The sequence below is a fragment of the Thermobia domestica genome, chromosome 5 (assembly GCF_964235325.1).
Source record: "Thermobia domestica chromosome 5, izTheDome1.hap1.1, whole genome shotgun sequence".
In the NCBI taxonomy this organism is placed as follows: Eukaryota; Metazoa; Arthropoda; class Insecta; order Zygentoma; family Lepismatidae; genus Thermobia; species Thermobia domestica.
Window position 1 is genome coordinate 197,378,173 of NC_137458.1, and position 288,358 is coordinate 197,666,530.

A 288,358-nucleotide genomic window follows, 5' to 3' on the forward strand; every position below is an offset into this window, starting at 1 on the left:
GAGATCCATGTTAACATTGTCTTCCCATTTCCGTTTATGTGTTGCCTTTTCAAAGTATTTCCAAAGTTGCCTTTCCAAAATTTTCAAAGTATTTCCTTCCTAGCTCCATAACATATTCATTGGAGTTTTCTAGACTTGATGATTTAATAATTTTACCATTTATCGTTTTTGGTCCAAATATATATGTTTAACTTATACTACAGTACCCTTGGCTAGTGTACTTGCTAATGCTTTTAATATTTTGTAAGCGTTTATAGTTTTCATTTTTGATAGACGATAATCTCTTACTATTTTAAAAAGTTAAAATTTGAGCACTGTAGTTTGTTTCCAGCATGGTTAAAAATTATAGTAACAAGACCAAAAATAAGTTTCAGCTACACAAGACTTGCTATTTACTATAAAGCTCACCAAATCATTCAAAATTTGTATAGAAAACAAAGAGTGAAAAATATCGATTGAGTTTTTTTATGAGATATCATCAAAATCGATTCAACAAAATACAAGATGCACAGCAAATTAAACAATGGAGGGGAAAATCATATATGCAAATAGTCCCTAAAACTGAAGGACATAATTCACAAATTATAAAGTGCAAATAAACAATGAAAAGCTATGCAAAAATCCTATGGAATCCAGGTCTTTTTTAACACAAACTTTCACCCTGGCACTCTTACATTTTTTACTAACCCCCCAAAATTTTTACAGAACATTTCTAAATAAACTATAATATGATTACAGTGTGCTTTTCCCTAGCTTATTTATGACAAGTCAATCCTGCACTACATTTTTTCAGCTAAATGCGAACTTGAATCAAAGTAAAAACTTCAAAAGGTTCATTTTATGTACTTATAAAGTATTTCAACCAAATAGGTTTCCTACAACAAGAAGAATCAAATAAAGAATTCCTATAGCCAAACAAATAATCATTTTTAACTGGCAAACTGAATATTGAACTTAGAAAGAAGTTGGTGATGTGATATATCTGTGCCAATGGACTATATGTTCATAAACTTTAGGAATATGCAAGTTACAAAGCTTGAAAGAGTGTTTTTTCAAGGAAAAAATAAAATGCATATAAGGTCCAACAAACAAAAATATTTTAAAAACGGATAGGAGAGAAGAGGTGGGTTTTATTCATCATTTTTTGGTAATAATATTATTTTGATTCCATATAGTTTACGAAAACTTGTCTTTTTCTTCATATTAGTATAAAACGAAAAGGTGGAAGAAAAACAAAGGATAAGAAGAACGAGATAAGCATAATAATATTAAAACAGTCGGGTGAAGATCATAAAACGTAAAAGAATCATTTTCCAGGCTTTTTAAAAAAAATGTAGCTGTCAAATGGCCGAATACTTAAATAATAATAATAATAATAATAATAATAATAATAATAATAATAATAATAATAATAATAATAATAATGGGTATTTAAATACTCGGAATGGTTAGTTGAATTCCAGTTCGCATTACCTAAAGTTTGTCCTTTTTGATCTTCTGTTTCCTTTTATTCCTACATTGGGTAATTTTACCAACGTTTTTCCAAGTTCAGAAAATATCCTTAACCAGCAATTGGTAATTATTTACAAGATTGTATTTTTAGCATTATTCTTCTTATAAGGTTTCTTTACACTTTTTCCTGTAATTTCAGCAGGCAAACATTATTAAATCCGTGTCAAACTAATGACCTTCGCTGGGTCTTTCACAAAAGAATACGTAAATAAACAAATTTGTAAAATTATTCAGTAAATATACAATACCTTACCCGTGCCTTGGTTCCACTATTTCTACTACCAAAATGGAACGCTGAAAAAGAACACCATAAAAATGTGGACGCTGTAAAGGTTTCCAACCAACAAACCTTAAAACTTGATTTTTTCAGTCACAAATTAGCTCAAGTAAACACATTGGAATTAAAAGGAAAGAAACTGCATATTTAATAAAACACCCAAATTAAATTTCTATTCTATTTTTTTTCTTTCTTTTATTTAATATGTAGAATTTTTCTTTTTACTTTTTTGTTTATATTCACTGTTCTTGTATATTTACATGTGGGTATTCGTAGTATTTGTTAGAAATGTCCACAATCATTTTCAATAATGCGCAGTCAACTGCAAATTGTGAAAGTTCAATTTGGAAGTTTCTTTGTAACAAATCCCTCACTTGTAAAACTGTATTATTATAATGTTCATTCATCCATATGAGTATAATATTATTTTTTTCCTCCTCCTCTTCCACATCTTGTACTAACATCACCTTTTCCTCCTCTTCGTCATCTAATTCATTCACATCTTGTACTAACATCACCTCCTCCTCCTCTGCGTCATCTAATTCATTCACATCTTGTACTAATATCACCTCCTCCCTCTCTGCGTCATCTAATTCATTCACATCTTGTACTAATATCACCTCCTCCTCCTCTGCGTCATCTAATTCATTCACATCTTGTACTAATATCACCTCCTCCTCTTCTTCGTCATCTAGTACAATGACATTTTCATTATTAGTTACCATATCTTGTACTGACATTACCCCCTCCTCTTCCCCATCTAATAAAATTACATCATTTTCATCTTCGCTCAAATCAATAACTTCAATTTCCCTGGGCTCTGCCATCCTGCAACAAACAAAAATAAACAATTATAAATAACAAGTAATTTCAATATAAAGTAATATTATAAAATTTCAAAGGTTATATCTAAGCAAAGAGCGCACTGCTAAAATTATATCAAAATAAGTATGACCTTATTTTTTATGTCTCTCAACAATTCAAGCATTCACTTATATAATTATCGTTAGCAATTCCAAGAAAATATAAGAATCACAATTCTTCAATCTATTTTAATAAAATAAATAGGTACTATACAATCATTACTCAGTTAAATTTTATAATAAACAATCGTCAGTCAGTCTTATTTCTGAAATATAACTCCTCTAGTTATTCGCTTAGCGCCTATAATCTGCCCTGCCATAGTTATTTCATTATTTAAGTATTAGTTCTTAAAACTTGGATCTTCAGTAGAAGTATTGAGTATAATTATTTTTTGTCTGTTCGCTTCTAAAGAAGCTGCTATTATTTATTTATTTCCCCCCACTAAAAACTCCAAAAAGCTAAGCTTCTAAAATCATGTGTATAATGTAATTTACCTATAGTTGCAACAAAAGTAAAATTTCCTTCCTTCCTTCCTTCATTCATTCATTCATTCATAAACGAACTAATTTTCTTTGCAATTTTACTATTCCATTTTTACCTTACTTTAAAAAGTAAGCTGCATATAACTGTATCCCCCCAACAAAAATTTCTGTGTGTCTCCCTATATGTCCGAAATATCAAATAGGATATGTCCTTATTACACACGTATGCAAATATTCGTAACATCTAAGCTTTTCATATCATCTATATGAAAATCCATAATAAATACCAGAAAATTAAGCAACAGTTTTACCTAGGAAACAGTACTATTTACGACACTAGCAACACAATATTCAGTTATCATGACGCTTTTATTTTACTACTGCTACACAAATCCTAAACTAAAAGTCACGGTATTCAGTTACTAAAATAATTTCCTCTAGTATTTATGCTAACTAGTTTCGTTCCTGGTTAAATATCCGTATAATAAACAACGTTATGTTCATGATTTTTTTCGGAATTCTTCCGTTTCCTTCCACATCCTTAATTATCGTCTTCCTTTAGCCTACAGGACATAACCGTGCAACATAAATTGCTAAGTAGCACAATAAGTATTCAATATTTTAAATAAATTAATATAGGAATACAAAAATTAACTTTCCTCAAAAAACAAATCTTCTTCATACCTACATTTTGAATAAGGTCTTGCAATATACTTCATTTAATTTTTCCTTACTTAAATTTCTATAATATAGAACATGAATTCACTTTCCGTCTAAGTAAATATTTTATCTTCTACTCTGCATTCAAAGCATTATTCTAATAAATATTAACCAAATGTTTAAAGGCGCCAGTGCTTTAGTCTTTCCTGCATCTGATTTTTTCAGCTTGCGGTAAGGTCAATTGTTCAAAAAGAGTAAAAGACTTTTTTCAAATTACGTGAAACACTGCATAAATACCAAAAAATAATATTTAAGTCGCGGGCACAATCCCCCTAAATTTTTTTCATCTCTCTCAAATACTGCTATTGGCAATAAAAGTCCTTATAGGTATCAATTTAAATAATTTTAGGTACCAACAGTTTAAAAATCTAATTCCTTCATATATCAATTAATACAAAGTCATAACCCTCTATGAAAAATTAAATTTCATACATCCCTTCAATTAATAATATTTTACGTAAAAGCTAAGTCAAAACTACAACATTTGTCTCCAAGTTACTAGTTTCATCCAAACTAATATCACAAGGGGTTTTGTCCATTTCTTTAGCTAACAACTATATTTGGTTTTAGGACACAGTGGCTTACTAATAAAGCGCTTATCTCTGCTGCAAAAATGTGTCTAATTAATCATGGCTATGTAGGTTTGTGCTTTCATTTCTTTACTTAACTCTTTTTTCAAATAGTTATTAATCGCGTTTATAACCTAATGGATATATGACCATGGTACACTTGTACCTATGGCAATTTGCGTGTGATAAATGTAGGGGTTCTTTCCGTTATCAAAGACGGCCATGGCAATTACAAGTTTTGCAATTAGCGTACCGGTGCCTTTATCGTAAAACAATCGAGTTCAATTTTCCACGTTAGCTCAACTAATTCCAATTCAACGTTAATCAGTAAGTCTCGTCTCATAGCCTTGCTCTTAAAATTATCCGCTAAATTCAAATACGAGCAAACTTTGCTCCTCAGTATATAATTCATTTCCAACACGAGCTTGTGCCTTTCGATTCCATCGTTCAACTATAACTCTATGTCTCATATTCTCTTTCTAATAATAAACTCATATATATATATATATATATATAATTTGAATTCAATATTTTCGATGTCTAGTATATTTAACTAAATATATTTAAACTTTGCATTTTCCTAATGTCTTGAAAGCGTTCCTACTTTGCTTATTTTTCATGTATAAGCAAAATTCTCACAGTTGTCTTCAAATATTTTTTGAAAATAAATAAATAAATAATCTAATTCTTACCTCGAATCTAACAATTCTTCAAACAATGGAAAAACTGGAACCAGCAAAAATCTAAAACAAATAATTTTAATACGGTATAATAAAACTTGGCAAACAAAAAAATATTCAATTTTAACTCAAAAGACAAAAATAATTACTATAAATTCAGCACGGGTCCTGTTCAAACATATAACAGTATTATTATCTAGGTAATTCCATATGAAAATATTTATAAGTAACATATGTTAAAAGTCTAATAAAAATTATTTGGGTGGTTTAAAATTAAGTTCTGTGCATTTATATAGATTTCTATACAGTTTTTAAAAATTAATCCTACCCACAGCTCTTCAATATTTCTCCTTCATTTCTTTTAAAATTCAAGGAATATAAATTAACCTTACGTTACAGTTTAAAATAAAAATAATCAAATCTCATACTAAAATTGTATTATATTCCAGTTTAATCAGCTATAAAAGTTAACTTCTTTCATTATTTCTTTATAGGCTATATGTAAGGAAAGAAAATTCAACTTACCTTCCAAATATAAGTATTTTCTAACAGGTACTTTTAATCGTTGCCACTTTAGTCAATACACACACAAAGTCTAAAATCAGAATAAGCGTCTTCTCCAAACCACCATATTTATTAATTTTCACAAATAAACGGGTAAAAGTAACGCCATCCATTTTACGCTTTCTTTTTTATTTCATCAAACATTCTCTTTTTCAAATGTTGAGGTCCCCTGCAAATCAGCTAAGCCCAATTACAGCGTGTCTTGAAGCAATTTTTTTCTAAAAGGCATAATTCTTTTTAAAGAATACCCCCTACAAACCCCCTTCAATACAACACAAAATTTACGCAACTAGCTGTCTCTAAACAATAAATTCACACATAGGAAGTACTCTACCTGTTAAAATAAAACTTCCACGGTCAACACATTTAACAACAACCTAAGTACAATACACTTTTTGTACCCTTTGCAAAACGAAAAAGAAACCAAAGGTTTGTCCTTTCCAGTATCTCCATGTTATTCATACAGTGTAAAAGGTCTTTTCCACAGCTGGGTAAGTATTCCACCATACGTTGACATTTTATTCTTCCATATTCTTCATGACACTAACATAAAATAACATACAAGATTTTTCAACTAAAAATCCATGTTCCATTCCCAATGCTAATAATAATAATAATAATAATAATAATAATAATAATAATAATAATAATAATAATAATAATAATAATAAAGCGTTCATCTCTCATGTTTCAAACTCTGTATACAATCGCAAATATCGCCAAAACAAATTTCTAATAAATTTCCTCAAGGATTTCCCATTTTCTCTCATTTTCTTTATTCCAACATTTCATTCATTTCTCATTACTCACTGCTAACAAGGTGAGTCAATAATATCACAATTACCTTCGGTGCATCAGTATTTTCACTTTAATTCACCCCAATTTGCGCGGTGTGCACTTTTTGTGCACAAACACCATATAAATAGGTTTCCTCCGTGTTCTCTTTTTTCATCAAATATTCTTTTTCCATCATCATCATCATTCAGTTACAGCATACTCCTTCAATACTAATGCGCTCACCTCTGGTGCGAGAATCGTTGGTTCGATTCCTCACTACTTCAGTTTTTCTCAAAGTTCTTCCCTTTCGTTCTCCATCCTCCATTCCAATTTTTTTCTATTATCAGTCGTCTATGCTATAATGCATCATTAATAAACCATACATCTTTCGTGTGTTTGAAGTCCTTACTTCAATACTTAACCAATAACTTTATATTTAACAAAAAGTCCACTCTTATGTTTTCTCAACTTCGTCTTTTCAACTATAGGGCATAAAAATTCAAAACAACATCACATCACCATCAAATAAATTAAAAGTCTGCACAATTCCATAACCCGCAAATATCATCTATATTTTTTACTACTAAAATCATATGTCATTCCCATTAATCTTTTAAAACATACTAATAATCATCAAATTATATGTTTTCAAATAATATCTTATAAATTTCTTACTTTCCACCTAAGTTTTTCCCCTACCACTTTTCAAACTACAAATAGGCATTAACGGTACTAAGCCTCCACATCAACAACAGTTTTTTTTCTTTATTCATTCTTCTCTCTCTCTCTCTCTCTCTCTTTTCAATCCAATGTATCCACGTGCTTTATTCTAATAATCACACCAACCATATGTTACGCTGGTTATTCTGAGCTTTTTTAAAAATGGGTATTCTTCAAGTTAACAAGGTCCTTTTCTACAGAAAACTGCACAACAAAAAACACATTATTTCTTTTCTGCTACCAGCAGGGCAAAAAGAAAGTTCAGATAGCAAGTGGGATGCTAAATCTCGCATTTATCTCTCTAACAAGTGAAAAGATCTTTTTTCATCTATTTCAGATGTTCTTTTCTCTTTTTTCTTTTCTTAAAAGGGGACATCTTTTAAAGTATAGCATCTCAAAATCGTAACACACAGGTGTTCACAATTATTTATCTGTAACACATAAGATTCTCTCTCTACCAACAACAAAAAACAATAAATGTCTCAATTACTTTTCTCATCTTATTCTGTACGCTTCTATACAGTGGTGTCCAACAGTATGGGGCCCTGAACTTTTCCCAATGAAATCTCAAATAATAAATGTCGCAATAACTTTGTCAAACTGACATCTAACATCTGCCCAGGTGTTAGTCTAAAAATTTCACTTCATGACATTAATGAGTGCTATTTTTTCTTAAACTTGGCATCTTTTTTCTCTCTATGCATTCTCCAAAAGGTACAGCATTCTTCCATTCCATTTATCCATTTCAAATGTCTATAACTTCTATTCTTTTAAAGCTACAAACATCAAATTTATTTGACACGTGGATAATACTGTCTTATACTTCCAGCAGCTGCAGTATTGTCCCAAATCAATCTATCAGTTCAAAATGTCTATAAATTCTATTCTTTTAAAGCTACAAACATCAAATGTATGTGACAAATAGATAATAGGGTATACTTTCGAATTCTAACCTTCTCTATTGTTTACTGGAAGTATCATGGTACGAATTTTGAGCTGAAAATGGTATAACAACTACTCGGGTGCACGTGCCAAAGCTGTTAGACAGTATCCAAACCAGCTTCTTTTTTTCTTCTCTATCAACTTCAGTATGCTTATTTTCATGTATTTCAGTCTAATTTCACCCATCCAAGTGTCGCTGATTGTTCTGGAAATTTTAAACCGAGAAGTCTTATACGTCTTCGTTTTCAACTAAAACTAAACAAACAGGCAATATAAGCAGTAAACACCAATTTTAATACCAAATCATTGTATTGTTCTCTAGAAATTGTGATGGATCTAGGCTTCCTTTTTCGGACTTAGTCTCTGAACTTTTCAAATTTATGTAAACTGGAGTGTAGCACTGAAATAGTCCGAATATGGCCACAATTTTGTTGGAGTAGGACATAACATTTAGGTCTCAAATCTTCAGTAATAATAATAATAATAATAATAATAATAATAATAATAATAATAATAATAATAATAATAATAATAATAATAATAATAATAATAATAATAATAATAATATAGACGACAAGATTCGTATGAGGACAAATTCTATTGAAATATGTAAAATCGCCCCTAATATTAGACAAAAATTAGAAAATAGTCGGGATTGGAGAGAAGTGTCCAGACCACAAGGACATATTCTCTGCATATGTCCCTACACAAAATAGATGTTAAACAAAAGGTTTCCAGTCAAATTTCATGTAGAACGAAGTGTACGGAATTCACAAGACCACTAAGACAAACTATGTTTTTAAGCTTTACGTTCTTTAGTTATGCCGGCAAAGCTAAAGGAGACGTCGATGATGAGAGTGGAAGAAATAGTGTAATCAAGAAAGTAGGAGGAAACAGAACCCCGAGAAAACCTAGACACATCGTGTTTCTCCAGTATAATGCTTACTGGGCGGAAACTGGGATATATCCAGGGACACAAGCTCCAGAGCTGAGCGCTCTATGACTGAAACAATCATAAAGAAAGCGCATAACCTTTTTGGAACAGGATGAACAATTAAATTCAAAAAACTTCCGTAATAATAATAATAATAATAATAATAATAATAATAATAATAATAATAATAATAATAATAATAATAATAATAATATCGGTATTATAATTTTTAAAGTCGTAAAATTAGGCAAAACTTAGAGAAACATCTGGAACTACCGAAATATTAAACGAAAGCGTTCTACTATAGGTTTGTGTGGAAAGTATTCAACTTAACGTTTAAGGGATAATAACTACTGTAATAAAAATAATTGAATATCACTGAAAAGTAAGGTATATAAAAAAAAAACTAACTTTTAGAATATGCAGAAGTAATTATAAAAGCTTTACTACAAAAATACCTATACAGACCATAATTCAATGAGTTGAGAAATACAAAGTAAGAAAATACCATATAAGATTCAGTTTACAGAGCAATTGTTACTTAAAGAATGGACATACAATATTTCGAGAATCGAGATCAGACGAGAAATGTTTACGATTCTTTTCGTCTCGTCTCGTTTCTCGTCTCCAAGCGAGACGACAATTCGAGTTAGCCTGTCCCGTTTCAAATGTAAAATATTAATTCTGGTTTGGATTTTGTTTGTTTTGTTTTAGAAAGAGATGATAAATGCCTCTTCTCGTGGGCAACACTAAACAAAACCGCAATATACTTGCCAAATGTCAAGTTTGTGCTTGTAATGGTGTGACCTAACCAGTGATAAGCTCGTAACTCTTAATCTTCTACAAGATAATAATAATTATCATTTTATTATTATTACTATTATTATTCTTGGAGATTTGATAGTTGAAGTATTGAAACATCCAAGTATTCATATATATCTTAGAAAATAAAACGTGTGTCATCGACGGTCAATCGCCACCAAAAATTCTAAAGTAAAAAAAAAAAAATACTTGCCCTCAGTGGATGCGATCCGAAGACCTTCAAATTACCGGTCGATCGCCTTGACCACAATCATTATGCGGTAAACCATTTTTGTTTAATGTGTTTACGTTAGGTTTCTTTGCCTCCACACAAACTTGTACGTTATGTTTCCTCGTTTCAAAACGTCTTTCGTATTTCTTTTATCATGATATAAGTTAATTATCTTTGGCATAGTTTATACTCGTATTAATAACTTGAGTTGGTATTAAAACTTTGGTTCTCAGGTTTGTTTCTTCTCCACATCGAACTACGGATATGACATATTTAATTCTGATACTTTGCATTTGATTTTAAAGCAGTAGCCAGTACCTGGTCCGCCACTCTACAAACAGTTTTCCTGAAAGAAGCACGTAAAATTCTGTAACGATTTACGTCAAACATCACAAAATTTGAGACAATCGATGTAGTAGTTATTACGCGTTTTTGTATTTTTTGCGTCCCTTGCGTAGGAAAACTGGGATACAGTGTGGTCTCCTGATTGTTTAAGGTACTTACTGAAATCGCCTATTGGCAACGCTTTCCGCGAAGAGGTAAACGATAGTTTGGCTAAATTGGGCTACAAGTGTCACACTGGGCAACTTTTTAAGTGCCTTCGCTACCAAAATTTCAAATTGGGAGACACGCAACTTTTAATTATCTGCAGAACACTGGTGCAAATACCGGGGGTACATGTCCCCCCAATCTTGGAACTGGGGGGACTGTCCCCCCAATAATCTGACTTAAAAATGCTTTTTGGGATAAGTGTGGTGACTTGTGTCCGACTGCCACAAAGGAATGTAAGATGAAATTGATTTCTCTTGGCTTTTCCAATTTTTTAAAAAGAATCGTATTCTGTAGTATTTCAAACTGAACTTCGTGCTGTAGTGTGCTTAGTAGTCTCATCTGTGTGTATTAATTCCACTTCCGCTACTTGGGCACAAATTGCAATAAATGCCAGAGGAGGATATGCCTCTCTCCTCATGCTGGAAAGTTGTCTTAGCTGTAGGTACGGGCACTAATTCCGGGGAAATGGGGAGACATGTCCCCCCAATATTGGAACTGGAGGCTCTCCCAATAATCCGATTTGAAAAGTGCTTTTTGCAGATAAGTGTGATGATTTGTGTCCGACTGCCACAAAGGAAAGTGAGATGAAATTTATTTCTCTTGGCTTTTCCATTTTTAATGAAAATGAAGGTGTGCGACTGTGCGTGACGTAACCTAATATGAAATCTTATCTCCTCCTCTCCCCTAGGCCCTAGCACGCGAGGAGTATATAGAATATCCAATGTCAGTAGAACCCATCTTTTCAGTAAATGCGCATTTAATTTATTTGTAATATCAGCCTAGGCATCTACTCATACTTCGTAAGCTAACTAACTCTATAGCCTATGGAATCAGGAGGTTCAATGCCAGGTTCACAAAAGCTCTCCATTGACTTCTATCCTTAACCAACTTGATTCAGTTTCACTTTGTATTCCTATTTTTGCGAGATCCATCTTAATATTGTCTTCCCATTTGCACGTAGGTCTTCCTAATGGTCGTTTTCCAATTGGTCTTACCGCTAACACTTTGAAAACGTTCCTACTTTCTTCCATTCTGACTATATGTCCTGCCACCTAACCCTCCTAGACTTGATGACACTAACAATGTTTGGAAAGCCATATAATGTATGTAGTTCCTCGTTATGAAGTTTCCACCATTCCCCATTCCCGTTCGTCTTGGGTCCGAATATTCATCTGAGCACTTTGTTCTAAAATACTTTCAGTCTATGTTCTTCCCTCAGAGTAAGCGACCATGTTTCGAAACCATACAGAAAAAAAGGTATGATTATCGTTTTATATATTTTAAGCTTCAAATTCCTCAACAGAATTCGCGACGATAAGAGATTTTGAACTGAATAATAACTCGAATTCCATTTTTTTAGTCCACATTTAATTTCTTCGTAAATATGATATTCGTCTTTTAATATTGATCCTAGATATTTGAAACTATCCACTTTATCAAAAGTATTATTTAATATTTTAAGGCATTCATAATTTGCCGTATTACGGTCCCGACGCACTTCCATGTATTTAGTGTTCTCTGTATTTACTTCTAAACCGTTGTCCGTGCAAGCGTTTAATAAGACCTTTTCATTTCTTTCTCTTGTTCTCCTATCATCCCCTATTAAATTTACATCAGCGTACACATAACCTGATGAACACCGTTCAGCTCTAGGCCCTGGTTGCTATCTTTGATTTTCCTTATAGCGTATTCCAGGAACGCATCTCCTTGTTTCAGGCCATTCTCGACGTGAAAACTCGTGTACAAAAATTTTCCTACCCGGACGTTACTTTGGGATTCATTTAAACATGCCTTAATTGACCTAATTAGCTTTTTCGGTATTCCAAGTTCTGTAAGAACGTTGTACAATGTTTCTCTCCTAACAGAGTCGTAAGCCTTTCTAAAATCAATAAATAGTTGACGTACCCGGCTACTGTATTCCCACTTCTTTTCGAGTATTTGGCGAATGGTAAATATTTGGTCGATAGTTGATCAATTTCTCTAAATCCACACTGATAATCTCCAATAATTTCATCTGCGTATGGGGTCAATCTTGCTAGTGGAATGTTTGGAAGGATTTATAGGATATTGACAGAAGAGAGATGACTCGATAAGTATGGCAGTCAGTTTTGTTACTTTTCTTATGGATTGGAATAATGATTGATTCTTTCCACTCTTGTGCCAATTCTTCCTTGTTGTAGATAAGGACAATGAATTTGTGTATCATGTTCCACAATTTTTCGCCTCCAACTAAAATTAACTCAGCCGGAATTTCATCTACACCCGGAGATTTGTGTTTCTTTAATTTCTTTATAGTGATTTCTACTTCTATTCGTTTGGGTTCTGGAATATACGGTTCTGCGGTGTGTATCTCCTTTTCTTCACGCACATTAGTTTTTGGTTGCGTGTTAAGCAAATCGTCAAAGAAATCTTTCCATCTATTTAAAGTGCTATCTGTATCAGTGATAACTGTTCCATCAACTTTCTTTAATATAAGCACGAAGTTGATAGCCTTTCTTAAATTCGTTGATCCCTTTATACATGTCCCGAATATTTTTACTTTTACTATTCAAGTTCCTAGAATTTAGCTTTTAAAAAATCGCGTTTCTTTGTTCTAAAAGTTTTGGATGTTTCCCGTCGGATGTCTACGAAATTCTGTGTAGCTATTTCATTCGGATTTTGTAGCCAACGTAATTTTGCCTGTTTTCTCTTCTCTGCTAGTTCGAACCATGAATTGTTCCTACGTATTTCCGCTTGTCCCAAATTTTCTTTTGAGAGATGATGCTTCGTAAGCAAAGAAAAGAATTCAGTTGCTGGAATATTTTTCCACATAATCTTAAGGTTACATCTGTCAACTAAAGAGTATATGACATGCGTCAGATTTCTATAACGACTCCTGTAATGTTATTGAGATTATCATCATTTTGCTCGAAGAGTATTGTTGCGTCATACTTAATTTATATTCTTTCTTCATAGTTTTGGGGTAGTCATTATTTATATTATATTATTATAATACAATTTTATCGTGGATCTTTGTGTATGCATAATTAGAAACATAACTAACTAACTAACTCTATGGCGTATGGAACCCGGAGGTTCAATGCCGCGTTCACAAAAACTCTCCACTGACCTATCCTTAGCTAACTGCATCCAGTTTCTACTTTGTATTCCAATCTCTGCGAGATCCATCTTAATATTGTCCTCCCGTCTGCGCTTAGGTCTTCCTAATAGTCGTTTTCCGATTGGTCTTCCAGTCAAGACTTTGAAAGCGTTTCTACTTTCTTCCATTCTAGCTACATGACCCGCCCACCTAGACTTGACGACCCTAACAATGTTGAGTAAACCATATAAATTATGTAGTTCCTCGTTATGAAGTTTCCACCATTCCCCATTCCCGTTCCTCTTGGATCCGAATATTCGTCTCAGGATCTTGTTCTCAAATACTTTCAGTCTATGTTCTTCCCTCAGAGTAAGTGACCATGTTTCGCAGCCATACAGAACAACAGGCATGATTATCGTTTTGTGTATTTTAAGCTTCAAATTCCTCAACAGAATTCGCGACGACAAGAGATTTTGAACCGAATAGTAACACGAATTCCCTGCTTTTAGTCGACATTTAATTTCTCCGTGAATATGATTTTCCTCTGTTAATATTGATCCTAGATATTTGAAACTATCCACTTTATCACAAGTATTATTTAATATTTTAACGCATCCATAATTTGCTGTACTCCAGTCCCGACGCACTTCAATATATTTAGTTTTCTCTGCATTTACTTCTAAACCCATGTCCCTGCAAGCGTTTAATAATGTCTCTGCATTTCTTTCTATTGTTCTCCAATCATCACCTATTAAATTTACATCATCAGCATATGCCATAACCTGGTAAATACCGTTCAACTCTAGGCCCTGGTTGCTATATTTGATTTTCCTTATAGCGCATTCCAGAACGAAGTTAAATATTGACGTGAAAGTTCGTGGACAAAAATTTTCCTACCCGGACGTTACTTTGGGATTCATTTAAACATATCTTAATTAATCTAGATAGCTTTCTCGGTATTTCAAGTTCTGTAAGAACGTTGTATAACGTTTCTCTCCTAACCGAGTCGTACGCCTTTCTAAAGCCAATAAATAGTTGATGTACCGGGGTATTGTATTCCCATTTTTTTCGAGTATTTGGCGAATGGTAAAAATTTGGTCAATAGTTGATCGATTTCGTCTAAATCCGCACTGATAATCTCCAATAATTTCATCTGCGTATGGGTTCAATCTTGCTAATAGAATATTTGAAAGGATTTTGTAGGATGTTGACAGAAGAGAAATGCCTCGATAATTATTAGTCAGTTTTGTCGCCTTTCTTGTGAATTGGAACAATGATTGATTCTTTCCACTCTTGTGCCAATTCTTCCTTGTTCCAGATAAGGAGAATGAGTTTGTGTATCTTGTTCCACAATTTTTCGCCTCCAGCTAAAATTAACTCAGCCGGAATTTCATCTACACCAGGAGATTTGTGTTTCTTTAATTTATTTATAGCGGTTTCTACTTCTATTCGGTTGGGTTCTGGAATATACGGTTCTGCGGTGTGTATCTCCTTTTCTCCACGCACACTAGTTTTTGGTTGCCTGTTAAGCAAATCGTCAAAGAAATCTTTCCATCCATTTAAGATGCTATCCGTGTCAGTGAGAACTGTACCGTCAGATTTCTTTAATATATAAGCACGAGGTTGATAGCCTTTCTTAAATTCGTTGATTCCCTTATACATGTCCCGGATGTTTTTATTTTTACTATTATCTTCAAGTTCCTTAATTTTAGCTTTCAGAAAATCGCGTTTCTTTGTTCTAAAAGTTTTGGAAGTTTCCCGTCTGATATCTGCGATTTTTTTTTTTTTTTTTTTGTAATTATTTCATTCGGATTTTGTAGCCTGCGTAATTTTGCCTGTTTTCTCTTCTCTGCTAGTTTTATGCATTCCTGGTCGAACCATGGTTTGTTCCTACGTATTTCCGCGTGTCCCAATTTTTCTTTTGCTGAAATTTTAATACTATCTCTAATTTCAATCCAGGTATCCTCAACACTAGTGCATTCCGAACAGGGACGGCATTAAGGGTGGGCGGAGATGGGCGACCGCCCACCTGATGGATGACCTCGTCCACCCATCCGCCCACCCCAACAGAAGTAGAATAATGAAGGTGACATCTTGTACTTCAAAAGCAATAGATATTACTTTCGATTGTAATGTAATAGGCTCTAGGACTGATTAACTCTGTAATGAACGATGATTTTAAGACAGATACTTGTAGTAATATAAGGATGCCAAAAGTCGTGATTAATGAATTAAAGTTTAACACACACACTCAATTGAAACGCCGGTGTTTATATGTGCTGCGCTGTGTTCCGAATTCGATTCCCAGTGGGAACATAAATGATTTGGATCCCACTCTATGTTCCGTTCTTAGGACGTTATCATCGTTTCATGGAAGGCTATGGCAAGCCATCATGGGTTCACTTTGCCCGTGGACCTTCGGGCAGGACACTGCATCATCATAATGATCTTCCACTAATCGGTCATCGTGTCCTTTGTATATTGCTGAGGTGTCGTCAGTGATACTACACTGAAATGACGGCTTCTAATGTACTGTCTTCTTATGGTATTCAATATATAGTAGCCTATTATTTATGGCATTAAGTATCTTCTGAACTACTAACGAAATATTTTTACCCGTTTATCTTAGGTTGCAGCTTGTGTGGCTATGAAGAAAACGTTTAGGGCAGTTATTCTAACACGCTGAGATAAGTAATGAAAATTGCAATCGCTCTTCTGAAGCAAGACGTCTATTGAATGAAGTGAATTTTCAGTTTGTGTTCCAACTCAACTTGTTCACATTTTTTCTTGGAAAATTGAAAAGATTGTCAGATTATCTACAAAATAAGTCGAGCACACTGGCTAATGCTGTTTTATTACGAAGGGTGCAGTGGATTATTTTACTGATATTCGAAACAGTCGAGGAGTTCGAAAAAATTTGGAATGAGTCTTTGAGTCTTGCTGAAAATAACGGTATATCTCTTAACAGGTCCAATGTCCTGAACACGATCACTGCCCCATCATTTATGTCAGTATATTATGACTGAGCGAATGTCAGTTGAGGAAGAAGATATTCAATCCTAAGAAGACTACATACTTTGGATATTTCTTCCTGTACTTAAAAGAATACTTGCAGAAATGAATAGGCGTTTTACAGAAAATACAGGTATTCTATGTGGGATAAGCAGTCTTCACCCTAAAAGTGAACACATCCTCTCATTTGAGAAAATTGGATCACTTGCACGTCATTATGGATGTGATCTCGATAGTGTAAAGGTGGAACTGAAACTTCTCCCGAAAGTTTTGAAACGTTATGAGGAGGAAAAGAAATGCAAAATTCCTCCGTTTCTCAGTTTACTGAAGTGATGGATCGTTTCAAAATTGCTTTGCACGAAATTCACAAATTAACCGTAATTGCTGTCACCATTAATGTATCTAGTTCACCATGTAATCGTTCTTTCTCGTGACTTAGACGGGGTAAACCATGTCTAAGAAATCGAATGGCAAACGGTCGCCTAAGCGATCTTTGTTTCCTTTCAGTCGAAAGAAAATTTTTATGAATATTGCTGTAGAAGATGTGGTAAACGCATTCGATGCTGGATATAAAAATCGACGCATTGCACTTCATTAAAGTGCAGGTATAAAAGTTTATTGTAAGCTTGTTCGTACCATGTGATCGGCCCTTGATAGTTTAAAATACATTGTTGTTTCTGTGGATCATGAAGTTTTGTTAATTGCTATTTACTTCTTTATCCAATATATATGTTTTTTGCTAACTTGAGTTTCAGTTTCAAAGACTTCTGTGTAAGGTATGATCAAACAATCATGCTGTCGAATTTCCCTATTCTTTTAGTAACATAGGTCTTTGCTGTTGTATATAGCGATCATGTCAAAAAATCTAATGTGCACAAATTAAGAATATATGAGAGAAAATATAAATGATTTATATATATATATATATATATATATATATATATATATATATATATATATATATATATATATATATATTGTCTTTTGCTTTCTTGCAATAAATCCTTCAAAGATAAAAGTGTTTGCAGTAGCCTATTTTATCCTTGTTTTACTTTACCTACTTATTGTGTATTTTATGTTATTAACGAAAGGTAGAGTATTATCTGTTAGTCTGTGTTGTTTGAACCTTCTTTTATTTCTATGCATTCATGTGCATTCTTGGAGGGAGATTAGGTAAAGCTGTCTTGAACTTCATCGATTACATAGTACACACCGTTATTATTGTTTAAACAAACTGGTAGTGTGTCTGCCACGCGGAATTAGGTAGGTCGAGCATATAGCCACGAACTCCCGCAGCCCATCCTAAGTCCTGCAGTAGTAGTGGTCCGCGTTGGCGCGAATGACTCATCCTCACTCTCTTTTATGACCGGGGTGAAAGGTCAATGACCTTGGTCGGGGTCAATGACCTAGGGGTACCTAGGACCACCCCCTCTAAATTTTGGCAGGGGTACCTTGGCCCACCCCCTAAATTTTGGCAGGGGTACATAGGACCACCCCCTTAAATTTTGGAAATTGCCAAATCTAAAAATTTGGTGTGGTAGCCTAGGACCATAGTATGTACCTCTATCAGTATTGGGTGTCTATGTCGTTCCCTTTCATGGGTAAAAAATTGCCAAAAATTCAAATTTCGGGGTTTTTTGACCTAATTTATCCCCTTGGATGAGGTGTTATTACCTTATATAGTTATATGGGCGTATACAGGGGTCCATTACCTTTCATAAGATATGGGTATATTTGTGCACCCCTTGAAAAATTTGGGAGGGGTATCATGGCCCACCCCTTAAATTTTGGAAATTGACCAATTTAAACATTGGGTATTATAGCACAGGACCCTAATATGTATCGTGATAAATTTGGGCGGTCCACCTCATTCCCTTCTAGGGGTACAAAATTGCCAAAATATAAACGTAAGCAATACGTTATACCACGTGTTTGGTTTTTGGTCGATTTTATTCCCTTTGATGATGTGTTATTATCCTATATAGTTATATGGTCATGTATAGGGGTCCATTACCTTTCATAAGACATAGGTACATTTGTGCACTCCTTTAAAAATTTGGGAGGGGTACTTTGGCCCACCCCTTAAATTTTAGAAATTGCTCATTTTATATATTTGGTATTATAGTACTGGACCCTAACATGTATTATGATAAATTTGGGCGGTCCACCTCGTTCCCTTTTAGGGGTACAAATTGCCAAAATATAAACGTAAGCAATACGTTGTACCACGTGTTTGGTTTGACCTAAGTTATTCCCTTCGATGAGGTTCTATTACCTTATATGGTTATATGGTTATGTATAGGGGTCTATTCTCTATCATAAGACATAGGTACATTTGTGCACTCCTTTAAAAATTTGGGAGGGGTACTTCGGCCCACCCCTTTAATTTTGGAAATTGCCCCTTTTTACATGTTTGGTATTATAGTATAGAACCCTAATATATATTACTATAAATTTGGGTGGTTCACCACGTTTCCTTTGATGGGTACGAAATTGCCAAATTTTAGTACAACCACGTGTTTGGTTTTGACTCAATTTATCCCCTTGGATGAGGTCCTATTACCTTATATGGTTATATGATCATGTATAGGGGTCCATTCCATATCCCCTTAAATTTTGGAAATTTTCCAATTTAAGCATTCGGTATCATAGTACATGACCTCAACATGTATCATGATAAATTTGGGTGGTCCATCTTGTTCCCTTTCATGGGTAAAAATTACTAAAATATAAACATAAGCAATATGTTGTACCATGCGTTTGGTTTTTGGCCCAATTTCTTCCCTTTGATGGGGTTCTATTACCTTATATGGTTATATGGTCATGTATATGGGTTCATTTCCTATCATAAGACATGGGTACATTGACGCACCCCTTGAAAAATTTGGGAGGGGTATCTTGGCTCATCCACTCGGTTTTAGAAATTGTTTTAATATAAGCATTTGGTATCATAGTACAGGACTTCAATATGTACCACTATAAATTTGGATGGTCCACATCGTTCCCTTTCATGGGTAAAGAACTACCAAAAATCGAATTTCGGAGGTTATTGACACCTATTTAGCACGTTATATGGTTTATTACCTTTATATGTTTATGTTCCCTTTTAAATTTGGGAATTATCAAATAACAAAATTCGGTAAACGTTTTCTAGGACCCATTGGTGTTCCTCTTATGGCCAAATATTCAAAATTTAAATGTTATTGACCGGCTTTATTATTGAATAAGTACAGGATTTATTACTTTTTTCATAAGACAAAGGTGTATTTGTGTACCAATCTTAAATTTTGGGCGGGGGTACATTTCTTATTGTCATATCAATAATTGGTAAATGTTCTTTGGGTAAATCATTGTGATCACGTGATCAGTTATTGACCTATGATGGGATTAGAAGTCCAGGACATTGGTACATTGAAACTTTGTAGGATAATTTGAGAATGCGTCATTGGTATTGATTATTACAGCCAAATATAAACGTAAGCAAGACGTTGTACCACGTGATTGACCTTGAGTTTTAGAAATCTGATAGCTAACCTTATTGAATCTTATGACTCATAGTCTTAAGGGAATACATGCTACAACACTGGCAAAGTTATTGTTGATGCAATTTGATTGGCTGATCACTATCTTTCCTGCAATCTGATTGGTTGATCACTATCTTTCGTGCAATCTGATTGGTTGATGAGTTTTAAATCTTTGCTGTATTCAGTTTTTAAGTTTTGTTTTACATTTAAAAATCTTGTTTTCGTTCAACATTTTGCACTCAATGATAAATATGATCAAAACCGTTTATTTGTTAATCGAATAGTTAAAAACCGGATAAAGTTTGACGGTTAACCGTGAAACGTAAAAATTTTTTAGTTTGAAATTTTTTTTGCTTGAAACATTTTGTTTGAAAATTCTTGCTTTCAAATTTTTTGTTTGAATTTTTTGTTTCAGAATTTTGTTTGAAATTTTTGTTTCAAAATTTTGTTTGAAACTTTTGGTTTGAAATTTTTGTTTGAAAAAATTTTTTGTTTGAAATTTTTGTTTCAAAATTTTGTTTGTTTAAAATTTTGTTTCAAAATTTTGTTTAAAATTTTTGTTTGAAATTTTTCGTTTCCAAATTTTTTGTTTGAAATTTTTTGTTTCAAAATTTTGTTTGAAATTTTTTTTGTTTCAAAATTTTGTTTGAATTTCTTTCGTTTGAAATTTTTTTGTTTGAATGTTTTTCGTTTCAAAATTCTGTTTCAAAGATTTTTGTTTGAAATTTTTTGTTTCAAAGTTTGGTTTGACATTTTTAAAGTTTGTGCACTCATTAGTAAAGAACCGGAACTGTTTAGAACTAAAACCTCTGGCAACATTGTGGTGCAATAGTACACGTCAGAACATGGTGCAATAGTACACGTCAGAACATGATGATGAAACGTCATCAGTTTTGCATCATATATAAGTATCGTTCGCGTTAGTATTCATGATAACATCATCATGGCTACTTGTCTGCAGTTTCTAAACACACGTGATGTGATGAAATCATTTACCAAGATTACTGATTTACAACAGAATGTACCTTATAGAATCTTAGCTAGCCAAATGATCCCTACAGAGTTTGGATTAAGAATCGTAGTGAAGCTTGAAAATGATAAGAATATAATTTTACCAGCAAGATATTTACCCATGGAAGCATCAAAACAAGAAGAACTGCTGCGTTTCTTAAATACTGGATCTGTATCTTTATGCTATAAAAGACTCTTGGGTCGAAGTCATCAATTTGAATTTAGTACACAGCCAGATTCGTCAGCAATTGTGATGAAATCATGAATTCAAACGTCAGCACATTAGACGTAGTTGTATGAATGTGGTTGGTCAGAATGACGTCAGGAACTGTGATGAAATCATGAATTCAAATGTCAGCACATTCCTTTCCAATGACGTCAGCCGTAGTTCTATAAATCAACCAATACCGTGAAATCATTTGAGCAAGTGCTTTTCAGGAGGAAAGATGTGTACTTCTAACGATAAAGAGTTCATCTTCGCAAGCTATTATCCAATAAATATATTTCAAACAAAACATGTGATGATTGGTATCAGTGCTAGAACATTTGAACCAGTGATTTGATTGGGCAAAGCAGAACAATTTGGTGTACAACTGACCTGTGAAGAATGGCAAATATTATGTTCACGAATCGACCAAATGAACGATTATTTTCATGATGAGCTAAATGTGACCATAGTCAAATCATTAGGCTCAAATCATGAAGTGGTGCTGCGTACAGTCCTCGAAGAGAAGATGGTGCTGTTACGTAAAAAGAGTACATTCCATGTCCCTCGCAACATGGTGTATCTAACGCAAACGGAATGGAACAAATTCATCAGCGTATTTCAGTGTGTGAAACATGCAGTGGAAGTGTGCAACAAAACAAGTATATTCCTGAAAAAGTACTATTTTGAAAAATGTGTCATGCATATTGTACAACATGTATCTAGATATTGTGATGGTTGTCAGCATCGTTCGTGGGTGCATACCTGTATTGATAAACAGTTTATTTGTGATCAAATGGACATTGAGTTTCCACCAATTGATATTGCAATAGATCTTAAAAGACTTCAATTGGAATTAAAATTATATGCTAAAGACAAACTAGTGCAAGAAGTTCAAAATACATTGTATCGACAATATCCAGAACCACTATCTGGTATGGATGTATGTGGAGTGTAATAAAATGATCCATTTCAATGAATTGTGTTCTTTCATTTCAAGAACAAACCCCATGTTCTGACGTGTACTATTGCACCATAATGTTGCCAGAGGTCTTAGTTCTAAACAGTTCCGGTTCTTTACTAATGAGTGCACAAACTTTTAAAAATGTCAAACAAAAATTTCAAACAAAAAATTTTCAAACAAAAAAATTTGAAACAAAATTTTCCAAACAAAACTGTTCAAACAAAAATATTTAAACAGAAAAAAATTTTAGAAACGAAAAATTTTAAACAAAAAAAATTGAAAAAAAATTTCAAACAAAATTTTGAAACAAAAATTTCAAACAAAAATTTTTCAAACAAAAATTTCAAACGAAAAGTTTCAAACAAAATTTTGAAACAAAATTTTCAAACAAAAATTTCGAAACAAAAATTTTTAAACTAAAAATATCAAACGAAAAAATGTCAAACCAAAGTTTCAAACAAAAAAAATTCAAATAATTTTTAAATGTTAAAACAAAACTGAATGCAGCAAAGATTTGAAACTCATCAACCAATCAGATTGCACGAAAGATAGTGATCAGCCAATCAGATTGCACGAAAGATAGTGATCAACCAATCAAATTGCATCAACAATAACTTTGTCAGTGTTGTAGCATGTATTCCCTTAAGACTATGAGTCATAAGTTTCAATAAGGTTAGCTATGTATCCCTGTACACTACCTCATCAAGGTCAATCACGTGGTACATCGTATTGCTTACGTTTATATTTGGCGGGAATAATCGAAACCAATGACGCATTCTCAAATTATCCTACAAAGTTTAAATGTACCAATGTCCTGGACTCCTAATCCCATCATAGGTCAATAACTGATCACGTGATCATACTCATATTTGACAATGATTTACCCAATGAATGAGATACTATCCAATTTTAAGAACAATTACCAATTATTGATATGACAATACGAAATGTACCCCTCCCAAAATTAAAGATTGGTACACAAATACACCTGTGTCTTATGAAAAAGTAATAAATCCTGTAGTTATTCAATAATAAAGCCGGTCAATAACCTTTCAATTTTGAATATTTGGCCTTAAGAGGAACACCAACATCTACAATGGTCCTAGAAAACGTTTACCGAATTTTGTTATCTGATAATTCCCAAATTTAAAAGGGCACATAAACATATAAAGGTAATAAACCGTATAACGTGCTAAATAGAGGTCAATAACCTCCGCAATTTGATTTTTGGTAGTTCTTTACCCATGAAAGGGAACGATGTGGACCATCCAAATTTATAGTGGTACATATTTGAAGACCTGTACGAAGATACCAAATGCTTATATTAAACAATTTCTAAAACTGAGTGGATGAGCCAAGATACCCCTGCCAAATTTTAAAGGGTGCATCAATGTACCCATGTCTTATTATAGGAAATGAACCTATATACATGACCATATAACCATATACGGTAATAAGATCACATCAAACGGAATAAATTGGGCCAAAAACCAAACACGTGATACAACATATTGATTATGTTTATATTTTGGCAATTTTTTTATCCATGAAAGGGAACAAGGTGGACCACCCAAATTTATCATGATACATATTGAGGTCATGTACTATGATATCGAATGCTTAAATTGAAAAATTTCCAAAATTTAAGGGGGTTGGCATTGGTACCCCTCCCGGGGTGCATCAATGTACCTATGTCTTATGATAAGAAATAGACCCCTATACATGACCATATAACCATATAAGGTAATAGGACCTCATCCAAGGGAATAAATTAGGTCAAAAACGAAACACGTGGTTGTACTAAAATTTGGCAATTTCGTACCCGTGAAAGGGAACGAGATGAACCACCCAAATTTATAGTAATACATGTTAGGGTCCAGTACTATAATACCAAATCTATAAAATGAGCAATTTCTAAAATTTAAGGAGTGGCCAAGGTACCCCTCCCAAATTTTTAAAGGGGTGCACAAATGTACCTATGTCTTATGATAGGGAATAAATCCCTATACATAACCATATAACCATATAACAATATAAGGTAATAAGACTACATCAAACGGGATAAATTGGGTCAAAATACCAAACACGTGGTACAACGTATTGCTTACGTTTATATTTTGGCAATTTTGTACCCCTAAAAGGGAACGAGGTGAAGCACCCAAATTTATAGTAATACATGTTAGGGTCCAGTACTATAATACCAAATGTTTAAATTGGGCAATTTCCAAAATTTTTAAGGGGTGGGCCAAGGTACCCCTCCCAGAGTGCACAAATGTACCTATGTCTTATGAAAGGAAATAAACCCCTATACATAACCATATAACCATATAAGGTAATAGGACCTCATCCAAGGAGATAAATTAGGTCAAAAACCAAACACGTGGTATAACATATTGCTTACGTTTATATTTTGGAAATTGTGTACCCCTAAAAGGGAACGAGGTGGACCACCCAAATTTATCATAATACATGTTAGGGTCCAGTACTATAATACCAAAAGTTGAAATTGGGCAATTTCCAAAATTTAAGGGGTGGGCCAAGGTACCCCTCCCAAATTTTTCAAGGGGTGCATTAATATACCCATATGTTATGAAAGCTAATGGACCCCTGTATACGTCCATATAACCATATAGGGTAATAACACCTCATCAAAGGGGATAAATTAGGTCAAAACCCTCCGAAATTGGAATTTTTGGCAATTTTTTACACATGAAAGGGAACGACATAGACCCCCCCAATACTGATAGAGGTACATACTATGGTCCTAGGCTACCACACCCAATTTTTAGATTTGTCAATTTCCACAATTTAAGGGGGTGGGCCAAGGTACCCCTCCCGGGGTGCATTAATATACCTATGTCTTATGAAAGGGAATGGACCCCTGTATACGCCCATATAACCATATAAGGTAATAGGACCTCATCCAAGGAGATAAATTAGGTCAAAAACCAAACACGTGGTACAACATATTGCTTACGTTTATATTTTGGCAATTTGGTACCCCTAAAAGGGGACGAGGTGGACCACCCAAATTTATCACGATACATATTAGAGTCCTGTACTATAATACTCAATATTTAAATTGGGCAATTTCCAAAATTTAGGTGGTGGGCCAAGGTACCCCTCCCAAATTTTTCAAGGGGTGCATCAATCTACCCATGTCTTATGAAAGGTAATGGACCCCTGTATACGCCCATATAACCATATAGGGTATTAACACCTCATCAAAGGGGATAAATTAGGTCAAAGACCTCCGAAATTTGAATTTTTGGCAATTTTTTACCCATAAAAGGGAACAACATAGACACCCAATACTGATAGAGGTACATACTATGGTCCTAGGCTACCATACCAAATTTTTAAATTTGGCAATTACCAAAATTTAAGGGGGTGGTCCTATGTACCCCTGCCAAAATTTAGGGGGTGGGCCAAGGTACCCCTGCCAAAATTTAGAGGTGGTGGTCCTATGTACCCCTAGGTCATTGACCCTGGGCCAAGGTCATTGAACTTTGACCCCGGTCATAAAAGAGAGTGAGGATGAGTCATTCGCGCCAACGCGGACCACTACTACTTCCTGCATTTCTTGAGTCCCACCAGGCGAATGCCAGAATTGTACCTTCTATAAGGCCAAGACAGCTGTTTTCCACATCCTTGTTCCTCCCCTATTTCGGTCTGAGCCTTAGCTAACTAAAGAGTATAAAAATTGAAATTTAATTATTGTCAAAAAATGTCTACATTGCCCAGTTCTCATTTTCATTGTCCACCCACACAGCAATTAGGTCCGCCTCTTTCCGCCCACCCCATCAAGCGTTTCTGGCGCCGTCCCTGATTCCGAATCTTCTAAAGCCGAGAATCTATGCGAAACTTCAATCTGGTATTTCTCTTTTACCTGGCTCTCCTCTAATTTCTTTAAATTGAATCTCTCCGTTTTCGGACAATGAATATTACCTTTATTGAACGATAACCTCTGTCGTATTATCGCTGCTACCAGGTAGTGGTGAGTGTCACAATCAGCCCCTCTAAACGACCGGACATCAATTATGCTAGATTGCCTTATTCTATCTACTAAAACGTGATCAATTTCATTATGTGTTTTCCCGTCTGGTAATGTTCAAGTATATTTATGGACGTCGCGATGTAGGAATTTTGTACTCTTCACGATTAGGTTTTTGGATGTTGCAAAGTTCACGAGTCTAACACCGTTGTCATTACTTTCCTTATGCAGACTTTCGTTCCTATAATCGGTTTGAAAATATCCTCTCGTCCTACCTTCGCATTGAAATCCCCTAATAGAATTTTCATATCGCGGGAGTTGGTCAAATATCCGTTCCACTTCTTCGTAAAAACTGTCTTTTATATCGTCATCCTTATCTTCAGATGGGCCATGTACATTTAAAACAATAATATCACACCACCGTCCCTTAAGAGTAATAAAAGCAAGTCTGTCAGTAACAAATTCAACCCGTTTAATTGCTGGTAATATACGTTTATCAACGAAAGACCCTGTTCCTAACTGGTGATTTTTATTTCCTTCCCCGTAAAAGAACGTAAAATTTCCGGAATTCACAGATCCATTTCCTTCCCACCTAACTTCCTGAACTCCTACTACGTCCATCCTGTATTTCTCTAACACACTCGTTACGGATTTTAAGGCGCCTGCCCTATAAAGACTCCTAATATTCCATGTTCCAAATCTCATGTCCATTTTCTTTTGCTGAGGTCGTGCCATGTTATCAGTCCTTGTCCGAGGCTTTTGTGAATATTTCTGAACAAGTGCTTTTTTTTTTACAGGATGAGGTTGTTAGCCCTACCCAAACCCCCAAGCTGGGGGACCACTTCTAGTCAGCTGTCCGCGACTGCTTATTCAGTATATTCGCAGCTAACCTCTATATCTAGAGGCCTTCTCCTCGATCCGCAACCTGAGGACGCGCCATGCCGTGGTGACAGGAACATACAATTAGAAACATACCAATTATAAATATGCATGTATTCAGATTTCAGAACGTGTTCACGGCAGTTATTTGTAATAGCGCCTAATATACAGTATAATATACTCTACAACAGTTGATCAGATTCATCTACCGTAATATGAGTTTCATCTCCCTTCTCTAGAATAAGCCTCAAATGTACCCACCTTCCAATGTTGAAGACAACCAATGGCGTATTTAGGATTTTGTTTCGAGGGGCTATACCCAACACAAGGAAGGAAGTGGGCAATTGCCCACCTGAGTTTGAGAATTAAATATATTTTAATTTATGCATAAATTGAAGTTATAATGGCAAGAATTGCAGACCGATAAATCCTATATGATATGATACAAAAATTTAGAAGTGAATCTAACCCTTTATACTATTCATACAAGAAAAAGGAAGCATCCTCTTGGCCTTCCTAATTTCCCGGGCTAATTATTCCCTCGTTTTGATTTTCTTTAATTCAATCATTTCCTTCTTTTAAAAATAACTAAACGATATAATTTTTCCTTTGTTATAATAACTAAAGTCCTGTCATGTTGATATTCGCTCAAGTTGGTGTGGAACACCAATTTTGCTTATCAACTTCTCTTAGTTTTGGTGTTACTAATGACGGCCGACTTGAATCACAACTGACAACGGTCGATAAAGTATGATAGGCGAAATGAAAGAAAGTAAGGTCAAGAAAAAGAAACTGAAAAGTAGAAAGGACGAAAGAAAGAACAAAAGGACGCAGTTCGTACATGGAATGAAATTTGACAACAGTATTATTTCTGAACAAAGAGCATAAGAAAATGGAAAGTCAATGACATTCTTAGAAATGGTAAGAATGATAATTGTTGTACGTGGGATGCGAAAAATTAACAACTTCATTTCTGGGGGAGCTTTAGCCCGATAGCCTCCTAAATACGCCACTGAAGGCAATTCTGCTCCCCTAATCCTTCACAGCATTGTTTTTCAACTTAATACATATTTTGAACATCGCTTATATATATAATGTTGAAGACAGATTTGCGCCGATGCTGCAGGCTATAATTCCTTAGAACACGTTACCTGTTTTTAGTTTTATATATGAAATAATGAATTATTAGTTTTATAAAATACAATAAATTTGTTTGTTCAGTATCCTATTCACAAGAGCAAAAGTTTTACTAAAACTAACATTTTCGATACTAGTTCAATTCTAGTTTTCGTACTAGAATCTCCAGATATGACAATACTAGAATTTTGTGAAATTTGCGCTGTTATAATGTCACTGACTGTATTGCTGTCTTAGTTAATGTCTGGGCCTAATAGTTATGTGGACTTGTGGAAACATAAACATAGAATGGCCTATCCGGTTTGTCACAAAGACCAGATTGTGTCACGTGATAAGGTGAGAAGTCACGTTGCGTGCTAAATTAAGTCTGGAGATTCTAAATCCAGATGTGAGATATTTCAAACACGTAACCTTGGCATGCGGCACCCTGGGTAAATCGCAGAAGATAATATACTTTATCATTATTATTAATTTTACTCAAACAACTTAACTTTTAACAATGTTTTATCAATATTTATCGTATGTTATACATTGTTTTTAAGTTCTTCATTATGTCCTTGCAATAAGCTTTCAATTAGTCATCTTCTTATTGTAGTTTCTGAGATATGTGGACGACTTCAGTTTTTTCATTGATTTTCCGTTGAATTTGATGTTCATGTTTCTTCTTTTTTAAACTGTGTTCGATCCACTTGAGGATAATTTGCTTTTGGAATATGGAATCTACATAATCTCTTCTATATTTAAGCTGAATTTCAGGCATCTCTTTCTTTTGAAAGTGGAGGAATCATTTGCTTTTCATTGATTTTCCATTAACATTACTGTTAATGTTTTGTGCTTTTTGACTTTGTTCAATTCATTTCGGACAATTTACTTTTGGCATATGGAATGTGCATAGCCTCTTTTACATTTGAGCTAAATTTCAGCCATCTCCTTCAAAATCTCTTCACATCATTCCAAGTGGATAGGAATTTTAATTGTGTTCCTGTGTTGTTCATATTAACAAAATGGGTAAGTGGATTTACAAAAAAATCATGGCTTCTAGATAAAGAAATTAGCTACTGAATTAAAGAAGTGAGAATTAATACTGAATAAACATACCGTTAACCTTCTAAAGTGTATTTCAGTCCACAAAACTCACTTAAGCAAACATATCTCTTTGAAAATCAGAAAAGTTGCCTACTTTATGGTATCACCACCTGCCCACTGCAGTTCATTATACACTGCAGTTCTACTGCAGCTGATGTATTATGGCGTTTACTCGAACACACCACCGCAAACAATTCGAAACTGCGGTCGTCGCCTTACAGTTGCCAACCCAAAACATGTGCCATTTTTTGTTCGGGTTACAAATAGTTCAAATCCACTACTTTTGGAGTACAAGCAACTGCTAAACCAAAAGACCGCTGCAAACCAATATTTAAAAAACTTCGTATACTTCCAATACCATGTTTGTATATCTTAAATTTACTGATATTTGTAAAGAAACACCTGGAAGGTATCCTTACGCGAGTAGAACAAAAACATAACTATAATACAAGAAACAAACGAAACCTTTCCATTGTAGAACATTCAACTGTATTATATGAGAAAGGATGTAAATATGCGGGTGTAAATATGCTGTACAATAAACTTACCAAAAATATAAAGACTCAGGACTCTGTTGCTAAATTTAAAAAAGAACTTCAGAATTTTTTTTATTACAACATTGCTTTTACTCGGTAGAGGAATACATGAATAGCTAACTGAAAAAAAATCTATGATCTAATTAAATCAGTGTCACTACTTGTCTTTAGGATTAGATATATATGGAAGGATTTCTACATACACTGCAAGTAATAATTACTTACTATAACTTTATTTGTAATAATGATATCATCCAAAATGTAACCATAATTAGTAACTTAATGAATGTAATTTACATTATTATTATTTCTTTTCTTTTTACGTTTGTGTTTATATATAAATGACGTGTCCACTTTACATGCATTTTAATACAGTGCTAAATATATGAAAAAAATATATATACAATACAATACAAACGCGCTACATTTTAGTCTTCGTATCTGGCAACCAGTGTTGCCAACCGTAGTGGAATTCCTCTACGCATAGCGACTTTTCGTTGCCTTGGCGACAAAGCGGCGACGGACGAAAAATACGGAAAATGTAGCGACTTTTGAAAACCTATCTTAAAACTTCCAATTTTCCCCCCATAGCTCGAAAGAAGTGAACAAATTAGGTTACAAAATATTTATGTTAGGTTAGATAATATGTGGCAAAATTTAATCAATTCGGGACTTACGCAGAGTTGTTCTAACACGTGACGTACTAAACCAGTTCGAGTAAAAAATTTCCTTCAGTAGTCAGACCTTAAGTATAACGTAAATTACACGTCAAGACGACTCTGCATAAGGTGAAATCTATCTTGTGCATTTAATGCTTATCCAGGCTTAATCAGACTATGGTTTTGGGGAGAAAGGGTCCACTTGTTGTAAGGTAAAAGTACTGTTGAGACAAAAGTATAGAATTTTTATGCAGTCAAATAGTGTTTTATAGTAGTTTCATACGGAGAGAAATTTAAAAAAAATAGCTTTAAACGGAAAAAAAATTCTTGAAGGTAATTGCAATGAAACATTTTATAAATTTTATATTTGATATATGTATCAACATTATTTGCACGCTGTTTAATATGTTGTCAAGTGACATTATTGTAATTATTCTTACATAACGGCCATTCCATCGTAACGGGTGTTACATTTGGACGAATAGAAATTGTTATAGAAATGTCCTTACTGGGTCAAGATATATCAAACTGCCTCGAAACATCACCGTTTGTCTATGTATTTTAGTAAACACTTAATTTGTTACATATACATGATATCACAACTCAGTGAGAGTGAAAAATGTGGCGTAACGGGCGTTACAGCAATGGGACATGCACTTTCAGATGCATGTAAAGTTAAGCCAAACTCTGCGAACGTCCAGCTCAAAATTTGTTTCCAATTACGTGTGCACTTTTCTGAAAGTATGATGTGAATATTACAATCAGAAATTCAATAGGTGTAATGGCTTTTATATAAAAAAAAATGTTCAATACCGTAACAGGTGTTACACTGTGCGAATGAACTTAAACCAACTTCACTTTTAATGAACATATTATGTAAAGAACAAAATATTACAATGTTAATAGATAAAAATTACACATGTAGTACAGTGTAGGAAATAAAAACACAAAATAACAAACATATAAATCAGAAGAATGTACCAAGTTTTATTATTAAATATATAGGTCTGTTGATACACTGATTATCAACAAAAGTTTACTCTTCTTATGCTTCAGTGACATTAACTCTGGAACTAAACTGCTACACAACTTTACGTTATTCTTTAATTTTTATAATCGGATTTGGAAGTTTACCAATCACGTCATGAAAATGAATTATATTGTGCCGTGCTGGGAAAATCAGCGCCCGGGGCGAGACGACGGCGCTCCCGTACATATTAGTGAAGTCGACAGACCAGCCGCGAAGCGACACTATGGTTGGGGCAAACCACAAGAAACTTTTCCAAAATAAACCCTGCTTTTCCTCGATTTCGAGGATTTTTTATTACTTTTTTTCCTTCCATTTTATATATGTACATATGCATTTTCCTAACATGAGTAACATTATAGAACCAACTTCTAAAACAGGAAGAGTATTTAAGTGCATACTAATTTGTACTGATATATGAAGTACTTTTTCTCTTTTTTCTTTCCTTTTCTTTTCCTACCGAATTTTTCGCCCCCTTACTTCGGCGCCCGGGGCCGTCACTTCGCTAAACCCCCCTTACGGCACGTCACTATTATACTTTCTAAACTTAGGCGTAGTTCGAATTCCTTTTCGCCACAAGATTTCAAGAACATAACTCTAATATCACCATTTTCGTCCGAAAGTCCTTGACGGATTCCAGCTTGACGATAGTCTTTGTTACTTATTTCATCTTTCATTGCCAACAAGACAACATTCCAACACAAACATCTTTCCTCAAAGGGCTGATCACAACTTCATTCGGAGTCTGTTTACACATCATTGTAGTGTATGGTTTTTCTGGTTTCTTGATGAAAATCTGTCGCGCTGCAGCCTCTAATGATTTGCTAAACGAAGACTTCCAAAGCAGCGTATTGGGCTTCTGACAAAGAAGTAGACTTTTAGTATACTATGTTATGAGTACTTAATTGAAATATCGCGCTTTTATGACATTTAATCACTACCCTGAGTGTGCGATTAACGAGGGCATGAGAGGGAATCCCCCATCCCACGATATCTCCTATATGTTATTTTCTCTGGAGTGCACTTCATCATCTCCGGTTCAATGTCCCTTAATTCGCACACTGTTCACCCTTGCCATAATTCATGTCTTCAGAAGAGGACCCTCTATAACTTTACTAACTTCAAATTCCCTCTTTAGAGTCTTAGAGCTAGCCTAAGTGTACAAAATATCACTGTCAAACCAAGCTAACAATTCACGTGTAACACCCGTTACATTGGCAGTGTAACACCCGTTACGCAGTTTTTGCCTATTAAATTATAAATATAATAGTATTCATTTTCTTGTTGTATTGCTCATGTGCTCATTTTTACTTTTGCAAAAGATAGACTACTTCTGACTTTTAGTACAAGTTGTTTAGAAAAAATATATCTTTTTTGTAACGGGCATTACATAATTACATTGGTACCAAAAGTAGTCAAATAGTAGACTACTTAATATACTAACAGCTTTAAAACTTCTGAGCTTCAGTTCCTAATGGGGCGTTTACACTTGGTCGATTTAGTCGCACGGCTAAATCGACTCGCTGCATTTGCGACTAAATCGAAGCAACTAGACCGAATGAGATCGATGGATGTGTTCAATTGTTTCAACCGAAATTAAATGCTCCTTGTCGACTCGCTCTCCTCTGGTCGATTCAAAATCGACTAGCAATTTTAAAGATGTCCAAGCAAAAAGTAATTGGTACAATTTGCGGGGTTATAGCAGAAGAAAATAGAATCGACCACAGAAAATAGAACGTCTTTCAATTCAGTTGCTAGTCGATTAGTCGCTTTCGATCAACAAGCGATTAAGTTGAAGTCCTGTTTACACGGTCGATTAAGTAGAAAGTGACGTCAATTCAACTGAATCGAACGCAAATCGACTAAGTGTAAACGCCCCATAAGTTGTACGTGCTTGTCTACACCGCAGTGCAACTGAATCAAATGCTTATCATGTGTTGTTTAGCGGGGTCCAATATTGTTGGTAAATTCTCCCTTCGACTGGCTTCGTACAGCATGGAATTTCAATCGCTCGAAAAGACAAAAACTAAAACGTTTTAACAAGAAATCGATCTGCATAGTAAATTTTGAACCTTTCTGGTCACTTTTATATAAATAACGAGCAAAATATATTTAAAACAATTTTCTGTCCTTAAGCCGTGGAATGGCCGTAATAATTTTCTGTTACGTGGAATGGCCGATAATTATTTAGAGTTATTGTATGTGGTAACGAATGAAACATATGTATCCCTTTTCTTTCATTTCTTCAATTTTTAAAAGAAAAAAATGTTCACAACTGATGTTACACCAGGCCCGTAATCAGGGGGCCGGTCCCCCTAAATTTTTGCTGCCCCCTAAAATTTTCACGGTAGGCTTGCAAATGGACTATAATATAGTGATAAAGTATAATATGGTTCGATCGGGCCCCCTTAACTTCTACCGGCACCCCTACAGTTTTGGGCTGGCTACCGGTCTGTTTTTACACAATATTAATTTGTTAATAAAGAACATGATAATAAAAGAATGATAGGTATTGACCGTGAGTGATTTATTCAAATAAGACTGAAATTCTTTTTTTTATAATTCATAAAATTTAGTGAAGCACTAAATCAGAGCTTTCCATTTAGAATTTAGGCCTATTATTAATGTTTGAATTTTTTGCATAACAGAGTTTTTTTTTTTTTTTTATCATTTAAGTTTAATTTTATAATGTAGCGGAAAATAGTGGAATTTTAGTAAGGGTAGCGGAACGTGGCGGAATTTTGACGATACAGTAGCGACTTTTCGAGCCGGAGACCTGACAACACTGTTTGAAGACAAAGAAGAAGAAAAATATTCTATTGAATTAGACTTATTTTATTTAATTTGCAGTGAGAGAACGTGGCATTAAATGTCAATGTCAATTAAGTTTCCACCATGTCCTCCGTCATTAAAACAGATCCAACATTATATGAAGTTAGCAGTCGAACATGACGAGAGAGATCCTGTAATCAGCTATTGGTGTAAGTATTATTTCACGTCTAACATTGCATGGAAAAGGGAGGTGTTTAGCATTCAGGTTGAATTCGTGAGCCTGCAGATTTACTTTTGGCACACCACTCAAAATAATTGTTGGAAAAAATATGTCATTTTTTAAATTTGGGAGGCCAGAATATTTTGGGATAAATTCTAAGGAGTATGTTTAGTACAAGGGTCCAGAAGCACGTAAAAAACAAAATTTACAGGACAAATGAATGATGCAAGTACTTAGACGTAACATAACGTAACCAGGAGCATACAAGTGCTTGCCGTTACGAGCTTCTAAAATTCAGAATGTGATATGCTGTTTGCATTTTATTCACCTAATTACATGTGAAGAAGAATGTAATTTTTCCTGGCCTATGTTTAGCAGAAGAGGTCCAGCTCTTTTCTCTAAAACATGTTACAATTTTCTTAATTTCTGTTCACATTAGGTTAGTTTAGGGTAGTTTACGTAAATTTAGGTTACGTTCGGTTAGTTTATGTTATATTAGTATATGTGTCCAGCATAATTCTCCAAAAAAATGATAGAATTTCTCTTATTTCTACTAATATTAGGCTAGTTCTGGTTAGCTTAGGTTACTTTAGGTTAGATTTGGTTACGTTCTGTTACGTCCAAGTACTTGCATCATTCATTTCTCCTGTAAATTTTGTGTTTTTTACGTGCTTCTGGACCCCTGGTACTAAACATACCCCTTTTTCCTTTATAAAAGATATCACCAACAAACCAATTTGAGAATCGTGTTTTCTCACAGCGAAACACCTTCCTTTGCCTACAAAAAGCGCGTCCCTACAACATTTGAAACACAACTTACCTAACGCAAGCACACCATGCTCCTGAAGAAATCTTATACTGTCGTCTTTCCCTGAGGTAGTCATCATTTCAACTACACCATACTCAGTCATGTTGATTGCGTCACACGCTGGCATGGTCATAATATCTCCACCCGTCATTTTCTCTTCGCCTGTTCTAAGTAGATTTGTTTTCACACTATTTGTCAACAGACTTCGGAGTTAGACGCTCAGGACACATAAAAAAGATGTAATAATATATAGAAATTGAAATTGTAAAGAAACTAAATTTTTTCAAATTTCAAAATAATGTACTACAATTGCACAACTCAAAAAGCGCGACACTCCACGTTTAAAGTTGTCCGTCTTTCTACATCTGTCAGTTAATTACAAATCAAAAATGCTTTACTCAAAAAAGAATTTCTCAACATACAGTTGGATAATTACACACAGACAAACGAAAAAAGGTTGAATTAGAAAACGAAACATAATCTTGTCTTATGATAATTACAAATACACGAATCAGGCTTTTTTTTCTGTAATACCATAGTTTCAATCAAAGACACTACAGTACAAGCGCTTTACTTAGAAGAGGAAATTACTAAAGATCTACCTCTGTTTTCTCAACACTACACCTGAATAATTTCGGAAACAAATACAACAAAATAGTTGCATTGAAAAGAGATCGAGAAACTCCCGAATTCGTCTTGCGTATCTGGTGGAATATGATGTATAATATGAGTATCACATGTTACAGAAGTCCTCTAATCGTAAAATATATTATAAGAAAGCAAATTGGCAACTGAAAATGAGATTTAAAGAAAAGATCCTACATTTTATTTGTTTTGAAATAAATTAAATTCGATTAACCCATTTACGGTGGATTCTTGCATTTGTTGAAAAAAAATTTCGACTTTCAGTTAAGTAGCTACTGCTTCAGTACTGTTCATTCGAGTTCATGGTTGATATATCTTTCTCTTCAGAATAAAAGAAGCTTTCAAAAGGTATCATGCACATATGTGCATGATGTACGACAGAAGGGAAGTTTAAGGTAAAATGGGGAAGTGCTTCTTGGAAAAAATCTCTTTTTGAAGTTTGGTGCTCCCATTAGCAAGCTCGACTACAGGTACCCTAACAAAATATATCTTGAAAAATATTATCTGCATAATGCGTGTGCCAAATTTTGTTCCAATGTCTAGAATAGTTACGAGGGGAAAATATTTCTCAACCTGTTTGACATACCAAATATCATACATTTATATTGTAAGGATTTTTACCTTTCTGTGCGAGCACATGCTATCTGTATAACACGTGCTATTGTTTACAAACATTAGTACGACAAACGATACACATAAAGTGACCAGGAAACACGAAGCTAGCACGACGGGATCCGAGGAAAACAGTATCAATTAACCACTAATCACCCACTTAACCTACACCTGCTCCTGAGGTTGCCCTAAACAAACAAACAAAAAAAAGAAACTACCTTCCCTAAATCCATGGAGGCTGCCACGAACTAAGGAGATTACCAAAGTTCCGTATCCTGAAGTCGCTACAAGACGCCCTGAAGGCTACTATGAGCTAAAGGGTTCCCGTATAAAGCACTTCCTCCTTCACTTCACTTGTTATAAAGGAATTCTATATATTTTCTTTGTAAATACAAGGACTGTTTTGTAATATTTTATAAAATGGGGTTAAAATTCCAAACTGATTTTGTCTCTACCTAATAGACAATACAATATAAATAAGGAAAAAGTAGGATATACCGTATACAAGAGAAGTTTCCAAATAGAGGACTATTTATCCGAGTATCACGGTTAATATGTTATTTTCTTCAAAACAGAACAAAATTTCAAATAGTACAATGCACATGTGTTCATAATACGGAAAAAGGGAAATTTGGGATAAATAGGGAAATTTCCCTCTTTTGGAAATATCACGCTGGAACAGTCCTGGGTACGGATACCTAATTATAATCCACCTCGGAAAATACTGTGGCCTATATGTAATGTGTATGCCAAATTTCGTTGCAATATCTAGAATAGTTACGAGGGTAAAATATTTTTCAATCCTGTTTGACAATACACATGAGATACATCGGAGAACCGAACCCAGTAACAACACACTTATTCTAATATACCATGTATACACTCAAATTACACAACCCAGTTACCATTTGCTAATAAAAAAAAAATGCAATAAACGAACATAAATAGCAGCGAAAAGAGTATTCATTTCCATTGCTTGACTCAGAACTAAACCATACAAATTTTGTGGATATAAGAAGCGGAATGGGGAGAGAGGAAGAGGGCTCATTCCACGTCAAATCACCAAGGCCATGTCACCCACCAATTCAGATTTTAATGAAGCTTCGTGTACTTGTTAACATTGGTATGAAGACATGTAAAATTTTTCTTCCGAAATCCTAATAGTTTGTGAGAAATGCGGACCAAAGTTTCAGAATTTCAGACATCCCGGTCGTTCTCGAGGCCATCTAATATTTCGTAGAGCTTAATACAAAAATTCATATCTCAGTATCTAAGCAATGTATCACTTGGAAATTTCTACCCGAGGTTTATGTAAGTCTGTAGAGCTAATTTTTTAAAAAAAAATCACCATCAAGATTGTTGTACATTAAGGGTGAAATATGCACCCTTGTACTTCAAAATAATTTTTTGTGTAAAATTCTAATTTTACATAATGCGCATTATCGCTGTGAGGCGGACGAGTTATCTTGCCGCTCTTTTTTAAAAATTGAACCTTAAGGTATGTTCTAAGAGACTGTAAAATAAAATTAGTGGTTTTTTGAATGCTTCGGTTAGTAATGCTCGTTTAACCCTTCAAGGCCAACGCGCCAGCTTTTCGTGTCATCTGTAAAGTGTTATTGCCATTGATGCAAGCAAAGTATTGGCACATTATTGCTCGATTCACACACAGGTCTCAAGTAATCACTAAGTATACGTGTTGTTTGTGTTGAAATGTGTGGGGGTTCGGAGAAGCGGGATAACCAGGCTAGAAACATTCATTCTCGAAATTTTATAGTTTTTTTTTTTTTTCTGTTTGCCGAACTATTAATATAATCGAAGTGAATTTAATGTTAAAATTGAATTAATTTTCCAAATCTACAGTCCATTATCTTTCAAATAAAGTAGAAATGAAGGTTATATAACAGTCAAGGGGAAGCCAGTGTCAGATAAAAGTCCTACTAACCAAACTTAACCTAACCGCACAAACTAAAGTACAAGTTTTTAGTCATAATGCAAAGTTTTGTATGACTTGATGAGTATACATTTATTTAATATATTTGTTGATATAATATCTATAGTGTCAAAGATCTTACGTTCGTAGTTTGTTAAATATACAGGGTGTCTCAAAAGTCCCCTGACGTAGGGTAAATGTTATTGTTAGAGGTCTGCGCGGATACAAAATATCGCATCCGCAGCATCTCTATCCGCACCCGCATCCTCAGATAATGAGGTAGCAAATATATACAACTTACATATTCTATAATACACGTAGTTTTCTGAATCAACAAACGGAACAATATATTATATCAGTTTCCTCGTGATCAAATACCAACTACGATAAATAAAATGGAATATAAACCGTGCAGATACAAATGAGAAATTAATAAAGGGTTTATGCACTTACCCAAGATCCTCAAATGCAGATATCGGACCAAAATAATGCCACGTAGGTAATATCCCCTCAATCGACTAATTTTAGAGCACTTCACTAAGTTTTTAAACTTCATCATTACTCATAAAAAAGGGGCATTTGTTCTAAACACAAAGGCGAAATTGAAATAATCGTTATTAAGAAATAAAAATTAATCACAGGACCGCAAACACATCCACATATCCCGAACTGACACTAGCACCAGTACTTGCACTAAATTAAAAAAAAAAATAAGTGATGAAACTAACAACGCAATACAATGCATGCTTTTACGACCAAGCTCCTTCGTGGCTAAGCGGTTAGCGTACGCGCCTTTGGCGTGGGAGACCCGGGTTCAATTCTCAGCGGGAGCTCATGTGGTTCGGATTCCACGTTAATCAGTAGGTCTACGTCTCATATAGCCTCGCTGCTGAACGGGAACTCAAGCTTTCACGACCACGCATTTACTGAAACTAGAAGTGAAAATAAATTCGAATACAAATAGGAAGTCTATGCCGTTAATTTCGGGAAGGGGCAATAGAGGAAGTTTAGAATTTACTGCTTTTCTTTGCAGCTCCCACTCATTGTTGGACACATTTAGGGTAGGAGAAACAACACATTGGTTGTTCTTTCTTTCTTTACCAGAGGCCCAGAACATACATACATATACACATATACACAAGAAGAAAGAGAGAGAGAAACAATTGCTGTTATAAAACTCCAATCCCTCTGAATGTTCATTGAGGTCCGTGGCACCTCTCCGAAGAGAGCTATCTGTGGGGTCACAAATGTGCATTCAGTATCTGCGGAATTTCAAATAAACAGTAAAGAAGATTTGTTTCTTTTCTTTTTTTCTTTTTTAAGAGAGAGGGAGAGAGAAAGATGAGCGTATCATGTGATTTGTTTACTATTTCGGTGACCTACGCGCTTCTCCAGTTTGTCACAAAAGGCAAAGATAATTCTGCTGACCAGTTTTCAGTTTATGGAAGGGGATGCGGTTTTGGTTCCTGACCTCTCAGGCTAGAAAAACTTTATTTGAAGACATTTCTTCCTCTTCAAGGCGAATGGTCTGAAAATTTTCAGCTTTATCAGCAGGGGCTTTGGCGGCAATTACTTTTCTTTTTTAAAGCAAATAGCGGTACTTGAGAAGTAGCGATGGGACCTGTCGTTTCTTTCTATTTAGGTCAGAGATGTCATTCACCTACAAAACGGCTGCTAAAAATATTGAAAACAGCAATAAAAAGACAACTCTCTCATGTCATTTTTTGTCCTTTTGCTGTCACTGAGTCACAAGCTTCAAACACTCTTGTATTTTGATTTTAGTATTTTTCAACTGGTTTTAAAACTTTAAATTCAAAACGAACGTTTTTGCTCTTTCCACCATTATCAGAAAATTCACAGCATTGTTTTTAGGTAGAAAAATGTAAGAAACATTTTTATCCGCAACTTTATCCGCTATCCGCACAGAAAAGAGATATATATCCGCAAATACCCATTTTGATGCGGATATCCGCATCCGCGCAGACCTCTAGTTATTATCATGGTCACAACAAAATGTAAGAATAAAAATAGTTTCCAAATATGATGTTTTCAATCTGAAGCGAAGGATTTTTTTTTTTTTTTTTTATATTGGACTAACCGTTTGGCTGTGCACTCTTTATGCGCCCAACTTTAAACGAAAATGCAACGTTGCCATTAACAGGGGGGCTGGGGGAGGTGGATCAATTTTGTAAAAGTATGGTGAATAGGGTCATGTTTTAAATGGGGGCTGGCCATCGACACGTTAGCGTAAAGGCCAACATACACTAGCGTATTTTCAGCGCGCATTTTCGGTCCGTAAAATGATGTCGTAAATTTCGGTCCGTAAGTTGGCCCATACACCTAGCGTAAAAATAGGCGCGTAAAAGAAGAAGAAAAAGAAGCGGTCAGTTTTCGCTCTTCCTTTTGCCTGTTGTTTCAGCACGCGGTCGTTTTCTAGTTTGCTCAAGTTGTTTGAACAGGACAGATCTATGTTTTAAATGCAGGTCCTATAAACATTATGCTATTAAGGAAACGAATAAAAAGAAAGAACAAAACAATAGAAACATTTGAACTACCAAGTGATATTCAATGTAGGATTACTTTATTTCTTTTCATAGTATCGGAATGTGAAAATTCCCATAGAATGTTTTAACAAAGTTAAATCAGACAGATTTAAAAAAAAAAAAAGAAAGAAAGAAAGAAAGAAAGAACGAAAGAAAAACAAAAGCTAAATTCATCATTTTGCGAAAGCAGTAATTCAATTTAATAAATTTTCTCACTAAATTTGTTAGATTTCTCGAATAAATAAACAAATAAATCTGCCCTCTGTGGCGTAATATATCTCATGGAACCAGGGCCTACCATTCAGCTTGTGCCACTCATGCCTTTAGGGCAGGGTGCGAATCCCGGGTCGGAATTTTCTTCTATTTTGTTTTAATCCCTTCCAAAAGCAACAAATTGAAACATTGGTCCCTCACAAAGCAATCAACTATCTCCTGTTAGGAACTATTTTATCCCCCTTCAAATATACACAACCTAATTCGCGCACTGCTATTGGGTAATATATGCTCAGCACACCTGCTGCTCTTGTAGAATCTAGTCCTTAATGAAAGGGTCAACAAAAAGAGGGACAGTCAACCGTCTCCAAGTACAAACAAACGATGTTTTAATTTCGAAGTGTGACTTGACAAGCTATTTAAAAGTTACAAAGAATATCTAGAATAATTAAAATTTTATATTTAGAAAACGAATTAACACTTAATCTGGGATATAACATAACCAAATGAAAACAATATCAATTGTATTGTTTTGTACTTTACTAATATGAAATGCGGCAACTAATTCACTCTCCTGTTTTCTTTCACGATCTTTGAAGCATAGCATTTGTTCTAACAGTGACGATATTAATGCACCATGCTACATTACATTGGATAGTACATTTGCTCTTAATAAGATGTTTTTGGAAGTTAAAATATCTTTTTAAGATAAAAAACACTTTACCTTAAATACAACTAATTTTTAAATATATAAGTGCTTGTGTTATTCCTTATCCATTTTAGCAACTGTAGAATAGATTGCTTTATATTTAGAATAGTTCTCATCAGAGTCGTAGCTAAGTTAGGGGGCCAGCGGGGCGGTTGCCTCGGGCGCTGATAGCAAGAGGGTGCCGAAGAAGCAAGAAGAAAGGAAAGTATTGGAAATGAAAATAGATTTGTTAAAAATTTTCTTCCTCGCTACGCACGCAATCCAAATGTTTCAATAAGAGTTAGAACAAGTTTTCACTTATTACTTAAAAAAAAGCTATTATATATGATTTCTTAATGACGATGTGACATACATGCTGCCAAGTAATGACTTACAGTGTAAACAAGAGCATTTTAAAAATCAGAAACGGTCACAGTCTTAAATACGTACGTATTCGGCATTTTGATGATGATGAGTTTGGTTAGTTAATCACGTTTTTCTAACCCATCGTTTTAATCATGACGGTGAGAATAAAAATATGAAAAATGCAAGGAGTGAAGAGACACACAAGTTGGTGTTCGCGCTGGAATATTAAAAATGAAGGTAAACAAGGGGAATAATAACGTTCTTGAATTTGAGACAGTTATATTATAGGGGCTTAATGGGTCAGAACTTTACCCCACGAATTTAGTCTTTTTCAAAGACTGATCGCTACCAGTGGTTTTTTTTTCATTGACATATGAAATGCTTCCAATTTAAAGAAATTTATTGGGATCATTTCTCCATTAACTACTTGTATCGCCAGGATTCCTCTTTGTGCTTAAATTCAGAATTTTTAGTCATTAAGAAATTAAGTAAGTACTATAATTTTAAACATACACTATGTGATCAAAAGTATCCGGACACCCGGCTGAAAATGACTTAGAAGTTCGTGGCGTCCTCCATCGGTAATGCTGGAATTCAATATGGTGTTGGCCCACCTTTAGCCTTGATAACAGCTTCCACCCTTGCAGGCATACTTTCAATCAGTGCTGGAAGGTTTCTTGGGGAATGGCAGCCCATTCTTCACGGAGTGCTGAACTGAGGAGAGGTATCGATATAGGTTGGTGAGGCTTGGCACAGTCGGCGTTCCAAAACATCCCAAAGGTGTTCTATAGGATTCAAGTCAGGACCCTGTGCAGGCCAGTCCATCACAGGGATGTTGTGGTTGTGTAACCACTCCGCCACAGGTCATGCAGTATGAACAGGTGCTCGATCGTGTTGAAAGATGCAATCGCCATCCCCGAATTGCTTTTCAACAGTGTGAATCAAGAAGGTGCTTAAAACATCAATGTAGGTCTGCGCTGTGAGAGTGCCACGCAAAACAACAAGGGGTGCAAGCCCCCTCCAAGAAAAACACGACCACACAATAACATCATCACCTCCGAATTTTACTGTTGGCACTACACGTGCTAACAGATGACGTTTAGCGGGCATTCGCCATACCCACACCCTGCCATCGGATCGCCACGTTGTGTATCGTGATTCGTCACTCCACACAACGTTTTACCACTGTTCAATCGTCCAATGTTTACTCTCCTTACACCAAGCGAGGTATTTACCTGCGTGATGTGTGGCTTATGAGCAGCCACTCGACCATGAAATCCAAGTTTTTTCCCACCTCACGCCTAACTGTCATAGTACTTAGAGTGGATCCTGATGCAGTTTGGAATTCCTGTGTGGTGGTCTAAATAGATGTCTGTCCATTCTCTCTTCAACTCTCTTCAACTGTCGACGGTCTCTGTCAGTCAACAGACGAGGTCGGCCTGTACGCTTTTGTGCTGTACGTGTCCCTTCACGTTTCTACTCCACTATCACATCAGACACAGTGGACCTAGGGATGTTTAGGAGTGTGGAAATCTCGCGTACAGACTTCTGACACAAGTGATACCCAATCACTTGACCACGTTCGAAGTCCGTGAGTCCCGCGGAGCGCTCCATTTTTCTTTCTCACGATGTCTAATGACTACTGAGGTCGCTGATAATGAGTACCTGGCAGTAGGTGGCAGCACAATGTACCTAATATGAAAAACGTATGTTTTGGGGGTGTCCGGATACTTATGATCACGTAGTGTATGTAGTACCAAACTACATTTTGGATTTCAAGTACAAACATTAACATATTATTTACCTGCATCGATCAATATTAAGAAATTCCCAAAGAAGGTCCCTTCATAGCTTCCGTTACATTTCACAAAATATTTTTTACCGTAAAACAATCAAAATTAAAATCTTCTTTATGTGCTCACATACAGAATATCATAAAATTACAAAAGTTTACAATTATTACTAAATTGATGCTGTTACCCATTTCGAACATTTTTTAAATCACAATTTCTAACGTATTAAAATTTCATTTCTTATATATAGTATGAAACGTAAATAGTTATAAATTTTCATAATTGTTCTCAAAGTGGATTTGTATACAGCAAAGGCAGTTTTGTAAGTTTAACAAAAAGTCCAAAATAAGCCTCTTGAAAACAGCTTTTATTTGTAAAAGAATAGAGAATGATCACTTTTGGCTGTTGCAGTAGTCTGTGCAAGCAGCATAATAAAAATTCAACGTAGCTAACGACAACAGTTGTTTCTTTTATTTGTAAAAAAAAAAAAAAAAAAAAAAAAAAAAAGCTTGATAAGGTAAGTGTAGTGGCGCCGAATTCTACTTCGCCCCTGGCGAATATATATAGAAAATTTTTCGAACTTTTAATATTCCCTTTCACCAGACGCAAATTCTTATTAATTAATACACTGAGAAGTTCGTTATTCGGACAGCGGTATATTGTACAAATATACAGAATCATTATGTTTACTACAGAAATCTGCACGGAACATACGTTATCCATATGCTACAGACTTTCCCCGCTTAGATGTTACATCATTCCGTTGCAGGATGTATGACATCTAACAGTCTTCCATATATCACATACGTATACGTATGTTACATACGACAGTTGTATGCTACATGCGTATAACTGTATGTGAGATCCTGACCACCTATATACAGTTCTTTCGTTCGTACAGAAAGTTCGTTTATTCGAAACATGTATGCGGAAAGTATGTATAAAATGTACTTTTTTCAGTTATACATTTGCTGTACGTTAAGTCCTAAAACTACATGATTTACACATGCAACCTACGTTTTTACGTATGCCACATACATTTTTCTCAGTGTACAATTTCACAATACGCCCTCTGTCCGCCTCTAATGTTAATGTATAAGATATAAGAAATTTACAGCATTCAATGTAGGGTCTACTGAAAACCTTGTGACACAGTAAGCAGACACTTTTAATGGATAAAACCAACTTTTAAATTTAAAAAAAAATGATTGATTCTAATGACTGGACCAAACCACATGTTCAAATTAAATATAACAAATTTGGTGTTTTTTTTTTAAAAAAAAGGTCATTTATTTAATTGTAAACAAATTAATTTAAGTTGTTGGCCAATGTAATGACTATTAGTGAATATTCTACGTTTGAACGCATCGTTTGATGATTAACAGTTAATGAAAATATAATGAAACTAATTGTAGATCTGAAGTGAAGTAATTCAAATAAAACCGTATAGATCTAATTAAATACTACTAAAATTATTCCTCAACAATTTCTTAAAATTCACTTAAATTGGGAATATTATTAACAAGTTTGCTGTCCATCGGCGATTAGGGGCGTGGAGGTAAATGCTGCCCCCACTTTTTTGGCTTTACACTATAGCCTAATTACATGCCCCCTTACTATTAGTGGTGTTTTGTCCCCCTTTCTAGTGTTCATACCCAATTGCCGTCACTGATACTTTCCATTACAAGCGAATAGATCTGTGTTTTTGCGCAACTACAATTGATTACGGAAAGTAAGATAAATTTAACGCTTTATTAAAATTATTATAGTTATTTAGTATACTAAATATTAAATTTGTCTAAAAGAAAGATGTTTGCACGTGTGTATGTTATACGGGAACATAAAAAACTGCAAATAATAAAATGTGGGGTTGTTACAAATGATTGTAGCTGTTTCATGAATTTGGCGTAGCTATGATATTTGGCATATTATCACGAAGCTTTACCATAATATAGATCTTAATTTATTTAATTTCGAACTTATAGTAGTCAAATTCCGTTCAAACATTAGCTATTCACAACTCTCTATTCTCCAATTCAACTCAGATTAGGTTATTTTCAAACAAAGTTAAACTATTCTGAACGACTGGTTTGTTTAAATTTTATTACATGTTGGTACAAACACCCAACTGCTTATTAAAATTAACTGAGAGCTACCCAATCTTAGTTTAGATTTTTTTCAAAAGAAGTTTAAACTGTTAACTCATTAAAGACACTTTGAACCAAACCCATTCGTTCGTTTAAATTTATTATTATTATTATTATTATTATTATTATTATTATTATTATTATTATTATTATTATTATTATTATTATTATTATTACATTTGTTTCACAACTTATGAACCAATGATTTGAAGCAGTCTAAGTCGGAAGAGTTTCCATTTACTGGTTCAGAAAATAAACAGATTTGTTTTATTTTAAATTTTAATTTCTCTCAGGGTAAAGATCCCGTCGAATTGTATGTTTTTAATACTCATAGTTCTTATATTCATTACATAAGGCATATTTCACTGTAAGAAAGCGTAGTTATAAGGAATTAAGCAGAAAGTAAAAAGAAAAATGTAAACAAACTTGTATGTTATACGAAACTGAAAACAATTAAATATCAATTAATTTCGAAGCTCTAGTAGTAAAAATGACACTAAAATAATACTCTATTAAGTAAGAAGAAAAATGGTACACTATTAAGTCAATTATTATATAAATTCTCCTGACAGGATGGACATGCTACTTATAAAGATAGTAAAACGATTAAGTTGAGTTGATTTTGAGTTTAACGTCCCTTTCACCAGCGAGGCTATATGAGACGAGACCTACTGATTAACGTGGAATCCGAACCACATGAACTCCCACCGGGAAGCAAACCCGGCTCTCCCACGCCAAAGACACGTATGCTAACCGTTTAGTCACAGAGGAGCTCAGTAAAATGATTGAGTTGTTCGTGAAAGAAATTATTTAAGTGTCAGATATTCGTTGTTATTTAATATTTTGTGATAATAGACCTTAAGTTAACGTTTATCTAAGAGGAATTGATAGTAACCACATCACAAAGGTTGAGAAATGTTTTAATGGCATACTACGAGTTAACATGAACTATTATGAGTGTCATCCTATTTCCTGCAAATGGGTGTCATTTCAATTTTGGCGTTAGGTATGTTCTGTTTTGAGTCTACATAAGCTTTTCAAATAAATGTTGGCACAGTCCCTATCATGACGAGATATAATAAAATGTTGAAAAATATTGAACATAGCTGGTACCCTGGATTGAACATGAACTTTTAAGGCTGAAAAGCAAGCACACTAAAACGAGCGGTACAATGATTGTGCTATTTAGACTTAGTATGTAAGCACTAATGGCGAAAGAGGATTATTAGGTCTATTAAATTTAAATATATGTACAATCTGAGGTTTGAAATAATTCACAAAGAAAGAAACACTATCCTATGTATTGTGGCTTATCACATTTTCTTTTTCACGAGTAATGTTAAGATCACGTGAAAAAAAATAATGACTTTCTGAACCTATTTTGTTACAAGTTCTTGTAAAATTGAGAAGGTACTTAAAATAACAATCAGCAGGTGGTCGAAATAGCAAAAAAAAAAAAAAAAAAAAAAAAAAAAAAAAAAAAAAAAGCACATTTTGATAGTCAAACGCAATTTTTGCTGTTTTATCAGGCAGATATCGAGATAGTATCTTGTTGAAGTACACCGTATATTGGGACTAACTGTCAGATATTAAATTTAATGTTAAATTCGTAGTCGAAAGACATCATGTTCGATTGGATTGGGTTTGACTTGAGCGACCTCTTAGACAGCGAGGCTATATGAGAAGTGAGATTCAAACTGCGTGAGCTTCTGCCGAGAATCGAACAGGATGTCCTGCGCCGGAGAAGCTAACGCTGACCATATAACCACGGAGGAGCTCTCGTAATTTGCGAATTCTGATTCTGAAGTATTGGATTTAAATATCTTTTTCTCTATGCACTGAAAATTAATTATGAATTTTAATTAGGAAATAAGGTCTCGTTTTGTGCAATAGAAAATATTAATTTAGCCGAAATCATGTATTGTACAGAAAGACTAAAACTAGATTGGAATGATGATTTCTGGTGAGTCTACCAGCAAACCTCAGCAACGATTCGCGAGGACAACACAAGAACAGGTTTTCTCTTCTGAAAACAATAAGACCAGACGAGGGAGAAGGCCGTAGAAAGGGCAAGAGACCACCTGCTGCTCGAAAACCCTTTCATCTGAGCCGTTTTTACGCGCCGTATTTACGCTCGAAGTTAAAAGCAGCCAGACTTTTCCAGCGTATAAAAATTCGGTACGTAAACGTACGCCAGGTCCCATACACTAACGTATTGACAGATGCTAACAAGACTAACGCATGAAATTTTATGGCTACGGCGGAAAAATACGTCAGTGTATGGCTGGTGTAAAAGACAGTAACTTCATTCACTTACGTTGTGGGTCCAGGTAAATGGCAATGTTGCGTTTTCATTTAACATCGGGTACTTAAAGCGTGTACAGCCCAAACGGCTAGTTCGATTTTAAAAATTCCTTCACTTTAAATTGAAAACATCATATTTGGAGACGATTTTCCCTCTTACATTTTGTTGTAACTCTGATGATAACCGAGTTACCCTATGTCAGGGGACTTTTGAGACATCCTGTACACAAGGACAAATGTTCGTTTCATGAGCATCCGAATAAAATACTTTCTCCATCTGAAGTTCTAAACTCACTGTTATTTTTAGAGTTATTGTGTAGCTTTCAGTATTTGAGACGAATTTGCAACTGTGGGAGGGGAGTAAATTTCATTTCTTCATCTCAGAACTTTTAGCGGTGAATGTACACGATGCATAATAAACTATCAAATCTAATGCAGGACTAGTTACGGATTGAAAATCGTTTAGTTAACGCAAACATGCAAGTTGTGTCTTGAACTACCAAGCTGACGTGAAAAAATCTTGTCTGAGCAATGCGCGTAGGAACATGTGTAATCTTGCCTGATTCTGCATTGTGGCCGTACAGTAACTTATTCATTTCGGTTCCAGCTGTGTTTCTGTGCAGATGTTTATGTCGTGTTGAATGCTTAAGACTGAATACTTATTGGGGTTGCTGCAAGATAATGTTGTTCATCCTGTCAAGTGATAGTTTGGCCTACAACGATATCACGAAGTGAATTAAAACAGTGCAATGTAGGAAAGGAAACTAAAAGTGAATGCCACAAAAATAGCTATACACGGTGGTCAAATTGCATTGTATTATCAGTGCATCCGAGAAAGAATTGTTATCCCAAAAGAGTGGAATCAGTTCTGATTTGTTAACTAGTGTTTGTGAACATCATAAAACATATTACTTGAAGAAGTATGAACATTATCAGACAAGTTGTTTTGATCCATTTAATTGCCATAAAAAAACAATCACTAAGGCTTTGCGAAAAGTAAGTGTTGATTTTGCTAATGAAATTAATTAAAACGTTGACTCTGTAAAGGCTATTCCTGGACAAAAGATATGCGGTAACTGCAGAAACAAACATGAGATTTCCTTTGAATGCAAAGACGTGGGCGGATTTAATGAACATGATGTATCTGTTTTAGAAGAATCTGTCGCAAAAACCGAAACTGTAGAGCATCTTAATGTTTCACTTACAGCATTACTGGAATCACCTCTAAAATTCCATGCCATTCCGTCACACAGCAAGCCTGCATATGCTAAAAGAAAGCTTGACTCAGCAAGTTCTGCTCTGAGAAGAAAAGTAAGCAAAGTTGTGGGAAAAGAGCTTGCCTCTAAACAAGATTCTTGTAAAATTTCAAAAAATGTGAAACAAAAGGCTGATGATATGGTAAACTTCTTGATTTAATAAAGGCCAAAGTCCAAGGTAAAATCACTAGAAGAGAAATAGTACAACTGTTAACTTTAGTGCCCTCATCTTGGAGCAGGAAACAGATTGTCAATGAATTTAATGTGAGTGAATATGCCGTCCGGCAAGCAAGGGAAATTCTGAAGAATAAAGGAATTTTAGCTATTCCTGAATTGAGAAAGGGAAAACAGCTTAGTGAAGATACAATTCAAATAGTAAAGAATTTCTACGTTGATGAATTCTACCTGGAAGAACAGTGAGTATTTCAAAAAATGTACACATGGAGAAGTGATTATTACTTGGGAATTTAAAAGAATTATACTCCAGAATTTAAACATCAACATCCCAACATTAAAATTGGATTTTCTAAATTTTGCACGCTACGTCCTAAGAGGTGTGTAGCAGGTTCTGCTGGGACACATTCCGTCTGCGTGTGTACAATACATCAAAACGTTATTCTCCTACTGCATGCATGTCATATAGAAGAGACATATCAAGACTTGATCCGTCATCTGGTTTGTTCTGTGTACAGTCGGGATTGCATGCTGAGGCATTGTTCCGAGTGTCCCTCCAGTGAAAATTTGAGGCAGCTTCTAATTGCAAAATTCGAGGATTTTAATCCTGGGGAGGAAGTAATATATTACCAGTGGGTATCAACGGACAGAACAGAATTGGTGAAAAGTACTGTCACACTGGACGAGTGTGTGACAATTTTGATACGAAAGCTTGAAAAGCTTGTACAACATTCATTTATTTCGAAAGCACAGTCACATTTCTTAAAGGACAGAAAGAAAAATCTTGAGCCAGAGACAGCCGTCGTTCTGATGGACTTCAGTGAAAATTATTCCTACATATTTCAAGACGAAGTTCAAGGGTATTACTGGTCTATTGATTCCTGTACCCTACACCCAGCAGTACTATATACACGTCTTCCTGGATCTGCAAACCTGACTGTTTCTATTTGTGTGTGATATCAGATGACTTGGAACACGATGTCGCATTTGTTTATGACACTCAGAAACAAATAACTTCTTTTCTGAAAGAGTAATTTCCATATGTCAGAAATGTAAATTACTTTAGTGATGGATGCGCTGCGCAGTACAAGAATTGTAAAAACTTCCTAAACTTGTGTTACCATTATGAGGATTTCTCCTTAAGTGCATCATGGTCATTTTTTGCTTCAAGCCATGGTAAATCTCAATGTGTTGGTATTGGTGGGACAATTAAACGTTTGCTTACTAAAGAAAGCCTTCAAAGATGTTCTGATTTTTTAAATACAACGGAAAAAGTTTTTACTGTCTGTAGATCTCGCATTGAACATATGAATTTCAGCTTCCTGAAAAAAGAAACTCTCATAGATACACGCAAAAAACTATAAAATCGTTTTTCTGCTGCAAAAACAATTCCTGGAACGCGATCATATCATCAGTTCTCTCCTCTAAGCCAAACCTCGATTGGAACAAAGCGAATCAGTGCTGATCCACATTTCAGTTCCATTTTTCATTTTACTGAAGAGAAGACATCTTCTCGAATGAACATCGCAGACATTATCACTAATTCGTATCTTGCATTGTGTTTACGATAACCATTGTTTTTTTTTTTTTGGGGGGGGGGGTACTTTTAGCTGTGATATACGGGCATTAGGTAAAGATGAAGAGGAAAATTATGTTGAAGTCAAGTTTATGCACCCTTTTGGACCGGCTCCATCCTTTTACTGGCCTTCTGCTGGAAAAGACGACGTGTGCCATGTTCCGATATCCAATATTATTTGTTCTGTGTGCGCCCTCTTTACTAAAGGTACTGGAAGAGTATATTATTTCCAGGGTTTGAAAAAACCCGGGCTTTTTTGAAAAAGCCAAACCCACCTTGGCCCATATGGGTTTTATCGGTTTTTTTCGGATTTAATCGGTTTTTTTTTTCGAAATATTTCAATGTCTTTGGGGTAAAAGTGTTAAAATGTGATTTATATTTCAAGATTGTCATTGTCACAACTTGCAACAATTTTCTACTCACTGCTGTTTTGAAAAAAATGGCCGCCATTTTGAAATTTTACATTCGATCGCCGAGAAAATCTATACAGCAAATTTAGCATATCTCTTGCTTCCACCGCCAAAATTTCAACTTACAAGACTGAAAATTGCGCTTCGTAGCATGGATACTCGCTGGTTTGAAAAAATGGCCGCCACTTTGATATTTTACGTTGGTATGCCGCCAAAATCTATACAGGAAATCCACAGTGTCTCGTGCTTGTACTCTGAAAACTTTAACTTAAAAGGCCGAAAGTTGTACCCTGTAGTGTGAGTGGTAGAGGCAGACAAACGAGTTGAGTTGATTTTGTGTTTAACTTCCCTTTCAGCAACGAGCCTATATAAGACGGGACCTACTGATTACCGTGGAATCCGAACAACATGACCTCCCTCCGGGAAGCAAACCCGGCTCCCACGCCGAAGACGCGTTTACTAACCGCATAGCCATGAAGGAACTCGGCAGACAAACGAACAAATGTAGATCAAGTCATCCAGAAGCCTGACTGACGTTCGCCAAATATGAATACCAAAAGGGGTCTATTAATTTAAAACAAAGATACAATTCATATTGTATGAAATAAATAAATGTTTTAAAATGTCTTATATGAAATTAACATCTTCCAGCGTAAATAAACCTGCCATATTTTCTCCATGAAAATACGGGACACCTCAGATTCCCCTCCCCCCTCAACTTTCCAACACAATGCAATGAACTGTAGTCTGGTTATGAACAAAAGTATAATAGGCCGCGGTGACTCAGTGGTAGAGCGTTCACCTCTAGTGCATGGGGTTCCTAGTTCCATCTCAGCTCCCGCCAACTGAGTTTTGTGGTGAACAAACACCTTGTGTGTGGATTTTCTCGGGATTCTCACGTTTCCTCTCACTTTCTTCATTCCGTCATTTCTCATCATCACCGTCACCTTGAGCATAATAGGCATAACCGTGAGTTTTGGAACTAAAAGATTTTTTTTTTTTTTTTTAATGTTCCGGAGAGTATCCGAGCTTCCATCAAGTGCAATGGAAAAAGGAGCATTGCAAATTTCGCTCGCTATCAAGTCGAACAGGGTGGTGTAATAACTTCCTCGAAACTGTTACATGCAACAGCGTACTGTTCATTCACTAATTACAGGATTCCCAGACAATGTCAGATTTTTTTTATTTTTCACTTTTGGAATAAGCTGATATTGATAGCAGAAATGGAACGGAGTTAAAATACGGGACATTTCCCTGTCCTGACGAAATTTACGAGGACGCGGGACACGGGCTCAAAAACGGGACTGTCCCGTTTTTTACGGGACGTATGGCAGACTTAAGCGTAAAATAAATAGTTTTATTGTTGAAGTATTCATTTCCGATCCTTCTGCGTTTAATTCGGGAATATCCCGAGCACTTCTTTCACGGCGTGTATATCAAAACTTCCACTAGTACGGAAATTTGAACTCAGCACTTGAAATAGTAAGCGTTACAGTCTTTGGAACCCCGAGCATTAAGCTTCTTAAATTTGGCAAGAATTTTTACGCCATTGCTGGTGTTGATTCTACAGAATTCTTATTTGAAGAGTAGCAACAAATGACTGATCTAAACTGTTCTTGTTGGAAAACCAAATTTTAGTTGAAGAAACTCGTGTCTTAAATCAAAAGTAAGAAATAATACTAATAGTTTTACTAATGTATTTACATATGTACTATTAGTACCGACATCTATGACCTTAAACCCGTCAAACGCATGAGTGATAATGTTCCTCGGTGTCGCCAAGTCGACGAGCACACTATTCACGGAAAATATTTTCTAAAGTACAAAATTGCTTATTTTACTTCAAATAGGCTATAAGCATAATCCATACATTAATTTGTTCTATAACTATCTCAAGCTGTTTTTTAATAATTCATTTAGTGCACTCAGAACTTTATAAAGGTCTTAGCCCTATGTTGAATGTTGTATACCTTAACGTGAAAGCCTCGAATTCGCCCAAGGAAAGTCTAAAATCTGATAAAAATCACTTACAATGTGATCATCTTAGTTGTACCAATAATATACTAACAAAAAGCGGTTTTTTCGGGCTGGGCCCACTTGGGCAAACCCTGATTATTTCTCAGATAAGGAGGTTCAGTTTGTGGAGGAACAATACAGGCTGCGTTTTGCTTAAACGAAGTAGCAAGTTCCTTTAGTCTCAAATAGTGAAATCAAATCACTGCGAATTGGTATATGCTGAGGTAAGAAATTGATTGCGTGCACAAGGAGTTTTGCATATTTCTTTGGTTACAAATTTTCAATTTAACGTACTGGAAAAGTTCAATCATTATTTTTATTTCGTTTTGAAGACTAAAATGTAACTGTCGTAAATGTTGATAAAAAGAAGTACGAAATTCAGTTTTGTTCTGTACTTTGTATTGGTCCTGTTCCTATTTGTAAATTACGTTTATGTAAGTATGTCTTCCCAATCGAAAAATAATCCGGTACTTCCCCCCCTCCCTATCCTCGGACTGTCATATAGCCTTCATTTCTATGTTATTTGAAAGATAATGGACTTTAGATTTGGAAAATTAATTCAATTTTAACATTAAATTCACTTTGATTATATTAATAGTTAGGCAAACAGATTTTTTTTTTTTTCTATAAAATTTCGAAAGTGAATGTTTCTAGCCTGGTTATCTCGCTTCTCTGAGCCCCCACACACTTCAACACAAACAACACGTATACTTAGTAATTACTTGAGACCTGTGTGAGTGAATCGAGTAATAATGTGCCAATACCTTGCTTGCATCAATGGCAATAACACTTTACAGATGACACGAAAAGCTGGCGCGTTGGCCTTGAAGGGTTAAACGAGCATTACTAACCGAAGCATTCAAAAAACCACTAATTTTATTTTACAATCTCTTAGAACATATCTTAAGGTTCAGTTTTTAAAAAAGAGCGGCAAGGTAATTGATCCGCCTCACAGCGATAATGCGCATTATATAAAACTAGAAATTTACACAAAAAATTAACTATTTTGAAGTGCAAGGGTGCATCTTTCACCCTTAATGTACAGCAATCTTGATGGTGTTTTTTTTTTTAATTAGCTCTACAGACTTACATAAACTTCGGGTAGAAATTTCCAAGTGATACATTGCTTAGATACTGAGATATGAATTTTTGTATTAAGCTCTATGAAATATTAGATGGCCTCGAGAACGACCGGGATGCCTGAAATTCTGAAACTTTGGTCTCGTATTTCTCACAAACTATTAGGATTTTGGAAGAAAAATTTTACAGGTCTTCATACAATAGTAGTGTTAACAAGTACACGAAGTTCCATTAAAATCTGAATCGGTGGGTGACATTTCGGTTTTTTTCTGGGTGATTTGACGTTTAATGAACCAGAGGTCAAATGTTGTGATTTTCATTTCTTAATATATGCACATGAACTGTGGACCTAAAGCACCGTAAAGTAAGTGTTAAACTCCCTTTTCCTTTCATATTTCTATGGTGCCACAAAACACGTGGTTTCCTCTCAGGCCCAAACTTGAAGGGACGTCATCACCCTATATTATCAAACGCAAAAAGCGAAGAATGTATTTGGTTATAGCATTATATTCCTGCAGATAAGAAAAAAAAATCACTTTGAAACAATTATGTACGTTCCAGGAGATAATAATTATTGATGTGTGTACGTGACAGCGTTTGTGCCAAGTTTGAAAAAAAAAAAAAACTTTATTTGTGTAGGCAGAGTTATTTTCAAAACTACAAGCATGATCTTGTTTAATTACATATTAGTTTATTGTAATAAAATTTTGCACTTTGTATTGAGAAATTAAGATAACTCCCACTATACTACAAGTCCCTTTTGCAAAAAATACTTTCCCTTTCATTTTTAAGAGAGATCATTAAAAATTTCATTAACCTTAATCACGTTAACTTTTAATTTTAAACAGTGTTTTCCATATCTTTATAACACACAACGAAAGTTCCAGTTTTTAGAAAGAGAAATGAAATATTGTTGTTGCATTTTAGCATGGATAATTCTCTAAACTATTTTAATGATAGAAATGTCCTAACGAAAGACTTGGGAGTCAAATGTTATACAAATGAATTGCATCTATTTATCGATTTCTCGAAGAAAAGTTTGAAGATCGCGCTATTACAAAATGTAAACAAAAATCATGAATTCCCGTAAAACATTATGTAGAACTACGAGAATATTATGAAAGTATGGAATTTTCTCACAAGCATACAATATGAAAAATGCAAATGGCAGGTATGTGCGGATTTTAAGGTAATAGTGTTGTTACTTGGTCTGCAAGGGGGATTCACAGAATACTGCAGCTTTCTCCGTTTGTGGGACAGCAGAGCAAGTGAGAGGGACTGCTATATAAAAGATTGGCCAGAGGACATTATTCATTCGAGGTGAAGCTAATATCAAGTAGAAGCCATTGGTAACCTTTTTTAAAAAAAATAATGTTGCCCCACTTGACATTAAATTGAGACTAATGAAAAGTTTCGTTAAACCAATGTACAATAAAGGGGATGAACTGAAATATCCCAGGGAGCTTTTTCCGAAACTTAAAGATCCTAAGTTAAAAGGAATTTTTGTTGTGTCTAAAATCCAAACACTGTTGAACGATACACAGTTTGGAGCCAGATTTCTGGCTAAGAATCAAGCAACTTTTTTTTTTTTTTTTAAATAATCTGTTGTGAAATGTTTCCTCAGAAAACATAAGAAACAACTGGCAGCATAATTACAGGTATTTGGGATGTTAAATGGCACTGAAAATGTATTTTCTCCGTTCCCATCTGAATTTCTTCCCCGAAAACTGGGACGACGTCAGTGATGAACAAGGAGGAATTTCATGAACACATTCGAGTGATGAAAGAACGCCACCAGGGATGATGGAAGTTACTGCTAGTTTCTGTTGAATGAAGCTCTTACACCTCAACGAAAGAAGTAATAGCTTGGACTGCTGTTGTCACTTCATGTGTGATTTTTCACTATTTCTATTGATATTACGTAAACTTATAAAATTTATAATTATATTTACTAATTCATATAAGAGTTTAACTGTTAATTATTTTTTTTTTACATACTCTAGATGTAGAAATCAAGGAAAACAATTTAACATCATTACTGAGTAGTCATTGTAACAGGCCAAATCTACACATAAATTATATGGCAATGAGAAAAATACAGAATATCTTAAAAACAGAAAAAAAAAACTTTACGTGCTTAGTGTTTTCCTAGTCTGTATCTGAAATTAGTATAAAGCAGTACTCGCTTTCCATGTTACCGAAAATTGTTAAAAATTTTTCGACTAGAGTAATTACTTGGGTATTTTGGCTGAACTCTGAACAAGCCATCATGCGTTCCTATAGAATCACATAAAAGTCAAAACTCCATCACTTTGGGTACTAGCTCTAAAATTATAACTATACATTTTTTCTACGGCTAGGTGGAGTTTGTTAAAAATTCCTGTTAAACAATTTAACCCTTTCCGCCATAAAGTTAGCTACAATAACAGAATTGCCAGTTTTGCTTAGAAAGACATGTAACTCATGTTACTGACATCATATCGTAAATACGCAAAATATATACAGGGTGTGGAAAAAGTCCCGAAACGGTCCAGTATCTCGCGAAATATACAGAAACAGTAAAACAAACAAAAACACGTGTTAAATAGATTTGAAAAAGCTATCTAGTGATACCAGAAGCAACCTCCTATCCTTACCCCTTTCGGGGGTACTGGGATAACGAAAATTCTAAGTGGAAACCCTAATTTCTATTTGCACATTTGGATTCTCCAGAAAAAGGGACAGTGATTTGACCCAGTGACGGATGGCGCTTGAATCGACACACACATAAAGGAGGGGTACCAAAACGTTACGAAAATGTGAATTGTCAATCCCGTTCTCTGTGGCCATACTGCTAGCATACTGAACTGCAGAATCAGAAGTCCTGAGTTCCATTCCCGCGCAGAGTAACATATTTACGTGTAGTTTTGTACTCAAATAATAAATTCATATTTTATCTTCGATAAAAATAATATATTTGTCCATAATTTATTAACTTGCAAGAAAATACAAATTGCGACAAAAATGGCGCGTTTTTGTTGTAAATAACTTATGAACTCTAACCCTAACAGCCTTATTACTAAGAACTATTTTATAAAACAGTTACCGAAATTTGTATTGTATGTAACTTATATAAAGTACTATTGAAGTTAAATCGTATGGACTTATTATTTTCGGGGAAATAACAAGAGAAAAAAGGTTGCCTTGAGTGGATATCAAACTCAGGACCTCTGACTTCACAGTCGAGTACGCTCACCGTATGACCACAGAATATGGGACTGACAATTAGCATTTTCGTAACGTTTTAGTACCCCTCCTGTTTTTGTGTGTCAATTCAAGCGCCATCGGTGAAGGCACTGTTTTCAATTCTGGATCTAATCGCTGTCCCTTTTTCTGGAGAATCAAAATGTGCAATAAGAAATAGGGGTTCACATTTAAAATTTCAAGGTTATTTCCGTACCCCCGAAGGGGGTGGGGATAAGGAGTTGCATTTGGTATCATTGGATAACTTTTTCAAAACTAACACGTGTTTTTGTTTATTTTACTGATGTGTATATTTCACGAGGTATTGGATTCTTCCGGGATTTTTTCCACACCCTATATGTAATACCGGTAGTAGCAATTTGAAATGCACATTTCGCGTAACTCAACCATTATGTAATAAAGGCTCTGGAGTGTGGAAAGGACAGAATGCCCAAAAGCGGAAACATCGAGCAGCATCCCGGGAGGATGTCACTAACCGAGGTTGGGGAGTAAGCGTACTGTATAGGTGTGGGATCATCTGATAAACAAACCGCATACAACCAAACGGGCTTGTCTTTGTTTCGTACAAGTCGTTTACGAACAAGTGCACATATATTCTCTCTCTCTCTTTCTCATGAAGGCCGCGGTGGCTTAGTGGTAGAGCGTTCACCTCTGGTACTTGGGGTCCCTGGTTCGATCCCAGCTCGCGCCAAGTGAACTTTGTAGTGGACAAACACTGTGTGCGTGGGTTTTCTCGGGGTTCTTCCGTTTACCCCCACTTTCTTCATTCCACCATTTCATCTATTTCTCATCATCACCGTCTCCTTTAGCGTAGCCAGCATAAGCGTGGGACGTAAAACTTCGTCTCTCTCTCTCTCTCTCACACACAGGGTATATATATATATACAATTATGAGTTGCTTATAAACTAAATTAAACTACTCCGTACGAATGGCTTAAGTTGACTAGTCGGAATTATGGAGAAGATTTAAAATCTCTAGAAGTCAAGAGAAAATGGTATATAACTGGAAAAAAATCTAATCACTTTAATCAAGAAGGAGGAATATACATCTAAATGCGGTTTCAGCAGTTGCTTCCATGTTTCTCATTTAGATATGAAAATAAATAAATAAATAAATGTTAGCCTTAAGCCACGTATAAATATGAAAAGGGATTCTAGTCAATATAAGAGTTACAAGGTCGTTCAATAAGTTTTGTCGCCAATCTTCTATTTATTTATTTATTTATTTACTATTTTTTATTAATTGTCATAAGTGTATAATGTATTGTAAAACGAAAGCTTGAACCTTCTGATTTACAAGTAGGTTTTGTTTTTACAAATCATTCCACTGTCAACGACGAAGTCGCAGGATTAGTTATAAACTATATGAACATCAGGTTAAAACAGCGTGCTGTCATCGAATTCCTGATTGTGGAACGTGTGAATATCATTAGCATCCACCGTCGCATGAATGCTGTAAATGGAGAAGCATATGTAGACATTAGCACAGTAAGAGGTTGGATTTGGACTGTGCACACACAGAATCCAGCGACATTGTGTCTGCCACAGTGGACGGCCAATGACTGCATCCGCTCCAGAGAAAGTGGGTCAGGTTAATGCACTGGTTCACTGTGATCGGTTCATTAATCAGAGATTGATTACAGACATTACTGTATATCACTCGGAACAGTGAAACACATCATACGCGACGCACTTGGTTTCAAGAAAATGTGGGGGGTGCGGTGGCTCAGTGGTAGAACCTTCATCTCCGGTGCTTGGGGTCCCTGGTTCGATCCCAGCTCGCGCCGTGTGGACTTCGTGATGGACAAACACCGTGCTCGTGGGTTTTCTCAGGGTTCTCCCGTTTCCTTCCACTTTCTTCATTCCACCATTTCATTCATTTCTCATAATCACCGTCTCCTTTAGCTTAACCGATATAACCGTGGGACGTAAAAGACAAAGATTTCATTTCAAGAAAATGTGTTCAAAGTGGCTTCCACTTTAGCTCACAGAGGAAATGAAAGAAGCCATCAGAAACACATGTGAGCAAAATTTGACCAGTTTCAGCATGGAAGAAGATGCCTTTCTAATGTGTCTCGTAACTGGAGACGAGTCTGGGCTCACCCACTTCGAGCCCGAGACTAAACGCCAGCCCGTCGAATTGACATCCATTCTCTTCCCGTTAAAATTCAAAACGCAGCAATCAGCATGGAAAGTCGTGGTCACCATCTTTTGGGACAGTGAAGATTTGGTGCTGGTTTATTATTATTTTATTTTTTTTTAACGTGTCGCCATTGTCAACTCCGAGCGCTACGTGCAGATACTAACGAAATTGCGTGTACGCGTTCTCACAAAAATGTCAACGTTTAACACAACAAACCAAGGGCGTACACAAGCCGGAAGACCATGACCATATTGCAGAAGCTTCAATTCAGGGATATTTTGCTATACGTACCCTATAGCCCTGACTTTGCCCTCTGACTTCTGGCTGTTCTGAAAGCTTGAAATAAAGCGAAAAGGGAAGCGTTTCGCATCTAACATGGAGGTTATCAAGGCAGTGCATTCTGGCATCGTCAGCAACCGACCTCATTCTTCGCAGACAGCATGCAACAACTATTGCACCGTTGGGCATTCTCGGTGGAGACTATTGAAAAGTGAAAGATTCCTTGGAAAGCAGAAGGTTCAAGGTTCGTTTGAGGGTAAAATATTCGTATAAGATAATAGTAATAATAATAATTAAAAAAAGAGACTTGGAGCCAAAACTTATTGAAGAACACTCGTATTTTGTAGATAAACATTTGCAAATGTTTTATCAAATATATTGCTTGTGGAAAGAGTTGCACCTAGATATGACCAAAAGAAATACTAACTCAGGCTGAAGGAACACGTAAAAGAGTCTAGATAAGATAACCCATTTCTGGGTTATCCAGACGTGTACAAAAATCTAAACATCCAGTTTAGGAAATCCTGTTTTACATCCTGCTTCATACCTAACCGAAAGAGGCATGTTGTAGGCATATTTCGTCAGAAAAAAAGAAAAGAAGCTAACCACTGAAAAGGCAGTTTGATTAGAGATTGGAATAACATGATCATAAATTTAAGTATCCACTATATAAAAAGAATCGTTCTTTCTTCCATTTTACATTAACTTTTGTATAAAAAAAATTCTCGATTATACAAATAAAAATTACTGAAATTAACAATATGAAGGAAAATGATAAAATAAGTGGTATATGTGTTTGGCAGTTAAAATTTTCGAGTGCGTTTTGAATATATTTTCTAATGGACTTCATACTGCGTTGCCTGGACTGAAAAATATTGCAAGGGCTCATAATGAAAAAAATATGATTCTGGAAGACGTGTAATGTATAGACATTAAAATAGCATCTAGAGACTAGGTAAAGTGCACTTTATTATGAACAGATGTGTTTCTTTGTGCTGAGTAAGTGTTTTTACATCTCCCACTATATTGGTGTTCCTATGACTGAAACTTGGTACTGGAAACCTTAATGGTATGGCATTCATCTTATTCCTTGCAGACTTGGATGCACTGAAAGAACCCATTCTCAAAGTATTTCATCTTCTCGACATTGATAAAATTTTACTGTACCATATATGCTGTGCTCGTGTAGATCCCATATATGAGTGTACTGCACCATATATGAGTGTGCTCGTGTGCACACTGTCTTTCAAAGAATGGAGGACAGTTTGAACATGTCACTGAAATGGATAATTTGTGTGAATCCACTATATAACTGACTTTTACAAATGTAAATGACTATAATATTTTCCCAGAACTGAAGAAACCCTTGAGTACAGTGCGGTTTCAGAACCTAAACGAGATAAAGCTTGTCATAGGCCAGTGGATTAAAGAAACTCAGAAAAAGTTTCTTCGAGATGGCCTAATAAGTTAGTTTTGCGCTTAGAGAAATTTATACAGGTAGACGGAAATTGTTTTGAAAAGCAACAATGTAACATAGAGGAAGCCAAATGTAATTACAAATCTAAAATAAAATTCACAAAATGTCGGAAGCGTCCCTCCTGTTTTCTCACTTGAAATGATTTGCTATACGGACACTAAAAGAATTTGATACACGTGTCTTTTGCTTAAGATGATTAAATCTTTCAGTCTCTGTTCTACATAATCCCACTTCCTAAATTAAGAGAATTTGCGTTAGTAAACAGCTGGTTGGACAGATATTTATAAAGAAACAGGCAGTAGTCATGAAAGTTGTATCGATATTCAGGCGAGAGTAGGCTGAACGAAAGCATCTCCTATTTTTGATATCTGCTTGATAGTAAATGATTTTTATCGCTTAATCCAATAATAGTTTGTAGACGCTTAAGATATGTACTAGAAGAGCTGGAGAAAGTACGGGAAATACTGTTGTTGAGGAAGCAGAGAATTGAAGTATGATTTCTTATATAAACTCTACTATTACTGCTACCAAATAAAAATCTAACGAGCATCAGTCATCGGGTAAATTAATTAGCAATTTTTTTTTTTTTTCAGTGTGCATGCTATTCAATGATTAGATAAGTACAAGTTAAAAATATATGATCTAATATTCGGCATTCTTAATTTTAGGTAGGTTTTATGCATCTGATCTAGGGATCAAGCTAGATCGTCAGTCACCAGAAGCCAAATTGCTGTTATGTAAGCTTCTAGATTGGTTGGAAGATCAAAAGAAAGTGTTGGTGGAAAACGAAGCCGTAACCAATCAAATTGCTGCACAAGCTCATATTGAAAATTACGCGTATAGATTATTTTTATGGGCAGATGGAGAGGACAGACAAGCAAGATTCAACAAGTAAGTACAGTAGAAGTTTCCTTATTTAAAAATTGTACAAAGTTAGCCAAATAGTATCTACAAAATGCTGTTAAATAAAGTAGTAGTCCGTTGGGTGCTCAGTGTATACACTATACGAAGGGTCCTGAAATTAATTATTAGTCCATATAATAGTATTTTCTAAATACTATCTGCTTACTTTTTGCGTTTTTTATACAGTGTTCTTCATTGTCTTGACATTATTTACTAAAATTCAAAATAATGCGGGTAAGCTTAGTGAAGAACTTTAAAAGATACTATCGTAATATGGATAGATCTTTTTATCCTGCCAATAATACTGACCTGCAAATTTTCAACTTTTTTCTGTTGTTTTGTAATAAAATGGTGTATCCGAATCGATTTTTTCTGCAGATTACGAAAAGGACATTCAAAGTCGTGTATCACGTCAGGTTTTTTCACAAATCACGAAAATGTCAAAATTGGAAAAAAAAAAAAAAAAGTTTTTAACCTGTAGACGCCTGCCAGGGAATTCTTATCTTGACGTTGTCATCCCTGGCGCCTCTTCTAATCGTTGCAGAGACGTGAACGACCTCTTGTTGAAAAGCTAATAGAACAAGTAATGCAACGAGCTATGTTTGGTGCATCTGAGCTCTCATTCGTACAAGAAGAAATTTCAAATATTTGTAAAAAATGTCATTTTTTGAATTTCCGGCCACGCTGGCAACACTGTTAGTTATTCTACTTTGGTAAAAAAAAAAAAAATAATAATACGAGTTTCTTACATAGTCATACCAACCATATAGAAAAATGAAAGCCGTAGCTACAATAGGAAGCAAGGAAAAAAATCAAAGTGCAACCACCGTTTATAAAATTTTGTGGCTCGTAAACATTCACGTTGTTTCCTCTGGCGCCTCCTAATTGTCACACAGAGACATGATCGACACCTTGTTAGAAAGATAATAGAACAGGGAATCCAGCGAGATATGTATCGTAACCCTGGCTCCCGTTCGTAGAAGAAAAGGAAGAAGAAAGTCAAAAAAGTTGTAATTTTTTTTTTTTTTGAATTTTCGACCACGCTGGCAACACTGTTAGTAATCCTACGTTGGTAAAAAAAATCAGGTGAGTGCCTCACTCACATAGTCATACCAACCATATAAAAAATGATGTGATCGACTTGTTGGAAAGTTTAAATGGAATTAATATGTAAAGGGAAACAAATATCAGAGTGCCCTTGCCCATAACCCAGCATGAACTTAATGATTTGGTTCGTGACCTTAATTTACCTAAAGACGCAGCAGAATTGTTAGGATCGTGACTTCATGAAAACAATTTATTGGGTCCGAATACGAGATTCTCCTGGTACAGACACCGAGGCTGAATTAGTTCCACTGTTTGCAGAAAAAAATGGTTTGGTATATTGTCGAGACTTTCCGGCAGTCATGAAATTCTACAACATCAATTGCAATTCAGGAGAATGGAGGCTGTTCATAGATTCCAGCAAATCCAGCTTAAAAGGTGTTTTATTACACAACACTAACGTCCATCCGTCCATTCCAATAGTACATGCAGTGACTATGAAAGAGACATACGAAAGCCTTCAATTTCTGCTGGAAACGGTGCAGTACAAGCATTATGAGTGGTGTGTGTGTGGGGGGGATTTCAAAGTCATTGGAATATTGCTAGGCCAACAAGCAGGCTACACAAAATATTCTTGCTTTTTGTGTGAGTGGGACTCCAGAGCAAGAACTGAACATTGGGTTCGAAAGCAGTGGCCATTCAGAAGTACTTTCATACCTGGCAAAAAGAACATTGTTTCACTTCCATTGGTTGGTCCCTCTAAAATACTGTTGCCACCGTTACATATAAAACTAGGTTTAATGAAACAATTCGTGACAGCTTTAAACAGAGATAATAGATGCTTTCAGTACCTTGCCAGTAAATTCTCATCTAACACGTCAGAAAAAATCAAAGCTGGAATTTTCACAGGCCCACAAATCCGAAAATTGATGGAGGACAAAACATTTGAGGAAAGTATGAGTGAGATAAAATTAGAAGCATGGGCTGCGTTCAGAAATGTGGTACAAAACTTTTGGGGGAACAAAAAGGCTGCAAATTACAGCGTTTTAATCGACGAGATGTTGGAATCTTTTAAATTGCTTGGATGCAACATGAGCGTCAAAGTTCACTTTCTTCATGCTCATCTCAATTGCTTTCCTGACAATCTTGGTGATTTTACGGAAGAACATGGCGAGCGTTTCCATCAGGATATTAAAGTGATGGAAAAGAGATACCAAGGAAGGTGGACTGTCCATATGATGGCCGACTATTGCTGGATGTTAAAAAGATACTGTATGGAAGAACACCAACGAAAATCCAAAAAGAGGAAGTTTCAAGGGAAGCCCGGTGACGAATGTTAGGTATGTATGTTTTAAACTATGCATTTATGTTTATCTTCTTTTTTCTCTTTCTTCTTACCGTTCTTCTATGACTATTAGACTCTCCACAACTCTGAGATCAATGATTTGCATATATAATGTACATCAGAGTATGGGACAAATAATAGGTAGAAACGAAAGTGGTGTTATGTTTCCTTTGGCTGATACAGGGTGTTGAAATTGGGCACCATCTGGTAGTTTAATAGACTATATGGGAAAGTATTTGGTGGCTGGGAATTGTATTACGTACCATCAGCGCCTCCGAAATGCAGATCAAGATGATGTGGTGTTTCTCCCGAAGGCAGGGCTGTGACCCGAAGGTCCCTGGGCAAGGTGAACCCATGATGGTTTGTCATTGCCTGCCATGAGATGATGACGTCCGAAGGACCTACAGTTGAACAAGGGATCCGGACTTCCTCTGTCCCCACCGGGAATCGAACCTGAGATCCCTTGATTACAAGGCGAAGAGCTTATCCATTTATCCATTTAGGGACATATGCTGACAAATAAGACCATTGTCATATTATGGTGTACAGCAGGGTAAGGGATAAATAATAGTTGAAAACTTCAGTGGCATTATGTTCTGTTTTACCGATCCGGACGTTTAAAGTTGTGTATATGCAAACATTCGCTTCATATTCGCTATCCGTCTGTTGCGAGGCTGCCTCTATTCTACTAGGGAAGTACAGTAGAAGCGTCATTGTGGAGGTGTTGATTTCTGTAGTAGCTTACTCGTCTTTACTGACTGCAAGTAGGTGGTGATCGGTTCGTGTGTTGTGCCTACTTCATTGTACCTGCAAGAAGTTGCAATTCCTGCATGCTTTTGTCCAGTGACTTTTGTTGTTCTGTTTCTCGCGAGATTTATGCGAACTTTGTTGTTGTGTACTATTTGGTGTTATTTTCTGGTAGGTTTCGCCAGGGTGGAAATCTGTAATGCAAAAGCCATATTATTCATTTCAAAACAATTCGGTGACGTGTGTGACAAATGGCTTCCGGTGGAAGCACGGATAAACATCGGCAATGTTCCGTGTGCGAACTATGGTTTAGAGGGCAAAGAAAGCGCCCGATGTGTGCAAACAAGCGGTTAGTTACATGCGTTGGAGCAAAGGTAAGTCATTCCAGTGCTTCGGTTCGTCAACAGTACTATGTACGACATACTACATAAAGGCAAGTTCTTATGTGAGAAGTGTCCAGAAACAACCAGAAATGGGTAGTCAGGGATCGGATCTCAACGTTGAAGATACGTCAACTGTGCCTGTGCACATGAAGGTAAACCTCGCAGAAATTCCTGAAGAACGGTTAGTAGTGTTCACGGAATTGAACAATGAACAGTTGACTGTGCTGTGCAGCTTCTGTGACACCTTACATAATAGTAGTGTTACTAGCGTTGAAACCAGACTGGGCATGTTGTTAATGAAACTCAGGCATGATCTTTGTAATGACTTTCTGGGAGCAATATTTGGATATCCATGCCACGGAAGTGTGTCAAATGCATTGAAATCAGTCAGACAGGCTTTGATGAGGCAGTTTGTACCGTCTGTATTGGGTTCAAAGCATTTATCTCGTTCGTTTCTTCTGAGCAAGGTTCCAGCTTGAGCCAGCAAACTTCATGGGGTAGGGGATGTCAAGCTGGTTTTAGTCTTTCACGGAACATACATTTACACCGAAAATTCGACGAACTACACTCTGCAAAAGCGTCTGTATACTGTGCAAAAAGGACGTCCGTTAGTGAAACCCATGAACTCTATGTTCGCCGACACAGCAAATGGTTTAAACCAGCTCTTACAACCAGGGGACTGCGTTTTGGTTGATAGGGGATTCCGAGATTCCATGACGGTGTTGGAGGAGGCGGGGATCATTGCGAAAATGCCATGTCTTTTAGAAAAGGGAAAGAAGCAGCGTGATTGCCTGGCTGCAAAATAAACCCCTATTGTCACAAAGGGCAGGTGGTGTGTAGAAGGGGAAATGACCATCACAAAATGAAGTACAAGATGTTTAGGGATCGGGTTCCAATTGCGGCTCTTCCCTTCTTACGCGAGTATTTACTCATTCCAGGTGCCTTATAGAATCAGTTTGCGCTTCCATTGACCAACGATGCACCAGAAAAGTCTGACGAAAGTATTAAAATCTTATCACGTTCTCGTTTAATAAACGAACTACAAAAGAAACTACAGACATCCGGTGATATTGACAAACGCTCAGCAAAGATTTGGGAACCGTGTGACGGATCGTCAATTACTGATTTCCCTCGATTGACAGAAGACACATTCAAAATCACGCTTGGAATTTATCAAATCCAAAATGTTCACGCATATGCAGCAGAGCACATGAAATCTGATGGTAGTTTTTCACTGTTCCATTTGCATATCACTCCACACATCCTGAGGTTTAAAATTCAATCTCAACATGTACAGAGTTTGCAGTACACACTTTTCATTGAATATGATCCAGAAAAATCAGGAGCCGACGCTATTCTTGGATGGTACTGCAAATGCCCCAATGGAGCTCGTGTTCTCGGATGTTGCTCGCATGTGGCTTCCGACTCTTTGGTATCTTGGTGTTGCTCGTTATGAAACTGTTCATTTTCCTACTTCGCACCTAAGTGGTATTTTTCTCGACACTAAGGACATACACGGTAAAGAAGTTCCAGGCATGACTTAACTTTGGTTATAAGGAGATCTGCTGCACATTTTGACCACTAATCGTGGTATTGTCATTCACATCTACTGACGATATTGTCCATTCCCATAGAATTTAACACTTTGTTATCTTTATGTTTCCGATACCTTATTTCTGTGTATGTGTGTGTCGGTGTGTGTGTATGCATGTATGAAACGCACCCAAACACTTTCTTTTCGGCCTATTTCGTAATATTAAATATCATAATATGACAATGGTCTTATTTGTAAGATTATGTCCCCGGTGGATGAATGGATAAGCTCTTCGCCTTGTAATCAAGGGATCTCAGGTTCGATTCCCGGTGGGGACAGATGAAGTCCGGATCCCTTGTTCAACTGTAGGTTCCATCCTTCGGACGTCATCATCTCATGGCAGGCAATGGCAAACCATCGTGGGTTCGCCTTGCCCAGGGACCTTCGGGTCACAGCCCTGCCTTCAGGAGGAACACCACATCATCTTGATCTGCATTTCGGAGGCGCTGATGGTACGTAATACAATTCCCAGCCACCAAATACTCTCCCATACAGTCTATTAAACTACCATTTGGTACCCAATTTCAACACTCTGTATCAGCCAAAGGAAACACAACACCACTTTCGTTTCTACCTATTATTTGTCCCGTACTCTGATGTACATCATATATGCAAATCATTGATCTCAGAGTTGTGGACGGTACCTACAAAAATCCGAATATAACATGTAGTTTTCCATATACTCCATTATAATCATTTGCGGTATTTTGGCCCTACTTTCTTGAAATCGTTATCAGTGTCGTCGAAATATTTTTTTCCTGAGGAGTTGCCTTTATATCTATAGGAATACAGCAAAAAAGCGAGGCAAATAGAAATTTTATTTTTGACGAGAACTTACACAGGGTCCTTTCTTCTTCTACAAATGGGAGCTCAGGAATACCAAACATACCTCGTTAAATTTCTTGTTGTATTACCTGTCCAACAAGGTGTCGATCATGTCTTTGTGACAATTAGGAGGCATCAGGGGTAATAGCGTGAATGTTTACGAACCAAAAAAATTTATAAACGATGGTTGCACTTTGATATTTTTCCTCGCTTCCTGTTGTAGCTACGGCTTTCATTTTTCTATATGGTTGATATGACTATGTAAGGGACTCGTATTATTTTTTTTTTTTTTTTTTTACCAACGTAGAATAACTAACAGTGTTGCCAGCGTGGCCGGAAATTCAAAAAATGACATTTTTTACAAATACAGGGTTTTCATAAAGTATGGACGAATTTAATTCGCTTATAATTTACATAAAAATGCTCATATTGAAATCAAATAAAGTGCAAACGGTAGCGGAGGGATTAAATTTTTACCTGTAATCTGCACCAGCACATTCACCGCCACACCTCCAACTGGGCGCCACTAGGAATCGACTTCTGTGGGCTGTTGATGATGCTTTCCCTTACCCTGCTGACTGTTGCAGGCAATGTCGGCGGCCTCCCACTTCGAGGACGGTCCAGGACGCTTCCTGTCTCCAAGAACTTAGCATGCCACTTTCGGATTGCACTCTCAGTCGGTGCCGGCTTTTTGAACTCTTTGGTGAACTTTCGACACACCAGAATTGGTGATTTTAGCTCTGCGTACCACAGAACACATTGCGCTTTCTCTTTCACCGACGCTATCTTTGATACGGTAACAGTGTTGCCAACTAAAAATTTAATCTTTCCGCTACCGTTTGCACTTTATTTGATTTCATTATGAGCATTTTTATGAAAATTATAAGCAAATTAAATCCGTTCAAACTTTATGAAAACCCTGTATTTGAAATTTCTTCTTCTACGAATGAGAGCTCAGATGCACCAAACATAGCTCGTTGCATTACTTGTTCTATTAGCTTTCCAACAAGGGGTCGTTCATGTCTCTACAATGATTAGAAGAGGCACCAGGGATGACAATATCAAGATATGAATTCCCTGGCAGGCGTCTACAGGTTAAAAAATACGTTTTTTTCAATTTTGACATTTTCGTGATTTGTGAAAAAACCTGATGTTAATCACAATTTTGAAGGTCATTTTCTTAATCAGCAGAAAAAAACTATTCCGGTACACCTCTTAACTTGAAAACAACAAAACCTTCCATATCAGTGTAATATATGTATTACTGTGGGACAGAAACCCTGTTCTACGGACACAGACAATTTTCTTATTCCCCCAATGTTTTAGTAACCTCTTGATAAGGGACAGAAAATTATTATCGGATCATACTATTTAGGGTAGAATATGCTTTCTGCAATTTGAAAAGAAATCTGCGGTGGAGTATGTAGCGTTCAGTTTTTCCTCTACAATTTTTTCAATATTCTGTTCATAATGTTTTTGTCTGTTTTCATTGTTTATGTAATTCTGATTATGGTTCACTGTTTTGGTTTGGTGTGTTTTTGAGATTGTTTAACTAGTGTCTTTACAATTGTCAGTTAGTCTTTATAATTTGTATGCTGTGCTTTTGAAAAGAATTTCCGTTGTATTACAAATATACTAGAGTAATTAGAGCAGTGAATAGAGTATTTCTTTATTATCTTACAATTATATTTATTGTATTTACTGCATACGGCATCCTTTCCCTACAAAATTTCTTTGTTACAAATCAGTGACCTCGTGAATTATCACACAGAATTCCAACAAGTTAAACTTGAAGAAATTGCTCTTTTCTCCGTCCACAATAAATTACTTTGTTGATAACGAGTCTGATGAATTTTACCACTGAAAGTAGTTTCCGATCTACATTTATGCAAGATGAATTTGTTAATATACTTTTTTTTTTTCCAAATTGTTATTATATGGGTCAATGTAAAACGACCAACGTGCTCTATCTAGAATTATACAGGGTGTATCAGACCACCTGTCCCAGGCATTTTTCTCAGCTCGTAATGCACGTAGACATTTCAAACAGAAAATTGAATTACCAAATCGTATGTAAAGAATCAAATGGTGATGCTTCCATATCCAGTGGCGTAGCGGAAGTACTACTATGGGGGGTCAACTCCAAAATTTCAAATGGAAAGTGGTATCAATTTCGATTTCTTTGGAAGCACTATTGAAAAAGAAACAACTTTTACAGGGAACACTTTTCGTTAAATTCTACGGTTTGGCATCTACGTCTGTTTGTTTTAAAATTGCTACTATCAGACCACCCGTCCCACGTATTTTTCTCGGCTAGTAGTGCTCGTAGACATTTCCAACAAAGAGATTTGGTGGTAGACAGACTATCAGAGTGAAAACAAAAAATGAAATTACATTTTGCTCTTAAGTTAGGAGATTCGAAAATACTTTTCCCGATATGTATGAAAAAGAGCTGAAATGCCATGCGGACCCCCAAATGTGAAAGGAAGTATCTACATTTTGCTTCTTTTGAGAACAACTGCAAAAACGGTAATTTTTGATAATTAACGTTACTGATAAAGACTTTGTTTTGTCAATGGTCACTAAGTGTTCATTGACGCCGAATAGAAAACATACTCTTTAACAGTAACGATCAAAAATCACCTTTTTTGCTGCTGTTCTCAAAATAAGCAAAATGTAGATACTTCCTTTCATCTTTGGGCGGCCGCATATAAAACAGTTAACTGATCGCTTAATGCCATATCACGAAAAGAATACCTGAAGCTAGTTTGACTTAGCCGAAGAACTGAAAATGAATCACAGTTTCAACAAAGATAAACAGAGTTCTGTGAAAGATGTTCACTACGAGTTTATGAAGTGATATCCCGATTTGTTTCTTAGAACTCTTGTGTCTACAAGTATATTGAGAACATCAACTTTCAATAAGGAAGAAGTTGCAAAGTTCTTTTCGAATTAGTGCGCACTCGAATTAGTGCGCACTGATGGAGAAATATTCTTTTCCACCATCAACCATCTTTTCCACCACGTGGATGAGACTCGTGTATCGTCGTATCATACCAAAGTGATATGTGAGAAAGGGAAACGAGTTATGGTCAAGTTGACGTCGGGCGAAAGAGGTCGAAATAAACGTTTATGTTCTACATGAGTGCTACTGGTCAGTTTGTACCACCGCTCTTCATATTTCCGCATCAGAAAATGAGTGAGATACAGATGGTTGATGCTCCACTCGAGAGCATTGCTGTAGCAGAAAGTATTGGTTGGATAACGTGTGATACTTTTTTTTAACTTGATTGTAACACTTGTGAAATTCTGTCTTTCTTTCCCTCAGAATTCAGTTTTGCTAATTGTTTATGAACATGGCAGCCATAAAAAACTGAAAATTATTCAGTATGTGGGGGATCACAGTATTCAGTGCTCAGTACTTCTCCACATATAGGAAATTCCAAAACATGTGAGCCTTCTCTCACACCACTACCAAAAGGGCAACCCATCCCTTGTTAGGACGATGGTTGTTGGTTGTTGCCAGATGTCCGATGTCATTAGGTAGAGGAAGAAACAAGAAAGAAAAAAGGAAGGAAAACAAGTGAAAAATAAAGACAATGTTATTACTTTTTGTGATAGATTTAACATAGCATTATTATTGTAATTATTATTATTATTCAGGAGTGTCCACAGGCGGGTTTTAGGTGCTGGTTGTATCCATAAGATTTATTATTATTATTATTATTATTATTATTATTGAAAGACAAAATATTTTATTGAAAGTAGCACAATCGGTTTAATTATACCTTAATGATGCCTTTTAAAACGTTACCTATAAAGGAGAACTTAGCATTTTAGAATAATTAATTGTCAGCCAAGAATGCATTCTCTTTTAATTGAAAGAGCAAAATTTTGGAGGGAGGCATAAGGAAGTCTAGATTGATTTTGTATAGATAGAAATTAGCACTGGCTGCCACGTTAAATAGCCTCCTATTATTTGGGATGTAAATTAGTATGGGTACTTTTATCCTTATTTTTCCTTTTTCTCGGGGGGGGGGGGGAGGAATCCTTTACACTTATTTTTGGGTGTAATGGTAAATTTGGGGAATGATTGCACCCAAGCACTTGGAGAATAGGTACCATTGTTATTATTACTAGTATTAGTGACTGAAAGTTATTACAAACTCACTGGAGATACAGCCTATGAATGTGTATGGCCAGCTAGCCAACTTTTAGTGGGTGATGTCAGTACATGACTTCCATCGCCTTTATTTTTGGATCTCTAGACCAGGCTCACTATCTTTTAATTTAAAAATAAAAAGGCCTCCACTTGTCTCAAAATGTGAAGAGAATAACGAAAATTGTACCTGGAAATCAATCAGAACCACGAATATGATAAGCGTGTGCAATAGCCATTTTCGATTCTACTTTTACAACTACTAACAATAATTATAATTATTATTTCAACATTAATATATGTGTGTGATCAAAATGTAGTAAACTCTTATCTTTTGTTTATGAGCTATCATCATCACTCTCATCTTTTGAAGAATATGTTACTTGTACACAGATTTCAATCCTTTCATCAAAAATAGATTGAAAGTTTTCGTAGCTTCCTTCAATGCTTTCTACATGTTTGATATTATTTATCCACTTTTCGGGCGTCACATGATTGCACGACTTCTTAAGAAGTTGTATTACTTCCTCACTGGTCGTTTCCTTAAATTTTGAGACGAAACCCTACCCTTCAGTTCTTATCACAAAATTTCGATGGAGTTGAGGACGCAATGGTAAGGTGGTAAACGTAGCACAATATGCCCATATTTTGCAGCTAATTCGTCCACCGCATATTTCTTTTTTCTGTCGGTAACAGAAGTGTTCTCTTCTATAACTTCAAGGAGAACGAGAATTATAGGAAAAGGATTAGAAATGGGGATATTATGCAAGGTCATGTAGTTAAGAATTTGACTTTTCTTCCAGGAAGAGATTGGTTTTGGGTTGAGAACACGATTGTGATACAGGGCATTGTCCATAACAATTACACATGGTGTCTCAAGGCGTTTCAATATTTTCTCCTCAAACCAATTCTCAAAGATATCTGCATTCATGCTACCATGGTAATCTGCTGGAGCATCATCCATTGTTTTGTGAGTTACTAGAAGCGCATCGTCAATAAAGCCTGAACGCCCCCCGCAATGTAGAATAACAATTCTATCACCTTTATTCCCAGGACTCGTTCTAGCACAATTGTCTGAATCGTCTATCCAGTTCTTTATCTGACAGGAGTTACTATCAAACCACGTTTCGTCGAGGTACACATCTGCATAACCCTGAGCACGAAGATTATTGATACTATGTAGGTATCTATATCGCCATGCAATTACATGTAGTGATTCACTACGAATACATTTTTTCACTGAGGTTTTATATTTAAAACCCATACTTCGTAGCAGGCGATAAACTGTAGTGCGTTGGTATGGAAACTTGTATTCGGTGTCAGCTGTCTTAAGCCTTATTGCTTCAATTAGCGCTTCCGTTGTGGGAGATTTGCCTTCCTTATAAAATTCAAAAACTGTGAGGCGCAATAAATCACGAGTGAAATCGTCAATTTTGTCGAATTAAAGCTTTTGTTTTACAACTTTCTTTTTTGTTGATGTCGAATAGTTTTTCACATCAATTTTCCCACAAATTCTTTTTATAGTGCTAATGCTAACACCAGTCGCTTGTGTTAATAACTTATTTAAGTTTTTGGAAGTTAAAACACCACCATTATCGATGACACTTCGTTAAAAAAAAAAAAAAAAATCACTAACATCACCGTTTGCTTATGCAACTTAGCTCCCCTCCCAACTACAACATTATCTTCTTTCGTCGGAGTACTTGGCGAAGAAGACCCGGGCTCCGGATTTTCGTTCTAATATTGCTCGTTACGAGTGTTATTGTTTAACCAAGGTCGGAAAAACATTGACATTGTAGCGAATTATAACCGAACACACTAACACAAAGAGTGATTCAAGACTGAAAGAAATCTTGAGAAAAGGGGACATTTGGCAATCTTTTTCTGTCTCTCGCCTCTTGTTTTCTTAGATTTATGGCCAGTTGACAAGGGTCAGAGCCATGTGGGTGATCTGTGGTGTTTTATGAAACCGTTTAAAGGTGCATACAATTAAGCTTGTTCACTGTGGATGCGCAGGAATGCTGGAGTAAAGATAACAGAATACGATGTAGCACAACTTGTTTCAGAGGCATACCGAAAGATATGTCGCATAGTCATTGCTCTCAATTGACTTTACGTGCACCGGAATATATTCACTGAACCCTCAGATATTCACAGACACCGACTATCTGTCCGCAGACGTGATTCGTGTTGCAAGATGTTATACTAGGCCTACCGGTGAGACCCACAACCTTCAACTTCGGCATCGGTTGAGGAAAAGGGGACTACATTTAGCTTGTCGTCTGCAGCGGATCTACGTTTTCCACATATGACCGAGGAACCAGAATCTTCTTCTCCATCAACTAGTAAAGAGCTCTCAGTAAATAGTTATCATCAGTACCGGAAAATCGTAAGAGACGTTTAGCGTCAGGAACCAGAAGAACTGGAGTGAGTGCGATACTAGTGTCTTCACTATATAAGACGCAAATTGAAAGAAAAGTGACTTCAGCACACGAACTACCAAAGGAAGGTTGCAAGAAGCTAATGAACCACCACACCGACAAAGAGAAAATACCACCAGACGAACAGGAAAGCAGCACTGAATGCATAATTTGTGGTGAAGCGTTCAATGAAGGCTGGGTGTAGTGTAAATCTTGCGATGGCTAGGCTCATGAAACTGCACCCCTATCGAATTAACAGATATCCATTACACATGTGATCACTGTCAGCTTCGTGGGTAGGTGTTATTATTGTTTCTTCTAAATGTAGAATATAATGTTTTTCAAATAAGGTAAGTGCAGGTAAATACGCCATGTTAAGGGTGTTTGATTTTTTTATGGCTTTAATTTTCATGAAAGAACAAGACATGTGTGTTGCATAGTAGCCTTTTCTGCGTGTAGAAGAAACTGTGGCAATGATGCGACTCACTTTTATTTTGTACCCAAGCTAAAAGAAAAAAATGTTACAAAGTGGCGTATATACTAACACGTGCATTTAATTACGCAAAGTCTAGAATACTACTTGAAACCTGTAATAAATCTTGCAAGTGCATACATCATCTGTATTATACGAACTCATGTATTACTACACAAGATGGCTGAAGCAAAAAATTAGAATAACCAAAGTTAGGGTTGCCATTTTTCAAAAAATGCAAATCTGGGACGCTACTAAATTACAAAAATCTTTGAAATGCTTAAAATGAAAAGAAGTGTTATATACAAATTTACTTTCTTCCATTAGATAGAGTTGTTCAAGTATTACGTTATCACATTTTTAGTCATTTTACTAGACCTTCTCCCTAGTTAAGCAAACGTGAGCAAATGATTTACTCCCTCCCTCTGGTTAAAAAAAAAAAAAAATCCCTCAGGACCTGTTGTTTTGTGGTTTTCAGAGAGTTTCAGCTCATTAGAGGTATGACGTTTCCTTCCACACGTTGTAGACTTTTTTTTTAAAAATATACAACGGTTAATTCATTGGAAGTGTGTTCTGGCGGAGTTTGTTATATTATATTGCTGAGATCCGAGACATTTAATCTTTCCGAGAAATATTTTCGGGACGCCGGGAACCAGATCTCGATTCCGGGACGAATGGCAACCCTAACCAAAGTATAAGATGAAGATATCTACAAAGTTGAAATGAAGTTCCAAACTGAAAAGTTCTAGTCCATAAGAAGATAAACAATGTCACTGTACTAACTAACTAACTAACTAACTCATGGCCTATGGAACCCGGAGGTTCAATGCCGCGTTCACAAAAGCTCTCCACTGACTTCTATCCTTAGCTAACTGCATCCAGTTTCTACTTTGTATTCCAATCTCTGTGAGATCCATCTTAATATTGTCCTCTCATCTGCGTCTAGGTCTTCGTAATGGTCGTTTTCCTATGGGTCTACCAGTCAAGACTTTGAAAGCGTTTCTACTTTCTTCCATTTAGCTACATGACCCGCCCACCTAAGCCTCCTAGACTTGACGACCCTAACAATGTTGGGTAAGCCATATAAATTATGTAGTTCCTCGTTATGAAGTTTCCGCCATTCCCCATTCCCGTTCCTCTTGGGTCCGAATATTCGTCTCAGGATCTTGTTCTCAAATACTTTCAATCTATGTTCTTCCCTCAGAGTAAGTGACCATGTTTCACAGCCATACAAAACAACAAACATGATTATCGTTTTGTATATTTTAAGCTTGACATTCCTCGACAGAATTCGCGACAACAAGATATTTTGAACCGAATAGTAACACGAATTCCCTGCTTTTAGTCGACATTTAATTTCTCCGCGAATATGATTTTCGTCTGTTAATATTGATTCTAGATATTTGAAACTATCTACTTTATCAAAAGTATTATTTAATATTTTAACGCATCCATAATTTGCTGTATTCCGGTCCCGACGCACTTCCATGTATTTAGTTTTCTCTGCATTTCCTTCTAAACCCATGTCCCTGCAAGCGTTTAATAAGATCTCTGCATTTCTTTCTATTGTTCTCCTATCATCACCTATTAAATTTACATCACCAGCATATGCCGTAACCTGGTGAATACCGTTCAACTCTAGGCCCTGGTTGCTATCTTTGATTTTCCTTACAGCGTATTCCAGAATGAAGTTAAATAATAATGGCAACAACGCATCTCCTTGTTTCAAGCCATTTTTAACGTGAAAGCTCGTGGACAAAAATTTTCCTACCCGGACTTTACTTTGGGATTCATTTAAACATATCTTAGTTAATCTAATTAGCTTTCTCGGTATTCCAAGTTCTGAAGAAACGTTGTATAATCTTTCTTTCCTAACCGAGTCATACGCCTTTCTAAAATCAATAAATAGTTGATGTACCGGGGTATTGTATTCCCACTTTTTTTTTTTTTTTCAAGTATTTGGCGAATGATAAATATTTGGTCGATAGTTGATCGATTTCGTCTAAATCCGCACTGATAATCTCCAATAATTTCATCTGCGTAACGGGTCAGTTTTGCTAATAGAATATTTAAAAGGATTTTATAGGATGTTGACAGAAGAGAAATGCCTCGATAATTATTACAGTCAGTTTTGTCGCCTTTCTTGTGAATTGGAACAATGATTGATTCTTTCCAATCTTGTGGCAATTCTTCCTTGTTCCAGATAAGGAGAATGAGTTTGTGTATCTTGTTCCACAATTTTTCGCCTCCAGCTAAAATTAACTCAGTCGGAATTTCATCTACACCCGGAGATTTATGTTTCTTTAATTTCTTCATAGCGGTTTCTACTTCTATTCGGTTGGATTCTGGAATATACGGTTCTGCGGTGTGTATCTCCTTTTCTCCACGCACACTAGTTTTTGGTTGCCTGTTAAGCAAATCGTCAAAGAAATCTTTCCATCTATTTAAGAGGCTATCCGTGTCAGTGAAAACTGTACCGTCAGATTTCTTTAATATATAAGCACGAGGTTGATAGCCTTTCTTAAATTCGTTGATTCCCTTATACATGTCCCAGATGTTTTTATTTTTACTATTATCTTGAAGTTCCTTAATTTTAGCTTTCAGAAAATCACGTTTCTTTGTTCTACAAGTTTTGGAAGTTTCCCGCCTGATATCTGCGAAATTTTGTGTAGTTACTTCATTCGGATTTTGTAGCGATAGTAACTTTGCCTATTTTCTCTTTTCTGCTAGTTTAATGCATTCCTGGTAGAACCATGGTTTGTTCCTACGTATTTCCGCGTGTCCCAATTTTTCTTTTGCTGAAATTTTAATGCTACCTCTAATTTCAATCCAAGTATCCTCAACACTAGTGCACTTCGAATCTTCTAAAACCGAGAATCTATTCGAAACTTCAATCTAGTATTTCTCTTTTACCTGGCTCTCTTCTAATTTCTTTAAATTGAATCTCTCCGTTTTCGGACAATGAATATTACCTTTATTCAACGATAACCTCTGTCGTATTATCGCTGCTACCAGGTAGTGGTGAGTGTCACAATCAGCCCCTCTAAACGACCGGACATCAATTATGCTAGATTGCCTTATTCTATCTACTAAAACGTGATCAATTTGATTATGTGTTTTTCCGTCTGGTGATGTCCAAGTGTATTTATGAATGTCGCGATGTGGGAATTTTGTACTCTTCACGATTAGGTTTTTGGATGTTGCAAAGTTCACGAGTCTAACACCGTTGTCGTTACTTTCCTTATGCAGACTTTCGTTCCCTATAATCGGTTTGAAAATATCCTCTCGTCCTACCTTCGCATTGAAATCCCCTAATAGAATTTTCATATGGTATCGCGGTCTGTCAGTAACAAATTCAACCCGTTTAATTGCTGGTAATATACGTTTATGAACGAAAAACCCTGTTCCTAACTGGTGATTTTTATTTCCTTCCCCGTAAAAGAACGTAAAATTTCCGGAATTCACAGAACCATTTCCTTCCCACCTAACTTCCTGAACTCCTACTACGTCCATCCTGTATTTCTCTAACTCACTCGTTACGGATTTTAAGGCGCCTGCCCTATAAAGACTCCTAATATTCCATGTTCCAAATCTCATGTCCATTTTCTTTTGCTGAGGTCGTGCCAAGTTATCAGTCCTTGTCCGAGGCCTCTGTGAATATTTCTGAACAAGTGCCTTTTTTACAGGATGAGGTTGTTAGCCGTACCCAAACTCTCAAGCTGGAGGACCACTCCTAGTCGGCTGTCCGCGACTGCTTATTCAGTATATTCGCAGCTAACCTCTATATCTAGAGGCCTTCTCCTCGATCCGCAACCTGAAGACGCGCCATGCCGTGGTGACAGGAACCCACGTTACTGTACTGTCACTGTACTATGACTTATAAAAAACTGCACCGATATTACATGGAAGATGTGACACAAATGAAAGCATCTTTGTCTTCTGCAGTCAGTCCTACATAAGCCCTGGCGTATTTCGCTGTACCATGCTTGGTATTAATTTAGTAGCCATGGAATCACAAATACTGAAATTACACTTACAAAACAAAGTGTTCCTAGACGGGCATGAAACAAAGCGTACATTGCTGTAAACAATCGGCAATGTTCTGAATTATCACGGTACTAATAACGGATTCTTACCTCTAGTGAAATAATAACGTCCTTTCACGAAACTTTCCCGAAGCAAACAACACTGCACGTCGCGTCGTGGTGGGTTGTCTCCCGGAGTATTCGTCAAATTGAACTTGAACAAGACCGTAGCACATATTGGGGCGCATTTTAGCGGATTTCGTCGGAAAGTTCCCAGTACTGAACACTTGGTGTATTTAGCTGCACTAGCGTATATACCTGCAGTTACCCTATCTCACGTGTCCGGTTGTATCCGCTAATATTCGAAATATGTGAAATGTAGCAATTTGTATTGTCACTTGTTTATTTCATTATTTATGCATTTATGTCGATATCTTTGGTTTGTTAATAAAGTTCACATTAAAAATAAATATTTCAGGCTTATTTTAGAACAATTTTACACCTTATTACCAATAGGCAATTCAATGTGTTAAAATGTCGGGGGCTACTCCTTTTCTCCTTAGAATGTGAACCAATATTCGAATGTTTAACTTGCTAGATTTACTTTCGGAAAATACTTTGGACTCTTCAGTTAAGTACTAATTTGTGCAAAATAAAAAGTTGGGCGCCATTAAATTCCCCACCTGAAATTAGGGGAGGCAGTGCCCCTGTACATCTCGTTCCGTCTTGTTGCGCCACTACGAGTTCTATGATTCCTGATGCAGGCCTGACCGTGTTTTCAAAACTTTTGTATTCATCCACCACAGGCTGCCAGTATGGAACAGATAATTAGTCCCGAGTAAAGGTCAATAATGTGATCAGAGCAGCAGCAGTCACTTGTTCCACTCTTGAATCCAATTTATAAAATACGGTTATTTCCTTTTCCATCAATTCTACCTGATTTGCTGTATGTATGCGATGTGTATTGTTAAATCAGTGTACAAAAACATTTTTTTTTTCGCTACAAGTGAATGCTACAACAGGCCAACGAAAGATACAAAAATCGTACCAAAACAAACTACACGAAATCAATAGGTTCCATTCAAAAACAATGTCACAGGTAAAATATGGACGTTATCAATATGGTTGTGTAACATGCAGAAAACAACATTATAGATATTAATGTCCAGCTAGGGTTGCGCATTGTAGGAATTGCAACGAATATAATCCTTTTGCACAGTATTGTCCAAAAGAAGCACACGAATAGGTACAAAAGAAGAATCAATGAATAATCTGATGAAGGCATTCAGGTGGAAGACAAGACCTTCATCCTTACTGAATTACAACAAGCATTAGATGACATAGACGCAATTACGAATGTAGAAGGTGAACAAAACTTTAAATCAGTTTTTATGTTTTATGTTAAGCTCCATTCAGGTAGCCAATATAGAGACAAAAGTAATTCAGTTCTTTGTTTGAAATGTCTACGTGCATTACTAGCTGAGAAAAATGGCTGGGACTGGTGGTCTGATAATAGCAATTTTACAACAAATAACAGACGTAGATGCCAAACCGTAGAATTTAACGAAAAGTGTTTCCTGTAAAAATTGTTTCTTTTTCAATAGTGCTTCCAAAGAAATCGAAATTGATACCTTTTTCCATTTGAAATTTTGAAGTTGACCCCCTATAGTAGTATTTCCGCTACGCCACTGGATATGGAAGCATCACCATTTGATTCTTTACATACGATTTGGTAATTCAGTTTTTTGTTTGAAATGTCTACGTGCATTACGAGCTGAGAAAAATGCCTGGAACGGATGGTCTGATACACCCTGTATATAAATAAGTAGAGTCCGGATTTTTATGTAAAATCAATCCCCTAAATATGTACATAGATATGTAGCAACAATCGGTTAAAAATGTAGAAATATGTAATATTATATAAGAATATGTAATATTACATATGTTACATATTTATGAAAACGTAATATTATCACGCGTATGAGTATGCAATATTTAAACGAATTATGAAAATAAAAAGGACAATCTACTACACTTTATCCTGCTTAATGCAAGTCCCCCAATGAAGTGAAATGCTTGAACAGCTGAGACAGCCATACGTCACTGACGTGACTGATTGCAAGATAATAAAAATCAGACGCGAATGAAAGAAGATGTGAATCGGCTGGAGAGAAACAGGAAAGCCCCGAGAAAAGCAATGTATACGGCATTTGTACGTAAGAAATCTCATGTGGTGTGGTGTTGTCCCGTTCCAAATCTAGAACTTTTACACTAAATGCACATCCGTCACCACGGCCCAATCTTGAAATGAATTATACGCAATATACAAATTTAAATACTAATTATAAGACTAAATGTATTGCTTTATATATATTTATTTCATGCAGGGAAAAGCAGTCCTATATCTTTTAAACAACACCAGCTGAACTAAGATTGAAGAATATTTCCACTAATGAACATTTTTAATTTGAAATAAAGTACTTACAAAAGATATGCCTGCAGTTCAACTGTGTGTTGTTCCACAATGGGTTACAAGGTACATTTCCAAATGATCAGAAGTAAAATTTTGTCGGCGATCGGATAAAATATTCTTGTATGCAGAGAATCTACCTACATCACATGAGGTAACAGGAGCGTATTTCAACAGGGGTTGTAGTTGGGGAAAATATTGTCAGAGGGGGATTCTTGTTTCACCACTGAGAATCTCAAACACTGCCAATAGGCTGTCGTAACCCGGGTTTCTTTCCAGCACTGCATTTAGTTTCTTTCGAACTTTTTCTCGTACATCTCCACACACACCTTGCAGCAGTCTCTTTGCATCCTCTATGATTTCCATGGATTCCGGAAGAGGCCGCCCAAGAGTCTCTAGCTTTTTAATGCTTGTAGGTGTGTGTGGGTAGCCAACCAAAATTGCTGTCTATGTATGCGATATCACACGCTACTTTTGAGTCATTAAACAGTTTCTGAGCAATGGCAACTGACATAGCAGACTCCGATGGAAATGAATGAACGACAGGCTTAATTTTTTGAAAATGTTCATTGTAGAGATGTACTGCCTGTATCCAAGTGCCTCATCGCCTTAGCACAGGCTCCAGAAGAAGTGGCACGTCTGGCAGTTGATCTCTGTAAACCTGAACACGTTGTGGCGCCTTAACAAACATTTTTTTCGTGGAAGAAACTAGTTGATTTACTTCGCAAAATTGTCTCTCACCTCTTCAGCAACACGCTGAAGAGCATGGGCCATACAGGTGAAATGAATTAAGCGAGGGTAAAAAAACTGTAAGTGCTCTAGCCGCTTTTAACACGTACGCTGCACTGTCTGTATAGAGAACAAGTACTTTTTCTTCCTGAACTCCTCCCGGCCACAACATTTTAAGACATCGTTTACAAAGCGAGCAATCGTGGAATGATTCGTGCGTTCCAGCAATTTATTCGCAATAAGATAGGATTTAGATGGAGCATCTTCACTTAACTTTCCAATCACTAAATTTTCTACATAACGTCCCAAAACGTCTGTTGTTTCGTCCACAGAAATCCAAATATATGAACTACCTAGTTCTGCCCTAATTGTATCTATAGCTTCCCTATAACAAACTTCGAGATAACACTTTCGAAGAGTGGATTTGTCAGGAATTCGACGTCCGCAGTACTTCTCCAGAAAAGCACGGTATTTTGGCACTTGAACTTTGTTCCAAGGAATGTTTGCTGCTATCATTGCTTGGCACAAGTCTTTGAAAAAAACACTCACTGAAGTATCTTGATGCATTTGTGTCAAGAGTACTTGTTTTTTTGCAGTTCGCAAATTTTTATTTCTTGCATGGAGTGCACTTCGTACATGTTCTAACTGAGATTTCATTGAATATCCAATTTTTTTTATCACATACTTGGCACAACACCACTTTACCGTCCGTAGTAAACGCATCATCGATAGTTACCCACGACTGCAATTTCGCGGATAAAGTTGAGGCAGCCGGAGCCATTTCTAACTTCGACGGTCAATATAGAACACGTGCGTTTTGCAACTGCAATACTAGAGTACTGTCCTGTCATTCAGTTGAACAAGCGAAGTTCTTTGAAAGCTTAGGTTACCTGCTGTGATATTGCCATTGTCGCCAGCTTCTTGGAACGAACTCTTGCAGTAAATTCCTGGAAGCACACTAGCATACAGTTTTAACTTGTATTGCAGGATTTGCCTTCATCTTTTTTCCTGTCCGACCTCCGATAACAATCAAATAGACTTCATTTTAGGAATTTCCTGACCAGTCGCCTATCAGGCACGTGATCTGTCTTCCTCTAGAGTTGAGAATAAAGGGTGCTGCTAATGTACCCCGGAGGAAGGATTTTTTACTTGTTTCTTCTTATATTTCTTTTGTTATCGGCGAAAATTCTGCGAAACATGGTTTGACAAAAAAAAAAAAAAAAAAATCTCTTTTGGTAAAGAAACGAAAAGATAGATATTACAAAATTGAATCTAGATGCAAGCCTTGCACAGTTGGAGAGTTTATTTTTTTATTTTTAAATTAAAATTTCAGTAAACGCAAAATTTTAAGACAATTTTATGTAAAATAAAAAAAAAATGTAATATGAAACTTGAGTTAAAACACCCTACAGGTGTAAATCACAAACATTTAAGGATTTGACGAACCTACATATGAAGGAAAAATATGTAATTACATACAAATCCGGACATTATAAATAAGTAAGAATACTTTCAGATAGATTTCTTTCTTTTAAAAAACATCTCAGGCACACAAGTTCTACAGTTACATCCCAGTGACCGATAGACAGTTGCTCTCAAAGGTATTTTCAGCAAGTGAACAGTCACCCAGTTTACTGTATCAAGAATAGGCATGAAGCAGATACTGAAACAAGCAGGAGTGACAACAGCCTACACCTCTACGTGGTAGAGAGAGGACGCCTAAGCAACTAACGTACGTGGGGACTGAGGGTCACTCAAGATAAGGTGATACCCACTACCAAATGTCAACGGCCTTCTCAGAGCGCAAATGAATGGGTAGAGGTATAGGGCACCATCTTTCCCCTGAAGACTGAAACTTCTTCTAAAGGCGGAAGAATCAGTAATTATCAATGGCATGCAATTGTCAATGGCATGAAGATGGTAAAATCACTCTATTTAAGATCCAATTGAATATCTCGAAATTATGTGCGTATTAGCATTGAATCAAGGAATGAATTCCGAAAACCTTTTATATGGAGTGTATTAACCTATGGATGTTATGAGAAATAGAGGAATGTAAACTTGAGGCGTTGAAGAGGCGGTTATGGAGAAGATTCACGTAGACACAGTATTTTCATACAGAACACGTGGGAAGGAAGAATACTGGGCGAAAAACAAAGACGACGACGAAGAGCATATCTATAGAAGGTGATCAGTGAATTCACTGTTGAAATTATTTATGAATGAATGATCATGTATGAATGAAATTATTTTTGTGGTTATTACTTACTGCTCTATTATAACGTATGTGGGTATATATTTGGATATAAAAACGATAGCGAAAATATTAACTGTTCCCGTCAATTATTTTGATTTTCTTTTTGTTTTGTGAATATGTATAGGTCCATTTGATATCTAAATTTTGATTGCTATGTTGTTAATTTTTGTGGACATACAATATTGAAACCAAAACATTTTAATCTAAAAATTACATATTTGGTATAAAGGTATTAAAAATATTCTTTTACAGAAATGTAGTGAAAGCTTTTTATACATCGGGATTGCTGTATGATATTCTCCAAATGTTTGGAGAACTTACTGAAGAAGTAGCACACAATAGGAAATACGCAAAATGGAAGGCTGCATATATTCATAATTGCTTAAAAAATGGAGAGATGCCGATACCTGGACCAATGCCAGAAGACGATGAAGGTACGTAAACGATTGTGATATCCAATTATTGTGCGTACTTCTCTAGTCGAACCGAACTTAACAGTAAGTTGCTTGATAACTATTTACATCCGTTAAATCACTGAAAATCTTAGTTTAAGAAGATACATTTGATGCATAGTCAAGATATGATTCGCCTGAATATAAGTAATACTGTTACGTAAGTTTGATAATCTGTTCAATAAATTGCAACTAAAATTAATTGTCATTCATCAATACATGTTAATTTACAGAAAATACAGATATAATTCTTATGATAAATCCGTATATCTAGTAAAGTCTGAATAAATTGTCTCTATTTAGCTGTGCCTTTGCTAACTACAATACTAAAATCAGTCGAAAGAAGTTTATTACAAGGAACAGCATTTTTAAATATGAGTACACAAATCAGGAATTTATCTAGATATAATAAGACATGATTAAATATTATACGGGAAATAGCAGGTCGTCTGAGGAAAATACGTAGAAATCACAAATTACTCGCATACTACTAGTCAGTTGGAATTTCACTTTTGTAATCAGAAAATATGAAACCAAAAAGAAATGGAGAATCAATGAAGTAAGAGTAATTCTGTTGATGTTAGTTAACCTTATTAGAATTAGAACTAACGATCTCTTCATTAATCATGAGAACATCAGCAATTTTGATCATTGGACAGTTTGTCTGAACACTATTCAGACATAACAAATGAAACATAAAAATTATGTTGTGGTAATTGCTAAACACATATCAGGCGAGAGTCTCTTGGGGGAGGCACTTCTGCAGCGTGTTATCTTATATATTTTAAACAGGCTTATTTTCCCTTTTATAAGTTAAGTATTTATTTCTTTACAAAATGGAATTCCGTTCGCCATCCAAATTAAAAACACATACATAAAAGCAAACCATTTAGTCAAAATACTTAGTCCTTGTTAGTTTTTTGTCAATCATCGGTCTTTTTTAGTTTTGTCTATTTTTCGTCATATTTTTCATATCGTTACTTTCCTATTTCTGTCCTCTTTTTGTTTCTCATTCTGGTTCTCAACTTTAACGTGCTTTTCTTTGTAGTTTCTCTTTGATTCCTCACCGTGGTTTATTCCATTATGTAAGGATATTCTCGAACACATTATATTAAACTTTTTTTTCTTCTTCTTCTTGCTTTCACCTATTTGTCTTTAACTGAACTAATTTATAACATATTTGCAGTACTCACTTTTCATTTTAAAATCATTAATTATTTCGCGCTCTTAGGTTTTCACCTGTTTTTTTAATTATTATTATTATTATTATTATTATTATTATTATTATTATTATTATTATTATAATCATTGTAAACATTTTCACACTTTACACATGCTTTTCACACATTTCGATTTTGACACTCATCAATTTTACATTGGCGTTTGGTTCCTCACTTAATTATTCGAAAGATTAATAACCACTTGCTCTTTCCTACACATAAACTCAAAACCAAGAACTATTCATCTGTTTTACACAGCATTGAACTCAGACGAAACAGTGTTTACTAGACAAATACTAACATTTAAAGTATTCATCCAGTTCTTAATTATTGTTAGAACCTTTTATGTTTATTCTGGAACTTACGCCATTTCATTGAATTTTCTTAGTAGTTAATTTTAGTTATGTCGACAGTAGTTCCTTTTCTGCCATGTTCCTTATATGCATCAATGTGTTTTCACGTCTGTCGAAATTTCGTCTATTAAATATAATTTCCTTTATATCCAGTCCCTTGATTCTATTCCTCTCAGTTTTGATTTCTTCCAACTCTTATAAAGTCATTACAATTCCATAAAATATGTTCTGCGTCCTGAATTTCCCGACATTTATGCGTGTTATGAATATTAATATTTAACCATTTAAAGTATGACTTAAAGGGACTGTATCTCGAAAGATATCGCATAGTCTCTGTTTCAGTGTACCCAATTTTTCTTCCTGTATCCAGTATTTATATGTATGCTTTTAATTTAGAACTCTTTAATGTGTTTATGCATTCTTTGTTCCACTTTTTATCTGTTAGTTCATCATTCTCCGGTATCTTTTATTAAATTTCGATGATTTTTGTTATTGCTTTATATTTTATCCAGGACTTAAATTTTCTAGTATCAAAAGATGTGCTGGCTTTTCTAAAATTAATGTGTTTAGACTTTCAATTGGAATTATTCTTAAACTTTTATTAAGTTAGTTGTTATTAGAATTCCTCTTTGGACTGTTAACTGTTTTCTTTATTTTATCGTTTACGAATAACCAAAAATATAATTTATTATTGGCATTATCACTGTCTTATATAGGTTGATTGTTTTGTGAGGTAGTTTGTAGTTTTATCCACTAGTGCTAATAGTTTACGTCCAACCTTCTTTACTTCTTCTGTTTATTCTATTAGAGTAAAACCTGTTAACCTGGCCATCTCTCTAAGTTGGCCTCCTGCTTATCTTGGCCTGGTTCGTCTTGAACCTGCATTTTCTCATAAGATATTCATTACTTATTACTCTGTAAGTTGGCCACCTGTCTATCTTGGAAGTTGGCCGCATTGAAGCAGTGTTTACCCTATGATGATAATGATAAATTTACCTGCGTGTCTTGGCCACGTAAAATACCGTTTTGTTATTTTTCTTAACTCTTTCGTATTCCCCATATGGGAGGCAGATGTTCTGTATTTGTAACTGAAGACAAAGAGGCTTGGATTCCCACGATTTGTTCTTAAAGATCAATGGCCAGAACACTACCCTGATAAATGGATGTTAAAGGTAGATGTGAATAAGAAAACCACGTATAGGAATTCAGAAAATAGGTGCACGTATTTATTTATCCTGTCTGTTTTGGTAAAAACATTAGCTATATCGGCTCCTTTCATTATTGGGAGCTTTAATAATTCTGGAAAATTTTCAAGGTTAAAGCTAACCATCTGAATTGTCAACTATTGGTATCTGACGGCTTGTCGAAAGGTAGCGGAGGTTTTCTTTTACTCCGAGGGAAACACTTGTAGCTTATTAAACGTACTGTAGTCTTTTTCTAGCACTGTATATTGTTATGATTACTCTATATACATTATTTAAAAGTAGCTGTCGTGCCATTGCTTATTAAAATTTTACAATAAAGTAATACTAGAAATCTTATTCTAAAAATACAACAATCACACATGTTTTCTGTAAGTTGGCCAGCTGTCTAAGTTGGCCACTTTTCACTAGAACCAATGGTGGCCAACATAGACAGGTTTCACTGTATATGCTTTTTAAAATTTAGATTCTCATCAATCTATAGTCCCAAGTACTTGAAATTTTCTACTCTTCCAACGTTCTTCTTTTCTATTTTTAGAATAGAATTTATATTTAATTTAGCTCCGAATATTGTATATTTGGTCTTTGTTCCTAAAAGTTTTAATTTATATATATATTACCCCAATTTAATAGTTTTGTAAAGTGTTGTTTTCTTTTATTTCAATTTCTCTTAATGATCCATGTATTACAGTTATTATATCACCTACGTAACCTATTATATGTGCTGTTTTTTCCATGTTTTCCAGCATTTCTAAACAAGGGTTATCACTATGCCTTACATTGTGGGACTATAAAGAAAACTCTGTGGACAATCTTTATATATATATATATATATATATATATATATATATATATATATATATATATATATATATATATATCTGGTAGTTGTAGTTTTACTTTTCTGTCTGAAGAGTACTTTTTCATTGTTTCGTATACGGTGTTATTAATTTTAATTCTTTGTAATTAATTGTAGAGGAATGGTCACTACAGGTTGTCGAAAGCGCCACTTACGTTTATAAATATTGTTATGTGATATTTGTCAGTCTTTCCTAGTTCTGCTAATTCCAGAAATCTTCAAAGTAGGGTACAAATAGCAATTCAATGCTACCTTTTTTTACCTCTCAAAATCCTTATGACCTTCAAACTCATACATATCCCCCTTTTTGTTCTATTTCCCCTAAGTTTGTTTCGTGTTTTTCCTTTAAATCCAAATATTTCTTGAGTCTGATCTTCTGAAATAGTATATTGATATAATTTACGCGCTTTTCCACATTTGTTTTTTAATCATCTTAATTCTTCGTTCGAAAATATACTTTTTTGAACATTTGCATTTATTATTTTAATTTTTGTTGAAATCTTTATTGCCTTGATTGTTTCTTCTGTTTTCTCTGCTATTGCTTCTATATACTATTGGAAATTTCATGACGGCCTTAGGGTGAGGTCCAGAAACTTGACCTATTACCCTTCTCCGCCCATTACATGGTAGTGAAACAGATATTTTTTCCGAAATCCGATGTTGCCAACAAATTCGAACTCCATGACAGCTCTCAGCTAAAATAGGAGGGGGTGAGTAAAAACTGATCTCCGTTACTTGAGTAAGGAATGGAATGTTTTAAATGTTTTGGCGAAGAAAAAAGTCCTGCGTGCTGCGAGTCCTTCGTGTTGTTTTCTTATTTGACACTTCAACAGAATATCTTTCTTCTTCCGTTAAGAAGGAGCGAACCATATTTCCTGCCAGTTGGTCAATGTTTGTTCATCTCCCTGTTCTCTATATAGAAAGAATGAAATAAACAAAGAAGGCAAGAAACACATTTTGGACTGTGCATTTTTTTAAAAGATAAACATGAATGCATCTATTGAAAAAAAAAAAAAAAAAACACGAGGAAGATTTTAATCTATATAAAAGTATCTTCAATTCTAGTCGAATAATAATATCTGAAATGCATGATGAAGAAGTAACTTTCTCATTTACATAATAGATAAGGCAACAAGATATCAAAAATTTACAAACAGTGTATTTCAATTATATTTTACATTTTATTAAATTACATTATTTTTAATTATTTTATTACATAATTACACTATATTTTACATCGATTATTTTTATAGAATTCTTCACTAGAACATAGGCCGTCTAAATTAATTTTCTTTTACTGAGTTTTCCTCATGACACCGGAAGAACATAGGCATAATATTAAATTTTCTTCTTTCTCTTCGGTATTTGACAGTGTTATGTATAGGCCACGGGGTTTAGATCGAGTTACCCAGGATGACCATGGTTAGTTATTAGCGGAACAACTATTCTCATCTATTATATTATTATTATTGCTGAGAGGTATTTACGTATTTAATAGTGATCTAGGTATAGTTTGAATGAATTTTAACATTATAATGAGAAATGGGGAAATATTTTGGAAAGGATGCTGACAAATAATAAGTAAAAGGTAGTATCTCACAATTCGTTTGAGAGGAAAACGAAAATCGTGGACAATTCTGTCAAGATTTCTCGTTGCATAATTCTGTAAACTTTCCAATTGTAATGTGAAATTTAGCACCAGGAAATATTTATTGTTTTACTATTATAGTTAATGTAATATGCTTTGTTCCGGATTGATTCCCGATCAAACACAGAATTTTCAGTTTTTAATCTACATCTTTAGATAATTGAATTAAGAAAGAGGGAACCTTGGCCTAGAACAACAATAAAGAAAGCAATGTGATAACCACACATGACACAACTTGCCTTCGTTGTAACATTAAATTATTATTTTTATTACCGCTAATCATAAAATTATTTATTAACTGGCTGAAGAACCGGCGTTCACGGGAAGAGTAGATTTATGGAGAATATTTGAAATGTTAATCATATTTGAACCCTTTTTTCGCATTTAGGTATTTAAATGGAAATTAAATTATAAAAGGTTAGGCCACCCAAGTGCTATTTTCAAAAATTGATTTTAAACTGTTTAACAGCTTTTGACATATTCTATATTTGAACCCTTTCCCCCTAGGATACGCCTTTAATGAAAGTGACATGAAAGAAATCCGACTCCAGTCAACTGTTACCAACTTTGCAAAATCCATTTGAAACAATCTATCCGTTTTTCTCATGATGATGACAAATAACATCATTTTAAGTGTGGAGGACACATACCTCTTAGGAAACTCATTATAATGAAAGAGACCTGGAAAGCCCAGTTTGAGCCAAGTGCTAATGTTCCAAAATTCTTTCCAAACGGCTCAGCAGTTTTCTCGTGATGATGAGAAGATAGTCTCGATTGTCTTCTTTACAAAATTTTCTTTTTACTTTCGAGTGACGATAGGAAATAAGAAAGTATAGAAATCATGAAAAAAAATTAGATTTAAACGGATTTGTACGTTAGATGATCCCTACATGTCTCAAAACGGAGTTCTGTTCGTCCCAGTGAAAATATGTTCGGTTGCCTAGAGGGCATGTCTACGGTTCAGCGTATCGAGACATAATTTTAAAATTAAGGTTTTTTACAAGATTCTCTAGCGTCATTTTCCAATTTTCTTAACACCTCTAAAACTACGAGTAGTTTACTGAAAGATGAAAATCAAAATTTGTCTCAAACTACTCAAACTCAAAAACTATTCTAACGAATTTCTTTTCGTGTTTCATAAATCATTTGGTAGAGCGTTCACCTCCGGTGCTCAGGATCCCTGGTTCGATCCCAGCTCGCGCCGTGTGGACTTTGTGGTGGACAAACACCGTGCTCGTGGGTTTTCTCGGGGTTCTCCCGTTTCCTCCCACTTTCTTCATTCCACCATTTCATGCATTTCTCATCTTCACCGTCTCCTTTAGCCTAACCGGCTTATGCGTGGGACGTAAAACTTAAAACATCAGTAGCGTAGACAGGATGTGTGTTTGGGGGGGACAAGTGCTGTTATAGGTACATATAGAGGAATTACAAACAAAAATATATATAAACATAAAATATATAAAAAATTACAAACATCAAAGTACCAAAGTACATTGTCGGACCTCTTTGGGGGGGGCTTCCCCCCCTTCCCTACGCCACTGGGCAACATGAGATCAGAAATTTATGAATAATGTATTTTAATTATATTTGGCATTTATTACATTATATTCAATTACTTTATTACATAATTACATTATACGCGTATTACATCGATTATTTTTATAAAATTCTACACCAAAGCATAGGTTGTCCTAATTAATTTTCTTGCATTATATGCGATGTGGCCGTGTACTTAAAAATCTTTTATTTCTTTTTTTTTTTTTTTTTTAAACTAGCATTAACACAAAATAGAGCATGTACCTTTCGTTTGCGAGGGGGAGAAAAGAGCAAAATGGAATCCCAAATCCACGGCAAGGGGGAAAAAGAAAGAGAGGAAAGTGACCTCTTAAACCCACATGTGTAAGTCATAAATCAGAGTATAACAGAGACCCAAAACTATGGCAACGTTGGTGGATACACATTTACTTACAATGTCACTAGTAAGGGGATACGAGTGTTCGGACATTGCCGAAACCACCCACGGAGAGTTTTCTTGTTCTTGCGACGAGATTACCACTGTTTTCATGTATTTGCGGATAATCTGTTCGTACTCCAGAATTTATCCCAATTTTATATGTGTCTTTGTTTCATTAAGTGATTTTGTTTGGATTATATTTTATGATTTTGCTTTCATATTGTTCATCATTTTCTTTCCTTACGTTTTTTATATTGAGATGTATTACACTATAATCACTATTCGTTGCAGAATATTGAGCACTCTCCAATTTTTAAATTTTATTTGCAATATCTAATGTTGATCGAACCCGAAAAAAACGTTATAATTTCCGAACAAATGTACATAAGAAAATGAAATTCACAATACACGTACCTTGTTTCATGCTAAATACGAGAAAGGGTTGAGCAGAAGCGCACACGTAAGAACAAAGACGATAGATGGCGCCAGGGGAAGTGCTGCTTGGCGTGGTGCGCGTGCGTTAGTGTAACTCGAGTCGCTGCATCGCGAGGATGGTTCTGTACACCGTACAGGAACGCGTGTTCATTGTTAAAAAATATTGGATATCGAGATTGTATCAGACCGTTCAACGTGAATTTTGCCGTGAATTTGGATGCCGTAAAGGACCATCAAAATCATCAATACGTCATTTGGTGAACAAGTTCGAAACAACAGGAACGTTGCTTACGGGACATGGAGGCGCGCGTCCACGGATATCCGAGGAGACAGTACAGAATGTGCGGCAACGTCTTTTGCAGTCCCCTAACAAGAGCCTGCGTCGATTATCACAAGAGGTAGGGATGTCAAAGTCAACTGTGCAAAGAGCCGCCAAAAGAGCCAAGCTGTTTCCATATCGCGTTTGGGAAAAGCGCGTGATGTATTGTCGTTGGTTGCAAGCTTTGTTGCATGACAATCCAGGAATCCTAGACTATACTTGGTTCACAGATGGAGCTTGGTTCCATCTCTCCGGTTATGTGAACTCGCAGAATACTCGGGTGTGGGCCGCCGAAAATCCGCATGTGTACCATGAGATTCCACTTCATCCCTTGAAGGTGGGAGTTTGGTGTGCAATTTCCCGGCAGCGTATCATTGGACCCATCTTCTTTGAAGATACAGCAAACACACAAGTTTACTTATACATCTTCAGTGAATTTGTGAATCAGCTGGACGATCAAGAACTGCGTCGCGGTTATTTCCAACAAGGCGGAGCAACATGCCATACTTCCAACGTGGCCATGGCAGAAATTGAGTCCTTTTTTGGTGACAGGATAATCTCCAAAGGATTGTGGCCGCCAAGATCCCCGGATTTGAAACCACCTGATTTCTTCTTATGGGATTTTCTTAAAGGTTGTATCTACAGAAACAACCCACGATCACTGCAAGAGTTGCGAAACAACATTGAGAATGCGATTCATGAGACCACACCGGAGACTCTACATCGGACTTTTCACAATATGGAACGCCGTGTACAAACATGTCTTGACGTCCAAGGAGGATCTTTCAGCACCTGCTGTGACGGTCATGTATTCAGCATGAAACAAGGTATGTGTATTGTGAATTTCATTTTCCTATGTATATTTGTTCGGAAATTATAACGTTTTTTTCGGGTTCGAAAGCTAGTGGGACGCACTGTATTACGTTTATGTTAGATTCTTGTCTCCTTAGCTATTTTTGTGTGTTGGTGGGTTTCCTTCTCTATTAATAATCCCGAGGTTTTTCGTTATTGATAATTCCAAGATTTTTCCATTACTAAGTTCTAATTTCTCCCCTCTTCGTCCGTGATCTTACTGTTTCAAATAACCGATTTCGCGGCGTCGGCATCTGTACGTTTAATTACATTTTTGTGTCTATATTTCTCTTATATTTTCCGTACATTTTCAAGAAATGATTCAATTGGTAGAGTAAACTGACAATAGGAGTTCATTAATACAAAATATTTCATATTCGAAATTCTGTGTTTTCATATTTCTTCTTCTCTGTATTACAACTGTCATATTTTTTTTTTTTTTTTTTTTTCATTGTTTAGATTTCCTATTTTACCAGCTTCAGCATATGTTATTTCTCCATTTGCCATACTTGTAATTTATTTTTATTTTTTAATTTTGTGTGTGTGTGTGTGTGTTTTAGGTTCTTGTACGATAATTAAATCTGTTTTTCGCCTCGGTTGTGGTTCTTGTACGATAATTAAATCTGTTTTTCGTTTCGGTTGTGTATTTGATTTCATCATTTACATTAATTGATCTATTCGTCTTTTTTTGCATGATTTTTATCGTATTTTCGTGTCTCGTCTGTACTATATTCAGTTAACTTCGTATTTCTTATAGATTCATGGATGAAACGCTTTTCTGTACTACTGTGACTAATCTGTTTCGTGATCGTATACCATCCTGCCATATTGTGACACCGAATCCTCCTGAATTCTCTTTAGTTCTAGTGAATTTCTCCTTCTTTCGTATACCTTTGTGACTAATTTTTCTAATGTCTGCCATCGATGGCAAGTCATTTGACTGAAGCACTATTTCATCTCCATTTTGTAATTTATGGGAAAACTGTTGTTTTTCAAAATTCTATACAGTTTCTCGCAAATGTGTTAATGCTGCTGTTAACATTTTCGGTTCTTCTAATCTTAATGGTATGTATATTTCTGTGTTCTCATATTAACTTTGTGTTCATTTCATTCATTCAGGTTAGTTTGCTATTGTCATTTTTTCCACCTTTTCCGTTATTTTCCAGTTATTTTCCAGTTTGTTCTTTTTCATCATTTCTCCCATCTTTTTTAGTTATTGAATGTTCCAGGTCTTGTTAACTTTTATTTGATTATTGTGCACTACTGTTTCAATACTTTCTTTTCCCACACATTCTTGACTAACACATCTTGGTTTTTATCCTCTTATCTACTATTATCATTTTTATTGTTATATTCTTCTTTAAAAAAGATCCTAGCAATAAAAATGAAAGTCAGGAGATTACCCCCTCCCCGAAAAACATAAATAAAACTAAGTCGGGAAATTGGAGACATTAGAATTAGGAAACCGAGGACCGCTCATACCGAAGCTGATAGCGTTAGCGACTATGCTATACGGGGCCACCTGAGGCTATACCGAATGGGCATGTTCCATTAGCCTACTGGTGGTATGGGTGTTAGCGACTGCCCTAGGTTTTTCAAATAAGTTTGAACATGATTAGTTCAGTGGTTCTAGTGGCGAGGTTGTCTTCACGCGAATTAGCAATACTGTTTCTACTAGAAATAATAAAGAACACTTATTACTAGTATTTTTTTTCTAGTGAAATTGAAAGTACAGTTTTTTAAAGTTAAACTTTAATGTGGTAAGTTCGCTAGTTCTAATGGGTGAAGTTGGACTCACATTAATTAGCAGCATTTTTTGTGGTAATGACAATGGACCACAGATTTGTTCAACAGTTGAATTGAAAGCACAGTTTTTAAGGATTAGTTAAAACGTGATTGGTAAAGTGGCTGGGCCTTCCCCTAGAATTTCATTACTGTTTTGCTAGAAATAATTGAGCAGTTATATATATATATATATATATATATATATATATATATATATATATATATATATATATATATATATATATATATAGTTTGAATGTGATCGGTTAAGTGAGTGGGGCTAACTCCGAAAGTTGGCAACACTGTTCCTAGTAGAAATAATAGACCACAGTTTTTGGTTAGTGTTGAAGTTGAAAGCACAGGTTGTTTGACCTAAGTTTGGACGTGATCTGTTGAATGGCCGGATTTAGCGAAAAGCCAGCCCCGTCCAACTTGTTATTCACTTTTCTCCTAAATTGAGAAACACAGCGTTTGATAATATTTGTATCGTAAAGCACAGGCTTGTAATCACACAGAAAAATGTGCTTAATTGGGTGAGGTCAGCTTCACTCAAGTCACGACAAAGCATGTTGTGGAAAACTCTTTTCAGTGTTACCCTCTTCAATTATTTTCAATGCGGGATTATGGGCACAAGGTGGGTTAGTGGTAAAGCGCATACGTCTGGCATTCCTGGTAGAGCGCTACTCTCTGGTACAGTGAGTCCCTGGTTCAATCCCCGGCCAAGTGTGTTTATGGTGAAGAACATGTCTGTGAGATTTCTCGAGGTACTTCCGTTTTCTCCCAGTTTATCATTCCACAAATTCTTCCATCATCATTCACTTTCCTTAATCATCCGTCTCCCTTGCCTAAAGGACATAATCGTTGGATGTAAGTGAAAGATTTCATTTCATTTCATTTTCAATGTAGAAACGTTTTGAGCATCTGCTCCGTACTTTGTGTAGGTCCTCTTGGTCAAAGCGTAACTGTTGGTGCGGATGTACTCTTGTCACAATAAATATAGGTTGTTGCAACGTATAGTCCATAGCTGCTCAGGTATTCAGCGTCTTTAACGAAACAAAGACAGTTCATGATATTCTCCTGAACAACATATACAATGTTAATATTGTAACATTACGAAGAACTTATTGAAACATTCCAAAAAACGAATACTGAAACCTCTGATGCCTTGCCTCTATTCACTGTGTCCTATGATTACTGCGGATGGCAAAAGAAACCAACGTGATAACCAAGCTCGGTAATCGAACTTGGAATACGTTCAGCACCCATGCATTGACAGCTTCGCTAATGTCAACCTGAATGCATACAAAGGTATCAATACACAAATGCTGTTTTCCTGCAATCTGTGATGCGATTCAAACAAAACGAAGTTTTGTTCCAACGTCACCACAAATAACCGCAATAAACCACTATATTAGAAATTATGAATTGAGTAGTTATAGATAAAACATACTACGACGAACTATTACGCACATAACATGCACAGAGGAGAAATCCTGAATTAAATACACACATGATCCAATTTACTATACTTGTATTGTGTAGACTCTTAGCTTTCGACATACTTACACAAAGGTTTTAAAAAATTAATTGAAAAAGAATAATAAAAATTGAACACCACACACACGCAGGTCTGTATATTATGCACCATCTTTTAGGATAGAGTATCGCTCTTCCCACTTCTCTAAAGAAGCCCCTCCCATAGGTTTGGAACCCAGGCGTCAAATGACATCTCAAACTCCTCACAACATACGAATTTTTATTCACTTTGTTTGTACACCTACTTTCATTGGCTGAAGCATAATCATGACGTGTAAGAAAGGTATGTGAGAATACGTTACCAGAATAGTTTAGGGATGGCCAAAATATCCGGATAAGAAATTATCCGGTATCCGTTTTTGAGGAAACGGATAATGTCCGGATGACGGATAACGGATAATATCCGGATGACCGATAACTGATAATATCCGGATAACGAATAACGAATAATATCCGGATAACGAATAACGAATAATATCCAGATAACACATAACGGATAATATCCGGATTATGGATAACGGATAATATCCGGATGACGGATAACGAATAATATTCGGATAATATCCGAATTACGGATAATATTCGGATGATAGATAATATTCGGATAATGGATAAAGGATAATGTCCGGATAAATGATAATGTCCAGATGCTTTTTTAATATTCGGATAACGGATAATATCCGGATGACAAATAACGATTATGTCCCGATAGTGAATTATATCTAACTTACGAATAACGGAGAATATTTGCGTCACGAATAACAAGATAATTATTGATTATCTGGAAATTAATTATTGCTGACTATAAAATAATTGTGAGATTGCCTTGTTCGGGTTTTTTACAATTGGTTAATAAATTCAATTTGTTTATTACAAGAAATATAGGATAATAAGTTTCAGAATATATTGTGCGTGTTTGCATTTTAACCGCTTAAAAGTTGTAGGAAATAAGGAAACAAAATATGTATTTAATCAATTGTAAGTGAAAAATGAAATATATCTGTTTACAACTCACTGTTATGCCGTGTAGCCTGTACCGTAAAACATTATTAATGAAAGGGAATGACTATGAAGTGATTTAGTGGAATAAAGAAACGGAAAAATCCCGACATAACCCGTAGAAGCGACATTGACCAGACAAGCTAACATGGTCTGATAACCAGAGATCTCTTCCAATAGTCTATCACTGAGTGATTTTGTCCCCATTCTTTGAGTTTAATTAATATCGTCATTTCGCACCCAAGCCAATTCATGGCCCGACTTATACATTATCTCACTTATACATGCTAATTACTTCCTCAATGTGATTTTTTTTAATAAATGGGCAATAGTGTTGTCCACGATGCAGGAAATATCTTATCTCGTCTCGAAAATGAGACGGATGTCGTGACGAGAAGTAGATTTTCAAATTTGAGACGAGTCGTAAATTTTCTGTAGTTTCGTGGGCTATAATAGTTCATCCAAGTTTTAGGTCTCAAACAATGTTTTATTGTTACATGATTTGTAATATAGAAACTATAAGTTCATGGGGTGATTATACGAACAAAATGAAGAGCATTAATAAACGTTTGAAGATATGCAAGTCACTATACAATATACTGTAATAATAAACATATTTAAATGTTGTTACATTTTACTCTTTGAGGAGTTCTAGCGGAGCGGAAGGCTATTGATCAATTCTTTATTAAATTAAGAAACCAACAGAACATATATTTTCTACATAAATTACAAAACGAGACAAGAAAAATCGAGACCAGACGAGAAAAAATTCCGAAAATCGAAACGAGACGACAGTTCTACAATGGATCTCGAGACAAGAAGAGAAGACGAGAAAATATTATTTTCTGTTTCGTCTCATTTATGAGCAACATCAATGGACAGACACATTGTCCATTCGTAGATATGTCATCCAATAATACAAATAGCGTTGATACCAAGTGCACGTGGCCTCAACCTCACGAACTGATCGTGAGTTTATTGAGCGTGATGTCAAGATCATGATGTAAGTATAAAGTCGTGTGAGTAATGTCGAAAGGATGTTCTAAGTGTGAGGTCGAATGTGATAGATGTTAATGTTGTGAGTATGAAGTTAAGTGATCGTGTGGTCGAAAAGTGTTATGAGCGTGATCTCAATTGTCGAAGTGGTGTGAGTGTAAGGATGAATGTGTGTAAAGTCGCTCGAAAGGGTGTTGTGAGTGTGATTTTTTAGTTATGTTGTAATCATGATGCTGAGCAAGCGTAATGTCGAAATGATATTATGATTTAATGCGTGTGAGGTCAAGTAAGTGTAATGTTGGATTAATTAGGTAAGTATAAAATTAGTAGTATTGGCACGATACGCACGAAAAATAAGATTTTCTCGTCTTGTCTGGTGAAAGTGTTGTCTTGTGTCGACAATCAAAGATTTTTCTCGTCTAGTCTCGATTCTAGAAAAACTTCTCTCGTTCTCGTAAACTTACACATAAACTTTATGAAGCTCATTCGTGACTATCAGTTAGCGTACGCGCCTTTGGCGTGGGAGATCAGGGTTAGATTCCCGGCGGGAATTCATGTGGTTCGGATTCCACTTTAATCAGTAGGTTCCATCTCGTATAGCCTCGCTGCTGAAAGCGACGTTAAACTTAAACTCAACTAAATTTTATGCCCTGATTTTGTTTCTTAATTTCATCTAGAAGTTATCAGAATCTTTCCGTGTCAGACAGGTTCACGTTCAGGAAGGGTAGATCTATCTAGGTAACAACATTTAAGCCATATTTATTATTAAAGTATATTATATAAGACTTATGAATGTTTATGTACAGCAAATTATGGACACGTTAAAATATTAAATAATACTTTTGATAAAGTGGATACTTTCAAATATCTAGGATCAATATTAACTCACGAAAATGATATTCACGAAGAAATTAAATGTCGACTAAAAGCATCAGGGAATTCGTGTTACTATTCGGTTCAAAATCTCTTGTCGTCGCGAATTCTGTCGAGGAATTTGAAGGTTAAAATATATAAAACGATAATCATGCCCGTTTCTCTGTATGGTTGCGAAACATGGTCGCTTACTCTGAGGGAAGAACATAGACTGAAAGTATTTGAGAACAAGATCCTGAGACAAATATTCGGACCCAAGAGGAAAGGGAATGGGAAATGGCGGGTACTTTATAACGAGGAACTACATAATTTATACGGTTTACCCAACATTGTTAGGGTCGTCAAGTCTAGGAGGCTTAGGTGGGCAGGTCATGTGGCTGGAATGAAAGAAAGTAGAAACGCTTTCAAAGTCTTGTCTGGAAGACCAATCGGAAGACGACCATTAGGAAGACCTAGGCGCAGATGGGAGGACAATATTAAGATGGATCAGGATAGAAGTCAGAGCTTTTGTGAAAGCGGTATTGAACCTCCGGGTTCCACAGGCCATAGAGTTAGTTAGTTAATCGTCGAAACAAGCTAGGTTATCACTACTGTTCTATGGCCTATATCTGGTCCACCCAGAGAAAAAGTAGAGCGTTGTTCCTGATTGCAGACATGTATCCCACTTCATCTAACCTGAAATAACCTCAGTACTATCCTGTTCTTATAGTTAGTTAGTTATATAAGACTTTTGCATCTTTAAAGGTTGATAAATGATCTTCATGGTGTTCGTGCAATCACTTTATCAATTTTTAGTTTTATGCTATGAATCATGTAACAATAAAGCAGTTTTTGAGATCTAAGACGTGGGTGAATTCGAGTTCCCCACGAGATTAATTATGTTTCTCATCTCATCTCGAAGTTAAAAAATAGGTATTAACCTTCTCGAGACGAGAATGGAAACAAAAAATTTCTCGCACTTTGTTGTGAATTGTGAGCGTGATGTTAGCATTGAACGTGATGGCAAATATTTAAAATCCATCTGAACAGAACAGCCTGTAGAGTTTGACTTTTGTGTGTATTTAGGCTATAGAAGGTGGTTTATCCTATTGGGTTGAATATTCAGAGCAAATTTTTAAACATTTTTTTTTTTTTTTTTTTTTTAAGTAAAGATAGATAATATTTCCTGTCTGAGTAGGTTGCTTCAGTGGCGGATCTATTACGGGACCAGGGGCCTAGCCCCAGTTTTTGAAAAAAATAATCAAGCTATTGTTTATATATTTTTGAAAGTTTATAATAAGCTCATGATATACATGTCATAAGCTGGGTTCTGGCTAGAGATGCAAGGGCTCGGAAAAAACCCGGCTTTTTTGGAAAAAAAACTCGGTTTTTTCTGCTTTGCTTTTTTGCTTGGGAAATTTTGGGCTTTTTTTCAAAATTCTGCTTTAAATCGATAAAGCAGACTGTGTTTCGCTTCTCTATAACACAGAAAGTCATTTAATTAGTGGTTGATGCCGATAATAATATATTAAAACCTCGAAAGTAAACCACGAATTTCGAAAAGATATTTTAAACAATTTTACTTCAACATTTTTACATTATGAATTCCAAAGGATTAACCAATGTATATAATAAACACATTTTAACCTCCTATATACAAAAGTAAGCAGAGTTGGCAAGAACAATAGTTGTTTCTGAAAATGCCAAAAACCCGTTTTGGGGGGCAGTTTAAACCAGGCTTTTTTGGGGTTTAAACCAGGTTTTTTGATTTAGATATTTTGCTTTATGTATTTATATTACATATTCACAGAAATAAGTTTGTTTCGCCTTGGTGTTATTATTCAACAACGGGGTTATGCTGGAAGAGGTCCCATAAGCTTAAAGAAGTCCGGTCAGTAAATTTCTTAAATTGAGAAACTCCCGCCCTAGCCATCGGGAAAATCCCGTCATTCTTTTAAATGTAAAACAATAACGGGAAAATCCTGTAAAATTTAATTTGCATGTAAAATTTAAAGGTCAACGTATTATAATCAGTACGCTAAAACTGAGTGACACACAATCATAGTCAACGTCTTACGAATAAAATCAGAAAAATAAACACACTGCTGAACAAGACTGCACTTATTTAATATAAAAACACATTTACACGTGACGTTTCGATCTTCTATCCAAGATCATCATCAGACGTACACTCACGTCTGATGAGGATCTTGGATAGAAGATCGAAACGTCACGTGTAAATGTGTTTTTATATTAAATAAGTGCAGTCTTGTTCAGCAGTGTGTTTATTTTTCTAAAACTGAGGTATTAAATTACAAATTTAGTACGTAGGTAGCATTGAAAGTCCAATCCAAGCTAATGTTGGAAGCTAAGTAGGCAATCGATAAATTTTACCAATTTTAATCAATATATTTAAGCAACCTTCGCTTCTTTATAAAACAACAGGCATGCAGAAATATATAATTTGGTTTCGTTTTGTATGTTTAGGCTTAACATCCTTACGTAATACCGAGGTTATCAAGGAGAAGACTTTCGCTTAAAGTGACATCCGAAAGAGTACTTGGTTTACACATGAAAGAAGGGTTGTGGTTCGACCGAGAATTGGACATGGGACACCTTGATTAAAAGGTGAAAAGGAAATAAGACTAATGCAGATGGTTTGACATGTGAAACGTCACTATGAAGTTCACACGATTCGCATTTTTGTTCTTTTAAATTTTTTTAGTTTAAACCAGTTATTTAAAAAAAAACAGCTGGTGTAAACGAGCCAACCCTAAGAGTAAAAACTTCTTTCAAAAAATACACAAATAACTAGCAAAATTGTATTTAGTATTTTTACTTCAAAATATTCCATACCCTCTTTTTGAAACAAAATAAAATTAAAATAAAACATAAGAGAAATACTTAGATTTGTATGATACAATTAAAGGCTGCACATGGTTCTGTATATTCTTGAAATTCTACAGTCAAGTTTTTTATAACCACCATCAAGGGCGCCCATCAGGGGGGTTAAGGGTGCGCTTGCCCCCCCTAGAGGAAAATGTACTTCAGAATATTGAAAATCCAATAGGATTTTTACATTAGTTACAACAAAATTTGAAACTATTTTTGAAACGTCGCTTATACTTGCCCCTCCTTGGAAACCACAACATGGGCGCCCTTGACCACCATCACGGTTTACCCAGTCCTCAAGTTTTCTGAATTTTTAACAAGAGGGATTCAACATATCATTACGGAACAAAAAAAAAAAAAAAAAAAAAAGACTACGGAATATACTTAAGTTAAGCTAAATACAACTGCACAACAAACGTGACTGAGTGGTTGGCTTTTGCGCTTCTATCGGGAAGTCCGGGATTCAACCCAGCATTCGACCATTCTGACAAAGCCTTCCTTCATTCCATCTGAGAATGTAGAAATAGTGCGTGTACTGGCCGACTAGGAGTGTAGGAGTTGGCCGACTTCCTTTCTTGTTGTTTTTAAATCGTTATTATTACTAATTACCAGCAGTGACGGTTTTGCGAAGGTTAGAGGATCGGTCTTTCGGACTGAAGCCTGTTCTCCAAAGTTGTGGGATGTCTAAAACGAACGAAATATCTATTAGTTATACCTTTACTCATAAACATTAAGCTCCCGTCAAATAAAAATTACGAATGTTTAGAAAAACTAAACATTAGTAGTAAGAAAACCCCTCCCAAAACACTTTTTTAAATTCGCCACTGATTCTCAGTATAAAATGATCTTCAAGGTTGTATCCGGAAGATTATTGCTAAACATATAAACGAAACGAAATATTAGTTATGCCTGTACTCATAAACTTCAAGCTGCTCCCAAATAAAATTAGGACTTTTTAGAAAACGAAACAATCAGAGAAACCCCTCCCAAAGTACTTTTCTAAATCCGCTATTGATTATTTGTATAAATTGGTATTCAAGGTTGTATCTGGAAAATTATTGCTAAATCATTGCACAAATACAGTATAACAGAAATGTGGAAATACGGTTTGACGGACATATTGAAAAACGTATGCTTTGACGGATATATAGAAAAACGTAAGTTTAACTTTCGTGCTAGAAGCTGGAGTACTAAGATCTTAGAAATGAAACACGGATGACAAACTAAAATGATCTAGAGAAGGAAAAAAATGTCGATAACTCAAAAGTTAAAATAAAGTTAAATAACCTGTAAAATTGCCCTCAAATACTACATTCTTCATGTTAGCTTTAATTCGTAAAATATGTGCTCCATCCATCTTGATGGTGAATTACAGAGCTAAATATGGCATTCAGGTCGTGGAAATCTTATCTAACTATAGAATATACTATAAGAAAGCTATTTGGATAGAAAAATCATGAAAATGAAAAAAGCCAAAATTTCCAAAATTCTCGGTTTTTTTCCAAAAAAGCCGGCTTTTTATGTGAAAAAAACTATCGATTCAAAAAAGCCGGCTTTTTTGCATCTCTAGTTCTGGCTGCCTCCCCGCCAGTTTTTACCTTTTAGATTCGCCTCTAGGTTGTTCTCTTAAAGTCTCTTAAAGTCGTTTGGTGGAGTCACTATCACCGTAGATGAGAGATTGTTGCTAGTTGAACTTTAGCGTCTCTTTTCAGTACCGTATTATACAGTAAGATATTATACAGTATTACATTTGGACCTAAAATTTCAGATACGACATTTGAACCACCCTAATTTGCGTTCCAGTTATTTTTCACAGGAAGTTTTATTCTTCACACAAGGCGCACTTTCTAACGACTAGGCCAGAGGGAAGGGCCACAGAGCGTTGATATAGTGGTCAGTTCTTTTTCCACATGTATCTAAAAACTAAAACTAAAAAACAAACCAAACAAAAAAACCGTGAAGTACAAATATTCACTTCGAGTTCAACGTTCCACCTTCATGCTCCTATGCAAAGGAAAGACAGATGGGAATGATAACGAACGAAATACTGGAATGCAGGAAGTAGGAGCAAACATAATTCCTAGACAGTCCACGCACATAGTGCTTATCGAACACAAAGCTCACTTGATGAGAACTGGGATCGAGTCAGAGACCCCACGCAACACAGGTGAGCTCTCTACCACTGAGCCAACGCGGCCTCCAATAGGTGTTAGATAGATTGGGAATTAGAATTAGAAATATAGGTATCTTGTAAAACCAAATTATTATTTGATCTAGGAATTAATTCGTGCGGGTGGACAAGAGATGGCGCAACGAACGGAGCGTCCCACAGTTCCGTGTATCCACACATGTGTTGCAAACCCCTGTCATCGCGTATCGTTCGTAGTATAGGGCAGTGGATTAAAGCGTCAACAACACCAGTTTGTAGTTAAGTGAACATGGCGCAATTTGTGCCTGATAAAGTGTTTTTGCGGGGTGTCCTGCTGCATTACTTTAACATGCAGAAAAGTGCGACTGAAAGTCATCGTATTTTGGTGGAAGTGTATGGTGACCATGCTCTAGCTGAGCGAACGTGTCAGAAGTGGTTTGCACGGTTTAGAAGTGGTGATTTCGGCTTGGCAGACCAAGAGCGAGCTGGACAGCCAAAAAAATTTCAAGACGAAGAATTGACAGCATTGCTCGAGCAGGATTCGTGTCAAACGCAGGAACAACTTGCAGCAGCATTAGGCGTTGATCAAACAACAGTCTCCAAACGCTTGAAAGCCATGGGAATGATTCAAAAGATGTCACATTGGGTTCCACATGAATTGAAAGACAGAGACGTTGAAAGACGAAAAACCATTTGCGAATTGCTGCTTCAACGACAGAGCAGAAAGGGGTTTCTGCATCGAATTATTACGGGTGATGAGAAGTGGATCCATTACGAGAACCCTAAACGAAAAAAGGCCTGGGTGAAACCAGGTGAACCAGGTCCATCACAACCAAAACGAGATATTCACTGTGCAAAGGTTATGCTGTGCATATGGTGGGATATGAAAGGTGTGGTGTACTATGAGCTGCTGCAACCGGGTGAAACTATGAATGGAGAACGTTATCGACGACAATTAATGCGTTTGAAGCAAGCTCTGGCCAGAGCACGACCAGAATGGGAGAACAGACATGATAAACTTATTGTTCAACATGATAACGCTCGCCCACATGTCGCAAAACCGGTCAAAACCTATTTAGAAAATGTCGGATGGGAAGTTTTACCCCACCCGCCGTATTCACCAGACGTTGCTCCTTCGGACTACTACTTGTTCGATTGCATGAACAACGATTTGATTGGACAGCGGTTTACTTCTTCAGAAGATATCGAAACATAGGTCTCTGACTGGATCGCTTCCAAGGATGAGGACTTCTTTCGCCACGGAATCCGTACATTGCCTGACAGATGGGCGAAAGTGGTGGCTAGCGATGGACAATATTTTTCTTAAGGTATTTATGTATTTTGTGTTTGTACTACAGCTTCAATGTGTGCGTACCAACCGCACGAATTAATTCCTAGACCAAATATTATTATTATTATTATTAGTAGTAGTAGTAGTAGTAGTAGTAGTAGTAGTAGTAGTAGTAGTAGTAGTAGTAGTAGTAGTAGTAGTAGTAGTAGTAGTAGTAGTAGTAGTAGTAGTAGTAGTAGTAGTAGTAGTAGTAGTAGTAGTAGTAGTAGTAGTAGTAGTAGTAGTAGTAGTAGTAGTAGTAGTAGTAGTAGTAGTAGTAGTAGTAGTAGTAGTAGTAGTAGTAGTAGTAGTAGTAGTAGTAGTAGTAGTAGTAGTAGTAGTAGTAGTAGTAGTAGTAGTAGTAGTAGTAGAAGAAGAAGAAGAAGACCCTATTAGTATATTACGTGCATTCCGAATTACATGAGTCCCTACCGGGAATCGAACTGAGCTCTGTTGCAACGAACCGTGTTCTCCATACATCCGCTGTTGCTACATTCGAAGAAAAATTTGAAACCTGTTTGACCTTATGATTCATTTCCAGCTCTATGAGGGGTTATAAGACTACACATGCAGAACAAGAGTTTACGTTACTGATCATACCGCCCGGTCCCTTCAACCACTATATCGAGAGCGAGGGGAGGGCGAGTAATTCCAGCGGGTGGTGGACTTGTGTCATCTTATCGCTAAACAAAATCTTCGCAAGTGAAAGAAATGTTATGGGTGATGCTTAGTTCACAGCTTTTGTATTGAATTGGGACACTTTGATGCCATCTGGAAGTTGGAAGCCGTAGATTTTATCTGGAGTAAATTCCTTTCGTTCGTAAACTTTCTTTTCATAAGTGAGCATATCTATGACTATAGAACACTTTTGCGGTAGAAAATGGGATCCCGGGTTGCTAGTCTAGTGCGTGATGGTTCACAGTCTTGGGTTCGATTCTAGATGGAAAAGCATATGGTAGAATTTTAACTGTCTTCGACATTCGTGTATTCGTGTCCCTGTTGCGTTCAGTGAAAATAGAGTGGTAAGAAGTGAAATTAGGTACAATAGAGCTAATTACAGAAATAAAGTTACTGAGGAATGTTCGATTAATCAGTCAACTTTTAGAAAGTGATAAAATCCTAATCTTTGGTGCAGTGATCCGAGGTTCGATTCCAGTGGGGACACTCGATCGAAAAGACGTAACAACTTTTCCGGGCCAGCCATCCTGAGTGAGGTTTTCCTCATTCACACCAGGCAAATGCCGGGATGAACCTAACGTACAGGTTCCAGGTCGCTTCCCTCCTTTCCCGGGTACTATGCTCGCCGATAGATGTGATCTCTAATATGTTACGGGCTTACAACCATAGATACCAGTAATGCCCAGAAATATGTATAAATAGAAAAAAAAAATAATAAATAAATAAAATCTTTGGTGCTTGAGAACTCTGTTTTGATCCCATCTCGCGCCAAATTGGCTTTATGGTGGACAAACATCGTGTTCTTGAGTTTTCCCTGGGTTGTCCCGTTCACTCCCACTTTCTTCATTCCACCATTTTATTCATTCTCATCATCATCATATATATTATACACAGTATATGAATGGGACTTAAAACTGAAAAGATTTATTTCAGTTTCTTGAGGTAGAAATAACCTGATTAAAGTCGGAACAAAGCTATTTAGTTTTGTATCCGATGTTTTGTATCCTCCTTTAACAAAAAAATCCTATCCTAATCCTAACTATAACTAAAACTACATGAACTGACATAAAATAAAGGGGTACTTTCAGTTGACGTGGAAAGTTGAAATTTTTCATGATTGTAGCTTTTCGGGACTAACTCACAGGAAAATTGTGAAAAACGAATATTTTTAATTTTTAGGGGGTCTAAAAGGGAATGAAGAAATTCCCCATGTTATGTAAATGAGCCGTTTTTAAGACCTATAATCTCATGTTTTAGGTACTTGGAATAAATACTTGAAAATCGATATGCTTGTACATTTTCCTTAGCGTTAACTAAATAAAGCGTCAAAAATACAAATTTCCAACTGTAGAGTTGTTTTATGGGGAACTAAAAAATATTCTCAATGTTATTTCTATGGGACATCATCTACACCAGCGTTTCCCAACCGGTGTGCCGCGAGGAAATGAAAACAAAATTATTAATTATATAGGAACCTAATTGCAAGACAGGAAATATGTGTATTTAAATTTTACATTACTATGAACCTCTACAATGAAAAAATACTGTAATTGTAATATATTATTGTACATACATTACAACTACATAGATTGTATTTCGAAAAAAGAATTTTATTAATATTTAGCGTTAAAATTGTGACGTATATTAACCATGTTAATAAATTATAAGTTTCACACTGTGTTACTTATCTGTTCATTTTTAATGTTGAAAAAAGTATTAATTATCATTGTTATGACCATTATTGTTTCTTTATTGTTACAGATCATTTCGTAACTTGACATTTTAAAATCTCATTCTATCCTTTCGACAAAGCAAACACTCATACAAATTACCGCAATTCTGTTTTAAAAGTACAAGAGATTTGTTTGTTCGTTCGTAATTTAGTGATCTTCCTTGTGAAAGGTTGGATACATTCTTCGAAAAAGAAAGTGTATTTTTTAAAAGACTGAGTTCTATATTTCATTGGAATTGTTCTCTATTTTTTAATTTGAATGAAAAGTAAGTATAATGATTTACGATGGAGGAAAACCAGTGATCGAGCTTTATTCTTTGTGAGGAGGTCAGTAATAAAAGAAAACAAATACGACGATATTTTCTATTTACAAATAATAATAATAATAATAATAATAATAATAATAATAATACCTATGAGTGTGCCGCGAGAATTCAAGTTAGACCCGTAGTGTGCCGCAAGTTGAAAAAGGTTGGGAAACATTGATCTACACCCCAAAATATTTAGACACTTCCAGCAGGATTAGAAATGATGAAATTTGGTATGATTGTAGCCTTCCGAGACTAACCCACAGGAAAATGCCAAAATTGAATATTTTTAGTTTTTAAGGGGTTTAAATAGGGGCGAAGAAATCCCCATGTTATTTAAATGGACATTTTCTTGGGATACAAAATCTTATCTTTTAGATAGTTAAAATATGAAAAGAAACTTGAATTTGATAGAATTGTGGGTTTAACAGGTGCGAGGCTATAGGCCGAGTCAGTGGGCGAAGTCCTCAGGTTGACCAAATTCAGGAAATGTAATTAAGGAGCAAATGCACGAAATTCACTCTTGATGCAAAGGGTGATACATAAGAAATTCGCGGCCGTAGGCCAAGCAAACGCGGGGGTCTGGGCTCTGGGGGCGGAGGCGCCAGCTAACCAAAGGCTAGTATGAATCTAAAGCTACAGACACCAGAATCCATCTAGACTTTTGTTCTCGGTTTACTCATACAGTTTAAGTTCAGGGAGAACGAATGTTATGTGCTGTATAATGATTCCAGTGAGTGACGTTCTCAGAGTTTGATCAAGAAGAGGAGTTAATGCATTCAATCTCATTTCCTTTCAGGTCAATCGAGATTTTTGTTCATATATCTTAATGTAGTCAATGTTTAGAAATTGTATGTGCCAGAGTTTCTTTCAGAAAAATCTTTCTGGGAGAATTCGGATCCGTAAGGGAAATGATGTTAATTACTCTCAGAGACGTATTTACAGAGGCCCGTATGGGTTACCACCACCCACATCCCTCCAGGAAATTTAACCCAAACATTTTTTTCATTCGATATGTAATACTATTGTTATAAAATCACATTTATTGCTAATTTGGATTTAGCTCCCTGTTTCCGAAAAAAAAAAAAAAAATATATTGAACACTAGTGTTACTATTTTAAAATAACGAAATTCACAGGAGTTTTATTGTATGGTTACTTTATAAAATAATACAATATGATTTTTTAACACTTTTTACTGTTTTTGTTTCTCCTTACTTTTAAAAAGAACGAAGAAAGTTACATTTGAACATTGCACTAAAATGAAGAGTCTTATCATAATGCAAACATATCTAACCCACGTCTATATTTACCATGATATTAAAACTGTATTTTATTCTTCTTATTATTATTATTATTTCCTCGATTTTTTTAAATGAATGGCAAAGATAAAAGAAATTTTAGTTTGTACTAAGCCTAATACGTAAAGCTTTACAATACCTAAACCTTATTTACATTAATTCGAATTAGAGTAATGAGTCATGAAACTATTTACAACTTATTATATCTAGAAGTTATATAATTATCTACATTTTATTGCAAATGTCTGATCATATTAGATTTAATACCAGACTATTTACGTCTGTACCAGATTATTATATGTAGCACCATTTTGCTTATAAACAAAATATGCAATAATTGTAGAAAAGGCTCTCCTTATTTAAACCTTACTGATCCGTCTCTACCTTTGAGGTGCATATTGTTCAAGAAACTGAATTAAAAATTCTTTACTTACAATCATTTTCTCCTTCAACAGAAATCCTCATGCATTGTAGTCCGATGATGAGTCTCCAAGTCGTTTTCTCGGTGGTGTTATTCTGCTATAAGATCTCTCAGCGGTAGCCGAGCCGTTGATATAAGTATAGTTAATATTTTCACACATACGCGTTCAAATACATCGTAACCTAGAGCTGAACTTCTTAATAGATTACTGTTTCTATACAATATGCATTTGTAGGTTTACAAACAAATTAGTTTTCTCGACTTTCTCGGAAACTACACATGAGGATTTACACTCACCCATATCATTTAGTTCTGTTTAATGAAATCTGTCGATTAGTAGACTTATCATCTTTCGTCATTTTTTTTCGTTAAACGCTAATAATATAAATCCCTCCATTACATCTTACTCAAGAGGAATTAAACCTCGAACCTCTCTTGCTTGCGCCATTGATTCCAGCTAAATCTTTATTATGGGACCCGATCCGAAGTACTCGATAGATCGGAGTTTGGATCTAGTTCTAATGAGAGTCTAATCTCAGATGTTGTAAAAATAAATGTTGTAGGTATTAGTTCATAGAAGTCGTAAACTTGCGAGAAGCCCGTGTTATAAAGTTTTAATTAAGTTAGTATTCTTTCTCTCCATCTTTTCGAACTTATGTCTAGTCGACGTTTCTCTTAAGTTTTCTCTATAAAGTCTGTCCTGGAATCCTCCCCCCCAGAAGTAAATCTTAATCATGTCCATTCATTTCATTCTTAGTGTCTCTCTATCTCTCTTTCCATCCACTTCCATTGCCATCGCTCCTCTAACTACATAGTCTTTGTTCTTTTCGTTAGTTGGCCATACTAGTGCAATCTACTTTCCTGGATCTTCTTAGATATTTATATAAATTTGGTTGCTCCTCTCACTCTATCATTCATCAGTCTGTCTCTTCTTGTTCCACCACACGTTCACCGCAACATTCTTATTTCGGTAACATTCTATTTATTTTCCTGTGCCTTCTTTATTAATCAAGTTTTTGCTCCGTATATCATTGCTGGCATAACGACTGTTTTATAAACCATTCCTTTGTTCTTTAATATGATTCTGCAGTCACACGAAACGACTTATACTTTCTTCCTATTTCGACATCCCTTTGCATTCTGTGCGTTATTGCTAAGTCTCAATCAAAATTCTTGGAAACAGTTGAGTCTAATTAAAAGAAAATTAACTTCATTAAATTGTTCTTCTGGTAACCTTTACTTCCAAATTTCCATCTCCATTTAACGAGAATTCTGTTTTCTTTCTACTAATTTTTAGCCTTCTATCTTCAAAAAGACTTCTTCCTATTCACTTCCCTTTCAACAGTAAGACTTGCAAATCTAAAATCGAGACAAGTTTGTTTATTTGGTTGGTTCGTTGGATTTGAGTTCAAAGCTCGTTTCAGCACCAAGGCTATATGAAATGAAATGAAATCTTTGTTTTACGTCCTACGATTATGTCGGCTAGGCTAAAGGAGACGGCGATGATGAAACTGAAGTAAATAGTGGAATGAGGAAAGTGGGAGGAAACGGGAGAACCCCGAGAAAACCCACGCACACGGTGTTTGTCCACCACAAAGTTCACTTGGCGCGAGCGGGAATCGAACCAAGGACCCCATGCATCAGAGGTGAATACCACTGAGCCACCGCGGACCCCCAAGGCTGTATAAGATATGGACTTACATTTTAAGGTGGAATCCGAACCGTCATAATGCTTCCAATTTCAACACTTTCCACCTGATATTGAACGTCCGATCCCGTGGATCAAAAGTGCGCTACCTGAAACTCTCATGCCGTGAAATCACGAAGCTTTCTAGCAGGTGTGAACATTCTATTAGTATATTATATTCCTAATGAGGAGATCTTCTCAAAAATTAAATGTAATGGTGTTTTCTGACCAAAATCGGTAGTATGCAGGAAAATTAGCATAATGTATGCAAAACACATTAAAGTGGCAAGAACAAACTCTTACAGTTATAAAAATTGTCATAAAGATAATTGGTTATTTCTACAGATCCATAATAGACAAATACGTATAGCCCTCGGCAAAGAGGATCAAAGGTACAGTTATGAATTTCGAAGGGTGTTAGTTCTTGTAAATACATGTCAGATAATACTAATCTTTTCTCGCATACTATATAATATTTAATAATTTTATATTTAATACTACTGTATTATAGTTTATTTACTGTACTTAACGAGGATAATGCTTAATAAATGTTATGTTATATGATGTATTATGTGAACGCATATATCAAAGTATGTTGGGCCGCGGTGGCTCAGTGGTAGAGCGTTCACCTCTGGTGCTTGGGGTCCCGGGTTCGATCCCAGCCCCCGCCAAGTGAACTTTGTGGTGGACAAACACCGTGTGCGTGGGTTTCCTCAGGGTTCTCCCGTTTCCTCCCACTTTCTTCATTACACCGTTTCATTCATTACTCATCATCACCGTCTCCTTTGGCCTAACCGGCATAACCGTGGGACGTAAAACACAAAGATTTCATTTCATTTTATCAAAGTATGTGTGAGCATTCGTGACTGTGCTTGGGTGTCAGTCTTTATCCTTTCCCTTGGAATCGATCCTTTGCCACCCCTTGGAAAAAACCCCTGTAGGCGTTCCTGCGTATAAAAGTAGAAATTTTAAGATTTAGAAATTAAAATTGAGAATGAAAGTATGAAACAAATAAGTTCTATAAAGGATAGCATACATAAGATGTGTAGTTGAACAGGCAGGCGAATTTCAACCTTATGCATTAAATTTAAAATACTTTCAGTATACCAGTGAAAACGAAAAATAAGTCTTTCTACACAGCCAAATAAGCATTTTTTGCTTTAATTACTGGTAAGACTTTATAAACTTTTTCCCACCACATAGACCTTCATATGACCAACTACCGGAGCGAGAAGCAGAAAATGGACAAAAAGTGGCTTATTATATTCCGCCATCTTCATATCTTATGTCTATATACAAAGCTGAATATTTGTTTATATATTTTTCCGCTATACGTATTCATATCACTGGTTTAGGATAATCCTAGGCAGTACTTTTATTAACGCAATGAAAGGTGCCGGTAATCATCATGAAAATGTAGTTCTCATTCTGATTGGTTGCGAGGATCAAAATTTAAACAAGTGGGAGGAATTATGGATACTGTCATTTACTGATCGTATTACGTATTTCAATGTTTATAATATATTCTTGTTTCCATCTTCAAATTAATTCAAATTAATATATATATATATATATATATATATATATATATATATATATATATATGTAAATATAAAAGTTAGGTAAATACAAAATGAAGAAGTTACTGATGCTCTGCATTGTACAAGCGAGCGGATTTTTGACATTTTCATTGTCTTACCTTTCATCAATTGCGTATTGCATTATTTAGCTTAATCTTTTTCCCCACTCAATATCTCATCCAGTTATGACATATAAATGATAAGAGTTGCGTCTGCTATTTTAGAAGAAATAGGGATTCCTCTTTTTCCTAATCCTCGTTACACTTAAAAGGGCGGACAATAGATGCACGCGGAAATGCGAAAGCACAGAAAAAGAAATCAATGCTATATAAAGAAAATATAATTTTCATATTATTGATATTGGTATCACATTGACCTCCCTAGTAAATATATTTTATTTTGATTATTTTAATTTTATGGAAAATTTACCCTTTATCACGTATATTAAAGAAAAGTGATGAACCAGATAGGATTTTTTAAAATGTTAGCTGGTTTGTTGATTGAAGTTACCGTCCTACTTTTGCACCGATTCTATATAAGATGGAAATGCAAGATCTACCAGCTGCTACTCCAACAAACACCTGTAATTCTTTGCCTTCCAAATAATAATAATAATAATAATAATAATATATTTATTATTATTATTATTTGTAGTAGTATTGATGTGAATTACTATGAATTTATTGTTGAAGTGACTTTGTACCCTTTCTCTTGAGTGATATCAACCATGAGCAGTAAATCTCATTGAGAAGTGTAAAGGAAATAATATGCAATATTTCCTGAAAACCGGGTATTTTTTAAGAAACGTTGTTGTTAAAATGCTTTCATAAAACTAGACTGCGGGGTTAGGTGTTGGAGCTTTGATCTCTAGTGCGTAGTGTCCAGTAAAAAAAAAAAAAAAAAAAAAAAAAAAAAAAAAAAAAAAAAAAAAAAAAGAAAGTTAACGAAGAAAAATATTTTCTTGTATTATTTCCGTCTCTCTTAGCCTAAAGGGCATAATTGTGGGACGTTAAACTGAAATATTTCCTTTTTTTCTTTTTATATTACATAAGTAAAGAAAAACGAAATTGGGGAAATTAACTCTCTTTCTACTCGTTAATCCTTCCCTTACTTCAATCGCAACCCAATAATTATGAAAGTACGCTTGAAATGAAGTCAGCGTGATATCGGATTTTTATGAGGTGAAGTTGAGCAAGTATGATGTCAGACTGGGATATCAATTATCGACGTAAATGCGAGTGAGCATTATGTGAATTGTCGAAGTGATGCTGTGAGTGTGAGGTCCAGTAAGCATGAGAACAGATTGGCATGTGAACGTGAGGTTGAGTCAGTGTGAATCCGATTGATGGCATGAGTTTAAGGATGAGTGAAGTTAAGTAAAGTGGGTACATTTGGCCATAGCTACTCAATTTAAAGAGACTTGGGTGAACTTCAGAGCCGCATTTTGACGAGGTTAGAATTTTGCATATCTACGAAATGTATTTGTAATGTTTGTTGTTCTCATAAAACAACATATTGTAGAACGTTTTAACAGAATTCTTAAACAAAAGATGCGGGAAAAACTTAGTACTCAAGGAAGTGATAAATGGATAGATATATTACAAGAATTGTTTAATGAGCATAATAATAATGTACATAAAACAATTGGTATCAAGCCTGTAGAAGTTAATAAGAAAAATAATTATTTTTAAGTTCGTTCTGGCAATGCTCTTGGTGGAGCATTCTCAACTGGTTTAGTATTGAATACACTTCTGTGCGTACAAAGGCTTGTATGTCCCTCTCTTTTATGAACTGTTAAAAAAATTATTTCCTTTATCAGGAAATTGCCCGTCATCCGGATATTATTCGCTATCCAAATATTTGGTTATTCGGATATTATGTTATCCGGATATTATCCATTATCCACCATCCGGATATTATCCGTCATTCGAATATTATGTTATCCGGATATTGTCCGTTATCCGTCATCCGGATATTAACCGTTATCCGGATATTGTCTGTTATCCGTCATCCGGATATTATCCGTCATCCGTTTTGTTATCCGTCATTCGGATATTGCAAATCCGGATAAGTTTCTATCCGATATCCCAATAAAAAATTATCCGGATATGGCCATCCCTAGAATAGTTTTCATGGCTGAGGTTCAAATGTGTACAAAGAATCCATTATAATGCAAAAAGAAAGAAAATGCAAAAATGAAACGAAATGCACTTCTTTAAGTCCAGTGCATAAAATAAAATGAATATCCTCTAAATTAGTTCATAATAAAGATCACTATAGTCCGCGATACCTATATGTAAAATTCATGTATAATTCGTTTACTTACTGCAATGTTTTTCCATATACGGAAAATTATTGTACGTGAAAAGATAAAAGTAGTGAATAATTTAATAAAATTTATAAAACATAGGACCTGCGTAATCCTGCAGAACATTTACTTTTTAGACGTTAGGATTTACGATTTTTAGATTTCGGGGCTTTCGGCATCAAAGGCCATTTAACCCGTCACGTTTTGAGGGATGACGTCCCTCGGCGAGCACACTATCCGGGGGAAGGGAAGGAAGAAAGGATTGGGGAAGGAAGGAAGCGGCCTGGGACCTATAAGTTAGGTGCCACCCTGGCATTTGCCTGGTGTGAATGAGGAAAACCCAGGAAAACATCATTCAGGGTGGCTGGCCTGAAAAAGCGTTGTAAACTTTTTCGACCGAGTGACCCCACCGGGAACCTCTCGCACCGAAGGCGAGAACGTTAGCGACTACGCTACGCGGGCCACTTTTAAACGTTAGTGTTGCCCAGGCAATGATCCATACCGTATCCTTGAAGATGAATAAAGTACAGAAAATTCAAGACAAGCAGAACAGACAAACGGAAGATGGCAAATAAGTATATTCAGGCACTAAAGAAAATGAAAGTGTAACTGATACTTTTACTGTTGTATATATTTCCTTAGATGCACTAAGTTCTGTGTGCAATTGTGTATTTAGATACTTAACAAACCAACTCTTTGTATCATGTGTTTTGTGATTTTTTAATGAATTTTGTATTGATTTTTACAACTTACGTATATTATTTAAAAAAGAATTAACATAGAAATGATAGTATCTTCCAAGTAATGAAATTATTTACATCTTGTAGACGTATACCTACAAACACTGATTTTCTGATGCAGATCTTTTTTACAGTTTCCTTCTGGTCGTTGCTTAGTACTGGTAAGCTATGTACGAAAACCTAAAAAACTCGCCTAAAATTTTGCAGTGAGTAGAATGTATGTCCATACAACAATTGCTGTAATTTCCATATGATTCTTTTTTTTTTTTTTTTTTTTTCCTACATATTGGATAATTGAAATGTTCCTTTTTCACAACTTCACGAAACCACCTATATTTTTTTCATCGTGATTTCCTATATTTTTTTTTTTTCATTAGCATTGGAAAGCCTGGACACAAAATTCTGTATTTGGACTTCTCATCTAAAATAATTAGATACATATTTTAGCATATTTTCATACTTGATTCAGAAAAATGAAAAGAGAGAGCGTGGAAAAAGGGGATATTAGAATGATCATAATAAGGCTTCATAACTCGGAATCTCTTAAGGCCACAGGCAAAAAATTTGGTATATGAAACTCTCATTTAGAATAAGATACGTGTTTCAGCGTTTTCTGATTGACCTAAGAAGGGAAGAAAATAATGCGATCAGAAAAAAGGTGAAATTACAACTTTTATATTGAGGCGGTAATATCTCAGAATTCCTTAACGTTAGAGACGCTGAAATTTGATATTTAGATTTTCTGTTGGAAATAACTTAACAACTGTTTCAGCGATTTTATCCAGAAGGAGAGAAGAGATGTGGAAAGAAAGAGGAGTGAGTTTTACAATAATTATGATAGATCCATATAGGAAATTGTTTAAGGTTAGAGATATGAAATTTGGTGTTTGGATTTTTCATTTAAAATAATTAAATTAGTATTCCAGCGTTTCTTAACGTTGTTCACTAAGATGCTTATACGAGATATTTGGATTTCGTAGACTTCGAGTTGAAATTAATTCTGTATGAAAGACGCAAAATAGTGTCTCATTAACACGTGGGAACATTTGCTACTTGCCAATAAAATCGAATGCATAAATTTTCATCACCATATCTCAATCTACGTATAAGATACTTTAAAACATTCTTTAAGATATTTTTTAAAAATTAATAAATTTAAGCAAAATCAGCTTATCAATTTCTGGGGTTATCATGGAGATCGTCATATGCTTACATACACACGCATGTAGAAAATAAAACCACTACTGATTTTCCATAAAACAAAATAGATTCGTTAATTGAAACCAATACGTTGAGATAATGCTTTTTTCCTTTTAAGATATTCAGGACTTCCACTTATATCTAATTACCTGCTGCTTATATGTAATTATCTTAGGGTCATTGTTCCTTCGAACATCATTATGTTTAGAATGAATTGAAGTTTACAATTACACCATTTTTGCATTTGCGCTCGTATAAATAAATAAAAAAATAAAGATATTGAGAGCCTATACCGGGCCACGAGGTTCAGGTATATACACAAAATATCTCTGAAACAGTATTACATGTACTAAACTATATATTTGCCAGATTTTATTGAAATATAGTTAATAGGTATGGGAATTAAATCTATTTTAGATTTTAAAACTATATACACAGTATATTGAAAATAAATAAATGAAGACAATTCACGTAAATCCTTTTCTACTGTAATTAATTTAGTTCCGCATTCTGTATGCCATTCTCTGTAAGTGAATTAGGGCTTCAAATTATATCATGCATATGTCACAGATAAATAAAGTCGAAAAAATGTTCTCCCTTTCTTCCTTTCTTTCTTTTTTTTAAGTTCTTTTGGACACCCTATTGGGGTCCAAGATACAGGTATCTACATGAAAGGTATCTTGAAAAGTCTAATTGTTCTGTACTACATATTTGTCAAGTATCATTGAAAAGCGGTAGTTCAGATGTATTTTTGAATCATATATATCAAATAAGATACGTTGAGAATATTAAAAAAAAGAAACCAGAAAACTCCTCACACCATAATTACATTAAATTCAAAATTCGTTAAGTCATTGTCTTCAAAATGAAGCAATTTTTCGAGTATATCATAGACGTGTGTCACGGAGGTGTGTGTAGTTTCTTGAGAAATCTGGACAAAATTTCCCGAAAATACCTTATACCGTGGGACACTCCACTTGGAGAGACCTACACAAAAATGTTTCTAGAAATACTGCCTACTATAGGCTATATATTTGAAAACCCTGGGAAGTAATGATTATTAGGTATGACCATTAGGTTGGCCCTCATGAGTTCAGAACTCATACTTCCTCGACTTCACCCTTACAAAGTGAGCGTGAGGTTGAGTGAGCGCGAGTTCCAAACTATCATGTGAGCGTGAGGTCCAAAGGATGCTGTGAGTGAGGTCGAGTGAACGAGATGTCAGGATGGATGATGGGAGCGTGAGGTCGAGTGAGCATGATGTCAGAATAATATTATGAATGTGAGATCAAGTAAGCGTGATGTCGGAAGGATGTGAGCGTTGTAACCGAAAATAATGCGTTTCGGGTTCTGTCTCCAGTTCGGACGCTTGTTTATGACCTGAAAAAGGTTTTGTTTTGGTCCGGGCAACTATTTCATAAGTTGTAGGTTCGTTTTCCCACATTGTCTCTGTTCTGAGCAACATTTTACTAATGGATATGATTCAGTCTCATATATTCGGACGCTGTTGCTCTAGCCGTAAGATTCGGTACATGGTTGTCTTATTCAGTTCGGTTATCACTTCCACAGATTGTTTGGGACTTTCTAGCATTGGCTGGAAAAGTTACACTTTGTTTATACCGGTGAGAAGTATTGACTTGGGATTCGAACCTAGTATTGAAAATATGTGACAACGCTTTGGAAACTGTGATACCGTATAGTCACTTAAGGCGCGTGTCAGCATAAAATAACAGTCGTGTTATTTTATACGGACAAAAATATTCAAAATATAAACCCAGAAAATACTAATACATAAACATGCAATCTAAATAATTAACATGCACACATGTAATTTAAATCAGAAATAATCGAAAAGAATTTCACTTTGATTTATGTATTTGAGCCTCAATTCTTTAAGAACTATCTTTTGAGAGGCTACTGCACTTAGACGATACACAATGCATCACGAAACTATGACATACACAAGAAACAAAACACTTTAGTTAAAAAAAAAACGTTATTGGATAACAGATGTGTATAATTTTTGGATATTTTATTTTTTCAGTATTTGTAATTTTTCAATAGCCCAGAGAAAATCGAGTCCCGACACGAAACGATAGCCAGCTTTCACGATAATATAACGAACTGCACTCCACATTATAGTTTCACGGAGTCACATTATCATTGAAAGCTCGTGCTGGAGAATATTCCAAAACGTCCTCTTCTCACTTATTCAGACATTAGATTTTCGTTGACCAACGCAATTTTTGCTTGGATGAAGCTCCTTATAGGCGCCATGAAGTAATGACTTTAGATTCCAGGTAACAGTACCAATCTTCTAATAAATATATAACTTATTAAAATATTGTATGTGTTACTTAGTTACATGCGTAAGCAGGGTGTCTATCGGTCACGAATGTCACGAAAAAGTCACGAAATCAGAAAACGGTCATGAAAGTCAAGAAAAAGTCACGAAATTTAGCTTTTGGGTCGCGATTTTTTTTATCTGTACAAATAGAAGTAGAGACTGGAAAATTTTGTTCTATAAAACGTTAAAATTCAACGCCAAAAATGTCTGTGGTCGGCTTTAATCGCTACCAAATTGTAATCAAATCACGCTTCTATCGCATTTCATGAAAATTCGGCCTAATTTGCACCCAAATTCGCTCTTAAGATTGTACTTTAGCTGGCATCTGACCAGTTTATTCAGCTGCCCCGGAAAGTTAACTAATAGAAGTGAATAGCTACTTCTTCAGAGATTTTCCCTCTAGGCGAGCAGATTTTTTGCGTATCACAGGTTCTTCTGTATTCCTGTCAAAAATGTGTTCTATTATGTGGATCGAAAATTCAAAGGTAATTGGAAGAGCGATCGAGATGTTGCCTTTCTTGAAGAAATATGACAATCAAGTGTCTTCAAAACCTCCGGGCATATAAAATTTGCACGTTCTACAGAAGTTAGCGATGATCTACTACAAGTGAAACTTTCATTCCTGTAATCAGTAGCATTAGAACTAGAACACTATCTGACAGATTTTCAATCGGACAAACGTTTTTTACCATTCATGTTTGACGAACTGTATTCTGTGGTCCACAATATTGGTAATCGCTTCTTGAAGAAGTGTAATGTCTTCTGTTAAAAGAGCCAAGCAACTGATAGCTGTGAATGTGACAGACAGAATCTTTTGGATATTGGCTTTGGTGTCACAGCAGCACGCAAAGGAATACAAGAACTTGGATTCTTTTTATTTTATTTTTTTCTTAGAAAAAATGGAGAAATTTTCTCATTTCTTTGTTTACATCATTAGTTAATCAAAAATTACCATTGCGCGAGGTTATGCTGAGAGGATCAACATGTCTTTCACCGTATGTGGCGACAAATAGTTCTTTGAGAGAATCTCGTATTACTAGTACTTTACAAGAACTAACCTCGAAAAGCCATGTAGCTTACGACGAAGCAGAAAGAAATGAGAGAAGTTATTTATCACCGTGTGAAAAACGATATATTTAAGAAGTATGTAGTTAGTTTAATTGGAAAAAAGACAGGTTAGACGTATTTCTTATTTCTTATGAAAAACTTATAGAATTTTCTAAACGCATACTTACAATATTCCATAGAAATAGTGCTGTAAAAAGAGAATGTTCTGTTAACAAAGAATGTTTAGTGGAGAACCTCTCTGAATATTCCTTAAATTTCCGGGGCTCCGTATATTGTGCAGTACTATTCATTGAAGGTTTACATAAGGTATCGGTAACAGTATGATCAGAGTCTATGGTCTATGGCTGTGAGAAATGCATCGTTGAAACGAATGGAAACTTTGAAGTAAAAATGGGATGAGGAACATGAAGGATAAAAAAAAAAAATCAAGATAGAAGCAGAATACTTTAAAGAATTGACGGAGAAGAAAGGGAGATTGTTACAAAAGATCGAAGAAGTTGAGGCACTTCAGAAGGAGATCGAAATAAGGGTAAACCAATAAGAGCCAACTTAAGAGAGATAGAATCCATCAGTACAACTGTTTACAATCAGTGAGACATTTTTAAAGGACTGCTAAGGATTTGTCATTACACGTACATCGTGTGTATTTAGATACGTAATTTTAAGATTAGTGAATTTGTGAGTGTTTGTTGTTGGTTAATTACCGAACAAAACATACTATATGGAGTGAATGCTCCAGGGAACAGCCTTTGAAAGTAGAGATAAAATAAAGATAAGTGCTAAAGAATACAGGTACTCTTATTAGTTTTTGAATGTTACGAAATTTTATGGTTTGGTAAAGAAAAGGTCACGAAAAAGTCACGAAATTTCATTTTGGAATTTTAGTAGACACCCTGGTAAGTAAATTACGATTTTTGCAGATTATGTTAAACTTTCATTGTATATTCTATTCCGAGTCGCCTTGACGCTGTTAACCCAGAAGATGGTAATGGCGCGACTCCCTGCTGCTGGTTGCGCAAAATGTATTTTCTGCCGCCCACAAGATTTGCACACTCATGCTTGGGAAGGGGAGGGGATAGAGTAAGGTGATCAAAATTATTTAATATGCCTTTCGATTGCATTTAAAGAAATTATTCAACAACATAACTAAGTTAGAACAGAGAATTTATCAAAATATACTTCGATGAGCGAAGATAGCATCGAACTATCTTTGTTATTACTAGTACGAAGTACTCGTGAGAGTCGGGCTAGAAGCATGGTACGGAATTTTTGACAATATTGGCGATACCGCAGCGTGAGAAAACCACACCCTTTAACATTTGGCTTAAAACACACACACACAAAATGATACACTGAATGTTGAGAGGCTTCGAGGAAAACTTTGGAGGCTACATAACACTGGTGATATTTATTAAATGGGACTTTTATAAGATTTATTAAATGGGACACACTGTCACAGCGTAAGGTCGAATAACTGTGATGACGAGATGATGTTCTGATCGTGAGATTGAGGGAGCATAATATCACAAAATGTTACGAGCTTAAGGTCAAGTAAGTGTAATATCGAAATTATGTTATGAATGTGAGGTTGAGTTAGCGTGATGCTGGTTTGATGATGTGAGCGTAGTCAAAAGGATGTGATCGTGAGGTTGAGTGAGCGTGTATGTTGAAAGGATGATGTAAGTTTGAGATCGACTAAGCGTGATATCAGAATTGGTCATCTTCAAAGTAGTCATTCGGAAGTTAAATTTTGGATCTTTATACAGTGTCCACCGTGAAGGATGATTCAACTTTCCTTTAATTGGTGAAATAAATTGCCAAAATTCAAATATGAGAATGTTGAAACTTAGCGACCGCTCACATTGTAAGGTTATTGGTGTAATATTTTAGAACTTTAAACCTGATAGGTAATGATTAACATCGACTGATGTGAAACAATACCAATTTCACACTTTGAACTTTAGTCACAACTAATGGTCTGAGGTCATTGGTGAAAAGTTAACTCTAATGAAATCTCATTGGTTAATCTCGGCTTCAAATTTTACATTTTGGACACCAGAACTTGATAAGTAATGATTGTAACCTATTGATATACATAATAATTTCACACTTTGAACTGTAGGACGACTTATAGTCTAAGGTCAAAATTTAAAAACATGACGTCTGATATTAAAATCAATTGATATGCAACAACTCTTTGAACTTGAGTAACAACTCGTTTAAGGTCATTGGTGGAAAAGTTATTCTTTGTCAATCTAATTTGCTGTTCAGTGGAAAATCATTCTTAATGCAATTTGATTGGCTGATCACTTTCAAACCTTTGCTTCATATATATTTTTTAAAAAGTTTCAAAAAGTTAGTATTAAAATGGTTCTATTAGTTTCAAAAGTTTTAGTTTGAAAATTTTGGTTTAAAATATTGTTTGAAAAAATTTGTTTTAAAATTTAATAGTTTGAAAATTTTGTTTTGAAAATTTTTAGTTTGAAAATAAAACAATTGTAACCGTTTCTAAAAGAATTGAAACAGTTTAGAATAAAGAAATATGACAACTTTTCTTCATCATGATCCAGTAGTACATGTAAGAACAAGTTTATGCAACGTCAGCGGAATTGCATCATATCCGCTTATGACATATTTATATATAAGTATCGTTCGAAATAGTATTCTTCTCTAACATAGCTACTTGTCTACAGTTTCTAAACGCAGGTGATGTGATGAAATCAGTTACCAAGATTAATAATTTACAACCGAATGTACCTTATAGAATTTTATCTAGCTAAATTATTCCTACAAAGTTTGAATTAAGTATCGTAGTAATTCTTGAATTTGATAAGAATATTATTTTACCTTCAAGGTACTTACTCATGGAGGCCATAAAACAAGAACTATTATGCTTCTTAAACACCAAATCTGTGTACTTATTCTTAATGATTCGTTGGAAGAGGTCAATTCCAATTTAGTACACAATCCGATCCTAGTGTTTAGTGGATTTGTTTTGGGATTCTTTAAACTTACAACGTCAGCAAATTCCATATCACTGATGTGTCCGCATGACATCAGTATCAGTCCTATGACTTAAGATGAAATCAGGGGCCGCGGTGGCTCAGTGGTAGAGCGTTCACCTCTGGTGCTTGGGGTCCCGGGTTCAATCCCAGCCCCCGCCAAGTGAACTTTGTGGTGGACAAACACCGTGTGCGTGGGTTTTCTCGGGGTTCTCCCGTTTCCTCCCACTTTCTTCATTCCACCATTTCATTCATTTCTCATAATCACCGTCTCCTTTAGCCTAACCGGCATAACCGTGGGACGTAAAACTCAGATTTCATTTCATTTCATTTTAAGATGAAATCATTTGAGCAAGAGAATTCTGGTGGAAAAGATGTGTACTGCAGACAGTCAAGAATTTCTATTTTCCAGCTATTATCCCTTAGATATATTTAAAACAGAACATGTAATGAGTGGTATTCGTGCTACTTCGTTTGAACCTATCATTAGATTGGGCAAAGCAAAACAGTTTGGTGTGCAATTGGACTTTGCAGAATGGGAAGCATTACGTACACTAATCGACCAAAATTAGGGATTATTTTCATGGTGAACTGAATGTGACAATTGTGAAATCATCAGCCACAAATCATAAAGTGGTGCTGCGTACAATCCTTGATAAGAAAAAGGTGCTGTTACGTAAGAAAAGTACAATACATGTGCTTCGCAATATTGTGTACCTCTCTCAAACTGAACGAACCAAATTCATAAATGTATTCAAGTGTGTGAAACTTTCTGTTCAAGTGTGGTGCACAAGAAGTGTATTTCTGAAAAAGTACTGTTGTGAGAAATGCGTTATGCATATTGTACAACATTAGTATAGACTGTAAAGCTTGTTAACACCGTTCGTGGATACATATTTTCATTGATAGAAAATTCATTTGTAACAATATAGACATTGATTTTCCACCTATAGACATTGCAAGTCCTCGGAAGACTTCAATTGGAATTAAAATTATACGCTAAAGACGAACTGGTGCAAGAAGTGCAAAATAAAGTGTATCAACAGTATCCAGAGTTTTCATGTGGCATGGATGTATGTGGTTAACCAGTGCAGCGTGTATGCGTTTATAAATAAAAACTCTTATTTTAATTTATTTGTGTTCTTCATTTCAAGCATAACCAAAAGTATCAGTTGTAAACGGATCTGATACAACTCTGTTGACATTACATAATCAAGTTCTGACATGTATTATTGTATCATGATGGTGAAATAAAATTTTGAATGAGTGCAAAAATCTTCCAATTTGAAAATTTAAACAAACTGAAAATGTTAGAAAATAACATGGAAACAATTTTCAAACAAACATTTAATCAAAAAATTTTCAGTGCAAAAATTTTTGGTCTTGAAAAATTAAACAAACATGTTCAAACCAAATAATTTTAAACAGAAAATGTGAACCAAACTTATCAAACTAAAAATTTTCAAACAACTTCCGAAACTAATCGAAAAATTTTAACAATAACATTTTGAAACTTGATATATATATATATATATATATATATATATATATATATATATATATATATATATATATGAAGCAAAGATATGAAATCATCAGCCAATCAAATTGATGAAGAATAACTATTCCACCAATGACCTTAAACTGTGGTTAAGGTGTTACTAAAGTTCAAAGTGTTGTTGCATATCAATTGATTTCAATACCAGATGTTATGTTTTTAAATTTTGACCTTTGACTGTTAGTCGTCCCACAGTTCAAAGTGTGAAATTATTAATCATATCAATAGGTTACAATTATTACTTATCAGGTTCTGGTGTCCAAAATGTAAAATTTGAAACCGAGACTAACCAATGAGATTTCATTAGAGTTAACTTTCCACCAATGACCTCAGACCATTAGTTGTGATTAAAGTTCAAAGTGTGAAATTGGTATTGTTTCACATCAATTGATGTTAATCATTAGTATCAGGTTTAAAGTTCTAAAATATTACACCAGAAACCTTAGACTATGAGCTTTCGCTAAGTTTCAACATCCTTAAATTCGAAGTTTGACACTTTATTTTAACCAATAAAAGGATACAAAGTGGATTATCCAAATTTACCAAAGGCCTAAAGAATGATTTAATAATTCCAGACTTTTAAGGACAAGTCAGATGTACTTCTCCCAGTATTCATGTTCAATGGAATATTGTTATAATCTATCTTAATGAACGTTAAGCACAACTTTCAATATTTGTGCCTCGTTCTATTCAGTTGTCCCGCGAAAATTTAAATTTCCCGCTAAATATAAAATGATACTTTTGACAAGTTTTTACTCACAAAAGGGGAATAAACAAATTTAGAGATGTCGTAGAGAATATTTATGATCGTATTTTTTACCAGTTCTCAAATTTAAAGAGGTCCCCATCAAAAATCAAAACACCCTCTTATCAATATCATATGTAAGGGAATTTACCATATGTAAGGGAGTTGTAAACCCTCATCTAAGAAGGTAAATTAGGTCAATAAACAACCACGTAGTAATATGAATATTTCGACTATATTTTACCCATAGATGGGAATAAGCAGGACCATACAAATTTACAATAGAGTCTAGAGAACTTCTACCAAATTTTATTTGTGACATTTTCTAAATTTAATAGGTGATCCTATGTACTTTTAAGACATTTGAAGAAAAATATCATTGTATCCATGTCTTATGAAAGAGAATGACCCTTTTACTCATTTATATAGATATGTAATACTTTATAACCACATCAAAAGATCATATAATAGGTTAAAAACCTAAATTTTGATTTTTTAACCATAAAGAACAAGCTGGACCACCCAGATTTACAGTGGTACATATTCAGGTCCTACAGAACATTTACCAAATTGTTTTTCAACGATTCCAAAATTTAATAGATGTGCATCAATGTACCTTCATCTTATAAAAGGAAAATAGACCCCTTTGAGACGTTTCTCCAAGAAAAAAAGTCGTAAAACAGCTGGACGTTTTCTAAACAACTGATTAGTCATTCCTTCGGGAAGATGGCAACTATTGCTTAGTAGGTCAATGTAACTTTGATATACATTTGTTCACTAATACGACGTAACGCCACCCGGAATTGTGGCCTTGTTAAGAACTTTATATATAGACGGTCCTCTTCATTATTTTCTTGGCACCAATTTGTTGTTGACGGTGATAAGTAGCTTGGTATCAGCTATTAGCTAGTGCTGATATTCAGGTGATGGAAGTTGCATCTGCAGTTGTTGTAATTGGCTGTTCCAAGTACTGATTGAGTTCCACAGTCGCTTTTGTCAATTCGCTATATGGTTCTTGGTGACAGTGCGGTGATCCTGTCACTAAGGCTTTCTTTCCGTCCATTGTTACACTTGCTGATGTTGGTGGGGCCGCAGTGGCTCAGTGGTAGAGCGTTCACCTCTAGTGTAGGGGGTCCTCGGTTCGATCCCAGCTCGCGCCAAGTGAGCTTTGTGATGTTCAAACACCGTATGCGTGGCTTTTCCCGGGGTTCTCTCGTTTCCTCCCATTTTCTTCATTCCACCATTTCATTCATTTCTCATCACCACCGTCTCCTTTAGCCTAGCCGACATAACAGTGGGGCGTAAAACTTAAAAGATTTCATTTCATTTAATTTTTGCTGATGTTGGATACAACTCTAGTCCAACTTTTGCCATGAGTTCTGTAAGCCGTCGCCTTAAACACTGTTCTTCATGATACACCGAACACCGAATACACTGATCATCTTAGTTTGACTTTTACCAAGTAACTGCACACCCATAATTTGCCCTTTTTGAAAGTCAGCTTACTCCCACTTGTATCTGTCCACTTCAACATACAACTCCCTCCTACTCTTGGGGGCCGCGGTGGCTCAGTGGTAGAGCGTTCACCTCTGGTGCGTGGGGTCCCGGGTTCGATCCCAGGCCCCGCCAAGTGAACTTTGTGGTGGACAAACACCATGTGCGTGGGTTTTCTCGGGGTTCTCCCGTTTCCTTTAGCCTAACCGGCATAGCCGTGGAACGTAAAACTCAAAGATTTCATTTCATTTCCCTCCTACTCTTTCTGACATACTAGACAATCATCCACTTACAACGGCAAGGCATTACATACGCGTCCTCAATGTTACCCTCACACACATTTCAATTTTTGCAAATTAGAGGTGTTCCTATTATTTTGATAACGATTTGTACGTATATCAGGTACTTAGATTATAGTACTATTTCAAAGATAATGTCGACTGTTTCATTTTTGTTTTTTTCAGGTGAACAAGCAGCATCTAATGAACCAAGCACCACAACGGAACAAGGTCCTCATATAGGATTCATCAGCCCAGAGGGTCATACTGATCAACTTACTGCTCGCCCAACAACTCCCGAAGTTGGCCAGCGACTACAGCCAGACTCATTTCCTGCTGCAGTGACTGGTTACAATCCTCCGCCATCAGCTGCAACTACACCACCCACTGACTATAATAGCATTAATCAAATATCCAATTGTAAACCAGATTTAATGAATTTCGGAAATGGCTCTTGTACCACAGGTATCTTTTTCAAATTATTTTCACAATATATGTTTCAAAAGTGTTTTCCCGAAAATATACTGTATAGATAGCACTGGTAATCATACTTGAATTTAGCACTGAGGTCGACCGTTTTCTTGAGTTGAGTTGATTTTGAGTTTAACGTCCCTTTCAGGAGCGAGGCTATATGAGACGTGGACCTACTGATTAACGTGGAATCCGAACCACAGGAGCTCCCGCCGGGAATCGAACCCAAATCTCCTACGCCAAAGGCGCGTACGCTAACCGCTTAGCCACGGAGGAGCTCCCGACTGTTTTCTCTGTTCGTGTTTGCCGATATAGATACCGCCGCTGCAGAGTAGGACCATAACTTCGAAATTGGTATTCAAATTTAAACCATGATTATTTATTTATTTATTTATTTATGATGTCTTTTACGTGGCAAGGTTAAGACGCTGCAGCTTTCTCCGAGCACTTAATCACGTGCATACATTGTTTTTCAAATGTTAATATACAAAAATATAAATATCTACAAAAGGAAAGGATGTTAACCACATGAATATGCTACTTAAGTAAAGAAAATAATTAAATACTCCCAAACATAAAATGGAATAAAATACAAGAAAAGGATAAAAAATTCATGTATGTAGGAAGAATACAATCCACAATAAAAATAACATAAAGAAACATGAATTAAAGACGATCCCTCATGGTCCATTAATATCTTTGAGTAAGAAGGGGAACGGATTTTTCTAAATTTGGCAACTGTTGAAACATTATAGTGTTCCAAAGGCGTGTAGTATTTATTGTGAAGGATTTGGAGTATGGACCCGAAGTATGACTGAGTATGGAGAGAAATTATCTCGTGATGTAGTGCTCCTATTACGAAAATCCGAGAAATATAAGGATTTACGTGCTAGATACGATGGTTCTGACGTAATAAGTACTTTGTACAAGAGGGTAAGGTTATGTAAATTTCTTCTCTCTCCTAACGTCAACTATGACAGTTTTTTTTTTCTATAAAATGATGAGAGATGTTCACTGTAATTTAAATTGAAACTAAATCTAGTGCCAGTATTCTGCACTCTTTGCATGCACTTTGATTATCTTAAAGATCAGATTAGGCTGAGTTGCAGTAGTCAAAATACGAAAACGAGTATCTTGACAAATTTGATTTTTAGAGATATCGGTAAGAAATTCCGATTTAATGAATGCAAGGCTCTAAATGCTCTTTTATAACTCCATTTATTTTATGTGACCAGGAAAGATTTTGATTTAGTATGACTCCCAAATTTTTTACACTTCTGGAGAATGGAATAACAATATTGGATAATTTTTATTTGGGAGCTAATTGGTATTAATGCAAGAGAGAATTCTTAGGGAGTCGATTAGGATGAACTACGATTTTGTTGCATTTAATTTTAACCTGTGAGTGTAAACCAGATTATTCTTCTTACATTGCTGTTTATTTTCTCAATCGCATTATTAATATTTGTGGGAGAAAGAAGCATATAACTGAAAATTGTCTGCGTAAATGTGATATTTACATGTCAGAATTTTAGGGAGATCATTAATGTAAAGGGCAAAGAGAAGGGGGACCCAGTTCACTACCTTGCGGAACGCCACGGTAAATACAATGCCATGTCGGTTCATGATCCTAATTAACCACTGTTCTTTGTTTACGTTGTTGAAGGTAAAAGTGAAGTCATTTAACTACTGACTCAGAAAAATTAAACAATAATGATAATTTCTGAAGTAAAATGTCGAAATCGTTTAAAATGCCTTAGTATAATCAAGTACAGCAAGAACTGTCAGTTTCTGTCATCAATGGCCGATCTTCTATCGTCAGTTACGTTCACTAGCGTAGTGCATGTGTTGTGATTACTTCGAAAACCAGACTGAAATGAATCCAACAAGTTATTTGTTGTTAAATATTCCTAAATTCCTGAATATTGTTAAATATTCATTTACAGTGTATTCAAAAATTTAGAAAGCACGGGAAGGATAGTGATAGGACAGTAGTCTGCAATATTGTAAGTAATGTTCTTTTTTGAAAGTAGGCGAACCTTAGCGAGATTCCATACTGTAGCGAAGGTACAGTTCGCCCTATAGAAAATGTTACAAAAAGTTTTAGTCCAAGTTACAGTAAAAGCTCTTTATTCGCGGGGTATATGTTCCATAAATATGCCGCGAATACAGAAACCGTGAATACGGAATGGTAATTTATATGGGATTATAGGGGATACGTTCCTAGATGACAAAATAAAAAAAACAAATACATATATAAAAAATCAATTTACTGTAATTGAAGTTTTTGACCATATTGATTAATTATTATCTTCAGGCTTAGGCAATGGTTTGAAGAATTTTGTAATTTTTTCTTGCTTGGCAGTTTTTAAAAGCTCCTTCAATTCAGACTGATATTCAGCAGTGGCATTAGCAATTTGCCTGTTAAAAATAAGACTTCGTTCCATAGACGGATCAATTTTCATAAAGAAATCAAAAGCTCATTTGCCATTCTTAAACCTTCACTAAGATTTTTCAAATTAAATGTCACGTTTCCAGTTCTTGTTGAAGCCTCTTCTTCAATGGGCTGTGAATTTAACATTTCCTCCAAGTCGGTTTCAGTCAAATCTTCATCTTGCGATTCAAGCAATTCCTGAATGTCACTTGATTATATTTGTTCGAACCCACCTCGTCCTATTCCATTCGCAATTTCGGCTATGTTTGTAGTCAAAGTTTGAATTTGCACACATTCTTCGTCATTTTCCTCAGTCAGAGCTGGCCACAGTTTTTTCCAGCATGACTTCAATGTGTGTGGCTTCAGTTCTTCCAATGATTCTTTTATGTTTACGATGCATTTTGCTATGTCAAATTTCTTCCAGCATTCCATAATATTCATATCAGGATTACATTCCATATTATCCAATACGATTTTGAAGGTTCGTCTAATGTAATAGAGCTTAAAGGCCTGGATTATTCCTTGGTCCATAGGTTGAAGCAAAGCCGTCGTGTTGGGAGGTAAAAAATGTCACTTTTATATTTGAATGCATAGTTTCAAGTTCGCGAGGATGACCTGATGCATTGTCCAAAACTAGAACTGCTTTAATGTCTAAATTTTGTTTTTTTAAATAAGTTTCAACTTCAGAAACAAAACAATTCCGGAACCAGTCACAAAAAATAGCGCTTGTAACCCACGATTTCTTATTAGCACGCCAAAACACTGGCAGGTCGTCCTTGTTTTGATTTTTTAAAGCCCGAGGATTTAACGATCTGTAAAGCATCAGTGGTTTAATGACAATCTCCAGATGCATTAGGACATAGCAGCAGTGTAACTCTATCCTTTGCTGCCTTAAATCTAGGAGCAGACTTTTCGCTTTTAGAAATGAATGCTTTGTTTGGCATTCTCTTCCAAAGCAGTGCAGTTTCGTCTGCATTAAATACTTGCTCAGGTTTGTATCCTCCAACAGCTACTAAGTTTGCAAATTCTTCTGGATATCGTTCTGCTGCAGCGGTGTCTGCAGATGCAGCTTCTCCAACGATTTTAATGTTATGCAATGATTGTCTCACCTTAAATTTATTGAACCAACTTTCCGATGCTTGACATCCTCCATCTGTACATTCACCACTACAACTACCATCAGGTTTTTTAAAATGAGCGTAAAGACGCTTTGCTTTCTCCCGGATCATTGGACCACTCAGGGGCACCCTTTTTTGGTTGCGGTATTCGATCCATAATGACAACGCCACTTCCATTTTTTCTATTGCTGGATCACGAACAATTTTCGCTGACAGTTATTACCGACCTAAAGCTCATTTTTGGATTTAAAAAGGACATTGAGAAAAATAGACTTGATTTCGAACTTTATTAACCAAGCCTCGTATATTTTCAAACATTCTAGAAACTCTTCCCTCATCACTTTGGTATGTTTCTTCGTTTGTGTTGGTGAGCCTCAGTCCGATTTCATGGCTATAGATAGACATATGATGTGGACACAGCGACTCCCTTTGTGATTGCTCCCTTGAGTCCAGAAAATGGGACATTTGCAATAACACCTACTTGTCGTTATCGCCCATCGCCAGTTGGTCCATTCGAAGCATCCGCATCTTTTAAGCCAAAGAGCTCGAACTCAACATTATACGTCATAAACGGGGAACTCCAACTCCAGCCCCAAGTATTCATACGCAATAGCCAACTGAAAGGAGGTTCAGTGTGTGTTTTGCACTTCGAAGAGCACCCACCAAGGTGAGTGGGGTGCGTCGTGTTCCAAGACTAAGAAAGAAGCGCTCCCCTTGGAAGGGTTGAGCCAAAGTAAAAGTTCGATCTCGAGAGTCGCATATAGTACATATTAACATTTTCAAGTGTGCCTATAGTATTAGTGTCTTTGTAACGAACGTTTGAGTTCAAACCATCGAGTAACAAGGAACTAAGAGCATCAGTTAAGACGATTACTCACTTCTACTAGCGGGAAGCTGAATTGGGATCCGGAAGATAATATACGCCGCTCCAAGCTCATCCTGGCCTCAGCTTAAAACTTCCAGTGGACCTGTCATCTAGTGGATTCTACCCCAGGGCCCGAGTGATATCAATTGACCGGTCGAAGATTAACTGCGAGTAATTAAAACACTGATTCGTTCATATATTTTAAAAGCCACCACTTCGTTACACGTACTCAAACAGAATTAAAAGGGGAAAATTAAAATAATCAGAGAACGTTAATAATAGTTATTCGTTTGTTTGTAATTTTATGTATTATCTTTAATTGTATATTTATATCTGGTAACATTATATTTTTACATAGTTTAACTAGGTTTTGGAATTCACCGTTCACATTTACTTCTACTTTACGGTACTTATGTTTTATTGATCTGTGTGCCCGGCTTCGGTTCCAATAAGATATAAGTGCGGAAGTGATCGTGACCTGCCGTGACAAAGCTGGGTAAATGCAAATGAATGTTTAGGCTTACAGAATTTTAATACCGGCGGGGAAACACGATTACACAGTGAAGTTGAAGCTACAGACGACCTTATTTTATCTTCGGATTTTTTGATCGATCGTACAGTTGATTCGTTGACATTGAATGAGCGTGATATGGATGCAAACGACTCTCCAAGGCGTAAACGATCAAGCATTTATATTTTCACTTTAAGCGGTAACACGGATTTTTTTCGTGCCGAAACCCCTTCTTCGTTTTTTTTTAGTTGACATTACTGTATAAATTAGGAAGACAGCGGTATTGACATGTTACTCGATCACAATGTTTGTAACGAATGGAAAGACGAAACAATAAAACACGCAAAGCGGCTCTTACCAAAGGACGAAACGTCTAATAATGTGGCGGCATTTAAAAATATACTTTATTCATTGAGTAATAAGGTTGCTTTCATTCTGTTTGTTTACATTCTCAAAAACACCGATCGCGGCGAAGGCGGCTTATGTCAAAGTCCGAACCAATACAGCGGCGATATCATTTAACAACATACTTTATGCAATGTTTTAATAAGGTCTATTTTACATTTTATTAGTCCATTTGACGGCGTTTACAAAGGATATTGGGTTGGATACCTATTGGAGTCCTTTTTATTATTATGTATGTACGTACTGATTAGATCCGCGAATAAAGAAATCTTTAGCCGCGAATATAGGAATTGGGTCGCATTTTTTAAATCCGCAAATAGTGAAAACGCGAATGAAGAAAGCGCGAATAAGGAGCTTTTACTGTACTAATAAAATCTTGAGTCGTGTGCTTATGCATTCACAAACCCACGTCTTGATCGACTATCAGCTTTTAGTATTCAATCCAACTCGCCCTCCTCTCCTTGTCTAAAGCACTTTGTATGACGTAAAATACTCTTTCCATTCAGTTTCCATTCAGACGAAGAAAAACAGGAACCATGTTTACAAGTTTTCTAGCTCTGAAACTACCTCTTTCATTCGTTTGTTCTAAAATGCCTTTGTAGAGCCTCAATATATATATATATATATATATATATATATATATATAAAAGTTACAGAATGTTCCCACAGCATCATAAACGCTTTTATTTGCATTCTTTCCCTTCAAAGACATCAAGCTAGGAAGGTTCTCCATGTGAAATCTATGAAAATTGTCAATTTCGGCAATAGGCTTGGTGCTTCTCAAAGTCTGTAATGCGGGCGCAGAGTTCGAAAAACTACTGACAGAAATGAGTGTTATTCAATGATGAATTTCATTTTCTTTCCAAGTAATTGCAAGCAAATGTTCCAGGGACATGATTTGGGCAGGACAAGAGGGTGTAATTTTCCCCTATCTTGAGTGTGATAAACATTGTTTGATCAGATGCATAGTAAAACACTGATACAAAAAGTGAAACAGTTATGTCTGCGAAGAATCCCCCCCTCCCTGAGAACAACATCTAAAATGACGCTGGTTTTAGCAACAAACCTGTAGAGTTACGATAGCACATGGCTTACATTTGGTTTAAAGAGTCGAAGGTTGGATCCCAAGCAATGTGAGCTCATAGTGGACGACATTAGAGAGAGAGAGAGAGATTCAAATATGGAAACAGAGAGGGATGGTTTACATATACAAGTGTAGAATTGGATAAAAGTGATCGGAGAGCTTACATATTATGATAAATTTGTGATTTTGTGAAACAAAAGAAGGAAAGTTTCTGAACTGCGAGGATCATATCAGGCAGTTGTCGAATTAAGGTGGAGAATTCTCTTTAGAGCATCAGATGATTACGAAGGTACAGAAAGATATTAAAATCTGCGGAATTAAGAATTTAAAGAACCTTCAGCTTCCGAGCCTGGTTTCGAACCATGAATCTCTTAGTTATCGAACCATGATTTTATCCATTCATTCACGGAGAACTCTACGCAGTCATTCATATACTTGACCTTCAGCTACCTTGAGAAACTAATAGAATGGAATATTCCAAAAAATGACTCAGTGGGGGCAGCAAAAGTTTGTTAGTACTGTGTTAATTGAGTTACATGAAAATAACCAAGAAAGTTCTGTCGCTTTTTCGCCCACCACCTTCGAACATCAATATGTCACCTAAGACGTATCTGGAAGATCAAAAATAGTCCCCGTCATCATCGACGACTTTCTGCCAACGTTCTGGAAGGCCATGGATTCCATCGCGGTAGAACTTGGTAGGCCGTGAAGCGAAGAATGTATCAAGTGCTTTTTGTACCTTTACTAGGGATTTAAACTGGCATCATCTAAGGTGATCGTCCAAGAAATAAAACAGGTGATAATCAGACGGTCAATGTCCGGGGAGTATGGCGGATGAAACAGTGTTTCCCATTCAAGGCGTAGAATAATGTCCTGGGTCTTCCTAGCTACATGGAGCTTTAGCGTTGCCCTGTAACAGGAGGACCCCTTTCGATTCAGAAGTGCTGGCTCCAGAATTTTGAGTGTTTCTTGAACACGGCTCAGTTGCTGACAGTTCCATTGATGCATGACCAGTTGGTAGCAGTTCCCAATGCCGCGAGCAGTCCACCAAACACACAGGAGGACCTTCTGGTGCAGTGCTGGTATTGGCTGTTTTGGAACCGATTCATGGGATGTCAACCAATGTTGGCGCGTGGAGCTTCGTACAGGATCCACGTCTCGCACCTTGTCACATGTGAACACCCTGCCCAGAAATGGTTCCTTCCTCAGACGAGATAGCAAAGAAACACAGGTGTCTGCTCACGTTGCCTTCTGGCCCGGAGTCAAATCATCGATTGTAGTGCTTCCCAAATGGATCGGTGTGCTGCCGAATGGTTTCTCCAATTACACTGGATTGCAGTCCCAGTTCCTCACATGTCTGGCTACTGTTCGCCTCAATTGCTGCCTGAAGACCTTTATTTTGGACATATGTTGGTCTTCCGGTACATGGTGCGTCTTCGAGTGTTTCGTCACCGTCCTTAAGTTACTCCTTTAGTATACACTGACTGGGGAGGACGACAGATGTAGATCAAACGAAAGGATGACAGTCTCCTGCATAATTTGACAGTTAAAACAAGAATAAACATGATTGAATACCATTGATATAGCAGGCAACAAGAGCAATGAGTACTTACGGACTTTTTGTCAAGTGTACATTTTGACTTCTCTCGCCTTCTGCTGATAGCAACATTCTTCACTAGTGCTGCTGTGGTTGTGATAAGACAGTGAGTCACAACTAGGGAAAAGAAACGGGCTTGAGAACCTTTACTGGACTAACCATTATCCTACTTTATTTTACGTCACAACAACGAATTTCCAGTTGAATTTGTGAACAAAACATCTCCTAGAGTATGACATCATTCCTTAATATTTTGACCCCCTTCCGCTCAAAAACACAAAATACGCTTTGTTGTGTTATGGTATACTAAAGGAGTAGCTGTTCCCAAAATTTCAGATTTTTTTTTATCCAGGCCCATTGGAGACATTGGACAGTGAAATATGCCAAATTGGCATATTTCCCCAAATTTACGATTTATTTCAGGCCTTTAGGAGCAGCTACAGTTCTGCAAATTTTTGAGTATAAACTTATGAGCCTGATTTCACCCCTTTTAAGTGGTTTTAGGCAAAAATGTTACGAGATCAAAGTTTTAGCTCTTCACAAGTTGGAGACGTCCAGCAATTTTCAGTTTGGTAGGACAAATACATGCTGAGATATTCGGCATGCGGCAACGTAAAATGGCGGCAGCCGGTGTGTCGCCATGCGATGTTGAAAAAAATAATTGATTGTAGTTTTGAAGTACTCTTATATAAGATACGCGATGGCTCAGTGGTAGAGCGTTCACCTCTGGTGCTTGGAGTCCCGGGTTCGATCTCAGCCCCCGCCAAGTGGACTTTGTGGTGGACAAATACCATGTGCGTGGGTTTTCTCGGGGTTCTCCCGTTTCCTCCCACTTTCTTCATTCCACCATTTCATTCATTACTCATCATCACCGCCTCCTTTAGCCTAACCGTTATAACCGTGGGACGTAAAACTCAAAGATTTCATTTTCTTTATATAGGATAAACATTCATGAAAAAATTAGAGATGGAGATGGTCGAGCGGCACTTAGAATGGATTGACCCTCTGTCCCTACACGGTGTAACTGAACTGCCACAACCAGGTATTACGTTAGATATGTTCATACCAACAACTGACCTTCGCCTTATCACCATTCGCATTCAACTCACGGTGTGAGGGCCAGTTGAACACAGATCTCCACAAAAATCGAAGAACTGTCTTGGTTCCTTTATATTTGATAAAACCGTTTGATTAAGTAGTGCGAAGTACTCACACATAAATCATCTTTCGCGAAACTCTAGTGGGAAATGAAAGAAATCGTTCGTAAACATGTTAGACTTTTGAAAAAAACAAGTTAAGTTTTAAAATGAACAAGCGTGAGTATGAATCAAAGTGCCGACAAATGCTTTTAAAACTTAAGAAGAGCCCAAACTAATTATCATCGAAGAGTTGTTAAAGCTGAAAAATAACAATTACATTACTAATATTAGCACTTTGTTTACCTTACTTCTTCTTTAATATTCAGTATTCAGTTCCACTCATATTCCGTCTCAAAGAAACACACGTAAATTTGTGTCACCAAGACACGAACTGAATATCATGATGTAACCAATTATGAAATTACTAACCAACTGAATGAAATTTGCAAATAAACGTGTATTTTCCTTTTTTAGCTTTAACACAAGTTTATATAACACAAATTATGCTGTAAGTTAGTTCGTAAACTTCTGAAAGCAAATGCTCTTGCTTACTAAAACAAACGATGTTTTGAAAAATTATAATGGGAAATTCTGAATCGTAGATGAAATACAGAAAACCCATTTACAAGTAAATCTCGGTATATTACAAATGAAAATCGCTTAAACAAAGCGAGAAGTCACCACAAGCTCACAATTCTTTTCCTATGTGACAATGTGAGTACTCTCAAACCTTTATCAATATTAATACCAACTTTCAATTGTAATCCAGTGCCAGATAATTACACTTTATGCTCTACATAAAAAGAAAACTGTTCACCCTTTAAATAAAATATCTTGTACCAACAAGTGAAACTAGGATGAACAGAGCCAACAAGAATTCCGGAAACAGTCTAGAAGGCAGCAGAATCTAATTAGTAGGGGCAGAAGCTTTTCGCAAGATGCGAAATCGCGAAAGTTTTCCGACAAAGCCGAGAGTTGGTTTTTCAACGAACTACGTCAAATTGACTAAGGCAATGGGTATTTTGAAGTGGCGACAAAATGTGATAACTGACACTTTGAGCGAAATATGCCGTAAAACTCGACAAATTACGATTTAAAAAAAAAAAAAAAAACTTCAGTTTCAGTTGTTAAAATGCAATGCAACATGCAGCACACTTTTCACCAAAATAATAATTTGCAGACGAGATATACAAGAAGATACTGCGTCAATGTATTGTATGAATGTTTTTTCCTTTTTCGCATGTGTATGTGCTTTTGCTGTGTAGTGGGGATGGCCAATTCCGGAATTTTTACTTTCCGGATTCTGGAAAGTAAAATCGGAAAAATTCCGGAGAGTTGAAATTTTCGATTCTGGAAAATAAATTTTCTGAAATCCGGATTCCGGAAAATTTTGGCCATCCCTAGTGTATAGCTAATACAAAGTATGGTGTTTCGTGATAGCAATCGTGAAGATACTCTGCTAGTGTATTTTAAGTTTTTGGACTTGTAAAACAAGAAAGAAGTAATTTGTTGTTAGTAACTGCATAAAGAATAACTTTATTATCCTAAGTAGTACTATTGTTTATTACTTATATTGGACATATATTAGAGTTTGTATATTAGAGCGTGTAAAATAATTTATTTAGCGACAAAATTTTAGATCTTAAAATGCGACAAAATATGAAATTTTTAATTTCAAATGCGAAATGTTTAACTTCAAATTGCGAAAAACTCCTGCCCCTGCTAAGTAGCAAAGGGAAAACTTAGTTGCTTTCAAAATGGACATCTTTTCTGAAGGTCAAAAATACGAAAAATATCCCTAAACACTTGAAAACTGCTCACTTTTTTTTTCTTAAATATTCATACAGAATATTTAATACTCATTCTTGATAAAAATAACGTACACAGTATTTCAAAGACCCAGAGGTTAAATCTGATATTTCTAATTGCTACTTACTTGTAACCGTAACCCCTCCCGCCCAACAAACACACTGACAAAAGTTTTTTAACAAGAAACATCTAAAATTGACAAGAGCATTAAAACATACATTGAAATTATACTGTTTATATGAAAAATAATAGTTATTCAACTACATAAATAGCACTTCTATACGTGATAAATATAGCCACTAGAATAACCATTACTTAAAACGTATTCTACCGGATCTCTGTGCATATCGGTTAGTGACAGCTTCAGTATCAACTGGAATATCTCTGTGCACTATCATAAGTGGTAGAGCTGTCAGACGATCTTCGTTTGTTTTGTTTCTCAAATAATTTTTGACTCGTTTTAATGTAAAAGTTCATTCCGCAGAAGCTGTTGTTACAGGAAGCGCTGTTAAATTGTGAGGAGGAGTTTTATGTTTGAAAACATTTCCTCATCTAGTTGTTGTAATGTCTCCAGCACACATTTAGAAGTATGAGCTTCTTTCTTCCAATGTTCAACCCATAAATTCCACTCGGCTTCTAGAATATTGATATTGCTGTGATGAAAATGTTCTTTGTAGAACTCAGCTACAGGCAACACATCTTTAAATTCGCTGCATGATATCTTAGCAGGGAGCAAACTGTCATTACCGAGTAAAATACACTTTTGATTTGAATCCGGGATTTCAGCGCCCCCAAAATTTTATGTAGGGAAAGAATAAACAGTGATCTACTGTAATATTCTTCATGTGTTTCATCTTTGAGTCCCTACTCTGCTTGGCGTAGATGGAGCAACTCCTACTTTGCTTTACATTTTCTCAGCGTTGAGATACAGCTTCCGAAACTCATCTGTTGCGTGTTCTCTTATGTTACTCACTGTTTCTTCTACAAAACTTACTCTTGATATAGCCGACGCTAGATTTATTTGCTCTTTCTGCAAAGCTTTGGATGATGGTATGTTGTCGAAAGTATTTTTAACGTTATTGTCAGAGCAATTATAAATGGGAAAAAACACCCTTGCATGAAGAGTCTCAGCTTTCTTTGACACATCACTTTGTGTTTTTCTCGGTGGGAGCTCATGTGGTTCGGATTCCACGTTAATCAGTAGGTCCACGTCTCATATAGCCTTGCTGCTGAACGGGACGTTAAACTCAAAATCAACTCAACTCAACTTTGTGTTTTTGTACTAATTCCTTCTAGTGCCTTAACAACGGAGTGAAATGAATATTTAAATATAGCAATGGCATCTTGTCTCACTATCCAACGAGTTTCACAATAATTATGAACTAAGGATTGGGTCAGTCCATCTGCTGAAAGAACGTCTTGCAGACTTTAAAACCTTTCAGCTGACGCTGCAACGTACACACTTCAGACGCAGTTTAAAAGCAAATACGAACACAAGAACATTTTGCCGCATCGCTTAAGCACAAGTTTAACAGTGCAATGAGCAATGTGTGTAAACAACCTTAGGGAACTCTCTTTGACTGTGTGATTGAGCTCCGTTAAATGATTCTCTCATTACTGATGCACTGTCATAGCCTTGGCCTAGTAAATAAGCTAATTCAACACCTAGTTGAAGTAGATTACTCTTAATTGTTGAAGCAATAGGTGATCCTTTTACATCATATACAGGAACAAATTTAAGAAAATCTTCATTAAGTCTTACAATGTCTTTGTCAATATAACGAACAAGCAGAGATAATTGTTCAATACGACTAATATCACTTGTTTCATCTGCCAATACACTGAAATATGTGGCACTCTTTAATCGTTGTACTATTTCATATTGGATACGTTCATAGTTTATTTTGTATTGTTGGACTTACGTACATAGCATTTGCACCGGAATTGTCTATATGATCAGTTAGAAGAGAATCGCTACTTCTTGAACGGTAACGCAATAAGGCGCAGAAAAATTTCCGTCTTTGTAAAGAGGATCCTCCAGCGTCAAACGTCCTGAATCCCTGTGCTTATGAAGTGCTTCCCTGTCTTCTGCATAATATTAAAGTCTCCACAATAGTTGTTAAAATAGCTTTGTTCTTGGTATCACTTGCATCTTTACCTTACATTTGTTGCACAACGTCCCTTTGCTTTCCGTCGAAAATTTTCAGCAAATCTTGAGCTGACGTTTATGAATGTTCGTGATACTTCGTTCTAGCATGTTCGTCAAAACTTCCGATTTCGTCTTTCCGTTTGTTGAAAGGTTTCTTTATTAAACTTCGTGGTGTTTCATGAGAGTCACTTCCTACACTCCCTTTGCAAAATAAAGAACAGTATTTGCAAAAAGCGTTATTAGGTGTATTTGAATATGTCAATTAAGAATACCGCTGAAACCAATTGGCTTGAAAAGTTCTGTTTTAGACCCTAATATTTGAATATTTCATTTATGTGAAGTAGAAGGTTCTATGTTCTTCATAATAGCGTTTCCTTCTTTACGTCTGTAATATTTGATTTTCCAATGAAAAGGTCAATTGTCACTTGGAGCGTACACGTCGTCCTCGTTTTTTTTTTTTTTCTTTCTTCTTTTTCTCAGTATGACCAAAGGGTTCTTAAATTTGTGATATGGTGGTCGCACTACTCTCTCCGCTCTGCAAAGAAATAGTGTGATGCCCAAATCAATTGCTTGTAGCTATAACATTTGTGTATAGAATAATATAATTTATAAATTTCTAAGAAAGACATCGAGAAAAAGCTGCAACTGTTCCATTCAGTACGTATCAATCGAAAAATTTCTTGGACATGGGCAGGGAGTATGTAGATGTATTTCATTCGTAACTTTGCTCTCTAGTTTTTAAAGCCAACACCCAAGCTTTCAGTGAAAAAGAGAGATTCCATTTCCCCCATGTGTCCATACTTCCACTTTCCCGAACAATTGCGTATATTTTCATGAATTTTTTTAAAGTATCATATTAAACCAAATGGTGATGAACGCATTCACCATAATCTTAGTGTTTCAGAATTATAGGAGTCGAAAATCGAGGGGACCGTAGTCCCCCAGACCCTCAACTAATTTGACCCATCTTTGCAAAGGACCAACATTTAAAGTACCAATGACATTTATTTGCAAAGTTTAGTGTAATTCGGTTAAGAAATGCAGTTGACTGCGTACATTAAGTATAAGATTGAAGGGGCGGGGACATAGGCACCCAACTGGAACTGATTTGGCCCATCTTCGAAAGGAACATTTGATGCCTAATATTCGTGTGCAAAGTTTCGTGTGATTCGGTTAAGAAATGCGGCCACAATCATGAGCTAAAAATGCGTTATAAATACACGTGCAGACTAAATACATAAACAACGATCTGTGACCCATCTAAATAGATAAATCTACCTAATGTATGATCAGAACGAGAGAATCATATGTATGGATCAGCGGGTCTGCAGTCACTTGGGTCACTTGGGTGATTGATGATGCAGATAACTCCGCCAGTCCCGGTGACCCGTACTGTCAGTGGCGCACATACGCTTCGTGTGCAGATTTCTCGTGAGAACGGTTTTTTTTTCTTTTCTTTCTATAATAAATGAAAACTAATTTATATAAAACATGGATACGACTTTTTTAATTATTAACATGCCTTGAATTTGAATTTTTAATTTTTTGAGTCTTCTGGTAGTGGATGTGATCAAACACGATCTTAGAGCTATATAGTATATCGATCAAAAAAATAAGAGGTGCAAAAACTTCAGCCAAGTTCGTCAGCCGTAAGAAATGGCAAGATGGAGGATGGATGAGCCAAGTTACTTGGCGACAGCATATAAAAGAAACATTGGAAATATCAGTGAGGATAGTTAACTATCGATATTTTTAAAGAGTTACTCCAACGGAGTTTAAACCTGGAACCGTTTGCACAAAAGTGAATATCAATACCAATAATGATAATAATAATAATAATAATAATAAGGGTGGCCTGTAGCTCAGTCGGTAGGGTGGCCGACTGCCACCCCAGCGACCCAGGTTCGATTCCTAGTGGGAATACAAGAAACTTTTCACCTCAGGCCGTAAATCTCACACGGGAGGGTCCCACAAATTGTCGCTAAAATCTGATTGTCACATAGCACATCTGATAGAGCATCATGAGAAATGAACATGAGCAAAATTTAGGTGGGACCAGAAGGATAGGAGCTAGGGGGAGGATATCCAAAGAATTATATCATAGAATTATGTACGTTTAAAGTATATATCTTGAACACCGTTAGAGCAATCAAAACAAAGGTTGCACAATATAATGCAACACTGTTTATGGTTTTCGATAGGGCAGTGTTGCCATATCGAAAACCATAAACAGTGTTGCCATAGGTGAAGCAGTGTTGTCAACTCAGCATGAAAATATTTTACTATAAATAGCACCATATACAAGCGTGCACAGATTTAAAATGCACTATTATCACTAAACATAACAGTGAAGTGTAGTAGTACAGTGTTGCACGCTGTTGGAGTTACATGTGCTGAAAATGTAACAGTGGAGAAGTCTGATATGTGGGAACAAAGGGTAATAAAAGAATGCATTAGAAAACTGTGAAGATTTTGCAATATACTTCTGTAGTCCCGATGAATAAACAGACAACTCGCAAAAACTAAATGATACACGCGAGGAAAGAAATACGTGTTTTCTAATTCCGTAAACTGGTTCTCCAGGTTATCTTATCAGTATTTGGAAGAGTACTTTCTTCGTTTGGTCTCTCGTGCTAAGTAACATATTCTTTTACTTCCTCTCCTACATACCATATAATTATGTTTGTACACCGTAATATTACCATATTCAAATTTGAAATATAATTAGTTTGTTACTACCTCATTTCGTTTTTAGTCGGACCGGATAGCGGTGTGGTCTAAAAGGCTAGGTAACCGACATATTAGGTATCGCGTGTTCGAATCCCGCCTCGGACATGTTTTTGTTACATTTCATTGTTATCTTTCTCTTTCATGGTGATTCGAATCCCACTTTGCACTCCTATATAGCTTCGAAGCTGACACAGGACGTAAAAATGGCATCACTCAATTTCGTTTTTCAAATGCATCAATATTTTATGACACTGCTGACATTTCGCTATGTTATACTATCTGTGTTATGCACTTCAACTAAATTCATAGTATGAGACCCAGATTCCTTTATTACCACCTGTTGCCACATATCAGACCTCTCCATTGTACACTTTCAGCACATGTAGCTCCAATAGTGTGTAACACTGTACCACTACACTTCGCTGTTACGTTTAGTGATAATAGTGCATTTTAAATCTGTGCACGCTTGTATATGGTGCTATTTATAATAAAATATTTTTATGCTGAGTTGGCAACACTGCTTCACCTATGGCAACACTGTTTATGGTTTTCGATAGGGCATTTTGTTCTCATTATATTGTGCAATTTTTGTTTTGATTGCTGTAACGGTTTTCAAGATATATACTTTAAACGTACATAATTCCATGATAAAATTCTTTAGATATTAAAATTTTGAAGCCCTCTAGCTCCTATCCTTCTGGTCCATAGCACCTCAAATTTTGCTCATGTTCATTTCTCATGATGCTCTATCAGATGTGCTATGTGCCAATCAGATTTTAGCGACAACTTGTGGGACCCTCCCGTGTCAGAGGTTGCTCAGCCTCTGAATATAAGTACCAGGTGTCAAACTGGTCAAGAAGGCTGCATAAAGCGGCTGGAATTTGCGATGCGCTGGTCACGTGCCCTCGTAAAAATCCGCGTAGCAGACTGGCCCTTTCGGGTTGTACGCCAGAAGGTTTAGTTTTAATAATAATTATCTTTCCCTGAAGTGCTGGCTTCTTTAAATATTTCTTCTTGATTTCTGTTTTTACACATTTTCTTCGCCAAAATTAACACCACTAGTGTTTTTTTTTTTTTTTTCGTTCTAGCCACTTTTCTAAACCGTTTTTCGAGTCTCTGATAATTAATATCTTATTGAGATTTTTCTCCTTTGTTTTTAATTTCTTTGTTTGCACATTTTCCTTACCAAAATTAACACATGTTTTTTTTTTTCCCGCTTTAACCACTTTTGTAAAACGTTTTCCGACATTTTGCTATTACAAAGTAAGTTCTTAATTTCGACGCCCTAAACACGTCTAATTCAGCAGATCTTCTGAACTGCTCTAATTGATCAAAGATCAAAGATTTCTGTGACACTAGTTACACACTACAAGTCTTCAGTATTGTTTTCGCCTCAAATGTTTTTCATCTGAATGAAACCAAAACGACAAAGGAAAATTTTTATTATTACCCCTCCTTTCTTCGTTTTTTGTCTTGTAGGTTAAGGAAACTAGTTGCTGAACATTTATCGAAATCAATTCATCGCCGCTTTTTTTATGCCAATTGCGGCTATAAGTGAGTGGTATTAAACCGAGGTTTCCTGATGTACTTAATTCTGTTGGGAATGGCGGTGAATGATTCAAAATAGACGATGACAGGTCACGTGTTTTGTTATTTTTGTCGAGGTCAGTGACTTCTTGGGCTCAAATATGTCCATTCCCTCTTTTCCCTTGAAGTAAGGTATAGATTAATTTTTTTGGAACCTCCTCTTATGATTAGAAAGGAACTGATTCCTTTCAGTATTACATGGCTCAGTCTGCAAATTTTGGCTTTGGATCAAAGAAGACACATGAAAACTGTGGTCATTGCTATGTCAAATAGTAGAACAATAACTTCAAGGTTACCATATGCATATAGGCCCTCCTCACTCTTTCTTTTCTTCCCTTTCAACAGCATAGATTCTTGGGAAACTGGACTTCCACATCCCCCAAAGTGTAAATATTTTTATGGAATAAAGGCGATGTTGACGAAGACAGTTTGTCTAGAAACTGTCTAGTGATATATTTTGTTTTGAAATATAGTACATGAAAGGCAATTGTTTCCGTTTCAAGAAAAAATTACAAACATGAAAGTACCAAAGTATTTTGTCAGCACTCCTTGAAGGGAAGGGTGTCGTTCCCTTCCCCACGCCACTGAGCTTACCGATTTTAACACTCCATTGTCATAGGTATTATGCCATTTTTGTCAGGTTACTTACCGCAACTGAGAAGCTTCCGTCCTCCACGGTCTTCCGCTAACCTCTTCGTCTTCACATACGATTTTTCTGTTTTGAAATCGTCCATTAATTGTAGTTCATTCACACTCTCCTTATTTTTCCTGCCACCATACCCTCTAGCGCGTCTCTCACGATACAGTTCCTTCTTAACCAATGTCTCAACCAATTTCCCTTCCTCTTCTTAATAATATCTAAAATTATTTTTTTCTCCCCCACCATTTCTGACACCTTCTCGTTCATTTTTCGCTCTACCCAGCCAATTCTCTTCATTCTTCTCCACACCCATATTTCGAAAGCTTCCAGTCGTTTTTCATCATTTTTACGTAATGTCATGTTTCTGCCCCATACTTCACACGAAGCATTTTATGAGTCTTTTTCTCAACTCTATTCAAGGCCCCACAAAATTGCCTTTTCTTTCTCGTAAAGGCTTCTTTCGCCATTCCTATCTTGGCTTTTGTTTCACGTTTGCACTTCATATCATCACTAATATTACTACTCAGGTATCAAAAACTAGTCACCTGTTCTATTTTCTTCCATCCTACTTCTATATTTGACACCGACCACTTCGTTCCAATAACCATGGCTTTGGTCTTTCTAACATCTTATTCATTTTCTTTCCAGATTCCGCAACAAGCGCCATATCATCTGCAAACAGTATACACCTGATCATTCTACCTGTCACCAAAATGCTATCTTCTTCTATGCTCTTCTAGATAGATATTAAATAAGGTTGGCGAGAGACAGCATCCCTGTCGAACTATCTTCCTAATTGCACTCTCCTCTTTCATTTCCTCCCGTATTCTAGCACTTACTTGTTGGTTCATATATATAAGTTTCTTATGAGTTTTTTTTTTTTTTATGAGTTTTCGAATTTTCCATTCCAACTCAAGCTTCTTTAGAATTCCCAACAACAATTCCCAATTCACACTGTCAAAAGTCCTTTCTAGATCAATAAATACAACATCTATTTTACTTTTTCTATAAACCTTTTACCGATCACGCTTAATAATCCAACTGCATCTCTTGTACCCTTATCTCTCCTAAACCCGAATTGTTCCTCCTCAGCTTTTTCATTTGTTCTTCTATACAACCTTCCGTTCAGAATTCGAAGCGAAATTTTTACTGCATGAGATATGAGACCAATTGATCTATAATCCGCACATCTCTCTGGATTCGATTTCGTAGCCATCGGTATCCTGATCACGTTCAGGAAGTCTTTTAGTCACTCTCTTGTTTCATATATTTCGGTTCCTCTTAAAATGTTTTTTTTTTCCTTAAAAATGTATCCCTGTTTCATTTATCACATAACCCCGTCCCAGTTAAAGTTTTGAACGAGATTCAAAACGACGGACAGCAAGATTGCGATCATTCACCTGACACGCACCATAAAGGTTTTTTCTTAGTCTAACGCGTCTCTACAATTACCAACTCTGACTATTTACACTCGTTTTCATTTTATAAGGGGTAGTAAGGGACTTTTGACTTGTCCTGTACTTATGTAGACTATTGATTTTTACGCGATGGATGAAGGGGGACACGTGATAGAGGGAGTACAACACTAAAGCATTATCATCAAAAATGGCGTGGCCGATCTGAACTCTTTTTGGTACAAACATAGACAAAATGGTCTCTGAAGATTTGTATATAGTCAGTTATCGCAGAATAGTTGTTCAAGATGCACTAGTCCAGGAATATAACGCTGTGAGTAGATCCTTGGGATTCAAATCCTCCTCCCGCTAAACCTCGGCTTTTCTGTAAATTTAGTCTAATTTTAAAGGTGATTGTACAAATTTTAATACAGGGCAAGTCAAAATGATGGACACGATTTCAGAAATTTATTCTGTGACATATAATAGGCATATGTTATTATGAGGCATGTAGTAAGAAAGGTAAACTGTCAAAGTTTTCTTCAAACATATCACAAGTGTTCAATATGAGCTCCTCGCCTAACATGGTATACATGAAACCGATAGTCTTATCTCCTGCCAAACCTTTTGTAGCATGTTGCGGTCAATACGAGGGTCACTACGAAAGTTTTGGGATGTGAAATAACTTACATACTTAAAATCAATTTAACACTTACATTTTCTCAAAGTATTCACCATTACACTGTACAAACTTTTGCATCCTCGAAAACCACTTTTGGAAGCAGTGTTGCCAGTCTTTTTCTTCAAGTGTTGAAAGTTCATTCTCGTAAGCCACTACAACTTCTTCAGGGCTGCAAAATCTCTTCCCACGCATGCGATCTTTGATCCTGGGGAACAGAAAAAAATCACACGGGGCCAGGTCAGGGTTATACGGCGGATGAGTCATAAGTTTGACCTCCGTAGATTCTAAAAACTGAATTGTGATGTTGGCCGTGTGTGTGTGGATGCGTTGTGATGATGAAGCAGGATCCCACGCAATCCAGTTCTTGGACGCCGTTCCCGAAACTTCTTTAACACTTTTGTTAGGCAAACAGTGGTGTACCACTGAGCAGCAATAGTCCTTTGTTCTTCAAGTGGAACAGTTGCAACATGGCCAGATTTGGAGAAGAAAGTTGCGACCATCTTCGTCCCCACACTTCGCGGTCGCTTCACTTTCGTGGGTGGATTTTCGTCTGGAAAGATCCAAACTGTAGACTGGAGTTTATTTTCAGAATCAAATTGATAGATCCAAGTCTCATCACCAGTAAGAATGTCAGAGACGCGTCGAGAATTGCCTCCATCAAATCTTGCAAGCATTTCTTCACACTATTCCACACGCATGCGCTTCTGCTGTTCAGTCAAAGTGCGAGGCACCCAACGAGATGAAACCTTCCTGAACCGAAGATGATCATGAAGAATTTTTGTTACTGCTGGCGATCCAATGTTCACTGTAGATTCAATGTCCTTGAAAGTTGTTCGAGGATTTTCTCGAATCATTTGTTCCACAGCGGCAATGTTTTCATCTGACACAGCTGTTGCCGGACGTCCAGCTCTCTCTTCATCTTTAAGCGATGTCCGGCCTCTTCTGAATTCACCAAACAACCGAAAAATTGTAGCACGGGAAGGAGCAAGGTCCCCAAATGCCCCCTGGTCCCCAAACGGTCAAGGCTTTGTGTCTCATTCAAACCACTTTTGAAATCCTAAAGGATCATTGCCCGAAAATGTTCCCTTTCGAGCTCCATTCTAGACAGCCGAATACTGCTCACATCAACAAACAAGTGAAGGTGAAACGGCCACGCCAAGAGGCGAGGCGAGTTGAAACTTGCTTCGTTTCTTCGCTCTGGATACCACTACTGAACGCAATTGTTGGAATTCAAATACTGTGCCACAACAATGCGTATCTCAAAACTTTCGTAGTGACCCTCGTATCAGTAATTCATTTCATACTCGCCGCTGACTCTTACCGGTAGAAACACTTTAAGTGTGCACTACTAATTCGCGAAAGATGGTCCCGAAGTTCACTTACCAAAGCCTGCTTTCTCTTTGTTGGTTGTAGGAGCTTACCCAATATATTGTTGGCAACACTGGTGGAGCGATGTTTCTGGATATGTCAGGCAGAGTGTTTCTTCTGTGCTCAGTTAGACCTCGGCATTTGTTCAGTGAACGCTTGAAGAGTTTTTCTTGTGTAACACAGTGCTTTTGTTTGTTGTTACACAATAAACGTGCCATTATTTTGCTTTGTGCGTTGTTATTAATAGTGTTTTACGAATGGCTAATGCAGAGGGCCATTGCCGTATTAAGATATGCGGCAGTGTAAAAAAAATTAGCCTACTTGGGACAGCGTGTGAATTATAAGACTTGTAATTGCAAACATATGCTGACATCATCGCCACTACTAGTGGTTGTGACATGACATGGATGAAACACATGATAACTATCTTCAACCAGTGGATAAATCTTGTCGGATCGTCCGTGAAAAGGTTACTGAAATCTGAACAAAGGCATCCATACGTAGAATAACGGAAATAATAAGAACTGCTACAACGAAGACGATCAATGGAGAAATCACGCAAGCATACGAAGGTGCAAAAGATGACAGTTCCTGAGGAATTCGTATGAAATGCGGAAACCTCTCTCTCCAACATTCCAGCTTGTAAGTAGAGACTTGGACAAAAAGGCTACTTCTCACACTATCACATATCTTTACGCGGCAATCTCTCTTCTGCACTGGTAATTCGTAAAATCGTCTTAATAATAATGTACAAAACAAAATAACGGCGTGTTTATTGTTTTTCGATATACAAAACGCTCTATTGCACGGAAGTTTTCACTGTACATTGAGCAAATGTCGCAATCTAATGCAGCTCAGAGAAAACGAAACGTGGAAATCTCTCTCTCCGACATTCCAGCTTGTAAGTGTAGATACTTGGACCAAAAAGGCTACTTGTCACAGTAGCGTGTATCTTTATGCGGTAATGGCTCTTTTGCACTGGCCACTCGCCTTACATGTTTTTATCGAGAAACGCCATCTCACACCTTCGTATTCTCGTTCATTTCTGAACTTGTGATCGAGGCGTGCTGCACGACATCATTTAAAATTACGGATACTCATCAGAAAAAACAAAAGAGGTATTGCAAAGAACATAGACGAAAGAAAGAAACCGGTGGGAGATCGAAGCAAAACTTACAACTTATATCCATTTGTACGTAATGAGGCGATTTAGAAAACAGCAAATTTAGAAGGCACATACCACTTAAATAATTCTTACAGAGTTTATTTAGGCATTTGGAACACTAAAGACGAATATACACTGGATAGGCTTTTTTTAAAAAAGCATTTTTTAAAATCAGGGTTTTTGGCGATACTTCAAAGCATTTTGGGCAAATCAGGGAATTGCCCAAAAAATCTCAAATTATTTCTGTGAATCCACCAATAGCATATTTTCCGCATTGTCCATAATCGTAAAGTTTTTTGTTCTCTCTCTCTGTTCATCCTACTACATGGAATGAAAATTGCATGTAAGTATTAGTATATTCACGAACAACATGTGCTAAAAGAATCTAGAAAATTTTCGTACATTTTTAGTTAATGCTATGAATGTTATTTAACTTAATAGGAAAAGTATGAAGGTAAAATCAACATTTATAAGTCTGTAACTTAAATTTGTAATTTTTCTCAACGCTTACTGAAATATTTTTCTTTCAGGTCACACAAATTTATCCCCAGAACAAATCACTAAGGCTCAGAAGTACTGTAAATATGCCTCAAGTGCATTAAACTATGATGATGTTCAAACTGCTATTGTCAATTTACAAAAGGCATTAAAATTATTGCAGACTGGAGATGATAGTTGAATTCCCTTGATGTTGCTTTAATGCGAAACTTCTCTTTATGTTAATTCCATGATGATTTCATGTGCTTATGATAAGTTCTAGCTATTGTAATAAAATTCATAGTAAGTTATAATGATGATACAAGTATGTAGAATCATTTTGTATAAAATTTACACTCAAATAAAACTGTAACTGCATTGGATTGTCACGAGAAATGTACACTCCGCCAAATCATAAATGTACGTGTGAATTTTTAATTTTCTGAAAGCTGCACCTCAACAACAGCGCATCGAGGGAAAGAAGTAATAAACCATTCTGAGCGTAGTTCGCAGTTTGGTGTTTAAAATATTCAGCCTCTATTTTGTTAGTTAACACAGTTTACTTTCCAAGCAATGTAGTACTTTAACAAATGCAGAAAACTACTTGTTCCAAAAAAACTTTCCAAACAAAAAATCAGTGTGGATTGCTAAGAAGTTCGTTAGATATAGATTCAACTGGAGGGCAGCTCTACTAGAGGTCTCTCGATAGTCATCCGGGTGAAGTTGTTTTCTTGGTTGTGTTTGTGCTGTAAAAACCTAGTTCAAATACTGCTGAGTGATTTTCCTTTTGTCTAATTTTCTCGCTATTCTTTCTGTACAATTTCTGTATAAAATAGGGTGGATCTTTTATCTTAGTATGCCCTTGTAAATTTTAAAGTATTTGAGAGGAAACGCTGAAAGTTTGTACTATGCAAATATCTACAGGGGGACATTGTTTGACATGCTCTGCGATACTACAAGGCTAACAGTGTTGCTACTCAACATAAAGTAGTAATTTTTTAAACGCCACAACGTTAGGCTTCAAATTTACATATAAAATGACAACTTATATTAGCACTCTTGTCATACAGTATTGCAAACTAAGGACGTTATAAGATCAAAAACGTAGAAACGTAACCAAATTCTTTAAGGTTCAATAATAGTAAAAGCGAGGAGAGACGGACGGGCTCATGCACATCCAAATCCATTATTCATTCGAAACCTGTCATATCATGATAATTAGACACTAAAATACGTTGGAAGTACATCGGGCCGTCTGTCTGTAGAAGCCTGCGTTATTACTGTTGTAGAAGCCAACAAAATTAGGACGTTGACAATAAAGTAGCGTCCTTAATTTGCAACACTGAATAATATATGCAATATTGTAAGTTTTAATTTAACATGAAAATTTGAAATGTGTAATAATCTGACGTAGTGCTATTTGAAAAAAATAATATTTTGTTGGGTTTGCAACATTGTTAGCATTGTGATATCACAGTGTATGCCAAACAATATCCCGCTACCGATATTTGCATGATACAAAATTTCTGCGTTTTGTGCCCATTAGTTTAAAAGTTACAAGGGCGTACCAAGCCAAATGGCCCACCAGAGGGTGATTGACAAGTCTACAACCTAAAGAAAAAGAGAAAGCAGTGGCTATATACTCTGCAACCTTGTATGCATTCCCCCACTTGGTAAGTACAGAAAGTTGGTCCACATTTTGGAAACTATTTTGTGTACCCTACGCTAGGGCGTAAAGCTGTATTTCCACCAGTGGTTGTGCTCGATATGACGACCATGACTATAAACTATAGCCCGATACCAAAGTTTCCATTGAAGCAGGCTTCTGTTCAGAGAAATCTGACCAAGTGTGAACGAGCGACGTAAGGAAATCGCTCGTTTCGAACGCCCGAAAGCATAAAAGTCCATTTGGGAGACTTGATAGGGATGTCTGAATATGGGATAGCATGGATTTCAGTTTAACGCGCTTTTCGGGCCATGTATGCCACAGCTGTTCGAGCCGTGTAGCTGGTTGCTTTGCCTTGATTAATGAAGACTTTCGACACCTCAGCCCATATAACGACGGAATATGTTGCTGGTATAATGGCTTCAAAACGTGTTGTTGATAGTATGCTGCGTTAATTTTCACATTTCGTGTAACTCTATACAGAGGAAGTTTCTCTTTACGGAAAAAACCTGCAACCACCTTGAAGCCACGGGGAAAACTTTCGCGGCATGTGCGGACACAATTGGCACGATCCTTGGCATCCTTGGAATGATAGTAAATGGCTCGAACCCGCTTGGAGTTTGACAAATAGATCCAGTCCTCGTCTGACGTGACCACATATTTTTCATTTCTCACCCGTTAAATATCGTTCATAGAGCCGTTGGCAATGGACCCTGCGTTCCAGGATGTGTTCGGCTGTGAGTGTGTGAACACGTGGCTTATGCTTCACGTGCAGGCGTAAATCCTGGTTGATTCTCCTCTGCACAGTTGTTTTGGATCTTCTAACACTCCTGGCAATGCCTCTTCGTGGCGGCGGATCCTCCTGGGTCACCAACTTCTGCACTTGTCGAAACACATCCATTGTACGTTTGCACGGGGGTGTTGTTTTCGTGCCACCCGTTTCCTCTGCCTGTGCATTTTTGTTGCGTTTGAGTACATTGGCAATACCTTCCTTGAAAATGTTGAAACCCTTGGACGAACACTGTTTCACAATTACACTGTAGCTGTATCCGATGTCGGAAAGAGCGGTGATGTACCCTTCCCAGAATGGGGTCACTTCTGGAGGCAATTTACACTCGGAGCACTTCACTTCCTGCTACCGATTTCTCCACACAACTGGTTTGTGATTGCTCTGCTGTGCTTACTGTCTGTGCGATTCTAGCGCCCGTGGCGGACAGTCCACTTCCTTTCCATAAATGTAGACCGACCTTCTGTATTTATGACGTCACTGTGAATAACGTAGCAAGTGACGACAGCGCGCTCTACTTGAACTTAACAGGAAATTGCAAAAATGTTTTTCTGATTTTGATGGGAAAATCAAAATGGAGGAGTCATAACAATTAGTCTCGGTAGTTTATGTGATTTTGAATCTGAAGATGGAAAAAAAAAAAGACATTAGCCAAGTAAACTATTATTATTTAAATTTAAATTTACACATGAAACTAGAAATACTGCCGGAGTGAATTGCTGCTTTATCATTCACTGTTGAGCTAGATTAAATGACTGTAGTTCTATTTATAAAAATGAAGTTTTAGTTTTACGTCCCAAGTTTGTGCCCTGTAGGCTGAAGAGACAGGTGATTGATGAAAGGGAATCGTAACTACTGTGGTGGGGTCTCATACTAGGGTGCAGCGTTTTACCACTTTTTTTTCGGGACGAAATGTAATACCTGGCAAAAGTGGCCCACCCACATGTACATTACAGGTATAGATTTTTTTTTCAAATCAGATAATATCTTCTGTGAGAACTATTGCCTCAAACTTCCAAAATTTCACTGAAAATTACAAAAAATACCAAAATTGTTCATTATTTTTAGTTATGTTAAAGTAAACATTTTTTGGTTAAATACATATCAGTTGCTTAGAAAACTGACATTCAAGTATAAAAATGCCAGTTATGTGCCCTTGGGGGCGACAGGGATGACTCCTCTGGGGCCAGAAAAGGGGGCAAATTCAGTACATTTAAGCGGTTTTGCAGGTTCTCGCTCACCTGGTCATAAAGCCTGTCCAAGCGTCCCAGAGTCTACCACGCGGAGGTGGCTGCACCTAGGGCTCCTGCGCCAGCCCTATCCAACCAACTAACCATACATAGGGACTGATGAACTAATCCAATTCGTCCCTGTCAGTAAAAATTGTCACAAATTGGGACTTTGATTGAAATTTAGACACAGCTTGCCTAGAAAGTAATGCTAACCTGATGATCCTGTCCCTAGCATCACTACCACATACTCGAGAGGCTGCTTCAGTGACTAATTTCACTATCTGTTCTACTGCCATCGTGTGGCATGGATAGACGGTGGAGGACTATTCTGGCACAGTGTTGTTAGAAAGAGAAAGTTTGTCCATGAGCTATTTGTTTGATACCGTCCTTAGAACTGGTGGTACAGTTATTGAAACATCAGTGCTTTCCCAAAAGATCATTTCAGTGTAATCTTTCGCCTCAAAATTCAGTCTGGGAATGATGTTATATCTAATAGTGTTATGAAGATTTTCTGCTTCGTGTTTTCGAGCACTAAGAATCTTATGTAAATCATCTTGTCGGACAGCAAGTGGACCATGTCATCATGGCGCAAAGAACATTCTCTGGGAGTGCGAGAAATACATTCGTCTGAATGGATGAACGGATTACAGCCTAGTATTCATTTGGTAAGTATCCACACCTATGAATGGTCTCAAAGACGTGACGAGGACCATTAGCAATGGAAGACTTGAGTAAGTATCTCAGGTCTTTACTGAGTTTTCTAAGCTCTTCTGACTATGATGAGGTAAGTTACATTTTATTGGTTTGAATGACACCACTGGAAGCTTTTCACAGTCAGAAAGTTTTGAACCTATGGAACCTGTGTAACAATAGATGCTTGAATTAGCGCCAATATGCGTGAAGAGAGCTCGGAAAGGCAGTTCATTAAAATGCAAGAGACAAATAGCCTGTTAGTTCCTTTAATTTTCGACGAATACCTCCCTTCCAACCAGTGTTAGTGTTTGTTCCATCACACCCAAGAACCTCAACGTCATCAAAGCCACCTTCGATTTGGTTCATGATGTACTCGAAAATAGCCGTGATCTCGTCATGGCCAGAGCCAGACGATGGTGTCACATCACCAACGTATTGAGAGTTAAGTTCAGCCACAAGTGATAAGTGCTCTTCTCTAACGATGCCTGCGTGTGTTTTAGTATCTTCCCTTTGACCACCAAAGTATAGGCTTTTAATGGGATCATCATTTCTAGAACTTTCTTTTAAATTCCGAGCAATTGTAATTTTCGCACGCCTTATTTTGCTCCTGTCCACAATTAAAGCAGAGTTATGTTGCTAGATTGTTGAGAAGTTATAATTCCAGCCTTTAAAGCTGCCTGAAGCACAGTTGATGTTATATGTGCCGCAACACTTTCGCTTACATTGTATCTCTGAGCAATCATAGCAGTTTCAGTCAAATCTAGCTTCGGTTTAGATGTTCTGTCTCTGGGTTTGGTCTCTTCCTCAGAAGATCTTTCCTCTGCTTTCTCCTCAAGGTCTGCTTCATTCTCACTGAAGTCATTTTTGTGATATAATAAATAATATTGAGTTTTTTAAAAAAGAAATACAGAATTTTCTGTGAAAATAGTGTTTAGCAAACTATTATTTGCAACGACCAATTCATATAAGCTGAAGGCAACTAACTAACTCACTCTATGGCCTATGGAACCCGGAGGTTCAGTGCCGCGTTCACAAAAGCTCTCCACTGACTTCTATCCTTAGCTAATTGCATCCAGTTTCTACTTTGTATTCCTATCTCTGCGAGATCCATCTTAATATTATCCTCCCATCTGCGCCTAGGTCTTCCTAATGGTCGTTTTCCTATGGGTCTACCAGTCAAGACTTTGAAAGCGTTTCTACTTTCTTCCATTCTAGCTACATGACCTGCCCACCTAAGCCTCCTAGACTTGACGACCCTAACAATGTTGGGTAAACCGTATAAACTATGTAGTTCCTCGTTATGAAGCTTCCGCCATTCCCCATTCTCGTTCCCCTTGGGTCCGAATATTCTTCTCAGGATCCTGTTCTCAAATACTTTCAGTCTATGTTCTTCCCTCAGAGTAAGCGACCATGTTTCGCAACCATACAGAACAACAGGCATGATTATCGTTTTATATATTTTAAGCTTCAAATTCCTCGACAGAATTCGCGACGACAAGAGATTTTGAACCGAGTAGTAACACGAATTCCCTGCTTTTAGTCGACATTTAATTTCTTCGTGAATATGGTTTTCGTCTGTTAATATTGATCCTAAATATTTGAAAGTATCCCCTTTATCAAAAGCATTATTTAATATTTTAACGCCTCCACAATTTACCGTATTACGGTCCCGACGCACTTCCATGTATTTAGTTTTCTCTGCATTTACTTCTAAATCCATGTCCCTGCAAGCGTTTAATAAGATCTCTGCATTTATTTCCACTGTTCTCCTATCCTCCCCTATTAAATTTACATCATCAGCATATGCCATAACCTGGTGAATGCCGTTCAACTCTAGGCCCTGGTTGCTATCTTTGATTTTCCTTATGGCGTATTCCAGCACAAAGTTAAATAATAATGGCGACAACGCATCTCCTTGTTTCAGCCCATTTTCGACGTGGAAGCTCGTGGACAAAAATTTTCCTACCCGGACTTTACTTTGGGATTCACTTAAACATATCTTAATTAATCTAATTAGCTTTCTCGGTATTCCAAGTTCTGTAAGAACGTTGTATAATGTTTCTCTCCTAACCGAGTCGTAAGCCTTTCTAAAATCAATAAATAGTTGATGTACCGGGGTATTGTATTCCCACTTCTTTTCGAGTATTTGGCGAATGGTAAATATTTGGTCGATAGTTGATCGATTTCGTCTAAATCCGCACTGATAATCTCCAATAATTTCATCTGCGTATGGGGTCAATCTTGCTAACAGAATATTTGAAAGGATTTTATAGGATGTTGACTGAAGAGAAATGCCTCGATAATTATTACAGTCAGTTTTGTCGCCTTTCTTGTGAATTGGAACAATGATTGACTCTTTCCACTCTTGTGGCAATTCTTCCTTGTTCCAGATAAGGAGAATGAGTTTGTGTATCTTGTTCCACAATTTTTCGCCTCCAGCTAAAATTAACTCAGCCGGAATTTCATCTACACCCGGAGATTTGTGTTTCTTTAATTTCTTTATAGCGGCTTCCACTTCTATTCGATTGGGTTCTGGAATATACGGTTCTGCGGTGTGTATCTCCTTTTCTCCACGCACATTAGTTTTTGGCTGCGTGTTCAGCAAATCGTGAAAGAAATCTTTCCATCTATTTAAGATGCTATCCGTATCAGTGAGAACTGTTCCGTCAGATTTCTTTAATATATAAGCACGAGGTTGATAGCCTTTCTTAAATTCGCTGATCCTCTTATACATGTAACCAAATATAGCGCTTGAGAAATGGTGCCCAATTTGAAGCGTATCCGACTCGTTCCTGATACTGACGCTGAGTTACGCAGATCGGGACAGGAGAAGGGCGTTGTAGTATTGAGAGGTGGAGGGGTGGGAGTGTCATGGTGAAAAATAACAATGCTCTGCTACCACTATGAACCACCAGTAGAAGGAAAAGGTAAGGACGAAAATAGCTGTAGAAACGCTTAATTGTACTGAATTTGCCCCCTTTGCCGGCCCCATCGGAGGCACCCCTATCCCACCGCAGGGACATATAACTGGCATTTTTAGACTCGAATGTCAGTTTTCATAGCATCTGGCATGTATAAATCCAAAAATATGTTTACTTTAACATAACTAAAAATAATGAACAATTTTGGTATTTTTTAGTAATTTTCTGTGAAATTTTGAAACTTTGAGGCAATAGTTCTCACAGAAGATATTATCTGATTTGAAAAAAAATCTATACCTGTAATGTCCATGTGGGTGGGCCACTTTTGCCAGGTATTACATTTCGTTCCGGAAAAAAAGTGGCAAAACGACCCACCCTAGTCTCATACCCCAGTTGTTTGTTGCTCTCTAAATTTCAAGGTATTGAACAAATGGTGCTGGTTTCTTTATCTACCCTCATAGTTTGATGTGAACTATCATTATTTTAATAGAAAAGTACTATGACTGTTTGCAGTGAGTTACTTGGGGTCTGATATAGTTCACCAAAGGGTAAGTGCTAGTATTTTTATATATCGTTCCCCAAATCAAAATGGATCTATGGGAAAAAGTGCATTCAGAGCTAGGACTGTCCAGAATTGTGAAAAAGCTAAATTTCAACACTCGCTTTTTCGAATTCGAGAAACTGGAGTGGAGGTCCATATCACCGTAAAGGAAGTCATATATATGCAATCCGAAAATGCATATTTCATCAAAGTGCAATATGTGCAAGAGACTCCTTACAGGGTATAATTCCCTGATAATGCTCTTAACAGAATTATCATATATACACGTACTCTGACTTCAGGGTGTATCCAAAGTAAACAAAAGGTAAACACTGACAATAGTGAACACAGAGTGCTTCGACGGAAGTCAAAAGTGTTAGGGTCCGCCAGCTCCACGATCCCTCGTGTTCGAAGTAATGCGTACTATGATATACCTAAAACAAAACATCGCAGAACGCCTTATTCCGGACACGAGGGACCATGATGCTGACGGTCTCTAACACTTCTGACTTCCCACCGAAGCATTTCGTGTCCACTGTTATCAAGGCTTACCCTTTTGCCTACTTTAAACCACCTTGAAATCCGAGCTTATCTGAAAATTCTGTTGAGAGCATATCTGAGAATTATATCCTGTGGGGAATCTCTTGCACACTTTTTGTACACTGATGAAATATGAATTTTTGGATTGTGTATGTGTAACTTCTTTTTTTACGCTGATATGGACCGCTACTCCACGGTTGCTCAAATTCGAAATAGCGTGTGTTGAAATTTAGCCTTCCGACAATTTGGACGACTCTAGCTCTGAAAGTATGCACTTTTCCTCACAGGTCCATATGAACATTTTCCCTTATTTTGATATGAGGAATCACTTCTTACAGTTTGTTGGTAGGCTTTTGCAGATATAAAAGTTGTTTTGTACATAGAACTCTCAAAACGGCACAATAAATGCCACTGACCCTAGAGAAGGCGTTAGCCCCGCGGCCAGGCCATCTTCAAGCAGAAATGAAATCGGTTGAAGTGTGTGGGTGTGTATGTGAAAGAGAGATTATGACTTATTTGAAAATGACAAAACAAGGGCTAAATATTAAGGAGATTGGCTCAGCATTGGAGTTTTTTTTAATCTCAGTATCTATTGTTTACTATAGTCAACTTAGAAACATTCACGCGCACAATTAAGATTTGGAGGAAAAATTGGAACGTTAATTTCTTAACTAATATTGCATGGTTCGCTATAACGATTATTTCTGTGTAAATAAATATTCGAGATATTTTCCTTAAAATGTTTTGTTGTGTTATTTCACCATTACTGACATTTTCTTATTGTTAGTTGAAGATGAATGTACGTATTTTCTAACAGTGTATATTTATTTATAGATACATTTTTGGTTTCCGTATTTCTTGTCCGGCTACTGCTGACTTTATGTACTTCTCACCCATTATATTTATATCATCGTTGTGACGTTATTAACTATCAAAATATTTTATTTATAGGAGCAAAGGCGCTAAGACATGCATTAGACTAAGCATCAAATTTTCTACCAGTAGGAACTGAGTAGGATGTTATTATAATGGGATTGTAATGACCCAAAATATGATGCACATACGAAATTTTACCTACGTGATTTATCATAATGTAGAATCACCATATTTTGTCAAGATGTTTTTAATAGTAGTATTACAAAATAAGTTTTTACAAAGTAACTCACCAGTTATATATTATAATGTAATTAGATGTTTGAAATAATTCAGTTTCTTCATGTAAACATATCTGAACACAAGTTTGAATTCAGCTAATCAATACGGAAATGTTACTCTTAGAACTTCAATACTTAAAACAAAATAACTTACATCAGTTTAATCGTACTGAAGATTTTAAGAATGTTAGCATCAAATTAAATACTGAATGACACCATATTTATCTTCAATGCTCATTTAACTATCTTCTTAATAATCTTCTACCTTAAGTCAAAAACCTATTTGTTTCATCAGTATTCATGGTTCTCACTGTCTTTCGCAATCCTGGAAATTGTTAAACGGTCCTGGAAGTTGATTATTTAAAACTTGGAGAAATCAATAAAGTGACAGCGGTGTAAGAAAGATAGATACAATTACAGCGAGATACATTTCGTTATTGAGTACATGTACTAAATTGTAATGTCTGCGTGATATGATGTTAATGTATGTAGAATTAAAGGGTCTTATTTTAGCACCGAAGCTGTATGAGACGTGGACCTACAATATTAGGTGGAATCGAACTACAGTAATGTAGTTTGTTCAATGCTTTGTCACCTTGAATCGAACTCGGGACCACATTCACAATCGACGCGCGCTGTTAACTCAGTAGAGAGAGTTGATGCGTGATATAGGTGACGTTCAAAGATTGACTAATCATTTGCTTTGATCATAAGATTTTGTAATTTTTTGTCTTCATTTATTTCAAGTATAGAGCTTCTTTGTTCCAGATTTTTTTTTTATAGTTATGGAATACAAATTACATTGATATGAGTAAAACAGAATCATATTTTTCGATTTCGATTAACTTATAGATTAAGATTGAAAAAAGATATAAGTAAGCCTAAAATGCACGGCAATTATCACTTCATGTATTCATGTTTGGTTCGAATCGAACATCTGATTAAAGCGAGAAACATCCGCTGAGCGATTGAGAGAATGATTGCGTGTTCGTAATTTAGAACAAAGATTCCTAAAATTGGCGTGGAGAAATAGAAGTAATTTGTCAAGACTACTTTTAAGGTAACAAATACACACACGCTGAAGGTACTAATAATAATGGGGGGTATTGTGTAATCCCGTGTCCATTTCTTGTTAAAATTGAACTAATACTTGATTTTTATTCTTTCGGTGATGCTTTGAAATTCTGACACAGTTGCCATTTTTTTCGTTAATCCGAATCCAGTATGGCGGCTATCCAAGATGGCCGCCTTCGCGAATGCACAGCGCTGTCTTTAAAAGCCTATATCTCCCTAACTAATTGACCAATCTTCATGCAACAAACACCAAACGACGTAGAAAATAATAAATTTTAAAAAATCGACACGAATTATTACTTATCGACGGAACTAATAACGTGAGAAATAATTTTATTTCAAATTTTGCACATTTTATGATGTGTTTTCTTTATATATTTTTTTAAATAACAAGTAAACGGCAAATAATTGAGAACAACGTTGTGTACCTTTTAAAAGAGAAATAAATTGTCTTTAAATTTTCATGTATATCATTCAGTTTGGTTAAGAAACAACGAAATTATAACAAATTAATATTTCCTTTTTTTGCTTGATTTTCCCACATGAATAGAGGGGGCTAAGAGTAATAAAATAACCAAAGAGCACTTTGCTGAAATCTTTCCAGCTGGATGTGTAGATATTATGACACGATGAAAGGGGAATTGAAGTGGTCCCAGTCTGACAGGTTGGCCGAATCCAATATGACGGCCATCAAAATGGCTGCCATAGCGGAAACATTGTTCTTGCTTACACCCAGTAAGCACCTATTATATTGATCCGTGAGTGATATTTCTGATGAGCGAAAATTAGTACTCTAGTTATTGCTTTTGCCTCTAACAACCGAATTCAGAGCGTGCAAGCAGATGTAAATAAATTATCCTCTATTCCTACGTCCTGCTCATTTTTTCTCTTGGCATTTAATTCAATCATGTTAAATATTGTAAAACACAATTTCATTTGCTTTAACAGACTTCATAATAATAATTCAACATATTTAATAAAAATTAAGAAGAACACTTAATGGGCGGTGAAAATAGTTTGCTCAGACAACACAAACATTTGAAAAATTATTAAACTTTCTGAACGCAAAAATACATATTTAAATTATAATTATATTTTGCTAAGATAACGCTGAAATAGAAAGTATTTTGGACAACGTTATACAGCAGCCGTTATGCGCAATATGGTAACATGCATCATCAGTAGAGAGACGATTTTGTGGTAAATAAAAATTCGCAATTTCGTTATAAAAAATACACGTAAAGCGGGATAAAATCGTGAATAAAAATTCAATGGAAGAACACTATTTTCCTTGGCAGTTACAATTAGTTAGCTTTTATTTTACCTTAATTTCCACTCATCAATCATCATGATATGAGCTTATGCATCACTACATCAAACAATATTTGAGTTTTTAAAAAATAATACTAAGCATCTTCACTAAATAAAAGTATTATTTAAAGAAAAAACACACAGAGAGAGAACATTATAGAAAAAAAAATAACTTTAGTGTTCACAGTTTACTTATGCAAACTTTTAAGCATTGTTTCAATGTTTTCTGGTGTTAAATTTGTTCTTTTGTTGGTAAGTATGACATTGTGAGAAGAGAGAGCCCTCTCCACATCAACATTCGAAACTGAGCTCCTCCGTGGCTAAGCGGTTAGCGTACGCGCCTTTGGCGTGGGAGACCCGGGTTCAATTCCCGGCGGGAGCTCATGTGGTTCGGATTCTACGTTAATCAGTAGGTCCACGTCTCATATAGCCTCGCTGCTGAAAGGGACGGTAAACTAAAATCAACATTCGAAACTGATATGTACACTCATGTCCAAAATGATTGTCGCATATCTGTAACTGACTTCTTGTAAAACATAATTTGATAATGCTTTTGTAGGATACTTTCAATACTGATACTATGTGTATTATCGGGAAATGAATATTTGTGGTAAATGTCATAGGGAAAGAATTATAAATACGAAAATTAGTATGAGTGAAACAAAATGTTGCTAAATAGACAAGAAAGTTTTATTTTCGTTTTATTGTTCTTATTTACTGCTCTTTTGACATGAAATTTGCCACGTACGAGGGTTGGAACTTAAATAGTGGTAACACTGCTGTGGAGAGACTATGCAATGAAATGTACTACCATGAGCAAAATAAATGACGCGTCTCTTTATTTTGAAATTTTTTGAAAATATCTCTGTTTTCTTTATATGTTCGAAATTTCGGAAGGTTTCCCCAGCAGGACAGGTTAATAACAAACCCGTTTTTAATATTTGTGTTAGATATTAGCTTAAAATAAATAAATTAGAAGCAAAAAACATTAAATCGACAGAAATCTCGAGAATTACCAACTCTGCTAAAGTGGGAAATTTTCAAGAACGCGAGGGAATTCTGCAGTTCAACACGAAGCAGCGACATCTATGTCACTGAGAGAAATGTGGATAAAATCTACAAACGAAACTTGTAACGAAATATTTCTAATATGTCTTATTTCGTGCATTATCTGCAAACTCCAAATATATGAATATATGCCAAGTATTAACGTAAAGATAGAGCAAAAAGTGGAAATTGTCTATGGAAAAGGATGAATTGGTAGCGCGACCGTAATGAAAAATCGTCTTTACCGTAGAACAGGTTCAGTTCACGTAAGGAAACAAATAGCTCAGTTAGTTAAAGCAACTAGTCTGTATGCTGAAGGTAGCGGGTTCGAATCCAGATGGAAGTGACGTTGTCATTTTTATTATTATGGTTATTTTATTTATTTTTTTATGTGGGAAAGAATCAAATTGTAACATATGTGTAAAATTCATGACGATACCAAAAAAAGAAAAAAATGTCGTTGTCGCACTTGCATTAGCATCCCTAATTTTGTTTGCAAAAAGTTTAGTAATTATTTCCCCTGTGCTCACTGCTCACTATACGTAATGCTCGCTGGCGCGTTGTTTCCCAGTAAATGTTAATCCTAATTTGGAGAATTTTATAAAGTTTCACAATATTTCTCACTAGATAGTCTTCTATCTACTTGTTTGGATATTTTGATAACAGGTTTCCCTATTAAATGTTTAATTTTCCCTAGATGTTTAATTACGGAAAAGTTTTACAATGTATTTGTATTAAATTGAAATTGTTTTGAATTTACCACATGAGATAAGTAGCTCGAAGGAGGAAAACTCAAGTAATTGATATTCTACGTAAAAGCTACCTATTGTAGAATGATGATACTTCTTGCCATCAGCACATAATCTTCACGTTAAAGAAAAAAAATTCTGGTTTTCCCTCCCTATGACCACCCATCTTAAACCTCTACATTCCATTGTTCGTCTCACAAAATTTCGGTGCTCCAAAAACATTCATATAATAATAATAATAATAATCCTGAATATGCCATCCTTACATAATGTAAGGATATCTTAGTTTCTTAGTTTAAATCTTAGATATCTCAGTCGAAAATGCTTTCTTTAGTAATTATTTGAACAACCATGTAGGAGGGGGTACGGCGTTTTATTTTGCCCCTCTCATTTCAGTACCCTTCCAACAGAAAGTAATTTCTGATAAGCAGGGTAGACAAAATGAATAAGAAATATATTTACAGCATCCTCTCCCCTTTCATGATTGGAATATCACGTAGCATTTTTTTATTCTACCAAAGATGGCCCTGTGCGGTTAGGGGTAGGTAACTAAAGAAATACCTATTATATAGCGCCCCTTGATTGTAATATTACCGCTTCTTTATTTGTACGAGGGAGCCCCAACAAGGTGATAAAAAGAATAGGAAAAATGTCTATTGAATCCAGTGGCGGATCCAGCACAAACTTCTGGGGGGGGAGTGAAAGATTCTTTTGATGATGTGAAGCTGTCACAAATTACCACTTAACTAAACTAAACATAATAGTGGGGTGAACTGGAACCCAGTCAGTTTAAATTGATGTAAAAGTTTAATTTTTGGCTTCATATTAAAGTTTTGGTTTCAAATGAGAATTTCAGTCCCAGTGGTCAAGGATCAAATCTCGTGGGGCTCTTCAGTGTAGGCTAATACGGGCCTATTATGAGAAAAGGCAAAAATATTAAAATGTTTATAACGTTCGAATTATTCGTCTATTTTAAAAAAATGTTGGGCTTCGTATTAAAGTGTTGGTTCCAAATGGCAATTTCAGTCCGATGGAGAATGATCAAATCCTGGAGTCGGGGGGGCTCATCAGTATAGTGTGCTACGGCTCCATTATGGGAAAAGGCAAAAATATGAAAATGCTTATAACTTTCAAATTTTTCGTCTATTTTAAAGAAATTATTGGCTTCATATTAAAGTCTTGGCTTCAAATGACAATTTCAGTCCTTGTGGACAATTATCAAATCTCGGAGGGCTCTTCGGTGTAGGGGTTTCGGCTTCTTTATGGGACAAGATTCACGTAATTGATATTGCAAAATTGTTTTGTATACATTAGTGTAAACTTGCACCATTTGGTTAATTTTACCTCTTATATTTTGCAGATTTCAAATTCCAAGCATAGTTACTTCTCAAAGCTAAAAGGCACTTACTAGTTTCATTAAAAGGAAATGTCTTTTATGAAAAGTTGTCATGGAGTAGACGAACGAACAGGCACCCAAACATTGGTTGAGTCGGATGGTTGAAACTCGTTAAGCTCACTTCAATTATAATAATAATAATAATAATAATAATAATAATAATAATAATAATAGAGCATTCATGGGGTCCGTGGCTCGACTCCACTTCGCGCCAAGTGAAATTTGAGGTAGACAAATACCGTGTGCATGGGTATGGTTTTCTTGGAATTTTCCATTTTCCTCCCACTTTCTTCATTTCATCATTTCATTCATCATCATTCTCCCTTAGCGTAGGTGCATAATCGTGCAACGTTAAACTAGATATTCCATTTAAGTTTAATTTCAATAATAATAATAAACAATTAATTCAACTGAAAGAACTGTAATTTATGTTGACGGCAATTATCATAAATATGCAACCATTATAAAAACAATGCTTTGAGTAGAAAGATAATCCTTCCCAAGTGTTAAGGAATGCGCACGAGATAAGACATGTCTCGAGAAAGAGACGAAACGCGCTTTGTGACATCCAAAAGAAGACGTAACAAATGTTTTGGACACGAGATAGTTTTTAAAATGTCTCGTCTTGTCTGGAATGTCTCGAAAACAAAAGTCTAAGTTTTAAAATTATTTTTAAAGATCTATTCTCTCAAAAGTAGCTCTCTGCCTTAAAATTAATAACGGCATTTGTGATTTTTAAAAAAAATAAACAATGTCTAAACTTAATAGTTAACTTTTCGAAAAGAAGCTTCATTAAGGGTGAACCTGAAAGATGTCCACAAACTTCGGGAGATGATTCGTGACATCAAAAGGAGACAAATAGCCCTCTTGCAGTTTTCGAGTTCAGCTTCGTTGTCGAGATACAGGGTTGCCAACTGGTCGTGTTTGAGAAACTCACTGGAAATAAATTCAACTCCAAGAATAAGCTACTACAGGTCAATTGACTTATACCATGCTGCAAGGTTAAATATTTGTTTATGAAGTGTGTACAAAATTTGCCAGTGTCCTTTCTGAGAACATCGTCGAGAAAAAGTCACCTCCAATAATAAACTACCCTTCGTAAATTTTTCTAAGAGAAATATCTGATACTGCAATATAGGGTTGTTAATTAAATATTGATTAATGAAAAATAAACAAAATTGTTAAAACCATTTTGGAGAAAATAGCTTTTTTCGATTTTCGGCTGTTAGTAAACCACACTTATTTTAGGCGGTAGGAAAAAATGGGAAAATCTCCTGTAGGAATACTATGTAAACCCTAAGTTTAAAATTTGGTGTAGATACGTTGAACAGTATGGCCTCTAGGCGAGTGCACAGGAAAGTGTACCGAACGGACGGACCGGAAGGACGGGTATCGAAAAATCACATTTTCGGTATGTAGACGCCATGAAATATGTAAATCCGTTGAAATCTGAATTTGATATACTATTTTCACAATCACCATATTTTCTTCTCTCTTTTGTCGCTCGAAAAAGAAAAGCCTGAGTTTACCACAAAAAGCTATGGTGTTTACCAAAAAATATTCAATTACAGGGGCACCGCACTAAACTTTTTCAATTCAATTTCTTAACTGCGTTAGGCCGCAGTTGTTACTGAAGTGTGTATTTGGATAATACGAAAAAAAATATCGTATTATTCAAATACATCGAATGTCAGATTATCGAATAAAAAACTTCGATTGAAGAAAATCCACACTACAAAACTAACTCACACTTTGAGCACATTTTCATTAGACATATAATAGAGCAATTAATGCAATAATTGTTTATGAAATATGAAAAAATCAAATGAGTCATTTTCGAGAAAGTCGTTCAAAAAGAACACGTCAGGAGTAACCTACCTCTTGTGAATTGTTTCGAACAATGAGTTAAGATATACTTTTGCGTATTAATGAAATATTTATTTGCGAAATTTGAACAAAATCGCCTGTCGTTCGAGAAAATTGTTGGGAAAAACCTTGACCCCCAAAATAATCTATCCGTCGTAATTGTTTTTCATAGAAATGACTTATACTAAAATATAGGGTTATTAATGAAATATTTATTTATGAATTATCAATAAAATTGTCCACGTAAGTTTTGAAAAAATCGTGAGGGAAAAATAGCTTTCCGAATAAACTATCTCTTGAGGATTCTTTCAGGGCAAGCGAGTTATTCCATATTATTAGGTTTTTAATGAAATATTTATTTCTGAGTACGAACAAAATTGCTTGATTCATTTTAGAGAAAACCGTGGAGGAAAAACACCCCCAAGAGTAAACTACCCCTCGTATATTTTTTTTAGGACAAACGAGTTTTGCCATATTCGGTTATTAACGAAATATGTATTTTTGAAATACGAATAAACTCTTTTGAGTCATTTTTGAGAAAATCGCCCAGACAACACACTCCACCAAGAATAAACTACCCCTCGCATTTTTTTAGGACAAACGAGTTATTTATGCCATATTGTTAAGTTATTAATGAAATATTTATTTATGAAATATGAACGAAAACACTTGAGTCCATTTTGAGAAAATCACTGAGAAAAAACTCACCCCTAAGTATAAACTACCCCTTGTAGATTTTTCTCAGATAAATGCCATATACCACAAAATAGGGTTGCTAATTAAATATTAATTTATAAAAAAAGAAAGAAAACAAGATCGTTAGAGCCAGTTATGAGAAAATATATGTTTTCTATTTTCATCGTACAGGAAACTACCCTTGTTTTGGGAGTAGGAGGGAAATAAAAGAAACTATAGGAAATAATATGGAAATCTTAAACTAAAATTTGGTGCAGATAAGTTGAACGGTTGGCCTCTAGGCGAGTGCACAGAAAAGTATAGCGAACGGACGGACGAACAGATGGACATGTATCAAAAAATAACTTTTTCGGTATTAAGGGCTATAATACGTGTAAATTCGTTGAAATCTCAAATTTGATTTTTTTTTCGATCACCATACTTTCTTCTCTCATTTGTCACTTCAAAGTAAAAGGAACTCAGAACTACAGATAAGAGACACCTACTTTTACACATAGACATTTATTGATTTAAAACTGTTTTAGTTTGTCATTTCACTTCCAATTGAAAGGTTTTACCATGACTAACGGCATACCAATGACGAGACGGAAGTTTTGAGGAAGTAAATGCATTCAGAAGTCTAGACTACATTACGCCTATCAGCCTGTTTTTACTTCTGCAATTGTTGACAGTTGTAATTTCGTCCAAACGCTACATGAAATAATTCTTGGTTGACGTCATTGTGTTACTATTTTAGTATTGTTCCCTTCAGACTTGGTTGAAGTTTTGTCTGAACAGTTATACATTGAGTTTTCATTCTTCCAACACTTTACCAATGGACCAAGCTTTGTCTTCATGTTAACGCACGGTTACAGGGTTTATTACGATTTAAATAAAATGGCTGGCTGTTAGAGTTTCCTGCCCAAATATTTCGATAAAAAATTTTCATTGCTTCGTAGATACGTAGAGCAATGTTTAGATACACATTTTAGGATAGTGCATTTTGGTGTATATAATAATTTCATGCCAGATAAAAGCTAGATAAGTTTTGATAAAATGTTTCATATGTAGTTCTCAATAATAGGCTTGCTGTTCGGGGTGAAGTTTCAAGGTTCAGCATTGACTAGCAGTTTTTGCTATTAATATCCCTTCTAACAATATTGGCAGTGGACAAAAGTTAGCCCGTGTTGAAGCTTTTTGCTCCTAATTTAATTATTTTATTTTATTATTTAACGAATATACTGAAAACTGTCTGCAGGCTCGTATACAGTAATTTATTTCGGAAGAGGCCCGACTTCAATATTAGGATAAATTATAATAAAATTTTAAAAGATAATCCCAAAAATTAGGCTAAATTTACAGAAAAGTTGGGATTTCAGAGGGGGTCCGGACCCTCTGTACCCACCCCTAAATGCGTCCTTGTTTGTCAGGAACGTTTCCTCATTTTGAAACCCTCAAAAACTTCGGATATATAAAGGGAAAAGAGTTATTTTCGATAAAATATCACTTCAAGAAGACGCGACAGTTTTATTGCACATGGTGGTATTCAACGTTCACAAGGGCAAGAATTCCTTCCCTTTTATTCTTTTGCTATTGTGCTCTATCGAAAGGTTAGGTTTGTAAAATATTACTCTTACAGAACTTTGTGGTGGACAAACACCGTGTGCGTGGGTTTTCTCGGTGTTCTCCCGTTTCCTCCCACTTTCTTCATTCCACCATTTCATTCATCACTCATCATCACCGTCTCCTTTAGCCTAACCGGCATAACCGTGGGACGTAAAACTCAAAGATTTCATTTCATTTTTATTACTCTTACAAACAAGCGTGATTGGCAGATAGGAATACTGAACAGAACTCCACAGAAATGCATGCCGAACTTACGTTTATAGCTAACCTTTGGTGATTTGGCCTCAAGGTCAATCGAGTGGTAATTCAGTTCCGTCTCTGTTCTTGAGCCATGTTCGTATTACTTCGAACAGTTTTGCTAATGAAGAGCATGCCTCGTAATATAACAGACTTCTTTCGCGTAAGAAATCGAAACTCAGTTGGTCAGAGCAACTAGTCTGTACGAATTAGGTTTGTTAGTTAGAGCCCAGTACGAGTAAGGGTTTTTATTACTATTGATTGTTTTTATCTTTTTTAGGTGAGGAAAAATCAAATTGTGACATCGCGATATCAAATGTATTTGGTTAGGTAACTTTGTCTCAGCTAAACTTTAAACATCAGTAACCGTCGAAATTATTTCACTAACCGATCAGTCACTGAACATTTCAAACACGTCAAACCAGTGGCATAATATGAAGGTTAACCTCTCCTCCGCAGTCCTTAGTTATACGTCCGTACTTTCAGGTGCGTGCCAAGGGCCGGGCGACTGCCCGGGGCGCCAGAGAAAGGGCGCCAAAACGAGCCTCAAAAAGTAAATTTTAGAACGTGTTTTCTACTGACGTTTTTGGTTTATATTCTTGTAAAGTAGTGGCAATTACATAACCATGGAAGAAAAGAGTTTCATAGTAATAAGGGGGCTGTATCGAAAAACTGAGAGATGACATGCAGAATAAAGAGTAGCGGGGGTGTAAGTATTGTTTGTTTGTTTGCTTGAGTTTAGCCTTCCACGGTTATGCCTTAATGGCCAAAGGAGATGTGGATACTAATTATAGTGGAATCTGAACCACTTTTATCGTTCAACAGTAATCCACCGGGAATTGGATCCGGTACCACAGAAGGCAGGCGTGCTAGCCACAAGACCAAGCCCGTTTATAGCGGGCCATATTCTTTGTGAAGTTTTCCTAGGTAGTGAATGTCTTTTTGAAAAATGGGTTTAAAATATTAAAAACACTATGATAAAATGTAAAATATGGGCTAGTAATAGGGGGAGGGCGCCAAAAAGTCTCTTTGCCCGGGTGAAAATTTGGCCTGGTCCGCCCCTGCGTACTTTCTGTATATTTTTGGCCTTGCAGCTTGTGCGGTCCCCACGCCACAAGGTTGCGGGGGCGCTATTTACGCGTATGCTTCGAACGTAATTCAATAACTGCTTAAGAAATTCTACCATCAGCGTGGAAACGGGAATATATATTTTTCTAATAGTCCCATAGAACTTTCATTCAGAACGCCAGATGCAATCCAGTAGGAGGATCTGATGTTTCCTTAGTAAGTTCCTTCAGAAAGTTTGCTATTTCTTTAACGGTGATGTAAATAATTATACTCATCGTTATTAGCCCGACACAAAACCATCCTGGACAAATCCCTCTAGAAAACTTTATTCTGCCTAATTTTATAAGCGACTCAACGGTGAAACACTTGTTAACGAAAGCAATGCTGTGTATACACTGCCTTGTTTCTGACAAAATATAGAGTGTTTTGTAATCTTTAGACACTTTTCCTATTCTTTTTGTCACCCATGGTTATGTAGGGTGGCCTCGAACAAATAAAGAAGAGGTAATATTACAGTCAAGGAGCGCAATAAATATATTAGGTATTTCTTTTGTTACCTAACCATAACGGCCTAGGGTCGTCTTCAGTAGAATAAAAAATGTTACGTGATATTCCATTCACGAAGGAGGAAAGGTTACTTTAAATATATTTCTTATTCATTTTGTCTACTCTGCTTGTCAGAAATTATATACTTTCTGTTGGGACGGTGCTGAAAAGAAGGGGGGGGAATAAAACTTTGTGCCTTCTCATACATTTTAAATTTTGTTACATGGTTGCTCAAATTATTACTAAAGAAAGCACTTTAAACCAAGATATCTAAAGTTACATTATGTAAGGGTGGCATATTCAGGAATAATAATAAAAATAATAATAATAATAATAAATGTCTTTGGAGAGCCGAAATTATGTGACACGAATCATTACATGTAGAGCTTTAAGATGAGTGGTCATAGGAGAGGAAAAAACAGGGTTTTTCTCTGTCTGACCAACGTAAAGATTATGTGCTGAAGTTAAGAAGCATAATCATTCTACAATAGGTTGCTTTTACGTAGAATATCAGTTACTTCAGTTCTCCTCCTTCGGGCTACTTACCTCATGTGTTAAATTCAAAACAATTTCAATTTAAGACAAATACATGTAAAACTTTTCTGTAATTAAATATATATAGGGGAAATTAAACATTTAATAGGAAAATCTGTTATCAAAGTGTCCAAAAAAGTAGATAGAAGACTATCAAGCGAGAAACATTGTGAAACTTTATAAAATTCTCCAAATTAGAATTAACATTTACTGGAAAACATTCGTTATGCACCAGTGAGCATGTAGTGAGTAGTGAGCACAGGGGAAATTATTACGAAACTGTTTGCAAACAAAAATTAGAGACACTAATGCAAGTGCGAGAACGGCATTTTTTTTTGGTATCGTCATGAGTTTTACACATATGTTACAATTTGATTTTTTCCCACATAAAAAATAAATAAAATAACCACAGTAATAAAAATTATAACGGCACTTCCATGGGGTTCGAACCCTATACCTTCGGCATACAGACTAGTTGCTTTAACTAACTGAGCTACTTGTTTTCTTACGTGAACTCAACCTGTTCTACGGTAAAGACGATTTTTCATTACGATTGTGCTAAGAATTCGTCTTTTTCCATATATAATTTCCACTATTTGCTCTATCTATACGTTAATACTTAGCATAGATTCATATATTTGGAGTTCGCTGATAATGCATGTAATAAGACACATTAGAAATGTTTCGTTAAAAGTTTCGTTTGTAGATCTAATCCACGTCTCTCTCAATGACATAGATGTCGCTGCTTCGTGTTGAACTGCAGAATTCCCTCGCGGTCTTGAAAATTTCCCACTTTAGTAGAGTTGGTAATTCTCGAGATTTCTGTCGATTTAATGTTTTTTGCTTCTAATTTATTTATTTTAAGCTAATATCTAACACAAATATTAAAAACGGGTTTGTTATTAACCTGTCCTGCTGGGGAAACCTTCCGAAATTTCGAGCATATAAAGAAAATGGAGATATTTTCAAGAAACTTCAGAATAAAGAGACGCGTCATTTATTTTGCTCATGGTAGTACTAGTAGTGCTGATAGCGCACATTGTTGACATACCTACCTAACCTCCGAGCAAATAGACTCGCCCGTCCCACGTCACCGGCATGCGCACGAGCGAGGGAAGCACAGTCACTTGTGAGCGAGCGGTCTAACGTAAAGGTGTCACTGTTTTCGAAACAGGAACAACGGAGTTGGATCAAGATTAAATGTGCCAGAGGTCGTACAGCACGATAGTGTCAGCAAGGGTATCAAGAGGCGTGTGGGGAATCGGCATTGCCGTACAGAACAGTGGCACGGTGGGAAAAAGCCTTCAACGAAGGTCGGCAAACTGTGGCAGACATGCATTGGGCAGGTCGTCCTAGCGTCTCTGAAGAATAAGTGCAAGCTGTTGCTGCGTTTGTGGACAGTGATCGACGCCTGACGATTCGTGAGCTCGCCCACGAAACCGGATTAGGGCATTGACGGTCTGCCCTGGAGGAACGCAATGCGTTAGGATAACACCATCACAGTCGTACACGAGAATCACCATAACTTTCACCACACTGGGGCTCTGACGCACTTTCGACTTTCGCGGCGACCCATAATGACTCTATTCGTTGGATTGGCGTTTCAGTGTTGGTTCGTAAGATCTGGCCCATGTCTCATCCAGTGTTACGATACGGCGTAAAAAAGCCTCGCCCTCGCGCTCATAGCGCTCCAAGTGCGTCTGAGCAGCGTCGTAACGCATCCATTTCTGCATTTCCGTCAACTCATGCGGAACCCATCGTGATGCAATTTTGCGCATGCATAGGCGTTCCTTCAGGATGCGAAGCACAGTTGTATGCGCTAATCCGGCTTCGTAGGCGAGCTCACGAATCGTCAGGCGTCGATCACTGTCCACTAACGCGGCAACAGCTTGCACTTCTTCAGAGACGCTAGGACGACCTGACCGATGCATGTCTGCCACAGTTTGCCGACCTTCGTTGAACGCTTTTACCCACCGTGCCACTGTTCTGTAAGGCAATGCCGATTCCCCACACGCCTCTTGAAACCCTTGATGACACTGTCGTGCTCTGGCACATTCAATCTTGATCCAACTCCGTTGTTCCTGTTTCGAAAACATAGTGACACCTTTACGTTAGACCGCTCGCTCACAAGTGACTGTGCTTCCCTCGCTTGTGCGCATGCCGGTGACGTGGGACGGGCGAGTCTATTTGCTCGGAGGTTAGGTAGGTATGTCAACAACGTGCGCTATCAGCACCACTAGTACATTTCATTGCATAGTGTTTCCACAGCAGTGTTGCCACTATTTAAGTTCCAACCCTCGTACATTTCTTTGCCGACTAAAAATGTAAGAAATACGGGACAAATTCGTTTTTAAATATTCCTACAATAAATATTTATAGACATGCGACAATAATTTTGGACAGGAGTGTACATTAGTTGGAGACACTTCCCAGCGATTTCTGAATGCTGATTTAACATACCGCGCAACACTCTTTCCACACTATCCACTTCACCCATAGATACCGTTTGGAGCTCGCATGTAAAATTTCAAAAATTCATGGTAGTCTGTTTCTCAAAAATGAGAATTTTCATCACATTGCGTTGTAAAATTGTCACTTTTGAGTAAATTTGGTGGAATATCGGAACTTGTTGCAAATTTCGCTAATTCGACAGAATTTCGCGTTTAATCGCAAGCGTTATATGTCCTTTAGGTACACAACGTCTTCGCACAAAACTAATGCATTCCGCGTTTTCGTGTGTCACCAAAAAATCTTGTCTCTAATCATCAGGAATAAGCACCATTTGTTGTTTCCAAAAAGAAAAACAAAGGGCGTACGTAGGATATCTCTTTGTTGGTATATGCATCAATATGTTTATTTAAAAAAATACCGCTCATTTACTTGATTCACAACGCTGTCTAATTATAAACATATTTTAAAACGCAAAATACAATAATGTAGAGTAGCCAATGTTTGTGACCGTAGTGTTTATAAAAGACTGGATTTTTTTCCCCTTCAGTGTGAAACTTTCATAGTTACACTGATTCTTCTTCAGAATTACTTCCTTCATAGTCTAACACAGAGCTGTCCAAATGGCGGCCCGCGGGCCGCATGCGGCCCGCCAAACCATTTTCTGCGGCCCACAAAGCTCTAATGACATACGATTGTTATTACTGAAAATATTTTCATTTATGTTCATTCTTTTAATGTTTCCACTCTTCTTTCGAAATAAGGCATCCATTTAGCGCTTCTATACAACAAAAAGGCCCGGACATCCAAGGCAACACTGGAGTCGGTAATGTAGCTATAGGCAAGGCATCGTTGCTGAAAGGAACGATTAATTCAATTAACCAAACCAAACCAATTAATCATGAAAATTGTAAAGAATCGCTTTAGAAGCTGCCTTGGAAATTATTCTCTTTTACATCTTTTGCGGCTCGCAACAACAGGGTTGGATGTAGATATCCCAACCCTTGTAAATTCTCCTTATCACATTTAATGTAATGTTTCAAATACATTTTTACATTTTTCTTTTGTATAATAATAATAATAATAATAATAATAATAATAATATTAGCTGCGGCCCTCCACTTTGTTAGCAAAGACGGTTATGGCCCTCAGGCTCATTATAATTGGACACCACTGGTCTAACACATGATCTGCTGAATTTTTACACTCATCTCCACACTGACACAATTCAAGGTACTTTGCGTTTTTTACAACGGCACGCATTGCATCCAGTTTTACAGACACAGTGAACATTGAACAAAATTGCGTCTGGCGCCAGTGGCTGCAAATACAGAATAGGCTGGAAACGACGATGTTGTTCTGTCCATCCGTAATTTGTTGGGGGTAAGGAAGGTGACTTTCTCCACACAAGGCACACGTAATGGGCTCACCAAATGTGAGGTTTTACACTTGCGCGTGTTGGTGGAAGTCGTTTCCCTTCGGCATTTTTGCGTGAGAAGAGTTGCCGTCGCAACTCTGAGAGGTCGCTACTGGAGTCAGTGCCTGTTGAGTACATACCACAAACAAATCGCTCTAAATTACTGCATGTTTCCTCGGTTGGTAGGTCCACAGTCTGTCCTAAAGAGCCAAAGAACTCTTAATATTTTTTGTCGCTAATTTGATAGATTTTAAATGATGATTTTTTTTTCGATTTTCCAGCAAATTTTCCAGAAACATCTGTGCCAGTGAATGCATGGAAACGTAATAGTCCTCTACACAAATAGGTCCGAGAGCTGAATAGAGATCCCAAAGGTGGTTACGCGTCTTCCCCAGAGATCACCGACAAAGGTGGCTTGGGGGCCAATGTGTTCAAAGTAATGTAACAGAAGCAGTGCTAGGTCTACTTTGTTTTTGTCAAATGGAAAGGTAGAAGACCTTGTTGAACTTGGAGCATCCACTGTTGTCTCCGAACTTGCACTATTCACTGTTAATTTCGATGGACGTCCTCTTTTCGCAACCGTAGGCACTATGGATCCATGTTTTAAAACCTCCTCATATCTCCGCTTCAATTTATCATAGTGTCCTTTGTAAACTAGAGTAACAGATTTTGTGGAAGAATGCTACCTTTTCCTGTGGATGCTCAGGAGATAACGGTTTAAGAAGAGATGCGACCGCTGAATACTGAAGATCACCAAATTTGCTTCTGTCCAGTGCAATTGTTATTAGCTTTTCTAGTGATTCAAGAGATGGGTTTCGAGTTACGTCTCCTCTTTTCTGATCCTGGCACACGATACAGAGATTATAATCAAGTTCTTTCGGATTTGGTGACTCCATCTTGTAAGTTAATTACACAGTTTCATTTCTGAAAATACAAGAAAGAATTGGGGAAACACTTTAGCAACGAATAGTAAGTCACAGGAGGACTAAAGGTAACGTAAAGCAAGTGATCCAAGATACAATACTTACGTTGCAATTGAAATTCGGCAAGTAACCGCACAGTTTCTCCTGCTATAGACTGTTCATTATCTTCTTATACAGTTTCACAAACTCAAAGGCATGGTCCCTTTCCCCCCAAAACTGCAAAACAGCACTCAAATAATGCCAGCGGACAACTCCCAGTACGACGCTGCCTTATGTCTTTCCAAATTGTCAAGAAAGGGAGAGTCATTGACTATTTTTCCTTTTGTTCGGTCATTTAAAAAAATCACAACACACTTTTCTTTTACTTTCCCGTAACTCAAATAAAGTAAACACTTTCCTGCGAAACTAGAGCAATGTAACAATAAGCATAAACGTCTCCCTTGAACACTGATTAAATACTATATCAATAGAAGCGTTATATAAATAGTAACTATTGACTGTAGCAAAACCTAAGGAATGTACTGTAATAAACGCACTCTTCAATTTTGATAAACACTCAAGCCTATTGTGTAACACAGATCGAATACTATTACCAATATAATAATAAATACGTCTGGTATAGTGGTATTCACGAGTCGACGCGAGAAATAGGGTTTCCTTACCTAAATTTTGTAAATCACATCTTCTCTCTCTTCTTGAAGAAATATTTTTTTCTCTAGTTTCGATGATCGAAAAAGGTGTCTCGTTTCATTTTGTAAATTCACATACAAAATTTATGACCTGATTTTTTAGATGTTAAAACTATTCTATGTATATGTGTCGGAAGTCTTACAGAACGGGCTTGTCCGTCCTGTCGTCAGTTATCACAGCCAAAACAATAGGAGATATCGAGATCCGGATTTTGCAATCGATTCATCACCCTAGAAACAGGTCCTGTCTTCTCCATTAACCCTCTATTCAAACCAGAAATAATTAAAAATAATCATTTCGGGTTTTAACATTTATCGCCATAGAACAAAAATAGTAATAGACAGCGAAGAACGTTTTTCTGCAATCGATTCATGGTCTCAAGAGTATATATATACACAGACTGTTCCATAATTCGTGCAATTTTCTACAGCGCTGGAAGAAGATGAAGTTTTCACACTATTAATGTGAAATTTGATACTCTTATTGAAAAATGTCTGAATTTTTTAAATTTCAAAAGTAAATAAGAAAAAATTACTGATTAACCCCTCTTTTGGGGCCGTAAACACAAAAGTTCATTTTCGTTATGGGAGATTCAATATTAAATTTTGGAAGCAGTCTTCTCCAATAATTATTGTTAAAGATTTTGGGCTAAATGAGCATTATTCGTTACAAAATGCAATAATACTCATCCGCAATGCTAGTGCAGTCATCTAAAACATAATTTTAGGTAAAGCTCCCCTTTGGGGAGCAAGGGGCGTAAAAAGGTAATGGGTGGATTATTACAAAATTCCAAATCTTATTTTGGGAATGACAATAAGCATAAGATTAATCACAAATGTCACAGAATTAATATTCCGATGTTCCTTGTATGTGTCGGTGACTGATATGGGGCTACAGCCCCCGTTCCAAAAGTCACATTAAAAATTCACCATAAATATCCTTAGCAATTGTGAAGAAACTATTTGTTTTTTGTCAACTAATATGAAATTTGGTGTTATTGTAGTGAAGAGGTATGTGATTATTAATATGGAATGTTATTTTGGTAACGCACCACCTTAGGGGAGGCAGAGGGGCCGCAGCATAAGATGGTGGATCTTTATGAAAATTCCAAATTTTATTTTGAAAATGCCAATAAGCGCCAGATTACTCACAAATGCCACAGAATTAGTATTCCGATACTCTTTGGATATCCCAGTGACTGATGTGGGGCTAAAGACCCTTTCCAAAAATCACAAAAATTCACGATAAATATCCTTAGCAGGAACATACGGGAAGAAGGTAAATATGTCTTATAATTAATTTGTCATTATTGCAAAAACTTAAATCTCGAATCTACTGCAAATAAATATCTTCTGTCAGTGTAACTGATTACGCATATAGCTTTGTGTTCTGGCGTCACTGGAATATAATCAGTTTTGTATTTTAAAGGATCAATTATGACTTTTTATAGCAGAAAACCACGCACACAAATCACCAACGTATTTTCTGCACACTTAAGAAGAACCAGCTCGAAATAGAACAGAAAATGACAATGGAAAATGTAGCAGGAACCCCTCAAAAAATCTTAATGAAAAGTAAAATTTTAAAAATTAAAAGTCTAGTAGGTGAGAGTTCAGTTTGAATATTGTTTACTTTATTTATAAGAAAAAAGCGTATATTTTCCCAACTTCTTACACAATAACCGTATTATCCAACTTCACACACAACAAAATACTCGTATGTACTGCACACATAATTACATCAAGAAATCGTATACTATGGAAGCACGGTTGTAGTAGAAACAAATTGCCTCGCGAGAAATAAGAATCATATCTTCAAAATTATTCCTTCTTGAAAACAACACTTTCTGGCTCTATCATCATTAATTGTTTAAAAATATCATTAACCTAAGTATAAGACAGATAAAATCAACTTACTTTTATTTATCATGCTCTATGAACGAGCAAAACGTATGCAATTTACTGAAGCCACTGTAAACATTTTCTCCAACATATCTGGAGTGATAATCTCTACATTGTTACATGATTTTTATAGACAATTTGTTATAAAATCCCCACAAGAAAAAAAATCGCATAGTGTAAGATCTGGATTTCTTGGTGGCCATTCGACACGTAATCCGATAGAAATAGATCGTTTCCCAAATTTCTCTCTAATAGGAGAAAGTTGTGCGGTTTTCAAAGTGATCTTGAAACCAGAAAGGGGAATTGAAGCCGCAAAATAGCTACTGTTACATAAAAGTAGCTTCTCAGCATTAATTTTGTCATGTTTCCAATTATTTTGATGCTCACCGGCAATAAAGAAAAGTTTGAGATTTTCTTGCCGTCTACCTCCCCCAAAAAGGAGGAGGGGCATAATAAAATTAGAAATGTATGTACCATCATAGATGCAAGGGGAGGAAGATGGAGAGGAATGTTATTGTATTTTCTAACTAAAACTGCTAAATTACAGCAAAATTCTTATAAATAAATAGAGAAAACAGCTTTCCCTGGAACTCCAATTAGGCGAATTAAATTTTGAGTTCATGCTACTAAAACAGATCAACGCATGAATATTATCTTATTCTCCTTTAACTTTTTCTATACAAATATTTTTCGACAATAATGCCAAATTTCACCTTAATTATGAAAAATATTTAGCTTCTGCCAGTAGGTTCTTGATACGGACATTCATCATGAATTCCTATTGTTTTATGATAGGGGCTGTAGCCTAATATGAGTCACTGGTACATGGAACATGCATCAGAGCATTAATTCTGTCCGCCTTGTGATTAATTTCACGCTCACTGGCACTCCCAAAATAAAATTTGGAATTTTCATAAAGATCCACCATCTTATGCTTCACTTCCTGTCACCTAAGGCTGTGCGTTACCTAAATAATATTAAAGATTAGAAAAAAAACTCGTACCTTCTTACTACGGTAGCGCCAAATTTCATATTACTTGATTAAAAAATTTCTTCCGTATATCCCTCCTAAAAATAGACTATTTATCTTTTTTTTTTTTTTGAGACTTGTGGAAGGGGGCTGTGGCATAACATCAATAACAATATATTATGTAACAAAAGTAAAGGAAAATTATATTTAGTACTACAAGTCTAGTTATATAACGCGAACTACATATTCAGAATTTCTACTAAAATTATGCAAGGCAGGGCTCTCATATGAGCTGCCACTCATTGAAGTTACTTAATAGTCTTTAAAACTCAATGCCTAACAAGTCCTGAAGGCATTGGCATAAAAGTGCAATGGACTGAAAGTAGTACAAGGGACGTCCGTCTAAAATGCTCATTGAAGTGTCAGGACGTGCGTGGAGTGAGTGGGAAACCAAAATGTAGAAAATAACGCAAATGATAATGAAAATGAATATTTATCTCCACTGTCCACTGATGTTAATAGTAGCTCTCCGCTTGTCAAATTTCAGTCACTTGTATTCATCAAAACTAGTGAAAATTCATAAACGGAAGAGTCGTTATGTTCCTGCTGGTTGTGGCGAAGCGACGAGAAAATTTCTGTCATTTCTTAAAGATGCATTAAATTGCAATATTTCCTGGAAGAAGACATCGGAATTGCCTAGTGTCATTCTGTGAAAATCTGACAAAGTCCGATTACTTTATGAAAATTATTAATGGTATGCGAAATCGACTAAGTGTGAGAAAACGGTTCAAGTCTTAAATAAATTTGAAATTCAGCGAAATTTTCGGTAAAATGAAGAAAAATATTTAGTGGGAGGACAACCTGATCTGGCCGAGAAGGTGACTCGAGGAAGTTTGGTGAAATTATATGATAGTCGCCAGATGCGGAAAAGGAGAAAAATGAATTAATTCCATAGCAAACAAATTCTAAGTCAGATGATTATTATCCGCGCCAGAAACTAAGTTCAGCTTTCCGATCCGATGACATGCAAATAATTTCCAAATTTTGAAGATACACATACCGCGACGCCCGAAGTTAACTAACAAAAAGGTAGATTTTAGTAAGTGAACTTCGGGGCCATTTTTACGAGGTGTTAGTGCACATTTAAAGAGTTAATATTACAAACTGGGAGAGCGCAATGGGCAAAAATAACGGAGAATAACTGACTTCAAAAAGTTTTCTACTCGATACATATTCTGTACGACGCGCAAGCTTAACAAGTAACGGGTTGGCAGGGTGAGTAAAGTGTGCGACACATATGCAAAGGGTCCCGAGTTCGATTCCCGTTGGAGTTAATCTTTATTTATTTATTTATTTTTTGCTTCAACATATAAAGTGGCCATTTGCAACTATAAGTAAAATAATAATTCACCATGTGTTTATAATGAATAAAACAATAGAAATCACTTGTAAAATCTTTCAATGCTCCATGTTAACCAGCAAGAAAATTTAATCTATTCTGTAAATATACTGATATCACGAGTTGTATTATGGTTACGACAGTCAACGGCGCCGATTTCTCTGTAAATTTGGGGGGGGGGCATTCATAAAAAATACATACATCAATACATGTAACAATAAAAAATACACATTCATAAAAATACATGGGGCCCACATGAGCTTTGGGGGGCCCAGCCTTCCCCCAGAATCGGCGCCCTTGACGACAGTCGTAGTATAATAAATGTTCTTGACGCTTCGTGTATACATCTGTTGACAGTGCTAATTACATATGAGTTGAGGGGAAAATCCCCTTTGCTAATACTGGATGTTGCTATAACCAAAGGTGATTTCCCCCTCAATCCCCTTGTAATTCTCACACTGTCAACATATGTAGACACGAAGCCTCAAGAACATTTTTTACACAACGACTGCAGTAACAATAATATTTACGGAAGAGATTAAATTTTGTTCCTAGTTAACATGGAACATTGAAAGATTTTACAAGTGATTGAAAATTTCTATTGTTTTAATTCATTACAAACATATGGTGAATTAATATTTTACTTATAGTTACTAATGGCTACTTTATTGGTTGAAGCAAAAAACAAAAAAAGAGCTTGACTCGAACGGGAATCGAACCCGGGACCCTTTGTACTTAAATCGAGGATTTTCCCCACTCTGCCACGCCGTCACTTGATAAGTTTGCGCGTCGTACGATATTGCGTCGAGTGGAAAACTTTAAGACGGTTTTTCTCCGTTATTTTTGCCCATTGCACTCTCTCAGTTTGTAATATTAACTCTTTAAATATGCACTAGCACCTCGCAAAAAATGGCCCCGAAGTTCAATTACCAAAGTCTGCCTTCTCCTTGTAAGATTTACATGATTGTGTCGCACATGTTACAGGGAGAGTGAAGTCGAGAGCGTCCTAATTCTGAAAATAAACCTGCCTCCGGGGGTCGAAGTACCTGACTTAATAACCTTGATTTCCGGGTTCAAACCGCAGGGGATCTCTTAAAGGAAGATTTACGCACCCAGCTAAAAACCAATAGTTAAATGTGGATGTAGATGCGCGAACTATCATATACATTTCGTTTCGTGGAAAAACTTTGATCCAACAGAAGCATCAAAACATAAAAAAACACAATACTTATCGTTCTGTGCTGGCCAAACCACTAACCCGAGATGACTGAAATTTAGTCAAAATATAGACCAGACATCACGGATTCAAAATATCTGGTCCAGAGTTCGTATACCGACCCAGGTTCCTCGTAATTAATCAATTAATTACGGATTCCTTCCTGGTTTTTCGATAGTTTATTTAAAATATTTCACTTTTACTTGTTTATTGTTTGGTTTCCCCGAGAGATTAAGAAAATACTTCAGTTTTTAATATCACAAAAATAAAAGAATGTCTTAATCCTCGGCTCAAAAAAAGTCTTTTCGTCATCTGTTCTTTTGAGCCCGTGACGTAATTAAATTTTAATATCACAAAAAACACTAACACACAAAAAAGCACTAATAGGTGGAGTCACTTGGGGAAAAAGTGCACTGATACACAAAGGGAATCCATTCAGGAGTTTGCACCAAAGGCTGTAGCATTACATCTTCAGCTCTTCCTTGGATTCCGCAGGAAACGGAACTGCTGGAAACAAGATTGTTGCATCTTGCTGGGATTCTACAGGAACTGGAACGATTGGAAGCAGGATTGCTGCATCTCTCCTTGGTTGCTGCAGGAACGGCTGGGAACAGGATGCTGCATCTTTCTTGGGTTGCTACAGAACTGGAACAACTGGAAGCAGAATTGCTGCATCTCTCTGGGATTCTGCAGGAACTACAAGCAGGACTGACTGCATCTCTTCTTGGGTTCTGCAGGAACTGGAAGCAGGACTGGCTGCATTTCTTCTTGGGTTCTGCTTTGGTTGACAGTAGCCGTCGTCCGGAAATAGCTGTCCATGGCCAGGTGAAGAAAGGGTCTAGGAAGTTTGTTGAAAAGGAACTCAAAAGACGTAGATTATGAAATAAAAGTATGCTTGTGCATGAGTAACTCTGTCAGATTGTAGACAAGGCTTTTCGTTATTTTCATATCGCATTATAGGAGGAGGAAAGAAAAAGAATATGGAGAGAGAATTAAAAAGAAATGATGAGACATGTCTGATACCATGTATGCACCATAAGAATTACTGTTGACAAAGGTCACGGGTGAAAAATAACTAATCGGTGACAAACATAAAATAGTGCAATTTGTTTGTAAAAGGCAATAATTATGGCAAGTAAAATTTAAAGAGAAAGCCTAGATTGAAACCAATCGGGAGTCGAAGGCAGGAACGAGGGACAACATAATAAACTGCAAGAAGGAAAAAGGGATGGAAGTAGGAGCGAATTATTATTATTACTATCCATTTCATAAAGATAGGCCCCTGACTTCGTGGTGCTGCCGTGACGTTCAGTCAAAACTTATATTGCATTGTCGTACCTCGTTGGAATTCCTGAAATGTTGTCTTTTCAATACTTAAGACATAAATATTTTCTTTGTACTATGTAGTGAGAAAAAAATAGAAATTAATGAAAAAGTGCGTATTTTTTCGTACTTTTTTGGTAGATCAATGTTTATAGTACTATATCTCAGAAAAGAGATCACGTGAAATAATTTCCTGTGTACAATATGTAGATGCATCCATTAACTGTAAGTTGTGAGAATTTCAATTTTCATCACTTGATACTTTTTGTGTAATTAAAACAAATGTACGACGCTCTGATCTCCTTTATCATGGTAGTTAGAGAAACGTACAAAACACTGCTCGAAAATTTGGAAGTCTAGTGTTCCAAATATTTGGAACTATTAACAAAAAAGGGTTTAGTTGTAGAGTATTTATTTTTTAAAAAAATTCTTTTACTTCAACATGTTCTCTGCGTTAAGCGGTGAGCCATGTTGCAGCCCAATCTTTAAATTCGCCGCGCTTATATGAAGAAACAGTATACAGTAAGTGGAAGTGCGGCAACGCTGTCGTGCAGTGTTGTCGCGTTCAGGAAGCTTGTAGCGCGAAGCTTACTTCATAAGAATGTAATAGGAAAAAGTATTTATTATAACCTTTCACAACATCATAAAAATAATAATAATGCATTACACATCTCAATTTAATCGAAATAAAACGTTGAAGTAAAACATCCAAAAACTCATCTCTTAATCTATTTACTTCATTCACTTTCGTAATGGGTTTGTTGACTCATCGCTGCTCCTGTTATCTTCCTGTACACTTATTAACAATGGCTCCATTTTTACCTCAAGATCTATCAGTATACACACTTTCCAGCTTACGAACATGTTAAAGGTTAAAAAGAAATGTATCCTTGGCAATCACGTGTTCACCCAAGTTCTGCGATCAATTCCCCTGCCGAATGTATACAATAACACAGAATGGGTCCTTTGTTTTCTTTCAACGAAAGAAAACTATGCAATGTGTAGGTGACGAGGGCTGTATTTGCGTCTAATCACGTTGCACTGATTACGCCTTCAACACTTCCCTTCGGTTCGTAGGCGTCAAAAACTTAGACATGCACTCACACCATATGGGTTCATTGCAATGAGACGGACGAATGGGCATTTATATTTTCCTTAGTATATGTCGTGGTTTTTGATTAAATATATATATATATATATATATATATATATATATATATATATATATATATATATATATATATATATATATATATATATATATATATATATATATATATGGATATTCCTTTTCGAGCGGCGGTATTACAAAAAGAAGAGGCAACATTTTTAGCGATAATGAAATTGCAGAACTGATGAATGACTCCGACTCAGACGGTTATGAGTTAGTAATGAATAGTAATGACATTGATTATTCTGTGCTCAGTGGCGTATTCGGGAGTGAACAAGATAGTAACTCTGTTTCAAGTGAACCTGCGGCTGCGCCGGGAAAGAGAGAAAAAAACGTGTCGTTCCTATTCAAAGACAGATTCTGATGTAGCTTGGAGCGATAAAATTCAAGTAAATGCAAAACCCCTGTTTAGTGGTATCCCGGGAATTGATCAAAATGCTGGGTTATCTACAGAGTATTCCGCATATAAAGTGTTTCAGCTGTTTTTACCGATGAAGTTTTATAGTAAAAAAAAGTTGAATTGATTTTGAGTTGAACGTCCTGTTCAGCAGTGAGGCTATATGAGACGTCGACCTACTGATTAACGTGAAATCCAAACTACATGAGCTCTCCCAGGAATAGTAGTAAAAGTTATGAATCAATACGCAAAACAGCAGATTGAGAAAAAGAAAAAATACTAAAACAAAAATCTTTGTTTTCTAAATGAAAGCGTGTTACTTTAATTAAAAACCAGGAACTTTTTACACTAATTATTCACATAAGCCTTGCACGGAAGCCAGCTTTACGCGATTTTTACAAATCAACTACGCAAGAGCTATTAGTATGTCTGTCAAGTGGTGGAACAGATCTTCTGTGAAGTGTAAACTCAATATTACATATCAACTAAGGTTGTATCATATAATAAAGTTTATGCTTGTATTTGTTTCCAAACAAAATAAGGGTTCGCTTTTCTAATTTTGAACATTTGGCACATTTTCTGTATATCCTGTTAATTTCTAAGAAATTGGTTTAAAATCTGTGGAGACATAAAATTTTAAAAATATATCTAAAAAGTGCCGGACAGTGTGCGTGACAAGTTTAAATACCCGTCTGTCTGAGAGTGTATACGCGCCAGGAAAATGTGGCAACGTAGCACTCCGTATAAACTGCGATAGCGAAGGGCGCAAAGCTGAGAAAATCATAATGTCATATTTGTGATTGTTTATCTTTTAAAACAAGTCAAAACAGTTTGGTTGAAAAAGCTACTTTAAGATCTTTCTAAAAGTTTTTTAAGATTGCTAATACACCGCAGCAATTCAGAGATAATGATGTCTCACTTTTTACTGAATAACAAGAAAACTACTACGTGTTCAGTAATGAAATTTTCAGAACTTACAGGTAACATATGCATCTACATATGGTGCACAGGAAATTATTTTATGTTATCTCCTTTCCGAGATATAGTCCTATAAACATTGATTTACCAAAAAAGTACGAAAAAATACGCACTTTTTCATTAATTTCTATTTTTTTCTCACTACACAGTACAAAGAAAATTTGTATGTCTTAAGTATTGAAAAGACAACATTCCAACAATTCCAAAGAGGTACGACAATGTAATATAAGTTATGACTGGACGTCACGGCAGCACCGCCAAGTCAGGGGCCTATCTTTATGAAATGGATAGTAGTGTTAGTAATAGTATTTAAATATTATTATTAATTCAGTCCCTATAATGTGGTGTAGTTTTTTTTCTTGTCAACGGAAACAAAATATTTTTTATACTAGCTATTGGTGTTCGTATCAGAAGAATAACGGGAGGAGGAGGCTATTTGGTCCGCTAGCCAAAGTAGGTCACACTGCATCATAGAGAATTCAAGGTAAATGACCGTGCGGAAGTATATTCTCGGAAATTATACCGTAATTGTGCGCGAGTTAAAGGAAGGTTCAAGGATGAAAGTCTAGTGTTCATTTGGTTTGTGTGTGAACGGGATACTATGCTGTAAGAGTCCGGAAGAAGAAATTTTGTATTACCTAGAAATCTTTTTTTTTTTTTTATGTTGCGTTGAAAATAAACACCTAGGGAAAACGAACAATTCGTAGGGCTATACGGAATTAGTGAGTGATTTTGATGTAGTGAAAGCAAAGGGATTGTAGGGAGGAAAGGACATAGTAACGGAGATAGTATTTCATTGGGGTGGGTCACGACGTAACTGTATATTGAAGTAAGAAGGAATGCAATTTAATCACGTTGTATTAAGATACAATGTCAGGGATGAAAAATGGAAAGGGTGGGTGTTTCTGTTCTTATATAAAGAATGTCTATCGAGCGTGAGTTGTATGAAATATTCAACAAATCTCGTTCGTGTATCCTAAGGTGCGCGCAAGTGTTTAAACAGAACCAGCTGTTCAAAACTAAGATACAAGAAGGAAATAAGTGCATATAAACAAGTACTTTTCCTTGCATGCTTAGGAAAAAGGTAATGTTACTATTGTGAAGTGGCAAGTTACGTACGCGAAGGGAAGAAAGGGGAAAAGGAATAAGAGGTTAAGGTGGTATGTCGGGAAATGAACCAATGCCTCAATATGAAATCAGGATTTGGGAGGTAAGAGGTGAGTGCATTGTACGGCCAGAAAATGATTGCACGGGAGAAAGATTTTTGTGAAGTGTGGTGCCTACCTAACAGGAGATTTTAAAATAAAGTTCCTTTTGAAATATGAATGCATGGCAGAACGAGAGACAAAGTCGGAAGTTTTGCCAGCTTAAAACGTTAATTAGATAATTTCAAAAAACGCTTATATTTCATTTCGAATTCCGGATTAGATGATGGTAGTAGGTACTGTTTCAAACGAGTCTTTCCTGTAAGGGTAGGTTTACCGTCTATGTCAACTAAGACTTCGTTTGTAGAAACAGTTGATATGAGCCGATAAGGGCCTTTATAAAGTCTGGACAGTGGTTTGCAAGAACCAGGCTGTGAGGATGTGTCCAAAATCATAACTTTAAAGTCCGGTAAGAACTCGGTAGGCGGTTTGCTGGATTCGACTTTTTTCTTAGTCAACGAATGTTTGATGCTTCTTATATTCAACTAAATCCCGCATTTCCTTTAGTGCCAAAATGCGGTCCTGCAAATCTAGATGTTCTTTCTCAACATGCAGCAAGTTATCAATGGGTAGGCGAGGAGGTACTCCATATAACAACTCATGAGATGAGACAGCTAGAGATGTAAGCGGAGTTTTGTTAAGTGCGGAAGTGGCGTGAGGCAAATATTTTGGCCAGAGTTTTTGGTTAGATTGACAGAGAAATTTAAGACTAGTTTGTAACGTGCCCAGACGTTGCTCAACTTTACCTAATGTGAAATGCTGATATGGTAATCCATACTTAACTGTAATATTAAGTGATTTGAGAAAGCTCAGGATAAAGTGGAAGTGTGGCTTGACTGACGGTCCGTATAAATACAGGAAGGAGCGCCAAAGGAGATTATGATGTGGTTGGTCATGAAGGAGAAAATTTTCAGTGTTTGGGGTAGTGATGGGTTGTGTAATGGTGAAGCCTGTGCAACGTTCTGTTGCGGCATAGAAATATTGGTATTTCTCTGGGTCACTGGCTATGGATTTCCCTGCTAAGTCCAAGCTATAAACCGAAAATAGGGGAGCTTGGGGAAAGCGTTGTATGTTGGGGTTGTTGGGCAAATAATTCCGTTTGAAAATTGCACACGGTTCGCAAGATTTGAGTTCACTCGCTAGCCAAGGTTTCAAACGTGGAACGTAATATTTATAGCGTATCATCCAATAGAGTTTGTAAAGTCTACATGAGTAAGTTCACCGTGATATTCTTGAAATAAAGCAGGTTTTAGTGCGTCCGGAATACAGACTAGCAAACGAGTTTGCGAGGCACGATACATTTTCCTATATAGGATGTTGTTCTTAAGAACGTACTGTTTTGTGAGACTTTGAAAGGCCGGATCTGATTCATTTGTAGTATTTAAAGTCATAATAATTTTGCCAAAAAAAAAAACGGTCCTGGAGTCAAAGATTTGGGAGGTCAGTTTTGTTATGTATTGTAGTAAAAACAGTACGAGGGGTGTCCTCCAAGGGTAGATGGGTCTGGTAGTATCGGTCTTATCGGTAAAGAGGACGGCATCGGGAGTATCATCTTGTTCTAAGGCAATGGCGTCTGGTGAGACGTCTAGAGGAAAACGGCTAAGTAGATCAGCGACCGCATTGGACTGAGTTTTTACGTGTTTGATTGTAAAAGTGAAAGTGTTGATATAAGTGATCCACCGGAGAATTTTTGCGTTAGGGACAACAGTTTTCCTAATAGCGAGGAGAGAAATGTTGTCAGTGATCAAAGTAAAATGTTTTCCTAAAAGGTATTTTTCTAATTTGTTAAGCGAAAAGAAAATTGCATATAATTCCTGATGGAAAATCGGGAGTGGGTTGACAGTTTTTGGATGCCTGGAAGAAACATAACAGACGGGCTGAATGACATTAGAGACGGTCTTTTTGTAACAATACGGCGCCAACGCCTAGGGCTGAGGAATCGCACATTAAAATATGTTCTGTGTTCTTTGTTGAGTACAAAGCAAGAACTGGTGGGAAAGTGAGGAGGTGCTTCATCTGTTCGAAGATACGGTTCAGGTGTCCATATCAATTTGCGATTTCCATTCGAAATATCTTCATAAAGTGGGGATAATATGAGAGAAATGTAATGGAAGAACTTCTTAAAGTAAGTAGCCGAAACTAACCAACTCTTTAACCCTTTTATGGTGGTCGGTTTTGGTACATTGGCGAGGGCAGCGGTTTTTTCAGGATCAGGTTTGACTGTATTATTTTCCACAATATGACCTAAGCATTTAATCCGTCTAGCGCCAAATATTGTTTTTTTTTTATATTAAACAGCAAGGAATGTTTTGCAACTGTATGAAAAAATGCGCCTAAAACTGTCGTCATGTGGTCAAAAGGATCAGCATGGATATGCATGTCATCTACGAACGAAGTAATATTATTGGTATATAAATCCCGAAAAATAGTTTGCAGTACCTGTTGTAATAAAATAGATGAATTTTTGAAACCCTGTGGGATAGAAGTGAGTTGCATATGATTGAAGGGCAAAGCGAGGCCCTTTAAACTAAAGGCTGTTGCAGGGCGATCATCAGGATGAAGGGATAATTGATAAAAAGAGGAGTGAAGATCAAAACTCGTAAAAAAGTAGAATCAAAAGCGAGTCTATCACGTCCTGTATGTCCTCTAATGGAAAAGCCAAAGTACGGCATTTACAATTGAGAACCCTCAAATCAAATACGGCTCTGAAAGATTTAGAATTCTGTTTTAAAACAAAGAGGGTGTTGTTTTTATAGGGAGAGTGATTTTTCAAATATCCCTTGATTTAAAAGCTGTATAACTAATTCCCTCGCTTTGGCCTTAACTTGTGCGGAATTACAAAAGAGTTACACTGAAATGGAGTTTTGTCTTCTAAATCTAATGTTGCCACAAAAGAATCTATCTTGGCAAAATGATCACTTGCCCATTGAAATGAAAAAGCATTTGTTGTTCCTCATTCATGTCTGGAAACAGCTGAAATTTACTAATATCTATAAGATGACCAATTTCTTGAAGACGTTTTTCTTTGTTGCGTGCCGCATCTTCGTCTGTAGGAAACTATATTTGCCTAACAGTCAGGATATTGTGGTCATTGTCTCGTTGGGAAAAAAGAGAACCTATAACTACTGGATTATGAGCCTGAATCGTTTGCTTTTTGTTCGTTAGATTAGCTAAGGTATAACAAGGTTTTTGTGGAAACTACAGTATGTGCCATATAACATTTACTTAAATTCCGAGAAATCGGTGTATGTGGGCGAAACTGCGTCAGGAAAACAAGCATTAGTAGCAAGTGGTACGAATCTAACAGAATGAGGGGGAATAATAGTAGTGCGCCGCGCAAAAAAATACAACCTGAGGTTTGGAGTGTTTTTGAAGCATGTGAGATATTAAACTGGGTTTTTATGTTTTACAGTATGTGGCATTTTTCCAAAATGTTTCAAGGACAAAGTGCCTTTTGAGTAATCCAAAATGGATTGATGATCTTGCAAAAAACGTGACGAAAGAAGGGGTGGGAAATTTTTGAAGGGAACTAATCGAGAAAGTATGGAGTAATTGCGACCATTAAAGTTAATTTTGAGGATAGTAGTGCGATCTAATTGCACAGGTTTATCAGACAGGCCATGGAGACGGGATGGGAGATGGAAAGTATGCGCGTCTGGTTCCAATAATTCAAATGGAAACAATCCCATGTCTGCACAACTATCTAGGCAAAAAAGTAAATCTGTTTGCATAAGTGCCCCGTATATAGGGAGAATTACCCTTAAACTGCAAGGGAAGGGTGTGGTAGTCCTGATTGGTCGCGGTGGGAGAGGAAGTGGAAGGAAGAGGGGAAGATTGGGTGGTTAACGCGCGGGTGGGTGAGTCCCGCGCTTATTTAGGCCGTTTTTAAATTCTTAGGCGTGTTTTGTGTGGTCCCAGGGGCAGGAGGGAACGGAGGTGGGGGATACTGGAAAAAAGGATGATAAAACGGATAGGGAGGAATAGGTATTTGGGTAGATTGTGTGGTTAAAACATTCTGGGATGGAGGTTGTTTGTTCTACCTGGGGCGCCACTGTTTCTTGGGGTTCTTTCGATTGTTATTGTTTGTAGATGAAGGTTCGTTTGTGGAGTTATGAGAATGATGGGAATGGGTTGAAGAAACGTGTTGGCAGCATTGATGTTGCTGTAGGTTACAGTTAGTTCAGGTGGGTGTACTGAGAGTGGTGGTATGGGAATGTGGGAGGGAAGTGGAGCGCATAGGGCAAGGTGAACATGAGGTTGAGGTGGAAGCAGTGGAATGAAAATGTGGAGAAGTCAGCGAAGGGCAGTGTTGATAGGATGGTGTGAGAGAATTAGTGGGATGGGTATGTGGGAGGAAGGAAGAGGAAGGTGAGTGAGTTGGGGTCGGGGAAGAAGGTCGGGATGGTTTGGAGGAGTAGAAGCGGTTATGAGGACTTGGAGAACGGGAACAAGAGGGCGGAAAATGGACAGATGCGGATTGGGAATTTGAAAGAGCATTAACATGGAGACGGAGTTGAGATATTTGATCTGTTAGTTCGGAAATAGCCTGCGCTGTGGGATCGGTCGCGGTGGTGGAATGTGGCTTTGTTTCGGTTTCCCGTTTGTGAACAAGGTGGTTGGTTCGTTCCAGTGAGGTTACTTCCTCTAGGAGGGTAGAATAGTCAGAAATTGAACGTGTCCCGAACCAACGAATATATTCAGGTAACATATTAGAAACACATTCTAACAAAACTTCCTGAAAGTCTAGCTGGGTATAAGCTTGGTCTGCTAAATGCTTTTTGGAAAAGACATAATGAGAAAGAGGTTCGTTGGGGAGCTGAACGCGTGAACGGTATTGGTGAATACGGGAACGAGGGACTTGATCTTGACCAAACCGACGTAAGAAATTTTATTGGATAGTTGCCCAAGGTTGGGATGAAAGGTTCTGGGTGGAAAACCAGAAATGAGCGGGTGCAGCTAAGGATTTCTCAAAAATTTGCACACATTTCGAGTCTGATCAATTATTAACTAAGGCGATCTTCAAAAAATTCTTTAAAAATAATTCCGCGGATGGGTGCGTACTTGGATCATAAAAGTCGGGAAGGATGGAAACTGTACCAGAAGTATTATTGGTATTGTTGTTTGAAGTGGAATTCATGGTGAGGGGTATGAAAGATGCTTGTCTACAAGTTATAGGTACATCATAACAATAAAATGAAATGTGAAAATAAGACTTGCTTTACAACTATATGAAATGTACACAGTCTTAACAACCAGCGTTAAAATTCCTCGAGGGGAGCCATAAGACGTAAAAATAAAGAAAACATGATGATTGATTGCCATAGCGCAGGTAGTATAGTGCTTGAAAGAAGACAAATAGATTCTTAAAAGAATAATACAAAACGTGGGTTTATTGCATATCCGTACATAATATATGACCGTCACCAAACTGATAAGAGAGAAATGAATAACATTTAAAGTAAATGAGGGTATGGAGAAGATAATAAATAATATTTTGATTTACACGGGGTTACATATTCTCGTTCTTATGTTAAGACTGCCATATGCATATTTCATTACAATAGCAAACAGAGTTCATGGTTGCGTACTTACACTTGGCTGAAGTCCATGATCAGGCACAGTCAATTGACAGCTGAGTCTGCACACCACTAACGCTAAGTAGAACGCCACTGTAAACAATGTTCTGCGAATGCGTTGAGGTTGAGTTTTGATTGCAATGTGACGATTTTTGTAAGATTTCTAAAGCATATATATCTATTTTCCATACTTTCATTTTCTATTTCGGATTTGAGAAAATAGGATTGTTCATTTTCCCCTGTGAAAGTCTTCCGTGTTTACAATATCTGTTTTTAACTTTCACTATTTTTCCCAGGATGTTTTTCGATACCTTATTTAAGATATTTCAATTTTACTTGTTTATTGTTTGGTTTCCCCGGGAGATTAAGAAAATACTTCAGTTTTTAATATAACAAAATCACAAAATTAAAAGAATGTCTTACATCAATACATGTAACAATAAAAACACACATTCACAAAAATACATGGGGCCCACATGAGCTTTGGGGGGCCCAGCCTTCCCCCCAGAATCGGCGACAGTCGTTGTATAATAAATGTTCTTGACGCTTCGTGTATACATCTGTTGACAGTGTGCGAATTACAAATGAGTTGAGGGAGGAATCCCTTTTGCTAATACTGGATGTTGCTATAACCAAAGGTGATTTCCCCCTCACTCCCCTTGTAATTCTCACACTGTCAACATATGTAGACACGAAGCTTCAAGAACATTTTTACACAACGACTGCAGTAACAATAATATTTACGGAAGAGATTAAATTTTGTTCCTAGTTAACATCGAACATTGAAAGATTTTACAAGTGATTGAAAATTTCTATTATTTTACTTCATTACAAATATATAGTGAATTAATATTTTACTTATAGTTACTAGTGGCTACTTTATTGGTTGAAACAAAAACAAAAAAAGAGCTTGACTCGAACGGGAATCGAACCCGGGACCCTTTGTACTTAAATCGAGGATTTTCCCCACTCTGCCACGCCGTCACTTGATAAGTTTGCGCGTCGTACGATAATGCATCGAGTAGAAAATTTTAAGACAGTTTTTCTCCGTTATTTTTGCCCATTGCGGTCTTCCAGTTTGTAATATTAACTCTTTAAACATGCACTAGCACGTCGCAAAATTTGGCCCCGAAGTTCACTTACCAAAGTCTGCCTTCTCCCTGTATGATTTACATGATTGTGTCGCACATGTTACAGGTAAAGTCGAGAGCGTCCTAATTCTGAAAATAAACTTGCCTCCGGGGATCGAAGTACCTGACCTAATAACCTTGGTTTCCTGGTTCAAACCGCAGGGGATCTCTTAAAGGAAGATTTACGCACCCAGCTAAAAACCAATAGTTAAATATGGATGTAGATGCGCAAACTATCATATACATTTCGTTTTGGGAAAAAAACTTTGATCCGACAGAAGCATCAAAACATTAAAAAAACACAATACTTATCGTTCTGTGCTGGCCAAACCACTAACCAGAGATGACTGAAATTTAGTCAAAATATAGATCAGCTTCACGGATTCAAAATATCTGGTCCAGAGTTCGTATACCGACCCAGGTTCCTCGTAATTAATCAATTAATTACGGATTCTTTCGTGATTCCATCGTAAGGTTCCCACTGTACTTGCCTTATTTACTAAATTGTGTTAATTTTTAACTCAGAACCCTGATTATTATTTTATTCAGGTGTTCCTTTTTGACCAAGGAATTCGGAGAATAGCTTGTCAGATTTTACGTCTGTGTGGAGGTTCTCCACGATTTTACGTTCACAGATACTCGTCCAAAACTTGGGACTAACCTAATTGAATGCTGCTGGTTCGAGGCGAGTGGCAATCACACAGCTTGCGTGAATTTAATCCTTCTTAGAGGCTCAAACTAGACATTCAGCCCAGATCAAGTGTCCAAGAGACAACTTGTTTTGAGCTGTATTTTCTTCCTTTAGTGTGCTATTTTTTTCTTATGACATGAATTCAGAAAGGCGGAAATCTATATGGCCGTGAATAGAGTTTCGGCTTCCGTCAGCTGTTACAGTTGTCTGTAGGGACTTCCTGACAAATTATTAGACTAAAGTCATATTCCCTTGTAAAGTTCGAAGCGTGGAAAATGTTACAAAAGTTTAAGTCCAACTTAGGAACAAACTCTTGCGCCGTGTGCTTACGCATTCCGAAATACACTTCTCATCGACTAGTTCCTTCCGGTATTCAACCTAACTCACCCCTCCTCCACCTCTCCTTGTCTAAAGCGGTGTGTGACTTAATGTACTCTTTCCATTCAGACGGAAAAAAACAGGAATCAGTTCACAAGGTTTATCGCTCTAAAACCGTCTCTTTCATTCGTTAGTTCTGAAATGCCTGTCTAGAACCTGAATAAAACAAAACGTCACAAATGTTCCCATAGCTTCATAAACACCCTTATTTGCATTCTTTCCCTTCTTCAAAGGCTGCATATGACATCAACCTAGGAAGATGCTCCTTGTGAATTCTATGGAAATTGTTAATCATGGCACTAGGTTTTGTGCTTCCCAAAGTTTGTAATGCGGGTGCAGAGCTCTAAAAACGACTGACAGAAATGAGTGTTATTCATTTCTTGTCAGTAATTGCAAAGCAAATGCTCCAGTTGGCGTCATTTGGCCAGGACAGAAGGGTATAATTCCCCCCTCCCTTGAGCTTGAGAAATACATATTGTTTGATCAAATGTGTAATAATATAATAAAAAGTTCGATACCAGCTCGCGCCAAGTAAACTTTGTGGTGGACAAACACCGCGAGCGTTGGTTCTCCTATTTTCTCCCACTTTTTTATTCCACCATTTCCTTTATTGTTATCGTCACCGTCTCCTTTATCCTCCCCGCATAATCGTGGGACGGAAAATTTAATATTTCATTTTTTACTAATAAAAAATGAAAATATTATGTCGGCGGAGAGTCTCCGCCTTCCTCACCGCTAGACCCGGGCAAAATCTAAAATGACGCTGTTTTTAACAACAAACCTTTATAGTTACAATAGCACATTGCTAAAGCGCTTACATTTGGTTTCAAGAGTTGAAGGTTTGATCCCAAGCCATAACAGTTCACGGACGACATTGAGAGAGAGATTCAAATATGGAGACAGAAAAAAATAATTTATATATACAAGTTTAGAATTGGAGAAAAATGATCGGGCAGCGTCCGTATTATGATGAAAATTGTGACTGTAAAACAGAAGAAGGAAAGGTTCCGAACTACGAGGATCATATTAGGCAGTTGTTGAAGAAAGATGGAGAATTCTTTTTAGAGCATCAGGTGATTACCAAGGGAGAGAAATATTTTATGATCTGGAGAATTAAGAAATTTTTTTTAGCTTCCGAGCCGGGTTTCGAACCACGAACCTTTTAGTTATCGACCCATGACTATCCACTCAGCCACGGAGAACTCTACGTAGCCTGTCACACACTTTTCCTTTACCAACTGGAATGGAATGGGATATTCCAAATGTTGACTTGGTGGATGCGCCGTTCAGATGGGACGCAGACCTCTTGTAGCTTAGTTATAGGGTGTATAATGAACTTCCCCTTCTTCAAAAACACTTTTTAAGTCAGTAAAATTTCTTCTTATTGTGTTCATTAAGTTATATTTGATAGAACTGTAGGATAAAATAGTGCCAAATATTTTGCGTCGTTGTCTGTTACATGAATGTTTAATGTAAGAGATTCCTACTTGGATGGTCTTAGGTTCGAATCCCGACTATTCTTATTGATTTTTTTCTAGCCACGCTCATATTGTGCAATCCAGAAACTCAATTTAATGTAAATGTGGTCCAGGGGAGTAGTTTGTTACCATATAGTCCTCACTCATAAATATTCATGAGTGAGGAGTTTTCTGACATGCTAGCAGTTTCTAATGCACGGGCGGTTGACAGTTTGAAGAATGGATACATCTTTTTTCCGCATAGTAATGATCTTGTAAATGACACGGAAGAAATACGATAATATATGCACATGCGGACGGATATTGTAAATGGAAAACAGAACATGACATATAATAAATGTTTTCTGGTGAAATGTTAATTGGGCAACCAGAATACAGAAAGACCTTTCGGAAATAAAATATGCAGATCACACACGTAGAACAAGCTAATATAAAGTTTGATTCATTTATAAGCATCACATGTAACGCGGCAGCTGATGTTGGTTGTTGGAATGAGTGAAAGTAATTGCTGTAAAGTTCCAGATCTTTTCTTAAGGTTATTATTGTTGGAATAGGGGAAAGAACACTCTCGAAACTTCTGGAAATATTCAAAGGTATATAAATACTGTTGCATTTGCATGATGTGTACATTTACAAAGCAGACTGCAGGAAGAACAAGTGTTAAATTTGGGAAGAAGATATTTTACTACTAGGAGAGACTGGAAGATTGGTAAGTACTAACTTTGTAGTTTTCTTGTATTATACTTGTTCATTTTTATATTGGAAGGGACATTGGAAAATGAAATACATGTAAAACATTTTGTAATTGTCTGGAGTATAAGGGGACTGAAGTGTTTGTTTTAATCGGAAATTGATTACGGATTTTCCGGCATTGAAAATGATATGACTCGGTGTACTTTTATGGCATTATAACTTGACTAAGATATAGTATAATGTAATATGGAAGGTACAGGGAATCAATATTATTGATTGCATCGAGACTTTAACCAAGGCTCTCCCACGTGGAGAACCGTACGTTAAATTTTATACTTGCAGTGTGGAAGTTTTACTTATATATAGCTATGAATTGTGTAAGACATAACAGGTATATATAAATCATATTGAACAAGATGCGCCCCCGGGAATCGAATCAGGACTCTTCCACGTGAAAAATCGTATGATATACCTTTTGCTTAGCATGTGTTGTTACTTATATGTAGCTATGAATTGTGTAAGACGTATATCTGGTATTTATAAAGTATATGTTAAGAAGGAAGTTATACTGGATAGGGAGCCATGACACTGCCGGAACTCGAACCAGGGCTCTCCCACGTGGAGAACCGTACGCTAATCCTTTTGCTTGCATTGTAGACTTTTTCAGTTATAAATGGTATAATTTTTAGTGTGTATGAACGAACTTATATGGGATAGGTAGTTAGCAGAATCCGCACCGGGAATCGAACCATGGCTTTTTCACATGCAAAGCCAATATGGTTGAGAACGTTAGTGCTACTTTAAATATCATATTTTGTAATTTGAAAAGTCTAATACAGTAAATAATTGCAGTTTTGTTTTCTCTGTTGTAGGTGCTGAAGCAAATAATAAGTGATAGAAGCGAGAAAAAAGCAGAGAGCGAGAGCGACAAAAGACGGGGATTTGAATTGGATCATCAATTAAGCAGAGATAAACCAATATTTGGTAATTATTATTATTATTATTATTATTAATATTATTATTATTATTATTATTATTTTAAAATTTTGTTTGTTTTCAGGTTTTTTATTCATTGTATACATATATTGATTGCACTCTTCGTCTTGTATTTTACAGAAAATGTAATTTTACTTTGAAGAAGTTAACTTTATTGATGAAACCATTTTCAAAGGAAGACTGAGAGGCTTGGATAGTGCTGATCGTGTTTTACAGACTTGGCAGCAGGTAGTGGATCTGCAAGCAGCAGGGTACATAGGATCTTCTGAAATTGTAAGTGATCTATTATCGCTTTTGTACCTATATTTTAAAAATAATCAGTATATCATACTGATTAATGTTCGCTCAGCAGCGGACATTATAGACCTCTTCGACCACGGTTTTTTCCGTGAAGATCGATTGTATGATGCGGCATTTATGCTATATTTAAATTATATGGCCTCTGAGAAGGGACATTTTGGGCGAGAAAGTGATAAAAGTGTATCCGAGTTCTTTTCATTTAAAGGGAAATCGTGAAAATGCTCAATCAGAACATAATGATGACGATGACTCATTACATATTGATTGGGCACTATTAAGTGAAATTAATTTGGATGATCCATTAGAAATTCAAAATTCCAAAACAAACAACGAAACTGACTTTACAGAGATGTGGCAAAAATTGCAAGAAATTGAGGAAGAAAATGCGCGTGTGAATCGTCTGAAAATGCACATTATTCAGAAGATATGCGACCCTCAACTTCTCAGCACCCTCCATTGCGAGGGTATGGAGGGAATGAAACAGAGTGTAATATGTTTGAAATTGTGGGGAGAAATGTGAGAGAGTACCCACGTTTCAATATGAAAGGGGTGGAAATTTTTGTAAAACCAACGGTACAACATGTAATTACAAATCCCATGGATTATGCGCTCTCTACCGTTTTGAGGGATACACGACCCCACGATTTTGTCGCTTTAAGAATAAATTCCGATAGAGATATCCTGAATAAGGAAGTGTTTGTTCCGTAGCGAAAACGTCAAAATTTGAATACCGATGTGGTTCTTAGAACGGTGGAGAACGTACTAAATAGCAATGAATCATTTCTTTTAGGGAATCAATTAGAATTCCGGTTTGACATTGTTGATGGATTACACGGACAGGGTATACCTAAACGCGCAGCGGTAAGAAAATATGCAGAAATGAGTGTTTTTGAAAGATCATGTGGTGGCCACAAAGGCTAGTGATTTTCTTTGTCTGCCAAAATCCATAGTATATTGGATTACAAAACATGAACAAAGTAAGCAGGCTTTATATGATGTGACCATGCCTACGCGCAAAACGTGGCAAAATAAGCACAGAAATTGTGTAACGACGCAAAAATGTACGTTGAACGGAAACAGGGTTTGATTGGAAGATGTAGTTGCTTTTCAGAATTATTTAGTGAAAAAGAATTATTAAATTGTAGTATATGAACTACCGGAAAATTCCAGAACACCTGTGGTACGCCACCCAGGAATAAATGCGGAAAACATTTATTTTTGTATCAGAGAGGGGATACTGTGGGCCATTTCCAACCCATTAAGAATATTAATTCGTTTATGGGTAAGAAGAAGTTTTGCTTTCCGTGTTTGGAAGGATTTTATGAAACACGTGCGGCTCACCAATGTCAGATGAAATGTTCGTACTGTGAACATTTTCATAGTAAAGAAACTAACGCAAAATCGGTACATTGTACACAATGTAAATTTAATAGAAACTTTGCTGAAGGCACTTGTTTTAATAACCACTTAACACTAAATAAAGTAAAGAAATCCACGTGTGATTACGTGAAATTGTGTAATGCATGTGGTGTAATTTACGATATGAGAAAAAGAAAATCTCATCTATGCGGCGTTTACTATTGTAGTCTTTGTAAAGTGCACGTAACTGTTGGTCATCGATGTTTTGTTCAAAACTGCAAGCTAAAACGCACTGAACGGTTTTTGTACATTATATTTGATGTGGAAACCATGCTATTAGCACCAAATGAGAAAGGTGAACAGGAGCATGCCGTAAATTTGTGTTGTTTGAATGTGTTTCCACTGCATAAATATTGGAGTAGATAGTTTGTGTTTAAAGTGCGGAGATAAAATAACCGGGAACCGTATGTTTTCTTTTACAAGCATGGAGGCGTTTATTGAACATCTGCTTATGGAAAGGCCAGAGTATCAGATCATTGTGGCACTTGCTCACAATAATTCGCGATATGATGGCCTATTTTGTGTTCGGACACTTATTGAGAGACAACAAATAACTCCACACGTTCTTATGCACGGTCAAAAGATATTTCAAATTAGTATTGGTAATCGTTTTTATTTTCGGGATACTTTTCTTTATCTTGGTGTAAAATTATACAAATTACGAAAACATTAGGATTGAATGTTGAATTGAAAAAGGCTGACTTTCCATACCTCTTTAATACAGAGGAACATCAAAACTATGTTGGAGAATGGCCGGCATTGCATTACTACGACCCTGACTCACGTAGTACGGCAGACCGGGCAGAACTTATGCTGTGGCATGAAGAGCGAGTACGGAATGGTGATATTTTTGATTTTCAGAAAGAATTGTTGGAGTACTGTCGGAATGATGGGCGTATGAGGCAGTGATTAAATTTACCTCCATGATTGAAGAGAAAACAAATGGTATTCAGTGTTTTATTTCCAGCACAACGATCGCCAGTCTAGTAATGTTGACGTACCGGTGTCATCATTTGATTGAAAACAATTCCAGTTATTTCTCCAAACGGGTTCCAACTTACTCAACAACAGAGTATTAAAGCATTAAAATGGTTGAAGTATATGGAACACGTAACAAAGAGATCTATTATTACTTCGAATAATGCGTTGGAGGAACGGTTTGGCAGATATAAAGTCGATGGTTTTGACGCTAAAACAAACACTATACACCAATTTATGGGCTGTTACTGGCATTCTTGTAAAAGCTGCTATAAAGATAATAGAAATAGCATTTTATGCAAAGAAAATGGTGCGTACAACACTTTTGAAAAGAGATACGAACAAATAGTCACTGCCGCAACTATTTGAAAAACTAGGTTATAATTTAACAGAAATCTGGTAATGTGAATGGGATGCAATGGTAAAACGTGATAAACATATACAGAATATCCTCGTACAACGGTGCAAACATTCGTGATCCTCTTATTCCGAAATCTGCCTCTCAAGCAGGTAGAACAGAAAATTTTAAGTTATATGTAGACTGTGCAGAGGACGAATACGTGGTTTCCGTAGATGTCACTTCGCTTTACCCCGCAACAATGTGTAAACGAGGCATGCCTGTAAATGTACCTAAAGTACACAATGGCCCCAATTTCCCCAGTGTGCGAAATATTCATGGACTTGTAAAATGCAGTGTTCTTCCACCATCCGATTTATATTTTCCAATCCTCCCTTATGTTACGGGAGGCAGATTGATCTTTGGGTTATGTAAATCGTGCATGGATGAACAAAATGATGATGAATGTACGCACATAGATCTTGAACATATTACCGGTACGTTCTGTACCTCCGAACTGCACAAAGCATTAGACAATGGGTATAAGCTAATTGAAATTCATCAAATATGGGAATTTGATTTATTAGTCCCGGAAAAATGTGTTTGTGAAGGATTATTTGGCTCATATGTGAAATCCTTTTTACAAATGAAACAAGAAGCTTCAGGTTTTCCTGCTGAATGCAGTACAAAATAAGAACAGGAAAAGTACATTGAAGAATATTTGAGGCATGAGGGAATACAGTTAAATTATGAGAACATAAAATATAATCCAGGCTTGCGGAGTACAGCGAAACTGTTTTTGAATTCGCTGTACGGGAAATGGGGGCAAAGAACAGACCTTTCACAGTGCATAATCGTTGATACAGCAGAGGATTTTTTTGAAAATTTTAACAGATCCTAAATATGAAATTCAAGCTGTAGCGCCAGTTGGTGAAACTCATTTAATTATTCAATATAAAGACTGTGAGAGTGAAAATATCCCATTAACATTTTCAAATGTTGTGCTTGCGGCATTTATAACATCATTGGTACGATTGTGGTTGTATGACCTACTAACAAGTGTTGAAGAATAGAATGTAATCTATTGCGATACGGACAGTATCATGCTTATACAAAGAAGGATGAGCAACTCCCATTAAAATTAAGTTCGTATTTGGGTGGGTTAAAAAATGAAGTTCCCGAAGGTTGGGAAATACGTAAAGTAATAGCATTAGGTGCAAAGAATTACGCCTACGCTTTACGCAATGCTAGTGGGGAAATGAAATATGTATATAAAATTCGTGGAATAACATTAAATCACAGAACAAGTGATAAAATTAATTTTGATAGTTTTTATGGTTTAGTGACGGGAAATCGGGAGGCAACTGTAATCGAAATGCCATCCAAAATTGTTCGGAAACCAGATTTGTGCATCTTTTTCGAAGAGAACTAAAGACACATCGAATGGTAACCAGTAAACGCAGACGAATAGATGCTGACATTGTGACTGACGTACCAAAAAGTTTTACTGTTCCGTATGGCTATAGATCTGATAAATGATTGGCCACAGACTCGTTTTTTTGGGAATAAAAAGCAGAGTTTCTAACACATTGTTCGATTTGCAACGAAGATGTTACCGTTTCAACATCCATGCACTATTCTCATCGTCGGTCCCTCACGCGCTGGTAAAACTCACTTTGTTAATCGATTAATCAAAGAAATGATATGTTTAATGTTTCCTTTAAAGAAATTGTGTGGTGTTATGGCGCAGTTATACCAAACTTGAACGTTGATGCAAAATTACGTTTTCTGGAAGGAATCCCCGATATAAATAGTTTTGATAAGTGAAAATTCATTACTCAGATGATTTAATGTCAGAAACAAATGACGATGTGACCAAATTATTTACCAAGTACGCTTACCCACATGAAACTATCCGTAATATTTATTGTTCAAAATGTATTTCCAAAAAACCGGCATGCTCGAGATATTAGTTTAAATGCACATTATATAGTGGTATTTAAGAATCCACATGATAAGTTACAAATTGAATATTTAGCGTAACAAATTATGCTTCGTGAAACCAAACAACTCGTGAATGTCTTTGAGGAAATTACACAAAAACCACACACGTATTTATTGTTTGATCTTGCACAACAATTACATGATGCCCTACGACTGAGAACAAATATATTTCCCGGAGATGTGTACAGTTGTGTTAAAAACGCGGCCACGCCGTTTTATGTTTGGTTGGCATCAAGATATTGAAGCTAAAACATCATTATAATACGCTCTGCACGCTTGCGGAATGCAAGCCATCCGATCGGAAAGTTATTCTTCAAAACGCACCGGGTGATTTAATTCGTACCGTATCACAAGTAGCCAAAAATACTATAAAAGGAAATATACCCATATCATTAATTCAGAAACAAAGGCTCCGTAGACATAAGATCTTACGTGCTCTCTCAAAACTTTCTCTTAAACAGAAAAAGAAATTATTACTACAGAAAGGTGGTGTATTACTTCCATTAATTCTCGGGCCACTCATTGGTGCCTTAGCCTCAACAATTTTTGGAAGATAACATGTCAGAATTACGTAAAATGCTATTAGTTCCAGAAAATGCACTTCATAGAATACAATCTAATTTAAAGACGCATGAAGCACATCAATCAAGACTAGATAAAGATATGAGCGAAATCTTACAACGTACAGATTTGAGTAGAGAACCAAAATGGAAATTGTATCAGCAAGTATTACATCAATATTTACATTATAAATATGTACACACATGAATATTGTCCCACACCGGAAAATCCTATTGCCTTACCAATTGTTGACTCAGAAAATGCAAGTAGTCGTGCAGATAGTGGCATTTTAACTCTTGTAACTGATATATTACAATCAGTACCAAAAACACTTCGAAGGAAAACTGATTTATTACTTAAACAACTCATTAATTCACAGTAAATCTCGTGGGATCAAACAGGTACAGTGGCTATCAATGGAAATATTCCCGGTTCCAATATTATCGATTTAGTGAATGATGTCGTTCGTACACGGAAATATTCAACACAACCAGTAGGATTACAGTCGTTTAAAACGTTATTGGATGATATTATTGTTCCTCGGAAATTTATTAGTTCACGTACACCAGGACCTACTTCACCTGCTTTTACAACCCTGAAAGTGACTGGCAGTAAAATTCGAAAACGGCATTCTTCTTCGACTGCAGTATTTCCCGCAATTGCAGCTAACGTATTTCGGCATTAGAAAGAATATAAAATGTAAGTAAGAAATGACAAAATTATCAAAAATCTATTACAAGTATTCAGATCCTGTATCTTTATCCAGTGTTAGTACATTAGAACGTAAAACAAAATTATCCCGAGAGAAAATTAAAGAATGGTGAGCATAACAAGATGCATATACAATGCACGCTCCAATACGAAAAACATTTCCACGGAAACAATATTATGTTAGTGGTCCTAATGAAACATTACAATGCGATATGGCGGACATCAAAATATTGCAAAGTATAATTCCGGATATCGCTATATTTTATGTGCAATTGACATTTTTTCGCGGTACTTGTATTGCATTCCTGTGAAAACAAAGAAAGGGCCTGAAATGGCTAATGCAATAACTTATATTTTAAACCAAGTGCCATTACTGGTTCACGTTCAAACTGATTTAGGGTCAGAATTTTATAATCGTCATGTAAAGAAAGTGTTTAAATATTTTGGGATTAATCATTATAGTGTCCATTCGGAAATCAAATGTGCGTTAGTAGAAAGAGTGATTCGTACCATTAAAAGTAAAATATATCGTTATTTTACTGCAGAAAATACGTATCGGTACATTGATGTGTTAGATCTAATTGTACACAATTATAATCATAGTTATCATTCAACTATGAAAATGGCACCCGCAGAAGTAAATGATTCAAATATCAATCAAGTGTGGAATACGCTGTACGGAAAAACTATAAATAAGAAGTAATTAACCTGTAAATTTCAAGCAGGAGATTATGTTCGCAATACTAAATATAAACATAAATTTGAAGAAGTTTATTTGCCAAATTGGTCTCGAGAAATATTTCTCGTTGACAAGTGTATAAAATCAAATCCTGTAACTTATAAATTAAAAGATTGGAATGATGATGAAATTAAAGGAATATTTTATGCTGAAGAATTACAAAAATTATTTCTAAGCTCAAACAAATCCTATTTAATTGAAAAGGTTCTTCAACGTAAGAAGGGGTGGGTTTTCGTAAAATGGTTAGGCTACCCAGAAAGTATGAATTCGTGTATCTAGTATTCAGTCTGCATAATGAATTCGTCATTGAAACACGGATTTTACGTGACGTTACCCTCCAATGCAAGTAGTACACTTTTTGATAATACATCATCCTCATTTCGAGTAAAACTTGCAAGAGCCATAGATTTAACGGACGGAGAGTGAGTTGTGGGCTTAACACAAATTAATATACCATGGGGTTTTTATAATGGTGGTCTGGGTGAACAAATTACAATCGATACATTTATTGATGGTGAATATATTCGATATCCTGTTAAAGTAACGGAGGGATATTATGCATCCATTAAAGCCATCTTAAATCTAATTCCCGAGAAGGTACGTATAATAAAATATAATTATTTTAAGAATCAAGTGTATATTCAACATTTCTTCCGGTCACGTGATCGGTGTATTCTAGACATAACAAAAGTTTTACAACATATACTCGGTTTTATAAATGAAAATTCAAATTTTTATAATTCGGTGGTGTATATAAAAGATCAAAATAGGGAACAATTTCTGACACCTCAGGGAAATGATTATAATATTCCAACAGAAGTTAACATATGGTGGATATTGTAAAACAAAGAGAAGAAATTGGAACTTTACTTCGTAAAATTAGTATATTTTACGAGCGGTATGGACGAATCAAAAATATTTTATTTCATAACCCGCAAAACGTAAAAGTTGAAAAGAAATATTTTGATACAATAGAAGTAAACTTAAAAGATGAACACGGAATAAATTTACCATTTCGTTTTGGAACTTCGAACTTGACACTTCACTTTAAACGAAAATGATTTCTGAAAGCATAGAAGACAGCTTCTACATTACACTGGTTTCAAATGCAAGTACAGACGTTTATCCTAAAAATAGTCCAACCCATTTCATTAATAATTTGAAAAATACTGTACGTTTAACAGATACGGATTGGTGTGTCGGATTAAGTGAAATACATATTCCTTTAACGTGTCATAATGTCACCGAAGATGAAAATATTGTTTGGTACAAATTAGAAGGTCATGAAATTATGAAAAGTAAAATTACTCCTGGATATATGCAAACATTGAACACATACTGAAAGAATTAAATAAAGTTTCAGAATTTATACGATTTAACGCTTCCAATATTATTCATGTTACTTTTGAACCAAACGTTGAATTCATAACATTTTCACCTACTTTGGCTATACAACTAGGTTTTCATGAAAAAAAAAATGATCTCGTTATTCAAAAACAGAGATTTAAACAACCATACTTAGATATTGGATATCCTTTTCAAATTTTTGTGTATACTTATCTTATTGAATATCAATTGGTGGGAGATAGGCAAACTCCCTTACTACGTATTGCAACTGTTGGCAATATGACTTATGGGAAAATTCAAACGTTACGATATCAAGATATTCACTATATACCACTTTCTAAATTTTGCTTTAACTGTTGAAATACTACTAAAGGACCACGCCAGACGAAATTTACCATTTCGTTCCGGACATTGACAGTGACACTTCATTTTAAACGTTCTCCTGGAAAATGAAAAAGCAACATACGCATTATCAGCGGGACGTGGCCTTCCCTTCTTTTCAGGTCCAGTTTATCAACGGGGTCATGGGATTCATAGTTTCTTTAAAGGTTTATTTCGTTTTGCATTGTCTTTATTAAAGCAAGGTGCCAAAGCTGTAGGCCGGCAAACGTTACAAACGGGAATACAAGTTGCAGGTGATGTACTGGAAGACCGTCCATTTAAAGAATCCGTTCGTGCTCGCGTAGAAGAAGCTGGAGAAACATTAAAAACTAAAGCTGCAAATAAACTTAGTCAGTTGTTAAACGGTAGTGGTAAGAGACGTCCACGAATACGTAAGGCTTCTGCTATTGGACAATTCGGTCCTCCGGTCAAACGTAATCGAAAATATTCCGGTGATATATTTAGTTAATCATGGCTTTACTCAGTGGAAGTAGTCCTGAATGTTGTACAAGTGAACTTGATTTGTTTACTATTTCAATGACCCAAACTGCTATTGAGTCATCTTCCACTGTTGAATATCGTCCGGTTTCTACTCTATCGCCAGAAGGACCAATTGAATTTATTGTACCTGGTGAAACTGGTGATTTTATTCACACTGCATATTTGTATCTCTATATAAAATGTAAAATTACAAAAACCGATAATACAAATTTAGTTGAGGCGGATATTGTTGTACCTGCAAATAATTTTCTTCATTCGTTATTTAGTCAAGTTGATGTTTTATTAAACGATAAATTAATTAGTTCATCATCTGGTTCATATCCGTACCGTGCTTATATCAAAACATTGTTTAATTATGGTAGTGATGCCGCTCGAACCCATTTAACTGGGGGATTATGGTATAAAGATACTGCAAACCAATTTAATGTATTAGGTAATGCAAATACTGGATTTACAAATCGTGCCCAGTATGTTAGAAATAGTGAATCATTCGATATGTATGGCCGTATCCATGCTGATATCGCCGGTGTGGGATGTATGCTTCCTAATAAAGTAAGCTTACGCGTAAAATTACATCGTACAAAAGATACGTTTTGTTTAATGTCTGCTGAAAATACAGCATATAAAGTCAAACTTGAAGACCTAACGCTTCACGTGCGGCGTCTAGATATTGCTGCCGACTTAGCTATGCAAATCAATGCTGGCATGGAACACATTCCGGCCAGCATACTTCTTACTCGTGTTGAAACTCGTACCTATACCATTCCCGCAGAAGTAAGTTCATATAATTTCGATAATTTATTTTAGGGTAAAGTACCAAAAGGTGTTATAGGTTTTGTATCAAACGCTGCATTTAATGGTCAACCACATGTAAACTCTTTTAAATTTCAACATTTTAACGTTAACAAGCTGCAATTACAAGTTGGTTCAAAATAATTTCCACCGACACCCCTCACTCCTGATTTTGCAAATGGATTATATGTTCAAACATATTCCACTCTGTTTTCCGGTACCGGTATATATTATCAAGATCATTCACATAGAATTTCCCATGAAGAATTTCGACATGGATACACTTTGTACCCGTTCATTCTATCTCCAACAGGAACATTAGATGATTCTACGTGGGATGTCATACGTGATTCCCCTGTCAATTTAAAATTATCATTTTCTCAACCTCTACAAAATTCCATTACATGTATTGTGTACGCTCAGTTTGACTTTCTCATTCAAATCGATAAAGACAGGAATGTATATACTGATCATACAATGTAAAATTTCGTCATTTGAGTGCCATGAGGGCTATTGTTCATTTCTCCGCGTTCAACGATAATGATGATCATATTATTATTAAGGAACTTGCAATTGTAAATCCTGATATCCCCTTTGTACAAAGCTGGATTTTTAAACCACCATATCCATTACATGAATTGTGTGCCGCTCATACTTTCGAATAAACATCTAGTACAACATGATTATGGTATTGATTGGTACAATGGCGATGTAAATTACTCATTGTTATCTACTATATTGAAACAATATTGTGCTAATACCTGTACCTTGTATAGTTATGGTAAGACACGTCAGGACTATCTCCAGCAACTATTGGAACGGACTGTTGTGAATTTAGAAGATTTACAGTGCCCAAAAGCGTCTTAATTGGGATTTCATGTTTACTCTTGTGCTTATTTAAAACACAGATTTGGACAATTTAAGTGTTGTGTGCGTGAAGCTTTATTATATGCCGAATACTTAAAAGTATGGTTATGTTTTATACGTAAATCCAAATAGTGCAACGTAAGTTCTATCAAAAATAAAACAAGAAGAAGGAAGTAAGGACGAAATAGACTAATAAACATGTATAGTGATCAATTATTACAAGTGTTACTAAAGGACTGTATTAGTGGTGCAAATGTGACTGGAATTTATCCTATTGATTGTTTACCTATACTTGTAAAACACCCTGTAGGGCTGATTATTAATTCAGACAAGTCTAATTTACCTGGTAGCCATTGGGTAGCGATCTATATCAATAAAAATAAACATGGGTACTATTTTGATTCTCTGGCACAGGGTGTGCCTAAACTAATTCAACAGTTCCTACAAAGGAATTGTAAACTATATTTTGTAAATGCTGTACATGTTCAAGATAATCATTCTATCATGTGTGGATATTTTGTATTATATTTTCTGTATTATATGATACGTGGTGTTTCATTTGGCAAATGTATTGCAATGTTTAATCATAAAAAAATAAAAAATAATGATAAGCTTGTCAAAAAACATAATGAAAAAGAAAAAAGTAGATATTTGTAGATTTTTAGAAATAAATAAATGCCAATTTTTTAAACTTTTATATTTTTATTTCTCCATAAAATATCTCTTTCTTACAATAATTTTAAAATTATTTTACAATGAAAACATTAAACTTGCTATGCCCTAAGTAAGGGTTGTGGATCGCTAATTTTTCCACCAATAATGCAATTGTTGTGCATTTCGATATGCACATGCCGATTTTGATTCTACTTGCGTATGAAATGAACAAATTTCATTACAAACGGTACCTTGTAATTCTGCTAATGGTGGACAACCTTTTCTTTCCAGATCCACAACGTTTGCTAACGCAAAGATTTCCTTTATCCAAATGAATTTTTCTCCATATTTACAAAGGAAAGTTGCATCTGATGTACAAAAATCATACATAATATTCCGAATATGTGATACGAGATAGCCAGTCTTACTAGACCATGACAAGCCATGCAAGCGGTTTGTAAGCCAATCAATTTGTTTTTGACAACCTATTGGTAAATCGTTAAATTCACATGGTATTTTTACTAAACAATGAAAATTTAATGTATCATCACACGCAGTAAGACAAAATTCACGTATCTCAAATTCATTCGGGGAAATCTTAAATCCCTGTATGTCTACAATATACATCTTATGGCAAACTGAAATTTCACACGAACGTTCCATGACAACTGAAATAAGTTGTCTAATAAATTAAGTATTTTTTAAACATTCACAAGTTTTTAACATGAAGTTTGTGATTGAAATTTCACGATGCCGTTCATGAAAGATTTCAAAGAGTTCTACTAAAGCCTTATCATTCAACAAATGCTTTTCAAGAAAAGTTCCAGGATTATGCTGCATACCACTTATTCCATTTGAGCGTAAGTATACAGTTATCGTTTCTAACACACAACTTTCACTAATGTTTTGTTCACAATGCTCACTATCACAATATATGATTAATAATAATAATAATAATAAAAGGAAATCAAACAATTAAAAATTGAAAACAATACACAATTTACCATATGTCCACGTATTTCCCATAATCTTTTTCTAGTAAAATTTTTAATACAGTGGGTCTGTAACTAAAGTCCCACACAAGATCTCGAAAACGTTCAATGAAATTCCATATCATCGCAAAAGGCTGTCCATGCTTTTTTTCTGTAAATTGATAATAATTCTTCACGAACCTTAACTTTTCTTACGACATCTATAGCTTTCCGTTCAAGAGATTCCGCATCCAACACCAAGTAATCATGTGTCCATTGACTGCCATCTCCGAACCCGCAAGCAAAGCAAATACATATATCGTCTGGTTTCCAGTATATTATACAGTCTTTTATACAATCCAATGATGTACGTTCCACAGTACACTCACATGGTAAATTCAAAAATTCTTCCAACTCCCAATTCTGCACCGGGGAATTACTCACTGTTGGTGAAGGTGTAGAGGGATATTCTTCTATTTCATGATACACATCAAGTAACGGGAAAACTTCTGTTTCCAGTGGCGGAGGTTGCGGGCTCACCACCGGTTGGGTGTCCCCGATAAAGACGTCAATACATCCAAGTTGGCCGGAGTAACTTCTGTTTCCAATGGCGGAAGTTGCGGGCTCACTACCGGTTGGGATGAAAATTCTGTTCCCGGTAATACATCCACTTTAGACGGAGTAACTTCTGTTTCGAATGGCGGAGGTTGCGGGCTCACCACCGGTAGGGATACAACCTCTGTTCCCGGTAAAAAATGACGATTCTGTAAAATTACTTTCACCTCTTGTACTAACATTCAAAGGGTTCGGTAAATCCATGCTTTAAAACCAATCTGTAACTCCTTTTCACTAAAAACACCGGGTATTTAATATGCTTCGTCCATCACGTGATATCCCATTCCAACGATCAAAATTCCAGAATATTGTCCAACATCAGCTGCCGCGTTACATGTGATGCTTATAAATGAATCAAACTTTATATTAGCTTGTTCTACGTGTGTGATCTGCATATTTTATTTCCGAAAGGTCTTTCTGTATTCTGCTTGTCCAATTAACATTTTTTTCACCGGAAAACATTTATTATATGTCATGTTCTGTTTTCCATTTACAATATCCGTCTGCATGTGCATATATTATCGTATTTCTTCTGTGTCATTTACAAGATCATTACTTTGCGGAAAAAAGATGTATCCATATTTCAACCTGTCAACCGCCCGTGCATTAGAAACTGCTATCATGTCAGAAAACTCCTCACTTATGAATATTTATGAGTGAAGACTAGATGGTAACAAACTACTCAGGAGGGGGGGCAATTGCCCACTTTCTTATTTTATACATAAATAAAATTCATTCCAGAGTTTGGAGCTCTTAAAAGTAGCTCTAAGTAGTAGTATTACAACCCACCGCCCCCCAAAACTCCGTCGTGGATCCGTCCCTGATGTAGTCACAGCTAGTTTAAGACGAAATTATATTCAAATATATTTGTTATTACATGCTTTTCTTTATCTTACGATGTTTCAATGTTGATATTAAATCCTACTATCTTTATGTAATTCATTTTCCTACGCCCTATCATGCTGAACGTTTGCACAACGACGACTTTCGAACGGTAATTTAAAAAATCCCATTTTTACTGCAATATATGTAATTTATAAATTTATGCAAATCTATAACTTAAAAAAACTTCGTGTTCACGTCGTGGTTTGTCAGATGAGGGTTTAGTGAACGGTATTTCTTCCCTGGTTGTCCTAGGTTCGAATTTCGTCAAGTCTTGTTACTTTTTCTTTTAGTTACACTTAGTTTATGCATTCAGATCTTCAAGCTCGAATCAAATATAGTATCAGCCAGTGAATTAATTGTAGCTGGCATTATTTTCAAATATGACACGTTAATACATGCTTTTCATTAGCTTGCAATATACAACTTTGAAAATAATACTACATTCAACTTTGTAGCTACATTTAATTCACTAACTGTTATTGTATTTGCTTCAAGTTTGAAGATCTGGAATGCATAAACTAAGTGTAGCTGAAAGAAAAGTGTAACAAAAATGGACGAGATTTGAACTCGAACACCAGCGTAGAATTTCCTTTCACTAATCCCTCATCTAATAAGCCATGACGTAGACATGACTATTTGTAATTTACAAATACTCATCCAAGTGACACCATTATGAGAATGTATAATACGTTTCTGCTCTTTTTCTTTTCAAAAACGTAAAATATTTAAGACAATTTGATTAATTTTCCATTAGAACTTCGGAAAAAGATGATTTCTGTTTAAGTATATTGTCTTCTTTATCAGACATTTCTACCCAATACAATTCAATTCACACAACAGTAAAAGACTTACTGCCTTAGAAAATGTTCCTAAAAAGGAAAACTGCATCATGCACCCTGAACAGTGGCGTAACTAGCTGGAGCGGGGTGCTCACGGCAGAAGGGGTCCATTTAAGTTTCGTAATTCCTCTGTGTAGATTTTTATATAATTTCACACTTTTTCCTCAATGTCTAAATGGACACTACTTCATTCTTAGAAGAAAAGGAAGTAGTAATGGAACTCTAGACTGTAAAATCTACTCAAAACATTTATCACCTCTTTGCTGCAACAACTTTAACAGACAGTAATAAAGGAAAAGATTGCGTGAAAGTTCAACTTAGAATGAGTTAACTAAAGTTTTATTCTTAGATAACTGTCATTGTTAGTAGTGTTCCTTATTTGTTTAGACCCCTACTCATTTATAACTGTATCTCACTTTTCCTGTGACGAGAATGGTACCTAAGCGAGCATTCAGTGAACTAAACGCCATTAAAACCTATATTCATAGCACAATGGTGCGGCTGACGTTTGAGGTCTTGACGTTGGCAATCTTCAGCGTGGAAAACGAAAAAAAGCCACCACATTGGTATTGAAGAAGTAGTCAACAAATTCCTATTCGAAAAAGATCACATGCATAGTTGTTTTTTAGATAGTAATTTATAGGTATCCGTAAGTTAGTTGAAATTCCTGCATAGTTAGGGGCTAGACACTGAAACCACCCCCAATAAGGGAGGAAGGTGACATGTAAAAGTAGTCAAATACGAACGATATTAGTGTCGAATTCATAGTTTTCGAGGTTACAAATATGAATATTGACACTGTTGATTATGCTTAAGTACGAGTTAAGCCTTGCTTAGCATGGAGGTCAGAGTGGGAGGGTGACAGGCAAAAAGAATCCAAAACTTTCTATACTTGTGTCGAATGCATAGCTTTCGGGGTCACTGACATAAATAATACCATTCCAGATGTAGTATATGTCCAAGGTTGGACCCATTGGCATGAGGGTCAGAGGGTGGAATCAATGAAGATTTCCGAACTTCCTTTGGCACGACTTTCAATACACTGGGAGTGAAAAGTGGTAATGCACAGATACTGGTCTCACATCCAGACCTGTCAGAGATATGATTTTTGGGGAAATAGTTGCATTATCCCCTGATCACTAGATAAACTCGTCACTGCTTTGCAGGGGCATAGGTAGAAATTTATTTCAGGAATAGGAAGCTTTTTGAGGGGTCCAAATTCAATATGACATATTGTACTAAAATGTCTAACACCATCTCTAGGTAAAATTTACAGATAAGTAGTGATATCGTTGAGCACGGGGTTATGGACCACCAGAGCCTACATTATGTGTATGTCCCTGCTGCTCTGAGTCGTCATAAGCTTCCCTTCAAACGTATAAGACATACCATGTATATAAGAAATGCACAACAGAATAAAATATAAATAGAAAATATATATGTAATTACAGAAGTAGTTCAGCCTACATTTGGCTGATTTCGTTCCTTTCCCCCTGGGCAGAATGGACTCACCCGACCTGGCTCGTAACGTCCTGCAGTGTTGTGCAGTAGCTTCCTGGGAACGGAGTTGCTTTTCCGCGCGGACGACAATAATGCACAAAACAGGACCATTGTTCTGAGTTGTAGCATACCATCCCTTCGAGTTGCTACGAAAACAAAGAATGGATGCGTACAAGGAAAATATAAATAAAAATAAATATTCCTATTTATATTATTAGTATTAGAGTATATCATTTGTTAAAATAATGATAAGTTCACTGTTGTTAAAAATTTCTTTTTTTAAAAAAAAAGTATAAAATAAAAAAGATTGAAAGAAAAAAATGTATGGAGGAATAGACTGAAAAACCTGTAACTATTGACAACTGGAGAAAAACGAGCTGTGCGCGCGATCGTTTACGGGGCGGCGCCTAACTCGCCGATCCTTACCTGCCAGCGTGACTCTTGGTTACGATGACTAGTTACTGGGTTTGGAGATGTGGTGGTTTGTTACGTCTTGCGTTCTCCGATTCGATTGCCTTTGACCACTAGGATGTGTGTTTTAATGCAGTTAGTTGGGCAACTCGGTGTTCCGTGCCAGTGAAGTTAATACTATTCATTATTCTTTGTGAATTGACAGTTATATTACATTTCGCAAGTTGGAATAATTTATTAGTGATTCTGGAAAACTTTGGAGAAGCAAATGGTGATATATTTGAAGTAAGAAAGTTACAGAGCCGGAGAGGAATTTTGGTGGCCAAAGGAGGCAGTGAAAAAATAGTGAATACAAATCCCTCATATTTAGTTAGTTTTAGTGCTCTGAGAGTTAATTCTAAGTATATTTTACGTCTGAATGCTCATTTAATTCTTTCTGAAAAATTTTCTTTTTTTCTTAAAAAAATTATAAAGAGAGAAAAAATAATAGTGTTGGACAATTCTGATATTATCTGAACGATTGCTGGATTTGACTTTGTTTCAACCAGTTATCCGAAAGAATTGTCCAGACGTAAAGTACATTCAAGTCGTAATTTTACTGAGTAGATTGTTCGGATTCGCGATATTTGAGGAAATATCAGTCTGGCACTGAGCAAAGAATTGCTTTAATTATTGGTCATTCTGTCCAGTCAAAGAAGCAAAGGTTTCCATTGAAGGTTGACGGTCTGAAGGTAAAAATCAAATAATCTAGATAGAGGTGAGTGACAAATTTGATTTATCTTAAACAAGTAGTTGTGTCACGTAATTTATGTATATTGTGAAGTCGTCTGTAGAATTGGTTCCAACAAGGGATAAAATTCGCGGACCTTTGCATTTGTCTGAGTCCATAATAAAATTCCTCCCAAATTAAGTGGCGAAATATATTTATTGATTCTAACGGAGACCACGTGATTGAAACTCGAGCCATTTCCGATCCAATATTTCAATTCTTTATATGGGTTTTCTTTGCAGCTAATATATTCTGTTTCAATATTGAAATTATTTTTTTCAAAGGAAACTAATATTCTCGATTTCTCTTCAGTTGTCAAGAGGTTCAAGGTTTTTTTTTAAATAAGCTCGAGTTAATGGTAAAATTTGCAATACTAAAACAGGGTTTTCACTATGAATTATAAGAAGGCTGATTTAGACAAGTTTGTTAGTCAAGATTGGATGACTGAGATTAGAATTTAGGAGAAAAATTGTAAGAGAGGAATTACAGCTTTGATTTTTCGTAAAGCACTCCAGATTTCATTAACTATTAATTACTGCTTCTTTCTGAAGTATTTTGATATATATGGAATTTAAACATTATTTGAGATTAAAACCTAGAGATAAAGTTAATTAGATTGAATTTATACTAATGTTTAACAGATCAGAAATTTACATTTTAATTAGTAATTTGCTTGTGGTTTGAATATTGTGTATATGTATTATTCAAACGTTTTCGTGCATATACACTACCCTCATTTTGGTTACAATAAAATTGTTATTTTTTGAAAAATTGAAACATTGTGTTTGATTGTTTGATCTGTTTATATTTGAAGTGTTTACCTTATTTACTTTTTTGAAGTGAAATATTGAATCTATGGTTTATCGTTTGGATCGAGGTTGATTCGTAATATGAGACAGCCCCACGCAAGCACGCTCTGCCAGGTTTTATCCGAGTGAGTCCAGATTGACAGTTTGTGTTATTAATTTTTTAGTTTTGCTTTTTTTCTGAAACTCTTGATTTTGATTCGAAATGGACGAGGCTAGGTGGAAGTGGAAGTTACAATAGCCCAGAAACTAGTCCACGCCTAGAATTAAGTTAGTTAATAGCTAGTCAGCATATGATAATTGAATAAAACGTTTTTTGTTAGTTAGACATTACCTCCAACATTGACATTCTAAATTAATGATTCAGAAAAACAAGAGACATCTGGAACAATTAATATAACGTTAGTTTGAAATTTACTTGAACTTTGATTTTGACCTTTATATTATAGCTTAATCATTTCCTCCACCATTAGCATTCCACTTAAATGATTATTAATGTGTTGGTTACAATATTATTAATGCTTTTGGATTCTTGAATAATTAAATTGAACTCTGTTAAATTTTTTCTGCTTTTTAAAAATGTTGGTTAGTCTTTTTTTCCAACATTAGCACTCTACTAAATTTTTTTTGTAAACGTTTTAGAGTATAATATAATGAATGCTATTGAATTCTATAATGGTTAAATTGAAATTTATTACAATTTTGTCCTGTTAAATAGTTAGTCTTTTCCTCCAACATGATCATTCCACTACAATTTTTATAATTGTGTTCGTGTATAAGAGTATGAAAGTTATTGAATTTTTTATTGCTTACTTTGAACGTTATTAGAATTTTGCTTTGTTAAATGGTTAGTTGGTCTTTTCCCCCAACATCGTCATTCCACTTAAATATTTATAATTGTGTCAGAATATAATTTGAATGTTTTTGAACTCTTTAATGATTATAATTATAAAATTATGTGATTTGAGAATTATTTTTCAAAAAAAAGGAAAATATAAATCACACACAAAAAATCGCCACTCCGTGTAATAGTTGTTTAATATTTTGGGACCTAATAGTTCTATGTTAATTGTAGTTAGTAACCTAGTTCAAATCTCTTCCAGTGTATTCCAATCAATTTCTAGTTGATGTTCTTTAGTAGTATTAGTTGTTTAGTGTATGGGTATTATTAGTTATAAGTATTATTTTCATATTTAGCTTTAGTGTTGCTTCTCTTATTATTGTATGATGGAGAATGTTAAAAGCGAACCTGATTACATCAGTATAGATATATCCAATTCTGAATTTGTGACGATTGATGCTACTAAACAACCAAGTTTTAATTCAGATTTTGGTTCATTAAGTATGAGTTTAACTCCATCTATGCGGAATAATGCAGCTTTTAGACCTTTTTCTACAACGGTTAGAAATAATTATGGTTCATCTGTTAATAGTTCAGTGGGAACTTATGGTTTTAGTCGTGTAGCCAATCCCCCTAGTATGAATTTTTCGAGAGCTGATCTAAGAGCTACCTTTACTGAACCGCCTTTAAGATGCAAAATGGGGGTTTCTCGTCCAAATTTAAATTCTTCTGGAGATTTTCGTTCTCGAAATAGATACCTAGAATTGGGAAATTATTACAGTAGATTCTAATATACTCAGTTCAACTCCAAGAGTGGGTATTAATAATATGTATGGTGGTAATACAAATTTTTGTTCGGAATTTAGAAATTTAAATGATAGAAACTTAGAAAGAGGAGTTCAAACTAATTTGAGTTTAGATGATCATCATTCAGGGTTGAATGCTGAACATAAGCTGATGGTAAAATACACCCATTCAAGATCTTTAGCATATTTAGAAAATAGGTTTATGGGTATTAAAAACATCAATGGAAATGATACCTTGCAAATATTTGAATTGTTATTCAAGATAGAGGAAATTTTGTTAGAAAGCAGCTATTCATTCAATATGATTTTGACAGTACTCATTCCTAAATGCGATGGTGTTGTTTCGAGGGTAGTTACATCTGCTTTACACGATTATGTGGATTGGAATGGTTTTAAACATAATTTGTTGATTAGGTTTGTTACTCCAACCGTCGTGCATTCTTTGGTAAGTGATAGGGTATCTAGGAAACAAAAATTATCTGAGCTAATGAACGAATATGTAAAATCTGTTTTGATTTCGATGAACGTTCTAGGATTGAATATGGAGGAAAGTGAATTAGTTAAAATCATTCTAACAGGAATGAATCCAAATCAGCGGAATAGAATGTTAGGAACTTATTTCCCTAATAACAGATTGGAGTTATTAGATATAGCTGAACGATTCGTTATGAGTACCCGTGAACAAATAGAATACAATAGGTCAATGGGGATTAAAAGTAAAAATCATATGGTTTTGTCGAATACTAAGTCAAAGGTGGGTGAAGATTATCTGAAAAATCGTAATCATTCTTCACCTATTAATGTAAAATCGAATCAATTGAAGGGAAGTTCTGAGATTTAGATAGCTTCAGGATTCTCTAGCTATAATGGCAATAGAGATCGTTCGGAAATAGTAGTAAAGAAAATTAATGAGAAAATTCCGTCGGAGATGGATGGTTTAGTGGCAACGTTTGTTGTTGGCAAGATAAATAATATCTTAACCAGTGTTTGTGTGGACGGTGGATCCAGCTTTAATCTTGTCACGAGATCTTTGGTTCGACGAAGTGGTGCTGAGCAGTATATACGTGCTGTTGATGAAAGAACAGTTAATGCCCCTTCGGGATTGAATTTCTCTACTGGAGAAGAAATAACATTGAACGTTAATCTATCCAGATATTTTCAGACTGAATTTTCGAGTTGTAGAGCAACTCCCGTGTGAATGTTTATTAGGGATGCCCTTTCTTAGTTCGACGTCAGCTGTCTTAGACTATAAAAACAAAGTCTTTCTTTTGAATGGGGGAAGGAAAAGAGTACGTTTGACCTTTCAAAAAGATTGGTTTAAAAGTGGGTTTAGATCTGTTGATCCTAAAAGCCATCGGCAATCTGTAGGAAGATCTGCGGTAAGAACTCCAGTGAAAATGAATTCAACGAGTGTATCTTCTATTTTCATCCGAGCTGATTCCAATTGAGATGGATATTGTGTAAAGGGTATACAATGTGAATTAGAACTGTATTAATTAGAAGAGCGGATGTTTACCATTGATGTACCTAATTCATCGCAATTATTAGCGTTAAGAAATTTGATCGAATGCGATCTTTCAAAGAACTATAACGTTGAGAAAACTTCGGTGCTTGCAATGAATGACGAAATAAGATCTTCTGGTTTGAATAATGAAGAACTTGGACATGAAGGGTTTCCAACCATCCAACCCGAAGAAATTCTTGGAAAATCACATGGTGTCGATATGGCAATGATTTCCACGGATGGAAATAATGTGGTTTCAATTAATATTCAGCCAAATAAGATGAAACATCAGTCATCCTTGAAGAACGACGAAGTTGAGAATTTGGCCGAATGTGTTGATCACTCATCGAATTTTTCAAGTCTAGAAAGAAGAGGAAGACGAAGAAAAAGAAGACTACAGACAGTAAAAATGATGATGATGCTGGTCAAGTGTCTTAGGTTGAAGAGACTATCATAAATCTTTCTCCTGCTTCTAAAATAAAGACGGTAAAACCTCAAAGTTCATCTGAGACATCCGATGTAGACATTGAGCAAGCGGAAAATTTCCATAAACTTGTGAACAGGAATCGGAAATATATCATTAAGGATACTCCACAGGGAGAAACCATAAACAAACGATCTCAACAGGTGAAAGACCAGTTAAATACACAGGAAAAAAACAATTGAGGAAGATTGGAGTTATCGTGATCAAGACGCTACCTCATTCATTGATTCGATTACCAAGCAATTTTCTGCTGTTGTCTCCGAGCGTGTAGGTTGTATTAAAGACTTTATTGGTCATATATATCTTACAGAAAATAAAGCTTTCAAATAGAATCCGTTTCCAATCCCTAAAAGTAAAGAAAAAATATTTGACGAACAGATTCAGGAATTGGTAGATCAAGGAATTTTACAGGAGGTAGACCATTCAAACTACGCAAGTAGTTTTTTTGGTAAAAAATAAAAATACTTATCGAATTGTTGGTAATTATGTTAAAGCTAATACACTAATAGTTAACGATCCCTTTCCTGCTCTGAACCCAGAGGAATGTCTTACGGGGTTATCAGGGAAGAAATTGTACTCTAGAAAAGATTTACGCCGTGCCTACAACCAAATGGATTGGATGATAACTCTAGAAACATTACAACTATAGTAACACCGAAAGGCTTATATCAATATACACGAGTTCCGGTTGGTATTAAAACTGAAAGTAACTTGTTAACTCGTGTTATGAAGAAAATGTCAGGAGATTTAGAAAAGGTGGCGTTAAAACGTATTTTGTTGACGTGTTATTATTTTCTGACACTGTAGAAGAACATAAAAATACGATTAGAAAGGTTTTCGATAGGTTTTGGAAAAATTATGTAACGGTTTCTCCTGATAAGTGTTTATTTTTCTATACGAAAATTAATTATTTAGATTATGTGGTCTCAGGAGACCAAATGGAAATTGATCCAAAAAGAATATCGGCAATCAGGAATATTCCTCCACCAAGAAACCGAAGAGGTCTCATGAAAATTTTAGGGCTCTTTAGTTATTATTCTAAATTTGCCTCGGAAATGCAAGAGTTAATGGGACCTTTGAGTGAGCTTAAGTCAGTTAATAAAAAGTTTGAATAGACCTCTGATCATCAGAAGGTTCTTGATAAACTGAAAAGTTTTTTTGGTGGAAAATGTCGTATTGAAAACTCCTGACCTTAACAAGTGCTTTATTGTTAATGTTGACGGGTCAAGAAAAAGTATTGCTGGGTGTTTGCAACAAGAAAACAGCAAGGGGGAGATCCAACCCGTAGCGTTCTTCAATAAGAAATTGTCAGAAGCTGATAAACACCGCAGCATTTACGAAATCGAATTCATTAGCTTAATTAAGACGATTGCCAGGTTCCGACATTACTTGGTGAAAGAATTTGATGTGCTTACGGACAACAAGGCTCTAACATGGATCCTAAATAATTCTAAGGATGCTAATGAAATTTGGGCCATTAGTCGAGACCCTATGTCAATTTTCTTTCCAGATCAAACATGTCAGGTCTTGCGATAACTTCGTTGCTGACACTTTGACAAGGGTCTATGATCCATTTGAATTTCGAATTATAGATGGGACAACGGGACTGGCTGCGCTTAATGAAAATTTGAGGTTAGCACATATGTGGAGGCTTCCATTAATTAAAGAACCCATAGATATATTGCAAAGAGAAGACTCTGTGCTTAAGGAAATTATAGAGAAGATCGAGAAGGGTCAGTCTGTTTCAGGTTATATTATGAACAAGAAAATTTTAATGAAAAGAATTAATTCAGTTAATAACCCTCATAAGATCGTGATTCCCAAGAATTTGAGGCGTGTTTTGGTGGAATATTATCATAATGATAAATTGGTTAGCGGCCATTCTGGCATTTTAGAACATTGAAGAAGTTGTCAAAAAGATTTACATGGGAAAATATGAAACATGAAATTTCAGTTTGTTCGATGATGTCATCGTTGCCAATTAACGAAAGATGAAAATCAAAAGAAAATGGGTAATTTATTCTCCGAGTACAGCAAGAAAATAGGCTCTCATTGGATGACAGATATAAGAGTATTGTTCACCTCTAAAGGTTTTTAATATATCCTAATAGGAGTAGACAATGCTACTAGGTTTATGGTGCTGGAAAAGCTGAGAATATTGACTTCAGCATCCATAACCGAGAAATTAATGGATATGTGTAGTAGAATGAATTTTCCAGAAGCTATTTCAACTGACAATGCCTCAGTTTTCATTCCTGAGTACTTCAGAAAAATTGTTTGGATTAGGCATAAAACTAAGTCCTTATCATCCAGAGGAAAATATTGCCGAACGTTTCATGAAAACCTAAAAGCTTCTATTCGCGCTTATTTTTCTGGTACTCAGTACCTCTGGGCCAATCTTATTCCTGATTTGCAATATACTCTGAATATAAGCGAGCATTCTGGCCTAAAGATGGCTCCTATCGAAATCTTTTACGGACGTCCTACTAACACCCCTTTGGAAAATCGATGGGACATCACTGAGTCAGATATAGGGGGTAAATCAACTCATGAGTTCTGGTTGAATGCCATGAATAACATGGAAAAGTCGTGGAATAAGAGAAAGAAATTAATGTCTCAGACAAGAAAAGTATCGTTCGGTCTCGGAGATAAAGTTCTTATACGTGCTCACGTCAAATCCTCGTTGAAGAATAAAATTTCAAAGTCCCTGAGTGATAAATGGCTTGGTCCATTTGTTGTACGTCGTTTCTTAACAACAAGTACTGTCCTTGTTTCGGACGAAAGTAATAACTTGGATTCGTTTAGAAGAAATCATGGTTCAGAGATTAAAGTACATCGAGAACCTAGACGATAGAATGAATTGAAATCAACGGCTGGAAGAGATATGAAATTTGTAAATATATTTTAGTTAAGAAATTTATTGTGAATTTAAAATCATTAGTTATTTGCTTATATCTTGTTTATATTCTTATTTATATCTTGTATATAATTTGTTGTTAGTATTGAGTAAGATATTTATTTTTGAAATGACATTTCATGGCCATGAAATTTCAAAAAAATAAAAAATATATATATACAGAATTTAGAGATCTTTGTAAATAAGAATTTTCTAAATATATTAACTTGTTTATGTAAAATGTATTTTAGAGTAAAGATTTTAGACATTTTGGATGTGATAATATTGAAAGTTTTTAAGGTAATTGTATGTATGTAATTATTTATTAGATTTATATATGTATATATTGTTTGTTTGTCTAATATTGTATTTTCTGTTATAGATTTTTTGCAGCAAAAATATTCCTTTGGAACTTTTTTCTAAGGTGTGGTGGTTGTAGCATACCACCCCTTCGAGTTAATACGAAAACGAAGAATGAATGCGTACAAGGAAAATATAAATAAAAATAAATATACCTATTTATATTATTAGTATTAGAGTATATCATTTGTTAAAATAATGATAAGTTCACTCTTGTTAAAATTTTTAAAAAAGTATAAAATAAAAAAGATTGAAAGAAAAAATGTATGGAGGAATAGACTGAAAAAACTGTAACTATTGACAACTGGAGAAAAACGAGCTGTGCGCGCGATCGTTTACGGGGCGGCGCCTAACTCGCCGATCCTTACCTGCCAGCGTGACTCTTGGTTACGTTGACTAGTTACTGGGTTTGGAGATGTGGTGGTTTGTTACGTCTTGCGTTCTCCGATTCGATTGCCTTTGACGACTAGGATATGTGTTTTAATGCAGTTAGTTGGGCAACTCGGTGTTCCGTGCCAGTGAAGTTAATACTATTCATTATTCTTTGTGAATTGACAGTTATATTACATTTCGCAAGTTGGAATATTTATTGGTGATTCTGGAAAACTTTGGAGAAGCAAATGGTGATATATTTGAAGTAAGAAAGTTACAGAGCCGGAGAGGAATTTTGGTGGCCAAAGGAGGCAGAGAAAAAATAGTGAATACAAATCCCTCATATTTAGTTAGTTTTAGTGCTCTGAGAGTTAATTCTAAGTATATTTTACGTCTGAATTCTCATTTAATTCTTTCTGAAAAATTTTCTTTTTTTCCTAAAAAAAAGAAAACTATAAAGAAAGAAAAATAATAGTGTTGGACAATTCTGATATTATCTGAACGATTGCTGGATTTGACTTTGTTTCAACCATTTAACCGAAAGAATTGTCCAGACGTAAAGTACATTCAAGTCGTAATTTTACTGAGTAGATTGTTCGGATTCGCGATATTTGAGGAAATATCAGTCTGGCACTGAGCAGAGAATTGCTTTAATTATTGGTCATTCTGTTCAGTCAAAGAAGCAAAGGTTTCCATTGAAGGTTGACGGTCTGAAGGTAAAAATCAAATAATCTAGATAGAGGTGAGTAACAAATTTGATTTATCTTAAACAAGTAGTTGTATCACGTAATTTATGTATATTGTGAGGTCGTCTGTAGAATTGGTTCCATCAAGGGATAAAATTCGCGGACCTTTGCATTTGTCTGAGTCCATAATAAAATTCCTCCCAAATTAAGTGGCGAAATATATTCATTGATTCTAACGGAGACCACGAGATTGAAACTCGAGCCATTTCCGATCCAATATTTCAATTCTTTATATGGGTTTTCTTTGCAGCTAATATATTCTGTTTCAATATTGAAATTATTTTTTTCAAAGGAAACGAATATTCTCGATTTCTCTTCAGTTGTCAAGTGGTTCAAGGTTTTTTTAAAATAATAAGCTCAAGTTAATGGTAAAATTTGCATTATTACTAAAACAGGGTTTTGTATTATGAATTATAAGAAGGCTGATTTAGACAAGTTTGTTAGTCAAGATTGGACAACTGAGATTAGAATTTAGGAGAAAAATTGTAAGAGAGGAATTACAGTTTTGATTTTTCGTAAAGCACTTCAGATTTCATTAACTACTAATTACTGCTTCTTTCTGAAGTATTTTGATATATATGGAACTTAAACATTATTTCAGATTAAAATCTAGAAATAAAGTTAATTAGATTGAATTTATACTTATGTTTAACAGATCAGAAATTTACATTTTAATTAGTAATTTGCTTGTGGTTTGAATACTGTGTATATGTATTATTCAGACGTTTTAGTGCATATACACTACCCTCATTTTGGTTACAATAAAATTGTTATTTTTTTGAAAAATTGAAACATTGTTTTTGATTGTTCTGTTTATGTTTGAAGTGTTTACTTTATTTACTTTTTTGAAGTGAAATATTGGATCTATGGTTTATCGTTTGCATCGAGGTGGATTCGTAATATGAGACAGCCCCACACAAGCCCGCTCTGCCAGGCTTTATCCGAGTGAGTCCAGATTGACAGTTTGTTATTAATTGTTTTTTAGTTTTTCTTTTTTTTCTCAAACTCTTCATTTGGATTCGAAATGGACGAGGCTAGGTAGAAGTGGGCGTTACAGAGTGTTGTGTTAAATTTGTTTCCAAGTGTGTGAGTTTCCGCTCTGTGGCCAAAATGCCGCCCAAACTAAGCCGGTTTTGGAAAGGCTATGTTGCTGCTCTTTATGAAGCCTACTTTAGTGTTTCTGTCATCAGGAAACAGTGCAAGAAAAATGGTTGCAACATCAGTTTAAGTGTAGTAAAAAATGTTATTAAAAAGTACAAGGGCAACGAAGTTCCACCATTTGGATCACCAACGAAGTTGCCTAGGAAGCGGGAATGCACCAAGGCCACCACCATGCAGAGGAAACTTCGCAAAATTGAAATACAAGTAAATCCGCCAACACAAAGGTGTATGGCTAATGGTCTTGGCGTGTCTTTGGGGACTGTGAGCCGGACGTTACACCATCAACTCAAGCTGGAAAAAGTCACGAAAGCTCGTGGCCATCTTCTCACGGATGTCCACCAAAACGAACGAAAGTGTAACGCCCGGAAGCTGTACGAACTGAATCTGGCAAAGCAAAGGTGGATGTACGTCGTAACGCTCGATGAAACATGAATTTACCTTTCCGACCGCGGCAAACCGAAAGCCATCATGTACCGAGAGAAAGACGCCAAGAAATTCAGAGGGTGGGTCTGTGTTTGTAAAGAATCCTTCCCAAAATGATTAATGGTCGTTACTGGCTACTGTTACCGAGGTAAACTGAAGATTCGTAGGGTGGCGAAAAACTGCAAAATAAATTCGCAGTATTTTCAGGAGCAGATCATGCGGCCGATCTACGAGCATGAGATTCCAACAATGTACTGAAATGACGCCAATCTGGTGCGCATTCACATGGACAAGGTCTCATCACATACCTCACGATCGTCCGTCGCATTCTACAGGGAGATGAAGGAGGCAAGTGGTATACAGGTGATACCTTTCAATGAGGTACCTGATAAATCTCCAGATGCAAGTCCTATGGACTGTTGTGGATTTGGATTGCTGAAGCGGGCTTTGGGGAAACTGCGTGTGACACCTGTGGAAGGACTTTGAAAAGCTGTACAAAGGGAATGAAACAAGATTCCCCTCCCAGTTCTTCAGAGAAGCCTATTACAGTGGAAATTACGCTGTCGGGCTATTGTTAGGAACCAAGGGAAACACATTGAGCACTTACGGACCTGGCGCCATGGATTCTTCTAAATTTTAAGGTAAGTCGAAATTGGTCAAATGTAGACTGAACAACCTGTTCATAACTAAGAGGTAGAAAATAATTACAAACTAAAGTTGAAGGAGAAGTCTTTTAAACAATCACGCTTGAAAGGAAAAAAGTATATTTATAAAGACATTTTCCACTTATGCAGGGGAGGAGCGCTCATTTGAGTGCCACTATTCATCTCTTCGAACAAGAAAACTATGAATTCGACACCAATATCTTTCATATTCTATTACTCTTTCTTTTTTTACATGTTATCTCTTAGGGATGGTTCAGTGTCTTAACCCCACAAATCAGTACCGGCGGAAGCGCCGGGCTACCGCCCGGAGCGCGAAATTTTAGGGAAGTTTGGGGGCGCCAAAATCCTTGCTAAATTTATAATATTGTAAACGGTGAACTAAAAATTATCTTTTTCATAAATTGTGTAGCAACATTGCTTACTACCTCATGCCATAGGCCTCACTCTTTACAACCCCGGTTTCTTCTTGAATCTCCTATAAAGGAAATCCCTTCACCTTGTTTGTCTATAAAATAATCTCCGCTGACAAAGCTAAAAGCTATTGTTGAGAGTTCGGAGTTTTGAGCAACAATAACACGCTCTCACTCCGTGCCGACAATCGCACTCCTTGCGACAAAGCTATGTCGGCCGCTCTAACAATACACACAAACAATATTGAGTTATCGGCAACCAAAAAGAAATTAGTCCTGTTTGTACTGTCAAATGTCTCGTGAAAGAAAATTATAAATCAGAAGTCATGTATACACGACTCCAAAAGTGCATTACCACCTGCAATTCTCCTTTTCCTGGGGGGCCGCGGGGGCTCAGTGGTAGAGCGTTCACCTCTGGTGCTTGGGGTCCCGGGTTCGATCCCAGCCCCCGCCAAGTGAACTTTGTGGTGGACAAACACCGTGTGCGTGCGTTTTCTCGGGGTTCTACCGTTTCTTCCCACTTTCTTCATTTCACCATTTCATTCATTACTCGTCATCACCGTCTCCTTTAGCCTAACCGGCAAAACCATGGGACGTAAAACTCAAAGATTTCATTTCATTTTTCTCCTTTTCCTGCAATAGCAGGCAACCCAAAAAGCTCGGCGGTTGGGTTGGTTGCAAATTCGAAAGGCATTGGACTAAACCTCAGTTTTTTCACAAATATATCAGTGTGGGAAACTGCAAGTAAGAGAATATAACAAATTGTTAAGAATGACAATTTTATTATTGTAACGGAGTTGGATGACATCAAAAGTTACAAAATGATTTACTTAAGCATTTCAAACAAGATGAATGGTAAGAAACAGATATGAGAAGATAGCATTTTTCTCTTTCCCCCCTCCCACCCAAAAAAAGAAACTCATAAAAAGAAAGTTGTATAATATAAAGATTTCATATAAAAACCTAACAGCAGAAAAACAAATAGCTAAACGAAACGAAAAAGAGACAAACAGAATAGGGGACACCAGTGGCGTAGCAGACTTGCGTGCCCTCCCACGCAAGATAAAGAAATGGGACCCTAGTTGTAAATCCCATTGTTATATTAATGATATTTTATTATTACTATTATTATTATTATTTTATTATTATTATTATTATTATTATTATTATTATTATTATTATTATTATTATTATTATTATTATTATTATTATTTCGTTTTCTTTTCAAAATCTCTGACTGCCGAAGAGCATGAATGCATATAGCGATCATGTGCGTACGTTTTGTCAATGAGCGGTCCCAAAGGCCAAAAGGGGTGGAAATCTCCAAAAGAGATAAATAAAAACATCCTTATAATAAATTCTAGTTCAAAGTTCGAAGCACTTGCTTTTGCACGTGATTTTTTGATTCTTTTTTCAGGGAACAGAAAAGTTCTGGTGCCTAAGAAATTATACCATATAATATTGCAAATTTGCAAGTGGATGTATTTACATTGCAATTTGTGGTAATAAAGATATTATGATTAGAAAACAATATTGAAAAAGTAAGTCATCCATCGGAAGTCTTAGGGGTCCCTTATACCTCGCCGTCCCCCGAATATCGATATCGAAAATTTAGAATGATATATTCATGTCCATATATTCGCGATATCGAATGTTGATATGTGATAATATAGATATCGACGATAACGATGCATCGACATATCACAGGCCCAGGTCCGAGAAGTGATGCTTGAAATATACTGGAATCAACAATCAAATTCTAAATAAGTTCTCCCTTTCCGTATTCAATGTTGACGGGGATGGGTGTGAACCCGAATAGAAATTTTAAGAAAAACAAATGTTAAGATAAAAGTAGGTTTTCCGTCTCCCCTTGAATACAAAAATTAACAGAAAACTATTACTGTAACTTACCTTTTACTTCTGTTTCTGATTGTTATTACAAATCAGCGACAGTACACATACTTTACATAGTATACCAATACACTCTATAACTTTTCACAACCAAGCAAGCCGGAAGATGACTTTCCTGTGATATTAAAGTGGAATATTCTACAAAAGAGTCATAATTCATTGGCCATATTTCTATCAGTACTTTGGTATGGACTAAGAGCTACAAGACTAACAGAACTAGAAATTAGAGATTTTATTCCTTTTTTCTCTCATACTAAAATACTTCTGCATTTTCCTGAGATTTTCATTTTCTTAATATAATTCCCCTATCCTGGGCTAATTCTGGCTACCGCGGTTTCGAGGTAATCGGTAAACGAAAGAGTAAAGTTTGTCGACTTTCAACTCTCGACAGTTTGTGAGAAGATATTTCACAGTTCATGTTGTTATTTCTTTGTTACAAAAACACTTCTAGTTGACTCTATTCATGGTAAATTACTGAACTTATGAACATTTACAATTATTGAAAAATGAATAATTATTTTTAAACATAAAAAGTTACAGTTCAGTAGAAGGCAGTAGTAGATGGAAGTGAATGGAAATATTGTTTATTTGTTGAGATGTGCAAACTGAATGTGAATAATAAGTGTTTCCCATTCTCTTGTCCAGAGGTGGATCTACGATGGACTTCTGAGGGCTCGGTGGTTGATAATACTCCTACTTAGAGCTACTTTTACGAGCTCCAATCTCTGGAATGGGTTTTGTTTATATATAAAGTAAGAAAGATTCTCTTTCTGGAGGGCAACCGCCATGATCGCCCCTTGGATCCGCCCCTGCTCTTGTGTAGCAGACTTTGAAGACATTTACTTCGTGTATACTTCTGACGATGCTGATTAGGGATGGCCATATCTGGATAATTTTTTATTCTGATATCGGATAGAAGCTTATCCGGATTTGCAATATCCGGTTGACGGATAACAAAACGGATGACGGATAACGGATAATATCCGTGTAACGGATGACGGATACTATGGGACTGACGGATAATATTCGGATGACGGATAAGATCTGGATAATGGATTTATCGGGGTAATTTATAAAATTAAGATAACGGATATCTGGATAATAGAACATTCAAATAGCTAATTACATCCTGATGACGAATAAAGGGTAATATCCAGATAACGTATACGGTTTTATAAAGAAATAATAGGATAGGGAAGTATCAGTCTTTTCTGCTAATGGAGTTATTAAAAGACGATCATCGGGCAGTGGTCTTTACCATTGAAAGATATTGCTTCTTAAAATGTTTCCTCGTAACTACCAATTTTCTTGTTCTTGTTGTGGAGCGCAGTGGCTCAATGGAGCACCGCTTACTCTGGTGCGTGGGGTTCTTATTGTTTCGATCCCCGGTCAAGTAAGTTTGCAATGGACAAAATCGTGTCCGCAAGTTTTCTCAGGGGACTTCCGCTTCTTGCCACTTTCATTCCATCAATTCTTCTATTATCGTGGACTTGCTGTAATCATTACGCGCGGTGGTTCAGTGGCAGAGCGCTTCCTCTGGTGCGTGGGTTCCTTATTGTTTCGATCTCCGGTGAAGTAAGTTTCTGGTGGACAAGATCGTATCCGTGGGTTTTCTCAGGGTACTCTCGCTTTTCCCAATGTTCACTCCAACAATTCCTCTATTATCATTGACTTGCTTTAATCATTGGGTGCGGTGGCTCAGTGGTAGAGCGCTTCCTCTGGTGCGTGGCGTCCTTACTCTTTCGATCCCCTGCCTGAAAATTTGTGTTGGACAAGATCGTATACGTGGGTTTCGTCAGGGTACTCCCGCTTCCTCCCACATTTCATTCCACCAATTCCTCTATTATCATTTATTTACTTTAAACATTAGGCGCGGTTGATCAGTGCTAAAGCCTTTCCGTGGTGGGCTAAGTAAGTTTGTGGTGGACGAGATCGTATCCGTGGCTTTTGACAGGGCATTCACACTTCCTCGCACATTTCATTCCATCAATTCATCTATTATCATACACTCTCTTCAAACATTGGGCGCAGTGGCTCAGTAGTAGAGCGTTTCTTCTGGTGGGCCAACTAAGTTTGTGGTGTACAAGATCGTATCCGTGGGTTTTGTCAGGATATTCCCGCTTCCTCCCATATTTCACTTCACCAATTCTTGTATTATTATTGACTTATTTGAATCCTTGGGCGCAGTGGCTCAGTCGTAAAGACTTTCCTCTGGTGAGCCAAGTAAGTTTGTGATGGACAAGATCGTATCCGTCGGTTTTGCCAGGGTACTCCCAATTCCTCACACATTTAGTTCCACCAATTATACTATTGATTGACGTGCTTCAATCATTGTGCGCATTGGCTCAGTGGTACAGAGCTTCATCTGCTAGACCAAGTAAGTCGGTGGTGGACGAGATCGTATCCGTGGGTTTTGCAGGGCAATCCCGATTTTTCCAACATTTTATTCTACTAATTCTTCTATTATCATTCACTCTTTTCAATCATTGGGCGCAGTAGCTCAGTGATAGAGCGTTTTTTCTGGTAAGCCAAGTAAGTTTGTGAAGTACAAGATCGTATCCGTCGGTTTTGTCAAAGTAATCCCGCTTCCTCCCACATTTCCTTCAACCAATACTTCTATTATTATTGACTTGCTCCAATCCTTGGGCTCAGTGGTAAAGCCTTTCCTCTGGTGAGCCAAGTACGTTTGTGGTGGACAAGATCGTATCCGTGGGTTTTGTCAAGGTACTCCAAATTTTTCCCATATTTCATTCCACCAATTCTACTATTACTATTGACTTGCTTCAATCATTGTTCGCATTGGCTCAGTGCTACAGCGCTTCATCTGGTAGACCAAGTAAGTCGGGTGGGACGAGATCGTATCCGTGCGTTTAACAGGGAACTCCCGCATCCTCCAACATTTCATTCCACTAATTCTTCTATTATCATTCACTGTCTTCAATCATTGGGCGCAGTGGCTCAGTGGTAATGCCTTTCCTCTGATTGGCCAAGTAAGTTTGTGGTGGACAAGATCGTATCCGTAGGTTTTGTCAGGGTACTCCCGCTTCCTCCCACATTTCATTCTGCCAATTCTTCTATTATTGAATTGCTTCAATCCTTGGGCGCACTGGCTCAGTGTTAAAGCCTTTCTTCTGCTGAGCCAAGTAAGTTTGTGGTGGACAAGATCATATCCATGGGTTTTTCAGAGTACTCCTGCTTCCTCCCACATTTCATTCCACCAATTCTTCTATTATTATCGAATTACTTCAATTCTTGGGTGCAATGGCTCAGTGGTACAGCGCTTCCTCTGGTTGGCCAAGTAAGTGTGGTGGACGAGGTCGTATTCGTGGGTTTCGATAGGGCACTCCCGCTTCCTCCCACATTTCATTCCACCAATTCTACTACTATAATTGACTTCCTTAAATCATTGTGCGCATTGGCTCAGTAGTACAGCGCTTCCTTTGGTAGACCAAGTCAGTTTCTGATGAACGAGATGGTATCCGTGGGTTTTGATAGTGCACTTCCGCTTCCTCGCAGATTTCATTCCACCAATTCTTCTATTACAATTCACTCTTCAATCATTGGGTGCAGTGGCTCAGTGGTAGAGCGTTTCTTCTGGTGGGCCAAGTAAGTTTGTAGTGTAATTATCGTATCGGCGGTTTTTGTCAAAATATTCCCTATTCCTCTAACATTTCATTCCAGCAATTATTCTATTATTATTGACTTACTTCAATCCTTGGGCGCAGTGGCTCACTGGCAAAGCCTTACCACTGGTGGGCAAAGTAATTTTTGAATTGGACAATATCGTATCCGTGGGTTTTGACAGGGCACTCCCGCTTCCTCCCACATTTCATTCCACCAATTATTCTATTATCATTCAATCTCTTCAATCATTTGGCGCAGTGGCTCAGTGGTAGAACGTTTCTTCTGGTGGGCCAAGTATGTTTGTAGTGGACAAGATCGTGGGGTTTGACAGGGAACTCTCGCTTCCTCGCACATTTCATTCCACCTATTCTTCTATTATTATTGACTTTCCTCAATCCTTGGGCGCAGTGGCTCAGTGGTACAGCACATCATCTGGTAGACCAAGAAAATTTCTGACGGACAAGATCCTATCCGTGGGTTTTGTCAGGGTAGTTTCGCTTCCTCGCACATTTCATTCTACCAATCCTTCTATTATTATTGACTTGCTTCAATCCTTGGGCTCAGTGGTACAGTGTATCTTTTGGTAGACCAATTAAAGTTGTGGTGGACAAGATCGCATCCGTGGGTTTTTGTCATGGTACTCTCGCTTCCTCGCACATTTCATTCCACCAACCCTTCTATTATTATTGACTTGCTTCAACCCTTTGGCGCAGTGGTTCAGTGGTACAGCGCTTCCTCTGATTGGCCAAGTAAATTTGTGGTGGACAAGATCGCATCCGTGGGATTTGTCAGGGTACTGCCGTTTCCTCCCACGTTTCATTCCACTAATTCTATTTTTTTATTTGCTTCAATCATTGGGCGCTGCGGCTCAGTGCTGGAGCGTTTCTTCTGATGGGCCAAGTACGTTTGTGGTCTACAAGATGGTATCCGTGAGTTTTGACAGGGTACTCCCGCTTCCTCCCATATTTCATTCCACCAATTCTTCTATTATTATTGACTTCCTATCAATCAATCGTCGCAGTGGCTTAGTGGTACAGCGCTTCCTCTGGTAGACCAAATCAGTTTCTGGTGAACAAGATGGTATCCGTGGGTTTTGATAGCGCACTTCCGCTTCCTCCTACATTCCATTCCACCAATTCCTCTATTATTGACTTGCTTGAATCTTTGATCGCAGTGGCTCGGTCATAAAGCCTTTCCTCTGGTGGGCCAAGTAAGTTTTTTGTGGGCAAGATTGTATCCGCGGGTTTTGTCAGGGTATTCCCGATTCCTCCCATATTTCGTTCCACCAATTCTTCTATTATTATTGACTTACTTCAATCCTTCGGCGCAGTGCCTCAGTGGCAAAGCCTTACCTCTGGTGGTCCAAGTAAGTTTTGAAGTGGACAATATTGTATCCGTGGGTTTTGACAGTGCACTCCCGGTTCCTCGCACATTTCTTTCCACTAATTATTCTATTATCATTCAATCTCTTCAATGATTGGGCGTCGTGGCTCAGTGGTAGAGCGTTCTGTCTGGTGGGCCAAGTGATTTTGTGGTGGACAAGATCGTATCCGTGGGTTTTCACAGGGCACTTCCGCTTCCTCGCACATTTCGTTGGACCAATTCTTCTATTATTATTGGCTTGCTTCAATAGTTGAGCAGAGTGGCTCAGTGGTAAAGTTTCTCCTCTGGTGGTCAAACTAAGTTTGGTCTGGACAACATCGTATTCGTGGGTTTTGTCAAGGTACTCCCGCTTCCTCCCACATTTCATTCCACCAATTCTACTGTTATTATTGAATTGCTTCAATCATTGTGCGCATTGGCTCAGTGGTACAGCTCTTTATCTGGAAGGCCAAGTAAGTTTGTGGTGCACGAGGTCGTATTCGTGGGTTTTGATATGACACTCCCGCTTTCTCGCAGATTTCATTCCACCAGTTCTTCTATTACCATTCACTCTTCAATCATTGGGCGATGTGTCTCAAAGGTACAGCTTTTCTTCTTGTGGGCTAAGTAAGTTTGTGCTGTACAAGATCGTATCCGTGGGTTTTCTCAGGGCACTGCCGCTTCCTCCCATATTTCATTACACTAATTCTTCTATTATTATTGACTTACTTCAATCTTTGCGCGCAGAGGCTTAGTGGTACAGCGCTTCCTCTGGAAGACAAAGTAAGTCTCTGCTGGACGAGATGGTATCCGTGGGTTTTAGAGAGAGCACTCACACCTCCTCGCACATTTGATGCCACCAATTCTTCTATTGTCATTCACCCTCTTCAATCATTCGGCGTAGTGGCTCAATGGTAGAGCGTTTCTTCTGGTGGGCGAAGAAAGATTGTGCTGTACAAGATCGTATCTGTGGGTTTTGTCAGGGTAGTCCCGCTTCTTCTCACTTTTCATTCCACCAATTCCTCTATTATCATTGACTTGCTTCAATCATTGTGCACATTGGCTCAGTGGTACAGCGATTCATCTGGTAGACTAAGTAAGTTTGTGGTGTACGAGATCATGTCCGTGGGTTTTGATAGGGCATTTCCGCTTCCTCGCACATTTCATTCCACCAATTCTTTTATTACCATTCACTCTTCAATTATTGGGCGCAGTGGCTCAGTGGTAGAACGTTTCTTCTGGCGCGCCAAGTAAGGTTGTGGTGTACAAGATCGAATCCGTGGTTTTTTTCGGTGTACTCCCGCTTCCTCCCGCGTTTCATTCCACCAATTCTTCTATTCTTATTGTCCTACTTCAATCCTTGGGCGCAGTGACTCAATGGTCAAGGCTTTCCTCTGGTGAGACAAGTAACGTTGTGGTGGACAAATCGTATCGGTGGGTATGTCAAGGTACTCCCAATTCCTCCCACATTTCATTCCACCGATTCTACTATTATCATCGACTTGCTTCAATCATTGTGCGCATTGGCTCAGTGGTACAGCGCTTCATCTGGTAGACCAAGTAAACCGGTGCGGGACGAGAGCGTATCCGTGAGTTTTGCAGGACACTCCCGCTTCTTCCATCATTTCATTCTTCTAATTCTTCTATTATCATTCACTCTCTTCAATCATTGGGCGCAGTGGCTAAGTGATAGTGCGTTTTTTCCTGTGGGCGAAGCAAGATTTTGGTGGACAAGATCGTATCCGTGAGTTTTGTCAGGGAACTCCCGCTTCCTCTACATTTCACTCCACCAATTCCTCTATTACTATTAACTTCCTTCAATCCTTGGGTGCAGTGGCTCAGTGGTAATGCCTTTCCTGTGATTGGCCATGTATGTTTGTGGCGGACAAGATCGTATCCGTGGGTTTTTTCAGGGTACTCCCACTTCCTCGCACATTTCATTCCACCAATTCATCTATGATTATTGAATTGCTTCAATCCTTGGGCGCAGTGGCTCATTGGTAAAGCCTTTCTTCTGCTGGGCCAAGTACGTTTGTGGTGGACAACATCGTATCCGTTGGGTTTGTCAGGGTACTCCCAATTCCTCGCACATTCCATTCCACCAATTGTTTTATTATCATTCACTCTCTTCAATCATTGGTTGCAGTGGCTCAGTTGTATAGCCTTCCTTCTGGTGGGCGAAGTATGTTTGTGGTGTACGAGATCGGATCAGTGGGTTTTGTCAATGTACTCCCGCTTCTTCCCATATGTCATTCCACCAGTTCTTCTATTATTATTGACTTGCTTCAATCCTTCGGCGCAGTGGCTCGGTGGTAGAGCGTTTCTTCTGGTGGGCCAAATAAGTTTGTGGTGGACAAGATCGTATCCGTGGGGTTGTCAGGGTACTACCGCTTCCTCGCACATTTCTTTCCACCAATTTTTCTATTATCATTCACTCTCTTGAATCATTGGCCGCAATGGCTCAGTGGTACAGCGCATCCTCTGGTAGACCAAGTAGGTTTCTGGTGGACAAGCTCGTATCCGTGGGTTTTGTCAGGGTACTCTCGCTTCCTCGCACATTTCATTTCACCAATTCTTCTATTATTATTGACTTGCTTCAATTCTTTGCCGCAGTGGCTCAGTGGTAAAGTTTTTCTTCTGGTGGGCCAAGTATGTTTGTGGTGGAGAAGATCGTATCTGTGGGTTTTGTCAGGGTCCTGCTAGTTACTCCTACATATCATTCCACCAATTCTACTATCATCATTGACTTGCTTCAATCATTGGGCACAGTGGATCAGTGGCAGAGCGTTTCTTCTGGTGAGCCAAGTGAGTTAGAGGTGTACGAGATCGTACCCGTGGGTTCTCCATGTACTCTTACTTCCTCATTCCAGCACATTTCATTCCAGCAATTCTTCTATTATAATTCACACTTTTCAATCATTCGGCGCAGTGGCTCGGTGGTAATGCTTTCCTCTAGTGGACCAAGTGAGTTAGTGGTGGAAAAAATCTGCTTGCTGTACAATTTTTCTTGCTCTACAATTGCGGTATCTTGCTCTACAATTTTTCCCCTCCAGCTAAAATTAAGTCAATCAGAATTTCGTCTACACCCGGAGATATGTGTTTCTTTAATTTTTTAATAGCGATTTCTATTTCTGTCTGGTTAGATTCTGGAATATACGGTTATGCTGTATGCATTTCACTTTCTCCACGCACATTAGTTTTTGGCTATGTGTTAAGTAAACCGTCAAAGAAATCTTTCCATCTATTAAGATGCTATCCTGATCAGTGAGAACTGTTCCTTTAGCTTTATTTAATATATAAACACGAAATTGATAGCCTTTCTTAAGTCCGTTAATGCATTTATACATGTCCCGAATGTTTTTATTTTTACTATTATCTTCAAGTTAATTAATTTTAGCTTTCAAAAATCGCGTTTCTTTGTTCTAAAAGTTTTTGAAGTCTTCCCCCAGATCAGGCCCGTGCTGGCCCACCGGGACACCGGGACGTGTCCCGGTGCGCCCTCCGAAATATCACACTATAAATAATGGTACAAGTTTTTAGTAATACATTCTTACAGTTTTATTGGTAAAGAACCCGTGAAAGGTGCAGTGCGCCCTTTACATTAGGCACCCTTCCGAGACCACATCAAAGATGAACGATTTTATTTACTCTTCTGTATAGCACAGTTCTGTGCAATAAATACATACAGTTACTGTTGGCGAAAAACTCGTGAGAGGTACAGTGCGCCCTTTACATAAGGCGCCCTATGAAACATCACATTATAGATAAGTTGTTTTAGTTATCCTGTATACCAGTTTTGTTTAATAAATTCAAATACTAACTGGTAGTATAGAACCTGTGAAGAATAGAAGGCGCCCTTTACCTAGGTACATAGGATGCCCTGCGAAATATCACATTATTTTTTTTTATTTTATTCTTCTATATTTCAGTTTTGTATTATAAATTCAAACAGATGCTATTGGCAGAGAACAGGTAAAGAGTATAATCACGTACAAAAATATTATAAAGTTATATAGCTATAAAACGAAACAATGTGATACATCAAGAATAGTTCAGATAGTCAAACGTACGATGCATTTATGTAATACTATACTGACACTAGTCTCTAATTTACGATTTTTACGGCATCGAAGCTTTAACAGTCTCAATATGCATCCATACATGCGAGCATATTGATTGTTTCTGTGTGTTTTAAAGCAGTGTTCGGATAATCAGTACCTGTTGTATTTCTGAAATATAGCTGTATTAATTTCCGTAAAATGTGGTCTTCCTGTCACCATGGCACGGCGCGTCCTCAGGTTGTGGATCGAGGAGAAGGTCTCTGGGATATAGAGGTTAGCTGCGAATATACTTAGTAAGCAGTCGCGGACAGACAAGGGGTGATAATCCAGCTTGAGAATTTGGTCTGAGTCTAACAACCTCATCCTGTAAAAAAAAGATTGTTCAGATAAGTTCGTAGAATCCTCGGATCAGAACTGATAACTTGGCACGAATTCCGCAAAGTAAATCGGCATAAGATTTGGAACATGAAATGTAAGAACTCTCTATAGGTCAGGCGCGTTAATATTTGTAAAAAAATGAGTTTAGAAATAGAGGTTGGACCTAGTGGGATATCAGGAAGTTAGATGAGAAGGAAATGGAGGAGTCAAGTCGGGAAATTTTACGTTCTTTTACGGGGAACAAATTAAAAATTACCAACTAGAAACAGGGCTTTCCGTTCACAAACGAATACGTAATATCAGCAATTACATAGGTTGAATTTGTTAATGATATATGTTCTTTTACTTCTCTTAAGGGTCGGTGGTGTAATATTATTTTAAATGCACATGCCCCAACAGAAAATGAGGATGGCGATTAAAAAAATACAGTTTTTACGAAAGAATAGAACGGGTATTTGATCATCTCCTGCAATACCATATGAAAATTCTGTTAGGCGGTTTCAATGCAAAGGTAGGACCAGAGGGTATTTTCAAACCGATTAAAGGGAATAAATGTTTGCATAAGGAAGGTTGTGACAATGGCGTTAGACTCGCGAACTGTGCAATATCCAGAAACCTTATCGTGAAGATTATAAAATTCCAACATCGCGACATTCATATATATACTTGGACTTCATCAGATGGAAAAACACATATTCAAATTGATCATGTTTTAGTAGACAGAAAAGAACAGTCTAGCACAACTGATGTTCGGTCGTTCAGAGGAGTTGATTGTGATAGTAAGAGAGAGACTATCGTTGAATAAAGGAAATATTCAATATCTGAAAACGAAGCGGTTTATTTTTTTTAAATGGAGGAGAGTCAGGTGAGAGGGGAGCCAGATTGAAGTGTCGAATAGATTCTCGGTTTTAGAAGGTTCGGAGTGCACTAGTGTTCACGATACTTGGTTGAAATTAGAGAAAACATTAAAGTTCAGCAAAAGAAATATTGGAGCACGTAGAAATACGTATCACGCATTCATGGTTCAACCAGGAATGTACTAAAGTAGCAGAGAAGAGAAAACAGAAGAAACTGCGTCTGGCAGTGACTTCTAAAACTTTTAGAACAAAGAAACGCGACTTTTGAAAGTTAAAATTAATTAACTTGAAGATAATAGTGAAACCAAAAACATTCGGGACATGTATAAATGCATCAACGAACTTAAGAAAGGCTATCAACTTCGTGCTTATATATTAAAGAAACCTAAAGGAACAGTTCTCACTGATACAGATAGCATCTTAAATAGATAGAAAGATTTCTTTGATGATTTGCTTAACACATAGCCAAAAACTAATGCGAGTGGAGGAAGTGAAATGAATGCAGCATAAGCGTATATTCCAGAACCTAACCAGACAGAAATAGAAATCGCTATTAAAAAAATAAACACACATCTCCGGGTGTAGACGAAATTCTGGTTGACTTAATTTAGCTGGAGGGGAAAAATTGTAGAGCAAGATACACAAACTCATTATCTGGAACAAGGAGGAATTACCACAAGATTGAAGAGAATCAATCATTGTTCCAGTTCAGAACAAAAATAACAAAAGATATTTAATAGTTATCGAGACATTTCTCTTTTGTCAACATAAAATAAATCCTCTTAAACATTCTATTAGCAAGATTGACTCCATACACAGATGCAATTATTGGAGATTATAAGAACGGATTTAGGTAAAATCGATCAAATATCGACCAGATATTTACCATTCGACTGATACTTGAAAAGAAATAGGAGAATACACCATCCTGGCACATCAATTATTGACTTTACACTCTGGTAGGAGGGAAACATTGTACAACATGCTTACAGAATTTGCAATAATGAAAAAGGTAGATTAATTAAGATATGTTTAAATGAATCCCAAAGTAAGGTTCGAGTAGGGAAGTTCTTGTTCACGAGCTTTCACGTTGAGAATGACCTGAAACAAGGAGATGCGTTGTCGTCATTATTATTTAACTTTGTTCTGGAGAACACGATAAGGAAAATCAAAGACAGCAATCAGGTCCTAGAGCTGAATTGTATTTGACAGGTTATGGTGTATAGGCTTGCAGGGATATAGGCTTAAAAGTAAATACAGAGAAAACTGAATAAATGGAAGTTTGTCAGGATCGTAATACTGCATTTTATTGATGCATTAAAATACCAAATAATATTTTCTTTCGACAAAGTGGATACTTTCAAATATCTAGGATCACTATTAACAGACCAAAACCGTAATCACTAAAAAATTTGATGTCAACTGAAAGCAGGGATTTTGTGCTATGATTCAGTTAAAAATCTTTTGGTGTCGCTAATTCTGTTGAGGAATTTGTAGCTCAAAATATAAAACGATAATCATGCCTGTTGTGCTGTATGGTTGCGATACATGGTAACTGACTGAGGGAAAATCGCAGAGTGAAAGTATTTGAAAACAAGATTCTTAAATCAATATTCGAACTCCAAAATGAACGGAAATGGGGAAAGGCGGAAACTTCATAAGGAGGAACTGCATAATTTTATACCGTTTACCAAACATTGTTAGGGCCATCAAGGTCTAGGAGGCTCAAATGGTCATTTTATGTAGCCAGAATGGAAGAAATTAGAAACGCTTTCGAAGTTGTAACTGGAAATCCAAATAGGAAAATGACCGTTAGGAAGACCGAGGCGCAGATGGGAGGACAATATTAAAATGGTTTTCGTAGAGATTGAAATATAAAATAGAAACTGGGTTCAGTTTCCTCAGGACAGAAATCAATGGACAGCTTTTGTAAATGCGGCAATGAGCCTCCTGCGTCTATAGGCGTGCTATATTAAGTTGTTGATACATTTAGCTTTTTTTTATTTGACAAAAATTTTATTACAGGAAGTAAAAAGTTTTTCTGTAGTAAAGAGGATTTCGATTCAAGGTTAGCTATTTACGTTAATACTAAAACAAATTTGGGGGTGATTTTGATATAAAATGGCGCCCATGCTTTCTTTCAAAGTCTCTCTCTCTTTTAGAGAGAGAGAGAGAGAGAGAGAGAAAGAGAAAGAGAGAGAGACTTTGAAAGAAAGTATGGGCGCCATTTTATATCAAAATCACCCCCAAATTTGTTTTAGTATTAACGTAAATAGCTAACCTCGAATCGAAATCCTCTTTACTACCCGTATAGGCGCCCTATATATTCCCGTTTGTATAGGCGCCCTTTTAGTAGACTTGTCCACCGCCCTCATTAGTATCCCAGCACGGCCCTGCCCCAGATGACAGTGAAATTTGATGTAGTTTTTTTCGTTCGGATTTTGTAGCCAACGCTGTTTCTTCTGATTTCTCTTCTCTGCTACTTTAGTACATTCCTGGTTGAACCATCCTTTGTTCCTACGTATTTCTGCGTTTCCCAATATTTCTTTGGCTGAAATCTTAATGTTATTTCTAATTTTAACCAAGTATCCTGAACACTAGTGCACTCCGAACTTTTTAAAACCGAGAATCTGTTCGACACTTCAATCTGGCTCCCCTCTCATCCGACCCTCCTCTAATTTCTTTAAATTAAACCACTCCGTTTTCAGATATTGAATATCTCCTTTATTTAACGATAGTCTCTCTCTTATTATCATAATCAACTCCTCTGGACGACCGAACATCAGTTGTGCTAGGCTGTTTCCTTCTATCTACTAAAACGTGATCGATTTGATTATGTTTTCCCGTCTGGTGAGGTCCATGTATATTTATGAACGTCGCGATGTGGGAATTTTGTAATCATCGCGATAAGGTTTCTGTATTTGCAAAGTTCACGAGTCTAACGCTGTTGTCACAACCTTCCTTATGCAGATATTTATTCCCTATAATCGGTTTGAAAATACCCTCTCGTCCTACCTTCGCATTGAAACCGCCTAACAGAATTTTCATACGGTATTGCAGGAGATGATCAAATACTCGTTCTATTCTTTCGTAAAAAAAACTTTTTTTATTGTCATCCTTATTTTCTGTTAGGACATGCATTTAAAACAATAATATTACACCACCTACTCTTAAGAGAAGTAAAAGAAAATCTATCATTAACAAATTCAACCCATGTAATTGCTGATATTTCGTATTCGTTTGTGAACGAAAAATCCTGATCCTAGTTGGTAATTTTTAATTCGTTCTCCGTAAATGAACGTAAAATTTCCCGACTTGACTAATCCATTTCCTCCTCATCTAACTTCCTGATATCCCACTAGGTCCATCTTCTATTTCTAAACACGTTGGTTACACGTTTTAACGCGCCTGCCCTTATAGAGACTACTTATCTTCCATGTCTCAAATCTCATGTTGATTTTACTTTGCTGAGTTCGTGCCAAGTTATCAGTTCTGATCCGAGGATTCTGCGAATATATCTGAGCAATACTTTTTTTTACAGGATGAGATTGTTAGCCCCACACCAAATTCCCAAGCTGGAGGATCGCCACTTGTCGTCTGTGCGCGACTGCTTATTCAGTATATTCGCAGCTAAGCTCTATATCTAGAGACCTTCTCCTCGACCCACAACCTGAGGTGACAGGAGGACCACATTTCACGGAAATAAATATAGCTATATTTTAGAAATACAATAGGTACTGATAATCCGAATACTGCTTTAAAACCTACAGGAACAATCGATATGCTCGGATATATAGATGCATATTAAGACTGTGAAAGCTTCGATGCCGTAAAAATCGTAAATTAGAGACTAGTGTCAGTGTAGTATTACATAAATGCATCGTACGTTTGACTATCCGAACTATTCTTGATGTATCAATTTGTTTCGTTTTATAGCTATATAACTTTATATTATTTTTGTAAGTGATTATACTCTTTACCTGTTCTGCCAATAACAACTGTATGAATTTATAATGCAAAAGTGAAATACAGAAAATTATATATATATATTTATATATATATATATAATATGATATTTTGCAGGGCATCTCATGGAAAGGGCGCCTTGCATTCTTCACAGCTTCTTTATTAACAATCATTAGTCGAATTTATTATACAAAACTGGCACACAGGATAACTAAAATCACTTAGTATCTATAATGTGATGTTCCGTAGGGCGCCTTATGTAGAAGACGCACTGTACCTTTCACGGATTCTTTACCAATAGTAACTGTATGTATTTATTGTACAGAACTGTGGTATAGAGAAGAGTAAATAAAATCGTAAAATCGTGGACTCGCAAAGGCGCCTAATGTAAAGGGCGCACTGCACCTTTCACGGGTTCTTTACCAATAAAACTGTACTAATTTATTACTAAATCTTGTACCTTTATTTATACTTTGATGTTTCAGAGGGCGCACCGGAACACGTCCCGGTATCCCAGGGGCCGCGGTGGCTCAGTGGTAGAGCGTTCACCTCTGGTGCTTGGGGTCCCGGGTTCGATCCCAGCCCCCGCCAAGTGAACTTTGTGGTGGACAAACACCGTGTGTGTGGGTTTTCTCGGGGTTCTCCCGTTTCCTCCCACTTTCTTCATTCCAGCATTTCATTCATTTCTCATAATCACCGTCTCCTTTAGCCTAACCGGCATAACCGTGGGACGTAAAACTCAAAGATTTCATTTCATTTTTACGTCCCGGTATCCCGGTGGGCCAGCACGGGCCTGGCTCTACCACTGGGCCACCGCGCCCAATGATTAAACCAAGTCAATGATAATAGAGGAATTGGTGGTGTGAAAAGTGGGAAGAAACGGGAGTTCCCTGAATAAACCCACGGATACGATCTTGTCCACCACAAACTTCCTTGGCCGCTGATGTAAACAATGAAGTCCCCACGCACCAGAGGAACGCTCTACCACTGAGCCACCGCGCCCAATGATTAAAGCAAGTCAATGATAATAGAACAATTGGTGGAATGATAAATGGGAAGAAGTGGGAGTACCCTGAGTAAACCCACGGATACCATCTTGTCCACCACAAACTTTCTTGGCCGCTGATGGAAACAATAAAGTCCCCACGCACCAGAGGAAGCGTTCTACCACTGATGCACCGTGACCAATGATTGAATCAAGTCAATGATAAAAGAGGAATCGGTGGAGTGAATTGTAGGAAGAAGCTGGAGTACCCAGACAAAACCCACAGATACGATCTTGTCCATTACAAACTTACTTGGCAAACCAGACGAAGCGCTCTACCACTGAGCCACCGCGTTCAATGATTAAAGTAAGTCAATGATAATAGAAGAATTGGTGGAATGAAATGTGGGAGGAAGCGAGAGTACCCTGACAATGGACCACAATCTTACTTGGCCCACCAGAGGAAGCGCTCTACCACTGAGCCACCGCGTTCAATTATTAAAGTAAGTCAATGATAATAGAGGAATTGGTGGAATGAAATGTGGGAGGAAGCGAGAGTACCCTGACAAAACCCGCGGATAATATCTTGTCAACCACAAACTGAATTAGTCCACTAGAGGAATCGCTTTACCACTTTGCCACCGCGCCCAATGATTAAAGCAAGTCAATGATAATAGGAGAATTGGTGGAATGAAATGTGGGAGGAAGCGAGAGTACCCTGACAAAACCTACGGATACGATCTTGTCGACCACAATCTTACTTGGCCCACCAGAGGAAGCGCTCTACCACTGAGCCACAGCGCCCAATGATTATAGCAAGCCAATGATAATAGAGGAATTGGTGGAATGAAATGTGGGAACAAGAAGGCGTATCCCGAGAAAACCCACGGATACGATCTTGTCCCCGCAATCTTACTTGGCCTGGGATAGAAACAATAAGGATCCCATGCACCAAAGGAAGCGCTCTACCTCTGAGCCACCGACCCCAATGATTAAAGTAAGTCACTGATAATAGAAAAATGAAATCTTTAAGTTTTACGTCCCACTTTTATGCCGGTTAGGCTAAAGGAGACGGTGATTATAAATAATGAATGAAAATGGTGGAATGAAGAAAGTGGGAGGAAACGGGAGAACCCCGAGGTAACCCACGCACACGGTGTTTGTCCACCACAAAGTTCACTTGGCGGGACAAGAATCGAACTCTGGACCCAAAGCACGAGAGGTGAACGCTCTACCACTGAGCCACCGCGGCCTCCTCAGTGATAATAAAGGAATTGGTAGAATGGAAAGCGGGAGTACCCTGATAAAAACCACGGAAACGATCGTGTGCACCACACAACTTACTTGGTTGGGGTTCGAAAAAATAAGGTCCCCACGCACGAGAGGAAGCGTTCTTCCAGTGGGCCACCACGCCCAATGATTAAAGCAAGTCAATGATAATAGAGGAATTGGTGGAATGAAAAGTGCGAACAAGCGGGAGTACCCTGAGAAAACCCACGCATACGATCCTTCCACCACAAACTTACTCGGCCGGAGATCGAAACAATAAGAACCCCACGCACCAGAGGAAGCGCTCTGCCACTGACCCACTGCGCCCAATGATTGCAGCAAGTCAATGATAATAGAAGAATTGATGGAGTGAAAAGTTGCTAGAAGCGGGAGTACTTTGAGAGAACCTACGGATAAGATATTGTCCACCGCAAACTTACTTGCCTGGGATCGAAACAACATGGACCCCACACACGAGAGTAAGCGGTCTACCATTGAACCACCGCGCCCCACAAGAAGAAAAGAAAATAGGAAATTACTAGGAAACATTTTAAGAAGCAATATCTTTTAATGGTAAAGACCACTGCCCGATGACCGTCTTTTAATAAGTTCATGAGCATAAAAGACTGATACGCCCCTCTTCTATTATGTCTTTTCAACACCATATACGTTATCCGGTTATTATCCTTTATCCGTCAGCCGGATATCATCCGTTATCTGTCATCCATTTTGTTATCCGTCAACCGGATATTGCAAATCCGGATAAGTTTCTATCCGATATCAGAATAAAAAATTATCCAGATATGGCCATCCCTAATCAGCATCGTCAGAAGTATACACGAAGTAAATGTCTTCAAAGTCTGTTACACAAGAGCAGGGGCGGATCCAAGGGGCGATCATGGCGGTTGCCCTCCAGAAAGAGAATCTTTCTTATTTTATATATAAATAAAACCCATTCCAGAGATTGGAGCTCGTAAAAGTAGCTCTAAGTAGGAGTATTATCAACCACCGAGCCCTCAGAAGTCCATCGTAGATCCACCTCTGGACAAGAGAATGGGAAACACTTATTATTCACATTCAGTTTGCACATCTCAACAAATAAACAATATTTCCATTCACTTCCATCTACTACTGCCTTCTACTGAACTGTAACTTTTTATGTTTAAAAATAATTATTCATTTTTCAATAATTGTAAATGTTTATAAGTTCAGTAATTTACCATGAATAGAGTCAACTAGAAGTGTTTTTGTAACAAAGAAATAACAACATGAACTATGAAATATCTTCTCACAAACTGTCGAGAGTTGAGAGTCGACAAACTTTACTCTTTCGTTTACCGATTACCTCGAAACCGCGGTAGCCAGAATTAGCCCAGGATAGGGGACTTATATTAAGAAAATGAAAATCTCAAGAAAATGCAGAAGTATTTTAGTATAAGAGAAAAAAGGAATAAAATCTCTAATTTCTAGTTCTGTTAGTCTTGTAGCTCTTAGTCCGTACCAAAGTACTGATAGAAATATGGCCAATGAATTATGACTCTTTTGTAGAATATTCCACTTTAATATCACAGGAAAGTCATCTTCCGGCTTGTTTGGTTGTGAAAAGTTATAGAGTGTATTGGTATACTATGTAAAGTATGTGTACTGTCGCTGATTTGTAATAACAATCAGAAACAGAAGTAAAAGGTAAGTTACAGTAATAGTTTTCTGTTAATTTTTGTATTCAAGGGGAGACGGAAAACCTACTTTTATCTTAACATTTGTTTTTCTTAAAATTTCTATTCGGGTTCACACCCATCCCCGTCAACATTGAATACGGAAAGGGAGAACTTATTTAGAATTTGATTGTTGATTCCAGTATATTTCAAGCATCACTTCTCGGACTTGGGCCTGTGATATGTCGATGCATCGTTATCGTCGATATCTATATTATCACATATCAACATTCGATATCGCGAATATATGGACATGAATATATCATTCTAAATTTTCGATATCGATATTCGGGGGACGGCGAGGTATAAGGGACCCCTAAGACTTTCGATGGATGACTTACTTTTTACGATATTGTTTTCTAATCATAATATCTTTATTACCACAAATTGCAATGTAAATACATCCACTTGCAAATTTGCAATATTATATGGTATAATTTCTTAGGCACCAGAACTTTTCTGTTCCCTGAAAAAAGAAACAAAAAATCACGTGCAAAAGCAAGTGCTTCGAACTTTGAACTAGAATTTATTATAAGGATGTTTTTATTTATCTCTTTTGGAGATTTCCACCCCTTTTGGCCTTTGGGACCGCTCATTGACAAAACGTACGCACATGATCGCTATATGCATTCATGCTCTTAGGCAGTGTCAGAGATTTAGAAAAGAAAACGAAATAATAATAATAATAATAATTATTATTATTATTATTATTATTATTATTATTATTATTATTATTATTATTATTATTATTATAACAATGGGGTCCCATTTCTTTATCTTGCATGGGAGGGTCGCAAGTCTGCACCGCCGCTGGTGTCCCCTATTCTGTGTTTGTCTCTTTTTCGTTTTGTTTAGCTATTTGTTTTTCTGCTGTTAGGCTTTTATATGAAACCTTTATATTATATAATTTTCTTTTTATGAGTTTTTTTTAATGGGTGAGGATGGGGGAAAGAGAGAAATGCTTTCTTCTTATATCTGTTTCTCAGCATTCATCTTGTTTGAACTGCTTAAGTAAGTCATTTTGTAACTTTTGATGTCATCCAACTCCGTCACAATAATAAAATTGTCATTCTTAACAATTTGTTTTATTCTCTTATTTGCAGTTTGCCACACTGATATATTTGTGACAAAATTGAGGTTTAGTCCAACGCCTTTCGAATTTGCAACCAACCCAACCGCCGAGCTTTTGGAGTTGCCTGCTATTGCAGGAAAAGGAGAATTGCAGGTGGTAATGCACTTTTGGAGTCGTGTATACATGTAGTGCAGGCTTAATGGTGTGCGTGTTCTTCTTTTGTCTCCTGAATTTCGACTCTTAGTGGAAGAATCGTTGCGTTAATGTGTTCTTTATTAACATGTCGGAAAAAAGAAGCCTTCTGGAAATGTATACAGAAAAAGAAAAGCACAATTAGCGGCTGAAAATGAGAAACAGGCAGCAGCATTAAAGAAATTCTTTCGTACTCCTGAAACAGACAATAATGGAAATGAAAACGTAGAACCAGAGAATGAGGAAACCAGCAAGAAATCAACAAATATTCCAGAAGATAACAACACAGTACAGGTAAGTAGGCCTACATTACGTAGCTTATTTTCGTTTTATTACGTTTAATAGAGAAGAGGTGTTTACACACGTAGCGTCTTAGCAGGCTGGGGTGGGTAAGTTGGCGGCCTCTCAGATAGGCGGCGAACTTCAGACTCAAAGAAAGTTCTTTCCCCATTGATATAAGTAGCAATAATTACATTCTATACCAACACTGATGCTTGATACATGTACCAAAGCGATAAGACTTTTACTCGTTAGATGTGTATTAACCAACTTTAGCTGTATTTCAAGCATTCATCTATTAATTAAGTAGAGGGCCTCCATAGTCTAGAGGTTAAAGCGTTGGACTCATGTCTACGTGCTCCTGGGTTCAATCCCCGGGCTTTCCACTTTTCAACGGCAGGAAAACTGGGGAGTCACATAAATAAAGATATGACGGTCACTTGGCCTGCAAAGCTCCTAATACGCCTGTTGGCGGGTAGTGACACGACCGGCTGACCCGCGTTCTGTTACCCAGGTGGATGAATTTTTACCACTCGCTATCGGATGGCGTTGGAGCAGGCCCAGGATCTATTGGTTTGCCGTACCAGTGATTATTATTATTACTATTATTATTAGTAGTAGTAGTATTGTAGTAGTAGTAGTAGTAGTAGTAGTATCGTCTACTAACTAGAATTCTGAAGAGTTAAAATGTATGATTGTTACCGTTAACAGATCCCCGTGGAGTTTTGCTATCACAAATTTTGCAATAGACCCATTATTTCATAAACATATCGTAAATAAGTAACATGTACCAGTGTAAGACTATATAGATTATGTTTCTGTCCAATACGATTAACGTGACTTAAAAAAAAGTGTTCGGGCTTCGGCAGCTAATTTGAATGCATTCGCATCTATTTTATGAATGCGCTGATTCTTGATGATTTTCACAACACAAAGTTGTTAATGAATACGGAGAGAAATTAATTTTTATGTACAGTTAGCAAAAGAAAAAATGAGGCCATTCTTACTTAGATTCTGTAAGAATCGCCCCATTTTTTGTTTTTCTAACTGTACATTTTCACAATGAATACGGAATATGTAGATTCAATATTTATACGCAGTTATTTTATCATTTATGCATTTTCTTCACCTTTAGAATACAAATTAAATATATTTTTTCTTTTAAGAAAAGAAATTTTATTTGTAACGTATTAGTTCTTTTCCTTCCCACAGGTGGATCGATCGATTACGAGCATTTCGCAGGAGGAAGAAGAACAATTGAAATCTGAAACAATTGATATATGAAACTAAGATGGATCAGCATTTCCACAGGAAATTGTAATAGACATAAGTTAAACATTTTGCTATTTGAATAAACATACAATTACATGTTGGTTGAATATCACGCAATTACAGCATTGTGTAAAATATAAGAGGAAATGCAGTGAAACATAATTACTTTTATTATTATTATTATTAGAGTACATTGCAATTCGACAGGCATAAATTATAAATTCGACAGACCGACAATTGTTTCTAAATATCTTGTACCAATATGTTCATGACGGCCTAGCTTCTATATATATATATTTAGCTAGTGGGATTAAATTAACTATGTTTCACTTACTTTCCATGAAGCATATACAACATTATTGATTTTCTTTGGTTTAATTTGACGGGTGTTGTAGATGAATGGGTCATTTCGACCTGAACTCGGGATATAAATCGAATTATTATATTTGTAACAAATAAGGAAGCAGTAGAACTGATTAGAGACTTTTCACTAACTGGCATTTTTTAAAGAATCTTTTAACAGACTATAGTTCGGCCACATACATTTTACTGTAATTATTTTTTTTAATCTGTTAGAAAAATGAAAATACTGAGGTTCAAACTGTATATGCTTTTGTACTGTAATATAAGAAAGCTCATAATTTGGCTGCTATTAGTAATTAATTTATGATGATGATTGGTGTTCTTCCCGGAGGCATGTGTTTGACCCCGAAGGTCTCTCAGCAAGGTGAAACCATGGTGGCTTTGCATTGCTTTCCATGGGATGATGATGACGTTCTAAGGGCGAGATCCGAACCACTTGTGTCCTCACCGAGAATCGAACCCGAGCTCCGTTAGTTATAAGGCGATGAGCTTAACCAGTCGTTCTGCGGAGACACCAATTAAATTATAACATGCCAAATATATATACAATCAATCAAAACCATCTTTAGGGTCACACTTACTCAATTTTTGGAATTCATTTCTTGAGTCTAGGTGCATAATATCACTGTATTCCGTTCAAGTTGCTTTGACGGAAGACATATGGAATAACATTTTTTTTAAATAATAATATGTAATGTTTATTGGCTTAGTGGTTGAATGACCAGCAGACTCACATCTGATGCAAGAGTTAGCGGATTCTATCCCCCAAGGCTTTTTATATTGAGCATCGCAAGGAAATCGGAAAGCTTTTCAAATAATATAAAGTACCAAACTCTAATCCAGAAAGCCCCAAAACATTACGATGCAAGTCAACTAACTTATCACATACCAACCCACCACATTTAAAGAGAAAGAAAAAAAGGACACAGTCAGTGGTGCTTCGGAGCTTAAAAAAACAGAGTTTAGTTTTAATTAGTGTATAATAATGTGCATATTTTAAAGAAAATACAGATAGTTAATATAGAATAATGTTCAAATAATGTTATAATAGAAGAATAATGTTCAAAGAAATGTTATTTTCAAAGTTGCATATTTCTTAGGTTAAGTCAGCCACGAACATGTTTATATCCCGGTTGATCTGGTCGTTCATTACTGATTCAACTTCGTAAGAGGCATTTGTGGAGCCAATCAGGGTCAAGGCATTTAACCACATTACAGTACTTCAATGCTGAAACCGAGAATCCTGGGTAGGGCTTCAGAAATCCTGGGCAGATTCTCCTATGTATGCAAAAGAACATGACGTGGACGTCTTATATTCGCACGAAACCTGGATTTATTTATTTATTTACTTCAATTATTATTAAACTTTTCCTCTCCCCCTCTTTATTTATTTATATCTCACATCTATCGGAGGCTTATTGGTCATGCGCCATTCTAAGTTTTGTGTTTATCCCCGGATGATCTAGCTCCTTGAATATCCCCCACCCGAGGCCCGTGCTGGCCCACCGGGACACCGGGACGTGTCCCGTTGCGCCCTCCGAAATATCACACTATAAATAATGGCACAAGTTTTTAGTAATAAATTCTTACAGTTTTATTGGTAAAGAACCTGTGAAAGGTGCAGTGCGCCCTTTACATTAGGCGCCCTTCCGAGACCACATCAAAGATGAACGATTTTATTTACTCTTTTGTATAGCACAGTTCTGTACAATAAATACACACAGTTACTTTTGGCGAAGAACCCGTGAAAGGTACAGTGCGCCCTTTACATAAGGCGCCCTATTAAACATTACATTATAGATAAGTGGTTTTAGTTATCCTGTATACCAGCTTTGTTTAATAAATTCAAATACTGACTGGTAGTACAGAACCTGTGAAGAATACAAGGCGCCCTTTACATAGGATGCCCTGCGAAATATCACATTATTTTTTCTATTTTATTCTTCTGTATTTCAGTTTTGTATTATAAATTCACACAGTTGCTATTGGCAGAGAACAGGTAAAGAGTATAATCACTTACAAAAATAATATAAAGTTATATAGCTATAAAACGAAACAAATTGATACATCAAGAATAGTTCGGATAGTCAAACGTACGATGCATTTATGTAATACTATACTGACACTAGTCTCTAATTTACGATTTTTACGGCATCGAAGCTTTCACAGTCTTAATATGCATCCATATATGCGAGCATATTGATTGTTCCTGTGTGTTTTAAAACAGTACCTGTTGTATTTCTGAAATATAGCTATATTAATTTCCGTAAAATGTGGTCTTCCTGTCACCACGGCACGGCGCGTCCTCAGATTGTGGATCGAGGAGAAGGCCTCTGGGATATAGAGGTTAGCTGCGAATATACTGAGTAAGCAGTCGCGGACAGACAAGGGGTGATAATCCAGCTTGAGAATTTGGTGTGAGGCTAACAACCTCATCCTGTAAAAAAGTTCAGATAAGTTCGCAGAATCCTCGGATCAGAACTGATAACTTGGCACGAATTCCGCAAAGTAAAATCGACATAAGATTTGCAACATAAAATGTAAGATGTCTCCATTGGGCAGGCGCGTTAAAATTTGTAAAAAATGAGTTTAGAAATAAAGGTTGGACCTAGTGGGATACCAGGAAGTTAGATGAGAAGGAAATGGAGGAGTCAAGTCGGGAAATTTTACGTTCTTTTACGGGGAACAAATTAAAAATTACCAACTAGAAACAGGGCTTTCCGTTCACAAACGAATACGTAATATCAGCAATTACATAGGTTGAATTTGTTGATGATACATTCTCTTTTACTTCTCTTAAGGGTCGGTGGTGTAATATTATTTTAAATGCACATGCCCCAACAGCAAACATGGATGGCGATTAAAAAAAAATACAGTTTTTACGAAAGAATAGAACGGGTATTTGATCATCTCCTGCAATACCATATGAAAATTCTGTTAGGCGGTTTCAATGCGAAGGTAGGACCAGAGGGTACTTTCAAACCGATTATAGGGAATAAATGTTTGTAAAAGGAAGGTTGTGACAATGGCGTTAGACTCGTGAACTGTACAATATCCAGAAACCTTATCGTGAATATTACAAAATTCCAACATCGCGACATTCATAAATATACTTGGACTTCATCAGGTGGAAAAACACTTATTCAAACTGATCATGTTTTAGTAGACAGAAAAGAACAGTCTAGCACAACTGATGTCCGGTCGTTCAGAGGAGTTGGTTGTGATAGTGAAAGAGAGATATCGTTGAATAAAGGAAATATTCAATATCTGAAAACGAAGCTGTTTATTTTTATTTTTTTTTAATGGAGGAGAGTCGGGTGAGAGGGGAGCCAGATTGAAATGTCGAATAGATTCTCGGTTTTAGAAGGTTCGGAGTGCACTAGTGTTCACGATACTTGGTTGAAATTAGAGATAGCATTAAAATTTCAGCAAAAGAAATATTGGAGCACGCAGAAATACGTATCACGCATTCATGATTCAACCACGAATGTACTAAAGTAGCAGAGAAGAGAAAACAGAAGAAACTGCGTTGGCTACAAAATCCGAACGAAATAACTACATAAAATTTCATTGTCATCTGGCAGTGACTTCTAAAACTTTTGGAACAAAGAAACGCGACTTTTGAAAGTTAAAATTAATTAACTTGAAGATAATAGTGAAAACAGAAACATTCGGGACATATATAAATGCATCAACGAACTTAAGAAAGGCTATCAACTTCGTGCTTATATATTAAAGAAAACTAAAGGAACAGTTTTCACTGATACAGATAGCATCTTAAATAGATGGAAAGATTTCTTTGACGATTTGCTTAACACATAGCCAAAAACTAATGCGAGTGGAGAAAGTGAAATGCATGCAGCATAACCGTATATTCCAGAACCTAACCAGAGAGAAATAGAAATCGATATTTAAAAAAATAAACACACATCTCCGGGTGTAGACGAAGAAAAATTGTAGAGCAAGATATACAAACTCATTATCTGGAACAAGGAGAAATTACCACAAGATTGAGAGAATCAATCATTGTTCCAGTTCAGAAGAAAAGTAACAAAACAGATTTAATAGTTATCGAGACATTTCTCTTCTGTCAACATCCAATAAATCCTCTTAAACATTGTATTAGCAAGATTGACTCCATAACGCAGATGAAATTATTAGAGGTTATCAGAACGGATTTAGGTAAAGTCGATCAACTATTTACCATTCGATTAATACTTGAAAAGAAATGAGAGAATACAACATCCAGGCACATCAATTATTGACTTTACACTCTGGTAGGAGGGAAACATTGTACAACATGCTTACAGAATTTGCAATACCGAAAAAGGTAGATTAATTAAGATACGTTTAAATGAATCCCAAAGTAAGGTTCGAGTAGAGAAATTCTTGTTCACGAGCTTTCACGTTGAGAATGACTTGAAACAAGAAGATGCGTTGTCGTCATTATTATTTAACTTTGTTCTGGAGAACACGATAAGGAAAATCAAAGACAGTAATCAGGTCCTAGAGCTGAATTGTATTTGCCAGGTTATGGCGTATGCTGATGATGTAAATTTAATAAGTAATGATAGAATAATAGAAAGGAATGCAGAAATCTTAATTAACGCTTGCAGGGATATTGGCTTAAAAATAAATGCAGAGAAAATTGAATAAATGGAAGTTTGTCGGGATCGTAATACTGCATTTTATTGATGCGTTAAAATACCAAATAATATTTTCTTTCGACAAAGTGGATACTTTCAAATATCTAGGATCACTATTAACAGACCAAAACCGTAATCACTAAAAAATTTGATGTCAACTGAAAGCAGGGATTTTGTGCTATGATTCAGTTAAAAATCTTTTGTTGTCGCTAATTCTGTTGAGGAATTTGTAGCTCAAAATATAAAACGATAATCATGCCTGTTGTGCTGTATGGTTGCGAAACATGGTAACTGACTGAGGGAAAATCGCAGAGTGAAAGTATTTGAAAACAAGATTCTTAAATCAATATTCGAACTCCAAAATGAACGGAAATGGGGAAAGGCGGAAACTTCATACGGAGGAACTGCATAATTTTATACCGTTTACCAAACATTGTTAGGGCCATCAAGATCTAGGAGGCTCAAATGGTCATTTTATGTAGCCAGAATGGAAGAAATTAGAAACACTTTCGAAGTTGTAACTGGAAATCTAAATAGGAAAATGACCGTTAGGAAGACCGAGGCGCAGATGGGAGGACAATATTAAAATGGTTTTCGTAGAGATTGAAATATAAAATAGAAACTGGGTTCAGTTTTCTCAGGACAGAAATCAATGGACAGCTTTCGTAAATGCGGCAATGAGCCTCCTGCGTCTATAGGCGTGCTATATTAAGTTGTTGATACATTTAGCTTTTTTTATTTGACAAAAATTTTATTACAGGAAGTAAAAAGTTTTTCTGTAGTAAAGAGGATTTCGATTCAAGGTTAGCTATTTACGTTAATACTAAAACAAATTTGGGGGTGATTTTGATATAAAATGGCGCCCATGCTTACTTTCAAAGTCTCTCTCTCTTTTAGAGAGAGAGAGAGAGAGAGAGAGAGAAAGAGAAAGAGAGAGAGACTTTGAAAGAAAGTATGGGCGCCATTTTATATCAAAATCACCCCCAAATTTGTTTTAGTATTAACGTAAATAGCTAACCTCGAATCGAAATCCTCTTTACTACCCGTATAGGCGCCCTATATATTCCCGTTTGTATAGGCGCCCTTTTAGTAGACTTGTCCACCGCCCTCATTAGTATCCCAGCACGGCCCTGCCCCAGATGACAGTGAAATTTGATGTAGTTTTTTTCGTTCGGATTTTGTAGCCAACGCTGTTTCTTCTGATTTCTCTTCTCTGCTACTTTAGTACATTCCTGGTTGAACCATCCTTTGTTCCTACGTATTTCTGCGTTTCCCAATATTTCTTTGGCTGAAATCTTAATGTTATTTCTAATTTTAACCAAGTACCCTGAACACTAGTGCACTCCGAACTTTTTAAAACCGAGAATCTATTCGACACTTCAATCTGGCTCCCCTCTCATCCGAACCTCCTCTAATTTCTTTAAATTAAACCACTCCGTTTTCAGATATTGAATATCTCCTTTATTTAACGATAGTCTCTCTCTTATTATCATAATCAACTCCTCTGGACGACCGAACATCAGTTGTGCTAGGCTGTTTTCTTCTATCTACTAAAACGTGATCGATTTGATTATGTTTCCCCGTCTGGTGAAGTCCATGTATATTTATGAACGTCGCGATGTGGGAATTTTGTAATCATCGCGATAAGGTTTCTGTATTTGCAAAGTTCACGAGTCTAACGCTGTTGTCACAACCTTCCTTATGCAGACATTTATTCCCTATAATCGATTTGAAAATACCCTCTCGTCCTACCTTCGCATTGAAACCGCCTAACAGAATTTTCATACGGTATTGCAGGAGATGATCAAATACCCGTTCTATTCTTTCGTAAAAAAAACTTTTTTTTATTGTCATCCTTATTTTCTGTTAGGACATGCATTTAAAACAATAATATTACACCACCTACTCTTAAGAGAAGTAAAAGAAAATCTATCATTAACAAATTCAACCCATGTAATTGCTGATATTACGTATTCGTTTGTGAACGAAAAATCCTGATCCTAGTTGGTAATTTTTAATTCGTTCTCCGTAAATGAACGTAAAATTTCCCTACTTGACTAATCCATTTCCTCCTCATCTAACTTCCTGATATCCCACTAGGTCCATCTTCTATTTCTAAACACGTTGGTTACACGTTTTAACGCGCCTGCCCTTATAGAGACTACTTATCTTCCATGTCTCAAATCTCATGTTGATTTTACTTTGCTGAGTTCGTGCCAAGTTATCAGTTCTGATCCGAGGAGTCTGCGAATATATCTGAGCAATACTTTTTTTTTACAGGATGAGATTGTTAGCCCCACACCAAATTCCCAAGCTGGAGGATCGCCACTTGTCGTCTGTGCGCGACTGCTTATTCAGTATATTCGCAGCTAAGCTCTATATCTAGAGACCTTCTCCTCGACCCACAACCTGAGGTGACAGGAGGACCACATTTCACGGAAATAAATATAGCTATATTTTAGAAATACAATAGGTACTGATAATCCGAACACTGCTTTAAAACCTACAGGAACAATCGATATGCTCGGATATATAGATGCATATTAAGACTGTGAAAGCTTCGATGCCGTAAAAATCATAAATTAGAGACTAGTGTCAGTGTAGTATTACATAAATGCATCGTACGTTTGACTATCCGAACTATTCTTGATGTATCAATTTGTTTCGTTTTATATTTGGTCTAGGAATTAATTCGTGCGGTTGGTACGCACACATTGACGCTGTAGTACAAACACAAAATACATAAATACCTTAAGAAAAATATTGTCCATCGCTAGCCACCACTTTCGCCCATCTGTCAGGCAATGTACGGATTCCGTGGCGAAAGAAGTCCTCATCCTTGGAAGCGATCCAGTCAGAGACCCATGTTTCGATATTTTCTGAAGAAGTAAACCCAATCAAATCGTTGTTCATGCAATCGAACAAGTAGTAGTCCGAAGGAGCAACGTCTGGTGAATACGGCGGGTGGGGTAAAACTTCCCATCCGACATTTTCTAAATAGGTTTTGACCGGTTTTGCGACATGTGGGTGAGCGTTATTATGTTGAACAATAAGTTTATCATGTCTGTTCTCCCATTCTGGTCGTGTTCTGGCCAGAGCTTGCTTCAAACGCATTAATTGTCGTCGATAACGTTCTCCATTCATAGTTTCACCCGGTTGCAGCAGCTCATAGTACACTACACCTTTCATATCCCACCATATGCACAGCATAACCTTTGCACAGTGAATATCTCGTTTTGGTTGTGATGGACCTGGTTCACCTGGTTTCACCCAGGCCTTTTTTCGTTTAGGGTTCTCGTAATGGATCCACTTCTCATCACCCGTAATAATTCGATGCAGAAACCCCTTTCTGCTCTGTCGTTGAAGCAGCAATTCGCAAATGGTTTTTCGTCTTTCAACGTCTCTGTCTTTCAATTCATGTGGAACCCAATGTGACATCTTTTGAATCATTCCCATGGCTTTCAAGCGTTTGGAGACTGTTGTTTGATCAACGCCTAATGCTGCTGCAAGTTGTTCCTGCGTTTGACACGAATCCTGCTCGAGCAATGCTGTCAATTCTTCGTCTTGAAATTTTTTTGGCTGTCCAGCTCGCTCTTGGTCTGCCAAGCCGAAATCACCACTTCTAAACCTGCAAACCACTTCTGACACGTTCGCTCAGCTAGAGCATGGTCACCATACACTTCCACCAAAATACGATGACTTTCAGTCGCACTTTTCTGCATGTTAAAGTAATGCAGCCAGACACCCCGCAAAAACACTTTATCAGGCACAAATTGCGCCATGTTCACTTAACTACAAACTGGTGTTGTTGACGCTTTAATCCACTGCCCTATACTACGAACGATACGCGATGACAGGGGTTTGCAACACATGTGTGGATACACGGAACTGTGGGACGCTCAGTTCGTTGCGCCATCTCTTGTCCACCCGCACGAATTAATTCCTAGACCAAATAGCTATATAACTTTATATTATTTTTGTAAATGATTATACTCTTTACCTGTTCTGCCAATAGCAACTGTATGAATTTATAATGCAAAAGTGAAATACAGAAAATTATATATATATATATATATATATATATATATATATATATATATATATATATATATATATATATATATAATGTGATATTTTGCAGGGCATATCATGGAAAGGGCGCCTTGCATTCTTCACAGCTTCTTTATTAACAATCATTAGTCGAATTTATTATACAAAACTGGCACACAGGATAACTAAAACCACTTAGTATCTATAATGTGATGTTCCGTATGGCGCCTTATGTAGAAGACGCACTGTACCTTTCACGGATTCTTTACCAATAGTAACTGTATGTATTTATTGTACAGAACTGTGGTATAGAGAAGAGTAAATAAAATCGTAAAATCGTGGACTCGCAAAGGCGCCTAATGTAAAGGGCGCACTGCACCTTTCACGGGTTCTTTACCAATAAAACTGTACTAATTTATTACTAAATCTTGTACCTTTATTTATACTTTGATGTTTCAGAGGGCGCACCGGAACACGTCCCGGTATCCCAGGGGCCGCGGTGGCTCAGTGGTATAGCGTTCACTTCTGGTGCTTGGGGTCCCGGGTTCGATCCCAGCCCCCGCCAAATGAACTTTGTGGTGGACAAACACCGTGTGTGTGGGTTTTCTCGGGGTTCTCCCGTTTCCTCCCACTTTCTTCATTCCAGCATTTCATTCATTTCTCATAATCACCGTCTCCTTTAGCCTAACCGGCATAACCGTGGGACGTAAAACTCAAAGATTTCATTTCATTTTTACGTCCCGGTATCCCGGTGGGCCAGCACGGGCCTGGCTCTACCACTGGGCCACCGCGCCCAATGATTAAACCAAGTCAATGATAATAGAGGAATTGGTGGTATGAAAAGTGGGAAGAAACGGGAGTTCCCTGAATAAACCCACGGATACGATCTTGTCCACCACAAACTTCCTTGGCCGCTGATGTAAACAATGAAGTCCCCACGCACCAGAGGAACGCTCTACCACTGAGCCACCGCGCCCAATGATTAAAGCAAGTCAATGATAATAGAACAATTGGTGGAATGATAAATGGGAAGAAGCGGGAGTACCCTGAGTAAACCCACGGATACCATCTTGTCCACCACAAACTTTCTTGGCCGCTGATGGAAACAATAAAGTCCCCACGCACCAGAGGAAGCGTTCTACCACTGATGCACCGTGACCAATGATTGAATCAAGTCAATGATAAAAGAGGAATCGGTGGAGTGAATTGTAGGAAGAAGCTGGAGTACCCAGACAAAACCCACAGATACGATCTTGTCCATTACAAACTTACTTGGCAAACCAGACGAAGCGCTCTACCACTGAGCCACCGCGTTCAATGATTAAAGTAAGTCAATGATAATAGAAGAATTGGTGGAATGAAATGTGGGAGGAAGCGAGAGTACCCTGACAATGGACCACAATCTTACTTGGCCCACCAGAGGAAGCGCTCTACCACTGAGCCACCGCGTTCAATTATTAAAGTAAGTCAATGATAATAGAGGAATTGGTGGAATGAAATGTGGGAGGAAGCGAGAGTACCCTGACAAAACCCGCGGATAATATCTTGTCAACCACAAACTGAATTAGTCCACTAGAGGAATCGCTTTACCACTTTGCCACCGCGCCCAATGATTAAAGCAAGTCAATGATAATAGGGGAATTGGTGGAATGAAATGTGGGAGGAAGCGAGAGTACCCTGACAAAACCTACGGATACGATCTTGTCGACCACAATCTTACTTGGCCCACCAGAGGAAGCGCTCTACCACTGAGCCACAGCGCCCAATGATTATAGCAAGCCAATGATAATAGAGGAATTGGTGGAATGAAATGTGGGAACAAGAAGGCGTACCCCGAGAAAACCCACGGATACGATCTTGTCCCCGCAATCTTACTTGGCCTGGGATAGAAACAATAAGGATCCCATGCACCAAAGGAAGCGCTCTACCTCTGAGCCACCGACCCCAATGATTAAAGTAAGTCACTGATAATAGAAAAATGAAATCTTTAAGTTTTACGTCCCACTTTTATGCCGGTTAGGCTAAAGGAGACGGTGATTATAAATAATGAATGAAAATGGTGGAATGAAGAAAGTGGGAGGAAACGGGAGAACCCCGAGGTAACCCACGCACACGGTGTTTGTCCACCACAAAGTTCACTTGGCGGGGCCAGAATCGAACTCTGGACCCAAAGCACGAGAGGTGAACGCTCTACCACTAAGCCACCGCGGCCTCCTCAGTGATAATAAAGGAATTGGTAGAATGGAAAGCGGGAGTACGCTGATAAAAACCACGGAAACGATCGTGTGCACCACACAACTTACTTGGTTGGGGTTCGAAAAAATAAGGTCCCCACGCACGAGAGGAAGCGTTCTTCCAGTGGGCCACCACGCCCAATGATTAAAGCAAGTCAATGATAATAGAGGAATTGGTGGAATGAAAAGTGCGAACAAGCGGGAGTACCCTGAGAAAACCCACGCATACGATCCTTCCACCACAAACTTACTCGGCCGGAGATCGAAACAATAAGAACCCCACGCACCAGAGGAAGCGCTCTGCCACTGACCCACTGCGCCCAATGATTGCAGCAAGTCAATGATAATAGAAGAATTGATGGAGTGAAAAGTTGCTAGAAGCGGGAGTACTTTGAGAGAACCTACGGATAAGATATTGTCCACCGCAAACTTACTTGCCTGGGATCGAAACAACATGGACCCCACACACGAGAGTAAGCGGTCTACCATTGAACCACCGCGCCCCACAAGAAGAACAAGAAAATAGGAAATTACTAGGAAACATTTTAAGAAGCAATATCTTTTAATGGTAAAGACTACTGCCCGATGATCGTCTTTTAATAAGTTCATGAGCATAAAAGACTGATACGCCCCTCTTCTATTATGTCTTTTCAACACCATATACGTTATCCGGTTATTATCCTTTATCCGTCAGCCGGATATCATCCGTTATCTGTCATCCATTTTGTTATCCGTCAACCGGATATTGCAAATCCGGATAAGTTTCTATCCGATATCAGAATAAAAAATTATCCAGATATGGCCATCCCTAATCAGCATCGTCAGAAGTATACACGAAGTAAATGTCTTCAAAGTCTGCTACACAAGAGCAGGGGCGGATCCAAGGGGAGATCATGGCGGTTGCCCTCCAGAAAGAGAATCTTTCTTATTTTATATATAAATAAAACCCATTCCAGAGATTGGAGCTCGTAAAAGTAGCTCTAAGTAGGAGTATTATCAACCACCGAGCCCTCAGAAGTCCATCGTAGATCCACCTCTGGACAAGAGAATGGGAAACACTTATTATTCACATTCAGTTTGCACATCTCAACAAATAAACAATATTTCCATTCACTTCCATCTACTACTGCCTTCTACTGAACTGTAACTTTTTATGTTTAAAAATAATTATTCATTTTTCAATAATTGTAAATGTTTATAAGTTCAGTAATTTACCATGAATAGAGTCAACTAGAAGTGTTTTTGTAACAAAGAAATAACAACATGAACTATGAAATATCTTCTCACAAACTGTCGAGAGTTGAGAGTCGACAAACTTTACTCTTTCGTTTACCGATTACCTCGAAACCGCGGTAGCCAGAATTAGCCCAGGATAGGGGACTTATATTAAGAAAATGAAAATCTCAAGAAAATGCAGAAGTATTTTAGTATAAGAGAAAAAAGGAATAAAATCTCTAATTTCTAGTTCTGTTAGTCTTGTAGCTCTTAGTCCGTACCAAAGTACTGATAGAAATATGGCCAATGAATTATGACTCTTTTGTAGAATATTCCACTTTAATATCACAGGAAAGTCATCTTCCGGCTTGCTTGGTTGTGAAAAGTTATAGAGTGTATTGGTACACTATGTAAAGTATGTGTACTGTCGCTGATTTGTAATAACAATCAGAAACAGAAGTAAAAGGTAAGTTACAGTAATAGTTTTCTGTTAATTTTTGTATTCAAGGGGAGACGGAAAACCTACTTTTATCTTAACATTTGTTTTTCTTAAAATTTCTATTCGGGTTCACACCCATCCCCGTCAACATTGAATACGGAAAGGGAGAACTTATTTAGAATTTGATTGTTGATTCCAGTATATTTCAAGCATCACTTCTCGGACCTGGGCCTGTGATATGTCGATGCATCGTTATCGTCGATATCTATATTATCACATATCAACATTCGATATCGCGAATATATGGACATGAATATATCATTCTAAATTTTCGATATCGATATTCGGGGGACGGAGAGGTATAAGGGACCCCTAAGACTTCCGATGGATGACTTACTTTTTACAATATTGTTTTCTAATCATAATATCTTTATTACCACAAATTGCAATGTAAATACATCCACTTGCAAATTTGCAATATTATATGGTATAATTTCTTAGGCACCAGAACTTTTCTGTTCCCTGAAAAAAGAATCAAAAAATCACGTGCAAAAGCAAGTGCTTCGAACTTTGAACTAGAATTTATTATAAGGATGTTTTTATTTATCTCTTTTGGAGATTTCCACCCCTTTTGGCCTTTGGGACCGCTCATTGACAAAACGTACGCACATGATCGCTATATGCATTCATGCTCTTAGGCAGTGTCAGAGATTTAGAAAAGGAAACGACTTTTTAATAATAATAATAATAATAATAATAATAATAATAATAATAATAATAATTATTATTATTATTATTATTATTATTATTATTATTATTATTATTATTATTATTATAACAATGGGGTCCCATTTCTTTATCTTGCATGGGAGGGTCGCAAGTCTGCACCGCCGCTGGTGTCCCCTATTCTGTGTTTGTCTCTTTTTCGTTTTGTTTAGCTATTTGTTTTTCTGCTGTTAGGCTTTTATATGAAACCTTTATATTATATAATTTTCTTTTTATGAGTTTTTTTTAATGGGTGAGGATGGGGGAAAGAGAGAAATGCTTTCTTCTTATATCTGTTTCTCAGCATTCATCTTGTTTGAACTGCTTAAGTAAGTCATTTTGTAACTTTTGATGTCATCCAACTCCGTCACAATAATAAAATTGTCATTCTTAACAATTTGTTTTATTCTCTTATTTGCAGTTTGCCACACTGATATATTTGTGACAAAATTGAGGTTTAGTCCAACGCCTTTCGAATTTGCAACCAACCCAACCGCCGAGCTTTTGGAGTTGCCTGCTATTGCAGGAAAAGGAGAATTGCAGGTGGTAATGCACTTTTGGAGTCGTGTATACATGTAGTGCAGGCTTAATGGTGTGCGTGTTCTTCTTTTGTCTCCTGAATTTCGACTCTTAGTGGAAGAATCGTTGCGTTAATGTGTTCTTTATTAACATGTCGGAAAAAAGAAGCCTTCTGGAAATGTATACAGAAAAAGAAAAGCACAATTAGCGGCTGAAAATGAGAAACAGGCAGCAGCATTAAAGAAATTCTTTCGTACTCCTGAAACAGACAATAATGGAAATGAAAACGTAGAACCAGAGAATGAGGAAACCAGCAAGAAATCAACAAATATTCCAGAAGATAACAACACAGTACAGGTAAGTAGGCCTACATTACGTAGCTTATTTTCGTTTTATTACGTTTAATAGAGAAGAGGTGTTTACACACGTAGCGTCTTAGCAGGCTGGGGTGGGTAAGTTGGCGGCCTCTCAGATAGGCGGCGAACTTCAGACTCAAAGAAAGTTCTTTCCCCATTGATATAAGTAGCAATAATTACATTCTATACCAACACTGATGCTTGATACATGTACCAAAGCGATAAGACTTTTACTCGTTAGATGTGTATAACCAACTTTAGCTGTATTTCAAGCATTCATCTATTAATTAAGTAGAGGGCCTCCATAGTCTAGAGGTTAAAGCGTTGGACTCATGTCTACGTGCTCCTGGGTTCAATCCCCGGGCTTTCCGCTTTTCAACGGCAGGAAAACTGGGGAGTCACATAAATAAAGATATGACGGTCACTTGGCCTGCAAAGCTCCTAATACGCCTGTTGGCGGGTAGTGACACGACCGGCTGACCCGCGTTCTGTTACCCAGGTGGATGAATTTTTACCACTCGCTATCGGATGGCGTTGGAGCAGGCCCAGGATCTATTGGTTTGCCGTACCAGTGATTATTATTATTACTATTATTATTAGTAGTAGTAGTATTGTAGTAGTAGTAGTAGTAGTAGTAGTATCGTCTACTAACTAGAATTCTGAAGAGTTAAAATGTATGATTGTTACCGTTAACAGATCCCCGTGGAGTTTTGCTATCACAAATTTTGCAATAGACCCATTATTTCATAAACATATCGTAAATAAGTAACATGTACCAGTGTAAGACTATATAGATTATGTTTCTGTCCAATACGATTAACGTGACTTAGAAAAAAGTGTTCGGGCTTCGGCAGCTAATTTGAATGCATTCGCATCTATTTTATGAATGCGCTGATTCTTGATGATTTTCACAACACAAAGTTGTTAATGAATACGGAGAGAAATTAATTTTTATGTACAGTTAGCAAAAGAAAAAATGAGGTCATTCTTACTTAGATTCTGTAAGAATCGCCCCATTTTTTGTTTTTCTAACTGTACATTTTCACAATGAATACGGAATATGTAGATTGTCAACTTTATACTGTGCTACGTGCCTAATATGCAGGGATGTACAACTAAATGACACAGTATTAGTTGCTTCTACCTACTATCTGAAGTAGGTAGGAATATATTAACACTACTATCTCCACCAACCTACTGCGTAGGGTTTTCATAGAACAACATGCGAAAGGTGATTCAATTAATTATAACTGCGACTGTTTACCTTTAGAGTATTCATTTATTAAGCGATCTTTAAAGTAGAGTTTTATAGGATGTTGTGATATAAATTATTAGGTAAAACTATTAAATCACATTTCATATAACTGTTGGTGAATTGGTCAATGTTAGAATATCAGAGATGTATTATAACATACCTCGATGAACTGGATTCGAACTTCTGGCTTCGAAGTTCGTCTTCTAACTTCCTCACAGTGGATGGATGTCCACTGGAAATGTTGTTAACAGCTGATTCCCATTAGTGGCTCTATTGAGAATAATCCTTTGGAGACTAGCGCCAAGACGGATCCAAAACTGCCTCTCCAAGACTGATCCCAATTCAGTCAAACATTAGCTTTTTATCTTCGTGTTCACGATGACGAATTTGTTGTTCCTTGATTACAAATTCTGAAACTCTTACATCTCTGAGCCGAAATTGTGCTGATTCACAATTTCTGCGTTTTCTCTCATTAACCAAATTCTCCAGACAGCTTATGTCTGCGAAATTCACACTTTTACCTAATTTTGATAATGTGTACATGTTGACATAAATTTCTACAACGTTTTACATTTATTTGTTTCGTATTTGTTTTTATATTCTTATGACACTGCAGACTCGTGTCTATTCCTTCAAGAAAACAACAAGCATCAGCAATGCGTAATATGATGATATAATATGTCTGCAACCTAATTACAACAATTTAAATCATAAACAAACATTTTACTATTTCCTTCTGAAACCAATTAATGAGATTGAATAAATTTAGATCTTAAAATCTTCCAGAATTTTGGCGTACCGTGACACGATGAATTTTGGCGTACCGTGACACGCCCCCACTTTAAACTGAGGCATCTCCGATGACGATTAGATCTTTGAAAAAGATCGGCTTTCGGAGAACTCCCTGTATATAAAATTTCAAAATATTAATTCATGTGAAAATTACAAAATAATCCTTTTAAATTGAAAGCCAAAATTATACTTTTGAGAAAAACAAACAAAAATTAATGATTATTAATTCTCACGGATTTTCTTTTCTTTTTTTTCAAAAGTTCAATTAATTCTTTTCTACTTATAAATTCACATCTTTTTGATAACAGTATACTGCATTTATCTGCCATCTGTTGTAGAAACTCAACACTACTTGAAACTTGTCTGTCGTCAACACACTAACAAATGTTTCCAACCTAAGTCCTTTCTTAGGGAAATTGAAACTGATATCTTTGTATTTAATTTATATATACACACACACAATAGTATATTTTCATGCACTTTCACTATGATTTTTTATCTTAAATTCACCAAAACACTACTACACTAACAAAACAGCATTATTGTTTCAGCAAACTTGACCCAAATTGATCAACATAGTTGGCAACTCAATGTCAACTCTGCGTCAACGCTTTTATGTTAAAGTGATGATCTTAGCAAAACTTCATCTTTCTTCTTCTCCTTCTCTGACTTCCGTTTAACCTTGACCAGATTATGTATCCGTTCTACGTGTAAAACGTCCTTCCAACACATAACGATCCACGTCCACTCTTTGTTCATTCACTCTTACAGTTTTACTGCATGAAATAATACCACCTCGATATCTGAATTAACCAATTCACAGTCCAAAATGTGAACTAAATGTGATTCTGAATATATTATTTTTTTTTAAATTAAGTGTGCATTTTTCAAATATGTGATGTGTGATTACTTTACGTGTGCGACAGTGTTATATTTTTTTTTCACATCCTTTACTCTTATATACATCATCTCTACTTTTTAATGGTAAGTACCCTACTTTTTATTATTTCTATTAGTTGATATTATTCATTAAATTTAAACTCTATTTATAATACTACAAATGTCTTATTTAAAATATTTTTATTCCTATTATTATTTAAGTTTCCCGTAACCTATTTTCTTATTATTAAATCACTCACTTTATTACAATTCACTGTACACAAAACATATTTACAGATTCGGGATTTTTACTGATGCAGATTCATATTTCCATGAATCTGGGAATAGGCTTTGGATGATTACTTGCGGCCATACTCGCAAGACATCTATAAATACCATTTTGTATACAGTTACTTCATTTATTTATTTAACTTTCGTTACTATTATTTATTTATTTATTTAAAAAATATTTAATTTAAATCTCCATTCTTCTCCATACTCAAAAATATTTTATTATGTATTTATCTTATTTAATTTGTCAAAATCGGGTATAACTTTAATAAAATTGATATATCTAGATGTTGTATCGATAATCAATAGTACATTTATTGTACTCCATAATCGTCTATTCTTAGTTCTTAACTTAAACGTCTTTAGTCGCTGGCCTTGCAACATAAAAACTATCCAAGTTGTTGTCACTTTCTGGTTTAATCAATAATATAATAATAATTAATAATATAATATAATAATAATCTTAATAATAATGTAATGTTAATAATGCTAAATAATACTTAATTAATTCATTTTGCCAAATGGCCTAAGCTTTGAAACGATATCTCCGATCAGTTTAATAAACATGATTCTTTAACTCGTCTCTTAATGTTCTGTATCTATTAAGGGTTTCTTAGCAGACTGCATATAGCAAAGTCCTATTTCCCCTAAAATATCTCTTATAGTAAGCTTCTTTATTCCTTATAGCTATAGCTAGAGCTCTCTATATTTCAACTAGTATATATATATCCTTTGCTTACTCATTAACTTATTTATTTAGCTAGCATTCTTTTTTTATTAACATTAATAAAATATAATCATAAGTTTAATAATATAATAATCATAAGTTTAATAATATAATAATAATAATTAATAATTAATAATTGTCACTTCCTGTTATAATAAAATTCTTCAAGATTAATCAAAATCTTGACTGTCATATCCGTAATAAAATATCTATTAATCTATTTTTCTATTAAATTAGCTATCTATTTCTCTATTAACTTCATCTATTTTCCTCCTCTCTTTCTCTTTCCAGATCTTTCCATCTCTCCTCTTTCTCATTTTCTCATTCCTTAGTTAAATGCTTGTGATTAATCTTTTTTCTACCTTTCCTTATCCTAGAACTTAACTATTCTAACTTGAAACGCTAGATAGCAAGCCTTATTTTCTCTATTCCTAATATTTTCCTTAAATATTTATCTCCTTAACATTTAAATTATTACTATGCCTAGAATCCAATAATAAAAAAAAAATCAAAATTTTGATCTTTCTAGATACTCAGCTAAATAGGTAAGATTCACACAAAAAAAATTTCACTGCTTTTCGAAACGACAAGTGGGTATCTATTTCCTCTCTGTACCGCCTTAATGTCGCCGAAGACTTATGTGTTCATTTTAAATAAAAATTTTCGTGAGAGGTTTGGTGCACTCCCAGTTCAACATCACGAAAATGTGATTTCTAACCTACCTAGATTTTCCTATCAAGAAGTTTCCTAATTCTGGTGAATATATTTACTAACATTTTAAAACTTAATCACTAAACATTTCATCAATCATTTTTTTTTCATTCTATCTTGCCTTCTTATTTACTAATATGCTCTCTTTTTTTTTTCAGATAGCTTCTTAGTCATAACTTTTTCTTCTTTATTATCTCGTTATTTAATTATACTTAAAACTTTAAATTCTTATTTCTTTAATAATGTATCGTTTATTATGTCGTAAAGACATCTTTATTTATTCAATTAAATTCTAGTATTTACTTCTTTATAAATTCATTTTTAATTCCTATTAATTAATAATTACACCTATTTAAATCTTACTAAAAATATAATATATGCAAATCCTTAACCCTGTAACCTAAATATCTATTATAATAATTCTTAGTGACTAACCTATTCTTAAAACTAATTATAATTCCTATGACTATAATCTTACTTAACTCCTTATATATATATCCTTATCCCATAACATAAATCTTACAAATCTAACTAATAATAATGCTATATACATTCTAATGAGTTCTTTAAATAACTCGTACATCTACATTTGTTCTAAATCTAACATTTACCGTATCGCCTCTTATTTCTCTCTAGGAAAAAATTTGCGAATGCTGCTATGTCTAATAGTATGTTTTCTCTTGATATTATTATGTTTGACTTTTTCTCCAACGATCCAAAAGTCCCGACTATGTCCGCAATCTGAATTGCGTCAGAACATTCGAATGTGTTCCTAAATCGTTCTAACCAAGTGTTGACCCTTGTTTGGTCCACACATTCCCTAAAAATTGCGCATATCTTATACGATAAGCCATCTAATTTTAAAGCAAAGAACGTGGCGTTCTTTAGACTTAACGACACCTCCACCACTTCTGATACTACTGACATAAAATGCCTATGGTATCCTAATTCCACCAGCTTATTTACGTCATAGTCTTTTTGTTGAAACGTGACCATATACCATTTCTGTTTTTCCCATACTTGTCTTTTCTCTCTAACTACTTCTTCTTTTTCTGAAGAATACGTCGGACCGTATTCATTAAAACTTCGTAGTACTTCCATATCTAATCTATAGTACCGACTATCCGAAAACATTGTTGCCGGTTCGCCGTTATCCTGCATGACTGGATAATGTTCTTTATGGTTATTAAGTAAAGACAACATGGTTGTAATTTGTTCTAATTCTTACAAACTATCAGTATGGGTGGGTGGTGTGGGCTTAATCTAACTATTACTATTACTATTACTCATTAACCTATCGCATATATATGACAATTTTAGCCTTGACTTTTGAAAATAATCAAACCTAACGCATGTTATTACTCTTACAAATTACTCTTGGCTTGCGACAGGTAATTACTATTGCCGGGAATCGAACTCCTAAGCATCTGCACCATGACAACTTTATACTGTGCTTCGTGCCTAATATGCAGGGATGTACAACTAAATGACACAGTATTAGTTGCTTCTACCTACTATCTGAAGTAGGTAGGAATACATTAACACTACTATCTCCACCAACCTACTGCGTAGGGTTTTCATAGAACAACATGCGAAAGGTGATTCAATTAATTATAACTGCGACGGTTTACCTTTAGAGTATTCATTTATTAAGCGATCTTTAAAGTAGAGTTTAATAGGATGTTGTGATGTAAATTATTAGGTAAAACTATTAAATCACATTTCATATAACTGTTGGTGAATTGGTCAATGTTAGAATATCAGAGATGTATTATAACATACCTCGATGAACTGGATTCGAACTTCTGGCTACGAAGTTCGTCTTCTAACTTCCTCACAGTGGATGGATGTCCACTGGAAATGTTGTTAACAGCTGATTCCCAATAGTGGCTCTATTGAGAATAATCCTTTGGAGACTAGCGCCAAGACGGATCCAAAACTGCCTCTCCAAGACTGATCCCAATTCAGTCAAACATTAGCTTTTTATCTTCGTGTTCACGATGACGAATTTGTTGTTCCTTGATTACAAATTCTGAAACTCTTACATCTCTGAGCCGAAATTGTGCTGATTCACAATTTCTGCGTTTTCTCTCATTAACCAAATTCTCCAGACAGCTTATGTCTGCGAAATTCACACTTTTACCTAATTTTGATAATGTGTACATGTTGACATAAATTTCTACAACGTTTTACATTTATTTGTTTCGTATTTGTTTTTATATTCTTATGACACTGCAGACTCGTGCCTATTCCTTCAAGAAAACAACAAGCATCAGCAATGCGTAATATGATGATATAATATGTCTGCAACCTAATTACAACAATTTAAATCATAAACAAACATTTTACTATTTCCTTCTGAAACCAATTAATGAGATTGAATAAATTTAGATCTTAAAATCTTCCAGAATTTTGGCGTACCGTGACACGATGAATTTTGGCGTACCGTGACACGCCCCCACTTTAAACTGAGGCATCTCCGATGACGACTAGATCTTTGAAAAAGATCGGCTTTCGGAGAACTCCCTGTATATAAAATTTCAAAATATTAATTCATGTGAAAATTACAAAATAATCCTTTTAAATTGAAAGCCAAAATTATACTTTTGAGAAAAACAAACAAAAATTAATGATTATTAATTCTCACGGATTTTCTTTTCTTTTTTTTCAAAAGTTCAATTAATTCTTTTCTACTTATAAATTCACATCTTTTTGATAACAGTATACTGCATTTATCTGCCATCTGTTGTAGAAACTCAACACTACTTGAAACTTGTCTGTCGTCAACACACTAACAAATGTTTCCAACCTAAGTCCTTTCTTAGGGAAATTGAAACTGATATCTTTGTATTTAATTTATATATACACACACACAATAGTATATTTTCATGCACTTTCACTATGATTTTTTATCTTAAATTCACCAAAACACTACTACACTAACAAAACAGCATTATTGTTTCAGCAAACTTGACCCAAATTGATCAACATAGTTGGCAACTCAATGTCAACTCTGCGTCAACGCTTTTATGTTAAAGTGATGATCTTAGCAAAACTTCATCTTTCTTCTTCTCCTTCTCTGACTTCCGTTTAACCTTGACCAGATTATGTATCCGTTCTACGTGTAAAACGTCCTTCCAACACATAACGATCCACGTCCACTCTTTGTTCATTCACTCTTACAGTTTTACTGCATGAAATAATACCACCTCGATATCTGAATTAACCAATTCACAGTCCAAAATGTGAACTAAATGTGATTCTGAATATATTATTTTTTTTTTAAATTAAGTGTGCATTTTTCAAATATGTGATGTGTGATTACTTTACGTGTGCGACAGTGTTATATTTTTTTTTCACATCCTTTACTCTTATATACATCATCTCTACTTTTTAATGGTAAGTACCCTACTTTTTATTATTTCTATTAGTTGATATTATTCATTAAATTTAAACTCTATTTATAATACTACAAATGTCTTATTTAAAATATTTTTATTCCTATTATTATTTAAGTTTCCCGTAACCTATTTTCTTATTATTAAATCACTCACTTTATTACAATTCACTGTACACAAAACATATTTACAGATTCGGGATTTTTACTGATGCAGATTCATATTTCCATGAATCTGGGAATAGGCTTTGGATGATTACTTGCGGCCATACTCGCAAGACATCTATAAATACCATTTTGTATACAGTTACTTCATTTATTTATTTAACTTTCGTTACTATTATTTATTTATTTATTTAAAAAATATTTAATTTAAATCTCCATTCTTCTCCATACTCAAAAATATTTTATTATGTATTTATCTTATTTAATTTGTCAAAATCGGGTATAACTTTAATAAAATTGATATATCTAGATGTTGTATCGATAATCAATAGTACATTTATTGTACTCCATAATCGTCTATTCTTAGTTCTTAACTTAAACGTCTTTAGTCGCTGGCCTTGCAACATAAAAACTATCCAAGTTGTTGTCACTTTCTGGTTTAATCAATAATATAATAATAATTAATAATATAATATAATAATAATCTTAATAATAATGTAATGTTAATAATGCTAAATAATACTTAATTAATTCATTTTGCCAAATGGCCTAAGCTTTGAAACGATATCTCCGATCAGTTTAATAAACATGATTCTTTAACTCGTCTCTTAATGTTCTGTATCTATTAAGGGTTTCTTAGCAGACTGCATATAGCAAAGTCCTATTTCCCCTAAAATATCTCTTATAGTAAGCTTCTTTATTCCTTATAGCTATAGCTAGAGCTCTCTATATTTCAACTAGTATATATATATCCTTTGCTTACTCATTAACTTATTTATTTAGCTAGCATTCTTTTTTTATTAACATTAATAAAATATAATCATAAGTTTAATAATATAATAATCATAAGTTTAATAATATAATAATAATAATTAATAATTAATAATTGTCACTTCCTGTTATAATAAAATTCTTCAAGATTAATCAAAATCTTGACTGTCATATCCGTAATAAAATATCTATTAATCTATTTTTCTATTAAATTAGCTATCTATTTCCCTATTAACTTCATCTATTTTCCTCCTCTCTTTCTCTTTCCAGATCTTTCCATCTCTCCTCTTTCTCATTTTCTCATTCCTTAGTTAAATGCTTGTGATTAATCTTTTTTCTACCTTTCCTTATCCTAGAACTTAACTATTCTAACTTGAAACGCTAGATAGCAAGCCTTATTTTCTCTATTCCTAATTTTTTCCTTAAATATTTATCTCCTTAACATTTAAATTATTACTATGCCTAGAATCCAATAATAAAAAAAAAATCAAAATTTTGATCTTTCTAGATACTCAGCTAAATAGGTAAGATTCACACAAAAAAAATTTCACTGCTTTTCGAAACGACAAGTGGGTATCTATTTCCTCTCTGTACCGCCTTAATGTCGCCGAAGACTTATGTGTTCATTTTAAATAAAAATTTTCGTGAGAGGTTTGGTGCACTCCCAGTTCAACATCACGAAAATGTGATTTCTAACCTACCTAGATTTTCCTATCAAGAAGTTTCCTAATTCTGGTGAATATATTTACTAACATTTTAAAACTTAATCACTAAACATTTCATCAATCATTTTTTTTTTCATTCTATCTTGCCTTCTTATTTACTAATATGCTCTCTTTTTTTTTCAGATAGCTTCTTAGTCATAACTTTTTCTTCTTTATTATCTCGTTATTTAATTATACTTAAAACTTTAAATTCTTATTTCTTTAATAATGTATCGTTTATTATGTCGTAAAGACATCTTTATTTATTCAATTAAATTCTAGTATTTACTTCTTTATAAATTCATTTTTAATTCCTATTAATTAATAATTACACCTATTTAAATCTTACTAAAAATATAATATATGCAAATCCTTAACCCTGTAACCTAAATATCTATTATAATAATTCTTAGTGACTAACCTATTCTTAAAACTAATTATAATTCCTATGACTATAATCTTACTTAACTCCTTATATATATATCCTTATCCCATAACATAAATCTTACAAATCTAACTAATAATAATGCTATATACATTCTAATGAGTTCTTTAAATAACTCGTACATCTACATTTGTTCTAAATCTAACATTTACCGTATCGCCTCTTATTTCTCTCTAGGAAAAAATTTGCGAATGCTGCTATGTCTAATAGTATGTTTTCTCTTGATATTATTATGTTTGACTTTTTCTCCAACGATCCAAAAGTCCCGACTATGTCCGCAATCTGAATTGCGTCAGAACATTCGAATGTGTTCCTAAATCGTTCTAACCAAGTGTTGACCCTTGTTTGGTCCACACATTCCCTAAAAATTGCGCATATCTTATACGATAAGCCATCTAATTTTAAAGCAAAGAACGTGGCGTTCTTTAGACTTAACGACACCTCCACCACTTCTGATACTACTGACATAAAATGCCTATGGTATCCTAATTCCACCAGCTTATTTACGTCATAGTCTTTTTGTTGAAACGTGACCATATACCATTTCTGTTTTTTCCATACTTGTCTTTTCTCTCTAACTACTTCTTCTTTTTCTGAAGAATACGTCGGACCGTATTCATTAAAACTTCGTAGTACTTCCATATCTAATCTATAGTACCGACTATCCGAAAACATTGTTGCCGGTTCGCCGTTATCCTGCATGACTGGATAATGTTCTTTATGGTTATTAAGTAAAGACAACATGGTTGTAATTTGTTCTAATTCTTACAAACTATCAGTATGGGTGGGTGGTGTGGGCTTAATCTAACTATTACTATTACTATTACTCATTAACCTATCGCATATATATGACAATTTTAGCCTTGACTTTTGAAAATAATCAAACCTAACGCATGTTATTACTCTTACAAATTACTCTTGGCTTGCGACAGGTAATTACTATTGCCGGGAATCGAACTCCTAAGCATCTGCACCATGACAACTTTATACTGTGCTTCGTGCCTAATATGCAGGGATGTACAACTAAATGACACAGTATTAGTTGCTTCTACCTACTATCTGAAGTAGGTAGGAATACATTAACACTACTATCTCCACCAACCTACTGCGTAGGGTTTTCATAGAACAACATGCGAAAGGTGATTCAATTAATTATAACTGCGACGGTTTACCTTTAGAGTATTCATTTATTAAGCGATCTTTAAAGTAGAGTTTAATAGGATGTTGTGATGTAAATTATTAGGTAAAACTATTAAATCACATTTCATATAACTGTTGGTGAATTGGTCAATGTTAGAATATCAGAGATGTATTATAACATACCTCGATGAACTGGATTCGAACTTCTGGCTACGAAGTTCGTCTTCTAACTTCCTCACAGTGGATGGATGTCCACTGGAAATGTTGTTAACAGCTGATTCCCAATAGTGGCTCTATTGAGAATAATCCTTTGGAGACTAGCGCCAAGACGGATCCAAAACTGCCTCTCCAAGACTGATCCCAATTCAGTCAAACATTAGCTTTTTATCTTCGTGTTCACGATGACGAATTTGTTGTTCCTTGATTACAAATTCTGAAACTCTTACATCTCTGAGCCGAAATTGTGCTGATTCACAATTTCTGCGTTTTCTCTCATTAACCAAATTCTCCAGACAGCTTATGTCTGCGAAATTCACACTTTTACCTAATTTTGATAATGTGTACATGTTGACATAAATTTCTACAACGTTTTACATTTATTTGTTTCGTATTTGTTTTTATATTCTTATGACACTGCAGACTCGTGCCTATTCCTTCAAGAAAACAACAAGCATCAGCAATGCGTAATATGATGATATAATATGTCTGCAACCTAATTACAACAATTTAAATCATAAACAAACATTTTACTATTTCCTTCTGAAACCAATTAATGAGATTGAATAAATTTAGATCTTAAAATCTTCCAGAATTTTGGCGTACCGTGACACGATGAATTTTGGCGTACCGTGACAAGATTCAATATTTATACGCAGTTATTTTATCATTTATGCATTTTCTTCACCTTTAGAATACTAATTAAATATATTTTTTCTTTTAAGAAAAGAAACTTTATTTGTAACGTATTAGTTCTTTTCCTTTCCACAGGTGGATCGATCGATTACGAGCATTTCGCAGGAGGAAAAAGAACAATTGAAATCTGGAACAATTGATATATGAAACTAAGATGGATCAGCATTTCCACAGGAAATTGTAATAGACGTAAGTTAAACATTTTGCTATTTGAATAAACATACAATTGCATGTTGGTTGAATATCACGCAATTACAGCATTGTGTAAAATATAAGAGGAAATGCAGTGAAACATAATTACTTTTATTATTATTATTAGAGTACATTGCAATTCGACAGGCATAAATTATAAATTCGACAGACCGACAATTGTTTCTAAATATCTTGTACCAATATGTTCATGACGCCCTAGCTTCTATATATATATATTTAGCTAGTGGGATTAAATTAACTATGTTTCACTTACTTTCCATGAAGCATATACAATATTATTGATTTTCTTTGGTTTAATTTGACGGGTGTTGTAGATGAATGGGTCATTTCGACCTGAACTCGGGATATAAATCGAATTATTATATTTGTAACAAATAAGGAAGCAGTAGAACTGATTAGAGACTTTTCACTAACTGGCATTTTTTAAAGAATCTTTTAACAGACTATAGTTCGGCCACATACATTTTACTGTAATTATTTTTTTTAATCTGTTAGAAAAATGAAAATACTGAGGTTCAAACTGTATATGCTTTTGTACTGTAATATAAGAAAGCTCATAATTTGGCTGCTATTAATAATTAATTTATGATGATGATTGGTGTTCTTCCCGGAGGCATGTGTTTGACCCCGAAGGTCTCTCAGCAAGGTGAAACCATGGTGGCTTTGCATTGCTTTCCATGGGATGATGATGACGTTCTAAGGGCGGGATCCGAACCACTTGTGTCCTCACCGAGAATCGAACCCGAGCTCCGTTAGTTATAAGGCGATGAGCTTAACCAGTCGTTCTGCGGAGACACCAATTAAATTATAACATGCCAAATACATAAACAATCAATCAAAACCATCTTTAGGGTCACACTTACTCAATTCTTGGAATTCATTTCTTGTGTCTAGGTGCATAATATCACTGTATTCCGTTCAAGTTGCTTTGACGGAAGACATATGGAATAACATTTTTTTTAAATAATAATATGTAATGTTTATTGGCTTAGTGGTTGAATGACTAGCAGACTCACATCTGATGCAAGAGTTAGCGGATTCTATCCCCCAAGGCTTTTTATATTGAGCATCGCAAGGAAATCGGAAAGCTTTTCAAATAATATAAAGTACCAAACTCTAATCCAGAAAGCCCCAAAACATTACGATGCAAGTCAACTAACTTATCACATACCAACCCACCACATTTAAAGAGAAAGAAAAAAAGGACACAGTCAGTGGTGCTTCGGAGCTTAAAAAAACAGAGTTTAGTTTTAATTAGTGTATAATAATGTGCATATTTTAAAGAAAATACAGATAGTTAATATAGAATAATGTTCAAATAATGTTATAATAGAAGAATAATGTTCAAAGAAATGTTATTTTCAAAGTTGCATATTTCTTAGGTTAAGTCAGCCACGAACATGTTTATATCCCGGTTGATCTGGTCGTTCATTACTGATTCAACTTCGTAAGAGGCATTTGTGGAGCCAATCAGGGTCAAGGCATTTAACCACATTACAGTACTTCAATGCTGAAACCGAGAATCCTGGGTAGGGCTTCAGAAATCCTGGGCAGATTCTCCTATGTATGCAAAAGAACATGACGTGGACGTCTTATATTCGCACGAAACCTGGATTTATTTATTTATTTACTTCAATTATTATTAAACTTTTCCTCTCCCCCTCTTTATTTATTTATATCTCACATCTATCGGAGGCTTATTGGTCATGCGCCATTCTAAGTTTTGTGTTTATCCCCGGATGATCTAGCTCCTTGAATATCCCCCACCCGAGGCCCGTGCTGGCCCACCGGGACACCGGGACGTGTCCCGTTGCGCCCTCCGAAATATCACACTATAAATAATGGCACAAGTTTTTAGTAATAAATTCTTACAGTTTTATTGGTAAAGAACCTGTGAAAGGTGCAGTGCGCCCTTTACATTAGGCGCCCTTCCGAGACCACATCAAAGATGAACGATTTTATTTACTCTTTTGTATAGCACAGTTCTGTACAATAAATACACACAGTTACTTTTGGCGAAGAACCCGTGAAAGGTACAGTGCGCCCTTTACATAAGGCGCCCTATTAAACATTACATTATAGATAAGTGGTTTTAGTTATCCTGTATACCAGCTTTGTTTAATAAATTCAAATACTGACTGGTAGTACAGAACCTGTGAAGAATACAAGGCGCCCTTTACATAGGATGCCCTGCGAAATATCACATTATTTTTTCTATTTTATTCTTCTGTATTTCAGTTTTGTATTATAAATTCACACAGTTGCTATTGGCAGAGAACAGGTAAAGAGTATAATCACTTACAAAAATAATATAAAGTTATATAGCTATAAAACGAAACAAATTGATACATCAAGAATAGTTCGGATAGTCAAACGTACGATGCATTTATGTAATACTATACTGACACTAGTCTCTAATTTACGATTTTTACGGCATCGAAGCTTTCACAGTCTTAATATGCATCCATATATGCGAGCATATTGATTGTTCCTGTGTGTTTTAAAACAGTACCTGTTGTATTTCTGAAATATAGCTATATTAATTTCCGTAAAATGTGGTCTTCCTGTCACCACGGCACGGCGCGTCCTCAGGTTGTGGATCGAGGAGAAGGCCTCTGGGATATAGAGGTTAGCTGCGAATATACTGAGTAAGCAGTCGCGGACAGACAAGGGGTGATAATCCAGCTTGAGAATTTGGTGTGAGGCTAACAACCTCATCCTGTAAAAAAGTTCAGATAAGTTTGCAGAATCCTCGGATCAGAACTGATAACTTGGCACGAATTCCGCAAAGTAAAATCGACATAAGATTTGCAACATAAAATGTAAGATGTCTCCATTGGGCAGGCGCGTTAAAATTTGTAAAAAATGAGTTTAGAAATAAAGGTTGGACCTAGTGGGATACCAGGAAGTTAGATGAGAAGGAAATGGAGGAGTCAAGTCGGGAAATTTTACGTTCTTTTACGGGGAACAAATTAAAAATTACCAACTAGAAACAGGGCTTTCCGTTCACAAACGAATACGTAATATCAGCAATTACATAGGTTGAATTTGTTGATGATACATTCTCTTTTACTTCTCTTAAGGGTCGGTGGTGTAATATTATTTTAAATGCACATGCTCCAACAGCAAACATGGATGGCGATTAAAAAAAATACAGTTTTTACGAAAGAATAGAACGGGTATTTGATCATCTCCTGCAATACCATATGAAAATTCTGTTAGGCGGTTTCAATGCGAAGGTAGGACCAGAGGGTACTTTCAAACCGATTATAGGGAATAAATGTTTGTAAAAGGAAGGTTGTGACAATGGCGTTAGACTCGTGAACTGTACAATATCCAGAAACCTTATCGTGAATATTACAAAATTCCAACATCGCGACATTCATAAATATACTTGGACTTCATCAGGTGGAAAAACACTTATTCAAACTGATCATGTTTTAGTAGACAGAAAAGAACAGTCTAGCACAACTGATGTTCGGTCGTTCAGAGGAGTTGATTGTGATAGTAAAAGAGAGACTATCGTTGAATAAAGGAAATATTCAATATCTGAAAACGAAGCTGTTTATTTTTATTTTTTTTTTAATGGAGGAGAGTCGGGTGAGAGGGGAGCCAGATTGAAATGTCGAATAGATTCTCGGTTTTAGAAGGTTCGGAGTGCACTAGTGTTCACGATACTTGGTTGAAATTAGAGATAGCATTAAAATTTCAGCAAAAGAAATATTGGAGCACGCAGAAATACGTATCACGCATTCATGATTCAACCACGAATGTACTAAAGTAGCAGAGAAGAGAAAACAGAAGAAACTGCGTTGGCTACAAAATCCGAACGAAATAACTACATAAAATTTCATTGTCATCTGGCAGTGACTTCTAAAACTTTTGGAACAAAGAAACGCGACTTTTGAAAGTTAAAATTAATTAACTTGAAGATAATAGTGAAAACAGAAATATTCGGGACATATATAAATGCATCAACGAACTTAAGAAAGGCTATCAACTTCGTGCTTATATATTAAAGAAAACTAAAGGAACAGTTTTCACTGATACAGATAGCATCTTAAATAGATGGAAAGATTTCTTTGACGATTTGCTTAACACATAGCCAAAAACTAATGCGAGTGGAGAAAGTGAAATGCATGCAGCATAACCGTATATTCCAGAACCTAACCAGAGAGAAATAGAAATCGATATTTAAAAAAATAAACACACATCTCCGGGTGTAGACGAAGAAAAATTGTAGAGCAAGATATACAAACTCATTATCTGGAACAAGGAGAAATTACCACAAGATTGAGAGAATCAATCATTGTTCCAGTTCAGAAGAAAAGTAACAAAACAGATTTAATAGTTATCGAGACATTTCTCTTCTGTCAACATCCAATAAATCCTCTTAAACATTGTATTAGCAAGATTGACTCCATAACGCAGATGAAATTATTGGAGGTTATCAGAACGGATTTAGGTAAAGTCGATCAACTATTTACCATTCGATTAATACTTGAAAAGAAATGAGAGAATACAACATCCTGGCACATCAATTATTGACTTTAGACTCTGGTAGGAGGGAAACATTGTACAACATGCTTACAGAATTTGCAATACCGAAAAAGGTAGATTAATTAAGATACGTTTAAATGAATCCCAAAGTAAGGTTCGAGTAGAGAAATTCTTGTTCACGAGCTTTCACGTTGAGAATGACTTGAAACAAGAAGATGCGTTGTCGTCATTATTATTTAACTTTGTTCTGGAGAACACGATAAGGAAAATCAAAGACAGTAATCAGGTCCTAGAGCTGAATTGTATTTGACAGGTTATGGCGTATGCTGATGATGTAAATTTAATAAGTAATGATAGAATAATAGAAAGGAATGCAGAAATCTTAATTAACGCTTGCAGGGATATTGGCTTAAAAATAAATGCAGAGAAAATTGAATAAATGGAAGTTTGTCGGGATCGTAATACTGCATTTTATTGATGCGTTAAAATACCAAATAATATTTTCTTTCGACAAAGTGGATACTTTCAAATATCTAGGGTCATTATTAACAGACCAAAACCATAATCACTAAAAAATTTGATGTCAACTGAAAGCAGGGATTTCGTGCTATTATTCAGTTAAAAATCTTTTGTTATCGATAATTCTGTTGAGGAATTTGTTGCTCACAATATAAAACGATAATCATGCCTGTTGTGCTGATGGTTGCGAAACATGGTAACTGGCTGAGGGAAAATCGCAGACTAAAAGTATTTGAAAACAAGATTCCTAAACCAATATTCGAACTCCAAAATGAAGGGGAATGGGGAAAGGCGGAAACTTCATAAGGAGGAACTGCATAATTTTATACCGTTTACCAAACATTGTTAGGGTCATCAAGTCTAGGAGGCTCAAATGGACATTTTATGTAGCCAGAATGGAAGAAATTAGAAACGCTTTCGAAGTTGTAACTGAAAATCCAAATAGGAAAATGACCGTTAGGAAGACTGAGGGGCAGATGGGAGGACAATATTAAAATAGTTCTAGCAGAGATTGAAATATAAAATAGATACTGGGTTCAGTTTTCTAAGAACAGAAATCAATGGAGAGCTTTTGTAAACGCGGCAATGAGCCTCCTGCGTCCATAGGTGTGCTATATTAAGTTGTTGATACATTTAGCTTCTTTTTATTTGACAGAAATGTTATTACAGGAACTAAAAAGTTTTTCTGTAGTAAAGAGGATTTCTATTTACGTTAATACTAAAACAAATTAGGTGGTGATTTTGATATAAAATGGCACCCATACTTTCTTTCGAAATATCTCTCTCTCTCTCTCTCTCTATATATATATATATATATATATATATATATATATATATATATATATATATTCCCGTTTGTATAGGCGCCCTTTTAGTAGACTTGTCCACCGCCCTCATTAGTATCCCAGCACGGCCCTGCCCCACCCCCACCCATCTTCGGTGCAAGCCTACCATCTTTAAAAATTATGAACACAATTTTAAAAATTCCATTCAAGTTTTAGTCACTTCTTCTTTGTTAGAAGACAATGTTTAAAATAAATTTAACATTATTTTCTACTGACTTTTTTTTCAGGTGTTGGAATCACAATCAATCGATCTTGATGATCCAGGAAATTGGCCAGAACATATTACGGACAGAATGCGTCAGATACTTGTTAGACGAGGTCCAGTTCAAGTCTCCAAACGAGAGTTCCCAGTAAACAGCGAGGGTCGGTGATTTACTACAAGTAACTACAAAAGACGTCTGCACAATGGAGAAGAAGTTGCTCGTAGTTGGCTTATTTATTCAGTGACTAAGGATGCAATATTTTGTTTCTGTTGCCATCTTTTCGGTGGTACTACAATGTCGCTCTCTTCTCGTGAAGGTTTTTCGGATTGGAAGCATATGTCCGGACTGTTATGAGACCATGATAGATCTTTGACTCACATGAAGGCTTTCCAATCGTGGTTTGAACTTGCAAACCGATTACAGTCAGGTAAAACAGTTGACGCTGAAAACCAAGCAAGTATTCGCAATGAAACTGAGCGTTGGAAAGAGGTTCTCAAACGACTGCTGTGTATAATTCAGTTTCTTGCTTCCCAGAACTTGGCATTTCGTGGTCAAAATGACACTATTTACTCAAGAAACTACGGCAATTTTCTCAAACTAGTTGAGTGTATTGCACAGTTTGATGTTACTATGGCTGAGCATTTGCGACGAATAACATGTAAAGAGACAAATGTACATTATTTGAGCAAGGACATTCAAAATGAAATAATTGAACTCCTTGGGTCAAAAATAAAGGATAAAATTTTGACTGATCTAATGAAAGCGACATATTATTCCGTAATATTAGATTTACACCAGACGTAAGTCATACAGAGCAAATGACACTAATTGTTCGTTTCGTGAAGGTAGAACTGAGTAAGGAACCATCCATTGAAGAACATTTTTTGGGATTTTTGTGCATAAATGATTCTTCAGGAGAAGGACTAACTACCACTATTTTGGAAGAATTA

The 288,358-nt window shown here is 36.2% G+C and overlaps 3 protein-coding genes and 1 long non-coding RNA gene across 4 annotated transcripts in view; 3 read left to right on the forward strand and 1 right to left on the reverse strand.

The window, feature by feature from the left end:
• The first annotated feature begins 34,526 nt into the window (after nt 1-34,526).
• Vta1 (vesicle trafficking 1) lies at nt 34,527-162,831 on the forward strand. The gene is made up of 5 exons (XM_081759550.1): nt 34,527-34,720; nt 63,103-63,325; nt 86,060-86,241; nt 130,273-130,551; nt 153,765-162,831. Exons 1-5 carry the CDS (start codon nt 34,609-34,611, stop codon nt 153,911-153,913), a joined length of 945 nt encoding a protein of 314 aa, XP_081615676.1. The 5' UTR covers nt 34,527-34,608; the 3' UTR covers nt 153,914-162,831.
• A 14,126-nt stretch (nt 162,832-176,957) lies between these two features.
• Nucleotides 176,958-177,305, reverse strand: LOC145685349 (histone-lysine N-methyltransferase SETMAR-like). Its single transcript, XM_081757734.1, has one exon. It carries the CDS (start codon nt 177,303-177,305, stop codon nt 176,958-176,960), a length of 348 nt encoding a protein of 115 aa, XP_081613860.1.
• Nucleotides 177,306-226,510: 49,205 nt separating this feature from the next.
• Nucleotides 226,511-227,230, forward strand: LOC145685350 (uncharacterized). Its single transcript, XM_081757736.1, has one exon. It carries the CDS (start codon nt 226,511-226,513, stop codon nt 227,228-227,230), a length of 720 nt encoding a protein of 239 aa, XP_081613862.1.
• A 49,363-nt stretch (nt 227,231-276,593) lies between these two features.
• Nucleotides 276,594-288,358, forward strand: part of LOC145684754 (uncharacterized) — an 18,925-nt gene continuing 7,160 nt past the window's right edge. The window contains exons 1-2 of the long non-coding RNA XR_014131383.1: nt 276,594-276,993; nt 281,204-281,317. This is a non-coding gene — a long non-coding RNA (uncharacterized LOC145684754). The remainder of the gene's footprint in view (nt 276,994-281,203; nt 281,318-288,358) is intronic.

Excerpts from the sequence above, each read along its gene's own strand:
- Vta1 (XM_081759550.1), top strand. The coding sequence starts at position 34,609 with ATGTCAATGTCAATTAAGTTTCCACCATGTCCTCCGTCATTAAAACAG. Across the intron at positions 34,721-63,102 it reads TCCTGTAATCAGCTATTGGT|GTAGGTTTTATGCATCTGAT; the intron begins GTAAGTATTATT and ends TCTTAATTTTAG. Across the intron at positions 86,242-130,272 it reads AATGCCAGAAGACGATGAAG|GTGAACAAGCAGCATCTAAT; the intron begins GTACGTAAACGA and ends TGTTTTTTTCAG.
- LOC145685349 (XM_081757734.1), bottom strand. The coding sequence starts at position 177,305 with ATGCATCGGTCAGGTCGTCCTAGCGTCTCTGAAGAAGTGCAAGCTGTT.
- LOC145685350 (XM_081757736.1), top strand. The coding sequence starts at position 226,511 with ATGGTGCTGGAAAAGCTGAGAATATTGACTTCAGCATCCATAACCGAG.